Source organism: Petromyzon marinus, chromosome 75 (genome assembly GCF_048934315.1).
Source record: "Petromyzon marinus isolate PM22_M1 ecotype Great Lakes invasive population chromosome 75, UKy_Petmar_22M1.pri1.0, whole genome shotgun sequence".
Classification (NCBI taxonomy): domain Eukaryota; kingdom Metazoa; phylum Chordata; class Hyperoartia; order Petromyzontiformes; family Petromyzontidae; genus Petromyzon; species Petromyzon marinus.
This window is the reverse complement of record NC_133741.1, coordinates 860,585-1,148,942: the sequence shown is the minus strand read 5'-3', so window position 1 is coordinate 1,148,942 and position 288,358 is coordinate 860,585. Positions and strand designations below refer to the sequence as shown.

Genomic DNA, 288,358 nt, shown 5'->3' with positions numbered 1-288,358 from the left:
ACTATACACTACTATACACGACTACACTATATGCTACAGTGTTACAGCCTCACGTCGGTTCACTGCTGTCACCCCCTCAGTATGGACCTCTCTACTTTCTATTCATTTGCACATCCGCAGCATTAAATGCACTCTACTTTAAATAAACATCTAAATACCTCGTATATCTGTCTGGGCCAAGCTTATGAGCATCCCTGAGCTTGGCTCCGCGCCTCTGAGTTGTTGACTTGTACGCAAAACCTGGCGAGTTATGCATTTAATTCTTATTCTTACAAAACCAGATTAATTATTTCTGAAAATGTCGTGTTACTGCAGTGGGCCACCAATAGCAATCGCCATTCTTGCTGTAAATGAGCTAAAGTTACAGCTTGTTGGGATTTTTTTCCGAGCAATGTTTTTTCATGTGTTTCAGAACCATTTGCCACAATAAAAGTGGAAAAGACAGAAAACGCGGATACGGAGTTCGTGTCGATGTATTTTGAAAGTGAGAGGAGGTCTGGTGGAGGAGACATCGCAACGATCAAGGAGGAGGAGAAATATTGGGTGATTACCTTTGCAGACCCAGCAGGTAACCGAAACAAATCCTGCACATTCGATGATACACTAATTTAAATATTATATTGTTTACTTTTATTAGTTCTTGTCAAGGCGAACAGTACAAAGACAATGCAATTATCAGAGCATTTATAGCTCAGGTTGAGCAGCTTTATCATGGGATACATTTTTTAAAATTGTCTTTGTACTGTTCGCCTTTTGGCGTTCTCTAGTCTGACACTGGTAGTGAGACTAGGCCATAAAGAAAGCTGTCTCTGGTGTAGGCCAATCAGTTTCAAAGACAATGCATATATTATCCAAGCATGTTTGCATGTTCACCACAAGTTCGTGTGGTAAATGCAGTAGTTGATTCCTTGCAAAATGTTTATATTTGGTGTTTCAACATCTTAACACCTGTTTTTTTTTTCAGAAAGAGTAAAACACCTATTCTTAATTTTCATACTTTTATCAGTCTAGCTTACTTTATCTTGATTTGTTACACGGATGATCCCTCTTCGCCAGTTTTCTGAACGAGTAGAGGATTCTTAAAGAAGATCGCCGGTACGGTATTTTAGTTTGAACAGTGCTCCAATTTATTGGCTAAACCGGGATAACATTTGGCATTGACAGGACATCTGTGTAAATGCTGCAAATATAAATTCGTGGTAATATAAATGATTCAATACATGTGTAGAAGAGTAGTCGGCGACGACTCGGAGACGGATTGAAGGTTAAGGGCTTTCGCCGTAAGTTTATTTAGGGTTATTAACAATACACAAGGGTGTAACAACTCCCAGGGGTTAGGGATCCCGGGCTAGGTCCCACTAGTTCCCGACACAGCCAGCTGCCCTGTGCTACCTCCTCTGTGTCGGACGTGGGTTCATCCGACACGGCCGACCGAGGAGCGCAGCCACCTCCAGCCCTGGCGCTGTGCTCCTTCCTATCCTTACTCCCTCGCCCCTGGCTCCCCGTTCCACCCTACTCCGAGCCGCGACACCAGCAACGACCCCGTTATGTCACACAGCGCGCATGACGCCACGTTCCGTGACGTCATCACACCGGACGGCACGCGTGATGTCACGTCCCCATTTTACTCCTCTACACATGCTATGCCATGCAATTATTATTGTGAAAGATAGCTATATATATCATAGTAACGTTATAAATCAACAATTTAATCTAACTGAACTGAAAACCAGAGCTAATAGCCAAGTTACAACCACTATTTTTCTAGAACGAAAAAAACCAAAATTGGTTAATAAAGAAATATATACTGCCATTTAAGGGGTCCAGAATAAACCCGTTAAAAATAAATAATTATGCTTGCTACTTGGATGGTAAATATATTAAAATTCCTGCGCCAATGATGTTCCAGGGCACATTGAGTATGGTCTGTCAGTCACTGGGTGACAGTGCAGCGTGTATTCTACATTCAGTCAGCACGGCTGGCTGCATACGGTGCGAAAGAAGTTCCACGTACGTGTATACAAGGGATCAAAGTGATAGGGTCACACTCACTAGGACGCGGGGATATACACATACATACAGTACAAAGATCCCCCGTATAGCCTCAACATATTGTTGGGGCAAGTGCTGTTAGCGAATAACATCCATGAAGGCCGGCACTGTGGCACACGAGGGGGTGGGTGGCCAGCACCACGAACCAGCCGCCTTTGTCTCCCCAGTGGTGATGTTGACTACACATCGCACCAGGTACTCATTCGAGGCTGAGTCGACCTAGAGGAGGAGGCCCATGACCAGTTCAGGTAACCGCCACTGGCATTAGCCACCACACTACCGCTCCCCATAATAATAATATGTGGGGGCGAATGTCCCCCGCCATCACCGAATTGTCGGGGCCGTTGGCTCCCGACTCGCCCGCAACATTTATCCCACTACCCCCCGGCTGCTCTGTGGGGTTCGGGCTAGCGACCTCCACTACCCCGCCCTCCTGCGCTGCTGACCGCGTCTGCATGTTTTAACTGATGGGTAGGGCGCGTTGCTTTACGCTCGTGGTGCGCTGCGGGGCGGCGTACCGCGGTGAGCACGCTCGCCCGTAAAAACTCCCTCCCGCCCATAAACAAACAGGTGCGGCGCGTGTCTCCCTCCCACCCCCGCTCCACCTGCTCCGGTAATAACAAACGCGCCTATACCCCCTGCCCAGCCCCGTACACCAATCGCATGCGAGGAAGTTGGAGTCGAGGGATGGGCGGGCGGGACGTTTGCCGTGCGCGCGCCGCTGATTGGGGAGGGTCGCCCAGCTCTGAGTTAACGGGCCTGTTCAAACAGTCGCGCGAATACGCGCGCGCTCCGCGCTTAGCTCGCTACTTCGCGATTAGACAATCGTGCGGGGGCGTGACTGCAACACAGCCACACAGGTACGCGATCGCTAAGCACTATGGTAAGCGATATCACGGGTACGCGAGCACTGGCCACCACCGAAAATCGCCACGTATGCCCATACGCGCCGCACAGTACTGTACACAATTGCACAGATGCGCGATCGCAACGCAGTCACACCGGTATGCGAGCGCTACGCGCTATTGTAAACAATCGTGCGGGTACATAAACACCACACCCTTCGTCTCGAGGTGAACAGCTGCGCATACACATAGACACCCAGCACACTCTACCCTCCGCTTCACGCTCCCAAAAGACCACACAACACAGTTTTATCCCCCCACTAGCGAATTTTTATTTACCTGAGCAACTCGTTTAAACTACACGTAGGTGTGTGTGTCAGTGGCTGCCAGCCTACTCTCCCGGGGATTCTAGGCTGAACCTACTCTGTCTATCGCTCCGCTCTCTACTCCCGATTAACTCACTCCGGACTCACTTCTCTCACACACGCTTACTTCCCCTCCGCTGGGCTGAACGTTGTAGAAGGAGGAGATGGTAGGTCGGCCTCGTCGAGAGTGGAGCCTGGCTGCGTTGGAGTTCGTCACATGGATGTCCCGAACGGCTGACTCTGTTGCTCCGTAGACCGCGAAGATTTTGAAGAAGACCCCTCACTACGCTAAGCCTCCGTCTTTTATCTACCCGATCGCAAAGCCTTTCGTCTCTCCTCCGTGCTCTTTTGCCCAATCAGAGGCCGAGTTATTTTCGCCCTTTTCACCTTCAGGTCTATTAGCTTACCTATAACAAAAGGCACTCCAATGCTTTCGCACCTATGCTGCCCGGCCCAATTGTAGGCCGAGTTATTTTTTATCTCATTGTCATCGAGTCCCTAATCCCATTCATAATAAAGGCGCACTGTGGTTCTCACACCCCAGGTGGCCCTGTCCATTCAGATGTTGGATATTCTTACCCCTTTGTTATCTAGATCCCTGATCCTAACAAAGGCATTCCGTCCTATGACCTTATCTAGCACAAAAGGTATTCAGATGATTCCGCCCCGCGTCGCCCTGCTCATTCAAAGGCCTGAATGCTCCTATCCTGTTGTCATTTGGATCTGTGAGCTCACCTATAATCAGGGGCATTCAGTTCCTAATTCCATCTATAACAACAGGCATCTCGTGGTTCACACGCCCCGTGCCGTGTGTGTATAATTTCGTCCCTGTGGCTTTACGGCCTCCGCCGCGACTACGTGATTTTAATATCAGGTCACGGCGCCGCGGTTCATGTCAGCTACGGGGGGAGATCGCCCAAATTCCCAGCCGTAGGAAACCATGAAACTTAATCCCATTAGAGGCTTCTGGAAAAAAAAAACCTATCGGCCAGGTGATCTCGCCTTCTGGCTCTACGTGAGGTGTGTGTGCGTTCGTGCGGGGGGAGGGGGGGGTGTGGTGCGGTGTGCCGTCGTCACTCCCCGGTGGCGGTGTCACGGTGGTGAATACGGCCCACGAAGGAGCTGCCCCGCTGCGGTGGTACCACACAGCCCCCCGAGGTGCCAGTCCCCGTCCCGGGTTGACTGGAGCACCTCGCCTGGGTTGCCCCTACGAGGTAGTGCCACGGGGTCCGCGGGACTCGTCCGACTCTCGTGGCTGGCCTCGGCGGTGGCGGTTCCATCTCCCGGGGTTCCGGGGGCGGTCTCCTCCTCCACTCCAGTGGTTCTCTCCTGTCCTGGGTACCTGCGGGCGGGGAGACAAACTCGGGGGCGGTGGGGTTCAGGGACCGTCGTCCCCATCTCTCCTGGTTTGGGTCGGTACCCCCTGGGGCCCGGGGCCCCGTGGGGCCCACATACTGTGCGAGGCCCCCGGGTATGGGGGGGTGGGGACCCGGGGGTTTCGGGGTCCTCGAGCGGCGAGGTTCTCCCTTGCTGGGGCCACCCTCCATGGTTTCAGTCGCCGGACATTGACTACCATCTCCCGGTCCCCTTCTCCCCCCTGAAGCAGTACCGTCCAGGGGGAGATCTGTCGCCCCACCATCCAGGGTCCCCGCCATTAGGTGGTTAACTTCCCCACCTGTCTGGCCCTGACGCGAGGGGTGTGCAGCCACACCTTAGAGCCCGCCAAGTAGAAGGGGGGCTCCATTCGGGGTCGGGCGCCCCGCTCCTGCCACTGGTGTGCGGTCTCGCCTTGTGGGTAGGCCCGGACCCTAGCTTCTCGTAGGGTCTCCATCAAGTGCTCCATGGGGCGGCTCCCTTCCTCCCTTTGCGGCGGAGGGACACCGAACAGCAGATCTGTGGATAAGCGAGACTCGCGACCAAACATCATTAGGAACGGGGTCTGTCCCGTGGATGTGTGTACTGTGGTGGCGTAGGCGAACAGAGCATAGGGGACGTGTTCATCCCAGTCCCGTTGATTCGCAGCTACCATGCGTTTCAGCTTCCCGGCTAGAGTCTGGTTCATCCTCTCTACCATCCCGTTTGCCTGGGGGTGATACGCCGTAGTTCGGTCCTTCTGGATCCCGAACTCGCGGCACAGCGCCTGGAATAGCTCTGCCTCGAACTCACTACCTTGGTCAGTAATGACTCGTTCGGGGATCCCGTGCTTAAGTACGTTCCACGAATGCTCGGGCCACTACGAGGGCTGTCTTATCGGGGATGGCTGCCGCTACGGGATAGCGTGTGAAGTATTCCACCGCTACGAGAATATATCGGTTGCCCCGGTGGGATCGCGGGAATGGTCCCTGCAGGTCGATCCCGACCAGCTGGTTCTTCTGGCTGACACAGAACGGCCTCAGGGGTACCTGGTATCGCGCTGGTCTCGGCCTGCATTGCTGACAATCGCGGCAGCCCTGCACCCTGGCGGCCACGTCTTGTGCCAACTTGGGCCAGAGATACTGGCGGCGTAGGGTTTCCCGAGTGCACCGTTCCCCGTCATGGCCCCCGAGCGGGTGGTCGTGCACTAGTCTCAGCAGCTGGGGTCGCACCTGGGCGGGAACGCAGATGCATCCCGGCTGGCCGGCTTTGTTTAGTTCCCGTACCACCCCGTTCTACACGCACAACCGGGCATACAAACCACTCCAGGGTCCTGGTAGGGCGTCCTCCTTCTCCCGTAGGGCTGCCTCCACCGCTGCCAGATCCGGATCCCGCAGCTGGGTCCGTCTCAGCTGCTCGTCGTCCAGGCCTGGGAAGGCGCAGCCGACGTCCTCCTGGATCCGATTAGGTGGGGTTGAGCGACCCGTCGGGCCCCAGGGTGTGGGCTCCGTGCCCGCCGAGTGGTCCCCCGGGTCCCTGGTTCCTCCTGTCGGGGTCTCTGTTGCACACACTGCACTGTCTCTCATCACAGGGGAGTTAGTCTCGGCGTGCTCCTGGGGGTCCGCCACCTACCGGCAACGGCCCCCCGTGAAGCACGGGGCAAGACTTCCTCCACCCTTGTCTCGGTGCACACCGCGGGTCGCCTTGACAAGGTGTCCGCATTTGCGTGTGTACGTCCAGCTCTGTACTCGATTTGCAGGTTGTACTCCTGCAGCTGCGCCAGCCATCGGGCCATCTGCCCCCGTGGTTCCTTGAACGTAAGGAGGAACTGCAGGGCATAATGGTCGGTGCGCACCCGACATTTCCTGCCGTACAAATACGGTCGGAACTGTTTGCACGCGAAGATCACGGCATATAGTTCTTGATGGGTCATGCAATAATTCAGCTCGGCCCCACTCAGGGTCCGACTGGTGTATGCAATGACCTGTTCCGTTCCACCCTACACCTATGACAGCACCGCGCCCAGCCCACTGCTGCAGGCATCGGTGTCTAAAATAATATCAGTGGTGAAGTCGGGGAAAGCTAGGGTGGGGGCATGGGTGAGGTGGTCTTTGAGTGTGGTGAAGGCCGTCTGGCAGGCCTCCGTCCACTAATAGGGGTTCTTAGGGGAGGTGAGTTGGGTGAGGGGGCGTGCAATCTCGCTGAATCCCATTACAAATAGACGATAATAGGTGGCGAGCCCCAAGAATGACCTGATCTCCGCCAGATTCCTTGGCCGTGGCCATTCCACTACGGCGCGCAAATTTTTCGGATCGGTGCGTACCCCCGCCTCGCTGACTCGGTGTCCGAGGTAACCCACCTCGCGCTGCGCAATGTAACACTTACGCGGCTTGAGCTTGAGATGGGCTGCTCGCAGTCGCTGGAACACCTCTCGCAGCCTGGACCAGTGTTCGGACAGAGATCTGCAGAACACTATCACGTCGTCCAGGTAAATCAGGCACTGTTCCCACTGTAAGCCCCGCATCACCAACTCCATCAACCACTGGAATGTCGCGGGCGCATTAGTGAGTCCGAACGGAAGCACTCGAAACTCGAACAGCCCCATCGGGGTGGTAAATGCGGTTTTCGGCCGATCCTCCTCCGCCATCTCCACCTGCCAGTACCCGGACGCCAGATCAAGGGTGGAAAAATACCATGCTCCTGCGAGGCTGTCAAAGGTGGTGTCGATGCGCGGTATGGGGAAGGCGTCGCCGAGGGTGACTGCGTTCAACTTTCGGTAATCAACGCAGAACCGGGTCGACCCGTCCTTTTTTGTCACTAGCACCACCGGGGCAGACCAGGGGCTCGCCGAGGGCTGAATCACATTATCACGTAGCATATCCGCGACTGCCTCCTTGATCTGGGTCCGTTCAGGCGCGCTCACCCGGTATGCGGGGAGTTTGATCGGTCAGGCTGCACCTGTGTCAATTTGGTGCTTTGCAAGGTATGTCCGGCCTACATCTGAATCGTGCTCACTGAACACGTCGGCGTACTCCTGCAACAACCAGCGCAGCTGATCGGCCTCCCCCTTAGGTAAATCTGCCCAAGGCACATGTAACGCATCATGCAGGGGAACGATCTCGGCCCGGGGGGTCAGGCCGACCCGCCAGGCCAGATCCTGGTTGTCCTCAGGGTGGCCAGGGTCTTCCGCCCAGAGTGCGAACACCGAGTCATTAGAGTGGCGCGCATGCAGGGGGTGTATGTTGGCTACTGTGGTGCGCCGTCGTAGCATCGCCGGGGTACTGTGTGGGTTAAACACCCGCATAAACAGTCGCCCCCCATCTGCGTTTACCAGCGTGGCTGACCCTATGACTCCGTACCGCACTGCCAACTCCAGGTGAGGGGTTAGCATTACCTCGCCCGATGGTCAGTGTGTGGGGTCGGCGGAGGGGGTTGCCACTGGCACCAGCATCTCGGCGAGCGGCCCAATGGTGACGGCCGACACCAGCGTAGCGGCTACGGGTGTGAAGCGAGGGCGATTCGGCTCGGGTCCCAGGAACGGGATCTGCTCCCCGCTGCCCTCCACGGTGGCGCATCGCTGGCGGGGTTGCACGTTGAGCCCCAGCTTTTCCAGGAGGTCTGTACCTGCAATACACTCGTGGCACAACACACTCGAGACGTAGAATTCCTGTGTGCACACCTGGTTTCCAAGACGGACCTCGAGGGAGATCCTTCCCAGCAACCCCATCCCGGCTCCGCTTGCTGTGTGCAGCGCGGGATCCGGGGCCTGCAGGCGGCTTACGTCAACCCCGAGCACGCTGCAGTGCGCGGCGCTCACGAATGAGGCTACGGCCCCTGTGTCCAGTAGGATCCGGGTGCGCTGCCCGTTCACCTGTCCTTCCACCAGCGACGTGGCCCCCGTGATTCCCGCCACCAGCTCCCGCAGCCAGTCGCCCGTGCTCACCGCGTCCCTGAGTGTTGTGGTCGGAATCTACGTGGGGATCACTCGCTCACCATTATTATTATTATCGTTTCGTTTCGGGACCTCGTCGATTGCACCCCTAGGTGGTCCACTCTCTAGGGGGCATTGGCGTTTAACCCCGGCGCCTGCCTCGCGTGAGCGACCTGAGGGCAGTCTCTCACGAGGTGCCCTCGGCGGTCACACAGGTAACATGCCCGGGGAACGGTTCCGTAGGGGGTCCCCTGTCCACCCCCTCTCCCCCTTCCTGTATGCAGCTGCCCAAGGTCGGCCTCTAACTGGGTCACCCGTCCGGCCAGCCCCCCCACTGTGGAGCGTAGCTCACCCATTTCAGATTGAATGGTCTTCACATTTTTGTTTGCTTCATCCCATATATCTTTTATACCAGTCTGTATCCCCGCTACCCAGCTCGGGGTTGTCTCGCGGGGCCCCGAAGACTCTCTTGCTCGACCCCTTACCGTGCGGCTGAGTCCCTCCTCCTCTTCCTCCTCCTCTGGGCCCAGGCTCGCGATAGCCCTCTCTCGTCCCGGCCCGCGGAGCTGCGTGCGTTGGCTGGAAAGTCTTTCACACTTACGCGCGCGCTCCACAAGAGCGTTAAAGGAAAGGCGAGTGCAGCTCAGATTGGGGTGCCACCACGAGGTGTGAGTCAAGTATCATAGGATTTTCTCAGAGGCGAGGTCCTCAACTGCCTCCGCCGTGTACCCCGGGCGTGCGAGCTGCGTTAGCGTGCGTACATCCTCGGCATAGTCACGCAAATCCTCGCCGGGTTGGCGGCGGCGTGCCTCTAAGGCGGTCTTCGCCTCCTCATTACTCATGCCAAACCGTAGGTCAAGTTGGCGCATTAGCTCTGCTAGCTGGGTTTGTGTGCTCGCGGGTACAGCTTCCGTGAAGTCAGCCGCCCGTCCATCTAAGTGTATGGTCAGTTGCTCTAACGCCTGTGCGTCTGTCCAACCATTAATTTTTTTAGCCCCTAAAACGTTGCGGGCAAATGCTTTCCATGACGGGGTCCCCTGGCCGGTGAATATATGTCTTATTTTTGCGTGGGGTAACGCGCTGCGGGTTCATGCCGCCTCTGACACCAAACTGTGGGGGCGAATGTCCCCCGCCATCACCGAATTGTCGGGGCCGTTGGCTCCCGACTCCCCCGCCACATTTATCCCACTACCCCCCGGCTGCTCTGTGGGGTTCGGGCTAGCGACCTCCACTACCCCGCCCTCCTGCGCTGCTGACCGCGTCTGCATGTTTTAACTGATGGGTAGGGCGCGTTGCTTTACGCTCGCGGTGCGCTGCGGGGCGGCGTACCGCGGTGAGCACGCTCGCCCGTAAAAACTCCCTCCCGCCCATAAACAAACAGGCGCGGCGCGTGTCTCCCTCCCACCCCCGCTCCACCTGCTCCGGTAATAACAAACGCGCCTATACCCCCTGCCCAGCCCCGTACACCAATCGCATGCGAGGGAGTTGGAGTGGAGGGATGGGCGGGCGGGACGTTTGCCGTGCACGCGCCGCTGATTGGGGAGGGTCGCCCAACTCTGAGTTAACGGGCCCGTTCAAACAGTCGCACGAATACGCGCGCGCTCCGCGCTTAGCTCGCTACTTCGCGATTAGACAATCGTGCGGGGGCGTGACCGCAACACAGCCACACAGGTACGCGATCGCTAAGCACTATGGTAAGCGATATCATGGGTACGCGAGCACTGGCCACCACCGAAAATCGCCACGTATGCCCGTACGCGCCGCACAGTACTGTACACAATTGCACAGATGCACGATCGCAACGCAGTCACACCGGTATGCGAGCGCTATGCGCTATTGTAAACAATCGTGTGGGTACGTAAACACCACACCCTTTGTCTCGAGGTGAACAGCCGCGCATACACATAGACACCCAGCACACTCTACCCTCCGCTCCCAAAAGACCACACAACACAGTTTTATCCCCCCACTAGCGAATTTTTATTTACCTGAGCAACTCGTTTAAACTACGCGTAGGTGTGTGTGTCAGTGGCTGCCAGCCTACTCTCCCGGGGATTCTAGGCTGAACCTACTCTGTCTATCGCTCCGCTCTCTACTCCCGATTAACTCACTCCGGACTCACTTCTCTCACACACGCTTACTTCCCCTCCGCTGGGCTGAACGTTGTAGAAGGAGGAGATGGTAGGTCGGCCTCGTCGAGAGTGGAGCCTGGCTGTGTTGGAGTTCGTCACATGGACGTCCCGAACGACTGACTCTGTTGCTCCGTAGACCGCGAAGATTTTGAAGAAGAAGACCCCTTCCTACGCTAAGCCTCCATCTTTTATCCACCCGATGGCAAAGACTTTCGTCTCTCCTCCGTGCTCTTTTGCCCAATCAGAGGCCGAGTTATTTTCGTCCTTTTCACCTTCAGGTCTATTAGCTTACCTATAACAAAAGGCACTCCGATGTTTTCGCACTCATGCTGCCTGGCCCAGTCGGAGGCCGAGTTATTTTTATCTCATTGTCATCGAGTCCCTAATCCCATTCATAATAAAGGCGCACTGTGGTTCTCACACCCCAGGTGGCCCTGTCCATTCAGATGTTGGATATTCTTACCCCTGTTATCTAGATCCCTGATCCTAACAAAGGCATTCCGTCCTGTGACCTTATCTAGCACAAAAGGTATTCAGATGCTTCCGCCCCGCGTCGCCCTGCTCTACGTGATTTTAATATCATGTCATGGCGCCGCGGTTCGTGTCATCTAGGGGGGGAGATCGCCCAAATTCCCGGCCGTAGGAAACCATGAAACTTAATCCCATTAGGGGCTTCTGGAAAAAAACTTATCGGCCAGGTGATCTCGTCTTCCGGCTCTACGTGGGGTGTGTGTGCGTTCGTGCGAGGGGGGGGGGGGGTGCGGCGCGGTGCACCGTTGTCACTCCCCGGTGGCGGTGTCACGGTGGTGAATACGGCCCCCGACGGAGCTGTCCCTCGCATATACACACACACACGTAGAACGATAACCAAAGGGCTAAATGCTAAAATGTGCGATATTTAACAGTACATTTAAATATTAAGGGGTTTACCAGGAGTATTGTAGTGGGTTCGAATTAGGTGCACACACACAGCTTGGAGGCAACACTATTTATTAGAACGGTAAGTAATGTAACACTGTACATACTTCCTCAACTCACTAACACTCTGGGACACTATACAGCGTGACCCGGGCAGGCAACGGGCTACCTGGTCACGGAAGACGACCCGGGGACTTGAGGACCAATGATGCCGTCTTCACTTCGGGGTTGAACAGCTCCGTTCTGCGTTCACACCCTGCTTATAACCGCTCCGGCGTGGCCGGCTCCGCCCAGGCCACGCCTCCCTTCCCGAACCTCCGGGAAGGTCCGGATCCTCCACCACTCGACCCCCCAGGCTCCCCCCTGGGGCCCCTAGCCCTCGTACGGGCCGACACGGTAGTGAGGTCCTATGTCACTACAGTATGATTTACAGTCGACTATATACAAACATTCAATTAGTTCTTTCAGTATACTTCAAAAATTCTAGGAAGTGTATTCTTTCTGTGTTTCTTGCTTATCACGTTCTATTTTTGCAATTACCAGCAAAACAAACACCTTCTGTGTAGCCTATATTATAACCTGTCATGTAAGCCTGTTCTTTGTTACGTTTTTGAGCCATCTGTCCAAGACTGGGCTCACCCGAGCCATACTTTCACCCAGACAAATGGACAGCAGCACAGACTAACTCAGTCTTACTAACCTTACCATTACAACTACACGATAACATGCAGTATTTAAGACATCACAATTAATAGACAATCACCATATATTACTATATATATTTTTGTTAACTTTAAATATCAACCCGCACCTCTGATTATCACAGTTGGGTAAATAGAGTGCAAAATAAGTTCAACATACATACTATAGTCTTCAAACTCTACCCAGTACACTGTTCTGGTACAGAACCAGGCTATTATTATGATTATTTAATGCAATTTAATAGCAGTTACTTGAATGTCATCGACCTGTGCAAGTAGTTCGTAAGTGTACATTTCACCTTCAAAACTAATGTTTGCCTATTAAACTGTAACCAGTTAAAACCCGTTTTGGTGCATCTGACCTGCACCCTAAAAAACTAATCAGTTCGATTCCCTGGAATTAACACTATACAGGTATCCCTCGACTTACGAATGTTCGGTTTTACAAAATTTTGCGTCAATGCAATTGACAAATTACGGACACTTTCTGATTAACGAAATCACGAGTTTGCGTGCTAACCAATTTTAACTATGGTGAGATCATGAAACGAGAAAACACCACCCGAGAGTCTGGGTAGTCAGCCATCGGCCACTACGGAGTCACGGTGTTCCTGCTGGGTGGGAGTCTGCATAGTCAGCCATCAGTCACTACGATACTATCGTTTTCCCTGTCTGTTTTTGAAGAACGCATCCCTTTCATAAGTCGAGGGATACCTGGACATAAAATAAAAAGCACTTCATAAAATAGAAGTTATTGTTATATATTAATCTGCCAATTTGGTTTACCGATGTTAACATTGCCATGCCGATGTTCAATGTGATGTCAACATTACAATTTTTTGTTTATTAGTGGCTGAGCGGGTACTCAAGCAGAAGCACATCATCAAGGGCACTGAAGTGGTGTGTTCTGAGTTCATCATCACATCCGCAAAGCCAAGAGAGGAATCTCTGGACCCACGGCGGATTCTGCTCAGTGGCTTCGCAGGACCAGAGGACAAAGACACCTTGAAAATGTTTATTGAAAACTGCGGTAAAACGGAGGAGTTCGACATTGAAGACACTGACAATATAAGTTATAAAGTTGTAACTTTCGTCACTGATATCGGTAAGTTAAATCCGTTACATTCTATAATTGAGATAGCAAAGCAAAAGGCGCATTTTTACAGCCACGAGATATTGGACTTTAAGTCATAATTGTTTCCTCGTACACCAAAGAAGACGACATCTTTCTCAATATACATGTATTCTGAGCCAATCTTGTCCTAGGAAGGATTTAATGAGAAAAAATTATGTAAGCACACACATACCAGGTCAGGGCTGGATGAAGGTTCTTCTAGGCCCGAGGCACTTCTGTTTCGTGTGGCCTTCTGTGACAACTCTCTACAGTTCGTACTGTTGCCCATGTTACTACCCTTGCACTATTTCTTTATTGAGAATAAGATTGTGTGAAAAACACCATTTGTAGATGTTATTTGCTAGTTTTGCAATTATTTTTTTTCAAAAATTTCATCCCCGGTGTTAATTCTTGCTCACCTTAAAAAAAAATGATTGACATGACTCTGCTTCTTTAAATATACACTGTGCCTATCCTTGCTATATAAATATATTTATTTATTCAAGAAGATATATTGGTTACATTTGTTTTATCATGCAAAAAATCGTCATTTTTTTCGTAGGCCTTTAGTTTTTGTAGGCCCTAGGCATTGCCTATTGTGGCCTATTGAATAATACGGCCTTGGTGGGTGAGTGAGTGGGCAGTGAGTGGATACATTAGTGGGTGAATGAGTGAGAAAGTGGGTGGCTGGGTGAGTGGGTGAGTGAGTAGGTGAGGGAGTGAGTGGGCGATTGAGTGGGTCAATGACTGAGAGAGTGGGTGGCTGGGTGAGTGAGTAGGCCCTAGGCACAGTGCCTACTGTGATCCTATTGGATAATAGGGCCCTGTGCCAGGTGTGCGGGAAACAGCAAGTCCAGGGGCCCGCATTGAGAATCCTGGCTTCTTCTATTGTGGCTCTGCCATGGAGGGTGCAGCTAGCTGGGATGTGGTGGTGCACACCTCTAAGCCAGTGATGTGGATCCGAGGGTTGGTGGATTACCGCATGGTTGTTGCAAAACTCCCTTCCCACGGATGTGCATGAGGTGCAGTACCCTCGCTCGCCAAGAGATGGCAGTACAGCAAAAATGTTCAAACTTTTACCAAGTAAGGCCCACTGAGATATTTTCAGAAGCAACCTGGCCACAAATGATAGCTCAATGAAGTGATCTACTACCTGCAGCACAGCAAAACCGTGGTCTTTACCTGTTCCACCTGTATGGGATAGGGTGCTTCCCCCTCGCATGCTTGTGTATCTTCTTTTAGTGCTGTTTTCCAGTGACATGTAAACACTCGTTAATTTTCCAATAACACCTTCATACGTAGAGGACCACAGAGCTCACGTGGCTGCCTTATAACTCGTCTTGTAACACCTCCTCGCGCCTCTGAGGATCTCTGTGCAATTCGTAAAAAAAGTTGAAATTATTATCGTTATGAGGCCTTAAGAGCTCATGTGTAGAAGAGGGAAATTATACACATTTGTCGTGTATGTAGAGCCTTACTCTTTGGTTCTTTCGGTAAAGTCACGTAGGTAGAAAAATTAAATAAAACAAAAAATAATATATCACGACGTTTCAATCGCAACACAAGCGGTCGTCCTCAGGCAGAAAAAAATAATCCAGCAATGGAACTGCTGAACCAGCGAGAGAGCTGTTACAACAAGGTTTTATATGTGACTAGCTGTACTACCCGGATTCGCCTGGGACTTGGATTCACCAGACCCGGCCGCCTTTGTCTCTCCAGTGGCGATGTTCACACCACCACAGTTACTCGTTTGAGGCTGAGTCGACCTAGGGGAGGCCCAGGACCGGTTCAAATAATCGTCACCGGTGGTGGCCATGAGCGGGAATCGAACTCGGGTCGCTGGGTTCGTAGCGCAGCGCGCGAATCGCTACGCAGTCCCCTCCCACACACACACACAGGATAAAGACAAAATCCCCTGTGTAGCCTGTCGGGGGCAAGTGCTGTTAGCGAGCACATATGAAGGCCGGCACGGCACACGAGGGGGTGGGTGGCCAGCAGCCTTTGTCTCCCCAGTGGCGATGTTGACACACCACAGCAGTTACTCGTTTGAGGCTGAGTTAAAATAATCGTCACCGGTGGTGGCCGTGAGCGGGAATCAAACTCGGGTCGCCGGGTTCGTAGCGCGGCGCGCTAACCGCTACACTACAATGCGTTACGCTTCCACATGCGAGGGTCACGTGACAGATTTGACGTCATAGCTCACTTGCCGTGCAAAAAATAATGCATTATTGAGCTCCCCCTCCCTAAAAAAAACAAGTGTATTTTTATAATTTTTGCATGGTGTACAGTCTGGAAAGTACCCACAAGGCAAATTTCAAGTTTGTTGCATGTCGGGAAGTACGCTAAACATTTTGAACAGACACACATTCACAACTTTGCCTTTTATATATATGGAGATTAGAAAAACCAAGTGAGCTGAATTCAGTACTGCTGAGGTGATCTTGCCCGTGAATGGAAGCAGGGTCTTAGCCAGAAATCGGGCCAGTTTGTCGGTAGGCGAGTTGATGGTAAAAAACGATAGGATGGAGTGGAGTACCTTCAGCTCAGACCCCGCTTGCTTGCCCATCACCACATATATAACCTTGTTGTAACAGCTCTCTCGCTGGTTCAGCAGTTCCACTTCTGGATAATTTTTTCCACCTGAGGACGACCGGTTGTGTTGCGATCGAAACGTCGTGATATATTATTTTTAAATTTTATTTTATACCTACATGACTTTACCGAAAGAACCAAAGAGTATGGATTCCTGCAGTCACAAAAGCTTCAAATCAAGATTCATGTAGAGCCGCTTTGGAGCTGTAAATAGCCAAGCATGCTAACCGGAGGTTGTGGGGGGAAAGATAACAAACTAAACATAAAAAGCAGTTATAAATACATGAGTTTGTCAATATAGACGATTTTACAGTGCATAGCTCGAGTGGCTTTGTTACCCAGGTCTGCTAATGAAGTGGGGAGGACCTTCATATCACGGAAAAAGAGAAATAAATCTTGGATTGTAATGACAGGAAGGTCGTTTTACATCGATAAGGGACACTTAATGACGTGTTTGGGGAGGAAGGGGTTGCACGGTGAACTCCTCAGGGCGATTATCTCTCATGCTGGGTGGTTTTATTTGTTTGTCTACAACTTTTGAGAAACAGTTTGATACATTTATATTTTTAAAGATCGGATAAGGCCATGAAAGTGTAGTGACAACCGACACAGCAGTCTTCAACAGTAAGAGTCTTTATTTCTTCCAGGACGAGGCAAACGCAGGTCTTCAAAGATCCCATAAACGCCAAGCGTCCCAAAATCCCTCACTTCCGCTCTTATGTATCCCTCAAGCCCCCCTTTCCCGAAGGTTCCTCGACCTTCCGCTTTCCCTCCAGCCAATCGCCTTCCCACTTTTCTGAACGGATTCCAACCGTGCACACTGTCAATGACATTCTCCATTTTGTATTTCTCGCTCCAATCCCTTTCACTCCCTGCCTCTTAACTAATCCCGTTTCAGTTCAGGCCCATTAAGTAACCAATCAGAGGGCTTTGATTTAACTTCCTGCCTCTCCGTGTCATCATGCACGCCGCGTCCATAACAAAGGGGGAGTATTTTCAGGTATGATTGAATAACTACAATAGTAGCGCGGCTTTATATGTATAAAATAAAAGGTTGTTTATATATTGGATGAATGTTTAAAACCCCCAGCAGTTGTTCCTTTAAGTAGCTCCACGTTTCCCAAGCATAGATAAGGGAAGGGCATAACTGTAGCCAAGAAGACCCGGAGCTTCGTAAAGAGCAACAGGCCAGGTAGCTTCCACACAGCATTAAGCAGCTAATGAAAATATAATGCCACAATCAATAGAGTTGGAATGAGATATGTTCTGCCAGACTGTCTGTGATCACACTTATTATCAACCACCGATGTCATCAGATCCATTGCCCCTGAGGCTATGTACTCTTTGTGTGTATGTTGAACTTCTTTCGCACCATACGTAGCCAACCATGGTAATCGGAGGTGCGGGTGGAAGGACAACACTCATGGCCTCTTGCCATGTCAACAGGCCATGAGTGTCCTGTGACACCCTCGCATCTCCGCTTTATTTGACTACCCCGATTGTATGGGGAGCGGTAGTGTCGCAGTCGGCTCGCTGCACTACTTAACCCGATGACTCAGGGTTTGATTTCGTGCTGACGGCCACCATCAGTGATGATTTATTGCATCGTAGGCGCCGATGATGGCAGCCTCGGCCGGTTGGTGCGCGCTGTTTTGGCCGGTTTTGTCTTGTTTTGCTTGATCACCTGTGCTGGTGAGAGAGGCCTGCTGTTCAGCACACCCGTGCTGGTGAGAGGGGCCTGCTGTTCAGCACACCCGTGCTGGTGAGAGGGGCCTGCTGTTCAGCACACCCGTGCTGGTGAGAGGGGCCTGCTGTTCAGCACACCCGTGCTGGTGAGAGGGGCCTGCTGTTCAGCACACCCGTGCTGGTGAGAGAGGCCTGCTGTTCAGCACACCCGTGCTGGTGAGAGGGGCCTGCTGTTCAGCACACCCGTGCTGGTGAGAGGGGCCTGCTGTTCAGCACACCCGTGCTGGTGAGAGGGGCCTGCTGTTCAGCACACCCGTGCTGGTGAGAGGGGCCTGCTGTTCAGCACACCCGTGCTGGTGAGAGAGGCCTGCTGTTCAGCACACCCGTGCTGGTGAGAGGGGCCTGCTGTTCAGCACACCCGTGCTGGTGAGAGGGGCCTGCTGTTCAGCACACCCGTGCTGGTGAGAGGGGCCTGCTGTTCAGCACACCCGTGCTGGTGAGAGGGGCCTGCTGTTCAGCACACCCGTGCTGGTGAGAGAGGCCTGCTGTTCAGCACACCCGTGCTGGTGAGAGGGGCCTGCTGTTCAGCACACCCGTGCTGGTGAGAGGGGCCTGCTGTTCAGCACACCCGTGCTGGTGAGAGAGGCCTGCTGTTCAGCACACCCGTGCTGTTGAGAGGGGCCTGCTGTTCAGCACACCCGTGCTGGTGAGAGGGTCCTGCTGTTCAGCACACCCGTGCTGGTGAGAGGGGCCTGCTGTTCAGCACACCCGTGCTGGTGAGAGGGGCCTGCTGTTCAGCACACCCGTGCTGGTGAGAGAGGCCTGCTGTTCAGCACACCCGTGCTGGTGAGAGGGGCCTGCTGTTCAGCACACCCGTGCTGGTGAGAGGGTCCTGCTGTTCAGCACACCCGTGCTGGTGAGAGGGGCCTGCTGTTCAGTACACCGGTGCTAGTGAGAGAGGCCTGCTGTTCAGCACACCTGTGCTGGTGAGAGGGGCCTGCTGTTCAGCACACCCGTGCTGGTGAGAGAGGCCTGCTGTTCAGCACACCCGTGCTGGTGAGAGGGGCCTGCTGTTCAGCACACCAGTGCTGGTGAGAGGGGCCTGCTGTTCAGCACACCCGTGCTGGTGAGAGGGGCCTGCTGTTCAGCACATCCGTGCTGGTGAGAGGGGCCTGCTGTTCAGCACACCCGTGCTGGTGAGAGAGGCCTGCTGTTCAGCACACCCGTGCTGGTGAGAGAGGCCTGCTGTTCAGCACACCCGTGCTAGTGAGAGGGGCCTGCTGTTCAGCACACCCGTGCTGGTGAGAGAGGCCTGCTGTTCAGCACACCCGAGCTGGTGAGAGGGGCCTGCTGTTCAGCACACCAGTGCTGGTGAGAGGGGCCTGCTGTTCAGCACACCCGTGCTGGTGAGAGAGGCCTGCTGTTCAGCACACCCGTGCTGGTGAGAGGGGCCTGCTGTTCAGCACACCCGTGCTGGTGAGAGGGGCCTGCTGTTCAGCACACCCGTGCTGGTGAGAGAGGCCTGCTGTTCAGCACACCCGTGCTGGTGAGAGGGGCCTGCTGTTCAGCACACCCGTGCTGGTGAGAGGGTCCTGCTGTTCAGCACACCCGTGCTGGTGAGAGGGGCCTGCTGTTCAGCACACCCGTGCTGGTGAGAGGGGCCTGCTGTTCAGCACACCCGTGCTGGTGAGAGAGGCCTGCTGTTCAGCACACCCGTGCTGGTGAGAGGGGCCTGCTGTTCAGCACACCCGTGCTGGTGAGAGGGTCCTGCTGTTCAGCACACCCGTGCTGGTGAGAGGGGCCTGCTGTTCAGCACACCGGTGCTAGTGAGAGAGGCCTGCTGTTCAGCACACCTGTGCTGGTGAGAGGGGCCTGCTGTTCAGCACACCCGTGCTGGTGAGAGAGGCCTGCTGTTCAGCACACCCGTGCTGGTGAGAGGGGCCTGCTGTTCAGCACACCAGTGCTGGTGAGAGGGGCCTGCTGTTCAGCACACCCGTGCTGGTGAGAGGGGCCTGCTGTTCAGCACATCCGTGCTGGTGAGAGGGGCCTGCTGTTCAGCACACCCGTGCTGGTGAGAGAGGCCTGCTGTTCAGCACACCCGTGCTGGTGAGAGAGGCCTGCTGTTCAGCACACCCGTGCTGGTGAGAGGGGCCTGCTGTTCAGCACACCCGTGCTGGTGAGAGGGGCCTGCTGTTCAGCACACCCGTGCTGGTGAGAGAGGCTTGCTGTTCAGCACACCCGAGCTGGTGAGAGGGGCCTGCTGTTCAGCACACCAGTGCTGGTGAGAGGGGCCTGCTGTTCAGCACACCCGTGCTGGTGAGAGGGGCCTGCTGTTCAGCACACCCGTGCTGGTGAGAGGGGCCTGCTGTTCAGCACACCCGTGCTGGTGAGAGAGGCCTGCTGTTCAGCACACCCGTGCTGGTGAGAGGGGCCTGCTGTTCAGCACACCCGTGCTGGTGAGAGGGTCCTGCTGTTCAGCACACCCGTGCTGGTGAGAGGGGCCTGCTGTTCAGCACACCGGTGCTAGTGAGAGAGGCCTGCTGTTCAGCACACCTGTGCTGGTAAGAGGGGCCTGCTGTTCAGCACACCTGTGCTGGTGAGAGGGGCCTACTGTTCATCACACCAGTGCTGGTGAGAGAGGCCTGCTGTTCAGCACATCTGTGCTGGTGAGAGGGGCCTGCTGTTCAGTACACCCGTGCTGGTGAGAGAGGCCTGCTGTTCAGCACACCCGTGCTGGTGAGAAGATGGCGCCGATGATGGTAGCCTCAGCCGGTCGGTGCACCCTGTTTTGTCTTGTTTTGTCTGTTAATTCAGTGTTTTGCCAAATTTTTCGGAGTTCCCTATCAAGATACGAACTTTTAAACATCAGGGAAACAACTCCTGTGGATTTATTTTCCACTTTTCTACTTCCAGCGGTAGAATTAGTGGGCATTCTAGTCAAAGCCGTGCTAGGCTTTGCTCAAGCTGCGAAACGCCGCCAAAGGGGTAATCGGTCGGGGGCTCTAGTACGGCTATGCAGACGTGGGATCTGAACAGTGCTTCTGAGATTTTTCCTCTCCAACCTACGTTCACTGTGCAACAAAATGGACGAACTTCAGCTACTGATGGTGAAAAACAGAGACTTTCTTTCATCTTCTGTTTTGTGCTTCATGGAGACATGGCTGTGTGATTTGATTCTGGACACTGTGCTACAACTAGCAGGATTCCATCTTGTAAGATCGGATCATGACATAGCACTCTCCGGCAAGACGAAAGGCGGTGGTATTTGTTTTTACATTAACAGTGGCTGGTGTGTAGATGTGACAGTGAATCTGCAACATTGTTCTCCGCTCCTGGAATCATTTTTTATAAACTGTAAACCTTTCTACTTGCCTTGCGAGTTCGCGTCGCTCATTTTGGTCGGAGTTTACTTGCCGCCGGGTCCTCAGGTTAAAGAGGCCTAACGCATGCTCGCCGACCAGATTCTGAGTGTGGAGCGAGTAAATCCAGATTCGCTGCTTATCGTATTTGGCGACTTTAACAAAGGTAATCTCAGCCACGAACTCCCCAAATACATACAATTCATTTAATGCCCTACCAGAGAAGGGAACACTCTGGATCACTGCTACACTATAGTCAGTAGAGCCTACCACGCCGTCCCCCGAGCAGCACTGGGACACTCTGACCATGCCATGGTCCACCTGATTCCCGCATACAGGCAGAAACTAAAACTCTGTAAACCTGTTGTGAGGACATCTAAACAGTGGACCAGTGAGGCTGTGGAGGATTTGCGGGCATGCTAAGACTGTACTGACTGGGATATGTTCACGACTGCTACCAATAGTCTGGATGAACTCACAGAGGCTGTGACGTCGTACATCAGCTTCTGTGAGGACTGCTGTATTCCAACATGTACCAGGGTGAACTTCACCAACAACAATCCCTGGTTCTCAGCAAAGCTCAGAAGGTTGAGGATGGAGAAGGAGGAAGCGTTTAGGAGTGGGGATAGAGACAGATTCAAGGAGTCAAAGAACAGGTTTAGCAAGGCGGTGAGAGAGGCTAAACGACTGTACTCAGAGAGACTAAAACACCAGTTCTCTGCTAACGACTCTGCTTCTGTCTGTAGAGGGCTCAGTCAGATCACCAACTACAAGCCCAGAGCCCCCCACACCACTAACGACTCCCACCTGGCCAACGACCTGAACGAGTTCTACTGCAGATTTGAAAGACAATTGGACTGTCCTGAACTACCCCATCCCACCCGAGAGGCCCCATCCCCCACCCCTACTAAAGAGACGACTCTTTCCTTTCAGGAGGGAGACGTTAATAGACTTTTCAAGAGGCAGAACCCACGCAAAGCAGCTGGGCCGGACTCTGTCTCTCCAGCCACCCTCAGGCACTGCACTGACCAGCTGTCTCCGGTGTTCACCAACATCATTGACACCTCCCCGGAGACATGCCATGTACCAGCCTGTCTCAAGTCCTCCACCATCATCCCTGTGCCCAAAAAGCTAAGGCCAACAGGACTAAATGATTATAGACCGGTCGCCCTTACCTCTTTGGTAATGAAGTCTTTTGAGCGCCTGGTCTTGGCAGACCTCAAAGCCATCACAGACCCTCTACTGCACCCCCTTCAGTTTGCCTACAGAGCCAACAGGTCTGTGGACGACGCAGTTAACATGGCCCTCCACTTCACCCTACAGCATCTGGACTCCCCAGCATCCTATGCCAGGATCCTGTTTGTGGACTTCAGCTCTGCCTTCAACACCATCATCCCTGCCCTGCTTCAGGACAAGCTTTTCCAGCTGGACGTGCCTGACTCCACCTGCAGGTGGATCACAGACTTCCTGTCTGACAGGAAGCAGTGCATTAAGCTGGGAACACAAGTCTCTGACTCCAGGTTCATCAGCACTGGAACTCCTCAGGGCTGTGTCCTTTCCCCACTGCTCTTCTCCCTGTACACCAACAGCTGCAACTCCAATCATTTGTCCGTCAAACTCTTGAAGTCTGCGGATGACACCACCCTCATTGGGCTGATCTCTGGTGGGGATGAATCTGACTATAGGTGGGAAGCCGACAACCTGGTAACTTGGTGTAGCCAGAACAACTTAGAGCTAATGCTATAAAGACAGTTGAGATGGTTGTGGACTTCAGGAAGAATACAGCCCAACTCACCCCCATCACCCTGTGCGACTCCCCAGTCAAAACTGTGGAGTCCTTCCGCTTCCTGGGCACTATTCTCTCCCGGGACCTCAAGTGGGAGCTGAACATCAGCTCCCTCACCAAGAGAGCTCAACAGATGTACTTCCTACGGCAGCTGAAGAAATTCAACCTGCCAAAGACAATGATGGTGCACTTCTATACAGCAATCAGTGAATCCATCCTCACCTCCTCCATAACCATCTGGTACGCTGCTGCCACTGCCAAGGACAAGAGCAGACTGCAGCGTATCATCCACACTGCTGAGAAGGTGATTGCCTGCAATCTACCAACCCTCGAGGACCTGCACACCTCGAGGACCATGAGGCGAGCGAGGAAGATTGTGGCCAATTCCTCCCACCCTGGTCACTCTCTGTTCCAGCTACTCCCCTCCGGCAGAAGGCTGCGGTCCATCAGGACCAAAACCACACGCCACAAAAACAGTATCTTCCCAGCCGCTGCTGGCCTCTTAAACAAGGCCAAGGGCTTACAATGACATTAACATTTTATCTACAAAATGACACCTTGCCATATTTACACTGTTACCCTATTTGTATTTTTTGTATTTTTAGATTGTATCTTATAGATATTTTATATTCAACATTTATTCAAAATTTTACATGCTTTAGCCCCTTAGTGTTAGTTAGACTTTGTACCTTTAGTATAGTTAGACTTGTATACCACTTATTTAAGATTTAAGATTCCTATATGTTGAATGTATGCACCTTCCAAAGTAAATTCCTTGTCTGTGCGAACTTTCATGGCGAATAAAACCCCTTTATGATTATCTAAACCGGTCCTGGGCCTCCCCTATGATGACGCAAAATGAGTTCCTGGTGCGGCCTTCATATGTGCTACATCTCGCTGCAAACAGCACTCGCTTGCCCCAACAGTCTGTTAAGGCTACATGGGGGATCTTTGTCTTTAATGTGGGGTGGCTGCACACTCTCCTCGTCGTTGTGACTGAGATTTTCACGTAATTATGTTCCTCCCATACCGTCTCCACGCGCGCTCGTGCCGCTAACGCGTTGGGCTATGGTCTAAACGGTGTGGCTGTCTCTTCGTCACTGTTGCAGAGACAAACGCTACCCAAAAGTGCGCTTTATTTTGTTATGAAATAAAATGTTGCCATCACATGACCCACAAGTGTGGCCCATTCGTCGCGAAGCTGTCTGATCATCTCAAGCGGTCGCTTAATGTGGAAGGGCACACGAACACAAGAATGCAACGCAGGGTAACATCTATTGTCCCCGAATTTTTTTTAGCCGGCTTCTCGTTACGGTTACGGTATGTTTCATATCCGATGTGTGTCCATTTACATCAGCATCTGTAAAAAAAGAAACCTCCCTTATCGCGTATTTCACATATTATGCTTACATTGTTTTTATTTATTTAATTGGCTAAGCCTCATAGTGATACAGGTTGTGTAAATTACAAACAATACACAGAATAATAATTATTGGAGATCTGAAAACGATATTTATGTTGTACTCCCCCTTTCTCTGTCTCTCTGCAGACGTACAGCTATTCATCAGCCGCTGTGAGACAAAGTCTCATAGAAAAACTAAGATCAATGCAGTGCAACTTCCACTCACAAAGATCGTGCGGATTGAGAATCTGCCAGAGCTGGTTGCTGAGGAAGATCTCGAGATTTATTTTGATCGAAAACATGTCAAAGTGGAAAAGGTGGAAGTTAGCACTGCAGACAGCACTGCAATGATACACTTGAGCAGTTTGGAAGGTAAGAGTGCTTTTATTATACAAAAAAAGCTCTTAATTTTGTCTTTACAATAACTTTTGCATATATATAATAACTTTCGCATATATACACAGACAATGAAACTATTCTGAGCCTTCTAATACAGAGGCGTCACTGTGGCGAGATGTTAAATACCTCGCCTGGTATACAGGAGTTTGTGGGTTCGATTCTAACCCTGATGCCTGCTGTATATTTGGAGTTTGCACGTCTCTCTCTCCCCCCATGGTCGCGTGGATGTTTCTCCAGGTCCTCCGGTTTTTCCCTCAACATTTAGAATAAACGTATTAGATTATTCGGCTGCAATACATTTCCACATAATAAGCCACTTCATTGGGCTATTGCTTGTGGTAGGCAGGTTGCTTCTGAAAAAGAGCTACGTAGCTCAGTGGGCCGTACCTGGTAAAGTAAAAAATAATTTCAAAATATAATTTACAACAGGACTTTGATAATCTTCAACTTATTGCCCTAAAACTGGTGTTCCAAAGCTAACAAGGCCAAAGTTATGTTATTTTCCAGCTATATAGCTCCGTGGGCATTACCTGGTAATTTAAAAAAAGTTTTTTTTAGTTTAATACCAATCAACTGAGGAGATAAAAGCATGAGTGCACGTGCTAGGTCAATGATATGTAACTTAGAGAAGCCTTCATCAAGCTGTGAATTGATCATGCATGATGCTCATATGCTTTTTAATAACGTATCTGCTCAAAGAAATGTCCCTTTTGTTGCACAGCGAGGACTGAGTTTACTCTATGGTCGTGTCACAGATAACTTTTTTTAGAGAGGCTCTTAATTTTATTTTTCGCTTTAACTTGTATATGTTTTCCATATCAACAGCTTTATTCTGTAAATTACACAACACCCCAAAAGGCCCAGAGAGGCATGTAGGCGTTTAAAAAGCAGCATGTATGTGCATGTGCTATGTGGATAACGATATCACTTGAAGAGGCCTTCATCTGATTGTGGATGCATTGTAGATGATGATGCTGCATTTGTTTAACATCCATATGCTCACAAAATGCCCATTTTTCCACACAGCGAGGACAGAGTTTATGGTTTGAAGTGATGCGTATATAAATTCCTCCTCTGCATCAGAGACGGTGTGATTTTGATGACATAACTGTGCACTGTCAACAAAGCGGGACCAATTGTTGGAACAACATTATACAGGCTTGACACCGCGATCATGGAAGGATGCCTCCGTTATTTAATATTCTCTTCAAAAGAAGTCTCAAAAATCTGTCAATAAGAATGACTACTGGAAGGCAACCAAATAAATCTCCCCCCCCCCCCCCTTGCCTTTCTTCCACCTGTCTCTGCCATTGGCCAATAGATCCTCAATTACCCGATACCTTGTTCTATATATCGGCAACCTGCAGCTCCGGAGTCGCATGCAGTGGCTCTTTTAAAGCCTGCTTCGTGACGTTGTTTATTAAGAACCACCGTGTCGTATTAACTACGTACATTACGGCTCGTGGAATATAGTTTTTTTACCGAATTCGAAAAAAAACTGGCTCTTATTTTGGTTGCCAACCCCTGGTCTATAAATTGGAGACAAACTACACACTCCTTGTCTACCCTCATGAAGGAAGCCCACAATAAGACGCAATCGGAAAATGTAACAACCAGTAATTTTCTAAAACAAATTTAGTATATATTTGTATGTATGTGAAGCTTCTTTTGCACCGTACATAACTAACCATGCTAATCGGACGTGTCGTGGAAGGACAACAGACTAAGCACAAAAATCAGTTTTAAAGAAATGAAAAATAGCAAGAGTTATCTCTCTAATCAAAATATATAACAAGAGTTATATATATAACAAGAGTTATATATTTTACAAGAGTTATCTATCTTATTAAAAATGTAATGGGTTTACAATACAATGCACAATACTCTGACTATCTGACCCTACAAGCATCAGCTCAGTCTTGTCAGGATTCAGTCTTAGCCAGTTCTGCTGCATCCATGCAGCTACCTATGCCAACCAGTCTGTTAAGCCGGCAAGAGCTGCATCTGGGTCTCCTGAGAAGGAGACATATATTTGGGTGTCTTTGGCGTACTGGTGGCACTGAAACCCGTGCCTCTGGATGAAAGTACCCAGCGGCCTAACATAGATATTGAATAAAATGTGAGATGAGACTGACCCCTGAGGGGGATACCGTAAGGGGTGGGTCCAGCAGGGGACACATGGGAACCCAAGGCCACCTGCTAGTTCTTGCCCTGCATAAAATATCCAGTCCACTGTAAGCCAGTGCCTCCAATTCCTGTAGGCACCACAATAAAACCCCATGATCAATTGTATCAAAGGCCGCTGACAGGTCCATCGCCATGAGGAGATCCTCTGCTATGCAAACCAAGGAGGACTCAGTTCCATTATGGGCCCTGAAACCTGATTCCAAATGGCCACCTTTTCTATAATATTCCCTAAAAAGGGAAGATTGGAGATCGGGCAATAGCCAGGATATCAACATCCAGTACCGTTTTCTTCTATCTAGAAGTGGTCGAACTAAAGCCTTTTTCACGGGTCCCGGGAACAATCCTTCTGAAAGGGAAGAGTTGTCTAATTCGGTCACCATTGGGATCACTTACTCAAAGGATTCTTTAAGAGGCCAAGTGGGACAGTAGTCTGGATGAGGTTTTCCGGCAGGACTGGTATAAAAGCCTCAAAGAAGAGAGGTGCCCTTGGGTACAAGATAGGATCAGGAATAATTTCTGGGCAGATACCCTCTCTAATGTGATCGATCTTTTTATCAAATAACTGATGGAAATATTTGCAGTGCTCTTCAGAAGGAGCAACCTTTGTGGACGTAGAGTCGGTTGTAATCAAACTGTTCACCATCCTAAACAGCTCAGCAGTGCAGATGAGCCCTCTGTCCAATAAATGGTGTTGCTCATTCTTTGGCAATGATATAATTTCCAATATACAGCATTGACACCGCATGCTTGTATTATACACCTGTAAATATTGTAATTATAATGTATATATAAATGTATGTTGCCAACCATGCTAACGATTCCAAATGCATGTTTCACTGTTAATATAGATGTCGAAAAGATCCTGCTGGAAAAATGGCGTTTAAAAAATAGATCATTACTCATCCATCGCTACTATCAGAAGTATGTGTTGGCAGTGGTCCCATGGGATGGAGAAGGAATGAAGATACCGGATGCTCAGACTCTCAAAGTAGACGCACACGTGATGGGCTTTGTTGTGAAGCATCCAAGCGAATTTAAGGAACATTTGAAGCAGAATAAAGCAACTTTTCATTGGCCCACCCAAGGCTCGAAGGAACTTTTAACAATCGAACCAGACATGTCTGAAAGTGAATTGCATTACGTTGTGCAAAAAAATTGGCCAAAAACTATACAGGAAGAAATGAAAACATTTTTTGATAAATATTCCCACTCATCTGAGAAAGTGGATTCACGAATATTTGATGATCTTGAATCAAGACTTCTCAAATACCAAAAGGACACAATTGAGAATACTTTGGACAGGTTAAACAATCAATTGCATATTGTCGGTCTAAAATCAGAGGTCAACATTGTGATGGAACAACTCTCTGCTTTACAAGAGGATCTTATGTTTGAGTTAGAAAAAAACGAAAACAATAAGCAAATGCAACTAGTTGTGAAACAGAGACAATTTGATTTGATAAAACAGAATGATTTTTACAAACGCGTGGGGCAAAAATTCCCAGACGTGAAGATACAGCTGGACTTGGGAAAGAGAACGGTGGTCCTAGAAGGGCCCAAGGATGACTGTGCAGAAATGTATAACAAACTTGTCGAGCTAACGATGCAGTTTTCTGAGAAGTATTGGGAGGCTTCCCCAAAACGTAAATCCTTCCTCCTCCACATGAACCATGAAGATTTCGTTCAAGATACATTCATTAAACATGGAATAGAGGCCACTATTGGAGAAATGGGAGGTGATATCGTGGTTATTGGTGCAAGTGATGAAGATCTGATTACAGCAGTTAGAGCTCTTGAGAATACAATTACGGAGACTGTAGTCAAATTTGAACAGAATTTTGACATAAAGCAACACTCCACAGATTGGGAATATTTCGTAGGAAATCTAAATAACAGTGGCGATGTTTCTGTTGCTGGAGGAGAGGATGTGTCATTCGAAATACATTGTGATAAGCAGGAGGGGAAGGAAATAGTCATTGTAGGGTTGAGAGGTGTTACTGATGACGTGAGTGGAAAAATAAAACAATTCATTTCTGATTACTCAACAGAAACCGTTTTTATACCGTTACACTCAAAGGGGGTCCTGAATTACATTGATAAATTTTGTGATTTATCGAATAAACTTCCAGCTATCAGCAAGATCAAAAAAGGGGAAAGTGATCAAACGATTGGCTACACGGTTACTCTGAAGGCTAAAGACAAAGATGAAGTTATCAAACATTTTGACGGCCTCTCCACGAGCATTGTGTCTAAAATGAAGTGCATAAAAAAACCTGGAGGTGCAAAATTTTTACATGAAAGGGGCACAATATTTCTGGACAGCTTGGAAGTGACGCACAAGGTCATCATTATTCTAGACCCACCCGAAGAGCAGCAGGAGGAGGAATCCCAAAAGGCCAACCATCCTGAAGTCGTACACAAGACGTCCATGAATGGAATATCGGTGTCCATACAGAAAGGGAAAATGCAGCTTCAATGCATGGACGCGATGGTCATTACCGTGGATGAGCACCTGAAGAGCGTCGGTTACCTGGCCAAGATGCTGGTGGACGTGGGCGGCCTGACCATTCAGAGTGAGAGAGATGGCAAGGTCGCCTCGAACGGAGGCCCCTTCAACGCGGGAGATGCGGTACTCACGGGCGCGGGGACGTTGCCTTGCAAGTTCCTGATCAACATGGTCGGCGTCGAATGGGATGATAAATTGCCGGTGGAAACGATGTACAAGTTTAAACAAGCGATGACTCAAAGTATTGAGCGCAGCGTGGAAAAGCAATGCAAGTCGATTGCTATTCCTACCCTCAACTCTGAGGCACACTTTGAATTCTCACAGTCCATATATTGCCAGATGATCATAAAAGCAGTCAAAGCATTTTGTCAAATGCACGCAGAGGGAACCTCAATGCGCGACATCCGGCTGATCACAGCAGATGACACAACGGCGATGAAGGTTAAAGAATTTTTCCTCGTCTTATTTGGCAAAGAGAACGTGCCTGCGTCTGGGAGCGGTTTATTTCGCACCACCGAGAGTGAAAAACCGGCACGAGAAGAAGCTCGCTATGAACCTAAACCAATTCCACTTCACTACCCTTACCTCATGAAGAAATCGGTGAGAAATTATTTTTACGTGTAATCACTTTTGAATACAACGTGAAACAGCAATAAAACAACAGGGTAACTGCTATGGTGTTCCATGGAACATGTAATCAACCAACATTACCTTATTATTGATTCACGAGTCTTCTATGCATGGGCTGCCCAGGTGTTCAGGAAAATGAATCACTTGCAGTTGATATTTAACATTAACTCCACTGTCCCAATCGTCATCATCATGATCCATGGGCAGATAGCCCGTAGATGTCCACTGCACATTTTGTCAGTTTCCACTTTCCTCTCTGTCTTGTGCTAATATACTCGAGTAGTGCCACATCTTTCTGGCACTAATTTCTTATTTCGTTGTCAAGCCATTATCTGTTAGGTCTTCCTCTTTATTGGGTTCCTTTCATTTTTCCGAAGAACAGACTTTTAATTTTTATGTTGTCCATCACATATATATGTCCAAATATTTCCAGCTTCCTTCTCATCACTGCCTGCATCCGGGCTTCGTCGGGTGCCACGATGGCGAGATGTGAACTTCCTCGCCTGGTATTTAGGAGGTCGTGGGTTCTATCCCGACCCTGATGCCTGCTGTATATTTGGAGTTTGCATGTTTTCCAGGTTCTCCGCTTTTTCCCTTCACATTTAGATTAATTCGTTTAGAGTATTTGGCTTCTGTAAATGTCCACGTGCTAAGCCACTTCGTTGGGCTATCATATATGGCCAGGTCACTTCTAAAAAAAAGCTGTAAAAATAGTTCCCACAACCGTTCTTTTACACATGTGGCATACTGCTCGATTAAATGTTCGAATTATTTACTTATCCATATCGAGAGGTTTTTTTGGGTTACTCTCCAACACACCAGTGTGCTGAAACTAGTAACTAACTGGCACGTTTAGTTTACGTGACAACCCTTACTAATTGGTTGTGTTGGGTGGTGGCAGTGTTGACAACGCATTTATATTTACGTGATCTAACAAAAAACCCTTCATTATGGATAATATTGGTCATGAAAACCTTCGTGTTCAACTGATTTCTTTATCTTATGATATTGTGTCGATAGTGTAATTGACGTACATTGGAGGAAAGATAAAGTAATTTAAAGTGAGTGACAAAATGTTGAGAAAACAAGAGGTGTTTTTTACAGAGAAACCTGGAAAATGTATAATGTGAATGTGTAGTAACAAAAAACAAGGTGCCACATTTGTCTGATAGAATACCTCTCAAGGTCAAAGTAAGTATCATTAAATGCAGAAGGTGAGTGACCATACTATTCAATGGGAACCAGTTATATTAAGCATATCATTTTTGCATTATCACATGGTGATGAAAGGTGAACTTAGTATTTTACATTTGCATGTTAATATTATGATTTTAAAAGGCTACACTGGGGCTTTGGAAATATATTGACTTATTATACATACAAAATTATATGCTTTCAATTCATGCATTGGTTAAGATTGTATTTGTTTATAGCCAATAAAAAGTAAAAACACCGCACAGTTATGTACATAATTTAAAAACACTTACCTTATTATTATTTTAGTAGAATGTTACGTTACATCTTTCTGTTAACAGGCAGAAAGATATTCAGAATTCGACACGAATGTGGCATTGGACCCCAATGTTTATGAAACAAAGTCCGGTCTGAGAGTGAAACTTGTGAAAGGGAATCTGGAAAACGAATTGGTAAGAAACAATTTAATATCGTGTGCTTTATTAACTTGCATATGTTGTGTGCAACTCTGGGATAAGGTGGTAAATATTCGTTAATTTCTCAATCCGCTTGTCCTGGTGAGGGTCACAGTGGCAGCATGTTGAGTAGGGCTGTCCAGACCTCCCTTTCCCTGGTGACAGACTCTAGCTCTTCCTGGGGAATTCCCAGGTGTTCCCAGGCCAGCTGAGTGACATAGTCCTGCCAGCGTGTCCTGGGCCGGCCCGAGGTCTTTGCGTACCCGGTAAAGTTCCAGGGAGATTATACTGTGGGGCATCTTTACCAGGTGCCCGAACCACCTCAACTGGCTCCTCTTGATCCGGAGGTATAGCGGCTCGACTCTGAGGCTCTCCTGGATTACCGAGCTCCCCACCCAATCATGGAGAGTGAGCCCAGCAACCCTGCAGAGAAACCTAATTTTGGCCCCTTATACCCGTGATCTAATCCTTTCAGTCATTACCCAAAGCTTATGACCATAGGTGAGAGTGGGAACGTAGATCGACCTGTAAACCAAGAGCTTTGTTCGAGAACTCAGCTTCCGCTTTACTACCATTGAACGATGCAGCACCCACATCACTGCGGATGCCACACCGATCCGCCGGATGATCTCCTGCTCCCACTTACCATCACTGGCGAAAAGACCCCGAAGTACTTAAACGCCTCCACTAAGGGCAGTTATTCCCCCCTCGCCTGAAGAGCACACTCCACCGTCTTCCGGGAGTGAACCATGAGTTGCCGATCCTCATTCCAGCCGCTTCACACTTGGCATCAAACTGTTCAAGTGCACGCTGGGGATCACAGACTGACAAGGCAAAGAGGGCAACGTCATCTGCAAAAAGCAGCGACGCCACCTCCATGCCCCTGTACTAGATAATGTCCATACCTCGCCTGTGCCTTGATATCCTCTCCATGAAAATCACAAACAGGAGTGGAGACAAACTGCACCCTTGGTGGAGACCAACACCCACATTAAACGACTTTGATTTAACACCAAGAATACGGACACAGCTTTCACTCTGGGAATAGACGGAATGAATAGCACACAAAAGCAGTACCGGTACATCATACTCCCGCAGCACCTCCCACAAGACATTCTGAGGAACACGGTCATATGCTCCATAATAGAGGGTTTTTTTTGGGTTATATCGCGTAAGTATATAAATGTGTCGTTAAAACCCACCACCACCTGACACAGCCAACTAGTAAGGGTTGTCACGTAAACAGAACATGCCAATTCGTCACTAGTACAGCACACCAGTGTGTTTGAGAACCAAGCCACAACATTTACAATCTGAGTACGATGTTTCGCCATTAATTACAACTAGTTCATCAGGCGACAGCCAGATTTGTGGATAATTCCAACTGTCTAGTTCCTTATATAGAGGCGTAGATGTGGTGACCACACTTCTGCGCTCTTGCGCAAGTTGGGGGGGGGGGGGGGATTAACAAGTCAACGTACATTATGCATGATATTCTCGTACTTTTTGATGTGACTTCTCTGTTCAGGAGAGTTCCGGTCAACGAGTCAATTAAATTACTCGACACTGGTAACGAACACAGGTTTAGCCAAAGATATCCAAGACTAGCTGAACACTGTCTAAAGAGCACTTACTTCTTGTGGAAAGATGACTTCTATAAACAAAAGGAAGGGGAAGCAACGGGCTCTCCTTTGTCTCCTGTGATAGCGAATTTGTACATGGAAACCAATAGCTTCAAGCACACTAAAACCCTCCGCTTGGTTTAGATATGTGGATGACACATTGGTGGTCTGGCCACACGGCAAAGATACACTTAACAAATTTATAAATCATCTCAACTCGCAAAACCCATCCACCCAGTTCACCATGGAAGTGGAAGCTGACAGAACTGTACCATTTCTCGATATTCTGCCCGGACAGGGTCGAAATGGTAAAAGAACACAGCGTTTACCGAAAGAAAACATATACTGACGCCTACCTGAATGCAGAGTCACACCATCACCCCGCACACAGAAATCTGCTATTATCAAGACGCTCATTCATCGAGCTAAGAAAGTGTCAGATGGTGACAGTCTGAGAAGTGGAAAAAAAACGGCAAATGAACGGTTACAATGATGCACAAATCAACAGTGCATTGAATGCCAAAACCAAATCAATAACATGAGCATTGAAAATGACCAAGTAATTAAAACGATCAAAATACCATACATTGCAGGAGTAACTGATCAACTAGCAGATGTTTGTAAAACCAAACACATCCAAAATCAGAATAATTATTTCCCGTGGAATTTGAGTAAAAATGAAGATACCGATTGACATGTGCAAACATAAAAATAGTACGGTGGCCAAAACCGATGCGTGGTTACATTTACTCTTGTTTCGCATTTAAAATGTAAAGTTCAACCATGCTTTTGCTTGCTTGCTTACTCAAGCCTCTGCTGGCAGAAGAGTCCTTTAGGACAATTTGGTCAACTCTTCTATGCTGTCTAGACATCTTGGAAGACCTCACAAACACATACGACATATCGTTTAACTAATTGGGATGAAACCATTGATACTGCTAGGCACAAAAAGGCAATTAGCATGGTTGGCTATGTATGGTGCGAAATCAGTTCAACATAGAGTACTTACATACAAGGGGCGGAGACATTATTTCAAAAGCTGCCCCGGGAGATGTAATAAAACCAGTGTGCTCTCTGTATTGCAAGTGCAGTGTGCTAACCACTGCACCATGGAAGGTCCAGTCGTTTCTCAGCCGAAAAGGTCAAACTATTGTTTATTGCTGTAGGTAGGTGCAGAAAGAACGGTAACCGTTTCCTTTACATTTTTTTAGAAGTGGTTACTGTTAATAAAAATGGATTTAACATTCCTAGTACTAATACCATGTGTCCCTCCCGATAAGCTCACACTGTTTGTAACCCATCCAGTCACATAGACCAGGTTCATGCCCAACTTGAAAATATTCCTTGACAGTACACCGCTTTGTCTTTAAAGCCACGGATTTAAAGCCACGGATTTTAAAACATGTGCAGCGTCATAGTCGCGTGTCGCCGGGTGTGCAACTTACCGGGCCAAGGCACGCCACGCGACGTACTGCCAGGGTGGGGTGCGTACTGTAGCCGCACCTGTCAGGGTGGGGTGCGTACAGTACCTGCCCCAGGGCAAAGGGGGACCCGTGCCGGGGGAGGAGCGGGACTCGGGAGCCCGAATAGGGACATGGGACTGAGGGCGGTGCCCGGAGGGGAGAGGAGCAGTGTGGACTGCGGTGGAGACTCAACGCCCGAGCCAGAAGAGACGCTACATGGGGACCCGGACTCAAGTAGGGGTAGTAGGGTACTTACGCGGTAGCGTGTGCTAGGCCAGCTATGTCCGGTGGGTTACTACCTAGCTAACCGGGTGAAGGGGCCGTTACCCCTTTTGTTTGTAAGTAATAAACGTTTCTAGATTTAAAGCTTTCGTGACTGCTAGGATCCATACTCTTTGGTTCTATTGGGTAAAGTCACGTAGGTGAAAATAAAATAACAAAAAATCACGACGTTTCGGCCACAACACAAGCGGCCTTCATCAGGTGAAGGGACGAGACTGTCTGGAGGACAGCGCTGGAGTGAGAAAAAGCCACGCTTAGATCACGACCTTTAAGCTGTGTGAGAAGAAAAACACAAAGCGCCTTGACAAAGGAATTAGCATATAATTTAGCATTGAAATGGCTCATTGAAATAGCTAAGTTAAAGTATACACATCCGCAGAGGTACCCCTTGACAAAGGAATTAGCATAGAATTTAGCATTGAAATAGCTGAGTGATTAGCTTGTAACTGGTCACAGACCCCCTAGATTCTATGGTCTTCCTAAGATTAATAAAGAAGGCACCCCACTTCAACCCATCGTATCCACGATCAACTCCCCTACCTATAGATTAGCCCGTTTTCTGTCAGATACCTTGCTGCCTTTCACTGGCAAGACCACCTCAGCAGTACTTAACTCAGCCCAATTGGTCTCTATGGTCAAAGACGTACTGTCCCCTGACGATATCCTTGTCAGCTTCGATGTGGTCTCTTTGTTCACCAAGGTCCCAGTACCTGATACCATTGAAATAATTGAAAATTTGGTCCAACATGGACTAGACCCCGACACACCTGCACTGGTTAGGCACTGCCTCAACAATACCTACTTTACTTGGAATGGCTCCTTCTACAAACAAAATGAGGGTACCCCCATGGGATCCCCCTTATCACCAGTGATAGCCAATATTTTCATGGAGAAATTTGAATCAGACACCATCCAGACTTCCACCCTCAGACCTTCCCTGTGGAAGAGATATGTGGATGACACTTTCGTCATTTGGCCACATGGCCTCCCAGCTCTGAACCTTTTCCTACACCACATCAATTCCAGACATCCCGCCATCAAATTCACCATGGAAGTGGAGAAAGATGGCAAGCTACCATTCTTAGATGTTCTGTTTGAGAGGAGACCTGATGGCTCATTGGGGCATTCTGTCTACAGGAAACCCACCCACACAGATTCCTACTTGAAACCTCATTCCCACCACCACCCAGCCCAAAATAATTATCTCATCAAAACTTTATACCATAGGGCTCATTGCATTTCGGACCAACACCACCTGACCAGTGAATTAAAACATGTACACCTGGCCCTAAAAAGTAATGGTTACTCTGACCGTACCATCCGCCAAGCTGTCTCTCCCTCCATACAGAAACAACCACTTGATACTCCGGTCAAAACCATCACACTTCCATATATAGCAGGTGTTACTAAAAAGATTTCCAAAATTCTAAACAAACACAAGATCCAGGTCCAGTTCAATACAGTACACAAAATTTGTGATCTGATCCCATCCGTGAAGGATGTCGTTCCTTATTTACAGTACCCCGGGGTTTACATATTAAGTTGTACCTGCGGTGATTGCTATATCGGTGAGACAAAGCGACATGTCTCTGACCGAATTCGCGAGCACAAATCAGATTTGAAACACGGCAAAACGAATTCTTCTGCCGTGGCTGATCACTGTTACAATGCTGTGGGGGATCACGATATAATTTTCTCCGATACCAAGGTTCTTTGCAAACCCACGGGCTTTTATCAGAGATTTGTTCATGAAGCAATTCAGATCTACAAACACAGACACAATTTCAACCGAGAGGATGGTTTCAAATTAAGCAACCATTGGAAAGATGTTCTAAATCGAACTAAACATTAAACTAATTTCAATGGTACAGTATATTTTTCAAGTAGTGGTACCCCAAACTTTCGATGCTCTTATAAATTCCCTTTTCACACCATCAATAGGTAAACTCCCCCTCCCCCCCTTCCCCCCCCCCCCCCCGCGCCAAACGGCACGTACACCACCTCTTTCCTAAAATCCGCCAATCAAATGCTAATTTTTATGCTAATTTCTTTGTCAGAACACCTTGTTTCCTCGCACACAGTTTAAAGGTCCGCTGTCTGAGCGTGGTTGTGTTTCGCTAAATTCTCCTGTTTGATGAGTACTAGGTGCCTCGGTGAATGTATATGCTCTGACTTTAACATAGCTATTTCTGTGACCAGTTACAAGCTAATCACTCAGCTATTTCAATGCTAAATTCTATGCTAATTCCTTTGTCAAGGGGTACCTCTGCGGATGTGTATACTTTAACTTAGCTATTTCAATGAGCCATTTCAATGCTAAATTATATGCTAATTCCTTTGTCAAGGCGCTTTGTGTTTTTCTTCTCACACAGCTTAAAGGTCGTGATCTAAGCGTGGCTTCTCCCACTCCAGCGCTGTCCTCCAGACAGTCTCGTCCCTTCACCTGATGAAGGCCGCTTGTGTTGTGGCCGAAACGTCGTGATTTTTTGTTATTTTATTTTCACCTACGTGACTTTACCCAATAGAACCAAAGAGTATAGTAATAAACGTGTTGCCTCCAATGCTTGACTTAGAGTGTAGTTATACCCACTACACGTGTAAGCATTCATTAGTGGTGTCACAAGTGAATAATGATTAATATATGTATATAATATATTTTTACCATGGCTTTATATATAGAATTTATCATTTTTTTAACTCGTAGTGTTATTCAAATGATCGTATACGTATTCCAGTTAATTTCTATTCGGGCAAATAATGAAATGCCCTGCTAGACACTACATGCGTCCTGAACTATGGCATCGCACTGCGCACCACTAGCCTGGCAACAATGCTGCTCTACACCGAGTATCTTAATTCGAAAATCCCAGAGCCATAGTGATTTATCCTTCCACTTGAATTATAGTTACAGTATCAACTTCAAGTACTATACTAATATCACCAAACTATTTTTTTTCCATTACTACATCACCTTGGGTTCCTCAAATAGCTCCCCACACCAGTAAACTAAACTATTAAAAAATATATTTTACCAGGTAAGGTCCACTGGGTGATATAAGCTCCTTTTTCAGAAGCCACCGAGCTATCACAAATGATAGCTCAACGAAGTGGCTGATCATGTGGAAATTTATATCAGTCAAATACTCTTAAACGCATGTTTCTAAAATATGGAGGGAAAAATCCAGAGGACCCGAAGGAAAATCCACATGACCACGGGGTGGAGAGACACGCACACTCCAAATATACAGCAGGCGTCGTGGTCGGGATCGAACCCACAACCTCCTGTATACCAGTTGAGGTAGTTAACATCTCCTAGCCACCATGGCGCCCCAGACAATGATTGCACCCATCCTCGCCTATCCTTTTTTAGGAAAAAAAAACCTCTCGCTTAAGCAACATTTGGTTTCCAACATGATGACCACGTGCACACACAAATAAGATACATGCACCGAGTCATTGCACCCTTTCACTGGCACGGTGAGATCACACTCCTCAAAATCACGTGGCCCAATCTACAACCGTATTAACTCATATATTGTACCTTTGATTGTGCTGTTTTGGGCATTTGGCCCTCTGCTCAGCACCTGTGGTAAATATATACACAGTATGTTATCCTATAACGTGTAGTTTTCATAATGCTAATTGTATATCACGATGAATGTATTAGGGAACACATTTCTTATTAACATGGATTCGAATTTGATATAACGCGATCGAGTAAACGGAACTACGTCACGCAAAAAGGAATACGCGGTTGTAGTGGCTGCCTCGGTGTAGCATCATTGCACAAGGCATTGGGATGCTGCTGGATGCTTCTAAATGCTACCCACGTATCTTAGTCTTTGGTCAGCCTGCATACATATCTCATGTGTTATCACGTATTGAGATTTAACCTATGTGAAATATTATAATGTGATTTTTGCATAACGCGGTGTTCTTCAGGAACGCAATTACTACCACGTTATAAGAGAAGAGACTGTATACAGTATAGGAGTATAAGAAGCTCTGTGATACATATTCATTTACTCATTAGTGAACTGAGCTTGTTCTGAACAGGCAGACGTGATCGTGAACACCGTCTCCAAAGATCTCGACTTGTCAAAAGGAGCCGTTTCTGGAGCCCTCCTCAAAAAGGCTGGGCCACTCCTGCAAACTCTCACCAATGAGATTTCTAAAAAAAAGTCGGTGACAGATGGAGACATCATCGCGGTCAAAATCATCAAGTGCAACTTGTCTTGCAAGGAGGTCTACCACACCATCTGCTGTCAATGGAACGCACAGGGCAAAAGGGTAAATTCTTGACATCAGTGATAACATGAAAACTGCATACAGTGAAATATTTTCCTTTATTTGTTACCGTCGTGGAACGTGATGTTTCCATCTCAACACGTAGTAGGCTTTCGCGACGAATGTTATCCATAATAGAGGTTTGTTTGGGTTAGTGCACGTAAATATAAGTAAATAAATGTGCGTTAAACCCGCCACTACCACACAGCCAATTACTAATTAGCTGCATCAGGTGGTGCCAGGTTTAACGACATTTATATGTATTAGATCTAACCCAAAACAACCTCTATTATATAGTTATTTCCTTGTTATTTAAAATATTTTGTAACGTGGCAAGATATATCAGGGTAGAGATAGGGGGGAGAGAGAGGGGGGGTTAGAGACAAAGGGGAGAGAGGGGCGTACAAGTAGTGCGTTAGACAATGGGGGGAGGGAGGGGGCAGAGACAGGGGGAGAGAGGAGGGTAGAGATAGAGGTGGATCTGAAAGGCGAGGGCGCAGTCCAATTGTCTTTGACAATTGGGGGAGGAAGAGGGTAGAGATAGGGGGGAGAGAGAGGGGGGAGAGAGAGGGGGGTGTAGGGGGAGAGAGGGGGGTAGAGATGGGGGGGGGGATTGCACCTCACTACACCCATCCACACTGCTGACGGTAGAGGTTGACAAGAAAACACAAATCAAGTCATGACCCAAAGTGGTTGATGACATCTTTTCAATGATTGCTGAGTTTAAAACCGTCGTCTTGGTTGAAATTGTGTCTGTCTGTATATATGGATGGCTTCGTGAACGAATCTTTGTTGATAGCCAGTCGACTTGCAAAGTACCATCGTCTTATAGAAATCAATTTCATGTGAGCCAGCCGCATTAAAGTAATTATCAGCTACGGCAGAAGTATTGGTCCTGCCGTGTTTCAGATAAGCCTTATATTCACGAACACGGTCCGAGACATGTCGTTTAGTTTCCCCAATGTAACTGCTGCCGCAGATACAGCTTAGTTTGTAGACGCCGTGATATTGCATGTCAGGAATCTTGTCCTTCACAGATGGGATCAGATCACGAATTTTATGCACTGTGTTAAATCGGACGTGGATCTTGTGTTTGTTCAGGATTTTGGAAATATTTTTGGTTATCCCTGCTATGTAAGGCAAGGTGATGGTTTTGATTGGATCTTCAGATGGCCCCTTCCTCACGGTTGGGGTGATGGCTTTGCGGATTGTGTAGTCAGAATATCCATTCGCCATGAGAGCCTGGTGGACGTGTTTGAGATCTCTGGTCAGGTGTTCATGGTCGGAGATACGTTACAAAATATTTTAAAGTATGAACTTAAAAAGTTAAGAGTTGTTAATGACATTTCCCTATATGGTAAAACCCCTCTTAACGACCACCCCTGTTAACGACTAATCGCTTAATAACGGGCCTCCATAGAACCCAATGTGTTTGCTTAGCGACCATTGCCCTGTAAACGATGGGCATGCACCGAGCATGCAACCGCCAAATTTGGCCAATCAGCGAGCTCTAAAGTGGTCTGACTGGACCTCGGGCCAATCAGCGACGTCCATTCTTGGGCATTGGAAGCATTGTTCAATTCAGTGTCCGCTGCGCTTTGAAGTGAAAACATCTACTCGCTTAACGTCTAAATCACTTAAAGACCAGTATCATAGAACCAATTACCGTCGTTTAGAGAGGTTCTACAGTATTATATATCTGTTAGGTCTTTGACCTAAAATGATTCCCATTTCTAGATTGCTTCTCAAAATCTAAAAATGCTAAGCAAATCTGACATAATCCTTCCCGTTTCCAATAATTTAATGTGATGCACAACATTGTCACGTGCCTTTTTTTGTTAAGCCAAAGTACAGTTTTAGATTTGAAGCTTTCGTGACTGCAAGAATTCATACTCTTTGGTTTTATTCGGTAAAGTCACGTAGGTAAAAAACAAAATAAAATAAAAGAAACAATTAAAACAAGACGAAGGCTTGTGTTGCCTCCGAAACGTCGTGTTTTAATCGTTTCTTTTATTTTAATTAGTTTTTTTACCTACGTGACTTTACCGAATAAAACCAAAGAGTAAAGAGTACAGTTTGTTTTACTCATGGTTTTGCCTTCTCAGACTCTCGAGCATATCCTGGAAAGTTGCTGCAAGAAGGCCGACGCATCGAACTATGCCACCATGGCCTTCCCGGCCATTGGCACGGGCAACTTGAACTATCCGAAAAACGTCGTGGCCGAAATCTTTTTCAAGGAAATCAAACGCTTCAGTAAACGCAACCCCAAGTCGCCGCTGAAGGACATCAGCATTGTGGTGTACGGACAGGACACTGACACCTTTGAAGTGAGAGTGCAACCCACAGTTACATTCTTGCACTATGTAGACCAATTTAATTATTAACGTGGGCAATCAGATTCGTGGTGTACGGACAAGACTACGACGCCTTAGAAGTGGGCGCGGAACCCACAGATACATTCTGCACCTTAAAGGCTTCCAATGGAGTCACAGAATAGAATTGGCCTTAACTGGCAGGCCGCGTGATGTAACTTGCTGTGATGTCACGGAGCATTGTGAAGTCACAGCAGATGTACATGTGACCTCTGAGCCAGTGGCTCTCAACTGGGGGTGGTACACGGAGCCCTGGGGGTACACGGGAATGTCTCAGGGGGTCACATGGGGTTATTTATAAATGTGAGAAATTATATGGTACGTGAAAGTCTTTACATACATACTCCACTATACACTGCTATACACTACACTATACACAAGACTATGATACACTACACGACTATACATTACACTACACTATAAATAACACTACGGTATACTACACTAATATACATACACTGCACTATACACTACTTAACACCACCAGTGGTTCTCAACTGGTGGTACGCGGTCCTTGGTGTATGTGACAATGTCCCATGGAGGTACGTGGGGTGAATTTATAAATGTGTGAAATTATGTCATCCGTGAGAGTCATTGGTGAATAATAATGTATGAATCTGCCAATATAAATAACTACGTTGACATTTAAATCCATATGGTAACCTAGAACGATATAAATACCTTTCTTAACTCACTGATAGTAAACAATGTGATCAATAAAAGAGGTTTTTGGGTTAGATCGCGTAAATACATAAATATGTTGTTAAAACCCGCCACCACCCGACACAGTCAACTAGTAAAATAAACAATGTGGTTTACAAGAGTAATCAGCGAGCACGAATACATTACATCACGCATGCAGAGCGTCCATTGAATTGTTTTTATTCGCTTGCATTTACTAGCAGCTAGTTAAGATACATCACAAACGGAGAATTAGTTCAAATATTGATGTTCATTATTCATACCTTTATTTCTCAGAAACACCAAATAATTGGATAATCCTTATATTGTTTTTTTTGCAGGATAAAAACATAAATTACTATTTAGGGTATTTTTTAAAAGTAAACTTAAAATAATCCAGTGCTTTTGTTCATAATATTTTCACCTGGATGATAATGATGTATTCTATCTAAGGTACCCTTTATTGCCGGTATCAAGATGATAAAAAAATAGGCTTTACCCTTTCTGGTAATAATGCAGATTTTCAAACACCAAATAGATACACGTATTGCAAGGTATTAACTTTTGCATTAACCACAGATACTTGTGGTAAAACATGCAAACAAACATGCTTTGATGTTTGCATTGTCCTTGAAACTGATTGGCCTACACCAGAGACAGCCTCGTTTATGGCCTTGTCTCAGAAGTGGAAGGCCAGAGAATGCCAAAAGGCGAACCTCACAAATACAATGCAAATATGAAAACATGAACTTATTGCGCACTGTACATAGCCAACAAAGCTAATCGGAGGTGCAGGGGAAGGACAACAAACTAAACACAAAAAGTAGTTATCAAGAAATGAGTTTTCAATCTGGATTTGAAAGTGTATAGCTCCAGTGGCTTCATAATATCTCGGATTGAGCATCAATCGTCTTTGTGCTGTTCGCATTTCTCCACACCAGGCTTTTTATGCAGAACTGCAAAAGAAAAATGCAAAAAAAATGAAGTCAATTTTAGAAGTCGTGAAAGAAACCAGAAGGAAAGGGCATGAAGAAGGCCAACCACAAAAGCACCAAAGATACGATGGTGAGTGCTTTACACGGGACGCGCCGTTAGACTGCGAAAACTTTGTATTGAGCAAACGTTAGCAAATGCAATTGTCTGAGGCTACGGATGGAGTCAGAAGAACTAAGTGGTACATTCGTTAATTGCCAGATTTGTTTTAGAGGACCTTTTAGGAAGAAGATAGCACAGTGATGGGGGACAGTTTGAGTCACTGTGCAGGGTACAATGGTGAGCTCTATAGGGAGCATCAATGGCAAAACGTAGGGGAGAGTGGTATAATGTAATGAGCCGTGTTAAGGTAGATTCAGAATCTAGGCAGTAGATGGTAGCACAAATCAAATGTATGTTGAACTTCTTTTGCACCGTATGGAGGTGTGGGGGAAGGACAACAAACTAAACACAAGCAGTAAGTTTTCAATATAGATTTAAAAGTACATAGCTCCAGTGGCTTCCTCATATCGGAACAAAGAGCGTTCCACAGAAGCTAATCTGAAAGTGCAGGCATCAGAGTTGGCGTTGAGCCCACAACCTCCTGTATACCAGGCGAGGTAGTTAACATCTCCTAGCCACCGTGGCGGGATGTTAACTCGATGCCGTTGTGACTCGTCCATGGAATTTCCAGAAGCCGACAGAGCTGATCCATCAGCAATCAGCAAACAAACTTTTATCTAACTAACTCATGTCATAATGATGACAGTACTATATTATATCATAAACATTATTATTTTTAAACATTATTTTTCATATGTTATGTTTCGGCTTGGGTCGAATTGTCCACGCTCAACTGACGTTGGCTGTAAATCACCACGGTCCCTTACGTTATGGCAAGCTTCGAGGCCACTTCCTAGAATCGTGGAGTTTTGCCATTACGAGTACGGTACATTTCATTAAAGCGTGTTTCTAAAAAAAGTATTTTTTAAATATTGCTTTTTTTAGTTGACGTCCAGACAAAAGAAAATAGGGCCAAGCACAGAGGAACTGAGGTGGTAATGTCAGTGTGAGATTGCCAAGTGCATGTCCAGTCCCAATTATCACCGGCAGCTCTGGGTGCATCAGGTATCGTTTCTTATGATTTGAAAAGTGAATAGTTGCACATGAATCGTGTATGTTTGAATCATACAAGTTTGATTACACCACAGTCGTTTGTAACAGTGAGATAATTTATCACCTTCGATTAGCACGGTTGGCTACGTACGGTGCGAAAGAAGTTCAACATACATTCATACATACAGTTCAAATCGTTATCAGTGAAAGAGTCCCTTTGCGCATTAGCCCTGAGATGCTGGCTTGCACTATCAGGTCTAATGACATTTTAAAGGGTGGCTTCTGGTGTGCTTCGTGATGCATTGAAGAACATTGATTTTAGGCTCTCAAGCCAATCAGAGTGTTTTTTTTAAAGGGGCTGTTACAAGAGAGGGCATAATTGGGACTTAGAGGTACAAAGCTGTGGGTGCCAGATGCACTTTCTGGGGGCGCGAGACATGGTCAGATTTTTTTTAGAAGGTAAATCATCGAAAGACATTAAGCACGGGCACATAAGTACACCTACTTTGTTTTTATCAAACCCATGTATTTGTTAATATACATTTTTGTTTACGATTGACAACCAAAGCGGTGCAAGGCAGCAGTAAAGGTTAAGAATCACTGGTTTAGATGATGATAGATATGTTGTGCGTATATCATGGTTACTGAGAGAGGTATGAGAGTGGTACCCATTGGTCAGTCAGTGATGAAGCGAAGGCCCAAGGTCGAGTGCTGCAAGAACAGACGTAAGGCGTTGACTGTGGAACAGTAATTGGATATTAGTAAATACCAGTGACAAGGCAGTGACGTTAATATAACGCCATAATACAGGTTTAATAGAACTGAAATAAACTGTTCATTTTTAGATGTGATGCGTTAACAATACATCACTCACTCAAGTGGGGTGATTGTGTTCACTGGGCATGGAACAAGAATAAAATCAACATTCATTCTCAACGTGTTGATGTGTTTTTTTTCTGTACAGGTTTTTATTCTAATTTGCAAGAGACTGCACTGGGATCGTTACAGATGAATTTTGGAAAAGTGGAGGTGCTCATAACGCAGGGAAACATCGTCAAGGAGCACACGGATGCTATAATTAATGTTACAACTCGGGAATTTTATTCAAAAACAGGTACATTTGGGAAATCGATTTACCGACTGACCGATATAAATGTATAATTCAATAATTTGCCTGGCATTCTACGGTCTTACCTTACCATGAAAAAATGTTTAAAATATATTCTTCTGTTGTTCTTCCCCCTGCACCTCCGATGAGGACGGTTGGCTACATACGGTGCAAAAGAAGTTCATACATACAAAAACACCTAAGCCCTGATATAGAATTTCTTGATTGTGCAGGCATCAAGTATCAGCTTTTGCGCTCGGCGATATTATGGATCAAATCGCTTATTAATAGTAGCAAAAAACAATTTTCTTTAAATTCGGCATTTTAGTATAGTCAAAATAAATATTATTGGCACCAGCAAAATTAATGGCAATTGGCATCGGAAGATTTCTACGGTAACACACATTATAGCAAATGTCGTACTTTACAAGACCTGTCACACACAGGGTGCCGATCGCTGGACTGGGTTACAGCCTTTCGAGCGGTTTTGGCGGTTTTGCCAGATCGGCCCAGAACCACCGGATAATGTTGGAAGCCGGATAATCGCACGATGCCGGATAATTGATGATAAACTGTATTTGGTGTTTGAACATCTTAACACCTACTCTTTGGTTTTATTCGGGAAAGTCACGTAGGTAAAATGAATTAAAATAAAAAATAAGCAATTAAAACACGACGTTTCTGAGGCAACGCAAGCTTTCGTCTTCAGGTGGGACCAGTCACAGCCAAAATCGCTGCACCAAGTGGCGAGGCTCAGGGAACCTAGCGCTTAAATACAGGTTAAGATGGGGGGGGGGGGTGTGGGAGGGGCCATGTGGGGGGACTTTAGTGGGGTGCGGAGGGGGGATGGGTCGTTGTGTGTGTGCAGGGATGAGTTAATCCGTCTTTTGTTGTGTGTAAGGTGCGGGAGATGGGTCACTGTGTGTGTGCAATATAAACGGAGTTAATCCTTCTTTTGTTGTGTAGAGGGAGCGGGGGATGGGTCGTTGTGTGTGTGCAGGGATGAGTTAATCCGTCTTTTGTTGTGTGGAGGGTGCGGGGGATGGGTCACTGTGTGTGTGCAATATAAACGGACAGAATATCGGCCAGGATGTGCTGTAAGGGAGCAGTAGAATAAAGGAAAATAGAAAAGTTCGGAAATAATGTTTGGTATACCACTGCTTGAAATTGCTGTTAGAAATTAGTTAGTGTTTAGTATGATTCTAAACGTCTTTCCAGTGGTTGCTTAATTTGAAACCATCCTCTCGGTTGAAATTATGCCCGTGTTTGTATATCTGAATGGCTTCGTGGACAAATCTTCGGTGATAACCTGTAGGTTTACAAAGAACCTTGGTATCGGAAAAGACAATCTCATGATCACCCATAGCATTGTAACAGTGATCAGCCACGGCAGAAGATTTCGTTTTGCCGTGTTTCAAATCTGATTTGTGCTCGCGAATTCGGTCAGAGACATGTCGCTTTGTCTCACCGATATAGCAATCACCGCAGGTACAACTCAATTTGTAAACCCCGGGGTACTGTAAATCAGGAATGACATCCTTCACGGATGGGATCAGATCACAAATTTTGTGTACTGTATTGAACTGGACCTGGATCTTGTGTTTGTTTAGAATTTTGGAAATCTTTTTAGTAACACCTGCTATATATGGAAGTGTGATGGTTTTGACCGGAGTATAAGGTGGTTGTTTCTGTATGGTAGGAGAAACAGCTTGGCGGATGGTACGGTCAGAGTATCTGTTCCTCCTAAGGGCCAGCGGTACCAATTTTAATTCACTGGTCAAGTGGTGTTTTTCTGAAATGCAATGAGGCCTATGGTGTAACGTTTTGATGACACTTTCGTCATTTGGCCACATGGCCTCCCAGCTTTGAACCTTTTCCTGGACCACATCAATTCCAGACACCCTTCCATCAGATTCACCATGGAAATAGAGAAAGATGGCAAGCTTCCATTCTTGGATGTTCTGTTTGAGAGGAGGTCTGATGGCTCGTTGGGACATTCTGTTTACAGAAAGCCCACCCACACAGATTCCTACTTGAAACCGAATTCCCACCACCACCCGGCTCAAAAGAACTCTCTCATCAAAACGTTACACCATAGGGCTCATTGCATTTCAGACCAACACCACTTGACCAGTGAATTAAAATTGATACGGCTGGCCCTTAGGAGGAACGGATACTCTGACCGTACCATCCGCCAAGCTGTTTCTCCTACCATACAGAAACAACCACCTGATACTCCGATCAAAACCATCACACTACCTTACATAGCAGGCGTTACTAAAAAGATTTCCAAAATTCTAAACAAACACAAGATCCAAGTCCGGTTCAATACAGTACAGGAAATTCGTGATCTGATCCCAGCCGTAAAGGATGTCGTCCCTGACTTACAAATTGAGCTGTACCTGTGGTGATTGTTATATCGGGGAGACGAAATGACATATCTCTGACCGAATTCGCGAACATAAATCAGATTTGAAACACGGCAGAACGAATTCATCTGCTGTGGCTGATCACTGTTACAATGCTATGGGTGATCATGAGATTGTCTTTTCCAATACCAAGGTTCTTTGGAAACCTACAGGTTATCACCAAAGATTTGTCCACGAAGCCATTCAGATATACAAACACGGGCATAATTTCAACCGAGAGGATGGTTTCAAATTAAGCAACCACTGGAAAGACGTTTTGAATCATACCAAACACTAACTAATTTCTAACAGCAATTTCAAGCAGTGGTATACCAAACATATTCTTTCCTAACTTTTCTATTTTCCTTTATTCTACTGCTCCCTTACAGCACATCCTGGCCGATATTCTGTCCGTATATATTGCACACACACAGTGACCCATCCCCCGCACCCTCCACACAACAAAAGACGGATTAACTTATCCCTGCACACACACAACGACCCATCCCCCGCTCCCTCTACACAACAAAAGAAGGATTAACTCCGTTTATATTGCACACACACAGTGACCCATCTCCCGCAACCTACACACAACAAAAGACGGATTAACTCATCCCTGCACACACACAACGACCCATCCCCCCTCTGCACCCCACTCAAGTCCCCCCACATGCCCCCCCCTACCTTAACCTGTATTTAAGCGCTAGGTTCCCAGAGCCTCGCCATTTGGTGCAGCGGTTTTGGCTGTGACTGGCCCCACCTGAAGACGGAAGCTTGCGTTGCCTCCTAAACGTGTTTTAATTGTTTATTTTATTTAATCCGTTTTACCTACGTGACTTTACCGAATAAAACCAAAGAGTATGAATCCTTGCAATCACGAAAGCTTCAAATCTAGAATCTTAACACCTGTTTTGTTGCCAGAAATGGTAAAACCTATCTTTACTTTTCATACTTTGATACTGGCAAAAAAGGTATCCTATAGGACCACCCTGCCTCACAGCGTCATGCCACAGTTACAGCCGTGCTAATATTAACGTCTCTTCTTGTAGGTGCTTGCAGTGCAATTATAAACGCTGCCGGACCAACAGTGCAGGCCATGTTTTCTAAACAAGGTAAGTTAAAGTTAAGCATCAACTTGATTTTTTACTTTATTTATGTTTTTTTTTCTGAGAAATGCATTAACTTGTTTTCTTTTTTTTTTCTATTCAGTTACCGATTCGGATGGCATCGTTGTCACTGAATCTGGAAATTTGAATTTCAAATATATTGTTCACATCGTTAATCTAAAAGAAGATTTTACAAAACAACTATGCTACACATTGTACCGATGTGAAATGCTTAAAATTGCATCTATTGCTCTGCCTGCCATTGGAACAGGTAAATACTATGTTGTCAAAATGCTTGTTAATATTATATTGTATATTCCTATGACGCTGCTTACATATCAGCTACTAATGAAACATTAAACAGACAAAAACCCACTTTATCATTCTGCTCTTCGATTTGCATTGGGCCTACCATACCAATCTCACATCACTTGATTCAAAACAATCTACATTTGGCCCCGTTGATCCATAAAATCACTCTTGGACGATATGTGCTATGCTTAGCCAATTCAATAACCTCATTGTCAAACCAAAGAAACATAAGAAAGTCATATAATGGCAATTTAACTATCCATAGAACAAGAATTGGAATAGGTGATAAAGCCTTTGCCTTTATAGCACCAACGGTTTGGAACGACCTTGTTTCCTCCCTTAACATTTAACATTTTCCTTCTAAAAATATCCTGAAGCAGAAGATTGGCGACAGATACGGCCACATTTTAAAATGTCATTTGTAACTTTGATCCTGTCCCTGTGTACCAATATAGTTCAATTTAAATTTGCAATATAATTGAGGACATGTGTGTTGTTGTCTTGGTGTGTTTTGGTGCTATTTGTTTTGCTGCCTTGCCCAAGCTTCTGCAATTTGTACTTCTATATTTTAGATAAATATATTTATTTAAATCTTGACTTAAAGATTTCGTGACTGCAGGAATTCATATTCTTTGGGTCTTTTGGTAAAGCCACGTAGATAGAAAAATGATAAAAATATTATAATAAAAATATAACGACGTTTCGATCGCAACACCTGATGATGATTGCTTGTGTTGCGATCGAAACGTCGTGATATTTTTATTATTTTTCTATCTCCGTGGCTTTACCGAAAGACCCAAAGAATATGTTTATTTAGGTGACCTGCTCACCTTTTCTCAATGTTGCTCTAATACCGGTTTTTTATTGTCTGTTGATCTGACTCGATGACCCGTCCCTACTGGACATCTGTAAAATAAAGAGCTTCATCGATCATCAGATTCCTCCAGAATATAAACAGATTCTGACTCTATATACTGTACATAACCAGCAGTAAACAAATGCAATGCATATACAGTGAGGGAAAAAAAGTATTTGATCCCCTGCTGATTTTGTACGTTTGCCCACTGACAAAGCAATGATCAGTCTATAATTTTAATGGTAGGTTTATTTGAACAGTGAGAGACAGAATAACAACAAAATCCAGAAAAACGCATGTCAAAAATGTTATAAATTGATTGGCATTTTAATGAGGGAAATAAGTATTTGACCCCCTCTCAATCAGATTGATTTCTGGCTCCCAGGTGTCTTTTAAACAGGTAACGAGCTGAGATTAGGAGCACACTCTTAAAGGGAGTGCTCCTAATCTCAGCTTGTTACCTGTATAAAAGACACCTGTCCACAGAAGCAATCAATCAATCAGATTCCAAACTTTCCACCATGGCCAAGACCAAAGAACTCTCCAAGGATATCAGGGACAAGATTGTAGACCTACACAAGGCTGGAATGGGCTACAAGACCATTGCCAAGCAGCTTGGTGAGAAGGTGACAACAGTTGGTGCGATTATTCGCAAATGGAAGAAACACAAAAGAACTGTCAATCTCCCTCGGCCTGGGGCTCCATGCAACATCTCATCTCGTGGAGTTGCAATGATCATGAGAACGGTGAGGAATCAGCCCATAACTACACGGGAGGATCTTGTCAATGATCTCAAGGCAGCTGGGACCATAGTCACCAAGAAAACAATTGGTAACACACTACGCCGTGAAGGACTGCAATCCTGCAGCGCCCGCAAGGTCAACCTGCTCAAGAAAGCACGTAAACATGCCCGTCTGAAGTTTGCCAATGAACATCTGAATGATTCAGAGGACAACTGGGTGAAAGTGTTGTGGTCAGATGAGACCAAAATGGAGCTCTTTGGCATTAACTCAATTCGCCGTGTTTGGAGGAGGAGGGAATGCTGCCTATGACCCCAAGAACACCATCCCCACCGTCAAACATGGAGGTGGAAACATTATGCTTTGGGGGTGTTTTTCTGCTAAGGGGACAGGACAACTTCACTGCATCAAAGGGACGATGAACAGGGCCATGTACCATCAAATCTTCGGTGAGAACCTCCTTCTCTCAGCCAGGGTATTGAAAATGGGTCGTGGATGGGTTTTCCAGCATGACAATGATCCAAAACACACGGCCAAGGCAACAAAGGAGTGGCTCAAGAAGAAGCACATTCAGGTCCTAGAGTGGCCTAGCCAGTCTCCAGACCTTAATCCCATAGACAATCTGTGGAGGGAGCTGAAGGTTCGAGTTGCCGAACGTCAGCCTCGAAACCTTAATGACTTGGAGAAAATCTGCAAAGAGGAGTGGGACAAAATCCCTCCTGAGATGTGTCCAAACTTGGTGGCCAACTACAAGAAACGTCTGACCTCTGTGATTGCCAACAAGGGTTTTGCCACCAAGTACTAAATCATGTTTTGCAGAGGGGTCAAATACTTATTTCCCTCATTAAAATGCAAATCAATTTATAAAATTTTTGACATGCGTTTTTCTGGATTTTGTTGTTGTTATTCTGTCTCTCACTGTTCAAATAAACCTACCATTAAAATTACAGACTGATCATTTCTTTGTCAGTGGGCAAACGTACAAAATCAGCAGGGGATCAAATATTTTTTTCCCTCACTGTATTATCAGAGCATGTTTGTTTGCATGTTCACCCAAGCACGTGTGGTTATTGCTAACTTTATTCCTAGAAAAATGTGTCTATTTGGTGTTTGAACATCTTAACACCTGTTTTATTGCCAGAAAGGGTAAAACCTGTTCTTATTTTTCCATATAACCAGCAGCAGTTCCTTTGAACTAATTATGAACATTATAATATCACCAGGCAATCATGGGCTTTCACCTCGAGATGCTGCTGCTATCATCCTGGATGCGGTGGCTGAGTTCTCTGTGCAGAGGAAGCCCAGGAGCCTACTGCAAGTAAAGGTTGTGGTCTTCATGGCCGAGATGCTGAAGGATTTTCATGAAGAGTTGTTGAGCAGAAGCAAGAAATCGGCACCGGTGGAGAGAGGCATTATACCCTCTTTCACAAGTAAAACGCTGTACAATGACCGCACAAAAAAAAAACCGATCAAACTTTATTTAATTTGGCACTTTATTGGGATAACGCCTAGCAGTGAGCATTAAAAACTATCTGGTCGACTGTCATGCGACAAACATCACTTGCCGTCGCAAGAGTGGGCAGGGAAAGTGCTGTGCTGAATATCTAGAACAGAGGCCCTTGATGGTGTCTCAGAAGCAGCTCACTGATATATCTTTATTCGGTCCGTTCTCTCCAGCACGAAAGGTTGCATTGCTCTGCAAGAGATCCCAATTGATGCTTTGCCTCATGACGTGATAATTTTCAGTTTCAGTTTTCAGTTGCATTTATTAGGTATAGCCCTGTAAGCCATGAGGCTCATGACTCGGGTGCAACCGCAACAAACAAAAACATGAACAGAGAACATCTTAAAGTGACGACGCACAACAGAAACGTCCAGGAAAAACCAGTAAAATCTTCCAGAAAAAAGTACCGTATATCAACGCTGTGTGCAAAAATCACAGTGGGATGCAAGTCGAACAATAACCATAAGACAATTTAGATAAAGTTATCAGGCTAACTCTGTACTTCAACAAACAAACATGGCTTAACCATACGTTTTCGAAATCACCAAAATAAATCGATAAAAAACAATGTAACAGTGATCATAGGAACTGTGAAAGCGCAATCTGGGAAAAATTATGGAAAACGGTGTAAACATATAAAATGCTTGTTTCTCAGTAAAGCCTTCTTTACTGCATGTAATTTTGTATGTATGTGTGTATGTTTAATTTATTTCACGTCGTACATAGCCAACTGTGCCAATCGGAAGGTGCGAGGGAAGGGTAAACTAAACACAAAAAGCAGTTATAAAGAAATTAATTTGTCAATCTAGATTATTTAAAAGTGCATAGCTCCAGTGGTTGCCTGATATCAGAAATAACGGTGTTCCAGACAGTCGCAGAAGCGCATCTGAAAGCGCCATACGATGCAGTGACCATCTTTGTTTGATGGTTAGCCAAAAGCCGCTGCTGCGAGGATGACCGGAGTTTCTGTGATTGGTTTGTAATGCACACTTCGTGTTCTGCTGTGTAATGTCCACGCATTTTGACCTACAGGGACGTTCCAGAGTTGGCATAGTCGAATGCATCCTCAAACACAGCCCTCGTTTGAGGTTGTTGAGATTGAGCCAGTCCAGTTGCAAGTGTTTTCAAACAAGGAAGAGAACATTGACAAGGTATTTGAAATGATTGAAACGAAACTGAGCACCGAGGAGGCTGAAAGGGAAATTAAAGATCCCCTTATTCAGGAGTTCTCCCCCAAAGAATTTGATGAAATGAAGGCTTTGCAAAACAAATATCAAGTTATCATCAAAATAGATACAAGCGGTGGGTTAAAAATCCAAGGCAATATCGCAGATGTGAGTCACGTTGTTGTAGAACTTCACAAGATAATGAATGATGTGAGGTTAAGGTTGACGACAGCTGAAGAGGAAGAATTATTGGAAAAGACTGTTCAATGGATGTATCTGGATAGCGATGAAGAGTACGTAATATTCACCAAGTCTGAAAATATTGCTATTGAAAAGGCTTACTTACAGAAACGGAAAACGATTTATATCAAGGACAGGAAGGCATTCGTTGAATTCAATAGAAATGAATTGTCATATGAAGATGGACCAACACGGAAAATTAAACGGAAAAAAACCTTGGGTAAGTCAATTAATGCATTATTTTTCACAAATATTAATGCTGTAGAATAATCGCCACCACCACCATCATTATATCAAGCAACAAAAAATCCAAACACACTACAACACCTGGCAAGACCTAAGGGGCATACCAGGTCTTGTAGGGACACAGCCACATGGTGAGAGCCCCTGGCTTCTCTGGTTTCATCGCAGAAAAAAGAAAATAAACATTGAACCCTCGCTTATGCACGAGTTCTGGATTCGCGATTTTCGCATATTAATGCATTACATCTGGCTACTGTGGGGTGCCTGGTATACAAGAGGCCATGGGTTCGATACCATCCCTAACACCTGCTGTATATTTGGAGTTTGCATGTCTTTCTCCCCATGGTCGTGTGGATTTTTCTACTGGTCCTCCGATTTGTCCCTCTACATTTAGAAGCATGCCTGTAAGAGTATTTGGCTGCTATAAATTTACACATCATAAGTCACTTCGCCATCTTATGTCATTTGTGGCAAGATACTTCTGAAAAAAGAGCTTTTAGCTCAGTGGGCCTTACCCGGTAAAAATATTAATAGTTATTGAGTTACTAAATGTACTCGCTATTCGCTACTACGGTATTCGCGAGTGCACATAGTGCCAGACCACCAATACCAGGGAGGTGAGCGCAGAATGTTGTTACATTTGAAATGGTCTACCAAGATTAGACACGCACCCTCGGCTGTCCGCTTTGTTCTCAGTCTCGCAGTAATCCCGCTCCGAACTCGCTATTGTGCATTTTTACTTTTACACAGTAATTAGTCGACTCGTTTATACGTTTTTGTATAAACGGGTCGACTATTAGGGCCATTAAAACGAACACGAATGCAATCAGGGAAAGTGTTGTGGTGAGTGCTCCCCACAGTGATAAAGTGACAACATCTGTGCAGCGTTATTATGAAACGCCTATATCTCCCTAAGAGTCATGCTGCTGAATTCCTCACCATCACCACCACCTTATCCATGGTCATAAAACCATCATCACCACCATCATCAAAGGTAATAAAACAGTGTAATTTTATACGTTATTATTTATTATCGTCATTGTTATTAAACATTTGCCATTTTTCCCTTATGTTCACTCATACCAGGAACGTACCCCTATTGTTCCGATGGGAACGAGCTTTGTGCATTCACAAGCGTTTTCAAGTACGTAGCCCTCACGAATGGAGAGGCTTTACAGTATTGAATGCAATTGGCCAAATGCCTCATTGCAACAACACCATCTTAAAACATAGTCTTCAGAATTACTGGGGCTTTTCCGTAAACAATTGTTACCACCAACATCTGCACCAACATATTTGATATATTTACAATTGCTGACCACAGGCTCAAAGGCCCAAAAAAATATTTTTAACTTGAGCAAGTTCAAGCCCACTTTGGAGGAACAAAAAGAGAGTCAATGGGAGGTAATAGCATAGTGAGGAGTGCGAGGGAAAAGGCAGAATGAGTCTTTCGATCTGTAGTCAGGTGGCTGAACTCAGGAAAGATGAGACTCCACAGTCCTGAGATGATCCCTGCGATCTTTGGATCTCCTTTAAGTCAGTGGTTCTTAACCTGTGGTGCATGCACCCCTCGGGGGTTTGAGACTTTTTAGAAGGTAAATCATTGTTAACACAAATTAAGCATGGACATGTAAGTCAACTACTTTGTTTCATCAAAGCTATGTATTTATTAGCATGAGACATGTTTGTAATGATTGAGAACCAAAGGGGTGCAAGGCTGTAGTTAAGGTTAAGAACCACTGATCTGAGTACTCCAAGGTCAAGGATCATTCCCTGCAGGGGCGATCATGCTTTTTCAGCTTCCAAGTTTTGGAACGCCTTGCCTTTGCTAATAATACAATCAGAATAGCTAGATGTGTTTAAGTCTGTTTTGAAAACTCAGCTCTTTAAACTGGCCTTCAGACCCTGTCTAGTTCTGTCCAATTACCCTGCAGGTTCTGTTTATTTCCTGCCTTCCATACATGGTGGTGCATTGGGATTTACCATATGAAATGCGCCTTGCAACGTAAATTATTTATTATACAGTACGAGGAGGAATCAGAGTGAAGTTCCTGGGAATATTAACCATAGTGATAGCGATAGAAGAGTGCCAAAGTGTCGGATGACCGCCAATGAACGAGTGACTGTTTGTTGCGGTTGCACCCGACTCAAGAGCCGCATGGCTCACAGGGCTATACCTAATAAATGAAACTTGAAACTGGACTGTAGTCTTCTTTGGTTCTTTCGGTAAAGTCACGTAGAATGAGAATAAAATAATATAATAAAATAACACAATACAATTATCACGACGTTTCGGCCACAACACAAGTGGCCTTCATGTTGTGGCCGAAACGTCGCGAGAATTTTATCGTGTTATTTTATTTTATTATTTTATTCTCATTCTACGTGACTTTACCGAAAGAACCAAAGAAGATGAATCCTTGGAGTCACGAAAGCTTTCAATCGAAATTTGACTGGAGTGATTCAGTGAGGAGCTGAATCGATTACCATGCCTGCCTTACATTGCATTCTATGATGTAAGGCAAGTCCTCGCTTAATGCGTGTTTACATAATGCATTTAAACGATAACGCGTTTCCACTATAACACAGGTCTTCCATTAGGGAATATTTTTCACACCACGCGGAATGTGCTCTTTATAATGCAGAATGGGTTCTGAGCGGTCGATGAAGAAATATTTTCTTGAGCTGCACGGCTGAATGGTAGTGATACAGCTGCGGCATACCCTCAGTTATGTAGCCCGCCATCTTACTGTCTGTATATATCGTATGTCACAAACTGTATTGTTACATTATTTATGGGGAATTTAATTTCACTTAACGCACAACTTTTCAGGAACGCATCTACCACGTTAAACGTGGACTACCTCTAGGGTGATGTAGGATCTGGGTGCTTTACCATAGAAACCACAATAATATTATTATATTATTGGTTCTTTCGGTAAAGTCACGTAGAAGGGAAACAATAAAATAATGTTATTGTTTTATATTTTTATTATTTTATTGTTTCCCTTCTATGTGACTTTACCAAAAGAACCAAGAATATGAATCCCTGCAGTCACGAAAGCTTTAAATCACAATAGTATTGTTTCTCTTGTCTTCAGCCATCCTTGATCCGAGGGTTGGCCACACCATGGGCAATCCTTCGCCACCGATTTCTGTCTTCTGCTATCATAGTCTGTTCCAGCGTGAGCCTCATCCATGCTTTGATGTTGTCTATCTGCACACATGAACCAGGTATTGTCCCTTACATAACTTGCTCTACCAAACAAGTACTTTTTTTTCTCATGTTATGACCATAGTAGGTAAAGCTTTCTTGATTTTATCACTTCTACCAGTTTTCTTTCAACACCAGCTTTCTCCAGAACGCATTCATTTGTTTTATTTGCAGTCTACAATACACGCAGTAATATCTGCCTGAGCTCTTTGATTCCAAACGCGTTAATTCGTGCCTCATCGTTTTTCTTGATTGTCCAACTTCCACAACCATACGTAGCAACTGGCCACACAAGGGCATACAGAAGTCTGATGATCGTTCCAATGGGGATGCTGTAACTCTTACAAATTTGATTTGGGAATGACCCAATCACCTAATCCTTACTGAGTTTAGCAAGACTTTATTTTGGACACTTCTTGTCTTCAGTGATGACTGATCCAAGATATGGAAAGGTGTCCACTTGCTACAGCTGGATGCCTTGTATCCAAATATTCTTTGGGTCTTTTGGTAAAGCCACGTAGATAGAAAAATAATAAAATATCACGACGTTTCGATCGCAGCACAAGCAATCGTCATCAGGTGAAAAAATAGGGGGAGAGCTGCTGAGGCAGGATGTTATAAAGGTTTGAGATGGGTGTAGCCCAAGGGTCATAAGCGAGGTGGGCGGGGCTAGTGATGCAATTTGCATGTAAATATAAGATTGGAGAGAGCTACCTCCACGACGACGAGGCTGTGGAGGTGGCCATTGTATTGTGAGAGATTAGCATGTCAATGTAAGATCGCAACGAGGAGAAACGAGCACCGGTGGCTGTGTTTGTGAAACATTTAACCTGTTAATGTAACACCAGAGAGTCGAAAATAACTACTAACATCGGCAGGTAGGATAGAAACATCATAGCCAGTTATGAATTAAACTGGTTAATAATGTCCTTCCAATGATTGCTCAGTTTGTACTCATCTTCTCGGTTGAAATTGTCTGTGTTTACATATCTGTATGTTTGCTGATAGCCAGTTGGTTTGCAGAGTACCTTCGTCTTGGAAAAATCTATTTCGTGTGTGCCCACAGCGTTAAAACAATGATCAGCCACGGCTGAGGTTTTGGTCCTACCATGTTTCAGATCTGCATTATGTTCGCGAACACGGTCCGAGACGTGTCGCTTAGTTTCCCCAATATAACTACTGCCGCAGCCACAGCTCAGCTTGTAGACACTGGGGTATTGCATGCCAGGGATCACATCCTTCACAGATGGGATCAGATCACGAATTTTACGTACTGTGTTGAATCGAACCTGGATCTTGTGTTTGCTCATGATTATGGAAATATTTTTGGTAACCCCTGATATGTATGGCAAGGTGATGGTTTTGATTGGGTCCTCAGATGGTTCTTTCCCAACGGTTGGGGTGATAGCTTTAAGGATTGTATAGTCTAAATATCCATTCATCTTGAGGGCTTGGTGTACGTGCTCCAGTTCACTGGCTAGGTGGTTTTGGTCGGAAATACGAGCTCTATGGTGTACAGTTTTGATGAGGGAATTCTTCTGGGATGGATGGTGGTGGGAGTCAGATTTTAGGTAGGCATCCATATGGGTGGCTTTCCTGTAGACAGAGTGTCCCATTGAGCCATCAGGTCTCTTTTCGATTAAAACATCCAAGAATGGTAACTTGCCATCCTTTTCCACCGCCATAGTGAAATTTATGGCTGGGTATATGGAATTAATGTGGTTGAAGAATTGGCGCAGAGCTGGTAGGCCATATGGCCAGATGACGAACTTGTCATCTACATATCTCTTCCACAAGTAAGGACGTAGGGTGGATGCCTGGATGGCATCTGTCTCAAAATTTTCCATGAAAACATTGGCTACAACTGGAGATAAGGGAGAACCCATTGGAGTACCTGCAACTTGTTTGTAGAATGTTCCATTCCAGGTGAAGTAAGTGTTGGTGAGGCAGTGTCTAACCAGGGCCGATACATCAGCATTCAGTCCTTGTTGGACCAAATCTTCAATGATTGCACTGGTGTCAGGCACAGGAACTTTGGTAAACAAAGATACTACATCAAAACTGACAAGCAAATCAACTGGAGATAGTGAGATGTCCTTAATTAAAGATACCAAGTGAGCTGAGTTAAGTACAGCTGAGGTGGTCTTACCAGTGAATGGTTATAAGGTCTCAGACAGAAATCGGCCAGTTTGTAGGTAGGTGAATCAATGGTGGAGACGATAGGATGGAGTGGTGTACCTTCTTTGTGGATTTTTGGTAAGCCATAAAATCTGGGTGGTCTAGCAGCAGAGGGCTTTAAGGAAAGCCGCTTGGTTGGTTCGATTAAATATTTTGACTCAGTGATGATATTGTTGGTTTTCGTAACCAGGCGGTTGGTAGAATCTATATTGATTTTGGTATAGCTGCCATCATTAAGTATGTCCTTGATTTTGTTATTGTATGTGGTTTTGTCCATAATGACAGTAGCATTGCCCTTGTCAGCTGAGAGGATGATAATGTCATCTCTCTTTTTTAGTTGAGAAAGCCCAAAGCGCTCATCCTTGCTAATGTTGCTAATATGTGTCTTTGCGTTTTTGAGGATTTCAGCGATTTCCGATCTTGCCACATCTGCAGGAATGTGTCCCGAACCTTTAAGGGCTACGTCGACCTGGGTAATGATATCATCAACTGGGATGTGTTTAGGGGTGACTGAAATTCAACCCTTTAGCTAGAACCGATTTTAGACTGTCAGAAATTGGGCTGTTACTCTGATTGATAAGAATCTTGTCACTAACTTTTTAACATGTCTCCTTTGGGAGTCTGTTTTACTGTCTGGACAGGTTCTGATAAAAGCCATCCACTTCTTTCGTTCTTTCTTCTTGGCAGCCATTGTAGGTCCATAGACTTGAATCGAAGTGATGTTTCGCGGCTTAGTACTCAGCCTCACAGCAATAATTCTGTCACTGATTAGTTCATATCCAATGAGGGCTCTGGAAATGTTCCTGTGAATCCATATCACCACCGCGGACATGCCCAGCACATCACAGTCAGGGTAAACGATGGTATGTCCCTCTAATGTTGTGAAATGTCCTTGACCTTCCCAGCACACTTCAGACACTCCACACAAGTCCACTGCCAATCTATCTTACTCATGTCCAAGCAGCTGTACTTTACCTCGTTGCAGCCTTGTGTGAATGTTCCATGTGCCCAGTCTCAGTTTTTTTGCGCATCTGAAGTGGTTTGGATTGTCCTTGTGGCAACATCAGTGTCCTTGTTTCCTTTCCAGTAACCCATTTTCCAACCCTGTCCTGGTTACTCAGCAAGGAACCTTGTTTCACTGGGAGACATTAGAGCTGGCATTAATTTAGTGTTGTCTCCATTATCCATAGTGCTGTTTGGGGAAATAAGATGGTAGATCCCCTCATCTTTTCATCTCGCAGTGAGGAAGTATTTTACCAGTTGCACTAGATGTGCCTTCCTATCTTCACAAGCTGACCGTTGCCACAACATCTAGTTCTCCAGCCAACTAGTGATAGAACACCTGTTGCTGCCCAAGTTTTCGCCGCCCAAGTTAGCCAACTATTTTCAGAGTTCCTGTTGAGCCTGTCCACCTCGTGTAACTTCCTAGGTGGCACTTCAGTCATAGACTGTCACCCCTGATGACATAGCCTTAACAGGCAATCTCCTACTTAGCTGCTCACCTCTACACCACGTTGAAATGAAAAAATAATAGGCTTTACACTTTTTCTCAATAATACAGGTGGTGTGAAGATGTTCAAAAACCAAATAGACATACCTATTTGCAAGGCATTAAGTCTGAATTAACCACTCATGCTTGTGGTAAAACATACAAACAGACATGCTCGGATAATGTATGCATTATTCTTGACACTGATTGGCCTACACCAGAAACAACCTCCTTTATGGCCTTGTCTCAACAATATTAGACTAGAGAATGTCTAAAGGTGAACACCAGAAAGGCAATGCAAATATAAAAGCATTAATAGCTTGGGTTGAGAAGTGATATTTATAATTCTCAGAAAGGCTTAAGCCGATTCTTTTTTGATCATTTTGATCCCAGCACAAAGGGTCCGACCCATAGAAATGATCAGTTTAAGTTGGGTTTACGTTTCTGGAAAACACGACTAAAACTGATACGACATAATCCATCAGATTTTCCCCATTGGAATTAACTCGGATACAGGAGATACGTTCCAGCACTCCATTACTCCATATGTAAAGTCTTAATAAATCATGAATGATACAATTGAGTGACAATTGCTTGCATGTTCCTAGATTCAGTGGTGAACGGGACACCCACCCTGCAACTTGCAGATGTCTCGGAACGGGAAAGGGTTAGACTGATCATAATGTTTCATTTTTGCCAACAATGTTAAGACGATAGATGTACACCGATACGACTTAATCTGATCATCGCCGGTATTGCCAGAGTTTATTTGGGCTGCATTAATTGTTGTAACAGATTTGATAGTGGAAATATCAAGTCTGTATCAAACAAAATATGTAACTTGTGTCTATAAAATATATAATTGCAAAAATATCAGTATTGCAAAATACTGCTTTGGAAAAAAAGTCGAGTGTAAAAATAAATATAATGTCATGTACTTATTGCATTTTGCAGTTGTGAATAATTACAACCAAACATTGAATATAAATTGTATCACTTGTTTGAAATCCAGTCGTATTGACATACTGACATTAGCGTTTGTTGTGTTCTCCTCTCTGCCAGATGTAATCCCCTCAGACTGGGTAGACGAAGCTGACTTCAGGGGTCGCCGTATGATCACTGTAGAGTTAAAAAGAAGATCGAGAAAATATCAGGAGATTGAACGCGACTTTAAACAATCCCTCGGGAAATATTCTCACAATCCTGGATTTACTATTGAAGAGGTAAAACTAAGAAGCTACATTTTATTCACGTGTGTTTAGGATAAAAAAAATGGGCAAGGATGCACAACGTTGAAAGTTGGGGTGCTAAATAAGATTATTGACGCCAATTTGAGGTTCCTAGTTGGGAAACGTCAAGAGGTGGTCAGAGAACAAGAGGAGGATGGAGAAGAGAAGGAGCAGATTCACAGAGCAGAATTCCATTCATGCTTTACTCAGATTTGTCGTTCTAATAACATTCAATATTTTTACATCTGCCAACTGATGGGGTAATTGGAGGTTCTGGGGATGCAAGCTTAAATCGTAATGGGAAAAGGGTGATATTTAAAAAGTTGATCAATCACAGTACAGTGGTGGGTAAATCAAAGCCAAACATGTTAACAGTTTTCCATTGTCTCTGAGGGTGCGAAGGAAAGGTGTGATAGAGTAAATGTGAAAGTGTACAGGTAAAATACAATTTTACAATTTATTGGAGTTGCAAATTCGCTAAGGTCGTACACAATGTGGTGTTCTTAACATATTCAGCCGAATTCAATCGAGGACCTGTCGATAGATAAACTTGGGAAAGAAAAAATTATGGGGTGTCCAGTAAAAAATGCAGTTTCCATGGTGGTTGACCAAATGTTGTAAGATAGCATGATTGAGGTTCTGGCAGTGAGTGCGAGTTGAAGATTAAACCACTTGATAAATATCCTTGCATTTCAAAATAATATGTAAGTTAGTTAATATGGACTTTCATGGGTTGTTAATAAGGATATTAATATCTCAGCTATATATGTATGTATGTTGACGTTCTTTCGTTCCATACATAGGTAATCAGATGTGTGGGGGAAGGGCAACACTCTAAACATAAATAAACTCCTTAAAAAAGTTTTTTTTAAACAACGGTTTTATTAACAACTCCGTTTAACTCACGGTCAAGAAGTACGTCAATGGCGCCTGAGACACGTGGCACCTGCTTTTTGTGCGAGCCGATTCCACAGTTTAGAGACCGTGGCATTTTTGACGTACACAAAAAGATATTAATAAGCCGACCATACAAAAAATTTAATTGTTTGAAAGGAGGCAATTAATTGATTAATTGATGCCGATTTTCCTTACATGCATGCATTGTCACCGGATCTGAGTACGTGTGCAAAATTTGGAATTGATTGGACAACAGTAAGTAGACTAACTTTTGATTACAAGATTTGACCACGACAAACAAGTGAAGTTAAATAAAACCGTTGAAAAAGTACTTTGAGCTGGTGGTGCTTATATAACTGTTCAATCCGAGATATAATTGCTAAATCCGAGATATTCATGCTTTGATAATTGCATTGTCTTTGTGCTGTTCGTCATTTGGCATTCTCTGGTCTCAAACTCATGAGACTAGGCCAGAAAGAAGGTGGTCTCTGGTGTAGGCCAATCAGTTTAAAAGACAATGCATACATTATCAGAGCATGTCTGTATGCGTATTTTTCCCACAAAATATGTAGAGTTAATTCAGACTTGATACTTTGTGATAGGTGTCTGTTATTTGAACATCTTAACACCTGTGTTATTGCCAGGAAGGGCAAAGTATTATTTTATCTAAATTCCTGTACTTCTGCATACGCACGCATATGGGTATCTTCAATCATTTACCTTATACTTTGGTTTGCCTTTATTTTACAGATCATCCAAATTCAGAATCCTGTGCTCTGGAAATTGTACGCGACTAAAAAAAGTGAAATGGATATTTCAAACAAAGGAAGCCGAATGGAAGCACCTGTGGAAAGAATTCTTTATCATGGCACAGCTCATGGGACCTGTGAGACCATCAACACAAACGGATTCAACAGAAGCTACTGTGGTAAAAACGGTACGAAGTTCCACTCCACCCATTTACACAGAGCAATGGCAACAGAATATGGATTGACAACAATTCAGGGGTATGCGTGATACGTTTATAACTTTGCTTGTTACTAGTTGGCTGTGTCGGGTGGTGGCGTTTTAACAACACATTTATATATTTACGCGATCTAACCTAAAACCCTCTATTATGTTTGCTTGTTTCATTGGTATATTTGCAGCTGTGGTCTACGGAAATGGAGTCTACTTCGCAGTGAATGCCTCCTATTCTGCAAATTACAAATACTCTCCGCCCGATGCGAATGGAAGAAAATGGATCTACCGGGCGCGCGTACTGACGGGGGATTACACGTTGGGGACCAAGGGTATGATTGAGCCTCCGCCCAAGGATCTGAGCGTGAGCTCCGCGCTGCTGTACGACAGCGTGACTGATGACAAAAATCCAGAAGTATTCGTCATCTTCAATGATACTCAAGCCTACCCCGAATACCTCATACAGTTTAAGTTGGCATAGGCAATGCAACATTAATACGTGTGTGTGTGCATATATGTATTTTTGTATGGGAAGCGGGAGTGCAGTAGTTAGCACGCTGCGCTACGAACCCTGACCCAAGTTCAATTCCCGCTCATGGCCAACACCAGTGACGATTATCTGAACCAGTCCTGGGCCTCCCCAAGATCGACTCAGCCTCAAATGAATACCTGGTGCGGTGTGTAAACTTCGCCACTAGGGAAACAAAGGTGGCCGGGCGTGATCCTAGCCACCCACCCCCTTATACGTCGGGCTGGATTACATAGGTGCTCGCTAACAGCACTTGCCCCAACAGTCTGGTACAGGCTATATTTGGGATTTTTTTTGTATATATGTATGGAAGCACTAGAATTTCATCAAACGTGTCTTTTGCTCAATTATATAATTTTATTTTTTATCGTATTCAGATAATTTCACTCGTACTTAACGATGTAGTTTGTTGTCCTTCCCCACACCTCCGATTAGCACGGTTGGCTACGTATGGCGTGAAAGAAGTTCAAAATACACATGCATGCAAAATCTACATGCAGCTATTACTTGAATTACATGTACTTGTATATGAAACGTACATTGTACTTAAATTACTGAAAACATATTCATAATTAGTTATTTTTGAGTAAGATCACATAGTGTGCAATGACAATTTTCATCTGTGCTCTCTGCCACCCGAAAGAGTCAATCAAATCAAGTTGTCACATCATGGGCAAATATACCATTTGATTTGGTTTGTCAGCAAACTGCAATGTTGAAAAGTAAGCGATATTTTGACGTTTGGAGGCACCTTGCCAGTTAGTCATCACCTGGGGAAAAGTCCTGGGCAATGACTGACTGGCAAGGATGGCAGAACAGGAAGAGAGAGTGAAAGCAGGGGGGAGTTATGAGTCCGGATTTGCTGGACCGTGTGTTACCTGCTATATGACCTGTTCTGTTACCTGTGGGTCATCAATAAAGATACCTTTTCTGAACACTGCATAAGCTGAATCCCTTCATCTGGTGGCAGTGGTGGGATCATGTCTCAAGGACATCGCACAAAGTGTTTATTGAGAGGAGGAACTGGAGCAGGTGGGGATTCAGAATCTCGATGAACCCCACCAACTGACCTCCCCATGCCACAGAGGGACACAGGAAGACGGCCCTGCATCAATGACAGGGTCGACCGGTTGGCTGAGACGATGGCGATCATCATGCAACAGCTGGTTGGAAGGAAAGGGCCTGTTTGAGATGTCGCTCCAGGGGTCTCCATAGAGGCCAATGCTTCGGCGGGGAGCTGCACAGTCCCCCTACCGAGTTCAGCACATCTCTGTCCGGTACCATTCAGGTCAGGAATCGCACTGCAGACTCCGGGAGCAGCAGCCTAGTAGGAGGAGATTGTGGAAGACCAGCAGCCACTCCCGCTGCCCCAAAAGCAGCCAAGCACCTGCCACAGCAGCGACCCTCAGTAAGGGGCTCCCAGGCCTGGGCCACCGAATTCAATTCACAGTGGACCGTGCAACCGCAGATGGAGGTCACCTAGGACCCACGAGGGTGGAAACACTTGCCGCTGCTGCTCCCACAGCGGCAGCAGGGATGTGTCCCTTATAGAGGGTCCTCTGGCTGCAGCATCGTTGGCGACGCTGCAGCCAGAGGGCACCTGGGATCAGAGGTCAGGTGGGCGAGGCCGACGTGCGACTTCAAGCCGCCGGGACAGCACGCAGCAGGAGAACGGCCGCCATGGCGAGTCCTCGCCTCAGTCACCACCTCTTCAGCTGCCGTCAGGGATCGGGGTGCAACCGCCGGGGCCACCACCACCGCTGCTGCTGCATCAGCAGGTGAGAGCCTTGCTGCTACTGGTGACGCTGCCAGAGGCTGGGCCGCCACCAACAGGGTGTGATGTCTGAAGTTGGAGGCCAGAGGGAGCTCGCGCAGCCGCAGTCGAACAAAGGGGGCAGGGTTACCCTGCCGGTGAACTCCAGTTCGCTGGAACGGGGGCAAAACGGCACCGACGGCTGGGAAATGTGGAAAAATTTTACTTCAGAGAAAGGGGATTTGTATGAATTTTGTCAGGCAATTCAGAGTCACTGATCAAGCCCAGGACTGGAGGGAAGAGGATTCTTGGAAATCGCTTCCCACTGTCCTGGACGAAGAGGTGCATTGAAAGAGGTTGCCTGTGTCTACGATTATCCAAAACGATCACAAAACAATCAACCTGTTCATGTCACCCCAAAAGTCACCCAAACGTGCAAAAGAGTCTTGACTCTGGTAACTCTTCCAGGTTTCATGCAGGAAAAGGCTTGCAGCCTCAGGCCCCTGGGTTCTCAAGCAAAAGCAGCTGGTTGCCTCAAACCCCTGAGGTAAACTCAGGGACAGCATGCAGCCTCAAACTCCTGGGTTCTGACACAGAAGCAGCTGGTCGCCTCAAAACCCCAGAGGTAAACTCAGGAGGAGTGTGCAGCCTGAAACTCCTGGGCTCTGATAGAGAGTGCAGAGCTGGTAGCCTCAGACCCCTGAGCTAGACTCAGGAGCAGCTTGCTCGTGAATAAAAAAAATTCACGGATAATTATATTGGCCTAAAAAACACCTATCTTTGTTATCTATTACCTTAAATAAATAGTAAATAAGCCGTTAAATACACGTAAATTATCATAACACAATAGCATTTACATTGGTTATGATAAACATAACATAACGAACATATTAAAGTATTAAATAATAGTTTCTAAGTTAACTTACCTTAAATTATGATGATGTAACGTATCATCACTTTATCTCATCACTTTCTCGATGCGAGTCGTGTAGAGTTCTTGATGCGATTCGCGGATAGCTAAAATCACGGATAGCGAGTTGAATAACGAGGGAATTACCGTATAAGGAATTAGTGATTAAAGTATTAACCCTCTTTATTTATCTTGTCCAGCTCCCCTTACACAGCCATCTCTACCCGCCCACGACTCCCGCCCTCTCCGGCCCCCTCCAATCATGTCCCCCGTTGGGCCTATCCTCCAACGCTTCATGGGGTCAGTGGCTCATCCTCTAATGCAGCGGTCCCCAAACATTTTGGCACCAGGGACCAGTTTCGTGGAAGACATTTTTTTAAGGACTGGGGGGGTGGGGGGGGTTCATCATTGGGTCTTTCCCCCTTTTCAAAGAAGCTCTCCAGCGACGTTTGTTTTTTACTCATTTTGGATAGGGTTAGCTGTGACGGAGACAAGTGGTCAGTGCGGGAACGAGGCGTGGACGTAAGTGGTAAATCAAATAATGGGCAGGCTACGCGCTGACTCACCGCTCACCTCCTGCTGTGCGGCCCGGTTCTTAACAGGCCACGGACTGGCTCTGCTGTCAGCTACGTGCAGCCGTGCTCATGACATCCGCCCTGAGTATCCTATAGTGGTATAAATAAGCTAAAAGTCAAAATAAAACATGAAAACAATGAATAGATTACAGATAAACACTACATAAACAGAGAAGCAGAGCAGGAGTAGCAACAAGTCTGCCAGCATCCCCCCACTCTCAAAGTCACGACTCGAGTCATAGTCTAAGTTGCCCATTCCTTTGCTAAACACAAATAAAATAAAAACAATAAACCTACAGATAACATAATTAAAAAAAAATATGTTATTTAAAAAACGTTTTTACCAAGTAAGGTCAACCTAGCTATGTCGCTGTATTATCATAAGCGACCTGGCTATCACAAATGATAGCGCAACGAAGTGGCTTACCACATGGAAGTTTATCGCAGCAGCCAAATAATCTAAACGTATCGCAGCGTACTACCTTCAATACTGAGGGTTGAAGTTTATGGTGATGACGAAGTGACGGAATGGGGGGGGAGGAGAGGAGATTTGCCCACCCGCTAGCTCCACCTGCTGGTGGCAAGAGAGCGGTGGTGGGAGCTGGGAGATGCACGGAGGTGACAGATTTACAGATTGCGCTAGACTGCGGATACACAAAACTCCATACCGACGCGGTTATCAAATAGGTATGTAAATAACCGCGGATGCGAAAAACGTGGTTAGCGAGGGATTGCTGTATTTCTTTACAGTGAAACTAAATATAGCATGTAGGTTTATTTAAACACAGGTTATGTTTTTATGGTTATGCTAAGGTGTGGAGAGAGTGATTTGGGAATGAATGTGGAGGAACAAGGGACGTTCCAAAGGTATTTCAACTGAACTATTTAAACCCGATCAGGCCCACTGAGCTGTGTAGCTCTTAAATTCAGAAGTGACCTGGCCACAAATGATAGCTCGACAAAGTGGCTTATCATCAGCAGCAAGTGGCTTATCAGCAGTAGCCAAATACTCAACGCACAACTTACAAACAGGGTAGAAGGTGTGTGCATAGGCCATTCAGTTATCGAAGGTGGTTTGCAATATAAACGATTAGACAGCAATCCCTTGCCAACCACGGGGGTCAGGTTCCTGGAAAAGGCCGTGGAAGGCAAATCCACGGCTGGTAAAGTACAGAGGCCTATGGGAAATAGGGGGTTAGGAGAACCACGCTCGTGGTCAGACTTGTCATAGCTTAACTAAGTTGCCTGTTTCTTCACTAGACACCAAATCAAATAGGGTGCATTACACACTGCCATAATAAAACATAAATACGAGCAGCCCTTGGGTTAAGAACCTAATTCGTCTCTGAGACCTGTTCGTACATAGAACGGTTTGTAAGTCTGAACACAATAATGCACTATTTACATTTCCATACGGTCAGTGTTTGAAATGCGTTCCGGTTAAACAACAAGGGAAGCATGGTTAAACTCATAAATACGAATAAACATCGTACATTTGCATGTAACACTAGAAAAATACTTTATAGTAAATGAAACAACATAAATTAACATAACGGTAAACATCCTGATGCTAACTTAGTCGAAACGGGGTAATGGTTCACCACAATTAGAGACACACACATCTACCCCAATTACAAGGATCCCCCGTGTAGCCTTAACAAACTGTAGGAGCAAGTAATGTTAGCAAGAAAGCACTCATGAATGCCAGGGGGTGGGTGGCCAACACCAGACCCGGCGGCCATTGTTTCCCCAGTGGTGATGTGTACGCATCACACCAGGTACTGGTGTGAACAAGAATGAAACTCAGATCACCACTTTTGGAGTGCAGCACTGCTAACCGCAAAACTACCACTTCCCACACACTCATTTTCACACACAAACACACACACACACAATCCCGGTGTCAGGCTGACTCATTAAACCTACCGGAGGATCGCTCCTCTAAACAAAAATAGTTCCGTGGGTCATTTTGCAAGTGCGAGTTCACGTTTCAAGTCAATGTACATTTTTTTATATTTCATGGAATCTAGTTCGTAAGTACGGGCGCCGTAAGTACGAGTGTTTGTAAGTCGGGGAGTGCCTGTAAACATTAAATTAACCTTGATTAATATGATGATGACAATGACAAGTCCGCCGTTAGCAAGGGATTGCTGTATAAGGATAATAATAAGCGGTGCTGAAACTGATAGGCCTACACCAGAGCTGGCAATAATACAGGAGGTGCTAAGACGTTAAAACACCAACTAGACACAGCTATTGTAAGGCATCATCAAGTCTGGTAAAACGTGCAAACAGGTATGCTTTGACACGTAGGTTTTCGCGACCAATATCCATAATAAAAGTTTTTGGGTTAGATCTCGGAAATATAAATGTGTGGTTAAACCAGCCAACACCCGAGATGGCCAATAAGTAAGCTTAGCCACGTAAACAAAACGTGGCAATCAGTTAATAATTCAGCACACTGGTATGTTGTAGAGTAAATCCACAATGACATTTTGCTATTGTTTTGCCACAATTGGCAAAATCGCCCGATGATGCTGGATATAATTACCAGCAAAACGTCGTACTCAAATTACAAACGTGGATTTACTCTCCAATACACAGTATTAACACGGACGTGCACCTTAATATTATATCACATCTCGCCGTTACATAACCTTACAATGCCAAGGAATCTGAATTCGGGCAGTCAAGGAAGTGAGGACAAACGCATATCTCTGACCTCGAGAGTGGAAGGCACGTATACCTGTGTGCGGACTGTGTGAGCAAAGGAATAAACCCTTTGGAATATCGGAGGAAACGTCTAAAGGTGAACTGTTGAATCACAAATCTTGGGAACATAAATCAAAGGAAATATTTGTGCAGTGTTGAATCGGGGGTTGTCCAGAGGAGGTGAGGCAGATGGGTCAGGCTTGCGAGGCCAGAGAAAGGAAGAGAGCCTCCTGGCCGCCTTTGTCTGCCCGCAGCGCTGGAGAACAGGAATTTAACACCAGAGCAAGGAAATTGCTTGTTGTTGCAAAGAGGGAGCCATCTGTACCCCACGAATGAAGGGATACCTTGGGGAGGGGACGGTGATCAATGGAGGGACGCAGATGTCTTGATGGGATGACACACACACGGACGCACACACACACAGGCCACGCCCCCACTGCGCAGAGCAGAGATTTTTTTTTCCCGAATGTAACAGCTCAACCAGCATCTCGACAGACCAGTTCAACAAGGCACAACGAGTTCAACAAGTCAGTCAGCTCAGGAGCGACAGAAGAGGGCGGCGGGCGGCTGGCTCCAAGGAGCCCCGCGATCAACTAAGGATGGCGAGACTCGTAGGGTAGCGAGGTGCCACCGAGTGTGAGTTCAGAGCTGAAAGAAGAAGTATCGCTAAAAGACTTTTATTCTTCATCAATTGCCAGCTGCCAGCAAGAGCGCGTGCGACTTGGCTCATCCAGCAGCGGATAGAGCCTGACCAAAAGAGTCAGCGAACCAGCGGCAAGCGTGATCGTTTGCATCTGCACAGAGAGAGCGCGTGCGGCAGCTACTACAGCAGTGGAAAGAACCGGCTGCTGCCAGCGAATCAGCGGCGAGCGTGATCATTCGCATCTCCACAGAGAGAGCGCGTGCGGCAGCTACTACAGCACCGGAAAGAACTTGCTGCTGCCAGCGAATCAGCGTGAAGCGTGATCGTTCGCATCTCCACAGAGAGAGCGCGTGCGGCAGCTACTACAGCAGTGGAGAGAGACTGTATCTGCCAACACGAGCAGCCAAGCCGACGCCCTGAGCAAGAGAACAAAGCAGTTCGTATCACCCTCCCCCACACTCTCACCCTCACGACGTATCACCCTGCGTCTGCTTCACGAAGACACATAACACGCATATCTGGACAATAAAGAAGATTGACATTCCAAGGTGGTGCATTAAATATCAGCGGATCGTGAAGAACATTGTTGCCATTGAGTTACGTGGATACGGTCACTTTAGAAGTATTTGAGTCGTTCGTTTTTTTTAATTGCATAATGTTGCATATGGATCAACAAATGAGTGCAGTAATGTGTGGGCAATTTCAAGTATAAGAATTTGCATATTAGAATGTTAAGGTTTTTGCTTAGAATAGTTTGCATGCATATTTTAACGACTCTCTCTATCACCAATTGGGCTCGAGTTACGTGGTGGAGTTAATCACATGTGCCGTTGCCAAAGTGAAACAACGCAATCGTTGGTGGTTACTGTGTTGGTACTGTATTGACAATCCCAAGTCGAGAGTTGCATCTTCTAGAGTTAAGGTTTAGTTAGGAAATAAAATTGATTAACACAGAAGTAGTTGCGTGTTTCTCTCCGGAATGTAATGCATAATAATCTTATTTATGAGAACTGTATTCTGCGTTGAGATCTGAATTTGGAGACCTGACATAAACACACTAATACACTCAGTAAATGTTAAAGCGAGAATAATTGTATTATCGAGCGTTAATACGGACCTAAACAATAAAGCGGAGCTTACTCTGGCATACTCGCATCACACTGTCATAACTTCATACGATTAATTGTCTTATTCCGATTGATAACCCGACCCTCGTCAGTGAGGCGGGGCCTAATTATCATAACGCTTGCATTAGCATAATCACACCCACTCGCGTAAGTTAATACGATTACCTCTTGAATTAGCATAATTTATGCGCTTAATTACATAAATTAACATAATTTCGGATAATTACACGTTTTTCCAAAATTCATTTAATTTGTATTATTTTCATCAAAATTTTCATAATCGACATATACAACAGGTGTCTGACCTATACTTCCCTTTATTTCAGTGCTCCTTTCAACGACTAAAAAACGTTGAACTCAGACATTTATTTCAATTTCAAATAGTTTACTACGATGCACAGCAAACTCTCGCCCATCACAGGGGTTATGTTCTTGAAATTGCCGCAATCCGCAAATCGGAAAAACTCAATGGAGTTTGGTTCACCGTTCGTAAAGACAGCCTTCGTCAACACAACCATTAAACAGGAATTATTGTGAATGTAAGATATGATTAACATATTCTACTGATAAATATAACTTGCACAATAAATGGCTACGTACGGTGTGAAAAAAGTTCAACATGTACGTACTCGTTCTAACAAAAATCAACATTCATATTGTAATGTTGGCCGTTAAACAGCCGAGATCGAATTTGTTCATGAATCATTTAAAAAGTAAAGCAATTTGTTGGAATTTCATAAAGTTCCACGAAGATTATCACACCTGTCCATCGTGAATACTGTAAGTCTACTGAAAAGCTCACCAAAATTAAATATTACCTGGCCTACATAAGCCACGTGATCGACAAAGCAATGCAAAATAATCTGATCATTGGCAAAGTTCATACTTTTAATGAACGTAGTACAATCATTAAGTATTCCCAATCAGGGCCTTGGCGTTTTCTGTATTCCTTCAGACTGTCAAATGCAAAGATAATGTATTGTGTGGTACATTTAAATAGCTCAGTCCGTCAATCAATTTCCACAAGTGTACCTGTTTCTGCAGCAAATTTGCTGTCTGTAACATTGATGATAGCTTCCGTGTTCTCCTTGACTATGATCCCTTGTGTTATGAGCACCTCCACTTTCCCAAAATCCATCTGCAATGATCCTAGTCCAGTCTCTAGAAAATTTGCATAAAAACCTGGAAGTACAACATCAACCAGCTTAGGATTTAAACACGCAGTAGTATGCTTTTGCGACGAATATTTTTCATAATAAATGTTTGTTTTGAGTTAGATCATGTAAATATAAATGTGTCGTTAACACACCACCACCCATCATAGCCAATTAGTAAGGGTTGCTACGTGAACAAAACGTACCAATTCCTTAATACTTCAGCGCTAACCGGTTGTGTTGAAAAGTAAACACAAAACATTTACAATCTGAATAAACGACGTTTCGCTGGTAATTACAACAACCAGCTTCATACATTTTTAGCGAATCACTTAATGTTGTGGATTTATTCTCCAACACACACCCGGTGTGCTGAACTAGTAACTAATTGTCAATTTTTGTTTACGTGACAAATATCAATAATTGGCTGTGTCGGGTTGTTGGTGGGTTAATGACACATTTATATTTACACGATCTAACCCAAAATCCTTCATTATAAACAGTTTACAATGAATGTAAGAAGGTTTTTGTTATGACATTTTCAGTGACCTCCACCTGGGTAAGAACATGTAATAAAATCTCATATAAATGACCAGTTCAGTTCATCCCACTCAGCCTCATCACTTCCATTTGCTCATATCCAGCATTGCATTTTTGTTTTATCAACCTTACACATTCCAAATATTAATGTTTTTGTCATGTCATATTTAAATGTTTAGATTAACACGTAGGCTTTCACGAACCAAAATCATCCATAATAGAGGTTTTGGGGTTAGATCGCGTGAATATATAAATGTGTCATTAAACCCGCCCACCACCCGACACAGCCAACTAGTAAGGTTTGTCACGTAAACAGAACATGCCAATTCGTCACTAGTACAGGAGACCGGTGTGTTGGAGAGCCAAGCCACAACATTTACAATCTGCGTATGATGTTTCGCCAGTAAGTCCAACTAGCTTCATCAGGCAACAGCCAGATTTGTGTGGAAGTCCACCTGTTTCATTCCATATGTAGAGGCGTAGATTTAGTGACCACACTTCTGCGCTCTTGAGTCACAATGTACATTATGCAAGCCCATTGATCTTATCCTTCCTGTACATTGTGTGTATTAAAATAGCCGTACCAACGATGATCTCTATTGAAGTATGGTGGCCTGTATAGGCATGAATTTAAACAATGTATAATTTCATGATTCGTTTCCATGCACCACCAAGACAGTTTGATATCCGAACAGTTAAAATGATTTTAATTTCTTTCAATTCCGATATATTCTCTAGTTAGTCTTGGCCAGTAGCAGCTAGTTTTGCACAGAACTTCAACATTAAAATAAAGTGAGTGTCCTTGTTGGCATGCATTTTCTACTACTGCTGACAGTTATATTTGGGAGCATTTAATATTTCTTTGATGTTCTTTTAGTCTCGTGTTGATCATTAGTCCTGTTTGCCCAAAATAGCATTTGCCACAAGTGCAGCTATTTATTTTGTTTAAATATCTTCCATATACAAATTCGCTATCACAGGAGAAGTCACCTTGCCACAAGAAGTAGGTGTTCTTTAGACAGTGTTCAGCTAGTCTTGGGATATCTTTGGCTAAACCTTTGTTCATTACCAGTGTCGAGTAATGTGATTGACTTGTTGACCGGAACCCTCGTGAGCAAGTCACATCAAAACTTAGGAGAATATCATGAGGGTTAAGCTTCATATCTTTAATACTATTTAGATGTTCAGAGTTTTTGATGAATGAAGAGGTTCTACCGATGTAGGGCTGTATTAGTTTTGTTACGTATTGTGCTAGTTTGTATGTGGCAGAGCCTATTGTCCTAACTATGGATCTTAATGGGACATGGTTTGTCAATTTTTGGTAGCCCATAAAGTCTTGGTGGTTTTGATGCCCTGGTTTGATCAGGTATTGCTCTTCCTTGGGAATTGATGACTTGGCAATGACAGCCGTTGTTTTACATTCCAAGGTTTTGGTTGGGTCTCGTTTAATTTCAAGATAGGTACCTTCATCGAGTAAATCTTTTATTTTATTATCATAGTCCTTACGGGGCATCACAACAGTTGATCGTTCTTTATCAGCAGCAAGGATTTGGATATCTTTATTTGCTCTCAATTCTCTTAAGGCTTTTGCTTCACTGGAGTTAATATTTGTTTTTGCCAATTTGCTGTTCTCAGTGATTTTGGCAACCTCATGCCTAGTCATCTCAGCTTGATTATGATTTAGTTTTCTTTCAAGTAGAATTGTCTTCTGTTCACTGATGCCTGCTTTAATGAGGGCGATATCGGTCCATAAAATAAAGATTGACTAATTGATATTTGGTCACGCGATTCAAGGCTATAATATAATTTGGTGTCATCTTCTTTGGTTCTTTCGGTAAAGTCACGTAGAATGAGCATAAAATAATAAATTGATAAAATAAAATAACACAATAATATTCTCACGACGTTTCGGCCACAACACAAGCGGCCTTCATCAGGTGAAGGGGACGAGACTGTCTGGAGGACAGCGCTGGAGTGAGAAAGCCACGCTGAGATCATGACCTTTAAGCTGTGTGAGAAGAAACAAAGCGCCTTGACAAAGGAATTAGCATATAATTTAGCATTGAAATGGCTGAGTGATTAGCTTGTGACTGGTCACAGAAAAGGCTATGTTAAAGTTAAAGCATACACATCCGCAAAGGCACCCCTTGACAAAGGAATTAGCATAAAATTTAGCATTGAAATAGCTAAGTTAAAGTATACACATCCGCAGAGGCACTCCTTGACAAAGGAATTAGCATAGAATTTAGCATTGAAATAGCTGAGTGATTAGCTTGTAACTGATCACAGAAATAGCTATGTTAAAGTCAGAGCATATACATTCACCGAGGCACCTAGTACAAATCAAACAGAATAATTTAGCATTGAAATAACTAGGCGAATTTAGCATTGAAATAACTGAGTGATTAGCTTGTGACTGGTCACAGAAATGGCTATGTTGAAGTTAAGGCCTACACATCTGAGCTATTCACAGTAACTGGGTATACAATACAATATATAGTGAATACTATATAGTGAACCAATAAAAAATACTAAAATATAAATTACCTCAATGTTATCAATAAACTCTATATTCTCCAATCAGCTAAGCTACCAACAATAAGTCGTTATATATCACAATGGTATATGGCAAAACATGGGTGGATTCTTACCCTCAACTTTAGCAACACGGATAGCTACGGGTCCCGTTCAGATGGACGAGTTCATCCATGGTCGGAACAAAGGAGGGGGAGAGAGACAGCTGTGAGGCACTGTTATACTCCATGTTGTAAACCATACTATTAACCGTGGTGTGAGAGTTATTAAGAGTCAATGCCAGCGAAAGAGCTGCGGTCTGAAGGTCATCGTAAAATACAATTAATTAAGAACGGAAATGGTTTAAAACATCTTTCCAATGGTTACTAAGTCAGAATCCATCTTCTCGGTTGAAATTGTCTCTGTGCTTGTATATTTGAATGGCCTCATGAACGAATCTCTCATGGTAGCCGGTTGGTTTGCAAAGAACCTCCGTCTTGGAAAAGTCAATGTCATGTGAGCCCACTGAATTATAACAGTGATCTGCCACAGCAGAGGAGTTCGTTCTACCGTGTTTCAAGTCTGCTTTATGTTCGCGGATGCGGTCCGAGATATGTCGTTTGGTTTCTCCAATGTAGCTACTGCCACAGAGGCACTTTAGTTTGTAAACGCCCGGGTACTGTATGTCTGGAACAGCATCTTTTACAGATGGAACTAGACGACGGATTTTATGTACTGTGTTGAATCGGACCTGGATCTTGTGTTTATTCAGGATTTTGGAGATCTTTTTAGTGACCCCTGCAATGTAGGGTAAGGTGATGGGTTTGAGTGGCTCCACAAGAGGATCCTTCTACATGACTGGAGTGATGGCTTTGCGGATTGTGTAGTCGGAGTAACTATTAGCCCTGAGAGCCTGGTGTACGTGCTTGAGTTTACTGGTAATGTGTTCCTGGTCGGAAATGCATTGGGCTCTATGGTATAGAGTCTTGATGAGGGAGTTCTTCTGGGATGGATGGTGGTAGGAATCCGGTTTCAAGTAAGCATCCGTATGGGTAGCTTTCCTGTAGACAGAGTGGCTCATTGAACCATCATGTCTCCTTTTAATTAAGAAATCCAAAAAGGGGTAGTTTGCCATCTTTTTCGACCTCCATGGTAAATCTGATGGCTGGGTGTATGGAATTGATGTGGTCGCGGAATTGGTCTAGAGCAGACTGGCCATGTGGCCAGATGACAAAGGTGTCATCACAGAGACAATTTCAACCGAGAAGATGGATTCTGGCTTACTAATCATTGGAAGGATTTGATAAACCATTTCAGGTCTTAATTGATTGTTCACGCTTACGGTGGCTTTCAGACAGCGTACATTAATTTTTCATCTCCCCCTTCCTCTTTTCAGAACATAGATGGACTCGTACTTCCAAATAAACTGCCAAATCGCTACGTGTGGCGCTGATGTTTTTTTATTATAAATAAATAAATACACCGTTTTGAAATAAATTAATGCAAACCGACACTTCTTTCAAATGTTTCTTGCCGTTGTTTTTTTCACACCTGATGACGACCGTTTGTGTTATGGTCGAAACGTCGCGAGAATTTTTTTGTTTTATATATTTAATTATTTTATTGTTTCCCTTCAACGTACTTTACCGAAAGGGCTAAGAATACTTTTACTTCAGCCCGTTTCTCACTGCCTCACTGCTTAGCAACAGTGCCCGATTAAGCTAGAGTGGGGCGTGTAGCAAATGTTATAAAGGAGCCCTAAATAAATAAAAAACACGGAAATATTAAAACACATAAATGTTTAACTTGCATAGTAAAGTCATTGTATTTTTTCCTTTGCTATACAGCCAGATACTACAACAAATCGCTAACCTTAAAAACCCAGTCGTTCATAAAGTTGAAGGTGGTACTGTAGTAATAGAGCAATTGTAGAATCACTTGAACCAGAATTGATAGCTTGACAGCATTTATCGCGGGGCCCTTGAGAGTGCGGGGCTCTTAGCATTTGTAGCTACTTTTGCTACTAGGATAATCCGGCACTGCTTAGCAACATTGCTGCTGTCAATCTGGTATTGATTTCTCTATCAACCCACTGATTAATATAAATAACAACAATGTATTTACTGACATTCAACAGCATTTAACATTAAACGAACAATAACCTAAAATCAACACCACGTAGCACATTAAATAAACCCTTTTACAATAACTACAGTACTGTATTCATTTACGCAGCAGCTGACAACATTCAGCGAGTAAAGTACCACAAACATTAATCTAGTAAGTCACTTAAGGCTCTTTTGACCTGTACTCTCATGGAGTCGTTAATTATGTAAATGACTAACGGTAAGTACCCGGCGTTGCCCGGGCGAAAAAGGCAGACACACACATGGACTTACACACAGACATCGACCCACATACATAGAAATACATCGACTTACACGCATACACACATATGGACTCACACACACAGACATCGACTTTAGACACATATATGTAGTTATACACACACATAGACTTACACATATCGACTCACACATACAGTGAGGGAAAAAAGTTTTTGATCCCCTACTGATTTTGTATGTTTGCCCACTGACAAAGAAATGATCAGTCTATAATTTTAATGGTAGGTTTATTTGAACAGTGAGAGACAGAATAACAACAAAATCCAGAAAACGCATGTCAAAAATGCTATAAATTGATTTTCATTTTAATGAGGGAAAAACGTATTTGACCCCCTCTCAATCAGAAAGATTTCTGGCTCCCAGGTGTCTTTTATACAGGTAACAAGCTGAGATTAGGAGCACTCCCTTTTATACAGGTAACGAGCTAAGATTAGGAGCACACTGTTAAAGGGAGTACTCCTAATTTCAGCTTGTTACCTGTGTAAAAGACACCTGTCCACAGAAGCAATCAATCAGATTCCAAACTCTCCACCATGGCCAAGACCAAAGAGCTCTCCAAGGATGTCAGGGACAAGATTGTAGACCTACACAAGGCTGGAATGGGCTACAAGACCATTGCCAAGCTGCTTGTTGAGAAGGTGACAACAGTTGGTGCGATTATTCGCAAATGGAAGAAACGCAAAAGAACTGTCAATCTCCCTCGGCCTGGGGCTCCATGCAAGATCTCACCTCGTGGAGTTGCAATGATCATGAGAACGGTGAGGAATCATTCCAGAACAACACGGGAGGATCTTGTCAATGATCTCAAGGCAGCTGGGACCATAGTCACCAAGAAAACAATTTGTAACACACTACGCCATGAAGGACTGAAATCCTGCAGCGCCCGCAAGGTCCCCCTGCTCAAGAAAGCACATATACATGCCCATCTGAAGTTTGCCAATTAACATCTGAATGATTCAGAGGACAACTGGGTGAAAGTGTTGTGGTCAGATGAGACCAAAATGGAGCTCTTTGGCATCAACTCAACTTGCCGTGTTTGGAGGAGGAGGATTGCTGCCTATGACCCCAAGAACACCATCCCCACCGTCAAACATGGAGGTGGAAACATTATGCTTTGGCGGTGTTTTTCTGCTAAGGGGACAGGATAACTTCACCGCATCAAAGGGACGATGGACGGGGCCATGTACCGTCAAATCTTGGGTGAGAACCTTCTTCTCTCAGCCAGGGCATTGAAAATGAGTGGTGGATGGGTATTCCAGCATGACAATGACCCAAACACACGACCAAGTAGAAGCACATTAAGGTCCTGGAGTGGATTAGCCAGTCTCCAGACCTTAATCCCATATACAATCTGTGGAGGGAGCTGAAGGTTCCAGTTGCCAAACGTCAGCCTCGAAACCTTAATGACTTGGAGAAGATCTGCAAAGAGGAGTGGGACAAAATCCCTCCTGAGATGTGTGCAAACCTCGTGGCCAACTACAAGAAACGTCTGACCTCTGTGATTGTCAACAAGGGTTTTGCCACCAAGTACTAACTCATGTTTTGCAGAGGGGTCAATTACTTATTTCCCTCATTAAAATGCGAATCAATTCATAACATTTTTGACATGCGTATTTCTGGATTTTGTTGTTATTCTGTCTCTCACTGTTCAAATAAACCTACCATTAAAATTATAGACTGATCATTTCTTTGTCAGTGGGCAAACGTACAAAATCAGCAGGGGATCAAATACTTTTTTCCCTCACTGTACATAGACAACAACATCCGCCATTCGCCACTAAGTGGAGGTGACATAACTACAACGCTTGTGCCGGGCTATGTGCACCTTGAGGCCACGTGAAGTGTGGAACGCCTGCTGGCAGGAGGTCACGGGGCAGAGCCAGATGCCACAGGTCGACTGAGACGACTGGCTGATGCAGCACCTGTGCCCCCTACTGTGCCAACTTGCTGTGCTGTAGCCACCCGGCACTCCGCTCGTTGTTGTGAGCGTCGCGTGTAGTGTTCGATGGTACATAGACTCACACACACATTTACCTACACAAACACACATATGGACTTACAAAGACACATCGACTAAGACACACAAGGACTGACGCACACACATGGACCCACGCACACACATCGACTTACAGACACACATCGACTCACACACACATACATAGACTGACACACACATGAACTTACACACATACACACATTGCCGAACACACATCGACTGACACACATAGACTCCCACAAAAACATACATGTACTCACATACGCACATACAGGCACACACACATGGACTGACACACACACATGGACTTACGCACACACACACACACGTACGTAAAAACACACACACATGGACTCACACGCACACGTGGACCAAAACACACACACAGAAAGAAATGGACACTGACTCACATGGAACGAGACACACAGCGACTAACACACACGCACATCGACTGACACAAACACACAGACATATCGACTCACACACATAAACGCATCGACTCTGACACACAGACTCACACACACAGATTGACTCACACACAGACACATCGACTTATACACATCGCCGCAGACACGCACATTGACCCACACGCACACATGGACTTAGGCGCAGGCATTATTATTATTGTGAAAAGAAGTAACTAAATTTAAAAAAGCGTAGTTGTCTACACATGCACACCACGCACACACATTGACTAACACATACACATGGAATTACGCACACACACATTGACGGTATGCACTATCACTACAGCAGTGCACACGGACAGTGGTGGTACCTGCTTAAACTACAGCAGTGCAAACCGACTGTGTTGGTTCGTGGTGTCACTACAGCAGTGGCTAGTGACTGTGGAGTAACCTGCTATTAATACAGCAGTGCATACTGTGGTGGTACCTGCTTTCCCTACAGCAGTGCATGCATACTGTGGTGTAAGCTACTATGATTAGAGCAGGGCAAGCGACAGTGGTGGTACCTGCTATGATGACAGCAGTGCATAGTGACTGGTGGTACCTGCTAGTACTACAGTAGTACATGCTGACTGTATTACAGTATATATGGAATGTATAGCACAAAGTAGTAAGCAGACAGAGTGCAGTGGAGAGGCCTAGTCCCGTGCAGAGCCCCCGGGCTCGGCTAGATTTCCCAGCCCGCCGAGGTGTTACCGTGGCAGGCTGAAGGCTGGGCCGGTCCCCCCGGCAACGCGATAATAATGTTATGTAAGCGCTATAATAATGATATGTAGGGGCTCTATAGTAGTTTCAGGACGCATTGGGGTATCATTGGGGTGCGGTCGGGAGAAGAGGACATCGTACAGTGAAGAATGTACATGTTTGGTGTGTTTTACCTGGATGTGTAAGGCGAAAGAAAATTTGTGGCGATCGTGTGTGCGTTGCTAGGGGCAACCCATGTGGGCAGTGCAAAGTGTAATGAGATAAATGCTTATAAGACAAATTAGTGGGACTAACGTCTTATCTAAAAGCATATAATACAAAAGTGTGCAACTTACCTTGGGCGATGGCGCGTGTGGATTGCTGGGGGTAACCTCGTGGGTGCTGTGCCCAAGTGTAGCTGGCTGATTTGTGACCCAGTACGCGGCCAAGAGAAATAAGTAAATACTAGGCAGACTAACTTAAAAGTTTAATAAATATATCCAAAAAAACGCTAAAAAAACTAATTTAAAGGTGAAGGACGTTAAAAGGAAATAGCCTATTCCCACCGCGGGGCTTAGGCCGTGCTGGCTGGCAAATTTTTTGGGACATAAAGGTCACCGTTCGAGAGGCAAATCCCTCGCAAGAGTACGCGCGCGTGCGGAGACTTTTATAGATAAGCAAGAGAAGAGAATGGAGGGGGCAAGTGCTGTTAGCGAGCACCTATGAAGGCCGGCACGGCACACGAGGGAGTGGGTGACAGCCCCACGCCCGGCCGCCTTTGTCTCCCCAGTGGCGTTTGAGGCTGAGTCGACCTAGGGGAGGCCCAGGAGCGGTTCAAATAATTGTCACCGGTGGTGGCCGTGAGCGGGAATCGAACTCGGGTCGCCGAGTTCGTAGTGCGGCATAGCGCTAACCACTACACTACAATGCGCTACGCTTCCACATGTGCGGGTCACGTGACAGATTTGACGTCACAGCTCACTTGCCATGCAAAAAATAAATGCATTATTGCGCTATTCCCCCCCCCCCCCAAAAAAAAAGACCACAAGTGTATTTTAATATTTTTTGCATGGTGTACAGTCTGGAAAGTACCCACATGGCAAATTTAAAGTTTTGTTGCATGTCGGGAAGTACGCAAAACATTTTGAACAGACACACATGGCTCGAAGATGGCGGCGGCGTGTGAGTGAGCTGAGTGTGAGCTGTGCTTGGGTGAGAATGAGCTGCGTGTGAGCTGAGTGTGTGAGTGTGAGTGAGCTGTGTGTGTTTAAATTGAGATTGGCGGGTGCAATCGTTTAGTCGGGTTTTATCGTGTGTTCTTTCTCCATCTGTCCATCATCATCTCTTTCCTTCATCTATATCGGTTTATGAATAAATATGAGGAAGCCACTGGAGCAGATTGAAAACTACTTTCTTTAGAACAGTTTTTTTGCGCATTTGGGTTGTTGTCCTTCCCCTGCACCTTCGATTATCGAGGTCGGCTGTGTACGGTGCGAAAGAAGTTCAACATAGGTCTGTGAGCTGCTCACACGAGATGGCCTGGTGACACCCAAGACGGCAGGCCTCCCGAGACGTTGAAAATTGCGCAGATATTAAACTCAACACTCACACACACCCACACACAACAACAACCGCCATTCGCCACTAAGTGGCGGTGACGTCACCACGATGCTTGTGCCAGGCTATGTGCTCGACCCAGGTGCCAAGGGTTGACTGACACACAAACACACTCAGACGAAGACCCCCCCATTTAGCCTTAATGTACTTTTGGGGAAAGTGCTGTTCCCGAGCAACATAAATGGGTGCCGGCATGGCAGAGATGTGTGGGTAGCACCATGCCCGGCCATCTTTGTCCCTCGAAGTCACAGGAAGCAGCACCCAGGCCCCTGCGGACTGCCGTGGTCGTGGTGGTGAGGAGTGACGCGTCGCTCATGCTCGTGTGAAGTGCACGGACAGTCTGTGGCGGAGTGCTTGAGCAGACCGAGAGAGCCACGGCAGAAGGACTACGACGCCATGGCAGAGGTGACGGTGGTGAAGGAGGGCTGGCTCTGCAAGCGTGCTGCAAGAATATGACTAGGACGATGAGAAATCAGGCGCACAGGCCGACAAGACGGAACTGCAGACCACGCTTCGCTCGCTGTCCTACAAGCTCGAGGATATGAGCACACGCAACGACCTGATCGGTAAGTACTGAGCCGCCCTCCAGCGCTCGCTCAACGACCTAGAAATCCTTTAACTGCTGCCCGAGTGCAGCAAGAAGCTAAAGGCCGTCAATGATCGTGCCACCCTCTTCCGCGTCACCTCTTCCGCGTCACCTCCAATGCTATGATCAATAGTGATCTCTTGCTCTGATGTCACATTGAGGGCGGTGCTCATCTGCATAAACTCAAGCACACGGGTGAGAAGCCGTGCATGTGTGACGAGTGTGGCAAGACGTTCCTCGCGCTCGCCCTACGAGTATTTTTTCGCTTGTGTGTTAAACTGTGTGTACCCTTGGTATTTTAAAGATGGCACTTCTCCTACTGTGTACCCTACTGCTATCCCTCCCGGCCATATCTAGTGTCACACTCAACTCTACCACCGGCTACCCTCGTTACTTCTCGTCCATACTTGTTGCTCAATATGCTACTACACCTGTTAATGAAACAGCTTATTGACACTCATTGGTTTTTTCGGTAAAATCACGTATGTAGAAATACCATGAAATTATATTAAAATAAATCAATCACGACGTTTCGACGCAACACAAGCGATCTTCATCAGGTGTAAAAAACAAATAGCGAGGGAGCATATAGGGCGACACCAACACAACACATGGAGAGCGCCAAACTGCACGGAGGTAAATAGAACAAGAAGATGAGAGACGAGAATTCAACAAACCTAAGAAAAAATTATGTGATGCAAAACCAGTCAGGCCAACAACACAGTTAGACACTTGCCTGGCAGACCACGAATTTCAGAAGAATGCTAAATTTTTTATATAATTTTATGGTATTTCTACATACGTGACTTTACCGAAAAAACCAATGAGTAATTTATGCAGTCACGAAAGCTTTAATAGCGTCGTGAATTTTTTATTTTTTGTTGATTTTTTACGTCACCTGATGAAGGCCACTTGTGTTGTGGCCGAAACGTCGTGAATTTTTTATTTTAATTTTTTTGTTGTGTTTTTTACGTGACTTTACCGAATAGAACCAAAGAGTATGGATCCTTGCAGTCACGAAAGCTTTAAATCTAGAATTTAATAGCTTATTGACACTTAAACCCTATCTCTGTCCCATTACTTCACCAGCACTACTTCCAAACTTCATTCTGCTCTTAAAATATCGCCATCTCCGAGCTGCTGCTATTTGTCCAAGGTTTGCCGCTCTTCATCCTTTCACAGAAATACCTGTGCATACTATTAATTCAACTTTTCTTATTTCTGGGTGGTATTGAGCTTCATCCTGGCCCAAATGTAAAGAACTCGTTTAATTCTGTAGATTTTTCTGGCAGAAAAGGTGTTGGTGTTCTACATGTCAACATCAGAGGGGTCGTGATTAAATTAAGTCAACTAAAACTAGAAGTGTCAAATCTGGACCCGGGCATTTTTTGCCTAACAGAAACATTTCTTACTCCTGCCGTAAATGACTTGCAGATGACGATTGACAACTACAACCTTTTTCGGCTTGAGCGAGGGTCTAATGGAGGTGGAATTGCCATCTCTGTTCGTAATACTATTGCATGTTCACTAGCGCACTCCTTGTTAAAAAATGTTGCTTTGAAGGTCTGGCTCTCAGAATAACTCTCCCAAATAATCAACAGATAGTGGTAGTGTGCTGCTATAGACCGCCTAGTGGTAAGGATGTTGAAGCTGCATCTGCACTGAGAGGCTAGGAGAGTGAGAGCGAGAGCAGGATAGCAGTGGAGAGGCTAGAAGAGTGAGAGAGAGCAGGCTAGCAGTAGAGAGGCTAGGAGAGTGAGAGAGAGAGAGCAGGCTAGCATTGGAGAGGCTAGGAGAGTGAGAGCGAGAGTAGGATAGCAGTAGAGAGGCTACGAGAGTGAGGGAGAGAGCAGGCTAGCAGAAGAGAGGCTAGGAGAGTGAGAGCGAGAGCAGGCGAGCAGTAGAGAGGCTAGGAGAGTGAAAGAGAGAGCAGGCTAGCAGTAGAGAGGCTAGGAGAGTGAGAGGGAGCAGGCTAGCAGTAGAGAGGCTAGGAGAGCGAGAGGGAGCAGGCTAGCAGTAGAGAGGCTAGGAGAGTGAGTGAGAGCAGGCTAGCAGTAGAGAGGCTATGAGAGTGAGAAAGAGAGCATGCTAGCAGTAGAGAGGCTAGGAGAGTGAGTGAGAGAGAGCAGGCTAGCAGTGGAGAGGCTAGGAGAGTGAGAGTGGGAGCAGGCTCGCAGTAGAGAGGCTAGGAGAGTGAGTGAGAGCAGGCTAGCAGTAGAGAGGCTAGGAGAGTGAGAGTGGGAGCAGGATAGCAGTAGAGAGGCTAGGAGAGTGGGAGAGAGCAGGCTAGCAGTAGAGAGGCTAGGAGAGTGAGAGCGAGAGCAGGATAGCAGTAAAGAGGCTAGGAGATTGATAGAGAGAGCAGGCTAGCAGTAGAGAGGCTAGGAGAGTGAGAGAGAGCAGGCTAGCAGTAGAGAGGCTAGGAGAGTGAGAGGGAGCAGGCTAGCAGTAGAGAGGCTAGGAGAGCGAGAGGGAGCAGGCTAGCAGTAGAGAGGCTAGGAGAGTGAGTGAGAGCAGGCTAGCAGTAGAGAGGCTATGAGAGTGAGAAAGAGAGCATGCTAGCAGTAGAGAGGCTAGGAGAGTGAGTGAGAGAGAGCAGGCTAGCAGTGGAGAGGCTAGGAGAGTGAGAGTGGGAGCAGGCTCGCAGTAGAGAGGCTAGGAGAGTGAGTGAGAGCAGGCTAGCAGTAGAGAGGCTAGGAGAGTGAGAGTGGGAGCAGGATAGCAGTAGAGAGGCTAGGAGAGTGGGAGAGAGCAGGCTAGCAGTAGAGAGGCTAGGAGAGTGAGAGCGAGAGCAGGATAGCAGTAAAGAGGCTAGGAGATTGATAGAGAGAGCAGGCTAGCAGTAGAGAGGCGAGGAGAGTGAGTGAGAGAGAGCAGGCTAGCAGTAGAGAGGCTAGGAGAGTGAGAGAGAGAGCAGGCTAGCAGTGGAGAGGCTAGGATAGTGTGAGTGGGAGCAGGCTAGCAGGAGAGACGCTAGGAGAGTAAGAGAGAGAGCAGGCTAGCAGTAGAGAGGCTAGGAGAGTAAGAGAGAGAGCAGGCTAGCAGTAGAGAGGCTAAGCTGTTTCTCCCTCCATACAGAAACAACCACTTGATACTCCGGTCAAAACCATCACACTACCTTATATAGCAGGCGTTACTAAAAAGATCTCCAAAATTCTAAACAAACACAAGATCCTGGTCCGGTTCAATACAGTACACAAAATCCGTGACCTGATCCCATCCGTGAAGGATGTCATCCCTGACTTACAGTACCCCGGAGTTTACAAATTGAGTTGTACCTGCGGTGATTGCTATATCGGGGAGACGAAACAACATATCTCTGACCGAATTCGCGAGCACAAATCAGATCTGAAACACGGCAGAACGAATTCATCTGCTGTGGCTGATCATTGTTACAACGCTATTGGGTGATCATGAGATTGTCTTCTCCGATACCAAGGTTCTCTGTAAACCTACAGGTTTTCACCAGAGATTTGTCCACGAAGCCATTCAGATATACAAACACAGACATAACTTCAACCGAGAGGATGGTTTCAAATTAAGCAACCATTGGAAAGACGTTTTAAATCATACCAAACGTCAACTAATTTCTAACAGCAATTTCAAGTAATGGTATACCAAGCATATTCCTTCCGAACTTTCTATTAAACCCCTTTTTCCTACACTCCCCTGACAGCACATTCTTGCCGATCTTTATTTTTTTCCGTTTCTATTGCACACACACAGTGACCCATCCTCCGCACCCTCTACACAAAAACATGCTAATCCCCCAGCTAATTTTCTGACTTTAACACCCTGCTGCTTCAACACTTTAACACAGCTATTTTTGATATGTAAACTCCGTTGTCAAGGCGCCCTGCTCCTCCCACCGAGCTTAAAAGACGCTGCGAATCTTAGCAGCGGTCATTGAAGTGCTGTCGTCCCGACAGTTCTGTTCCTTCATCTGAAGAAGGCCACTTGTGTTGTGGCCGAAACGTCGTGATTTTTGCCGTTTAATTTTTTACCTACGTGACTTTACTGAATAGAACCAAAGACTATGGGTCTTTGTGTGGTGATTCTGTGGGTCTCTGTGTCCATGTGTGGTGTGTATGTTGGTCTCTGTGTGGTGTGTCTATGGGTCTCTGTATCCCTGTGTGGTGAGTCTGTGGTTTTCTCTGGGTCTCTATTTATGGGTCTCTGATGAGTCTATGGATTTTTGTGTGATAAGTCTATCGGTCTCTTTGTAGTGAGCCTATGGGTCTCTGCATGGTGAGTCTATGAGTCTCTGTCTGGTGAGTCTGGATCTCTGTGTGGTGAGTCTGCGGGTCTCTCTGTGAGTCTATGGGTCTCGGTTCTCTGGGCCGTGTATACGTCTCTGTGTGGTGCGTCTATGGGTCTTTAGGTGTTGAGTCTATGGATCTCTTTGTGGTGAGTCTCTGTGTGGTGAGACTATGGGTCTCCTTGTGGGTCTGGGTCTCTGTTTGGTGAGTCTGTGGGTCCCTATGTGTGAGTATATGGGTCTCCATTCATGGGTATCTGATGAGTGTATGGGTCTCTGCGTGGTGAGTCAGTGGGACTCTATGTCTGAGTCTATGGGTCTCTGTGTGTAGAGTCTAGGCATCTCTGTTTGAGGAGTCTATGGGTTTCTATGTGGTGAGTCTATTAGTCTCTGTGTGGTGAGTCTATGGATCTCTATTTATGGGTACCTGACGGATGTATGGGTCTCTATGTGGTGAGTCTATGGGTCTCTGTGTGGTGACTCTATCAGTCTCTGTGTGGTGAGTCTGTGAGTCTCTATGTGTTAGTTTGTGGGTCTCTATATGTAAGTATATGAGTATCTGTTTGTTGCGTCTAAGGGTATGTGAGTCGACGCATCTCTGTGTGAGGAGGCTATGTGTCTTTACGTGGTGAGTCTATGGGTCTCTGTGTGTGAGTCTATGGGTCTCGGTGTCTCTGTGTGGTGTGTCTGTGGGTCTCTGTGTGGTGAGTCTATGGGACTCTATTTATGGGTCAGTAATGAGTGTATGGGTCTCTGCGTGGTGAGTCAGTGGGTCTCTATGCATGAGTTTATGGGTCTTTGTGTGGAAAGTCTAGGCATCTCTGTTGGTGAGTCTATGTATTTCTATTTACGGGTCTCTGATGAGTGTATGGGACTCTATGTGGTGCGTCTATGGCTCACTGTATGGTGAGTTTATAGGTCCTTTGTCGTGAATATATGGATATTTTTTTAGGAGTCTATGGGTCTCTGTGTAATGAGCCTATGGGCCTCTGTGTGATGAGTCAGTGGGCCTCTATGTATAAGTTTACATGTCTCTGTCCCTGTGTGGTGAGTCTATGGGTCTCTATTTATGGGTATCTGATGAGTCTATGGATCTCTATGTGTTGCGTCTATGGGTCTCTGTGTCATGAGTCTATGAGTCTCGTTCTGGTGAGTCTAAGGGTCTTTGTGTGGTGAGTCTGTGGGTCTCTGTCTGGTAAGTCAATGGTGATGATGGTGATTATGGTGGTGGTGTTAGTCACGATGTTAATGCCACCACTCTGCCCTGTCTGACTCGCGTCACAGCCGCTCATTCACCCACACTCACTCATCCACCAACTCACTTTCCCACCAACCCATTCACTCCCTTGCCCATTCATTCATCATGATACCTGCCCACTCACTTAGCTACTCACTAACTTAATAAAACACCCACCCACACACCAACCCACACACTTTACCATCCATCCTCCCACCAACCCACTCTCCATTATGATCCCACCGACACAGCCATTATGAACCCCACCAACACGGCCATTGTGAGCCACACCCACGCGGCCACTGTGAGCCCCATCCACATGGCCATTGTGAACCCGACCAACACGGCCATTGTAAACCCCACCCACACAGCTATTGTGAGCCGCACCCACGCGGCTACTGTGAGCCCCATCCACACAGCCATTGTGAACCCCATCCACATGGCCACTGTGAGCCCCACCAACATGGAAATAGTGAACCCCACCAACACGGCCATTATAAACCCCACCCACACTACCATTGTGAGCGCCACCCACACGGCCAATGTGAGCCCCCACCCACACAGCCATTGTGATCTCCACCCACACAGCCATTGTGAACCCGACCAACACGGCCATTGGAAACCCCACCCACACAGCCATTGTGAACCCCATCCACACGGCTACTGTGAGCCCCATCCACACGGCCATTGTGAGCCCCATCCACACGGCCATTGTGAACCCAATCCACACGGCCAATGTGAGCCCCACCAACATGGAAATAGTGAACCCCACCAACACGGCCATTATAAACCCCACCGAAATGGCTATTGGGAACCCTATCCACACGACCATCATGAATCCTCACGAGCCAGGCAGCACTCGCGAAACATTGCAACATTATATTGAGTCCTCGAGGGTTTATAAAACGAGATACAAACAACGACATACAACAATGATATATATACATTATAACTTTTTATGGATCCTAACTCTTAACACATCACATGGACAGGCAGGCTCTGGCCATTGTCTGCACCAGGCATCCCCCTTCGTCTCCACTCCCTGGGGGGCGACTCCCCCCACCCCTCCATGTCCTGGAAATTGCTGGCGAGGTCATCCCCTTGAGGACTGCCATCGGATGAAAACTCGCATGGGTGGGAGCCCGGGGTAACGGTGCCTGGATGCACTACTAGGCTAGTCCCGTGTGGTGTGCATGTGGTGAATGTAGTGTATGTGTGGTGTGGGTGTGGTGAATGTGTGTACGTGTGGTGTGAGTGTGGTGAGTGTGGTGTTCGTGCATGTAGTGTGTGTGTGTGCTGCGTGTGGTCAGTGTGGTGAGTGTAGTGTGTGTGTGGGGAGTGTGGTGAGTGTAGTGCGTGTGCGTGTGGTGTGTGTGTGGGGAGTGTGGTGAGTGTAGTGTGTGTGCGTGTGGTGTGTGTGTTTGGTGCGTGTGGTGAGTGCAGTGTCCAGTCCATTTCTGGTGTCTGCTCTTCAGTCTTCTGCCACAGCCTGTTCCATGGTGGTGAGTGTTGTCAGTGTGGTGAGTGAGTGTGGTGTGTATCTGTGTGTGTAGTATGTGTGTGGTATCATGCAGGGGTGGGTGGTGGGTGCATGGTGCTGCTTGTGGTGGTGGTGGTTGGCACCGACTCCACCACCACCGCCACCCCCTACTGTGTGGTGGGCCGGCCACCACACAGCAGCATGCGGCGGAGAAGCGAGCGGAGTGAGCGGAGCGCCCTGCCCACACACACTAGGCCCCCTCGCTTCCTCTTCTCCTGCTCCTGCTGCACCTCCTCCATCTTCTCCTCGTCCTCCTTGTTGTCCTCCTTCTGTGCCTTGTCCTCCCCCTCCTCCTCCTTGTCGTTATTCTTCTTCTTGTGCTCCTCCTTGTCGTCATCCTCCTTGTCGTCATCCTTCTCCTTGTCATCATCCTCCTCCTTGTCATCCTCCTTGTCATCCTCCTTGTCATCCTCCTTGTCATTGTCCTTGTCCTCCTCCTTGTCGTCATCCTTCTTGTCATTGTCCTCCTCGTCCTCCTTGTCATCCTCCTTGTCGTTATGCTTCTCCTTCTCGTCATCATCTTCGTCGTCCTCCTCGTCATCCTTCTCGTCCTCAGACTCGTCCTTATCTGTCTCCATCTTCTCCTCATCCCCTGTCTTCTTCTCCACCTCCGTCGCCACCACCTCCTTCTTCACCACCTCCTCCACATCCTCCGCCCTATCTCCCGAGTTCTGGGCGAGCGGTGAGGATATTGATGATGATGATGGGGGCTGCTCCAGCTCCGCTCTGTGGAGAGAGATGCAGCACCACAGCAGTGCTCCAGCATACCGCGACTACAGCCAGAGGTCCAAATTTTGATTTAAAGCTTTCGTGACTGCAGGGATTCATATTCTTGGTTCTTTCGGTAAAGTCACGTAGAAGGGAAACAATAAATAATAAAAATATAAAACAATACAATTCTCACGACGTTTCGAGTGCAACACAAGCAATCATCATCAGGTGTGAAAACCACAGCAAGAAAATTTGAAAAAAGTTTCGGTTTTTTAACGTTAGCACCACCGAGAGCGATTTGACAGTTTGTTCAGATGGACGAGTCCATCTATGTTCGGAAAAGAGGAGGGGGGAGACGAAAATAATGGATGTGGTCTGAAAGCCACCTTAAGCGTGATCAATCAATTAAGACCCGAAATGGTTTATCAAATCCTTCCAATGATTGCTAAGCCAGAATCCATCTTCTCGGTTGAAATTGTCTCTGTGTTTGTATATGTGGATAGCCTCATGAACGAATCTCTCATGGTAGCCAGATGGCTTGCAAAGAACCTCTGTCTTGGAGAAGTCAATGTCATGTGAGCCTACTGAATTATAACAGGGATCTGCTACGGCCGAGGTGTTCGTCCTACCGTGTTTCAGGTCTGCTTTGTGTTCATGAATGCGGTCCGAGACATGTCGTTTGGTTTCTCCAATGTAACAACTACCACAGAGGCAACTTAGTTTGTAGACGCCAGGGTACTGTATGCCCGGAATGACATCTTTTTACAGACGGAACCAGATCACGGATTTTATGTAATGTGTTGAATCGGACCTGGATCTTGTGTTTATTCAAGATTTTGGAGATCTTTTTTGTGATCCCCGCAATGTAGGGTAAAGTTATGGTTTTGAAAGGCTCCTCAAGAGGGTCCTTCTTTATGGTTGGAGTGATAGCTTTACGGATTGTGTAGTCGGAATAACCATTAGCCTTAAGAGCTTGGTGTACGTGCTTGAGTTCACTGGCTATGTGTTCCTGGTTGGATATGCATTGGGCTCTATGGTGCAGAGTCTTGATGAGGGAATTCTTCTGGAATGGATGGTGGTGGGAATCCGGTTTCAGGTAAGCATCCGTATGGGTATCTTTCGAAGAATTTTTCTAGAGCAGGCCGGCCATGTGGCCAGATGACAAAAGTGTCATCCACATACCTCTTCCATAAGGTTGGGTGCAGAGTGGCAGTCTGGTTGGCGTCAGTCTCAAATTTCTCCATGAAAATGTTGGCTACAACCGGAGATAGGGGGAGCCCATTGGGGTGCCCTCAGTTTGCTTGTAGAAAGTTCCATTCCAAGTGAAGTATGTATTGGTTAAGCAGTGTGTCACCAGGGGGGGAACCTCAGTGTTTAGTCCTTGATGAACCAAGTCTTCAATGATTGCGATGGTGTCAGGTACAGGAACTTTGGTGAATAAGGAAACTACATCCAAACTGACAAGCAGGTCATCTGGGGACAGGGAAATACCCTTGATTGTTGATACCGCAGAGGTGGTTTTTCCAGTGAAAGGCCGCAGGATTTCAGACAGAAAACGAGCCAGTTTGCAGGTGGGGGAGTTGATAGTAGAGACGATGGGACGAAGGGGTGTATCTACTTTATGTATTTTTGGTAAGCCGTATAATCTTGGTGGCCTGGCAGCAGAAGGTTTCAACGAGAACTCTTTGGTTTGATCAATTAATGCGGTTGAATCAGAAATGATTTTGTTGGTTTTTATGATGAGGCTGTTGGTGGGATCTCTTTGTATTTTTTGTATAGCTGCCATCGTTGAGTAATTCTTGAATTTTGTTGTTATATTATATTTTATCCATGATGACAGTGGCATTGCCCTTGTCGGCTGAGAGGATGACAATGTCATCCCTCTTTTTTTATTTATATAATTCAAAACGCTCATCTTTACTGAGGTTGCTAGCTGGCATCTTAGCGTTTTTGAGGGTTGCAGCGATTTCAGATATTGCTATGTCTGCAGCGATGTGACCCAGGCCCTTGAGAGCCACGTCTACTTGGGCAATGATATCATTAACTGGTATGTGTTTAGGTGTGACTGCAAAAGCTATCACTCCAACCATGAAGAAGGACCCTCTTGAGGAGCCTTTCAAAACCATCACTTTACCCTACATTGCGGGGATCACAAAAAAGATCTCCAAAATCTTGAATAAACACAAGATCCAGGTCTGATTCAACACATTACATAAAATCTGTGATCTGGTTCCGTCTGTAAAAAGATGTGATTCCGGACATACAGTACCCTGGCGTCTACAAACTAAGTTGCCTCTGTGGTAGTAGTTACATTGGAGAAACCAAACGACATGTCTCGGACCGCATTCGTGAACACAAAGCAGACCTGAAACACGGTAGGACCAACACCTCGGCCGTGGTAGATCCCTGTTAGAATTCAGTAGGCTCACATGACATTGACTTCTCCAAGACAGAGGTTCTTTGCAAGCCATCTGGCTACCATGAGAGATTCGTTCATGAGGCTATCCACATATACAAACACAGAGACAATTTCAACCGAGAAGATGGATTCTGGCTTAGCAATCATTGGAAGGATTTGATAAACCATTTCGGGTCTTAATTGATTGATCACGCTTAAGGTGGCTTTCAGACCGCATCCATTATTTTCGTCTCCCCCCTCCTCTTCTCTGAACATAGATGGACTCGTCCATCTGAACAAACTGTCAAATCGCTCTCCGTGGTGCTAACGTTAAAAAACCGCCACTGTTTTCAAATTTTCTTGCTGTGGTTTTCACACCTGATGATGATTGCTTGTGTTGCAGTCGAAACGTCGTGAGAATTGTATTGTTTTAGCCAGAGGTCCCATTCGCACCCCCACCACCCGCCATTGCCCGTGGGTGGACTAACTGACTGACTGACTCTAAAACTAAACAATTTTTTGTTTATTTTACCAGGTAAGGCCCCACTGAGCTATGTGGCTATCTTTCAGCGAAGCGACCTGGCCATCACAAGTGAAAGCGGCTCAACGAGTGGCTGATATCATCAGCATTGTCACGTGCGAATTCATCATAGCAGCCAAATCCTCTAAATGCATGTTCCTACAGACTCTGAGACCCATAGAAACCCATACTTAAAGAGATCCATACAGACCCACAGAGACCCGTACTCACAGAAGTCCATATATACCCATGGATACTCATACTCACAGAGACCTATAGAGATCCAGAGACTCATATGGAACAATACAGACCCACAGCAACCCAGAGAGACCCATACTGAAAATAAACTTTTTGTATTTCACCAGGTAAGGCCCCACTTAGCTATGTCGCTCTTTTTCAGATAATTTACCTGCCTATCACAGGTGATATCAGCTCAGTTAAATGGCTGATATCATCATCATCCGGTGGGAATTCATAGCGGCAGCCAAATCCTCGAAAAGCACGTTTCAGTAGACTCGCAGAGACTTGTACAGACCCATACTCAGATACTCATTCAGATCCACAGAGCCCCATACAGACCCCCAGAGACTCATACTCACAGATACGCATACAGACCCACAGAGACCCATACTCGCAGAGACCCCTCCAGACCCACAGAGACCCATACTCGCAGAGACCCCTCCAGACCCACAGAGACCCATACAGACCCACAGAGACCCATACAGACCCACTGAGACCCATACAGAGCCACAGAGATCCATACTTGCAGAGACCCATACAGACCCACAGAGACCCATACTCATAGAGACCGATAACCACTCCCAGAGACCCATACTAATAGAGACCTATAGAGATCCAGATAATCATACAGAACTAAGGGACTCACAGAGACTCACAGCAACCCACAGAGACCCGTACTAAAACTCAGCTTTTTATTTCACCAGGTAATGCCCCACTGAGCTATGTAGATATTCTTCAGAAGCGACCGGCCTATCAAAAGTGATAGCAGCCCAACGAAGTGGCTTATATCATCATCATCATCGTCTGGATATTCATAGTGACAGCCAAATACTCTAAACGCGTGATGTCGATTCTAAATGTGGAGAAATTTCGACACAACCACCATGGAAAGAGAGAGCAAGAGACACGGATTCCAAATATACAGCAGCATGCATTGTCAGAGTTGGGATCGAACCCACGACTCCTGCATGCCAGGCGAGATAGTCAACATCCCCATGCCACACAGCAGAGAGAGAGGCTTACCGTGGGTCGGCAGCTCCAGAGCCAGGAGTGGCGGTGGTGGTGGTGGTGGTGGTAGCGGTGTTGATCATTGTGGCACTGGTGGTTGTGGCGCTGGTGGTGGTGGCGCTGGCGATCCTTTTGGTGGTGGTGGTGGCGGTGGTGGCGCTGTCAGCGATGGCACTGGCGGTGGTGGCGCTGGCAGTGGTGGTGGTGGCGGTGCTGGTGGCGGTGGTGGTGGTGGCGTTGGCGCTGCTGGCGGTGATGGCGGTGGTGGCGGCAGTGTTGGTGGTGGTGCTGGGGATCCTAGTGGTGGTGGTGCTGGTGGTGGTGGTGGTGGTGGCGCTAGTTGTGGTGGTCGTGGCCGCGGTCTGCAGCCAGCTGTGACGCAGCGCCTGTTCGGGCGTCATGCGGATCTTGGGATCCCATCTGTTGAGAGATGCAGGGAGGGGGAGGGATCGCGGGAAGGGGCATGGGGGTGGAGGGGGTAGGGATCAAGGAGGGGGAAGGACAGACGCGTGGTAAAGTTCATTATACGTTTGTTCTATGTGTGTCTCTATGGGTCTTTTTGGATCCGTATGCGTCTCTGTAAGTATTGGTCTCTGTGGGTCTCTATAGGCATGGGTGGGGGGTAATTGTTGGGGGGTGGAGGGGGTGGGAGGGAGTGGTGGTTAGGTGGATGGGAGGGGGTGGGTAGATGTAGGTGGGGATGGTGGGGTGGGAGGGTGTTGGTGGGTGTGGTTCTTATTTGATTTTATTGATTTGGTTGATTTGATTTGGTAATAGCTGCTCATTCAGAGGAGGAGTTGGAGACGCTGCTGCTGAGACTGGAGCATCCCACTAAGAGATGGGGCCTTACCATCAGCCCCACCAAAACTAAGCATCTGCCTGGGTATTTTGTACCATCGGACACTCCACCCCCACAACTCCCAATCGGTGATGGGGCAGTTGTGGAGAGAGTGGAGAGTTTCCCATACCTGGGCAGTGTGCTTATGACTGGCTCCAGTTTAACAGCAGAGGTCTCACTCCGAATCAGTCGAGCAGCAATATATTTTCATCGGTTGCGTAACGCTGTGTGGAAGCTACCTGGTCTGTTGCTCCACACTAAGCTTCAGGTCTTCTCGGCCACGGTCATTCCCTCCCTTCTCTACGCTTGCAAAACGTGGACCCCCCTAATGGAACATCTTCGCCAGTTAGAAACATTTAGGCTAGCCTGCCTACGATCCATCCTGGGTTTAACCAGGCTAGATTGTGTGAGGAGCTCACAAATCCTTGAAAGATCTGGGCAAGGTCCCATCGGTGAGCTCCTCCGGCAGGCAAGGCTGCGTTGGCTGGATAATGTAGCCCGCATGCCCAGCCACCACATGCTGAAACAGTTGTTGTTCGGCTGGATCGAGGGGGCTAAACGGGGGTGGCACGGGCTAGAGAAGAGATGGAGTGATGTGGTACAGGAGGACGTGGAGCTGAGTGGACTTGCCGATGACTGGTACCAGCGGTGTCAAGATCGGCCTCTGTGGAGGAGGCTCGTGAAGGATGCTACTGGGCAGTTGGAGGCAGTCGCCCTCCAACAACAACGGAGGGCGGAGGAGCAACGCTCACAACAACGAGCGGAGCGCCGGGTGGCTAAAGCACAGCAGCTTGGCACAGTAGGAGGCACAGGTGGTGCATCAGCCAGTCATCTCAGTCATCTTAGTCAGTCGACCCGTGGCACTTGAGTCTGCCCTGTGACCTCCTGCCCGCGGGCGTTCGACGCTTCACGTGGCCTCAAGGTGCACATGGCCTGGCACAAGCGTCGTGGTGACGTCACCGCCACTTAGTGGCGAATCGCGGTTGTTGTTGTTGTTGTTGGTTCTTACCGCAGGCAGCAGCTGATGAAGTTTATCAGCTGTTGGCTGTGTCCCCAGAGTATGCGTTCCAGGGGGTACCTTCTCGGTATCCGTCGCTTTTCTGGGCTGTACGGTTTGCCCCGACGGTCTGCAGGTGGCACAGAGAAAGGGATAGACAGAGAGAGACACAGAGTCACCAACCACCATGTCGCCCACTGACCTGTCTACCCACCCACCTACCTATGAACCCACTCGCTCACCTATCCACCAACCCATTCGCTCACCTACCTACCAACCCACTCACGTACCCAGCAAACCACTCACCTCCCCACTAACCCACCCAGCTACCGACCTACCCACCCACCCACCTACCCACCCACTCCCCCACCCACTCCACCACCCACTCACCCACCCATTCACCGACCTAATTACCGATCTACCCACCCATCCACGTACCTACTCACCCACCGAGCTACTCATCCCTTCACACACCAAACCACTCACCCACCTATCCACTCACTCACCTACTCATCCACCCACACCCCACTCAGCCACCCGCTCCCCCACTCACCCACCCATGTTCAGACCCAACCACCTATTCACCCACTTACCCACCGACTCATTCACCCACCCGCCTACCGACTCACCCACTCATCTAGCCACACACCCACTCGCCAACCCACCTACCGACCTACTCACCCACCTACCCATGCACTCACTCACTCACCCGCCTACAGACCCACTCACGCACCCATCCACCTTCTGACACACCCACTCACTCAAACACCTACCGACACACCCATTCACCCACCTAACCACTAACTCAAACACCTAACCACTAACTCAAACACCCATTCACCCATATATCCACGCACTCTAGAACCTACGGACCCACTCAACCACTCACCCATCGACCATACCTACTCACCTACCCACCCACTCACCAAACCTATGGTTCTTGATGACCACAGGGGGTTACTGAGTGGCCCAAACAACAACAGCACCAGTGCCACCCCGTGAAACTGAATCCGGGCGCCACGGTGGCTAACAGATGTTGACTACCTCGCATAGTATGGAGGAAGTTGTTGGTTCAATCCCAACCCTGACGATGCTTGCTGTATATTTTAAGTTTGCATCTCTCTCTCTCCCCTTGGTGATGGCGTGGATTTTTCTCCAGGTCCTCCGGTTTATTCCCCACCACATTTAGAATCAACATCATACGTTTAAGAGTATTTGACTGCTGCTATGAATGCCCACGAAACGATATCAGCCACTTCTGTCGAGCTATTATCATTTGGTGATAGCTATGTCACTTCTGAAAAAAGAGCTGCATAGCTCAGGGGGGCATCAAACCTTTCAAAATTAAAATAGTTTAGTGTTAGTGTAGTGAATCACTTCTGAGACACTAATAAGTAGGAGGCAACATACATTTATTGTACACTTTTAGAAACTGTTCACACACGGGATAACTACAAACAGGTCAGAGCAGCCGGCACGTTGTGTGAACCACGACGCCGGAGACGAAGACTTAGCACGTTGGGTTCCATTCCACCAACAGACAACCCCTATCCAGCCTCGGTACTTCCCTTTTTTGTCCTCCGGCGTGGCCTGGCTCCGCCCCCGGCTACGCCCCCTTCTGGAACCTACCAGAAGGTTCTGGGCCACCTTCCATGTGTCCCCTGCCTGGCTCCGCCCTTGGCTACGCCCCCTTCTGGAACCCACCAGAAGGTTCTGGGCCACCTTCCATGTGTCCCCTGCCTGGCTCCGCCCTTGGCTACGCCCCCTTCTGGAACCCACCAGAAGGTTATGGGCTATACCCCACGTGTCCCCTCGGTCAAATTTGCCTCACATCCCTTACTCAGGAATATCAAGTGCTCCGCCAGCCGGCGGGGGTGCTACGTCCGCATATGCCCCTCTCTGCCAGCAGCCAGCGCCACGCACCCTAGTGACCCACTCCGTGGCATTCCATGCTCGGCTGGCAAGTCGGCTGTTACGCCCATATTTCCTCTCTGTCAGTAACCAGCGCTACGCGCCGTAGTGACCCATTCTATGTAACTACAATAGTATGGGCCTGTGGGTTTCTGTGGGTGTCTATGGTTCTATATGCGTCTCTATCTCTATAGTTTTCTTTGAGTATGGCTCTATATGAGTATGGGTTTCTGGTTCTGTATAAGTCTGTAGAACTGTGCATTTAAGAGTATTTGGCTGCCACTATAAATTACCATGCCATGATGATTATGATATCAGCCACTTCGCTGAGCTGCTATCACTTGTGATGGCCAGGTCGCTTCTGAAAAAAGAGCTATGTATCTCAGTCGGAGCCTTATCCCTGGTAAAATACAAAAAGTTTATAGTTTTAGCTTGCTCCCGCCCACCGCCAACCCTTCAACTCACCAAAGTATTGATTTCTGTAGGGGGCTCCATCCACCAAGCATCTTGGGGGCTTCCCGAGAATCTGCAGACACGGGGTTTACAGACAGAGACAAAAGGGCCACAACAGTCTTAGCCTCGACAGAGCCCTGTTTTTAGTAGCGAGTTAGCAGCAGGACTGCCTAGCAATGCCGGCACTGTGGCACACACATAGACTATCTGAGTGCGTGTGTGTGGAGTGTCGTGGTTAGAGCGTTGCACTATCAACCTGGCGACCCAGATTCCATTCCCGCTCACAGCTAACACCAATGACGATTTTTGAACCGGTCCTGGGCCTCCCCTAGGTAGACTCAGCCTCAAATGAGTACCTGCTGCGATGTGTAAACATTGTCAATGGGGAGACAAAGGCGGCCGGGCGAGGTGTTGAACACCCATCTCCTCGTGTGCTGTGCCTGCTCTTATAGGTTCTCGCTAAAAGCACTCGCCCCAACAGTCTGTTATAGGCTATACGGGGAATCATCGGCTTCAGCTTGTGTACACAGTGTGAAAAGACAACGATCTTTGACCCCGTATGCACAAAGTCAAAGAGCCCCGTATCGCCTTGTATGTGTGTATATTGAACTTCTTTCGGACCATACGTAGCCAACCATGCTAATTGGAGGTGTGGGGGAAGGACAATGAACTAAACACAAAAAGCAGTTTAGTTAACAGATTTTTTTGGTGCGCAAGTGCTTTTAGCAGAGAGAGATCAGACCGGACCAGACTGGACCGGACTGCCCCGGACCGCCCCAGACCGCCTGCTCCGTTACCTCGATGCAGCAGGGGAGGTGGTCCTCGTTGCTCAGCGACGAGAAGAGCTCCCTGCCGGTAACCAACTCGGCCACGGTGCAACCCAGGGCCCACATGTCGATGGCATAGGTGACAAGGTAGCCCAGCAGCAGCTCCGGGGCCACGTAGAACCGTGTCCTACCCACGTGTGGGGCTGCAGCAATAACAACAACTATAAATATATATACGTACATGTGTGTGTGTGTCATCATGTCTGTGGCTGGGTTGCAGTGGTGTAGCGGTTAGCACTACGCTACGCTACGAACTCTGGCGGAGACGAGTTGGATTCTCCTTCATGGCCAGTTACGGTTGTCTGAACCGATCCTGTGCCTCCCCGAGGTTGACTCAGCCTCAGATGAGTACCTGGTGTGGTGTGTAAACATCACCACTGGGGAGATGAAGTTGGCCGGACGTGTTGCTGGCTACTCATCAAATCGTGTGTCGTGTCAGCTTTCATAGGTGCTACTTGCTAACAGCACTTCGTCCTACAGTCTGTTAAAGCTATACACTCATCTGTCAGTCATCTTAGTCAGTTAACCGCATGGCACCTGCTGGGTCTGTCCTGTGGCCTCCTGCCAGCGTTGCGTTCAACACTAAATTTTGCCTGAAGGTGCACATAGCCTGACACAGGCGCCGTGGTGACGTCACCGCCACTTAGTAGCAAATGGTGGTTGGTTTTTTCACCGTGTGTGTGTCTGTGTGTCTCTGTCTTTGTGTGTGTGGGGAGAGGTGGCTGCAGCGGTTTGCACACTGCATTACGAACCCGGCGACTCGAGTTTGATTTCTGCTCATAGCCGACATCAACACTGGTGACGATTATCTTAACCGGTCCTGGGCCTCCGATAGGTCGAATGAGCCTCAAATGAGTACCTGGCTGCGGCGTGTGTAGTAAACATCGACACTAGGAAGACAAAGGGTGCTGGACACCCACCCCTCGTGTGTAGTGCCGGCCTTCATAGCTGCTACTCGCTAAAACCGCATGCCTCTACAGTCTGCTTAGGCTACACAGGGGATCTTTGTCTTTGTGGAACTCAAAGAGCTTTGATCAACATCATCAGCACACAGTCACATGTACACACATATACTCACATATAGATATACCCACACACAGACACTCACACACAGACACCCACATACACATACAGAGTCAGAGACAAAAAACAAAGACACGCCACTCACGTTGACTGTACATGAAGAAGCTGCACCCAAAGTCTGTGACCCTCACGGTGCCAGCCACAGTGTCTTTGACCAGAACGTTGTCCTGTACGAAGAGGAGAAGCAGGAAGGGGATTGACACTCGAGAGGTTATGGGGATAGCATTCAGCCAGCAGTGGATCGATGACGCACCGCCACAATACATGTATACACACGGGCAGTCCTTGAGTTACGAAACGGGCTATGTTCCTGAGATCCATTCGTAAAGTTGGATTTGTTCGTACGTCAGAACTCGCCAATTAATTGTACGTACAGTCAGTCATAAGATGTGTTGCGGTTCCACTAATGAAGTCATAAATTAGATAAAATGTTGTACATGATGCATCAAACGAACGTCAAATCCTTGAACCACCCCTCTGGCCAGTAGCAGTGCAAAAATAAATTGGTGTTATTTTCACTTACATTTAGTCGGAATGGTTTCACTGTTGTGGGTCACGTGGGATACTGAGACTTTTTACGTCTTTGTGGACGATCGCCCCGCCGAACAAAATAGTTCCGTGGTTCAGTTCGCAAGTCATGAGTCAGACGTCTTACGGCGGTCCGTTCATTCATTGCGGATGTTCGTGAGTGTGGACGTTTGTTAGTGCGGACGTGTATGAATGCGAATGTTTGTATCTCGGGGACTGCCTGTACTAAACAGGGGAATCAGATGGAGATAACGCATCCACCCTGCGATCCCTGTGACTGGGATTTCTCTGCGCTACGAGTCCTCAACAGCGAATCGACTCTCCACACTGCGGTTTCGCTCGTACCAGATCATCTTCACCAGAGGTGTATCGTGACCCCTGCCTCCGCTACCACCACCTCCTCATTCCAGATTAGCGACTCGACCTCCGCACCCAAGTCACGCGCGCGAGCCTTAGCGCCGCGTGCGTACCCACTCACCGGCTTGATGTCCGCGTGTACGATGCCCCTCGACTTGACGTGGGACAAGAAGAGGAGAATGCCACAGGTGTACGTCTTCACCATGTCCATGTCGATGTGTTGTTCGCCCGCTTCCTTAATCACCTGATGGAGGTTCGCCCTGTGAGGGGAAAGGCAGCAACGACAGCAACAATGGCGCAGCGTCAGTGCCGTCCCCCTGCGGCGCTGCGTCGATTCTGATAACGACAATCTCATGGTGGTTAGGAGATGTTCACTACCTCGTCTGGTATACAGGAGAATCATGGGTTTGATTCTGATCCTGACCCTGATGCCCGCTGTATATTTTGAGTTTGCCTCTCTCTCCCCATGGTGATCACGTGGATTTTTCTCCGGGTCTTCTGGTTTGTCCATTTACCACATTTCGAACCGACGTCGCGTTTTTCGAGTATTTGGCTGCTGTTATCAATTCCCACGCGATGATAAGCCACTTGGCCGAGCTATCATTTGTGATACCCAGGTCGCTTCTGAAAATTAGCTATACATATATAGAATCGTGTGCCTTGCCAGGTAAATAAAAAAATATATACTTTTAATATATCTTGAGTTTTGGTTAGAATCTACAATACTCCACACAGAAAGGAGCCAGACTTTTCTAATCGAATCCAGGCCCTTCCAATGAGAGGCTCGAGTGTGGCCACCGCGTCTGCAGGTGTGTGTGTGCGTGCGCGTGTGTGCGTAGTGAACGTCGCCACTGGGGGGAGAGACAAAGGCGGCTGAGCCGGCTTGGTGCTGGCTACCCACCCCCCCCCCCCCCATCGTGTGTCACAATGCTGACCTACATAGGCAGTGCTGCCACTTGCTATAAACTGCACTTGCCCCTACAGTCTGTTACAGGTTACACGGGGGTAATGGGTGGGAGGGGGGCTCCACGATATCATGACACGTGGGTGGCGCTGGGCATCTCAAAAGTATCCACGCTATGGGGGGGGGTGGGTGGCATAGGGAGGGGTGGAGAGACACGCATACACGTGGTGGTGGTGGTGGTGTGCGTACTTCAACAGCTCCAGGACAATGCAGCTGTGCCCACGGAAGTGGAAAGTGGACAGGACTCTGATCACGCCATGGTCCACATCGCTGCGCTCACTCTGGAGCTCCCGGGATATCCGCAGCTCCCTGCTTTGCGACTTCTCGTCCATGGGGCTTTGTGAGTGGCGATCGCACGCAGAAAGGGATAGGGTGGAAGTCCACAAAATACAATGACGGCAATGTCAATGTGGGTGCTCCTCGCTGAAGTGATTGCCTCCCTCCCCTTACCCGAGAGAAACAAATCTGTTTAGGAAATGAATCAATAATTCAACATTCCACAGAATACAATTGCTTACACCAGTTCCAAAATCGTGCACGCACGAGCTCGACTCTCATTGGCCGGTCATCATCCTCGCAGTGGCAGCAGTGGCAGCGGCTTTTGGCTGCTCGCCGCGGTGCTTTCAGATGCTACTGTATATCCACTGCACAATACACTGCACTATACACTACTCTACACTGCTATACCCTACACTGTATTTTAAACTAAACTACACTATACACTACTTTACACTACTACACGGTACACTACATTTAACATGACTATACACGATACTATATGATACACTACACAATACGCTACACGATACACTGCTATGCATAATTATACTATACACTACACTATACTATATACTCCTATACACTACACTATACATTACACTTTTGGCTGAATGTCGGACAAATAGGGTCACCGCATCATCATTGCACGGCGCTTTCAAATGTGGTGCTTCAAAGACAATCTGGAACGCTCTTTCCCTTCCGACATTAGGAAGCCACTGGGAGCTGTGCACTCTTAAATCATCATCTAGATTGACAAACTCATGTTTTTAGAACTGCTTCTTAAGTGTATTTTGTTTTTCTTTCTCCTGCACCTCCAATTAGCACGGTTGGCTATGTACGATGCCAAAGAAGTTCAACGTATGTACGTACAAACTACTATACACTGTACATTACACAACCATACACCACCACGATGCAATACACTATACACTACACCACTTTACACGACACTATACACTACACCATAGATTGGCCAGGAGCTACTCCAGGGGGAGCAGCATAGACTGGCGTAGGCTGAGGTAGGCTGACGTTAGGGCTCCCAATCGGATTTGAAGGTGGAGATCCGTTCAAATCTGATTGGTCATGGAGGAAAACTAAATGTAAATGAGGGGGGCCATGGCGGGTGCTGGTTGTGAAACACAGCCACGCTCAGACCGCGGACCTTTAAGCTGTGTGCGAGCAAGCAAGGTGTCCTGACAAAGAAATTAGCATAAAAATAGCATTTGATTGGCCAATTTTAGAAAAGAGGTGGTGTACGTGCCGGTTGACTTGCCGTTTGGCGCGGGGGCGGGGGGGAGTTTACCTATTGATGGTGTGAAAAGGGAATTTATAAGAGCATCGAAAGTTTGGGGTAGCACTACTTGAAAAATATACTGTACCATTGAAATTAGTTTAATGTTCAGTTCGATTTAGAACATCTTTCCAATAGTTGCTTAATTTGAAACCATCTTCTCGGTTGAAATTGTGTCTGCGTTTGTAGATCTGAATTGCCTCGTGAACAAATCTCTGATAAAAACCCGTGGGTTTGCAAAGAACCTTGGTATCGGATAAACTTATATCGTGATCACCCACAGCGTTGTAACAGTGACCAGCCACGGCAGAAGAAGTCCACCGGCACGTACACCACCTCTTTTCTAAAATCGGCCAATCAAATGCTATTTGTTATGCTAATTTCTTTGTCAGGACACCTTGTTTGCTCGCACACAGCTTAAAGGTCCGCGGTCTGAGCGTGGCTGTGTTTCACTCCAGCGCTGTCCTCGAGACAGCCTGATCCCTTCACCTGATGAAGGCCACTTGTGTTGTGCCCGAAACGTCGTGATTTTTGTTGTTTTATTTTTTTTACCTACGTGACTTTACCGAATAGAACCAAAGAGTATGGATCCTTGCAGTCACGAAAGCTTTAAATCTAGAATTAGGTGCTGGTTGGTTGGGCATGACAATTTGGGAGAATCTATGAACTGCTTAAATTACAAACTATTGTATCAGCTATATAAACTATAAACTGCAAAAAGATTTTAAATTATAAACTATTCAACACCTTTTTTATTTTACCAGGTAAGGCCCACTACTCTGTGTAGCCCTTTTTCAGAAGCGATCTGGCCATCATAAATGATAGCGCAACGAAGTGGCTTATCATTACGTGGACATTTATAGTGTCAGCCAAACACTCTAAATGCGTGACGTCGATTCTAAATGTCTCTCTCCCCGTGGTCGTCACGTGGATTTTTCTCCGGGTCCTCCAGTTTTTCCCTCCACATTTAGAATCAACTTCAGAGTAATTTGGTTGCTGCTGCTACTGCTATATATTTCCATGTGATGATGATGATGGTGATATCAGGCACTTTGTTGGGCTATCATTTTTGATGATCACCAGGTCGCTTCTGAAAAAGAACTACAAAGCTCAGTGGGGCCTTACCTGGTAAAATAAAAAATATATATTTAGTTTTAGTGTGGGTTGCTGTGGGTTTCTGTGGGTCCCTATGGTTCTCTACGAGTCTCTCGATCTCAAAAGGTCTCTGGCTCTGTATGGTTCTATATGAATCTCTGGATCTCCGTAGGTCTCTGCGAGTTTGTGGTTCAATATGAGTCTCTGGATCTCTATAGGTCTTTGTGGATGTCTATGGTTCTATAGGAGTCTCACGTACTTGGAAGGCGACGCCAGTATCTTGACGGCCACCAGGTTGTTGGTCTTGTGGTCGAGGCACTTTACCACCAGGCCCTGACCTCCCTCTCCGATCATATTTAGCACCTGATAGCGGAAGTTGAGGTGCTCGTGCTGGACCTGCAGCGGTCACGGAGGGAGGTCACACGCAAAGGTCATGCGGAGGTCACATGGAGATCATGTGGACATCAGCACCAGCTCCATCGTCAACAAACATCCCCCCCACACCGTTGATCCAGGGCTCGCTTGGACAGAGCTGTCACGCATGGGATAAGTCACTTACACGTAATCTATTAACAGAAGCAGTGCTGGGTACAGCAACCCCGCATCTGCAAACGTGATCTGTAATAGGAATAGGTTTTACCCTTTTTACTGGCACAAAAATTGACACCTTTATTCAAGGCATCATGTTTGCAATAACCACAACACAAGCAGTCAAAATGCAAACAAAAAAGACAACTCTGATAATAATATGCACTGTCCTTGAATTTGATTGGTCCACACCCGAGACAGCTTTTCTTAGAGCCTAGTCTCCATTGGTGTTGGACCAGAAGACGCCAAAAGGCGTCTTCTGGTCTTCTTGTCATGATCATCATCATGTCCCCAGCTATAGATGATAGATATATGCAGCAGCAGCATTAGCGGTAGTAATCCCCTTTGTGTACGAGCGAAGGCCTCACCGGCACGTAGTGTTCCTCATCGTTGTCGTAACCGCCATTGGAAAATCCCCCGGGTCTGTCGCCGCTATCCAGGGAGAAGTACCAAACCTCCCGCATGGCGGCAAGCTCCTTACGCTCGCGCCGGCTCAGATGAGGCCCGAATAGGTTCAGGATTGCTGCCAGACGTGAGAATGAATAAACAACAACAAACAGACAACATGATACAGGGACTCCTCTACTTATGAAGGAGTTAGGTTCCAGAGGTCTGGTCGTAAGTCGATTTGTCTGTAAGTCCTACTTTACTCCTGTCGATTCCAAACATGTTGTATGGTGTGTACACTAAACATGGGGAATGGCTTTACAAGTTGTATAATCTCCTGCAAATGTAGAAGCAACTGGTTCTTCATGCTCTGCAGATGTAGATGCAACTGGTTCTTCATGCATAATAAGTTTTTAGGTTAGATCGCTTAAATATATAAATGTGTCGTTAAAACCCTCCACCACCCGACACAGCCAACTACTTAGGGTTGTCACGTAAACAGAACATGCCAATTCGTCACTAGTACAGCACACCGGCGTTTTGGAGAGCCGAGCCACAACAATTACAAACTGAGTACAACGTTTCGCCAGTGATTACAACTAGTTAGTGCTGTACTAGTGACGAATTGCCATGTTCTGTTTACGTGGCAACCCTTACTAGTTGGCTGTTTTTGGGTGGTGGTGGGTTTTAACGACAAATTTATATATTTACGCGATCTAACCCAAAAACCTCTATAATGGATGATATTGGTCTCGAAAGTCTACGTGTTCAAGTGGTTCTTCATGCACTGCAGATGCAGATGCCACTGGTTCTTCATTTACTGCAGATGTAGATGCCACTGGTTCTTTATGTTCTCCAGATGTAGATGCCTCTGGTTCTTCATGTTCTGTAGATGTAGATGTTACTGGTTATTCATATTCTGCAGATGTAGATGGCACTTGTTATTGATGTTCTGCAGATGCAGATGCCACTGGTTCTTCATGTTCTGTAGATGTAGATGCCAGTGGTTCTTCATGTTCTGCAGATGTAGATGCAATCACCACCATCCATTGCGCAGCAGTTGAACTTAAGACTCTCGATTCGAACAGGCAAATTGACTTATGGTTAATGTATTCATTTAGATTACAACGGATATCTATTAACACACCAGTTATTCAGTCTCCAACACACCAGTTAGTGCTGAACAAGTAACTAATTGACCACGTTTGTGTTTACGTAACAAACTTTCACGAGCTGGTTGTGTGATGCGTGGTGGTGGTGGGTTTAACGACCCAAGAGTGATACTTACACGATCTAACACAACAAAAACCTCATGAATAATATTGGTCGCGACAGCCCAACTACCCCGTGTCAAACGGAACAACTAAAACTCTGGTCCGTTCTGCTCGTTCAAGGTTCATGTGCAATTGAATTGGGGGGACTGCTGTGTGGTGTTGTTGTCTTGTTTGTGGCCTCGGACTGTTATCGTTGTATCACGAAGCAGAATATTGATTGCTTGGACACAGCAACCGCATCTGCAAGCCGTGATCTGTAACTTTGGTCCTTACCCATACGTGTATGTATGTGTGTGTTGAACTTCTTTGGCACCATCAGTAGCCAACCGTGCTAAGCTGCTAGTGTCTCTGTGGGTTTCTATGGGTCTCTGGGTGTCTGAGATTCTCTGTGGTTGTGTATAAGTTGAACTTCTTTGGCACTGTACATAGCCAACCGTGCTAATCTATCAGTGTCTCTGTGAATCCCTGTGGGTCTCTATTTGTCTGGGTGTCTGTGAGTGTGTGTTTGTACTATGTTGAACACTTTTGTGCTATACAAAGCCAACTGTGCAAATCAGAGGTGCGGGAGGAAGGGCACAAAATTCAACACGCCAAAAAGCAGTTCCTAAGAAATACGATCTCAATGTAATATAGCGATGTAGTGTATAGTAATTTATAATACTAGGGGTTGTTCAGGGGCACCTGCGGCGCTCCTCACAACGGGAGGATCTTGTCAATGATCTCAAGGCAGCTGGGACCATAGTCACCAAGAAAACAATTGGTAACACACTACGCCGTGAAGGACTGAAATCTTGCAGCGCCCGCAAGGTCCCCCCTGCTCAAGAAAGCACATATACATGCCCGTCTGAAGTTTGCCAATGAACATCTGAATGATTCAGAGGACAACTGGGTGAAAGTGTTGTGGTCAGATGAGACCAAAATGGAGCTCTTTGGCATCAACTCAACTCGCCGTGTTTGGAGGAGGAGGAATGCTGCCTATGACCCCAAGAACATCATCCCCACCGTCAAACATGGAGGGGGAAACATTATGCTTTGGGGGTGTTTTTCTGCTAAGGGGACAGGATAACTTCACCGCATCAAAGGGACGATGGACGGGGCCATGTACCGTCAAATCTTGGGTGAGAACCTCCTTCCCTCAGCCAGGGCATTGAAAATGGGTCGTGGATCGGTATTCCAGCATGACAATGACCCAAAACACACGGCCAAGGCAACAAAGGAGTGGCTCAAGAAGAAGCACATTAAGGTCCTGGAGTGGCCTAGCCAGTCTCCAGACCTTATTCCCATAGCAAATCTGTGGAGGGAGCTGAAGGTTCGAGTTCCCAAACGTCAGCCTCGAAACCTTAATGACTTGGAGAAGATCTGCAAAGAGGAGTGGGACAAAATCCCTCCGGAGATGTGTGCAAACCTGGTGGCCAACTACAAGAAACGTCTGACCTCTGTGATTGCCAACAAGGGTTTTTGCCAACCAAGTACTAAGTCATGTTTTGCAGAGGGGTGAAATACTTATTTCCCTCATTGAAATGCAAATCTATTTATAACATTTTTGACATGCGTTTTTCTGGATTTTGTTCTTGTTATTCTGTCTCTCACTGTTCAAATAAACCTACCATTAAAATTATAGACTGATCATTTCTTTGTCAGTGGGCAAACGTACAAAATCAGCAGGGGATCAAATACTTTTTTCCCTCACTGTACATAGCCAACCACGCTAATCGAAGGTGTGGACGAAGGACAAACAAACTAAACATGAAGCAATTATAATGAGATAAGTTATCAACTTACCATAGTGGTGTAGTGTATATTAGTGTAGTGTGTAGCAGTGTAGTGTATGTATGTTGAACTTATTTTTCAGCGTACATAGTGAACTGCACTAATCAAAAGGTGCGGGGAAGGGGCGGGGGGGCAACAAACTAAACACAACAACAAACACAAGCCAGTTTTATGATTGCCGCTGTTCTCACCTTGGGGCGATTGGCTGCGGATGGAGGCCGTGCCAGCCAAGGACAGCGCGCTCCACGTGGTGCCAGACATGGCATGGCTCACTGCCTCTCCAGCTGGGGTCGTCTACATACACACGCACATAGACACACATATGAAGATATACTTGAATTAGAGGAAGTCCCCACGAGAGGGTGACGTCATGAAGGACAAAGGGGAGAGCAGTTGGGGCAATAGAGGGAGGAGACTCCCCGGAAAGGGGTGACGTCAGCGGAAGAGGCGGGGGATCGGGCCGCTTTCTCAGCGGGAAAGGAGTTAAGAGAATGCGAAATAAGGAACATTGTGCTCACCCGATCCCGGACTGGTCTACTCTTTACACATACATAGACACCTACATACACATATACATAAACACATCACTCGATATCTTCTACAGCCCATGCCGCGCCCATTTAGGCCCCTCTATCTGGCTGAGGAAAAGCTGTTTAGGCATGCGATGACTGGGCATGCAGTCTACATGACCCAGCCTACACAGCCTTGATTGCCGGTGGAGCTCACCGATGGGACTTTGTCCAAACTTTTCAAGTATTTGCGAGCTCATCGCACAATCCAACCTGGTTAAACCCTTTTTTAATCCAGGATGGGTTGTCGGCTGCCCAGCCTAAATGTATCTAACTGTTGATGTTCCATTAAAGGGGTCCACGTTTTGCAAGCATAGATAAGGGAGGGCATGACTGTGGCCGAGAAGACCCAAAGCTTTGTGTGGAGCGACAGACCAGTTAGCTTCCACACAGCCTTATCCAGCTGATGAAAAGATAATGCTGCTCGGCTGATTCGGAGTGAGACCCCTGCTGTCAAACTGGAGCCGGTCATGAGCACACTGCCCAGGTATGGAAAACTCTCCAATCTCTCCACAATTGCCCCATCATCAATTGGGAGTTGTGGGGGTGGAGTGTCTTATGTCAGAAAATACCCAGGCAGGTGCTAAGTTTTAGTGGGGCTGATGGAAAGGCCCCACCATTGAATGGCACGATCCAGGTTCAGCAGCAGTGCCTCTAACTCCTCTGAGTGAGCAACAATTACCAGATCATATGTAACATGGTTGACCAATAGGGAGCCATCCTTTGACCACACATACGAAAAAAATTCCCCCGTATAGCCTTTACAGACTTGGGGCAAGTGCTGTTAGCGTGCACCTATGAAGGTCGGCACGGCACACGAGGGGGTGGTTGGCCAGCACTACGCCCAGCCGCCTTTGTCTCCCCAGTGGTGATGTTTATACACCACACCAGGTACTCATTTGAGGCTGAGTTTATCTAAGGGAGGCCCAGGACCGGTTCAAATAATCGTCAATGGTATTGGCCGTGAGCGCGAATCAAACTCGTTTCTCTGCCGGGATCATAGCACAGCGCACTAACCACTACAATACCGCTCCATACGGAGATACAAACACTCTGGCGTGCGTGCAAATGCACACCAATGTAGACAGTTAGGCACACGCAGAGTGGAGATCGCATACTTCACCACACGAGTGGAGGGCTCCATGCGTACCTTCATGGTGTTGATTGTGAGAGCGCCGTCGTCGTTTTGCTGCGTAGAGCTCATGGCGACTCTCGCGCGCTGCTCCCAAGGGTCTCTGCGTGGATAAGCGATGGGTGGAGTGGACGGGAGTGTAGGAGAGTGGCACGTGGAGCAGTCAGGGAGAGCGCGACGACACCATTACCCATGTCACAAGGACGTGGATTCGCATCACTACACAGACTCACAGAATCAAGAGGGACTCACATCATCAACACTTACTCGCATGATCAACCCGGACTCACATCCCAAGCACGAACCCACATCCTCACCCTGGAGCCACAACATGGACCCAAACACTCACCATGCCCATAACACGGACCCACATCCTCCCCAAAAACCCACAACACGGATCCATTTGATCATCAAGAAGCCATAAAACGGTCCCACACACTCACCACGAACCCACAACATGGACCCACACCTTCACCCCGGACCCACAACATGCACCCATACCATCCCCACAAACCCACAACATGGACCCTCACACTCATCACGAACCCACAACAAGGACCCACACACTCACCAAGAACCCACAAGAAGGACCCACACTCACCAAGAACCCACAACACAGACCCATACCCGCACCATGAACCCACAACACGAACCCACACCCTCCCCACGAACTCACAACACGGACCCACACACTCACCACGAACTCACAACACGGACCCACACACTCACCATGAACCCACAACACAGACCCACACACTCACCATGAACCCACAACACGGACCCACACCCTCCCCACGAACTCACAACACGGACCCACACACTCACCACGAACTTACAACACGGACCCACACACTCACCATGAACCCACAACACGGACACGCACACTCACCATGAACCCACAACACGGACCCACACCCTCCCCACGAACTCACAACACGGACCCACACCCTCCCCACGAACTCACAACACGGACCCACACCCTCCCCACGAACTCACAACACGGACCCACACACCTCTTCAAAAGTTTTGCTCGGATTGCTTCAGCATAAGCTTCTCGACGATGACGAAGAAACAGAAGCAGCTGCCTCCTACGCCTGTCTCGAACTCTGAGTAATCACGTGGTGCTGTGATGTCACCGGTGACGTTGAAGATCGCGCGTCGTAGCCACGCCCCTTCTAGCCACGCCCCAAGTGTCGCTAACGCTCGTGACCACGCCCCTTTTCGCACGCCCTGTGCCCCCCCCTGGCTTCCCCCACCACCACCCCCCGCGGCTACTTCCGCTTCCGCCCTGGGCGAGTGGAGGCGGCGGGAAAATCTGAGCTGGTTCGCTGGCTGGGCCTCCTCTAGATCGACTCGTTTCAAGTTTCATTTATTAGGTATAGCCCTGTGACCCATGCCGCCTGAAGATGCGTCTATGGGTCTCTTGTGGTGAGTCTGTGGCTATCTATGTGTGAATCTACGTGTATCTGTGTGTTGAGTCTATGGGTCTCTGTGTGTTGAGTCCATGGGGCTCTGTGTGTTGAGTCTATGTATCTCTGTGTGAGGTGTCTATGGGTCTCTTTGTGATGAGTCTGGGAATCTGTGTGGATAGTCGATGGGTGTCTATGTGTTGATTCTATGGTTTTCCGTGCCGTGAGTCTATGGGTCTCTGTGTGGTGATTCTACGTGTATCTGTGTGTTGAGTCTATGGGTCTCTGTGTGTTGAGTCTATGGGTCTCTGTGTGGTCATTCTGTGGGTCTCGGTGTTGTGAGTCTCTGGGTCTCTTATGTTGTGAGTCTACGGATCTCTGTATGCTGAGTATGTGGGTCTCTCTGTGGTGAGTCGATGGGTTTTTGTGTGGTAAGTCTACGGGTCTCTGTATGGTGAATCTGGCTCTGTGTGTTTGCATGGGTCTCACTCACCCACACAACCACCCACCCACTCACACACCCACACACATAACCAAGGTTCTCTGTAAACCTACACGTTATCACCAGAGATTTGTCCACAAAGCCATTCAGATATACAAACACAGACATAACTTCAACCGAGAGGATGGTTTCAAATTAAGCAACCATTGGAAAGACGTTTTAAATCATACCAAACGTCAACTAATTTCTAACAGCAATTTCAAGTAATGGTATACCAAGCATATTCCTTCCGAACTTTCTATTAAACCCCTTTTTCCTACTCTCCCCTGACAGCACATTCTTGCCGATCTTTAATTTTTTCCGTTTCTATTGCACACACACAGTGACCCATCCTCCGCACCCTCTACACAAAAACATGCTAATCCCCCAGCTAATTTTATGACTTTAACACCCTGCTGCTTCAACACTTTAACACAGCTATTTTTTATATGTAAACTCCTTTGTCAAGGCGCCGTGCTCCTCCCACCGAGCTTAAAAGACGCTGCGAATCTTAGCAGCGGTCATTGAAGTGCTGTCGTCCCGACAGTTCTGTTCCTTCACGTTGAAGAAGGCCACTTGGGTTGTGGCCGAAACGTCGTGATTTTTGTTGTTTTATTTTTTACCAAAGTGACTTTACTGAATAGAACCAAAGACTATGGGTCTTTGTGTGGTGATTCTGTGGGTCTCTGTTCATGTGTGGTGTGTATGTTGGTCTCTGTGGTGTGTCTATGGGTCTCTGTATCCCTGTGTGGTGAGTCTGTGGTTTTCTCTGGCTCTCTATTTATGGGTCTCTGATGAGTCTCTGGATTTTTGTGTGATAAGTCTGTCGGTCTCTTTGTCGTAAGCCTATGGGTCTCTGCGTGGTGAGTCTATGAGTCTCTGTCTGGTGAGTCTGGATCTCTGTGTGGTGAGTCTGCGGGTCTCTGTGTGAGTCTATGGGTCTCGGTTCTCTGGGCAGTGTATACGTCTCTGTGTGGTGCGTCTATGGGTCTTTAGGTGTTGAGTCTATGGATCTCTTTGTGGTGAGTCTCTGTGTGGTGAGACTATGGGTCTCTTTGTGAGTCTGGGTCTCTGTTTGGTGAGTCTGTGGGTCCCTATGTGTGAGTATATGGGTCTCCATTCATGGGTATCTGATGAGTATACTCTTTGGTTCTATTGGGTAAAGTCACGTAGGTGAAAATAAAATACCAAAAAATCACGACGTTTCAGCCACAACACAAGCGGCCTTCATCAGATGAAGGGACGAGACTGTCTGGAGGGCAGCGCTGGAGTGAGAAAAAGCCACGCTTAGATCACGACCTTTAAGCTGTGTGAGAAGAAAACAAAGCGCCTTGACAAAGGAATTAGCATATAATTTAGCATTTAAATAGCTAAGTTAAAGTATACACTTCCGCAAAGGCACCCCTTGACAAAGGAATTAGCATAGAATTTAGCATTGAAATAGCTGAGTGATTAGCTTGTAACTGGTCACAGAAATAGCTATGTTAAAGTCAGAGCATACACATTCACCGAGGCACCTAGTACAAATCAAACAGGAGAATTTAGCGAAACACAACCACGCTCATACCTAGAGAGATTTGTTCACGAGGCAATTCAGATCTACAAACACAGACACAATTTCAACCGAGAAGATGGTTTCAAATTAAGCAACCATTGAAAAGATGTTCTAAATCGAACTAAACATTAAACTAATTTCAATGGTACAGTATATATTTTTTCAAGTAGTGGTACCCCAAACTTTCGCAGCTCTTATAAATTCCCTTTTCACACCATCAATAGGTAAACTCCCCCCCCCCCCGCGCCAAACTGCAAGTCCACCGGCACGTACACCACCTCTTTTCTAAAATCGGCCAATCAAATGCTAATTTTTATGCCAATTTCTTTGTCAGGACACCGTGTTTGATCGCACACAGTTTAAAGGTCCGCGGTATGAGCGTGGTTGTGTTTCGCTAAATTCTCCTGTTTGATTTGTACTAGGTGCTTCGGTGAATGTATATGCTCTGACTTTAACATAGCTATTTCTGTGACCAGTTACAAGCTAATCACTCAGCTATATCAATGCTAAATTCTATGCTAATTCCTTTGTGAAGGGGTGCCTCTGCGGATGTGTATACTTTAACTTAGCTATTTCAATGAGCCATTTCAATGCTAAATTATATGCTAATTCCTTTGTCAAGGCGCTTTGTTTTCTTCTCACACAGCTTAAAGGTCGTGATCTAAGCGTGGCTTTTCTTACTCCAGCGCTGTCCTCCAGACAGTCTCGTCCCTTCACCTGATGAAGGCCGCTTGTGTTGTGGCCGAAACGTCGTGATTTTTTGGTATTTTATTTTCACCTACGTGACTTTACCCAATAGAACCAAAGAGTATGGATCCTAGCAGTCACGAAAGCTTTAAATCTAGAATATCTGATGAGTGTATGGGTCTCTGTGTGGTGAGTCAGTGGGACTCTATGTCTGAGTCTATGGGTCTCTGTGTGGTGACTCTATCAGTCTCTGTGTGGTGAGTCTGTGAGTCTCTATGTGTTAGTTTGTGGGTCTCTATGTGTGAGTATATGAGTATCTGTTTGTTGCGTCTAAGGGTATGTGTGATGAGTCGACGCATCTCTGTGTGAGGAGGCTATGTGTATTTACGTGGTGAGTCTATGGGTCTCTGTGTGTGAGTCTATGGGTCTCGGTGTCTCTGTGTGGTGTGTCTGCGGGTCTCTGTGTGGTGAGTCTATGGGACTATTTCTGGTAGGAACGAAGTTGTAAACTGAGTGTACCAGCCTGCAATAGATTAATGTGTCCGTCCGTCCGTCCCCTTTCAATACTTTAACGAAGTGAAATCTCGTGCTGTTGGGTGTAAAATCAGCAATAGACAGCGCAGAGACTTGTCCTACCAGCCCACCCTGCAGGGACCTGTTTATGGGTCAGTGATGAGCGTATGGGTCTCTGCGTGGTGAGTCAGTGGGTCTCTATGGATGAGTTTATGGGTCTCTGTGTGGAAAGTCTAGGCATCTCTGTTTGGTGAGTCTATGTATTTCTATTTACGGGTCTCTGAGTGTATGGGACTCTGTGGTGCGTCTATGGCTCACTGTATGGTGAGTTTATGGGTCCTTTGTCGTGAATATATGGATCTCTTTTTGAGGAGTCTATGGGTCTCTGTGTAATGAGCCTATGGGCCTCTATGTATAAGTTTACGTGTCTTTGTCCCTGTGTGGTGAGTCTATGGGTCTCTATGGGTATCTGATGAGTCTATAGATCTATGTCATGAGTCTATGAGTCTCGTTTTGGTGAGTCTATGGGCCTTTGTGGTGAGTCTGTGGGTCTCTATGTGTGAATCTACGTGTATCTGTGTGTCGAGTCTATGTATCTCTGTGAGGTGTCTATGGGTCTCTGTGTGATGAGTCTGTGGGTCTCTGTCTGGTAAGTCAATGGTGATGATGGTGATCATGGTGGTGGTGTTAGTCACGATGTTAATGCCACCACTCTTCCCTGTCTGACTCGCGTCACAGCTGCTCATTCACCCACACTCACTCATCCACCAACTCACTTTCCCACCAACCCATTCACTCCCTTGCCCATTCATTCATCATGATACCTGCCCACTCACTTAGCTACTCACTAACTTAATAACACACCCACCCACACACCAACCCACACACTTTACCATCCATCCTCCCACCAACCCACTCTCCATTATGAACCCCACCGACACAGCCATTATGAACCCCACCAACACGGCCATTGTGAGCCGCACCCACGCGGCCACTGTGAGCCCCATCCACATGGCCATTGTGAACCCGACCAACACGGCCATTGTAAACCCCACCCACACAGCTATTATGAGCCCCATCCACACGGTCATTGTGAACCCCATCCACATGGCCACTGTGAGCCCCATCCACATGGCCACTGTGAGCCCCACCAACATGGAAATAGTGAACCCCACCAACACGGCCATTATAAACCCTACCCACACGGCCATTGTGAGCTCCACCCACACGGCCAATGTGAGCCCCCACCCACACAGCCATTGTGATCTCCACCCACACAGCCATTGTGAACCCAACCAACACCGCCATTGTAACCCCACCCACACGGCCATTGTGAACCCAATCCACACGGCCACTGTGAGCCCCACCAACATGGAAATAGTGAACCCCACCAACACGGCCATTATAAACCCCACCGAAACGGCTATTGGGAACCCCATCCACACGACCATCGTGAATCCCCACGAGCCAGGCTCTACTCGCGAAACATTGCAACATTATATTGAGTCCTCGAGGGTTTATAAAGCGAGATATAAACAACGACATACAACAATGATATATATATACATTATAACTTTTTATGGATCCTAACTCTTAACACATCACATGGTCAGGCAGGCTCTGGCCATTGTCTGCACCAGGCCTCCCCCTTCGTCTCCACTCCCTGGGGGGCGGCTGCCCCCCTCCCCCCACCCCTCCATGTCCTGGAAACCGCTGGCGAGGTCATCCCCTTGAGGACTGCCATCGGATGAAAACTCGCATGGGTGGGAGCCTGGGGTAACGATGCCTGGATGCGCTACTAGGCTAGTCCCGTGTGGTGTGCATGTGGTGAATGTAGTGTGTGTATGTGTGGTGTGAGTGTGGTGAGTGTGTGTACGTGTGGTGAGTGTGGTGTTCGTGCATGTAGTGTGTGTGTGTGTGCTGCGTGTGGTCAGTGTGGTGAGTGTAGTGTGCGAGTGTAGTGTGTGTGCGTGTGGTGTGTGTGTGGGGAGTGTGGTGAGTGTAGTGTGTGTGCGTGTTGTGTGTGTGTGGGGAGTGTGGTGATTGTAGTGTGTGTGCGTGTGGTGTGTGTGTGGGGAGTGTGGTGAGTGTAATGTGTGTGCGTGTGGTGTGTGTGTGTGGTGAGTGCAGTGTCCAGTCCATTTCTGGTGTCTGCTCTTCAGTCTTCTGCCACAGCCTGTTCCATGGTGGTGAGTGTTGTCAGTGTGGTGAGTGAGTGTGGTGTGTATCTGTGTGTGTAGGATGTGTGTGGTATCATGCGGGGGTGGCTGGTGGGTGCATGGTGCTGCTTGTGGTAGTGGTGGTGGTTGGCACCGACTCCACCACCACCGCCACCCCCTACTGTGTGGTGGGCCGGCCACCACACAGCAGCATGCGGCGGAGAAACGAGCGGAATGAGCGGAGCGCCCTGCCCACACACACCAGGCCCCCTCGCTTCCTCTTCTCCTGCTCCTGCTGCACCTCCTCCATCTTCTCGTCCTCCTTGTTGTCCTCCTTCTGTGACTTGTCCTCCCCCTCCTCCTCCTTGTCGTTATCCTTCTTGTGCTCCTCCTTGTCGTCATCCTCCTTGTTGTCATCCTTCTCCTTGTCATCGTCCTCCTCCTTGTCATCCTCCTTGTCATCCTCCTTGTCATTGCCCTTGTCCTCCTCCTTGTCGTCATCCTTCTTGTCATTGTCCTCCTCGTCCTCCTTGTCATCCTCCTTGTCGTTATGCTTCTCCTTCTCGTCATCATCTTCGTTGTCCTCATCATCCTTCTCGTCCTCAGACTCTTCCTTATCTGTCTCCATCTTCTCCTCATCCCCTGTCTTTTTCTCCACCTCCGTCGCCACCACCTCCTTCTTCACCACCTCCTCCACATCCTCCGTCCTATCTCCCGAGTTCTGGGCGAGCGGTGAGGATGTTGATGATGATGATGGGGGCTGCTCCGGCTCCGCTCTGTGAAGAGAGATGCAGCACCACAGCAGTGCTCCAGCATACCGCGACTACAGCCAGAGGTCCAAATTTTGATTTAAAGCTTTCGTGACTGCAGGGATTCATATTCTTGGTTCTTTCGGTAAAGTCACGTAGAAGGGAAACAATAAAAGAATAAAAATATAAAACAATACAATTCTCACGACGTTTCGACTGCAACACAAGCAATCATCATCAGGTGTGAAAACCACAGCAAGAAAATTTGAAAAAAGTGGCGTTTTTTTAACGTTAGTACCACGGAGAGCGATTTCACAGTTTGTTCAGATGGACGAGTCCATCTATGTTCGGAAAAGAGGAGGGGGGAGACGAAAATAATGGATGTGGTCTGAAAGCCACCTTAAGCGTGATCAATCAATTAAGACCCGAAATGGTTTATCAAATCCTTCCAATGATTGCTAAGCCAGAATCCATCTTCTCGGTTGAAATTGTCTCTGTGTTTGTATATGTGGATAGCCTCATGAACGAATCTCTCATGGTAGCCAGATGGCTTGCAAAGAACCTCTGTCTTGGAGAAGTCAATGTCATGTGAGCCTACTGAATTATAACAGGGATCTGCTACGGCCGAGGTGTTGGTCCTACCGTGTTTCAGGTCTGCTTTGTGTTCATGAATGCGGTCCGAGACATGTCGTTTGGTTTCTCCAATGTAACTACTATCACAGAGGCAACTTAGTTTGTAGACGCCAGGGTACTGTATGTCCGGAATCACATCTTTTTACAGACGGAACCAGATCACGGATTTTATGTAATGTGTTGAATCGGACCTGGATCTTGTGTTTATTCAAGATTTTGGAGATATTTTTTGTGATCCCCGCAATGTAGGGTAAAGTGATGGGTTTGAAAGGCTCCTCAAGAGGGTCCTTCTTCATGGTTGGAGTGATAGCTTTACGGATTGTGTAGTCGGAATAACCATTAGCCTTAAGAGCTTGGTGTACGTGCTTGAGTTCACTGGCTATGTGTTCCTGGTCGGATATGCATTGGGCTCTATGGTGCAGAGTCTTGATGAGGGAATTCTTCTAGGATGGATGGTGGTGGGAATCCGGTTTCAGGTAAGCATCCGTATGGGTATCTTTCGAAGAATAGTTCTAGAGCAGGCCGGCCATGTGGCCAGATGACAAAAGTGTCATCCACATACCTCTTCCATAAGGTTGGGCGCAGAGTGGTAGTCTGGTTGGCGTCAGTCTCAAATTTCTCCATGAAAATGTTGGCTACAACCAGAGATAGGGGGGAGCCCATTGGGGTGCCCTCCGTTTGCTTGTAGAAAGTTCCATTCCAAGTGAAGTATGTATTGGTTAAGCAGTGTGTCACCAGGGGGGGTACCTCAGTGTTTAGTCCTTGATGAACCAAGTCTTCAATGATTGCGATGGTGTCAGGTACAGGAACTTTGGTGAATAAGGAAACTACATCCAAACTGACAAGCAGGTCGTCTGGGGACAGGGAAATACCCTTGATTGTTGATACCGCAGAGGTGGTTTTTCCAGTGAAAGGCCGCAGGATTTCAGACAGAAAACGAGCCAGTTTGTAGGTGGGAGAGTTGATAGTAGAGACGATGGGACGAAGGGGTATATCTACTTTACGTATTTTTGGTAAGCCGTATAATCTTGGTGGCCTGGCAGCAGAAGGTTTCAACGAGAACTGTTTGGTTTGATCAATTAATGCGGTTGAATCAGAAATGATTTTGTTGGTTTTATGATGAGGCTGTTGGTGGGATCTCTTTGTATTTTTTGTATAGCTGCCATCGTTGAGTAATTCTTGAATTTTGTTGTTATATTATATTTTATCCATGATGACAGTGGCATTGCCCTTGTCGGCTGAGAGGATGACAATGTCATCCCTCTTTTTTAATTTATATAATTCAAAACGCTCATCTTTACTGAGGTTGCTAGCTGGCATCTTAGCGTTTGTGAGGGTTGCAGCGATTTCAGATATTGCTATGTCTGCAGCGATGTGACCCAGGCCCTTGAGAGCCACGTCTACTTGGGCAATGATATCATTAACTGGTATGTGTTTAGGTGTGACTGCAAAAGCTATCACTCCAACCATGAAGAAGGACCCTCTTGAGGAGCCTTTCAAAACCATCACTTTACCCTACATTGCGGGGATCACAAAAAAGATCTCCAAAATCTTGAATAAACACAAGATCCAGGTCCGATTCAACACATTACATAAAATCCGTGATCTGGTTCCGTCTGTAAAAAGATGTGATTCCGGACATACAGTACCCTGGCGTCTACAAACTAAGTTGCCTCTGTGGTAGTAGTTACATTGGAGAAACCAAACTACATGTCTCGGACCGCATTCGTGAACACAAAGCAGACCTGAAACACGATAGGACCAACACCTCGGCCGTGGCAGATCAATGTTATAATTCAGTAGGCTCACATGACATTGACTTCTCCAAGACAGAGGTTCTTTGCAAGCCATCTGGCTACCATGAGAGATTCGTTCATGAGTCTATCCACATATACAAACACAGAGACCATTTCAACTGAGAAGATGGATTCTGGCTTAGCAATCATTGGAAGGATTTGATAAACCATTTCGGGTCTTAATTGATTGATCACGCTTAAGGTGGCTTTCAGACCGCATCCATTATTTTCGTCTCCCCCCTCCTCTTTTCTGAACATAGATAGACTCGTCCATCTGAACAAACTGTCAAATTGCTCTCCGTGGTGCTAACGTTAAAAAACCGACACTGATATCAAATTTTCTTGCTGTGGTTTTCACACCTGATGATGATTGCTTGTGTTGCAGTCGAAACGTCGTGAGAATTGTATTGTTTTAGCCAGAGGTCCCATTCGCACCCCCACCACCCGCCATTGCCCGTGGGTGGACTAACTGACTGACTGACTCTAAAACTAAATTTTTTTTGTTTATTTTACCAGGTAAGGCCCCACTGACCTATGTGGCTATCTTTCAGCGAAGCGACCTGGCCATCACAAGTGAAAGCGGCTCAACGAGTGACTGATATTATCAGCATTGTCACGTGCGAATTCATCATAGCAGCCAAATCCTCTAAATGCATGTTCCTACAGACTCTGAGACCCATAGAAACCCATACTTAAAGAGATCCATACAGACCCACAGAGACCCGTACTCACAGAAGTCCATATATACCCACGGATACTCATACTCACAGAGACCTATAGAGATCCAGAGACTCATATGGAACAATACAGACCCACAGCAACCCAGAGAGTCCCATACTGAAAATAAACTTTTTGTATTTCACCAGGTAAGGCCCCACTTAGCTATGTCGCTCTTTTTCAGAGAATTTACCTGCCTATCACAGGTGGTATCAGCTCAGTTAAGTGGCTGATATCATCATCGTCCGGTGGGAATTCATTAGCGGCAGCCAAATCCTCGAAAAGCACGTTTCAGTAGACTCGCAGAGACTTGTACAGACCCATACTCAGATACTCATTCAGATCCACAGAGCCCCATACTGACCCCCAGAGACTCATACTCACAGATACGCATACAGACCCACAGAGACCCATACAGACCCACAGAGACCCATACTCATAGAGACCGATAACGACTCCCAGAGCATCATACTAATAGAGACCTATAGAGATCCAGAGAATCATACAGAACTAAGGGACTCACAGAGACTCGCAGCAACCCACAGAGACCCGTACTAAAACTAAGCTTTTTATTTCACCAGGTAATGCCCCACTGAGCTATGTAAATATTCTTCAGAAGCGACCCGCCTATCAAAAGTGATAGCAGCCCAACGAAGTGGCTTATATCATCATCATCATCTCGATATTCATAGTGACAGCCAAATACTCTAAACGCGTGATGTCGATTCTAAATGTGGAGAAAATTCGACGCAACCACCATGGAAAGAGAGAGCAAGAGACACGGATTCCAAATATACAGCAGCATGCATTGTCAGAGTTGGGATCGAACCCACGACCCCTGCATGCCAGGCGAGATAGTCAACATCTCCATGCCACACAGCAGGGAGAGAGGCTTACTGTGGGTCGGCAGCTCCAGAGCCAGGAGTGCCGGTGGTGGTGGTAGCGGTGTTGATCATTGTGGCACTGGTGGTTGTGGCGCTGGTGGTGGTGGTGGCGCTGGCGATCCTCTTGGTGGTGGTGGTGGCGCTGGCAGCGATGGCACTGGCGGTGGTGGCGCTGGCAGTGGTGGTGGTGGCGGTGCTGGTGGCGGTGGTGGTGGTGGTGTTGGCGCTGCTGGCGGTGATGGCGGTGGTGGCGGCAGTGTTGGTGGTGGCGCTGGTGGCGGTGGCGGAGGTGGTGGTGGTGGTGGCGCTAGTTGTGGTGGTCGTGGCCGCGGTCTGCAGCCAGCTGTGACGCAGCGCCTGTTCGGGCGTCATGCGGATCTTGGGATCCCATCTGTTGAGAGATGCAGGGAGGGGGAGGGATCGCGGGAAGGGGAATGGGGGTGCAGGGGGTAGGGATCAAGGAGGGGGAAGGACAGACGCGTGGTAACGTTCATTATACGTTTGTTCTATGTGTGTCTCTATGGGTCTTTTTGGATCCGTATGTGTCTCTGTGAGTATTGGTCTCTATGGGCGTGGGTGGGGGGTAATTGTTGGGGGCTGGAGGGGGTGGGAGGGAGTGGTGGTTAGGTGGATGGGAGGGGGTGGATAGATGTGGGAGGGGATGGATAGATGTGGGTGGGGATGGTGGGGTGGGAGGGTGTTGGTGGGTGTGGTTCTTATTTGATTTGATTGATTTGCTTGATTTGATTTGGTAATAGCTGCTCATTCAGAGGAGGAGTTGGAGACGCTGCTGCTGAGACTGGAGCATGCCACTAAGAGATGGGGCCTTACCATCAGCCCCACCAAACTAAGCACCTGCCTGGGTATTTTGTACCATTGGACACTCCACCCCCACAACTCCCAATCGGTGATGGGGCAGTTGTGGAGAGAGTGGAGAGTTTCCCATACCTGGGCAGTGTGCTTATGACCGGCTCCAGTTTAACAGCAGAGGTCTCACTCCGAATCAGTCGAGCAGCAATATCTTTTCATCGGTTGCGTAACGCTGTGTGGAAGCTACCTGGTCTGTCGCTCCGCACTAAGCTTCAGGTCTTCTCGGCCACGGTCATTCCCTCCCTTCTCTACGCTTGCGAAACGTGGACCCCCCTAATGGAACATCTTCGCCGGTTAGAAACATTTAGGCTAGCCTGCCTACGATCCATCCTGGGTTTAACCAGGCTGTATTGTGTGAGGAGCTCATAAATCGGCATGGGCTAGAGAAGAGATGGAGTGATGTGGTACAGGAGGACGTGGAGCTGAGTGGACTTGCCGATGGCTGGTACCAGCGGTGTCAAGATCGGCCTCTGTGGAGGAGGCTCGTGAAGGATGCTACTGGGCAGTTGGAGGCAGTCGCCCTCCAACAACAACGGAGGGCGGAGGAGCAACGCTCACAACAACGAGCGGAGCGCCGGGTGGCTAAAGCACAGCAGCTTGGCACAGTAGGGGGCACAGGTGGTGCATCATCCAGTCATCTCAGTCATCTTAGTCAGTCGACCCGTGGCACCTGGGTCTGCCCCGTGACCTTCTGCCCGCGGGCGTTCGACGATTCACGTGGCCTCAAGGTGCACATGGCCTGGCACAAGCGTCGTGGTGACGTCACCGCCACTTAGTGGCGAATTGCAGTTGTTGTTGGTTCTTACCGCAGGCAGCAGCTGATGAAGTTTATCAGCTGTTGGCTGTGTCCCCAGAGTATGCGTTCCAGGGGGTACCTTCTCGGTATCCGTCGCTTTTCTGGGCTGTACGGTTTGCCCCGTCGGTCTGCAGGTGGCTCAGAGAAAGAGATAGACAGAGAGAGACACAGAGTCACCAACCACCATGTCGCCCACTGCCCTGTCTACCCACCCACCTACCTATGAACCCACTTGCTCACCTATCCACCAACCCATTCGGTCACCTACCTACCAACCCACTCACCTACCCAGCAAACCACTCAACTCCCCACTAACCCACCCACCTACCCACCCACTCCCCCACCACTCCCCCACCCACCCTGCCACCCCCTCTGCCGCCCACTCCCCTACCCACTCCACCACCGACTCACCCACCCATCCACCGACCTAATTACCGATCTACCCACCCATCCACTTACTTACTCACCCACCGAGCTACTCATCCCTTCACACACCAAACCACTCACCCACCTATCCACTCACTCACCTACTCATCCACCCACTCCCCACTCACCCACCCGTGTTCAGACCCAACCACCTATTCACCCACTTACCCACCGACTCATTCACCCACCCGCCTACCGACTCACCCACTCATCTAGCTACACACCCACTCACTAACCCACCTTCCGACCTACTCGCCCACCCACCTACCCACGCACTCACTCACTCACCCGCCTACAGACCCACTCACGCACCCACCCACCTTCCGACACACCCACTCATTCAAACACCTACCGACACACCCATTCACCCACCTAACCACTAACTCAAACACCCATTCACCCATATATCCACGCACTCTCCAACCTACGGACCCACTCAACCACTCACCCATCGACCATACCTACTGACCTACCCACCCACTCACCAAACCTATGGTTCTTGATGACCACAGGGGGTTACTGGGTGGCCCAAACAACAACAGCACCAGTGCCACCCCGTGAAACTGAATCCAGGCGCCACGGTGGCTAGCAGATGTTGACTACCTCGCAGAGTATGGAGGAGGTTGTTGGTTCAATCCCAACCCTGACGATGCTTGCTGTATATTTTAAGTTTACATCTCTCTCTCACCCCTGGGTGATTGCGTGGATTTTTCTCCAGATCCTCCGGTTTATTCCCCTCCACATTTAGAATAAATATCACACGTTTAAGAGTATTTGACTGCTGCTATGAATGCCCACGTAACGATATCAGCCACTTCTGTCGAGCTATTATCATTTGGTGATAGCTATGTCACTTCTGAAAAAAGAGCTGCATAGCTCAGGGGGGCATCAAACCTTTCAAAATTAAAATAGTTTAGTGTTAGTGTAGTGAGTCACTTCTGAGACACTAATAAGTAGGAGGCAACATACATTTATTCTACACTTTTAGAAACTGTTCACACATGGGATAACTACAAAGAGGTCAGAGCAGCCGGCACGCTGTTTGAACCACGACGCCGGAGACGAAGACTTAGCATGTTGGGTTCCATTCCACCAACAGACAGCCCCTATCCAGCCTCGGTACTTCCCTTTTATGTCCTCCGGCGTGGCCTGGCTCCGCCCCCGGCTCCGCCCCCTTCTGGAACCTACCAGAAGGTTCTGGGCCACCTTCCATGTGTCCCCTGCCTGGCTCCGCCCTTGGCTACGCCCCCTTCTGGAACCCACCAGAAGGTTCTGGGCTATACCCCACGTGTCCCCTCGGTCAACTTTGCCCCACATCCCTTACCCAGGCCTATCAAGTGCTCCGCCAGCCGGCCGGGGTGCTACGTCCGCATATGCCCCTCTCTGCCAGCAGCCAGCGCCACGCACCCTAGTGACCCACTCCGTGGCATTCCATGCTCGTCTGGCAAGTCGGCTGTTACGCCCATATTTCCTCTCTGTCAGTAACCAGCGCTACGCGCCGTAGTGACCCATTCTATGTAACTACAATAGTATGGGCCTGTGGGTTTCTGTGGGTATCTATGGTTCTATATGCATCTCTATCTCTATAGTTTTCTTTGAGTATGGCTCTATATGAGTATGGGTTTCTGGTTCTGTATAAGTCTGTAGAACTGTGCATTTAAGAGTATTTGGCTGCCACTATAAATTACCATGCCATGATGATTATGATATCAGCCACTTCGCTGAGCTGCTATCACTTGTGATGGCCAGGTCGCTTCTGAAAAAAGAGCTATGTATCTCAGTCGGGGCCTTATCCCTGGTAAATACAAAAAGGTTATAGTTTTAGCTCGCTCCCGCCCACCGCCAACCCTTCAACTCACCAAAGTATTGATTTCTGTGGGGGGCTCCATCCACCAAGCATCTTGGGGGCTTCCCGAGAATCTGCAGACACGGGGTTTACAGACAGAGACAAAAGGGTCACAACAGTCTTAGCCTCGACAGAGCCCTGTTTTTAGTAGCGAGTTAGCAGCAGGACTGCCTAGCAATGCCGGCACTGTGGCACACACATAGACTATCTGAGTGCGTGTGTGTGGAGTGTCGTGGTTAGAGCGCTGCACTATCAACCTGGCGACCCAGATTCCATTCCCGCTCACAGCTAACACCAATGACGATTTTTGAACCGGTCCTGGGCCTCCCCTAGGTAGACTCAGCCTCAAATGAGTACCTGGTGTGATGTGTAAACATTGTCAATGGGGAGACAAAGGCGGCCGGGCGAGATGTTGACCACCCATCTCCTCGTGTGCTGTGCCTGCTCTTATAGGTTCTCGCTAAAAGCACTCACCCCAACAGTCTGTTATAGGCTATATGGGGAATCATCCGCTTTAGCTTGTGTACACACAGTGTGAAAAGACAACGATCTTTGACCCCGTATGCACAAAGTCAAAGAGCCCCATATCGCCTTGTATGTGTGTATATTGAACTTCTTTCGGACCATACATAGCCAACCATGCTAATTGGAGGTGTGGGGGAAGGACAATGAACTAAACACAAAAAGCGGTTTAGTTAACAGATTTTTTTGGGGGGGCAAGTGCTTTTAGCAGAGAGAGATCAGACCGGAGCAGACTGGACCGGACTGCCCCGGACCGCCCCGGACCGCCTGCTCCGTTACCTCGATGCAGCAGGGGAGGTGGTCCTCGTTGCTCAGCGACGAGAAGAGCTCCCTGCCGGTAACCACCTCGGCCACGGTGCAACCCAGGGCCCACATGTCGATGGCATAGGTGACAAGGTAGCCCAGCAGCAGCTCCGGGGCCACGTAGAACCGTGTCCTACCCACGTGTGGGGCTGCAGCAATAACAACTATAAATATATATACGTACATGTGTGTCATCATATGTCTGTGGCTGGGTAGCAGTGGTGTAGGGGTTAGCACTACGCTACGCTACGAACTCTGGCGGAGACTCGAGTTGGATTCCCCTTCATGGCCAGTTACGGTTGTCTGAACCGATCCTGTGCCTCCCCGAGGTCGACTCAGCCTCAGATGAATACCTGGTGTGGTGTGTAAACATCGCCACTGGGGAGATGAAGTTGGCCGGACATGTTGCTGGCTACTCATCAAATCGTGTGTCGTGTCAGCTTTCATAGGTGCTACTTGCTAACAGCACTTCGTCCTACAGTCTGTTAAAGCTATACACTCATCTGTTAGTCATCTTAGTCAGTTAACCGCATGGCACCTGCTGGGTCTGTCCTGTGGCCTCCTGCCAGCGTTGCGTTCAACACTAAATTTTGCCTGAAGGTGCACATAGCCTGACACAGGCGCCGTGGTGACGTCACCACCACTTAGTAGCAAATGGTGGTTGGTTTTTTCACCGTGTGTGTGTGTGTCTGTGTGTCTCTGTCTTTGTGTGTGTGGGGAGAGGTGGCTGCAGCGGTTTGCACACTGCATTACGAACCCGGTGACTCGAGTTTGATTTCTGCTCATAGCCGACATCAACACTGGTGACGAATATCTGAACCGGTCCTGGGCCTCCGATAGGTCGAATGAGCCTCAAATGAGTACCTGGCTACGGCGTGTGTAGTAAACATCGACACTAGGAAGACAAAGGGTGCTGGACACCCACCCCTCGTGTGTAGTGCCGGCCTTCATAGCTGCTACTCGCTAAAACCGCATGCCTCTACAGTCTGCTTAGGCTACACAGGGGATCTTTGTCTTTGTGGAATTCAAAGAGCTTTGATCAACATCATCAGCACACAGTCACATGTACACACATACACTCACATATAGATATACCCACACACAGACACTCACACACAGACACCCACATACACATACAGAGTCAGAGACAAAAAACAAAGACACGCCACTCACGTTGATTGTACATGAAGAAGCTGCACCCAAAGTCTGTGACCCTCACGGTGCCAGCCACAGTGTCTTTGACCAGAACGTTGTCCTGTACGAAGCAGGAAGGGGATTGACACTCGAGAGGTTATGGGGATAGCATTCAGCCAGCAGTGGATCGATGACGCACCGCCACAATACATGTATACACACGGGCAGTCCTTGAGTTACGAAACGGGCTATGTTCCTGAGATCCATTCGTAAAGTTGGATTTGTTCGTATGTCAGAACTCGCCAATTAATTGTACGTACAGTCAGTCATAAGATGTGTTGCGGTTCCATTAATGAAGTCATAAATTAGATGAAATGTTGTACATGATGCATCAAACGAACGTCAAATCCTTGAACCACCCCTCTAGCCAGTAGCAGTGCAAAAATAAATTGGTGTTATTTTCACTTACATTTAGTCGGAATGGTTTCACTGTTGTGGGTCACGTGGGATGCTGAAACTTTTTACATCTTTGTGGAGGATCGCTCCACCGAACAAAATAGTTCCGTGGTTCAGTTCGAAAGTCATGAGTCAGACGTCTTACGGTGGTCCGTTCATTCATTGCGGATGTTCGTGAGTGTGGACGTTTGTTTGTGCGGACGTGCATGAATGCGAATGTTCATATCTCGGGGACTGCCTGTACTAAACAGGGGAATCAGATGGAGAGAACGCATCGACCCTGTGATCCCTGTGACTGGGATTTTTCTGCGCTACGAGTCCTCAACAGCGAATCGACTCTCCACACTGCGGTTTCGCTCGTACCAGATCATCTTCACCAGAGTTGTATCGTGACCCCTGCCTCCGCTACCACCACCTCCTCATTCCAGATTAGCGACTCGACCTCCGCACCCAAGTCACGCGCGCGAGCCTTAGCGCCGCGTGCGTACCCACTCACCGGCTTGATGTCCGCGTGGACGATGCCCCTCGACTTGACGTGGGACAGGAAGAGGAGAATGCCACAGGTGTACGTCTTCACCATGTCCATGTCGATGTGCTGTTCGCCCGCTTCCTTAATCACCTGATGGAGGTTCGCCCTGTGAGGGGAAAGGCAGTAACGACAGCAACAATGGCGCAGCGTCAGTGCCGTCCCCCTGCGGCGCTGCGTCGATTCTGATAACGTCAACCTCATGGTGGTTAGGAGATGTTCACTACCTCGTCTGGTATACAGGAGAATCATGGGTTTGATTCTGATCCTGACCCTGATGCCCGCTGTATATTTTGAGTTTGCCTCTCACTCCCCGTGGTGATCTACAATGTGTGGCGTATTGTAGTAGAATCTACAATACGCCACACAGAAAGGAGCCCGACTTTTTGAATCGAACTCGGGCCCTTCCCCTGAGAGGCTCGAGCGTGGCCACCGCGTCTGCAGGTGTGTGTGTGCGCGTGTGTGCGTGTGTGTGTGCGTGTGTGTGTGTTTGTGCGTGTGTGCGTGCGTGTGTGCGTCCACCGTTGAGCGGTGGACGCAGCAGCTAGCACTGTGTTACGAACCTGGCAGAGACCCGAGTTCAATTCCCGCTCACCACCACCACCGCCAGTGATAGCGAATTATCTGAACAACCTGTCTCAGGCCTCCCCCCAGGACAACTCAAATTAGAGGCCGTGGTATGTGTAGTGAACGTCGCCACTGGGGGGAGAGACAAAGGCGGCTGAGCCCGCTTGGTGCTGGCTACCCACCCCCCCCCCCCCCCCCATCGTGTGTCACAATGCTGACCTACATAGGCAGTGCTGCCACTTGCTACAAACAGCACATGCCCCTACAGTCTGTTACAGGTTACACGGGGGTAATGCGGGGGGGGGGGGGGGCTCCACGATATCATGACACGTGGGTGGCACTGGGCATCTCAAAAGTATCCACGCTATGGGGGGGGGGGGTGGGTGGCATAAGGGAGGGGTGGAGAGACACGCATACACGTGGTGGTGGTGGTGTGCGTACTTCAACAGCTCCAGGACAATGCAGCTGTGCCCACGGAAGTGGAAAGTGGACAGGACTCTGATCACGCCATGGTCCACATCGCTGCGCTCGCTCTGGAGCTCCCGGGATATCCGCAGCTCCCTGCTTTGCGACTTCTCGTCCATGAGGCTTTGTGAGTGGCGATCGCACGCAGAAAGGGATAGGGTGGAAGTCCACAAAATACAATGACGGCAATGTCAATGTGGGTGCTCCTCGCTGAAGTGATTGCCTCCATCCCCTTACCCGAGAGAAACAAATCTGTTTAGGAAATGAATCAATAATTCAACATTCCACAGAATACAATTGCTTACACCAGTTCCAAAATCGTGCACGCACGAGCTCGACTCTCATTGGCCGGTCATCATCCTCGCAGTGGCAGCAGTGGCAGCGGCTTTTGGCTGCTCGCCGCGGTGCTTTCAGATGCTACTGTATATCCACTGCACAATACACTGCACTATACACTACTATACACTGCTATACCCTACACTGTATTTTAAACTAAACTACACTATACACTACTTTACACTACTACACGATACACTACATTTAACATGACTATACACGATACTATATGAAAAAATACACAATACGCTACACGATACACTGCTATGCATAATTATACTATACACTACACTATACACTATACTATACATTACACTTTTGGCTGAATGTCGGACAAATAGGGTCACCGCATCATCATTGCACGGCGCTTTCAAATGTGGTGCTTCAAAGACCGTCTGGAATGCTCTTTCCCTTCCGACATTAGGAAGCCACTGGGAGCTGTGCACTCTTAAATCATCATCTAGATTGACAAACTCATGTTTTTAGAACTGCTTCTTAAGTGTATTTTGTTTTTCTTTCTCCTGCACCTCCAATTAGCACGGTTGGCTACGTACGGTGCCAAAGAAGTTCAACGTATGTACGTACAAACTACTATACACTGTACATTACACAACCATACACCACCATGATGCAATACACTATACACTACACCACTTTGCTACACCACTTTACACGACACTATACACTACACCATAGATTGGCCAGGAGCTACTCCAGGGGGAGCAGCATAGACTGGCGTAGGCTGAGGTAGGCTGACGTTAGGGCTCCCAATCGGATTTGAAGGTGGAGATCCGTTCAAATCTGATTGGTCATGGGGGAAAACTAAATGTAAATGAGGGGGGCCATGGCGGGTGCTGGATGTGAAACACAGCCACGCTCAGACCGCGGACCTTTAAGCTGTGTGCGAGCAAGCAAGGTGTCCTGACAAAGAAATTAGCATAAAAATAGCATTTGATTGGCCGATTTTAGAAAAGAGGTGGTGTACGTGCCGGTTGACTTGCCGTTTGGCGCGGGGCGGGGGGGGAGTTTACCTATTGATGGTGTGAAAAGGGAATTTATAAGAGCATCGAAAGTTTGGGGTACCACTACTTGAAAAATATACTGTACCATTGAAATTAGTTTAATGTTTAGTTCGATTTAGAACATCTTTCCAATGGTTGCTTAATTTGAAACCATCTTCTCGGTTGAAATTGTGTATGTGTTTGTAGATCTGAATTGCTTCGTGAACAAATCTCTGATAAAAACCCGTGGGTTTGCAAAGAACCTTGGTATCGGAGAAACTTATATCGTGATCCCCCACAGCGTTGTAACAGTGACCAACCATGGTAGAAGAAGTCCACCGGCACGTACACCACCTCTTTTCTAAAATCGGCCAATCAAATGCTATTTTTTTATGCTAATTTCTTTGTCAGGACACCTTGTTTGCTCGCACACAGCTTAAAGGTCCGCGGTCTGAGCGTGGCTGTGTTTCACTCCAGTGCTGTCCTCGAGACAGCCTGATCCCTTCACCTGATGAAGGCTGCTTGTGTTGTGCCCGAAACGTCGTGATTTTTGTTGTTTTAGTTTTTTTACCTACGTGACTTTACCGAATAGAACCAAAAAGTATGGATCCTTGCAGTCACGAAAGCTTTAAATCTAGTATTGGGTGCTGGTTGGTTGGGCATGACAATTTGGGAGAATCTATGAACTGCTTAAATTATAAACTTTTGGAAGTATCAGCTATATAAACTATAAACTGCAAAAAGATTTTAAATTATAAACTATTCAACACTTTTTTATTTTACCAGGTAAGGCCCACTACTCTGTGTAGCCCTTTTTCAGAAGCGATCTGGCCATCATAAATGATAGCGCAACGAAGTGGCTTATCATCACGTGGACATTTATAGTGTCAGCCAAACACTCTAAATGCGTGACGTCGATTCTAAATGTCTCTCTCCCCGTGGTCGTCACGTGGATTTTTCTCCGGGTCCTCCAGTTTTTCCCTCCACATTTAGAATCAACTTCAGAGTAATTTGGTTGCTGCTGCTACTGCTATATATTTCCATGTGATGATGATGATGATGGTGATATCAGGCACTTTGTTGGGCTATCATTTTTGATGATCACCAGGTCGCTTCTGAAAAAGAACTACAAAGCTCATTGGGGCCTTACCTGGTAAAATAAAAAAATATATATTTAGTTTTAGTGTGGGTTGCTGTGGGTTTCTGTGGGTCCCTGTGGTTCTCTGCGAGTCTCTAGATCTCAAAAGGTCTCTGGCTCTGTATGGTTCTATATGAATCTCTGGATCTCCGTAGGTCTCTGTGAGTTTGTGGTTCAATATGAGTCTCTGGATCTCTATAGGTCTTTGTGGATGTCTATGGTTCTATAGAAGTCTCACGTACTTGGAAGGCGACGCCAGTATCTTGACGGCCACCAGGTTGTTGGTCTTGTGGTCGAGGCACTTTACCACCAGGCCCTGACCTCCCTCTCCGATCAAATTTAGCACCTGATAGCGGAAGTTGAGGTGCTCGTGCTGGACCTGCAGCGGTCACGGAGGGAGGTCACACGCAAAGGTCATGCGGAGGTCACATGGAGATCATGTGGACATCAGCACCAGCTCCATCGTCAACAAACATCCCCCCCACCCCGTTGATCCAGGGCTCGCTTGGACAGAGCTGTCACGCATGGGATCAGTCACTTACACGTAATCTATTAACAGCAGCAGTGCTGGGTACAGCAACCCCGCATCTGCAAACGTGATCTGTAATAGGAATAGGTTTTACCATTTTTACTGGCAAAAAAATTGACACCTTTATTTAAGGCATCATGTTTGCAATAACCACAACACAAGCAGTCAAAATGCAAACAAAAAAGACAACTCTGATAATAATATGCACTGTCCTTGAATTTGATTGGTCCACACCCGAGACAGCTTTTCTTAGAGCCTAGTCTCCATTGGTGTTGGACCAGAAGACGCCAAAAGGCATCTTCTGGTCTTCTGGTCCAACACCAATGGAGATTAGGCTCTAAGAAAAGCTGTCTCGGGTGTGGACCAATCAAATTCAAGGACAGTGCATATTATTATCAGAGTTGTCTTTTTTGTTTGCATTTTGACTGCTTGTGTTGTGGTTATTGCAAACATGATGCCTTGAATAAAGGTGTCAATTTTTGTGCCAGTTAAAAGGGTAAAACCTATTCCTATATCTTGTTTCTGGCAAAGGAGGTCTCATAGTGATCTGTAATGTTGATCCTTACCCGTGATATTATCGATGGTTCAATTGTTGATGTGCAATTTAATTGAGGGACTACTCCTGTGTTGTTGTCTTGGTGTAGCCGGGGACTGTTTTTGTTGCTGCCTTGCTCCAAGCCTGAAATTGGTTGTTGGTACTTGGGGTGCAACAACAGAAAGCTGCAAACTCCACTACTACTACATTGCCGGGGCCCTGTGACCCCACCTTGCCCACCCCCCTCACCCAAGCCCTTGGTGTTTGGAAGCGAGTGTCATCATCGACGTTGTCGTCATCATCATCCTCATCGTCGTCAACATCATCATCACTGTCATTGTCATCATTGTCATGATCATCATCATGTCCCCAGCTATAGATGATAGATATATGCAGCAGCAGCATTAGCGGTAGTAATCCCCTTTGTGTAAGAGCGAAGGCCTCACCGGCACGTAGTGTTCCTCATCGTTGTCGTAACCGCCATTGGAAAATCCCCCGGGTCTTTCGCCGCTATCCAGGGAGAAGTACCAAACCTCCCGCATGGCGGCAAGCTCCTTACGCTCGCGCCGGCTCAGATGAGGCCCGAATAGGTTCAGGATTGCTGCCAGACGTGAGAATGAATAAACAACAACAAACAGACAACATGATACAGGGACTCCTCTACTTATGAAGGAGTTAGGTTCCAGAGGTCTGGTCGTAAGTCGATTTGTCTGTAAGTCCTACTTTACTCCTGTCGATTCCAAACATGTTGTATGGTGTGTACACTAAACATGGGGAATGGCTTTACAAGTTGTATAATCTCCTGCAAATGTAGAAGCAACTGGTTCTTCATGCTCTGCAGATGTAGATGCAACTGGTTCTTCATGCATAATAGGTTTTTGGGTTAGATCGCTTAAATATATAAATGTGTCGTTAAAACCCTCCACCACCCGACACAGCCAACTACTTAGGGTTGTCACGTGAACAGAACATGCCAATTCGTCACTAGTACAGCACACCGGCGTTTTGGAGAGCCGAGCCACAACAATTACCAACTGAGTACAACGTTTCGCCAGTGATTACAACTAGTTAGTGCTGTACTAGTGACGAATTGCCATGTTCTGTTTACGTGGCAACCCTTACTAGTTGGCTGTTTTTGGGTGGTGGCGGGTTTTAACGACAAATTTATATATTTACGCGATCTAACCCAAAGACCTGTATAATGGATGATATTGGTCTCGAAAATCTATTTGTTCAAGTGGTTCTTCATGCACTGCAGATGCAGATGCCACTGGTTCTTCATTTACTGCAGATGTAGATGCCACTGGTTCTTTATGTTCTACAGATGTAGATGCCTCTAGTTCTTCATGTTCTGTAGATGTAGATGTTACTGGTTATTCATATTCTGCAGATGTAGATGGCACTTGTTATTGATGTTCTGCAGATGCAGATGCCACTGGTTCTTCATGTTCTGTAGATGTAGATGCCAGTGGTTCTTCATGTTCTGCAGATGTAGATGCAATCACCGCCATCCATTGCGCAGCAGTTGAACTTAAGACTCTCGATTCGAACAGGCAAATTGACTTATGGTTAATGTATTCATTTAGATTACAACGGATATCTATTAACACACCAGTTATTCAGTCTCCAACACACCAGTTAGTGCTGAACAAGTAACTAATTGACCACGTTTGTGTTTACGTAACAAACTTTCACGAGCTGGTTGTGTGATGCGTGGTGGTGGTGGGTTTAACGACCCAAGAGTGATACTTACACGATCTAACAAAACAAAAACCTCATGAATAATATTGGTCGCGACAGCCCAACTACCCCGTGTCAAACGGAACAACTAAAACTCTGGTCCGTTCTGCTCTTTCAAGGTTCATGTGCAATTTAATTGGGGGGACTGATGTGTGGTGTTGTTGTCTTGTTTGTGGCCTCGGACTGTTATCGTTGTATCCCGAAGCAGAATATTGATTGCTTGGACACAGCAACCGCGTCTGCAAGCCGTGATCTGTAACTTTGGTCCTTACCCATACGTGTATGTATGTGTGTGTTGAACTTCTTTGGCACCATCAGTAGCCAACCGTCCTAAGCTGCTAGTGTCTCTGTGGGTTTCTATGGGTCTCTGGGTGTCTGAGATTCTCTGTGGTTGTGTATAAGTTGAACTTCTTTGGCACTGTACATAGCCAACCGTGCTAATCTATCAGTGTCTCTGTGAATCCCTGTGGGTCTCTATTTGTCTGGGTGTCTGTGAGTGTGTGTTTGTACTATGTTGAACACTTTTGTGCTATACAAAGCCAACTGTGCAAATCAGAGGTGCGGGAGGAAGGGCACAAAATTCAACACGCCAAAAAGCAGTTCCTAAGAAATACGATCTCAATGTAATATAGCGATGTAGTGTATAGTAATTTAGAATACTAGGGGTTGTTCATGGGCACCTGCGGCGCTCCTCACAACGGGAGGATCTTGTCAATGATCTCAAGGCAGCTGGGACCATAGTCACCAAGAAAACAATTGGTAACACACTACGCCGTGAAGGACTGAAATCTTGCAGCGCCCGCAAGGTCCCCCCTGCTCAAGAAAGCACATATACATGCCCGTCTGAAGTCTGCCAATGAACATCTGAATGATTCAGAGGACAACTGGGTGAAAGTGTTGTGGTCAGATGAGACCAAAATGGAGCTCTTTGGCATCAACTCAACTCGCCGTGTTTGGAGGAGGAGGAATGCTGCCTATGACCCCAAGAACATCATCCCCACCGTCAAACATGGAGGGGGAAACATTATGCTTTGGGGGTGTTTTTCTGCTAAGGGGACAGGATAACTTCACCGCATCAAAGGGACGATGGACGGGGCCATGTACCGTCAAATCTTGGGTGAGAACCTCCTTCCCTCAGCCAGGGCATTGAAAATGGGTCGTGGATCGGTATTCCAGCATGACAATGACCCAAAACACACGGCCAAGGCAACAAAGGAGTGGCTCAAGAAGAAGCACATTAAGGTCCTGGAGTGGCCTAGCCAGTCTCCAGACCTTATTCCCATAGCAAATCTGTGGAGGGAGCTGAAGGTTCGAGTTCCCAAATGTCAGCCTCGAAACCTTAATGACTTGGAGAAGATCTGGAAAGAGGAGTGGGACAAAATCCCTCCTGAGATGTGTGAAAACCTGGTGGCCAACTACAAGAAACGTCTGACCTCTGTGGTTGCCAACAAGGGTTTTGCCACCAAGTACTAATTCTTGTTTTGCAAAGGGGTCAAATACTTATTTACCGCATTATAATGCAAATCAATTCATAACATTTTTGACATGCGTTTTTCTGGATTTTGTTGTTGTTATTCTGTCTCTCACTGTTCAAATAAACCTACCATTAAAATTATAGACTGATCATTTCTTTGTCAGTGGGCAAACGTACAAAATCAGCAGGGGATCAAATACTTTTTTCCCTCACTGTACATAGCCAACCACGCTAATCGAAGGTGTGGACGAAGGACAAACAAACTAAACATGAAGCAATTATAATGAGATAAGTTATCAACTTACCATAGTGGTGTAGTGTATATTAGTGTAGTGTGTAGCAGTGTAGTGTATGTATGTTGAACTTATTTTTCAGCGTACATAGTGAACTGCACTAATCAAAAGGTGTGGGGAAGGGGCGGGGGGGCAACAAACCAAACACAACAACAAACACAGAAGCCAGTTTTATGATTGCCACTGTTCTCACCTTGGGGCGATTGGCTGCGGATAGAGGCCGTGCCAGCCGAGGACAGCGCGCTCCATGTGGTGCCAGACATGGCATGGCTCACTGCCTCTCCAGCTGGGGTCGTCTACATACACACGCACATAAACACACATATGAAGATATACTTATATTAGAGGAAGTCCCCACGAGAGGGTGACTTCATGAAGGACAAAGGGGAGAGCAGTTGGGGCAATAGAGGGAGGAGACTCCCCGGAAAGGGGTGACGTCAGCGGAAGAGGCGGGGGATCGGGCCGCTTTCTCAGCGGGAAAGGAGTTAAGAGAATGCGAATTAAGGAACATTGTGCTCACCCGATCCCGGACTGGTCTACTCTTTACACATACATAGACACCTACATACACGTATACATAAACACATCACTCGATATCTTCTACAGCCCATGCCGCGCCCATTTAGGCCCCTCTATCTGGCTGAGGAAAAGCTGTTTAGGCATGTGATGACTGGGCATGCAGTCTACATGACCCAGCCAACACAGCCTTGATTGCCGGAGGAGCTCACCGATGGGACTTTGTCCAGACCTTTCAAGTATTTGTGAGCTCATCGCACAATCCAGCCTGGTTAAACCCTTTTTTAATCCAGGATGGGTTGTCGGCTGCCCAGCCTAAATGTTTCTAACTGGTGATGTTCCATTAAAGGGGTCCACGTTTTGCAAGCATAGATAAGGGAGGGCATGACTGTGGCCGAGAAGACCCAAAGCTTTGTGTGGAGCGACAGACCAGTTAGCTTCCACACAGCCTTATCCAGCTGATGAAAAGATAATGCTGCTCGGCTGATTCGGAGTGAGACCCCTGCTGTCAAACTGGAGCCGGTCATGAGCACACTGCCCAGGTATGGAAAACTTTCCAATCTCTCCACAATTGCCCCATCATCAATTGGGAGTTGTGGGGGTGGAGTGTCTTATGTTAGAAAATACCCAGGCAGGTGCTAAGTTTTGGTGGGGCTGATGGAAAGGCCCCACCTTTGAATGGCACGATCCAGGTTCAGCAGCAGTGCCTCTAACTCCTCTGAGTGAGCAACAATTACCAGATCATATGTAACATGGTTGACCAATAGCGAGCCATCCTTTGACCACACATACGAAAAAAATTCCCCCGTATAGCCTTTACAGACTTGGGGCAAGTGCTGTTAGCGTGCACCTATGAAGATCGGCACGGCACACGACGGGGTGGTTGGCCAGCACTACGCCCAGCCGCCTTTGTCTCCCCAGTGGTGATGTTTATACACCACACCAGGTACTCATTTGAGGCTGAGTTTATCTAGGGGAGGCCCAGGACCGGTTCAAATAATCGTCAATGGTATTGGCCGTGAGCGCGAATCAAACTCGTTTCTCTGCCGGGATCATAGCACAGCGCACTAACCACTACAATTATCGCTCCATACGGAGATACAAACACTCTGGCGTGCGTGCAAATGCACACCAATGTAGACAGGTAGGCACACGCAGAGTGGAGATCGCATACTTCACCACACGAGTGGAGGGCTCCGTGTGTACCTTCATGGTGTTGATTGTGAGAGCGCCGTCGTCGTTTTGCTGCGTAGAGCTCATGGCGACTCTCGCGCGCTGCTCCCAAGGGTCTCTGCGTGGATAAGCGATGGGTGGGGTGGACGGGAGTGTAGGAGAGTGGCACGTGGAGCAGTCAGGGAGAGCGCGACGACACCATTACCCATGTTACAAGGACGCGGATTCACATGACTACACAGACTCACAGAATCAAGAGGGACTCACATCATCAACACTTACTTGCATGATCAACCCGGACTCACATCCCAAGCACGAACCCACATCCTCATCCCGGAGCCACAACATGGACCCAAACACTCACCATGCCCATAACACGGACCCACATCCTCCCCAAAAACCCACAACACGGATCTATTTGATCATCAAGAAGCCATAAAACGGTCCCACACACTCACCACGAACCCACAACATGGACCCACACCTTCACCCCGGACCCACAACATGGACCCATACCATCCCCACAAACCCACAACATGGACCCTCACACTCATCACGAACCCACAACAAGGACCCACACACTCACCAAGAACCCACAAGAAGGACCCACACTCACCAAGAACCCACAACACAGACCCATACCCGCACCATGAACCCACAACACGAACCCACACCCTCCCCACGAACTCACAACACGGACCCACACACTCACCATGAACCCACAACACGGACCCACACACTCACCATGAACCCACAACACGGACCCACACACTCACCATGAACCCACAACACGGACCCACACACTCACCACGAACTCACAACACGGACCCACACACTCACCATGAACCCACAACACGGACCCACACACTCACCATGAACCCACAACACGGACCCACACCCTCCCCACGAATTCACAACACGGACCCACACACCTCTTCAAAAGTTTGGCTCGGATTGCTTCAGCATAAGCTTCTCGACGATGACGAAGAAACAGAAGCAGCTGCCTCCTACGCCTGTCTCGAACTCTGAGTAATCACGTGGTCCTGTGATGTCACCGGTGACGTTGAAGTTCGCGCGTCGTAGCCACGCCCCTTCCAGCCACGCCCCAAGTGTCGTTAACGCGCGTGACCACGCCTCTTTTCGCACGCCCTGTGCCCCCCCCTGGCTCCCCCCACCACCACCCCCCGCGGCTACTTCCGCTTCCGCCCTGGGCGAGTGGAGGCGGCGGGAAAATCTGAGCTGGTTCGCTGGCTGGGCCTCCTCTAGATCGACTCAAGTTTCAAGTTTCATTTATTAGGTATAGCCCTGTGACCCATGCCGCCTGAAGATGCGTACACGGGTCTCTGTGTGTGGGTCTATGGGTCTCTTGTGGTGAGTCTGTGGCTATCTATGTGTGAATCTACGTGTATCTGTGTGTTGAGTCTATGGGTCTCTGTGTGTTGAGTCCATGGGGCTCTGTGTGTTGAGTCTATGTATCTCTGTGTGAGGTGTCTATGGGTCTCTTTGTGATGAGTCTGGGAATCTGTGTGGATAGTCGATGGGTGGCTATGTGTTGATTCTGTGGTTTTCCGTGCCGTGAGTCTATGGGTCTCTGTGTGGTGATTCTGCGTGTATCTGTGTGTTGAGTCTATGGGTCTCTGTGTGGTCATTCTGTGGGTCTCGGTGTTGTGAGTCTCTGGGTCTCTTATGTTGTGAGTCTACGGATCTCTGTATGCTGAGTATGTGGGTCTCTGTGGTGAGTCGATGGGTTTTTTGCGTGGTAAGTCTATGGGTCTCTGTATGGTGAATCTGGCTCTGTGTGTTTGCATGGGTCTCACTCACCCACACAACCACACACATAACTGGGGAGACAAAGGCGGCCGGGCGAGCGGTGGTTTTTGGCTTCCCCCTCGTGTGCCAGAGTTCCGGCCTTCATTGGCGCCGCTGCTGCTACTCGCTACTAACAGCACTTGCCCCATCAACCTGTGTGGGCTACACGGGGGAGCTTTGTCTCTGAAAATAGGGTCCTATGGGAGGGGACGGATTTGTGAATTCATTGTCCCTCCACCATTTGTACGGACCATGAAGAAGGACCATTGCCCGGAACGTCGCCTGTTATTTATTTATTTTCAGTACTGCGGCCACACACGACTCGTGGGGTTTTGTTTGAGCCCAGCTTGATCACAACACTCCCCCCCCCCCGCTGGATTGTCCTGAGTGGTACAGCCCACTGCGTTCATGCCGGGCTCTGGACAAGTCCACCTGGGAGCCTCGTGGGTTGGGGGGGGGTCAAAAGGTCCATCTCTGCAATTGCTTTCTCACTCCACTGCTGGCGGAAGAGGCCTCTGCTCGAGGCCGCTATAGACAGTATTTGGTCTACTCTTCCACGTTGAGCCAGACGGAACAAGGTGAGCGGTCCCACACTTTACCCCACACACCCACTCACCCACCTACTGACCCACACGCGCTTACCCACTCGACACCCAACCAGGGACTCACTCACAGACCCACTCATTCACTCACCCACTCAGTCACTCGCCCACTCAGTCACCCGCCCACTCAACCACTCTTCCTCCGTGTTCCACATTACGCCTCGGTTCTTCTGGCCCACAATCATGCCCTCTGTTCGCAATGCTTGCGAGATGTGGAGTCCTCTAAAGGAATATCTGCGCAGGGTTTAAACATTCAGTGCTGGCCCAGCCTATGATCCATCCTGAGTTCAACCAAACTGGATTGTGTAAGGAGAAGAGAATATTATTGTGCGTTACAGGGGAATGTGATGGTGGTGGTGTTAATCCCGATGTTACTGCTACCACTCCGCACGGTTGGACTCGCCTCACAGCCGCTCACTCACCCACACTCATCCACCCACTCACCCACATTCAATCGCTCACCTTTTTACTCATCCAAGAACTCGCTGTCCCACCAACCAATTCACTCCCTCACCCATTCATTCATCATGACACTCACCTAATAACACACCCACCCACACATCAACTCATTCACTCACTCACCCACCCACCAACCCACTCTCCATTATGAATCCCCATGACTTTGCCATCGTAAACTTCACCCACATGTCCATCATGATCCTCACCGACCCGGCCATCATGAACCCCACCGACATGGCCATTGTAAACCACACCCACAGATCCATCGTGAACTGCACCCGCACGGCCATCGTGAACCCCACCCATGCGGTCATCGTGAACAGCACCCACACGGCCATTGTGAACCCCAGCGACACGGCCATTGTGAATCTCACTGACATGGCCATCATGAACCCCATCCACCCAGCCATCATGAACCCTACCGAAAAGGCCATTGTGAACACCACCGACTCGGCCATCGTGAACCCCCACGAGCTGGGACACCGTGCTCACAGTCAAGTCAAAACCCAGGCAGCTCTCTCATAAAACATTGCAACGTTCTATTGAGTCACTGTGGATTTATTTCAGAGAGTTAACGATATACAAACAATAAAATATATATATACATTATAACTTTTTATAGATCCTTACTCTTAACGCACCATGTGGCTAGGCAGCCTCTGGCCATTGTCTCCGGCTCCGATCTGTGGAGACAGACGCAGCACTACAGCAGCGCAGCGTCCCACTACGAAAGCCAGAAGTTCCAGTTGGTACCCCCTCCCCCATTGTCCGGGGGTGAACTTACTGACTGACTGCGTGGGGGATGAAAAATAAACTCCAAAACTCATCCCTAATAGAGGTGTTTTGGGTTAGATCATGTAAGTATATGAAAGTGTCATTAAAACCCGCCATCATCCGACTCAGCCAACGAGTAAAGGTTGTCCCGTAAACAGAACATGACAATTCGTCACTAGTACAGCACACCGGTGTGTTGGAGAGCCAAGCCACAACATTTACAATCTGAGTACGACGTTTCGCCAGTAATTACAACTAGCTTCATCAGGTGACAGCCAGATTTGTGGAGAAGGCCCCACTGAGCTATGTGACTGTCTTTCAGCGAAGCGACCTGGTTATCACAAGTGATAAAAGCTCAACAAAGTGACTGATATCATCAGCATTGTCATGTGGGAATTCATAGCAGCAGCCACATTCGCTCCTCTATGATCACTGCGAAAACCTTTTAATATACCTACAAATACTGACCCCTCCATGCTCCACCATACTACTTATTCCTGAAATGCATTCTCTGTCATTTTTGTTCTGGAGCTGTCCTAATCATCTCCAAAACCAACCCCACCTTTTTCTCCCTCGATCTCCTTCTGCCTTCCCTTCTTGCATCCATTTTCCCCACGATTATTCCATTTCTCTTGGATCTCTTTAACTCTTCCCTCTCCTCTGGCATCTTCCCCAACTCTTATACAAGCACCATCATCGTACGGCTTCTCAAAAAACCTTCTTTAGATCCTTCCTTATTTCTCCAAACTCCTTGAACGCCTTAGTTCACTCCCGCCTCTTACCTTACATTTCTACCCACTCACTATCCCCTCCATCAGTCTGGTATCCACCCTCTCCATTCCAAAACCACCCTCCTTCACATCCACAACCACCTGGCCAACTCGCGTCACTCCGGCCTATCCTCCATCCTTATCTCTCTCGATCTGTATTCGGCCTTCGACACCCTCGATCACTCCATCCTCCTAGCCACTCTCTCCAAACTCAGCATCTCTGACACCCCGCTTTGTTGGATCCATTCCTACATGACTTCCCGTTTATTGACTGTCTCTTTCAATCACTGCTCTTCCTCCACCACCCCTCTCATGGTTGGTGTTTCCCAGGGCTCGGTACTTGGTCCCCTTCTCTTCTCCGTACACACATCTCCCTTAGAGTCTATTCTTTATTTGTTCGATATCTCCTATCATCTCTTTGCTGATGACACTCAAATTTTCTTCTTCCAATCATTCACCCCTGATATTTCCCTCTGTATCTCATCCTGCCTGACAGGCATACAAGCATGAATGATCGAAAATATCCTTTCCATAAATACTACCAAAACTTCAGTGCTTTTCTTTCCATCGTCTCGCTCACCCCCTCGTGCACCCTCCATTTCTTCCCCCCCGCCCCCCTCCCCCCCCATGATATCCCAAACTCTACCGCCCTAACTCTCAATGTTACCTTCGATTCCACTCTCCTTCACTTCCCACATTGCCAACACCTCTCGCAAATGCCGTTACCATCTGTGCAACATCAGGAAAATCTGCCCACTCATCACTACCACTGCTGACAATCTCCTCATACAATCCCTTGTCTTCAATCATCTGGATTACCGCAACTCATTCCTGGTTGGTCTCCCTGCATACGCAGTTATCCTCCAACACATCCAAAATGCAGTTGCACGGACTGTATTCAACCTTCCATGCACATTTTACTGCTCTTCTCTCCTTCAACACCTTCACTGGCTTCCTCTCTATCACCGCTGTCTTTTTAAATTCCTCACTCTAGTATACAAAGCCTCACCCTACCTCTCTTCTCTCATTTCTTTATATGTCCTTTCATGCTCCCCTCGATCTCAATATTTCCGTTTACTCACTGTTCCATCATCTCCTTGCGCCCAGTCTCACTTTCATTAATTATTTCTCTCTTCTTGCCCCGTTGCACCGGAACAAACTCCCACTCCACATTAGATTATCACCCTCGATTTCCACCTTTCACTTGGCCCTCAGGCCTTTTCTATTCTCGATTGCTTCTTCTCTTTCACTGCCTCCACCCCTACCGGTTCCTTCACCTACTTGAAGCCCTTCAGTCATCTTCCTCCGACGACCCTAATTCCTGACCCGGCTCCGACATCTTGCTTTTTATGTGCACCTGGCCACATCTCTCCCCCAGCCCTACACTGTGCTCCTCCATCGGCTCAACTGTCCGCCCACCAGACCTCTGCCCCTACCACCCTCCACCTATCCGAATCCATGCCCATTTCACAACTTCACGCATGTGCCCCATACCCCACTTCCTCTAATCTACGTTGGACCCATCAGACACCCTCACTCACCATCACATTGCGCCTTATTCTGCCTTACCCCTGCAATATCAGTTCCATTCCCAGCCCCTGTCCCTCCATCCATCCATCACCTTGCTCACTGAATGCCATCGGATTGCATCTTAAAGCACCATCGAAATGGTGCTATATAAATCTGAAATAGAATAGAACATAACTCCTCTAAATGTACGTGTCTACAGACTGAGACCCACAGAGACACATACTCACAGAGACCTATAGAAATCTAGACTTATGGAACCATACAGACCCACAGCAACCCACAGAGACCCATAATCCGTTTAGAGTTCGGTGAAGATACAGCAGCAGATGTGAGTGTGAAAGCGATGGGTATTACCTTGTTACCTTGAGTTTTACCTGCGGTGACTGCTATATCGGGGAGACGAAACAACATATTTCTGACCGAATTCGCGAGCACCAATCAGATATGAAACACGGCAGAACGAATTCTTCGGCCGTAGCTGATCATTGTTTCAACACAGCGGGTTCTCATGATATTGTTTTCTCCGATACCAAAGTACTCTGCAAACCTCCCGGATACTACCAAAGATTTGTCCATGAAGCCATCCAGATATACAAACATAGACACAACTTCAACCGAGAAGATGGTTTTAAATTAAGCAATCATTGGAAAGATGTCATCAACCAAGTCAAACTTTAGCTGCCTTATAATTGTACAGCCATTTCCATTTCTTCCAGTTGGTTTCTATTCCCAGCTTGATTAGCCCCTTTTTTAACCAAGTTAAACCTAAGTTAAACTTTAGCAGCCTTATAGTTTATTGCAGTATACTGCAAAGCAACCAGTTTGTCAGCTTAAATACTGCCTCCTGACTCTTGTTCATGTGTGTAATTTTCTTCAACCACTTGCCACCGCCTGCTCTCGTCAATCTCTCCATCCCCCTAACCCCCTGTAGCATAACAAAAGGTGGCTTAACTTAGCCCCACCCCACAGCCCTTCCTGGCTCCTCCCCCCCCTTAACCTGTATATAATCTCGGGTCTTAGAGCTCTCTTCACTTGATACAGCAATTTTGCTGTGACGGTTTCCACCTGAAGACAAAGGCTTGTGTTGCCTCCAAAACGTCGTGATTTAATTGAGTTGTTTTCATTTATTTTATTTATAGATATTTACCTACGTGACTACCGAAAAAACCAAAGAGTATGAATCCTTGCAGTCATGAAAGCTTCAAATCTTTAATTTGTTGTCCTTCCCCCGCACCTCCGATTAGCACGGTTGGCTACGTATGGCACGAAAGAAGTTCAGCATACACACATGCACCCCGATGCCTGCCAAACTTTACATATTACTCAATGAAACAATGATAGAAAATGTTTTCATCAGAATTTTGCTATGTTTTCAGCATTCATTCACCAGAATTATAATGAAATAAAAATGATTAATCACAGAATCAAAACATTCCAAACATTTTAAAGGTTACGTGCCATTAACTAGACCTTGAACTAAAGCATGGTGCTTAAATGTGTATTTTGTAAAGATGTTACAATCAAGAGCAATGACTTTAACAACACATTTCGATAAATTGTCACTGACAAATCGGTAACCAGGGCAGCAGTGGGCAGTGCAGGAATATTTACCGCTGAACATGGACGATGTACTCACCTCATCATGCATTGTTGTGAACGATTGCGGATAATATATTAATAAACAGAAACAGCTCCGTTTCTCGAACTAAAAATCCGCGGAGTAACTTGCATGGACATCGGTCTATTGGCCCTCTGAACTAATGTTTATGAATGTTGTCTATTCCAGTCTAGGATGTCACGACTGTGGTGTGCAGCTCTCCGATGTGTTTTCGAGTTGAGGGATATGCTGGACATCAGATACACATCATGCCGTGCAACAGATGGTGATCTATCGTGGGATACCTTTTTTGCCAATATCAAATTATGAAAAATAATAGGATTCATTGCCAGGGAGGATAAAACCTATTCCTGTTTTTCACGCTTTGATATTGCCAAAAAAGGTCCCATGATATAGTTGCTCAACCTGAGCTATAAATGCACTGATACTTGCATTGTCTTTGTACTGTTTGCCTTTTGGCATCCTCTGGTCTGACACTGGTTGCGAGACTAGGCCATAAAGAAGGCTGTCTCTGGTGTAGGCAAAGACAATTCATATTATTATCAGAACATGTTTCTTTGTATGTGTTGCGTAGTAAATGACGACGCGGAGGTAGGTCTTCAAGTAAGGGCTTGCGCCGGTTTATTAACAAAGAAAGTAGTTAACCACCAGGGTTAGGTGTCTTACACTCGGTCTTTCCCTTGGACCCTTAGCTCTCTCTACTGCTAGCCTACTGGCTGTCTCTTCGGGCTCTCTTACTCGAGTCGGAACGGGGGTTCAGCCAACACCGCCCGACCGAGGAGAGCAGCACCTTCCGTAACTTCAGCCGGCTTTTACAGACTTCTTGAGCTCTACCGCTGGCCATCTCTTCAGCTCCCTTCAACCGCTCTCCATCCCGGGCTCCCACAACGACCCCGCTTTTGTCACGGGGCCCCCCTTAAATACTCCCAGGCTACATGACGTCATCGCACCTCACAGCGAGTATGATGTCACGTCCCCATATTACTTTTCTGCATATGTTTTGCCAGAAGTATGCGTGGTTAATGCAGACTTGATTTCATGCAAAATGTATCTATGTGGTATTTGAACATCTTAACACCGCTCCTGTTCTACTCTTATTTTTCATATCAGATCTGTTGTTTGGCATGATGTCCAACGTGTCTCTCCAAGAACCAATTCAATCCCTAAAACTAAACTTAAAACTTTTTATTTTACCAGGTAAGGCCCACCGAGCTATCGAGCTCTTTTTCAGACGCGACCTGGCTATTGCAAATGATAGCTCAAAGAAGTGGTTTATTATCACGTGGAAATTTATTGCATCAGCCAATTATTCTAAACAGGAGGTCCTGGAGAAAAATCCAAACGACCACTGGGAGAGAGACACGCAAACTCCAAATATACAGCAGGTGTCAGGGCCAGGATTGATCATATCTAGGGAATCTCAAAATAATGATAGCGATTTAAACCAAACAATTTCAGAAGACACTTATAGGGGAGTTCTTCAACCATCAACCTCCCTGATCATTTTAAATGAAAGCATGACAATCAATTATGCACAGCAGGCTGACAGTCCAACAATTTCACATACATTGTACGTATGTGTGTGCGTGTGTGTCCTGCTCACGGCCAACAACAGTGACGATTATCTGAACCGGTTCCTGGACCTCCCCTAGGTCGATTCAGTCTTAAATGAGTACCTGGTGTGGTGTTGCAAACATTGCCACTGGGGAGACAAAGGCGGTCGTGCGTGGTTCTGGCCACCCACCCCCTCGTGTCTACGGTTCAGTGTTAAGTCTATTGACACTGAGTCTGGTGCAAAGTTGAGTATGTATGTTGAACTTCTTTCGTACCGTACATAGCCAACTGTGCGAATCAGGTGCGGGGGGGGGGGGGGACAACAAGCTAAACAAAACAAGCAGTTCTAAACGAAAGAGTTTTCAAACTCATTCCTTTAGAACTGCTTCATAATGACTATATCATTTATTTATTGGTAGAAGCCTCTCTGTGGCACAAGACTCTGACAAAGCCCTGTTGTAAGATGTCTGGCCATCCACTGTTAAGGATGCTTCCAATATAAACCCACACGTTATTATAACAATAATGATTACAATAATTGTACCATTTTTCAGAGCCCCCAAAAAATAGTTGACAATTTTAACCTTCATTTTTCTGAAGCTGGTAACCTTTTTGATAATGTATTGGGAGTCACCCCTGCTCATGCAAATTCTTACACCTCTGTCCAAACATTAAACGAATTTAGTTTCCAGCCAATCCACGAAAGTAATGTTCTGAAGGGTCCTCCTCTACCGGAGCAGATAGTATTCCCGTCTTTGCTCTGCTAACTGTTGTTCTCTCTTTACAGTATGTCAATGACTTGGGCACTGACCTGGATCATTCCAGGGTAAATCTTTTTGCAGATGACACGATACTGATTACTGCTGGCTGCTCTCTGCATGACGTGATTGTTAAGCTTCAGGGTGATTTCAATTCCCGATGTGTAACACAATTAATCGGTTGTTGAGAGAGAGATTAAAACATGCAGGACTATTCTACCAAAACCTTATCCTTGATCATATGCAAATTCGTATACTTGAATTGTTACACAACAAGGCACTCGGTCATTGATCATAAGCGACCCTTAATGCAAATTATTGCCACGTTGTTAACCAGTAGGACGATTGATTATTATGCAACTCAATGACATATGAAAAGACACTCAAACCATTATTATTCCTAAAGGCACAAATATGCGTTCATAGATTCGTCATGTTCGTTCATGGATACCAGCAAGATTATGCAATAAAAAAACGAACGACTCAAATACTCCCAAGTGACCGTAACCACAACTCAAATGGCCGCGATGTTTTCCTTTGAGATTCTTATCTTGGGCCAATCTTTTAATTAATTGTGGCCAGATCCCTGACAGGGAAACCGGTTGAACACGCTCTTCACCCCCGGGAGCGGCGCTCCGTGGTGAAGATGCCAAGAATTAATCCATATTGATGGGTCAGTTGGTAACTTATTAGATTAGAAGTACAGCCCCAACAAAATATTAACGAGGAAAATTACGAACACTCTTATAAACGTCGGATTGTTCACTCGGTCGTTGCGATGCTCTCACAGTCACGGATGGTTTAATGACTTGAGGTTCTAGGCTTTGTTAATGACCCGTGTGTGTTGAGTGATATGAATGATGAAAGAGTAGGCCAATGTTCGGAATCGATTCTTTGCGTCAAGCAGATGTCTGGTTTGTCGTGTAGTGGGGGGGGGGGGGGCAGTGTATCATACTTATCAGTTGATTCTCCTTCGAAACGTCGGCCAAAACGTCGCGAGAATTTTATTGTTTTATTTTATTATTTTGTTCTCATTCTACGTTACTTTACCAAAAGAACCAAAGAAGATGAATCCTTGCAGTCACGAAAGCTTTAAATCGAAATTTCTCCTTCAGTAGTTGGTTCGAACTCGGCTGACGTCGGTTGATGAGTTGACAGGTTGATACGTTGTTGTAGTTCCGATGACCGTCCGGTAGATGGCGCTAGGAGCTCGCCCGCTCGCAGCGGCGCGGTTGTTGATGAAGTTGCTTGCCGTGGGCGCCCTTTGAAGGTAGATGATACTCGCAGTACGTCTGTGACCAGCTGGCACGCTGGTACGCCGTCGTTCGCGCGGTTGTAGATTGCAGGCTCACGATTCGCTCGTGGTTGCGCTGGCCACCAACAGCGGGCAGCGTGTTGCAAATCGGCGACACTCGCCAATTTGGCGAGTTTGTAGAGGCGTCTTCGGCGTCGGTGGTGGCTGACCTGCTGAGATGAGTTGAGCTGGTCTTCTGGTGAGATGAGTCTTCCTGTTGAGCTGGCCCCGCGGGCTGATGAGTCGAATTCAATGCTGGAACGGCTCATTTTTATGCCCAAATCTCTCCTTTTTGGCTCCTCCTCACGAGGCGGAGCTTCCTTTGATCTGGTTGTGTGTCGGTGGTGGGGGTTCGTGTGTCAGTGTGTATGTTTGTGTGTGTGTCATTTATGACATGGTTCTGTTCGGGTCGTCCTCAAGCCATAAACCATCAAGGGAAACAGACGCTTCGATTCATCTCGAAGGCGTCTGTCTGTCTACGCCGTCCATCCAGAGGGAGGGGCGGGTTCCCCCTCCCTTTTTGTACACGTTTCCGACGCACAAAGAAATGGTTAGTTTCGATTTAAAGCTTTCGTGACTGCAAGGATTCATCTTCTTTGGTTCTTTCGGTAAAGTCACGTAGAATGAGAATAAAATAATAAATTGATGAAATAAAATAACACAATAATGTTCTCACGATGTTTCGGCCACAACACAAGCGCTGTCGTACCACACAGTCTCGTCCCTTCACCTGATGAAGGCCGCTTGTGTTGTGGCCGAAACGTCGTGAGCATATTATTGTGTTATTTTATTTTATCAATTTATTATTTTATTCTCATTCTACGTGACTTTACCGAAAGAACCAAAGAAAATGGTTAGTTTTTAAAGTTTAACATTTCTCATCTGACAGCGTATTGTACCATTCGCATATATGATTCTGTTTGTGATTCGGGGTATTTGATTTTATTTCCAAGTGAAGATGTTCTCTCGAGTGTATGTATATTTTCATCACGTGCTGCGGGGAGAGACAAAGGTGGCCAGGATCTTTCTATCTGTCTATACCTTGAGTTAACATCGCTCAAATATCATTTCGATTTTATATTCAACCAGTTTGATCCACCCCGTTATCTTGGCTCTTATTCAGTTTTATAAATTTTCGTCATTCTGTCTTATCATCATATAGATGTATTGCGATTTTCTTTTAACTTAAAAACTTACTTGCCTGGCTTTGCTGCGTGGTTGTGGGGTGGGGTCATTATTAAGTCCTGCGTCGGGTGTGCAGATGGCCTTTGCGATAATGATCTCCTTGCTCTGGCGTGAAATTCCTTTCTCGCGCTCTGCGGGAGAGACAAAGGCGATCGGGAGTACCTCTCTCTCTGGCTGCTTTCGGTTTAATGTTTCTCAAATATCGTTTGGTCTTATGTTCACCAAGGCTCGTGTTTTGTAACTATGTCCTCCCGACACACCTCACGGGTTACCGAGATTCACATTGTTACGATGGAGTTATTATTTATTTTATTATAAAGATGTTTATCCTGAGTTTGAGGGTCCGTTTCTTGATTGTTGGAATCCATATCCCTTGGTTCTATAAGGTTATGTAACGCCTAGATATACTGTAATTTAAGATAAATCACGTTAGCATTAAGGTTTGTGTGACACCATGTATAGTAAATTTTTCTTTAATTAAACTCTGTTCGCGGATGGCAGCAGTGCAGCTCTTAAGGGATTCTTACCGCCTGCGTAGCGGGGTGAGCTTGTGTGTTTCTCTTTAAGCCCAGCGTATACGCTGCAGATGGCCAACACTGATAATACATTCTCTCGCTATGGTGTTAAATTCTTGCTCTCCCGCGCTGCGGGAGAGACAAAGGCGGTCGGGGTTGCTTGGGATATTGTTTAAACTCTTTCGTAAGTTTGCCCGTTCGCCTCATTCCTTCTCGATAACCTTTGATGTGACTCGGTATTTCTGTCCCGAAGTTTGTGATTTAACAGTAAAAGTATTAAAGGTGAAATTCATTTGATATCGAATTCATAATTGGATAATGATTCACTGATGTATCTGCTGGCCTGGTCTTAATCGGAGTGATCGTGAGGATCGCTAATTTTAGCTTATTCCGGTTATTGCATTTTAAATTTTAACCGTTGTTTTAATGGCAAATAAGGAAAAAAATGGGTTAACTCGTTGGCGTCCTCGTGTCTATCCTCCTGAGAGCTCGCCTCTGGGTGACCTTTTCTAAGGGGCACATCAAACACTTGTTCATCTGAAGATCTTCGCAGATAGCTGTTAACATCCTCCTTCGAGAGTTCATTATGTCATTATTTATTTATGGCTTTGTTTATGATCGACATCTGGCTTTCCGGTGTGTCTGGCTGTTTTATTAATAATTTTTGTCACTAAAAAAATGATATATATAACGGCAAATATTCTTGTTAATATCAATTTTGGAAAAGCCTTATATATCCAACAAAGTGATGAGGGAGAGTGTGATGTGAGAAAGTGATGATATTTAGCGATGATAGATAGTGTGGAGGGATAATGTAATACCCATACTGTATTGACGAGTTGGCAGCTTAAACAAAGGTGCACCATCATGTTTGATTAACTATTGTCCAATGGGGACCCCCGCCAGGCCATCTTCACCGGTCCCAGCCTCCACCTAATAGCTGATACATTTGTAGAGATTGCATCACTGCCAACAACCTGACGTGGTGGACACCACATGATATGGATAATCAGGAAGTAAAAACAAAGCCCTCTGATTGGTACTTAACTTGCCTGAAAGAGGATTGGTTAGAGGCAAGCAAATTGAAGGGGTTTAGATGAGAAATCCAATTTAACCTTATAGCGGGACTCCGGAGTCCTGAATAAATAGAAGTCAATTGAATCTTATGGTGCTTTGTCCCACCGCGCACATAAACGCCGCGACCCACCAGAAATCACCCCCATACCCGGCCAAAATAATTCCAATTGGTTTCAACGTGTTAAACCAAAATTCCAATTGGAGTGTCGCCAGCGTTTTCTGAACACCCAAATGTAAGAGGCGACCGTGGGTTTCCCACACAACCTTACCCCGCAGGGAGGTTGGCACAACCAACTTGTAAGACTGAGAACACCCATCCCAATGCAGGAGAATGCAATCCCGATTGACAAATGACTCCTTAGCCTGGCGGCGCAATTTGAAGAGGGAGACGTCTTCTATCTGGAGACGTCCCCATTCGTCCAATCTGAGGCCCAGCGACCGGCGTGGAAGGAGCCCCGCGCTCATTGACCCTATCCCAGGCCGAGGCAGCGAGGGATGGGGGCGGTACCATGTCAGGCTGCTTACAACGCCCTGCACCAAGGGAACAAGCGCATTGCCCGTTGTTCGGCAGTCGCGACAACCCATCGGCGTTCCCATGGTGAATTCCCTTCCGGTAAACAATGGTGAATGCAAAGACCTGGAGGATCTTGAGCCAAAGCGAGAGCTGTCCAGATGGTTGGTCCACCCTCAAAGCATTCTGCAGCGCCGCATGGTCGGAGCGTACTGTGAAATGTCTGCCATACAGATTATGTGCGAAAAAAAACGATAGAGAGCAGCTCGCGACGGCTCACGCAGTAACGCTGCTCTGCGGGCGACAGCACCCTGCTGCCGTAGGAAACGACACGCTCTACCCCGTTTAAAATTTGCAACAGCACACCCCCAATACGTCAGTATCCAGAATGAACGGAATGGTAAAGTCCGGATAAGACAAGGGAGGAGCATCAAACAGTGCCTGTCGAATGGCATCAAATGCGGCCTGTTCCAAATCCCCCCAATGGAATTTCATGCCCTTCGCTGTTAATGCATGAAGGAGCTTTGCTATGGATGCGAATTCCGCGACGAACTGCCGGTAATAAGAGGCAAAGCCCACAAAATTTTGCACCTCCCCAACAGAAGTGGTAGTCGGCCATGAGCGTATGCACTTGGTCTTTTCTGGGTCCGTGGCAATACCCGAGCCACTTACAATATGCCCCAAGTAGCGAACAGAATCCCGCAGCAAATTAGCAGCACACATTTTGAGGAAGACCGCCTTCAAACGCTCGGTGTTCATTGAAAGTTCTGCTGAACACGATGACATCACCGAGGTAGATTAGGCAAAAGTCTCACTTGGAGCCCAGCGCGGACCAGCTCCATTAGGCACTGGAACGTCACTGGGGCCAAGTGGAGACCCATAGGGAGCCTGTTAAATTCAAAAAGGCCTTGTGGCATGCAGAAGGCCGTCTTAGGTTTGGACATGTCATCAAGGGGCAGCTGCCAAAACCCGAGAGGAGATTCAAGGTCGAGAAGTAGTGTGCACCCGCCAGGGCATCGAGCGACTCGTCCATTCTGGGAAGCGCGTACGCGTTGGCCACAGAAATTTTGTTGAAAGTCCACACAACCGGAGGCTACCATCGTGTTTTTTTCACAAGAATAATCAGCGCCCCCCATTGACTGTTGGACGGTGCAATGATATCGGCCACCAACATATCAGAGGGGAGTTTGATACACCCCTGGTTAATGAGAATTTTGATGGGCACTTTCCCTAAGAAATCCATTCTAAGGAGGCATGGAACGGCGAGGGTCTACAAAACCAAAATGGGCCCATCCAATTGAACGTCGCCAATGCGGATCCGGGCATCGATCCGTCCAATGATGCCCAACGAACCCCCATTCGCAGCAAAGCATTGCACATCATCTAGCCACAGGGGACGGCATCTATCAGGTAGAATGTAAAAAATGAGATCCGATATGATGGTCACCGACGCATCCGTGTCGACCAACATACGAACGTCGACCCCTCAATTAAACCCACCATGGTGGAGGAACCCGCGGCCGTGGCAACGACCCTATGGGCCAACTCGGACCACTGATCCGCTCCGAGCGCCCGGTCGGGTAACGATACCCTCGGATCCCCCCTCGTCCGATGCATGATCACCCTGTGCAGTGCGAAGGTGCATGCGCGGTGTGAGTGGGGGCCGAGAGCGTAAGGTGTCGTGACTTGCCTGGGTACGCCGAGGAGCCGATGGTGAGCGAGGCGCCGGGGGCTGAGGTCTGGATGTGCGGCATCGGGGGGCCCAGCAACCGGACGCCACGTGGCCCCGAAGGCCGCAGTTGTGGCAGATGATGGACACGCCGTCCTGGCGCGGGGCCAGCTGGGCCCGCTGGTGGTAGTCCCGCTGGGGCCGACGATCTCTCGACCCTCGATTTCCCGCCGATGACGCCTTGAAGGCCTAGTTATGGCCCGACTCCACGTCGTGACCATGGGCCTCAGTCGGGGCAGCACAGGCAGCGACAGTCGCCTCCCCCTGAAGCTGCAGGTGCGCTTGAATGCACTTGGCAGCACGTAGAGATGAGAAGTCGTCATCGTCGGCTGCAGGCATGGCAACGCGAAGCTCCCGAGCCAAGATCAGCAGCTTCTGCAGCACTAACAAGTCCATGGCCTCCTGATCCATGCGAGGATAAGTGGCCCTTGCCAGCGCCAGCAGCTCGCTGTGAAATGCCAGCGCCGACTCCAAGTCCGCTCTCCTCCGGACGTCGAAGCGGTGGCGGGCGTTGGATGGCGGCCCGTAAATCAACTGCATAGACCGATCCGCCGGTGGGACCATGATGAAGGCGGTGAGGGCGTCGTCGTTTGGCGTGGCCGGGAGGGCACGGAGCGCCTCAGCCTCCGACCAGCCGGTTATCTCCATGTGGGAGGTGAACGGGTGCTGGAATGCCGCCCAGTCGCCGCCAGCCGCGGAAAACTCTTTCAGCGCCGGCAGTCGCTGCTGTCATTAGCCGGAGTTGCCAGCCCCACAGCTGCATGGTCGCCGAGGTCGCCGTCTGGGCTCGGGTACGTGTTTTACCCCGCGTCTCCATGGCCACTTCTGGCACCAAATGTAGTGGGTTCGCGGAGAGCGGAGACGACTCGTAGAGGCAACGCGTCTATTTCAATAAACGCTAACAGTAACAGTCACAGCCTTCACTAAGGCAACAGCCATTTTTACCTGTGGCCTGGGGAGGTACAGCCTCCGGACTAGCGTGTCCTAACATGGGGCTACTGTTCTCAGTCCTCCGGCTACGAGTGACCTAGGGAAGGCTACGCTGACCCGACCCACCTAAGGTACGGGTCCCGACCACTGGCCCACTCGGACTCTGCTTTTATACACCTCCCAGCCTCTGGCCAATCCTTCCTTCCACAGAGTTCCGGGGGGGGGGGGGGGGGGGATCCCAGAACACCCCAGAACACCCCAGAACACCCCACAGCCCCCTTCTGCTTTGGGGCTGGAGAATGTAGCGACCCCCCCTGCCGGTGCAAGGTACTGTCCCTAATTGGCCCTGTCTGCTACTGCAAGTAAGTGCACGCAGCCCATTTACAGCACTACCCATGTGTAGTGGACTAACGGGTGCGGGGGTTTGCAAGCGGTGTGCACACGTGTGCGAGTTACGACAGTGAGGTCGCATCAAGGCGAACAGGTGCTGCGAGAGAAAGCAACGGAAAAGAGATGGCCAATTAAGATGCATAGCAGTGATTGGCTGCCTGCAAATGCAGGCGCGGAACAGACACCAGGTTGACGGGAGATTGAGGCGCAGAAGCCACGGGCGTGAGGCGACGGGAGATCGCCAGCTTAATTAGAGAGAAATTCATGAGGAGGAGGATACATATGGGAGCATGTGAGGGGAGAGTTGAGTTGGTCGGAGTAAAGACAAGAGGAAAGACAAGGAGCGAGCATGTGGTTAGTTACGACGGGGTTACGGGGTGTTGAAAGCGAGGAGTTCGGTTCAATAAAATGTGACACAAGAGAAAAAAAAAGTTGTCCACGTGAAATAAAAACACTACGTTTGGTGTCGAAGTGATAAAGAACTACGCAGCCATGTCAAAGAAGGCGGCTAAGAGGTGAGAATGATGAGGAGGTTGTTCCCAACACAGCTCCTGAGACTGTTGCTCAGCCGACGGAACCAGAGGATCGGCTGTCCTCGGCGCAAGTGGGTGAGCGCGGGGAAACTCCAGCCAACGCAACGAGATGGAGTTAGTCGGACATTGCTGCACACTTGGAGACCACGCTGGCAGCGGTTACGTACATGTTCAACATGCTGATGGCGGCAGGCCAGACGATGTCTACGGGGGTGGCGACGGATGCCACTGCTCTTCACGTCGCTCGAACAACGCCAATCGCGTCCGAATGAGCAGGCACAGGGCCCGCCATTGCAGCGGTCATGTCAGACTCTGCATCTACTCCGCAGACGATGTGTTCAGCTCCGTTGCACCGGCTGCCACAGGTCCGCACATTCTCCATGACCAAGGGCGACTGAACGGCATTTCATCTCCCCTTCAAAGCAGCATATCGCTCCGTCGACTGGGCGGAGCACGAGACGTTGCGGGGCCCTGTCGACGACCCTCGATGATGACTCGTTGGCCGCCTTCTACTCCATCCCCGATCAATCGTCACTCGCTGGTGCCTGTGTGGCAATGGCGGATATTTATGAACCACCATCGACCATCCGAAAGAAGTTCCAGCTCAGAAAGTGGGGTGACATATAGTCGCTGCCCCTGGCATTCTGCAGTGCTGTGTTAGTACTCGGGTGGGCGGCCTATCCTTCCATAGATCGGGCAGCTCTCGACTCGCTCGCATTGGAACGGCTATTGACGGTGGCGAAAGAGTTGGGGGTCGTCCTTTCCGCCGACGATGATGACCTCTCGTTCCTCCAAGTTGCGAAGAACATTCAAGTGCATCTCAGCCTCAGGGAAGAGCCAGCTGCGATAGTGTGCACAACGGTGGAAGGGGACTCGATGGCCAGCAAACAGCAGCATGGGATACGCAAACCGGGTCTTCAAGTCCACGACATGCAGAGATGCGTGGAGATAGGTCGCCGGTTGGGTGGTCACCATGGAGCGAACCGAGGAGATATGCCTCGCGCGGATGCTACAATTGCGGGCGGACGGGCCACATCACCAGGAACTGCCGGCTATGCATTGGCGGTCTGCCGGGAGCTCCTGCAACCTAAGGCGTCAGTGAGTTGCGACACATCATGCACATGGCCGTTTCATTCCCATCACTCATCGGCGCCATGTTGCCCTGTAACCGCTCATCCCAGTGGGTTGTATGATGATAGTAAATGGTGTGCATTGGCGTATTGGGCGTTCGGTGCCGCGCCGGGTTCATGGGACGTTATGGTTTTTATTCAGGGAGTAGAGGTCCGAATGGTGATCGACACGGGTGCTTCGGCTTCCCTCATTTTGTTTCCGAATTTTCGTTCGTTGCCGGCCTTACCCCGGCCGCTAGAGCAGATGGACAGGCCATGTATTGCGGCAAATGGTGGTAGTCTTGGGATTGTGGGTCGCATGATTGATACGATACAAATAGGGGATGTGCGCATGGATGGCCCTGTGTTGGTTTCCACGACTTTGGCCGTGCCGTGCTTATTGGGCGCGGATTTTTTACGCACGATACCCCTTAACATTCGGCTGGATAAGGGCTGTATTAAGATGCAATAGGGGCAGCATCTAAAATTCTTGACATCTACAAAGTATACCACGATCAATGCTGTTGAGCAGGCTATGGTTCGCCACACGGTACGCGTTCTACCAGCCATACAGATGCTTGTCCCATTATGGCTGCGTAAACACTTGCCCTTGGTAAACCTGGCAGAGGGAGTCTTGTTGACCCCCTCGAATGCGGTGTCATGGACACCCTTTTTGGTGGGGGCATTGACCATGGTGTCAGCGGATAGCAACCCCTTTATTCAAGTTGTTAATGCAGGGCATACACAGATTGTTATTCAGGAAGGCACTGTATTGGCACAAGTGACGGCGGACGTGGGTATGGAACACAGAGCATGCATGTCATGGGAGTTGGCACAGGCTCGGCCGGTATGCGATGCTGAACCCGAGTGGCTGTGGCGGTTGTGTGAGGAAAATCGGGAATTGACAGCCGAGCAGCGGGTGCGACTTCGTCGCCTTTTGCATGAGTTTAAGGATGTTTTCAGTGATGGCAAATACGATATTGGCCGGACAACCCTATCACAGCATCATGTTGATACACGGGACGCACTCCCGATTCGATTGAACTCCCACAGGATGAGCCCGCATGAAAAAGAATGCATTCGGCAGACAGTGGACGAGATGTTGGCGCAAGACATTGTCTTTCCCTTCACCAGCCCTTGGGGTGCACCCATTGTGTTAGTCAAAAAGCGTGATGACTCGTTCCGTTTTTGTGTGGATTTCAGAAAACTTAATAAGGTTTATGTGGCGGATGCGTACCCGTTTCCACGCATGGCCAATTCTTTGGATACCTTGTCCGGTGCGCGTTTCTTCTCGACCCTCGATCTTTTGTCGGGATTTTGGCAATTGCCTTTGGATGAGGAGTCGAAACCAAAAATGGCTTTTCGTACGCCACAGCGGTTGTATCACTTGAATGTCCTGATGGGACTCCACTCCGCGCCGGCCACCTTTCAGCGCCTTATGGAACTGGTTTTGTCGGGATTGCAATGGGAATCGTGCCTTATTTATTTGGATGACATCATTGTTTTTGAGCGAAATTTCAATGAACACTTGCAGCGGCTGCGTTCTGCTTTATCCCGGGTGCGGGACGCTAAATTTAAATTCAAATCACGAAAATGTAATTTGCTACAGACATCTGTTAAGTAGTTGGGTCATGTGGTTAGCGCGTCGGGAGTTGCTATTGATCCGGAGAAGACAAACTGCGTGCGCATGTGGCCAAGCCCCAAATCAGTGTCGGAGGTCTACAGCTTTGTGGGCTTTGCCTCGTACTACCGCAGGTTTGTTAACAATTTCGCAATGATTGCGAAACCACTCCATGAGTTAACAGCTAAAGGACACACGTTCCATTGGAGCAGGGGTCACCAAACTTTTTTCACAGTGGGCCGGATAACTGAAAGAATGACGAGCGTGGGCCGCATAATCATTCTGTTCAATACTTGTAAGCCAGAACGAAAGCTCGGGGAAAAAAGACGAAAAACTAAGTTTAGCATTCCATGTTAATCATGGGTGAGTGGCGTGCAATGCACAAAAACAAAGACAACCAACATATTTATTTACTAAAAAATTATCAAAAAAGTCGACGTTAGCAAAAAGATAGTTACATCAGACCTAGTGTGCACATATCCGAATCTCATAAACTAAGCAGCAAAAAAGGTTAGTGAGATTTGTGAAACTGACGTTTGGCTTTCAAGATATCATCAATGTTTTGTTAGGAATTGCTGCATCCAATCAAGAGAATTGCTTTCAAATGTTCATCAGTCAATCTCGTTCGATGAGTTGACTTCACATACTTCATTTTTGAAAATGTTTGCTCACAGACATAAGTTGTTCCAAACACTGATGCCATACCAGCGGCAAATTTCTTCAGTTTCGGAAACTCAACATCAGGTAAGCAGCGGTAAAATTCAACAAGTTTTCCTTCTCTGTGCTTCTCTTTCAACAAGTTATTTGCTTGCAAATCAATGCGCTCCAACTGTAGTTCAACTGGCACATCATAAAGGTTACAATCAAATGGATTCTGGAACAGAAGAATGTCACTCTCAATTCTGTCAAGATATGAAAATCTCTTCAAAAAATGCTTCTTCAAGTCACGAATAATCTTTTTCGGAAAATCGAGGTTGACATCTTCAGCGATTGTAGCGCAAAACTCTTTGCAACAGTGAAAATGAGAGAAGTTTTCTCCTTCCAGTTGTGCTTCAAACAATGACAGCTTTCTCCGAAATCCTTTGATGATTCTGTAGAGATCACAGACGAGGTTATCCTTTCCCTAAAGTTTCAACTTCAGTTCATTCATGTGGGATGTGATGTCGACCAAAAATGACAAGTTTGACAGCCAGGTAGGATCTGACAGCTGTGGATCAGCTCTATCTTTTTCAGCTGAGCAACCTCACTGCTGTGCGATAAGGCAAGTCACAGAAATCAGAATCCATGTCTTCAAGAAAAGCGTGGAACTGACGGTGATTGAGTGCATGTCCCAATATGAAGTTCACAGCAGAAACGACTGGTTTCAGTACACAAGAAATATCTAAGTCTTTCCCACAGAGTGCTTGCTGATGTATGCTGCAATGTATGAACAGAGCGCCCGGAATTTGCAAATCTTCCAACTGAGTCCTGATCTGCCCCACCAGACCCTTCCTCACCCCAGCCATGTTTTTTCCTCCATCAACTGTAACACCTCGAAGCTGATTCCACTGAAGGTTATAGTCTTGCAAGGTTTTTTGCACTTCCATGAAAATGTATTTTCCAGTTGTTGTTCCATGCATTATCTGAAAGTCCAAATTGACACCACGAATGAACACGAGAAGTTGTGACGTACTCGAGAGATCAGTAGATTAATCCAGCGCCAGAGAATACCACAACAAGTTCCTAGCTTTCTCGCGTATCTGTAGCACTATGTTCTCTCCAGGTTCTTCTGTTCTCCGCACAACTCAACTTGCCGAAAGGCTGATACTTCCAAACAAATCGGCTTTCTCAGGACACAAGTCATTTGCTGCTTCCATCATACACTCTTTGATGAAGTTGCCATCAGTAAACGGTTTTCCTCGTTCTGCCATCTTATGCACTATTTTGTAACTTGTACGAGTGACAGATTCATTTTCAGCAAACTTTCTCGTGAAAATATTTATTTGAGTTTCTAAACCACGTTTCATGGACTCATATTTCTCAGAGTGTAACTTTCCAGAAAACTTTGAATATGTTGATAGATGTTTTGTTTCATAGTGATGTTGAAGATTGTACTCTTTCAAAACGGCAACACTTTCGCTGCATATTACGCAACTAGCTTTCTGGTCTTTTGTTTCCACAAAAAAGTACTTTACTCCCCATTCTTCATTGAAAACGCGACACTCGGCGTCCACTTTTCTTTTCTTAGTAGCCATAATGAAGGGTGAAGAAAACAGGATCTGAAAATGAAAAAGACATTGAAGTGCTTCCTATTGAAACACAAGAAAAGCAGAGGATTCAGGGGTCACTGGTGAAGCTACGGCTCACCAAAGGTACATATAAAGTTTATAGGTACCTTTGGTAATAGAATATATCACATAATAAGGTTTACAAAATATATAAATAGGGCGGGCCTAAATAAACAGCCTAGAGACCAGCTCGATTAACACCTTGACTGGGGATTTTTTCTGAGCTGGGGATAATATTTTCGCAATAACATGAGGCTTCTATGGCATTGTTATTCTATGTGTGTTACTTTATGACCTCTAATCACACTTGTAGTTCACTTACCTATCACTGTCAAACAAAGAAATCCTTGTTACATGCCTATAAAATGGATAACAGGCAAAAAGAAGTAAATATTTCTGGAGCGTCGGACCTGTGTTGACAGCCGGAAAATCTTGGGGCGGGAAAGATGCGTGTTTGTGTGTGTTGCCATGGAAACCATGGTAACGTCAGAGCGTAGACGGAGCTACCACGAGCCGGGGAAGGACTTGGGATGGCGCGAAATAAGCAAACATTACGATAAATAAGAAAATCTAGATACAATAATTTAAAATTGAAAATAGTAAGTTTAAGGCACATAGCAGTCAGGAGGTCTCCGCACGCGTGAAGATCTCCTAGTATTCTAAACATATTTGAATTGTATCACAACGTCTAGTGTTCCATACGTTTTATCAACCAAATTCAAATACCGTCGGCGGGCCTGATGGACTGACGTCGCGGGCCGCATCCAGTCCGTGGGCCGTAGTTTGGTGACCCCTGCATTGGAGCAAAGCGCAGCAGGATTCCTTTGAAGCTCTTCGTGACGCGCTGACTGATGCACCGCCGCTTGTTTACCCAGATTTCTCTAAGACGTTCATCCTCGACATGGACGCTAGTGATACGGGCATAGGCGCCATCTTGTCCCAGGTGGTCGATGGAGTAGAGAGAGTGGTAGCGTATGGCAGGCATGTCTTGTCCCCTGCTGAGCAGAGGTATTGTGTTACACGCAGGGAGCTTCTGGCCATGGTCCACTTTATGGAGTTGTATCGTCCGTATTTGTATGGCAGGAACTTCCTTGTCTGATCTGACCATGCTGTGCTCCAGTACTCTCTGCATGTAGACCAACCCTCTGGCCAAATGGCCCGTTGGATGGAAATTTTGTGCAGTATAGGAAAGGGACCCGCCACGTTAATGCGGATGCGCTGTCACGACTACCGCCGCTGCCCAACTCATGCAAGTGCGTGGTGGGCTCGTCGCGATGCGGGCCACCATTACAGACGGCCCCGGATACGGTCACCACAGCCGTTACAGGCCCAACAGGCGAGGTGCGCTCGCTGGATGATCGCATTTTGGGGCTTGACCTCAGTGAGTGGGGACACCTACAGGTAGCGGATTCCTCCCTGTTCAGGTTGCAGCGCTGGGCTTCCTGGACGCCGAGGTCAGTTGAGCGCCCCTTTTTACGGCTCATGGACAGACTCCTCTTGTGATGGGACGTCGAGCTTCAAAGATTTTGCATTGTTGTGCCCACAAGCCTGCGAGGCAAACTTGTGCACACGGTGCACAATATATTGATGCATTTGGGAGTAAAGAAAACGTCGTTGACTTTAAAGAAATATTTATATTGGCCGGGTATGGACAATTATGTGCACTTGTTCAGTCTGTAACAGTTGATCGGGTCAACAAATTAGTGGCATTGTTCATTTTGGGTCCATTTCCCGTTACCCAGAGGGGGCACAAATATTTGCTAGTAGGGGTTGAGTATCTCACCCAGTGGCCAATGGCATGGCTGTTGGTCAATCAATCGGCAGCGTCCATAACTGAAGCTTTTCTGCATGGGTACATGCTGGACAAGGGTGCGACAGAGCAGTTGCTCACTGACCAGGGTAAAAAAAATTCATCGAAGTTGTTAAAGGAAGCGTGTGATTCCCTCGGCACTAAAAAAGATTCGGACTTCCCTGTACTGCCCATACACAGACGGGATGGTTGAGCGCTTACATGGAACCTTAACATCCATGTTGTGTCAACAAGTTCATGTGGCATAAACCGACAGGGTATTCACCCTTCTATTTTATGTATGGGCGGGAGCCTGAGGCTCCGGCCTTAGGTGTGTGTCCACCGGGTAAGGCGTCGGCCGTACCAGTTCCCATGCAGGTGACCCTTGAGCGATTGAGGGAGGCTTGTGAGGCCTCCTTAGGTAATTCAGCACGGTGTCAGGGGGCCAACGAGTGCTTGCGGGGTATGCAGCCTCCACGCGAACCATGGCGTGAAGGTGACAAGGCATGGCTCCGTTTGGGCACGTCACCCAAACTACGTCGCCCGTGGCAAGGGGCAGTAGAATTCGTTGATGTTCATCGACCCCAGTGCGTGCGTATTAAATTCGGGTGATGCCGGTAGTAGGTGCACCCATCACGGCTAAAAAGGTTTGAGCCACCAATTTACATGCATCATCTCCCGTCCCGAAGCGGCCTGTGTCAGATACGTCCGGCGAGCCTGTCGCGCCGCCTCAAGCAGACGCGCCTCAGAGGTCTTGTCTCCTTGCACCCACAGGTTCGCGACGACTAAGGCAAGGCGAACCGATCGACCGGCCATCGGAGTCCGAGTCGGAGGAACAGCCGCAACCGGGTTGCTAATTTTGGTGGGACCGCGTCCCACGGGGGGCTCACGGTTCATTGGGGAAGAGACATGGCTCCTTGTCGAGCATTGAGCCGTCTCTTCCTCCAATTGGGTGGGACCCAGTTCGTGGAGACAGACCTGGCAACGGGAAACCACTTCCCCGGAGAACTGTTTTTCATTGAGACTGCATTGCACACACTTGTACATACACGCATATTTATTGTTATTGTGTTATTGTTGTTATAACCTGTGTCACAGATTCGCGCGATTCTTAGTTGTATATACGGTTCGCCGGGACAGCTAGATTTTTGTTCTCGGGGGGGGGGGGGGGGGGGTGCGTGATGTAGTGGAGTAACGCGCGCCGGGGTTTGCAAGTGGTGTGCACGCATGTGCGAGTTACGGACAGTGAGGTCGCATCAAGGCGAACAGGTGCTGCGAATGAAAGCAACGGAAGGGAGAAGGCCAATTAAGATGCATAGCAGTGATTGGCTGCCTGCAAATGCAGGCGCGGAACAGACACCAGGTTGACGGGAGATTGAGGCGCAGAAGCCACGGGCGTGAGGCGACGGGAGATCGCCAGCTTAATTAGAGAGAAATTCATGAGGAGGAGGATACATATGGGAGCATGTGAGGGGAGAGTTGAGTTGGTCGGAGTAAAGACAAGAGGAAAGACAAGAGAAGTCCCAGGCCCCGCTCGCCACACCTCGCCCTCTCCAGCGGTGATGGCTGAACCCCCACTGGAGGCAAGGGCGAGGTTGGAGAGGCGAGGGTAGAAAAGCTAGCAGTAAAGAAGCTAGCGGAATCCTAAGTGTGAGTGTGCGAAGCCTAGCAGTAGAGACGCCAGCGGAATCCTAAGTGTGAGTGTGCGAAGACTACTAGTAGAGAAGCCTGCCGAATCCTAAGCGTGAGTGTGCGAAGACTAGCAGCATATATAGCGAGAGGCTAGCAGAAGAAAAGCTAGCAAAGATATAGCGAGAGGCTAGCAGACGGGAAGCTAGCAGCGTATATAGCGAGAGGCGAGCAGTAGAGAAGCTAGCAAAGGATATAGCGAGAGGCTGGCAGTGGAGAGGCTAGCAGAGCATACGGTGGGAAGCTATCAGAGTGTGTAGTGGTAGGCCAGTAGCGGAGAGAGCGAAGCGAGTGGAGCGTGGCAGGCAGGCTAGCAGTAGTGAGACGGAGAGTGAGAGATAAGCAGGCTAGCAGTAGAGAGCCTAGGAGAATGAGAAAGAGAGAGCAGGCTAGCAGTGGAGAGGCTGAGAGGGAGAGAGAGCGGAGCGAGCGGAGTGAAGCAGGCGAGCATGTGGTTAGTTACGACGGGGTTAGGGGGTGTTGAACACGAGGAGTTAGGTTCAATAAAAAGTGACGCAGGAGAAAAGGAAGTTGTCCGCGTGAAAGAAAACACTACACATGTTCATTATGCGAGCCCTTTGAACTAGTCCTTCCTGTCTATTGTGTTTATAAAAATAGCCCTGCCAACGGTACTCCCTATTGAAGTACGCTGCCGTTTGCATTATGTACTAGCGATGTAGATTATTGGTTCTTTCGGTAAAGTCACGTAGATAGAATTTTTTTTTTATGACGACCGCTTGTGTTGCGATCGAAACATCGTGGTCTTTTTGTCTTCATATTTATTTTATTACCGAATGAACCAGAATACGTCTACAAAATAGACTGTCAAAACCCTCACTAGCTTAAAAAACAGACTACAGTCTACATTATAGACTGTCAGTACACTCACCCAGCTTAACAACCATTCTCTCTGGTTCTATTCGGTAAAGTCACGTAAAAAAACAACAAAAAATTAAAAATTCACGACGTTTTGGCCACAACACAAGTGGCCTTCATCAGGTGAAGGGACCAGACTGTCTAGAGGACAGCGCTGGAGTGAACACAGCCAAGCTCAGACCGCGACCTTTAAGCTGTGTGAGAGGAAGCAGAGTGCCTTGACAAAGGAATTAGCATAAAAATTTGCATTTAATTGGCGGACTCAGCATGATGAACGATGTAGAGGGAGGGAGCATGTGCAGACCGGCGAGGGGGGGAGGGGGGGGAGTTTACATATTGATGGTGTGAAAAGGGAATTTAAGCAGCTGCGAAAGTTTGGGATACCACTACCTGAAAAAAATATACTGTACCATTGAAAATTAGTTTAATGTTTGGTTTGATTCAGAACATCTTTCCAATGGTGGCTTAATTTGAAACCATCCTCTCGGTTGAAATTGTGTCTGTGTTTGTAAATCTGAATTGCCTCGTGAACAAATCCGTGGGTTTGCAAAGAACCTTGGTATCGAGGAAAATTATATCGTGATCATCCACAGTGTTGTAACAGTGATCAGCTACGGCAGAAGAATTCATTCTGCCGTGTTTCAAATCTGACTTGTGTTCGCAAATTCGGTCAGAGACATGTCGTTTCGTCTCCCCGATATAGCAGTCACCACAGGTGCAGATCAATTTGTAAACTCCGGGGAACTGTAAGTCAGGAATGAGATCCTTCACAGAAGGGATCAGGTCACGGATTCAAATTAAGCAACCATTGGAAAGATGTTCTGAATCAAACCAAACATTAAACTAATTTTCAAAGGTACAGTATTTTTTTTCAGGTCGTGGTATCCCAAACTTTTGCAGCTGCTTAAATTCCCTTTTTACACCATCAATATGTAAACTCCCCCCCCTCCCCCCCTCGCCGGTCTGCACATGCTCCCCCCCTCTACATTGTTCATCATGCTGAGTCCGCCAATTAAATGCAAATTTTTATGCTAATTCATTTTTCAAGGCACTCTGCTTCCTCTCACACAGCTTAAAGGTCGCGGTCTGAGCTTGGCTGTGTTCACTCCAGCGCTGTCCTCTAGACAGTCTGGTCCCTTCACCTGATGAAGGCCACTTGTGTTGTGGCCGAAACGTCGTGAATTTTTTTTGTTGTTTTTGACGTGACTTTACCGAATACAACCAAAGAGTATGGATCCTTGCAGTCACGAAAGCTTCAAATATAGAATTAACAACCATTGCTACAGTATACATTATAGACTGTCAATACGCTCACTATCTTAAAAAACAGGCTACAGTCTACATTATAGACTGTCAATACGCTCACGAGCTCAATAAACAGGCTACAGTCTACATTATAGACTGCCACTACACTCACCCAGCTTAACCATTGCTACAGTCTACATTGTAGACTGCCAGTACACTCACCGAGGTTAAGAACCAAGCTACAGTCTACATGAGTGTTTTTTATTATTTGTATTTTTTTCTTTTATTTGTATTATTTGTATTCACTTTATTTTGTATTATTATTTTTATATCTACGTGACTTTACCGATAGAACCAAGAACATGAATTCCTGCAGTCACGAAAGTTTTGAGTGAAAATTTAGCGACGTAAAGTTTATTGAAACACACAGACAGGTTCAAAATACAAAACGTTGATAATAACCACTGCACTTTGCATTGTTGTCTCGACTACAGGTGTCAGTTCCCATGCACGCTCTATATGTGTACCTGAATCGTTAGTTAAAAAAATCCATTATTTTGGGAAAATAATATTTTGTATAGTATTATTATCGTTGATCGTGCCATACATATAGACGGGCCAGTGAGTCGATTTGTCGAGTCAACGGTGCGATGGGCATTGTGGAGACTTCAGCTCGCTGCGTTGACCCATTCTGTCCACCACTCGATTTGGCAATGATTTGGCTACGTGTGGTTGCGAAAAAAGTTCAACGTCTGTACTAAAGTCGGTAATGTAATGGAGCTTACGAGGTTGTAGCTGGAGTCGGTGTAATTGTACACTGAATCATGTTAAGGGGCCGTCCATAAATGACGTCACGCGATTTTGGACGATTTTTGACCCTCTCCCCCTCGTCACACGGCGTCACAAAAAAGTCAGACCCCCCCCTCAAATATGACGTCACAAAGCTCTGCCCCCCCCCCCAAATAAATCATGCTTCAAATCGCTTTAAACTATTGTCATTGTAGTGCATATTTAATGTGGCGCTGCACTCTGATGTTGTAGGAGAAAGCATTTATTAAAAAGTATATTTAATGAAGTAGAACGTGTTGTCTATATTGATTTAAAGTTGCGCATTTTGATGTGACGTCACATTTCTCAACACCGCCCCCCCTCGTCACACATCGTCACAAATGTCTGACCCCCCCCCCCCCAGGTGCGTGATGTCATTTATGGACGGCCCCGAACGACCAGCACGTGGTCGTTACATAGAATAATACTGTAGATGCGCGAAGTAGTTGACGAGTGGCTGGTGATGGTGTGCCGTTCATGGCGTGAGCAGGCGGGCGAAATTGCAAAGGATTTACGGACATCTGGAAGGGCCGTGATGACTGGTTTAGAGCTCTTTCTTTGGTGAAATCCGCCTGTAAATGGCGTATTTTATGTTTGTATGCGCAGGTTCCGCAGGTGCAATGTGCGTATATTGATCACACCGGTTAGTGCTGTACTAGTGACGAATTGGCACGTTCTGTTTACGTGACAACCCTTACTAGTTGGCTGTGTCGGGTGGTGGCGGGTTTTAACGACAGATTTATATGCAGGGTGTTTAAAAAGGATGGACCCAATTTGAAATCGCTATATCTCTGCAACCATGAACCGTCCATGAATGACGCTCTTACCACTTGTAAGGGCGTGGCATAGAGTTTAAGATGATTTCCGCTGAATGCCTCTCCCAATACACAAAAACACAAGGCGTTTTGCGTTCTGCAGTTCAGCAAGACTGAATCCGCGGTGCGGCGTGCGTTTCAAAGGCGTTTTGGCATTGATCCGCCGATGTCAAAGAGCATTCGTCGTTAGTACCGACAATTTGAGGAAACAGTCTGCTGTTGATGTAAGGGGAAGAGCACAGGGCAACCACGCACCTCAGAGGAAAAGGTGAGAAGAGAGGCTTTTGGGACGAATTCAACTATCGTCTCGATGTTGTCCGTACAGCTGGTGGAGGGCACATAGAGCAATTATAAAATGGTTTGTAAAACTTAACTCATTAAACCGTATGTAACTTTTTGTATAATTTTAACATGTTGCTTTCGTGAAAAATACTGCTTTGAAATTGGGTCCATCTTTTAAAGCACCCTGTATTTACGCGGATCTAACCCCCAAAAAACCCTCTTATGGATGATATTGGTCGCGAAAGCCTACGTGTTAAACTAAACACAAAAAGCAGTTTTAAAGAAATTAGTTTTAAATTTTGCATAGTAGTGTAGCGTATAATAGTTTGGTATGCAGTAGTGTAGTGTATAGCGTAGTGTGTGTAGTGTCTAGTGTGTATTGTGGTGTATAGTTGTATGTATGTTGACATTTTGCACCGTAAGTAGCCAATCGTGCTAATCGGAGGTGCGGGGGGAAGGGCAACAAACTAAGCACAACAGTAAGCAGTTCTAAAGAAATTAGTTTGTCAATCTAGTGGATTTAAAAGTGCATAGCTCCAGTAGCTTCCCAATATCGGAAGGGAAGAGCGTTCCAGACGGCTGCAGAAGCGCATCTGAAAGCAGAAGCCCCAAGCTGGCATTCGGTTTTTCAAACATTGGCAGGAATTGATGCCCAGTATTTATACAAATTGTACTCATATCTTGATTTGAAGCTTTCGTGACTGCAGGAATCCATACTCTTTGGTTCTTTCGGTAAAATCACGTAGGCACAAATACAATAAAAAATCACGACATTTCGAATGCAACACAAGCAATCATCATCATCAGGTGGGAAAACCACAGCAATATTTTTTGCTGAAGTGGGAGAGAGATGGTTGACAGGAGGCTATATAGGTGAGAGAAAGGGGGAGGAGTAAGGGAGGGGGGTAGGGGGAGGGGAGCGTTGCGTGTACGCTAGGAGAGTGTGGGCGGGGTTGCAGCAACAATGCCAATGAAAAAGTACCTGCCAAAGCATTTGCCAAAGCAGCAGCAATGACAAACGCTGGGGATGCAATTGACTCGGCAAAAATAGACTAGTGACCGGCAAATATGATGGAACAACCACGAACAGTTAAGGTTTTACCTTGCTGTGGTTTTCCCACCTGATGATGATTGCTTGTGTTTCAATCGAAACGTCGTGATTTATTTTATTTTATATCTACCTACGTTACGTTCATATACTTTATTTTTATTTAGCGACTTGCTTGACATTCCTACACTTTGCACTCATATAATGTTCGTGTACCGTTTGTTGTTACAACGTCCTTACCCGGCCCTACTGGGCATCTGTGAAAAAGAGCTTTACGGCTCATCGAATTTCTCCAGGATAAATAAACACTCTGATTCTGTTTCAAATGAGTGCAGCACTTAGCGAGTTTAAATTAACGTGTGTTTTTTTGTGAATATCTGACCTTATCTGCCCTTCAATCAACAGGTGAGAGCTTCACTCACACCGGAGACAGACGCCTCCGCCTACGACTAATCCCAACCCCACTACAAAGATCCCCCGTGTAGCTTCTACATACTGTCGGGCCAAGTGCTGTTTACGAGCAGCAGCGTCTATGTAGCCTCGACACTGCTGGGTGGCCAGCACCATGTCCGGCCGCCTTTGTCTCTCCCCGGTGGCGATGTTTACTACACATGGCATCAGGTACTCACTTGAGGCTGAGTCAACCTAGGGGAGGCCCAGGACCGATTTAGATAATCGTCACCGGTGGAAGTTGGCCGTGAGCGGCATCCGGGTCGTCGGGTTCCTTGGGCAGCGTGCCAACTACTGCGCCCCCAATTACACCCCACCCCGCATTCCCCCTCCCACCACTATCCCCTTCGCCCACCACCACGACCCACCACCCCCCCACCACTACCCCCACCACTATCCCCCACTCCCACCACCACTGCCCCCCACTACCAACCACTACCCACCACTATCCCCCACTACCCCCCACTCCCCACCAATACCCACCACTATCCCCCGACTCCCACCACCACTACCAACCACTACCCTCCACCTCCCACTCCCCTCCAACCCCAGCACCCCCACCACTATCCCCCACGCCCACCACTACCCCCCACCACTATCCCCCACCGCTACCCCCCACCCCACCACTCCCCTCCACCCCCCACTATCCCCACCACTGCCCCCACCACTACCCCCACGACCCACCTCACCCACCCACCCAACTTCATGCGTAACCAGGCGAATGCAAATTTCCGTGAGTGACTACACGATCTGAGAACAGCCGCAGGACCGATATCGTCGCTTCGCATGTGTAAGGTAGGGTACACGGGTTCTTTTAATATTCACATTTGCCTAGCTCGACTCGGTCTTAAACAAGTTGTAACTTGTGTGGCGTGCAGACATCGGCACTGTGGGGAGACAAAGGCGGCCGGGCGTGGTGTTTAGAGTGTTTGAGTAAAGGGCGCCGCGGTGGTGAGATGTTAACTGCCTCGCTTGGTATACATGAGGGCGTGGGTTCGATCCCAACCCTGCCGCCTGCTGCTGTATATTTGGAGTTTGCGTGCCTCTTCCCACTGTGCGCGCGTGGATTTTTTTTATCCGGGATCTCCGGTTTTCCCCTCCACGTTTAGAATCGACGTCGCTCATTGAGATGATTTGGCTGCTGCTATAAGCCACTACGATGAGCTCTCATTTGTGGCCAGGTCGCTTCTGAAGAAGAGCTACAAAGCTCAGTGGGGCATTAATTGGTAAAATAAATGGTTTTAGTTTAGTGTGGTGGGGAGCGGTCGTGCGCTGTGCTACGAACCAAGTTCGATCCTCGCTCACGGGTCAACACCAGTGGTGAACATTTGAACCATTCTTGGGACTCCCCTACATCGACTCCGCCCGAAATGAGTACCAGGCGTGGGTGTCGTGGCCACCCACGCTGTCTTGTTTCGTGTCGGCCATCATAGCTCTTCTTTCGTACGGCTGCTGATGTGGATGCAGAACAACAGCTGCAATTTCACATTCAGGTGATATATAACAAGTGCGTCAGGAACAGTAGCGGATATGTGTATCATCAGCTGTGTATCATCATCATCGCTGTGATGTCTCCTTCGTATTTATAGTGGTGAATGGGTGATCTGCACCTGTGTGTGGTTTGCATGGTTCATTGTCTGCACGTGGGGTAGCATAACACGAGCTGTGCGTGTGATTGAAATCGTAGGAATCAGAATCTTATTTTTTACTGGAGAAATCCGATGAGCTATGAAGCTCTTTTTTTACAGATGTCCAGTAGTGGCACGGGGTCAGAACGTTACAACAACATACACAATACACACAAACACAATAGGAGTGCAAAGTATAGGTATACCTTTAAGTATAAAGTATACCTTTAAAGGTTAATAAGTCACTTAAAATATTCAAATGAACCGACATGTTTTTTTTATATGACCAGGTAAAGGTATGAACTTATTATTTTCAGAAGCAACCTGGCCACAAAGGATAGCTCGACAAAGTGGCCTATCACATGAAAATGTATAGCAGCAAAATAATAATCACTTCCATCGGTCAATCTACTGCTGGATGAGGGCCTCATCTACCCCCCCCCCCCTCCGCGTGATGGGAGCCGTGAGGTCTGTTGAACCGAACCGATCCCCACCGACTGCCACGAATGACTGCGAATCAGCTGAACCGGTGGAGCGGGTAGGGGGGCGGTGAGCGCTACGCTGCGCTACGAACCTGGCGACACGAGGTCGATTCCTGCTCACGGCTACAAACACCAGTAACGATTATCTGAACCGGTACTGGGCCTTCCCTATTTCGACTCAGCCTCAAATGAGCACCTGGTGCGGTGCGTTAACATCGCCACTGGGGAGACAAAGTTGGCTGTCGCCTGATGAGGCTGCTTGTTGTGATAATTACCGGCGAAACGTCACTGGACTCGAATGGTAAATGTTGTAGTGGGTTTACTCTCCAACACACAAGCGTTTAGTGTACTGAGCTAGTCACTCGTCTTAAAGCTTTCGTGACTGCAGGCATTCATATTCTTTGGGTCTTTAGATAAAGTCACGTAGGATGACTATTGACTGTGTTGCGATTGAAACGTCGTAGTTTATTAGGTTATTTTCTTTGTTCTACGTGACTTTACCAAAAGACCCAAAGAATAGTCACTCATCGGCAAATTGTTTTGTTTACGTGACACAACCTTACTGATTGGCTGTGTCGGGTGGTGGTGGCGGGTTTAAGGACGCATTTATATTTACGCGATCTAAAACCTCTGTTATTACGGTGCAATATGGGTCGCGAAAGCCTTCTTCTACTACTGCGTGTTAAAGACAAAGACCCCACTCAATATTACACAGAATGTGTATAAGGGAACCTTACGAGATTTTGCACCAACAAAGGAGATATTTGACGCTCGAAAAGGAAATGGAAACGATGGCGTGCGTGTACGCGATACAATCACAGTGCGGAATGTAATATATTTGGTGGTATTATATTAATAACAAGGTTGTCTATAAACACATCTTTCGTGCGTTGCTGTAAATGTGTCTCTGTGGGGGCGGCGGGGAAGATGTGGCAACATGGTTAGTGCACTGCGCTACGAAGCACGGCGACCCGAATATCAATTCCCGCCCACGAACAAATAAGTCGTCAAATATTCGATCCGACCTTTGGCCTCCCCAGGGTTGACTTGGCCTTTACCGAGAACCGAGTTTTGCGGCGTGTAAAAAAATAAAGAATCACCACTGGGAAGATAAAGGCAGCCGGGCGATTGGCTGACAGTGGCTGTATTTTGCGTGCGTGTGTTCAATCTTTGCGTCATCGTCTTCATGTAGTGTCCATATTCATGCGGACAACACGTTAGATTCGAGAACGATGGGTCGATTCCTCGACCAAATCCTTTCATTTGAAAACTGTAGATCTCCATGGGGTGATGTATCTACGTGCAGAATTTTAATTGTTTCAATTGTGCGTAGTGTAAAATGTAGTGCATATAACATTTAACACTGAAATCAAAGGTATCTATGTGCTCCACTGGGTTACGACCTTTGGAGCAGTGTTTTGCCGATTTCCCCGGATTGGCCCGAGACCAGCCGGATCATGCTGCTAGCAGCCAGATAATTGCTGATCAACTGGAAGGTGGCCGTCTATAAATGACGTCACGCGATTTGTGACGATTTTTGACCCCCACCCCCCTTCGTCAGACAGCGTCACAAAAAATCAGACCCCCCCCCTCAAATATGACGTCACAAAGCTCTGCCCCCCACAAAAAAAAACAAGCTTCAAATCGCTTTAAACTATTGTCATTGTAGTGCGTATTTAATGTGGCGCTGCACTCTGATGTAGGATAAAACATTTATTAAAACGTATATTTAATTAAGTAGAACGTGTTGTCCACATTAATTTAAAGTTGCGCATAATGATGTGACGTTACATTTCTTACCCACCCCCCCCTCGTCACACATCGTCACAAATGTCTGACCCCCCCCCCCAGGTGCGTGACGTCATTTATGGACGGCCCCTAACGACCAGCACGTGGTAGTTACGTAGAATAATAGATGCGCTAAGTAGTTGATGAGTGGGTGTTGATGGTGTGCCATTCATGGCGTGAGCAGGCGGGCGTTATTGCAAAGGATTTTCGGACACCTGGAAGGGCCGTGATGACTGCTTTAGAGGTCTTTCTTTGGTGAAATCCGCTTGTAACTGGCGTATTTCATCTTTTTATGCGCAGGTTCCGCCGGTTAGTGCTGTACTAGTGACGAATTGGCACGTTCTGTTTACCTGACAACCCTTACTAGTTTGAAGCTTTCGTGACTGCAGGAATCCATACTCTTTGGTTCTTTCGGTAAAATCACGTAGGTAGAAATAAAATAAAATAAATCACGACGTTTCGATTGCAACACAAGCAATCATCAGGTGGGAAAACCACAGCAATATTTTTTTGCTGAAGTGGGAGAGAGATGCTTGACAGGAGGCTATATAGGTGAGAGAAGGGGGGATGAGCAAGGGAGGGGGGTAGGGGGAGGGGAGCTTTGCGTGTACGCCAGGAGAGTGTGGGGGGGGGGCTGCAGCAACAATGCCAATGAAAAAGTACCTGCCAAAGCATTTGCCAAAGCAGCAGTAACAAACGCTGGGGATGCAATTGACTCGGCAAAATAGACTAGTGCCCGGCAAATATGATGGAACAACCATGAACATCTTGTTTACCGTTTGGATTAATTAGTGTTTGTTTCCACCAGCCCCCCCCTCCATCCTCCGCCCCGGGTAGGGGCTGGTAACATGGTAATCCAACTCCACCCACAGCCTTAATAAGACTCAGTCCTGGCGTGACGGAGTCCACTCGGGCACTGTCTCCTGGATAGACCTGTTTCTTCACCTGAGGAAGGCCGCTTGTGTTGTGGCCGAAACGTCGTGAGAATTTTATTGTCTTAATTAGTTTGATTGTTTTATTCTCATTCTACGTGACTTTACCGAAATAACCAAGAAGATGATCGAAACGTCGTGATTAATTTTATTTAATTTCTACCTACGTGACTTTACCGAAAGAAGCAAAGAGTATGTACTCATATACTTTCTTTTTATTTAGCGACTTGCTTGACTTTCCTATACTTGGCACTCCTATAATGTCCGTGTACCGCTTGTTGTTACAACGTCCTTACCCCTGCCCTACTGGGTATCTGGGAAAAAAGAGTTTTATGGCTCATCGAATTTCTCCAGGATAAATAAACACTCTGATTCTGTTTCAAGTGAGTGCAGCACTTAGCGAGTTTAAATGAACGTGTTTTTTTGTTATCATCTGACCTTATCTGCCCTTCAATCAACAGGTGAGAGCTTCACTCACAATGGAGACAGACTCCTTCCTCCACGACTAATCCCAACCCCACTACAAAGACCCCCCCCGTAGCTTCTACATACTGTCGGGGCAAGTGCTGTTTACGAGCAGCAGCGTCTATGTAGCCTCGACACTGCTGGGTGGCCAGCACCATGTCCGGCCGCCTTTGTCTCTCCCCGGTGGCGATGTTTACTACACATGGGATCATGAACTCATTTGAGGCTGAGTCGACATAGGGGAGGCCCAGGACCGATTTAGATCATCATCACCGGTGGAAGTTGGCCGTGAGAGGCATTTGGGTAGTCGGGTTCCTTGGGAAGTGTACCAAATACTGCGCCCCCAACTACCCCCACCCCGCATTCCCAGCCCCACCACTATCCCCTACGCCCACCACCACGACCCACCACCCCCCCCCACCACTACCCTCCACCCCCCACTACCCCCACCACTGTCCCCCACCACTATCGCCCACCACCACTGCCCCCCACTACCAACCACTACCCACCACTATCCCCCACTACCCCCCACTCCCCACCAATACCCACCAATATCCCCCACTCCCACTACCAACCACTACCCTCTACCCCCTCACTCCCCTCGAACCACACTACCCCCACCACTATCCCCCACGCCCACCATTACCCCCCACCACTATCTCCACTACTGCCCCCACTACCCCCACCACCCACCCCACCCACCTTACCCCCACCACACACCCCACCCCCACCACACACCCCATCACCTTTACGCGTAACCGGGCGAATGCAAATTCCCGTGAGTGACTACACGATCTAAGAACATCCGCAGGACCGATATCGTTATTTGGCATGTGTAAGGTAGGGTACACGGGTTCTTTTAATATTCACATTCGCCTGGCTCGACTCGGTCTTAAACAAGTCGTAACTTGTGTGGCGTGCAGACATCGGCACTGTGGGGAGACAAAGGCGGCAGGGCGTGGTGTTTAGAGTGTTTGAGTAAAGGGCGCCGCGGTGGTGAGATGTTAACTGCCTCGCTTGGTATACAGGAGGGCGTGGGTTCGATCCCAACACTGCCGCCTGCTGCTGTATATTTGGAGTTTGTGTGCCTCTCCCCACTGTGCACGCGTGGATTTTTTTATACGGGTTCTCCGGTTTTCCCCTCCACGTTTAGAATCGACGTCGCTCATGGAGATGATATGGCTGCTGCTATAAATACCCACAGGCTAAGCCACTTCGATGAGCTCTCATTTGTGGCCAGGTCGCTTCTGAAGAAGAGCTACAAAGCTTAGTGGGGCATTAACTGGTACAATAAATGGTTTTAGTTTAGTGTGGTGGGGAGCGGTCGCGCGCTGTGCTATGAACCAAGTTCGATCCTCGCTCACGGGCCAACACCAGTGGTGAACATTTGAACCATTCTTGGGACTCCCCTACATCGACTCCGCACGAAATGAGCACCAGGCGTGGTGTCGTGGCCACCCACGCTGTCTTGTTTCGTGTCGGCCATCATAGCTCTTTTTTCGTACGGCTGCTGATGTGGATGCAGAACAACAGCTGCAATTTCACATTCAGGTGATATATAACAAGTGCGTCAGGAACAGTAGCGGATATGTGTATCATCAGCTGTGTATCATCATCATCGCTGTGATGTCTCCTTCGTATTTATAGTGGTGAATGGGTGATCTGCACCTGTGTGTGGTTTGCATGGTTCATTGTCTGCACGTGGGGTAGCATAACACGAGCTGTGCGTGTGATTGAAATCGTAGGAATCAGAATCTTATTTTTTACTGGAGAAATCCGATGAGCTATGAAGCTCTTTTTTTACAGATGTCCAGTAGTGGCACGGGGTCAGAACGTTACAACAACATACACAATACACACAAACACAATAGGAGTGCAAAGTATAGGTATACCTTTAAGTATAAAGTATACCTTTAAAGGTTAATAAGTCACTTAAAATATTCAAATGAACCGACATGTTTTTTTTATATGACCAGGTAAAGGTATGAACTTATTATTTTCAGAAGCAACCTGGCCACAAAGGATAGCTCGACAAAGTGGCCTATCACATGAAAATGTATAGCAGCAAAATAATAATCACTTCCATCGGTCAATCTACTGCTGGATGAGGGCCTCATCTACCCCCCCCCCCCTCCGCGTGATGGGAGCCGTGAGGTCTGTTGAACCGAACCGATCCCCACCGACTGCCACGAATGACTGCGAATCAGCTGAACCGGTGGAGCGGGTAGGGGGGCGGTGAGCGCTACGCTGCGCTACGAACCTGGCGACACGAGGTCGATTCCTGCTCACGGCTACAAACACCAGTAACGATTATCTGAACCGGTACTGGGCCTTCCCTATTTCGACTCAGCCTCAAATGAGCACCTGGTGCGGTGCGTTAACATCGCCACTGGGGAGACAAAGTTGGCTGTCGCCTGATGAGGCTGCTTGTTGTGATAATTACCGGCGAAACGTCACTGGACTCGAATGGTAAATGTTGTAGTGGGTTTACTCTCCAACACACAAGCGTTTAGTGTACTGAGCTAGTCACTCGTCTTAAAGCTTTCGTGACTGCAGGCATTCATATTCTTTGGGTCTTTAGATAAAGTCACGTAGGATGACTATTGACTGTGTTGCGATTGAAACGTCGTAGTTTATTAGGTTATTTTCTTTGTTCTACGTGACTTTACCAAAAGACCCAAAGAATAGTCACTCATCGGCAAATTGTTTTGTTTACGTGACACAACCTTACTGATTGGCTGTGTCGGGTGGTGGTGGCGGGTTTAAGGACGCATTTATATTTACGCGATCTAAAACCTCTGTTATTACGGTGCAATATGGGTCGCGAAAGCCTTCTTCTACTACTGCGTGTTAAAGACAAAGACCCCACTCAATATTACACAGAATGTGTATAAGGGAACCTTACGAGATTTTGCACCAACAAAGGAGATATTTGACGCTCGAAAAGGAAATGGAAACGATGGCGTGCGTGTACGCGATACAATCACAGTGCGGAATGTAATATATTTGGTGGTATTATATTAATAACAAGGTTGTCTATAAACACATCTTTCGTGCGTTGCTGTAAATGTGTCTCTGTGGGGGCGGCGGGGAAGATGTGGCAACATGGTTAGTGCACTGCGCTACGAAGCACGGCGACCCGAATATCAATTCCCGCCCACGAACAAATAAGTCGTCAAATATTCGATCCGACCTTTGGCCTCCCCAGGGTTGACTTGGCCTTTACCGAGAACCGAGTTTTGCGGCGTGTAAAAAAATAAAGAATCACCACTGGGAAGATAAAGGCAGCCGGGCGATTGGCTGACAGTGGCTGTATTTTGCGTGCGTGTGTTCAATCTTTGCGTCATCGTCTTCATGTAGTGTCCATATTCATGCGGACAACACGTTAGATTCGAGAACGATGGGTCGATTCCTCGACCAAATCCTTTCATTTGAAAACTGTAGATCTCCATGGGGTGATGTATCTACGTGCAGAATTTTAATTGTTTCAATTGTGCGTAGTGTAAAATGTAGTGCATATAACATTTAACACTGAAATCAAAGGTATCTATGTGCTCCACTGGGTTACGACCTTTGGAGCAGTGTTTTGCCGATTTCCCCGGATTGGCCCGAGACCAGCCGGATCATGCTGCTAGCAGCCAGATAATTGCTGATCAACTGGAAGGTGGCCGTCTATAAATGACGTCACGCGATTTGTGACGATTTTTGACCCCCACCCCCCTTCGTCAGACAGCGTCACAAAAAATCAGACCCCCCCCTCAAATATGACGTCACAAAGCTCTGCCCCCCACAAAAAAAACAAGCTTCAAATCGCTTTAAACTATTGTCATTGTAGTGCGTATTTAATGTGGCGCTGCACTCTGATGTAGGATAAAACATTTATTAAAACGTATATTTAATTAAGTAGAACGTGTTGTCCACATTAATTTAAAGTTGCGCATAATGATGTGACGTTACATTTCTTACCCACCCCCCCCTCGTCACACATCGTCACAAATGTCTGACCCCCCCCCCCAGGTGCGTGACGTCATTTATGGACGGCCCCTAACGACCAGCACGTGGTAGTTACGTAGAATAATAGATGCGCTAAGTAGTTGATGAGTGGGTGTTGATGGTGTGCCATTCATGGCGTGAGCAGGCGGGCGTTATTGCAAAGGATTTTCGGACACCTGGAAGGGCCGTGATGACTGCTTTAGAGGTCTTTCTTTGGTGAAATCCGCTTGTAACTGGCGTATTTCATCTTTTTATGCGCAGGTTCCGCCGGTTAGTGCTGTACTAGTGACGAATTGGCACGTTCTGTTTACCTGACAACCCTTACTAGTTTGAAGCTTTCGTGACTGCAGGAATCCATACTCTTTGGTTCTTTCGGTAAAATCACGTAGGTAGAAATAAAATAAAATAAATCACGACGTTTCGATTGCAACACAAGCAATCATCAGGTGGGAAAACCACAGCAATATTTTTTTGCTGAAGTGGGAGAGAGATGCTTGACAGGAGGCTATATAGGTGAGAGAAGGGGGGATGAGCAAGGGAGGGGGGTAGGGGGAGGGGAGCTTTGCGTGTACGCCAGGAGAGTGTGGGGGGGGGGCTGCAGCAACAATGCCAATGAAAAAGTACCTGCCAAAGCATTTGCCAAAGCAGCAGTAACAAACGCTGGGGATGCAATTGACTCGGCAAAATAGACTAGTGCCCGGCAAATATGATGGAACAACCATGAACATCTTGTTTACCGTTTGGATTAATTAGTGTTTGTTTCCACCAGCCCCCCCCTCCATCCTCCGCCCCGGGTAGGGGCTGGTAACATGGTAATCCAACTCCACCCACAGCCTTAATAAGACTCAGTCCTGGCGTGACGGAGTCCACTCGGGCACTGTCTCCTGGATAGACCTGTTTCTTCACCTGAGGAAGGCCGCTTGTGTTGTGGCCGAAACGTCGTGAGAATTTTATTGTCTTAATTAGTTTGATTGTTTTATTCTCATTCTACGTGACTTTACCGAAATAACCAAGAAGATGATCGAAACGTCGTGATTAATTTTATTTAATTTCTACCTACGTGACTTTACCGAAAGAAGCAAAGAGTATGTACTCATATACTTTCTTTTTATTTAGCGACTTGCTTGACTTTCCTATACTTGGCACTCCTATAATGTCCGTGTACCGCTTGTTGTTACAACGTCCTTACCCCTGCCCTACTGGGTATCTGGGAAAAAGAGTTTTATGGCTCATCGAATTTCTCCAGGATAAATAAACACTCTGATTCTGTTTCAAGTGAGTGCAGCACTTAGCGAGTTTAAATGAACGTGTTTTTTTGTTATCATCTGACCTTATCTGCCCTTCAATCAACAGGTGAGAGCTTCACTCACAATGGAGACAGACTCCTTCCTCCACGACTAATCCCAACCCCACTACAAAGACCCCCCCCGTAGCTTCTACATACTGTCGGGGCAAGTGCTGTTTACGAGCAGCAGCGTCTATGTAGCCTCGACACTGCTGGGTGGCCAGCACCATGTCCGGCCGCCTTTGTCTCTCCCCGGTGGCGATGTTTACTACACATGGGATCATGAACTCATTTGAGGCTGAGTCGACATAGGGGAGGCCCAGGACCGATTTAGATCATCATCACCGGTGGAAGTTGGCCGTGAGAGGCATTTGGGTAGTCGGGTTCCTTGGGAAGTGTACCAAATACTGCGCCCCCAACTACCCCCACCCCGCATTCCCAGCCCCACCACTATCCCCTACGCCCACCACCACGACCCACCACCCCCCCCACCACTACCCTCCACCCCCCACTACCCCCACCACTGTCCCCCACCACTATCGCCCACCACCACTGCCCCCCACTACCAACCACTACCCACCACTATCCCCCACTACCCCCCACTCCCCACCAATACCCACCAATATCCCCCACTCCCACTACCAACCACTACCCTCTACCCCCTCACTCCCCTCGAACCACACTACCCCCACCACTATCCCCCACGCCCACCATTACCCCCCACCACTATCTCCACTACTGCCCCCACTACCCCCACCACCCACCCCACCCACCTTACCCCCACCACACACCCCACCCCCACCACACACCCCATCACCTTTACGCGTAACCGGGCGAATGCAAATTCCCGTGAGTGACTACACGATCTAAGAACATCCGCAGGACCGATATCGTTATTTGGCATGTGTAAGGTAGGGTACACGGGTTCTTTTAATATTCACATTCGCCTGGCTCGACTCGGTCTTAAACAAGTCGTAACTTGTGTGGCGTGCAGACATCGGCACTGTGGGGAGACAAAGGCGGCAGGGCGTGGTGTTTAGAGTGTTTGAGTAAAGGGCGCCGCGGTGGTGAGATGTTAACTGCCTCGCTTGGTATACAGGAGGGCGTGGGTTCGATCCCAACACTGCCGCCTGCTGCTGTATATTTGGAGTTTGTGTGCCTCTCCCCACTGTGCACGCGTGGATTTTTTTATACGGGTTCTCCGGTTTTCCCCTCCACGTTTAGAATCGACGTCGCTCATGGAGATGATATGGCTGCTGCTATAAATACCCACAGGCTAAGCCACTTCGATGAGCTCTCATTTGTGGCCAGGTCGCTTCTGAAGAAGAGCTACAAAGCTTAGTGGGGCATTAACTGGTACAATAAATGGTTTTAGTTTAGTGTGGTGGGGAGCGGTCGCGCGCTGTGCTATGAACCAAGTTCGATCCTCGCTCACGGGCCAACACCAGTGGTGAACATTTGAACCATTCTTGGGACTCCCCTACATCGACTCCGCACGAAATGAGCACCAGGCGTGGTGTCGTGGCCACCCACGCTGTCTTGTTTCGTGTCGGCCATCATAGCTCTTTTTTCGTACGGCTGCTGATGTGGATGCAGAACAACAGCTACAATTTCACATTCAGGTGATATATAACAAGTGCGTCAGGAACAGTAGCGGAGATGTGTATCATCAGCTGTGTATCATCATCATCGCTGTGATGTCTCCTTCGTATTTATGGATCGGGCGTTGCGTCGTTATACGTGCTACTCCGGTCTGTTCTGGTTGACCACATTCGCACACTACTGCTGAAGAGTTTAATTTTTTCCATTTGTGCATCAGGTAGACAGAACTAAATCCGCATCTGCTGTCATGGTTTGTGCAGTGGACGGGGTTTAGGGTGGACCGTGAGCCTTTGGAAGATTAACCCCAGGGATCTCAAAGACAATGCACTATCAAAGTAATGAGGGCTCGGGGTGAGCATCTACATCATTAGACCTCCTTTGCTAGTACCAAAATATAATAATAGCGTTTTTCCCCTTTTTTCTGGCAACAAAGCTGAAACCTTTTTACAAGGATTCATGTCTGCATTAACCATAATACCTGCAGTCAAAATGCAAACAAAAAACATACTATGATGATATGTACATTGTCCTTGAAACTGATTGGTCCACACCAAGGGACGGCTTTCTTTTGAGCCTCGACCCAATTGCTGCTCGACCAGATGACGCCAAAAGGCGTCACACAGCTCAAAGACAGTACCGGCAAAGGAGGTCTAATGATGTACAGTAGATGCTCACCCCGAGCCCTCATTACTTTGATAGTAAAACATATGAATTGGCATGTTACCCAGCACCACCACCGGATCGGAGGAGGGTGGTAACCGGGCACACAGAAAAAGAAAGAAAGGGAACAGCCAAGGTGTGCTGCTCTGTCCTGTGTTGCGTTATAACTAACAAAATAATGTTGGCACACATTCTGACTCGGCCACACATGCAGCAGACCAACCCCCTCGCCCCTCCCGCATCCAATGTCCACCCCCCTGGCCCCTTTCCCCCATCCACACCCGACTCGCCCCTCCCCCATCCCACGTCCACCCCCGTCGGCCCTCCCCACCACCCCACGTCCGCCACCCTCCACCTCCCAACGCCGCCCCCCCATCCCACATCCGCCCCCCCTTCCCCGATCCTTCGTCCACCCCCGTCGCCCTTCCCCCCCATCCCACGTCCGCACCAAGCTCATGCCCACCTGTGCGTGCATTTTAACGGCCATTTAAGTGTAAACAATGTGAAGGTACTGCAGGGTGTGCCTCTTACTCAATAGTTACCATTGGCTATATTTAAAAACCTGTCATAAAAAAAGGGTTTATGACGTCGTAGGCTCTCGCGATCAATGTTATTCGTAATAAAGGTTTTTTGGGGGTTAGATTGCGTAAATATCAACCTTTCACTAATCACCAACGAAACGTCTTATTCAATTTGTAAAAACTGGTGGTCAACACTCAGCGACACGACCATGCCAGCGACCAGCAGACAAGTGCCATCTACCGATCATACAACCGTGCCCGCTAAGAGCGGAATGTGGGCCAGCCGCCAAGCCGATGGCACCACCGCGCACACTACGAGCGAGCTGTGTGCGCCATCTACAGACGGGCCATCGCAACTACAACAACGTGTCAACTGGTCAACCTACGTCAACCAGTGCGGGCCGATCCTAACCAACCACTGTGAGAAGAGAATAAACTAATACGTATGATGCACACTGCCCCACTACACGACAAATCAGGCATCCACTTGACATAAAGAATAAATTTGGAACACTGACGACTTAACACAATTCATATCACTCAAACATACACAGGTCCTTAACCAAAAAGCCAATACTCAAGTCCGTAAACCATCAGTGGCCGTGAAGGCATCGCGGCAGACCGAGTGAACACGCCATCGTTTATAAGTATTTTAATAATTTTCCTCCTTAATATTTTGTTTTGGGCTGTACTTCTAATTGCATAAATTACCAACCGATCCATCAATATGAATGAATCCTTGACACCTTCACCACGGAACTACTCTCACGTGGGGGAGTAGCGTATCCAACCGGCTTCCTTATCAGGCGATCTGGTCCACAATTAATTAAACGTTGGCCCAAGATAAGGATATCAGGGGAGAGAGCGCACCCCACCGCACACCCTCACTCTAAGCCATTTCGGTAATCATATAATCTGACCGATATATCTGTTGATATATTTGTGCCTTTGGGAATAACTGTTTTGATCGCCTTTTCGTATAAATATCGTCATATAATCTTTAAGTACCTTTCGTTACTGATCGCCGCATGCACTCGCGTACTCTACAGAATACTCAACTGTTCCATGACCCAATGTGCTAACAACGTGATAAGGGTTGCTTATGGATCTTTGAATGAACGCGGTACTGTGTGTGCAAATTCCAATATAATCTTTCATAATAGAGTATCAAGGTTTTTTTGTTTTGTTTAGATGTTTTAACGACTCTCTCTCACCAACGGAGCTCGCGTTACGTGGCGTAATTAACCACAGGTGTTGTTCTCAGAGTGAAACAACCCAGTCGTTGAGGATACTGTGTTGATACTGTGCTGAAATTCCAAGATTGAGAGTTGCATCTTCTAAAGTTAAAGTTTAGTAAGAAAATAAAATTGATCAATGCAGAAGTGATTGTGTGATTCTTTCCTGAAATCTATGCATAAGAACTGGTTCTGCGTTGAGATATGAACTTGGTGACCTTACATAAACACTCTAATCCATACTCAGTAAATGTTAAAGCAAGAATAATTGTATTATACTGATCGATAATACGAAGTTAAACAACGAAGCCGAGTTGACTCTGGCATACTCGCATCACACTAGCATAACTGCGTCAATTAATTGTATTATCCCGATTGATAACCGACCCTCGTCAAAGAGGTGGGGCCTGATTATCATAAAGGCTGTCATTAACATAACCACACCCACTCGCATAAATTAATACGATTATCTCAAATTAGCATAATTTATAAGCATAATTACACAAATTAACATATTTTCATTAAATTTTTATTATTTTAATCAAATTTTCATAACCTACATATACAACAATTTAACACGTAGGCTTTCGCGACCAATATTCATAATAAAGGTTTTTGGGTTAGATCGCGTTTATTTATAAATGTGTCGCAACCCTCCACCACCCGACACGGCCAATCAGTAAAAATCAGAAATCAGAATCAGAATCAGAAAGGGTTTTATTCGCCATGTAAGTTCACACCGACACGGAATTTACTTTGGCAGGATGGTGCATACATTCAACATATAGGAATCTAAAATCTTAAATAAGTTTTAAACAAGTCTTACTATAATAAGGGTTAAAAGTCTAACACTAAGGGGCTGAAGTATATAAAATTAAATAAATATCGAATATAAAATAGCTTTAAGATATAATTTAAAAATACAAATAGGGAAACATAGTTAATATCAGCAACGTGTCGTTATGTAGATCAAATGTTAAAAACAGTGTTAGCCCTTGGCCTTGTTTAACAGGCCAGCAGCAGATGGGAAGAAACTGTTTTTATGGCGTGAGGTTTTGGTCCTGATGGACCGAAGCCTTCTGCCGGAGGGGAGTAGCTGAAACAGAGAGTGTCCAGGGTGGGAGAAATCGGCCATAATCTTCCTCGCTCGCCTCATAGACCTTGTCGTGTGCAGGTCCTCGAGGGTCGGTAGATTGCAGGCAATTACCTTCTCAGCAGTGTGGATGATACGCTGCAGTCTGCTCTTGTCCTTGGCAGTGGCAGCAGTGTACCAGACGGTTATGGAGGAGGTGAGGATGGATTCAATGATCGCTGTATAGAATTGCACCATCATTGTCTTTGGCAGGTTGAATTTCTTCAGCTGCCGTAGAAAGTACATCCTCTGTTGAGCTTTCTTGGTGAGGGAGCTGATGTTCAATTCCCACTTGAGGTCCCGGGAGAGAATAGTGCCCAGGAAGCGGAAGGACTCTACAATTTTTACTGGGGAGTCTAACAGGGTGATGGGGGTGAGTGGTGCTGTATTCTTCCTGAAGTCCACAACCATCTCAACTGTCTTTAGAGCATTTAGCTCTAAGTTGTTCTGGCTACACCAGGTCACCAGATTGTCAGCTTCCCACCTATAGTCAGACTCATCCCCACCAGAGATCAGCCCAATGAGGGTGGTGTCATCCGCAAACTTCAATAGTTTGACGGACAGATGATTGGAGGTGCAGCTGTTGGTATACAGGGAGAAGAGCAGAGGGGAAAGGACGCAGCCCTGAGGAGTTCCGGTGCTGATGGACCTGGAGCCAGAGACTTGTGTTCCCAGCTTAACGCACTGCTTCCTGTCAGACAGGAAGTCTGTGATCCATTTACAGGTGGTGTATGGCACGTTCAGCTGGAAGAGCTTGTCCTGAAGCAGGGCAGGGATGATGGTGTTGAAGGCAGAGCTGAAGTCCACAAACAGGATCCTGGCGTAGGATGCTGGGGCGTCCAGATGCTGTAGGGTGAAGTGGAGGGCCATGTTAACTGCATCGTCCACAGACCTGTTGGCTCTGTAGGCAAACTGAAGGGGGTCCAGGAGAGGGTCTGTGATGGCTTTGACGTGTGCCAGGACCAGGCGCTCAAAAGACTTCATTACCACAGATGTAAGGGCGACTGGTCTGTAATCATTTAGTCCTGTTGGCCTTAGCTTTTTGGGCACAGGGATGATGGTGGAGGACTTGAGACAGGCTGGTACATGGCATGTCTCCAGGGAGGTGTTAAAGATGTTGGTGAACACCGGAGACAGCTGGTCAGCGCAGTGCCTGAGGGTGGCTGGAGAGACAGAGTCCGGCCCGGCTGCTTTGCGTGGATTCTGCCTCTTGAAAAGTCTATTAACTTCTCCCTCCTGAAAGGAGATAGTCGTCTCTGTAGTATTGGTGGGGGATGGGGCCTCTTGGGTTGGAAGGGGTGGTTCAGGACAGTCCAATTGTCTTTCAAATCTACAGTAGAACTCGTTCAGGTCGTTGGCTAGGCGGGAGTCGTTAGTGGTGTGGGGGGCTCTGGGTTTGTAGTTGGTGATCTGCCTGAGCCCTCTCCAGACAGAAGCAGCGTCGTTTGTAGAGAACTGGTGTTTTAGTCTCTCTGAGTACAGTCGTTTAGCCTCTCTCACCGCTTTGCTAAACCTGTTCTTCGACTCCTTGAATCTGTCTCTATCTCCACTCCTAAACGCTTCCTCCTTCTCCAACCTCAACCTTCTGAGCTTTGCTGAGAACCAGGGCTTATTGTTGTTAAAGTTCACCCTGGTACGTGTTGGGATACAGCAGTCCTCACAGAAGCTGATGTAGGACGTCACAGCCTCTGTGAGTTCATCCAGACTATTGGTAGCAGTCGTGAACATATCCCAGTCAGTACAGTCTAAGCACGCCCGCAAATCTTCCACAGCCTCACTGGTCCACTGTTTAGATGTCCTCACAGCAGGTTTACAGAGTTTTAGTTTCTGCCTGTATGTAGGAATCAGGTGGACCATGGCATGGTCAGAGTGTCCTAGTGCTGCTCGGGGGACGGCGTGGTAGGCTCTACTGACTGTAGTGTAGCAGTGATCCAGAGTGTTCCCTTCTCTGGTTGGGCATTTAATGAATTGTATGTATTTGGGGAGTTCGTGACTGAGATTACCTTTGTTAAAGTCGCCAAGTACGATAACCAACGAATCTGGATTTGCTCGCTCCACACTCAGAATCTGATCGGCGAGCATGCGTTGGGCCTCTTTAACCTGAGGACAAGGCGGCAAATAAACTCCGACCAAAATGAGCGACGCGAAATCGCGAGGCGAGTAAAACGGTTTACAGGTTATAAAAATTGATTCAAGGAGTGGAGAACAATGTTGCAGAATCACTGTGACATCTACACACCAGCCACTGTTAATGTAAAAACAAATACCACCGCCTTTCGTCTTGCCGGAGAGTGCTATGTCACGATCCGATCTTACAAGATGGAATCCTGCTAGTTGTAGCGAAGTGTCCGGAATCAAATCACACAGCCATGTTTCCGTGAAGCACAATGCAGAAGCTGAAAGAAAGTCTTTGTTTTTTACCATCAGTAGCTGAAGTTCATCCATTTTGTTGTACAGTGAACGTACGTTGGAGAGGAAAAAGCTCGGAAGCACTGTTCGGATCCCGCGTCTGCGTAGCCGTACTAGAGCCCCCGACCGTTTACCCCTTGGGCGGCGTTTCGTTGCTTGAGCAAAGCCTAGCGCGGCATTGACTAGAATGCCTACTAATTCTGCCGCTGGAAGCAGAAAAGTAGGAATTAAATCCACAGGAGTTGTTTCCCTGATATTTAAAAGTTCGTCTCTTGTTAGAGAACTCCGAAAATCTTGGCAAAACACTGAATTGACAGACAAAACAAGACAAAACAGGGCGCACCGACCGGCTGAGGCTACCATCATCAGCGCCATCTTCGCACCAGCACGGGTGTGCTGAACAGCAGGACTCTCTCACCAGCACTAGTGTGTTGAACAGTAGGCCCCTCTCACCAGCATGGGAGTGGTGAACAGCAGGCCCCTCTCACCAACACGGGTGTGATGAACAGTAGGCCTCTCTCACCAGCATGGCAGTGAACAGCAGGCCCCTCTCACCAACACGGGGGTGATGAACAGCACGCCCCTCACACCAGCACGGGTGTGATGAATAGTAGGCCTCTCTCACCAGCACGGGTCTGTTGAACAGCAGGCCCCTCTCACCAGCACGGGTGTGCTGAACAGTAGGCCCCTCAACACGGGTGTGCTGAACAGCAGGCCTCTCTCACCAACACGGGTGTGCTGAACAGCAGGCCCCTCTCACCAGCACGGGTGTGCTGAACAGTAGGCCCCTCAACACGGGTGTGCTGAACAGCAGGCCTCTCTCACCAACACGGGTGTGCTGAACAGTAGGCCCCTCAACAGCAGGCCCCTCTCACCAGCACGGGTGTGCTGAACAGCAGGCCCCTCAACACGGGTGTGCTGAACAGCAGGCCTCTCTCACCAGCACCGGTGTGCTGAACAGCAGGCCCCTCTCACCAACACGGATGTGATCAACAGCAGGCCCCTCTCACCAGCATGGGTGTGCTGAACAGCAGGCCTCTCTCACCAGCACGGGTGTGATGAACAGCAGGCCTCTCTCACCAGCACGGGTGTGCTGAACAGCAGGCCCCTCTCACCAGCACGGGTGTGTTGAACAGCAGGCCCCTCTCACCAGCACGGGTGTGTTGAACAGCAGGCCCCTCTCACCAGCAAGGGTGTGCTGAACAGCAGGCCCCTCAACACGGGTGTACTGAACAGCAGGCCTCTCTCACCAGCACGGGTGTGATGAACAGCAGGCCCCAAAACAGCAGGCCTCTCTCACCAGCACGGGTGTGATGAACATCAGGCCTCTCTCACCAGCACGAGTGTGTTGAACAGCAAGCCCCTCTCAAGACAAAACAAGACAAAACTGGACAAAACAGGGCGCACCAACCGGCCGAGGCTGCCATCATCGGCGCCATCTTGACAAATAATTCACTACTTTAGCCCACCGGTGTGTTGAAGAGTGAATCCACATTTACAGTTTGAGTACGACGTTTCGCTGGTAAATACATCCAGCATCATCGGGCAATTCGCCAGAATGGTAAAGCCCTCGCTTGCTCCCGGTTTTATATAGAGCAGCAGGGTGACGTCATCACTTAACTCAAATCAGGTGCAGTGCTGGTAAATAAGACAGGTTTACGAAAATATTTTAAAAAATTAGCTGAGCATTGTCGAAATAATACTTATTTCTTAAACAAAATGAAGGAGCAGCAATGGGCTTTCATTTTTCTCCTACCATTGCGAACCTGTACATTGAAAATTTTGAAGCAAGAGCACTTGCTACAAGTACAGTAAACACATTTTTGGTTTAGATATGTAGATTGCACTTTGGTTGTCTGGCCACATGGTAAATATACACTTAATGAATTTCCAAATCATCTCATTTTTAAAAACACGGCCATCCAGTTCACCAATGAAGTGGAGGTAGATAACACACTCCCATTCCTGGATATTTTGCTTAGACGTGGCCTAATAGGTAAAATAACACACAGCGTTTACTGAAAGGAAATGCACACTGATGCCTATCTGAATGCAGATTAACATAATCACCCCACACAGAAATTCCCTCTTATCAAGACCCTCATACATTGGGCTAAAGCAGTGTGAGATGGTGAAAGTCTGAGCAGCGAGATTAAACATGATTTTAAGCTTTCGTGACTGCAGGAATCCATACTCTTTGGTTATTTCGGTAAAGTCACGTAGGTATACAACAAAATAAATCACGACGTTTCGGGCACAACACAAGCGTCCGTCATCAGGTGGGAAAGCCTTTCCCATAAAAAACTCACGACTTTTCGATCGCAACACAAGCGGACGACCGCTTGTGTTGCGATCGAAACATCGTGTTGTTTTCTATCTACGTGACTTCACCAAAAGAACCAAACAATATGAATTCCTGCTGTCACTAAAGTTTTAAATCAGAGCATTGAATGCCAAACCAAGATCGAACTGCAATAATGCTGAAAGTGACGCTGTTATTAAAGCAATTCAAATACCATACATTGTGGGAGTAACTGACAAACTACAACATGTAACTTTCTTTCCAGTATCAAAGTACTGGAAATAAAACAGGTGTTAAGATATTCAAACACCAAACAGAAACTTTCTGCAATGAATCATGTCTGTAGTAAACACATATACTTGTGGTGAACATGCAAATAAAACTATGCTCTGGTAGTATATGCATTGTCTTTGACACCGATTGGTCTACATCAGAGACAGCCTTCTTTAGGACCTAGTGTCAACCAGTGTTAGAACAGAGAATGCCAAACGGTGAACAGTACAAAGACAATGCACTTATCAGAGCATCTACAGCTCGGGGAGAGCAGCGATATCTATGTACTGTTCACCGTAAGCGAAGCCAGTTGTCCATTTTTTTTTCATCTAAAGCAGTTGTACAGTGTGCTAGATTAATGATAGTATCTTTAGGAATGTGTTCTCCCTTGTGTCCTGAATGAGTGCAAACTTTGATGAGTTACAAAACTAAATTCCGGTGATACTGGCAACAAGTCCCATAGATGTAACTGCTCAACCAGAGCTATTCATGCTTTGATAATTGCATTGTCTATGTGCTGTCTCCCTGGTCTAACACTGGTTGAGACTCGGTCCTAAAGAAGGCTGTCTCTGGTGTAGACCAATCAGTTTTACAGACAATGTATATATTGCCAGAGCATGTTTTTGTTTGCATGTTCACCACAAGTATGCGTGGTTACTGCAGGCATGATTCTTTGCAAAAGGTTTCTGTTTGGTATTTGAACATCTTAACATCTGTTTTTTGGCCAGAACTGACAAACTAGCTAGAGTTTTGGAAAAACAAAAAATCTGAGTAAGATTTGGCACGGTAAACAACATTCCAAAATGAGCATCTTGTACTAAAAATGAATGGCTAAAGTTTTCAGCAGAAGGTGTGTGTCAGATTAATTTCTCGTGTGGTAAATGCGTAAGACTAAAGAACACAGAAAAATACGAAATACTCAAAAAACATCTGTCAGCAGTTGCAAAATATGCTTGCAAAACAAAAACATTCAATTTATTTTGATAACGTTGAAGTTTTGTGTAAAACTAATTATTACTGGCCGAGACTAAGTCTAGAATCTATTGAAATTTCGAGAAATAGAAATAATTTTAACCGCTCTGACGGCTACATGCTTTGTGCGACCTGGTAGCGTATTATTAAGTAATACACCTTACAACTGCATTCCTTGAAAAGCAACACATGTTATTCAACTGTTATTAACAATCGATTCTTATATATTTACAATACGCCCCCCTGACTCCTCTGATGTCCGTATCTGATTTGCTCACAGTGATGGCGTCATCGTGCTCCATTTAAGATAGGTGAATAAGTTTCACTATTCTGGCAAATTGCACAATGGTGCTTGATATAATTAGCAGTGAAACGTCGTATTTAAATTGTAATTGTTGTGGATTTACTCTCCAACACACCGGTTGGCTGAAGTAGTAACTAATTGGCATGTTTTGTTTGCATGACAAACCTTACTGGCTGTGTCGGGTGGTGGAGGGTTATGACACATTTATACTTACGCGCTCTAACCCAAAAAAAAGTTTATTATGCAGTAGTAATCTGTTTAGTGTTAACTTATTTTGATTGTTGTTAAACTCCTTATTCAGTTATTTTCTTGGTTCTTTCGGTAAAGTCACGTAGAAGGGAAACAATAAAATAATAAAAAATATACAACAATAAAATTCTCACGACGTTCTGACTGCAACACAAGCAGTCATCATCAGGTGTGAAAACCACTGTTTGTGTTGCAGTCGAAACGTCGTGAGAATTTTATTGTTTTATATATTTTTTATTATTTTATTGTTTCCCTTCTACGTGACTTTACCGAAAGAACCAAGAATATAAATCCCTGCAGTCACGAAAGCTCTAAATCTTTATTCAGTTCTTTTTTATAATGTTAATTGCATTACTATTATTAAATATTAGATTCATACGTGTTTTGTAAATCCAGGGATAAAACAATGAAAATACATGATGCTTCATTTTTGTTCAGTAACACAACCACGCGTATCAAATGCACAATGTCTCAAGGAAAATGAGCTTCTTGCAGCGCCATTTCACCTTGCGCACTGGTTTTCAGGCATGCATGTCGTGCGTTATGCAATGGACGCCGTACGTATTAAGTTGTACTGAAAACGATCGGAGACATCTGGAGGTTTAACACGTAGGCTTCCGCGACTGGTGTTGTTCATAATAACGTGTTTGTTTTTTGTCTTAGATTGTGTAAATGTAAATGTGTCGTAAATTTCAGCTCCACCCGACACAAAACATTATTAATAAGGCGTGTCACTTAAACAAAACATGCCAATTGGTGACAACTTCAGCACACCGGTTGTAATCACCGGTGAAATTTTGTACTCAAATTGTAAATGTTGCGGGTTTGCTCTCCAATATACAACCGGTGTAACAACTAACTAACTGGCCTCAGGCCCAAACATTAAAATTATTCTCCTTCGAGAAAAGACCTCGTGTCTCAAGATGGCTGCTTGAGTCTTCAAGCGCCTTGTGACTCGTTATGAAATATGGCTTATACCATTTTAGCGGCCATTCATAAGGAGTGGTTTTATGGGTTAACCCTTTCCCTTGTTCTACACTCATAAGCACAATATTTACAATAACTCTTATAGTAAATCCCCTTTCTCCACAGTGTCATATCATAGCAATCATAACATTATATTAATGTTGTTGTTTTCTCAGAACCCTGTCAAATCCTAAGGACAAACAATAATCGCTCTTGCCACTCCGCCATGGAGGGTAAAAGGAAGTGGAAACTGTTGGTGCCATTTATTATCATCATCTTCTTCATCTTGGGTTTCACATCCCGATTCCAGGTCAGTGTCCACAACACAGATATATACATGAACATAAATGCAACACAAAACGAAACACAAAGTATGGCGGTTTTACAGATACTAGAGGGTATGCGACCAATGATCTGTCCATTGCATTCCTGGCCGTGATACACAGTTCATCAATGTGGCACTGAACTTGAGTCACCACTTGGCCCGCATTAAAAATGTACAATTGTGACTTGGCAATGTCACCCTGGGATTAAACGTGTCATTAGACGACCTGTGTTTAAAACGGTTGGAGCAGTTGGGATCATTTATGAAACCATTTCCACATTTCAATCTACAATTTTGTGTCTAAATTACTGGAGCATCTGGCTATGTGCATTACGGATCTTAAAGCACAATGGTTGATATTTTTTCTAGACACTTTGTCAATCTGTGTTCGGTGTAGGCACTGTAGTTTAACAGTAGTCGTTATGTCTTCTTTGGTTCTTTCGGTAAAGTCACGTAGAATGAGAATAAAATAATAAATTGATAAAATAAAATAACACAATAATATTCTCACGACGTTTCGGCCACAACACAAGCGGCCTTCATCAGCTGAAGGGGGCGAGACTGTCTGGTGAAGGCCGCTTGTGTTGTGGCCGAAACGTCGTGAGAATATTATTGTGTTATTTTATTTTATCAATTTATTATTTTATTCTCATTCTACGTGACTTTACCGAAAGAACCAAAGAAGATGAATCATTGCAGTCACGAAAGCTTTAAATCGAAAAGTAGTCGTTATGGTTGGTATTAAACCTCCTGGTCAGTGGTCACTGTGCCTCAGCCTCGGCTCTTGTCCATTTAGCTCTAATAGGTGACTTTTGACACGGTTGATTATGGCATGATGCGCAGTCGTTTGAAGACTTGTATAAGCTGTGACGACGTGGCATTGTATCGATTCGAGTCATACTTGACAGGCAGAGCACACATTGTGTGTAATCGAGGTCAATATTTAGAGGCTGATCTTGTATCAAATAAAGTTCGACCGGATTATGCTAAACTAAGCTTTTTATTTTTCAGATAAGCCTCTCTAAACTATAGCTCTTTTTCAGAAACGACCAGGTGACAAATGATAGCTGAAAGAAATGGCTTATCACATGGCAAATACTTTAAACGCTGTTGATTCTAAATTTGTATCAGAAAAACCGGAGGACCGTGACAAAAGATAATCCACACGACCACGGGGTGAGAGAGACAAGCATACTCTAAATCTATTGCAGGATCAGGGTCAGAATCATTTATAGTAGCAGCCATTTTCGGAGTGTAGTGCTAATACTTACGCAATCCAGGGGTAGAAATACCTACGGGATCTCAGGTAACACTTGAGATAACGTCATGAAGGAAAGAGAATGCGGTGCATGAAAGAGAGGGAACGCCCAGGGAAAAAGTGGTGATGTCACCGCATGAGGCGGGGTAATTGGAGCGCTTCCTGGTGGGATTTGGAGTGGAGTGGTTGCACGCGGCGCGAGCTTGTGTGAAAAATAAAGAAGAGTGTGTCGTCTCAATCCTCACCTGGTAGACCCATTACAGTAGCAGCCAAATACTCGAAATGCACGTTTGTAAATGTGGAGGGAAAAACCGGAGGACCTGGAGAAAAATCCATGTGACCACGGGGAGAACATACAAACTACAAATATACAGGCGTTACGATTGGGATCGAACCCACGACCTCCACCACTGTGGTACTAATGAGACCACAAATCCTAATCAATTACATGAAATGAAAAGTCAGATTTATTTTACATTGGAATCAAAACGCCTTACTATTCCTACAGCAACATTACGCAGCTGTATTGGTAGGGAGGGCGCTCCTATTCGTGGCTCCTTAGCAGCATGTCTTACGAACATGCACGATTAGATGACCTCCAACTTCCTTCAGCATAGCGCAATCAAGCCAGAGTTGTCTCTTGTTGGCACAAAACAAAGCAACGAGCCAACTTGGACACTTGTACGCTTAATTTGTTTCCTGAAAGGTAATACCTTCGTCTTGAGTAATGATTACGAGAGTTGCCCGAGATTGGAGAAACATTCTCTGTTGTGACCAGAATGCTTCACCAGCTTAGATATATTGCCCACATATGCCAATTTTTTTTTATCAAAGGAATGCAGACATCTCATGTCATGCTCTCATGTCTAATGTTAAGAAGTTCACATCTTCTGGTGAATAAATCGCGTGTTAACCAGGGATACCGCTTGGTTCAAACCACAATATCTGAAACAATAGGCAATTCTTCCACCACTCAGCCGTACCACCACCAGTTGCTACAAAATGTTTATAAACTTCTGTGTAATGACGATGATAAACTTACGGAGTCTTTTTCACCACATGCCAGGTTGGACATCTTGGCTTCCTGCACTTGCCCCAGGTGACCCAGCTCAGCCCAGAGCTTCACCCAAAAAGTCCCACGTGTGCTCCTGACACGTACCGAGAATCCATGCCAGACGTGCGATTCCACAGGGTTGGCTCCACAAAGATTCTCGCATTCTCGGCATACCTGGATGTTCGCGAAGACAGCCACGACCTGATCCGCGTCTTCGCCCTGGCCCCGACCAGAACGCTGGATGAGCACGTGGCAATTGCCTGCAGGATGGTCTACTGGCAAGAGGAGCCTTCGCCGCGGTGCGCCAATGTGAGTGCGGAGGCCACCATGCTGAGCAACCACTACTCCTTCGAGTACGCCGTCTTCAACTTCCTGTGCCGCATTCCCAAAGGAGTAACTCCTCCGAGTCATGTTGTTCTAGTGGTCATGGGGCAAGACGATGACACCTCTACCTCCACCTCCTCGGTGCTGATGCCTGTGCAGAACCGCGAGCCCTCTCTGCCTGAGCAGCACTTTGGCGTATGCCTTCCCACCTTCTTCAACAGCTTTAACAACGTGCTGCTGTTTGTGCAGAGCATGGAGTGTTACCGGCTGCTGGGAGCTAGCTTTGTCACCGTCTACAACTCAAGTGTGAGCCCACAGATGGATGCAGTGCTGCGCCATTACATGCGCTCAGGCTTCGTGAACGTGCTGCAGTGGCCCATCACTGACTTCCTAAAACCGTCCACTGGTTGGAACATCAATGTCGACCCGGGCGATTTGCACTACTACGGGCAGATTGCTACCATGAACGACTGCATGTACAGGAACATGTACCGGGCGCGGTACTTGACTATGCATGACGTGGATGAGATTGTAGTTCCCAGGAAGTGGTACAACTGGACCCAGATGATGGAGGAATTGGACGAGCCCACAATATCCGCATACTACTTCCGCATGCACAACTTCCCTGTGGTGGAGACGGCTTTGTGGACCTCGCGCTCCGGCTACCGAGCCCAAGGCACCAACATCCTGGATCACGTGGTGAAGGTTACCTACCCCCCCAATGAGTTGGCCAGCAAGACGATCGTGCAGCCAAGGGGTGTCCAGTTTCACGATGTCCACCAGGTCCTAGCTCTCAGGCCAGGCTATGGAATCAAGAGAGTGCAGGATTCCGAGGCTGTGGTGCAGCACTACAAGTCGTGGAAGAAGATATGGAACTACCCCAGTAGCTCCGAGCTGATACAAGACACGAACCTGCTCAAGTACTCCGAGGTGATTGAGAAGAGGGCAAAGCAGGTGCTGGACACCCTGGGGAAACTTTGAACAAAGTGCATGATGGAAAGAGTGAGGTCACTGGGGAATTCAGGGAAAATAACAACGCCGGGTTTGAAGGAATATATGCATATGCAAGTGAAACAACAAATAAAGGCAAAATATAAATTTATTTTATCAGGTAAAGTCCACTGAGCTGTATAGATCTTTGTCAGAAGGAACCTGGCTATCACAAATAAAAGCTCAACGAAGTGGCTTATTACGTTGAAATTTATAGCAACCAAATATTCAAAATGCATGTTTCTAAAACTTGGTGGACTTGGTGAAAAATCCAGATGATCACGGGCAGCACATGCAAACTCCAAATATACAGCAGGCATCAGGGTCGGGATCGAACCCACAAAACCCTGCATATCAGGTGAGGTCGTCAACATCTTGCCACCTAGGCACTGTAATACGAAAGTACAGGTACTCCTTTACATACAAACGAGTTAGGTTCCAGAGGTTTGTTCGTAAGTTGATTTTTTTGTAAGTCCAATTTTACTCCTGTTAATTTCAAACATGTTATACGGCATGTAAACTAAACACGGGGAATGGCTTTTAAATTTGTATACTCTCTTGTAGATGTAGATGCCACTGTTTTTTATGTTCTGCAGATGTAGATGCCACCACCATCTATTGCACGGCGGTTGAACTTATGACTCTGAAATTTTGTTAGTAGAATGTTTGCGTGGTGATGCCTGAAGGGGCGTTTTTTGCCCCAATATCGTCTTGTGGATTGTAAATCGAGGATAATTTTATGGATTCTCCTTAGTCGATCCAGCAGTCATCTTAAAGTCGATCGGGCAGCCTTCATGAAAAAAAATAGTTTTAATGTTAGACTAGTTCATTATTATACTTTGGGTCTTTCGCCAGGGCAAAGGTTTTCAATAAATCTTATAAATCACCTGAAGTGATTTTTTTACAATGTGGATCTACATACATGGCTATTAATTAATTTATTTATTTACAGGTGACCCCTGAATTATGACCATTCTACTTGCGACCCCCCGCTTTTACGGCATTTCTTATCTTAATTAAGACTCCCACGGTAACGACCAAAACTCGTATCTACAACCGCCTAACGACTGCTACCGACGCTGCTTTGTTATCTTGCCGTATGCGTATGTACAGTATAGCCCGACAGTCTGCAGCTGCTCCATGAGTGAACACAACATCTCTTTCCCAACGCCCTTCACTTTGTAAACTCTCTTCAAATTTAGAAGTTTCGCCTTTTGCTACATCTGGGAATAGGAGATGTGATGCACATGCAGAAAAAGTACTTACGGATTTTCAAATAAGTTTGTTTTTACTTAGTAAATGTTCGTTAGGGTTATTTCTTTTATTTTCGTGGTTAATTTTGGTATTTGTATGGTATATAATGGGTTTCCAGGAACGGAACCCCAATTTATAACATTGCGCCTATGGGAAATAAGGGTTCGACTTATAGCGGCTCGACTTGCGACCGTTGTCCAGGAACCAATTAGATCATAGGTGCGGGGTCGCTTGTATATAGAATACATTCTGCGGTTCACGGAGCATACAAAATGACGGTATTTTGACGTTTTAAAAAAATATATATATAATGTCTAATCGATCAGACTGCTATATAAAGTCGCAGTGTAAAAATGTCCGTTTTATGCTCATGAAGAAATCGTATGCTCATGTTTGCTTTTATAATCGCTACGATTCAGTGTATTACAATATGCTACTTTATATTTTGATTTAAAGCTTTCGTGACTGCAGTGATTCATATTCTTGGTTCTTTCGGTAAAGTCACATATAAGGGAAACAATGAAATGATACAAATATTTATATTTAACTTGATTCAGTGAGTGTCAGATCTTCTATTAAAGTTAATTTGATTACATACCAGACCATTGCATTCCGATTTCCAACTTCATATTTAACTTTATTATGTTATATTTTGTATTACACTTCATTCAGTGAGTGCATATAAAACCAATGTATTGCGATGCCCTACTTCATCTTAAACTTGACTCTGTGAGTGTCCGATCTTATATAAAATTTCATTCAGCGAGTCCAAACAATCAAAAACACAAAAATGGAGATGTGAGCAGCACCTCAAATCGTGCCACACACCCTAGATAAATACAACCACAAGGCCACACATATAGGACGTAAAGTCAGCACTTCACTTGCGCCTATGGTGCTATGCAATCCTGACACACGCAGTCCTCAGAGCCCACGACTGGACAGCACATCTGCTCCACTGAACTTCAGCTGGGAAGCCAGCACTCAAGCTTCAGCTGGCAGCATTCTTGGTGAGAGTATAGAGACCTGGGCTGGATCCTCGCTCTTGCCTACTCTCTCCGTTCTGCGCCCTCAACAAGACACCACTATGAGTTGCCTCTGGCTACTCTCTGTTTTGAACTATATTGAGTTACAGGTGAGTAATGGAGAATATTTGGTGCTAATGGGACCAATATGGGTATCAACACCCAATCTAATCAACAATATACATATTTTTCGTTTTATAATGTAGTAATAGAGTGCAGTCCAAAATGGCATTTTCTGATAAGTAGAGAAATGCCTAAGAGTAAGTGTCCAGGTACAAGTGACAGGTGGCCTTATGAAACGCACGATGATATGAAATTGGAGAATATTGTAGACTCGAGGAAGAGTCAACAATATGGATGGTGCCATGGTTTGATAAAGTACAGGGGTGTGTTGTGTGTGATGGATGAGATTACAGTATCAGTCAGTTTGATTGGTTGAGTGATAATGGGATAAAAACACAGATCGCAGGTTATGATACAAGCAGCAGTCCGCTCTACTGGTTCCAGACAATTCAGAAAGAAGAAAAAAACAACAGCAGGAGGAGAAACTCTCTCAAGCAAGAGCCAATCCTGAAGGCGACAGGCACAGCACGGGGCCCTCACAGAGCAAACTTTCAGAGCAGTGGTTGAGACAGTCGAGCAGCTGAAGCTGTCGACTCACCCGCAGATGGTGGTCGTGGTGGTAAAGACGGCGCGCGGTGCTGGAGACGCATGGCACGGGTTCCGTGTGCTCCATGGGGTGACCCCCAGGTGGAAATCGGCTCCCTGACCGAGTGGCACGGAGCGCCACTCTGCGTCAATAAATAGGACGCTGGTGGTGCCATCGGGCAGCGCTCACACCACTGCCCACCTGCAGCGCCGCGTGCCGGCCTTCGTGTCCGCGGGGCGCACGCACCAGGGTTTTCCTTGCCCTGGTGCAGAGTCTGTGAGGGATCCCTAGCGCTGAAGGGGCGAGGGCGATTCGGGGGCAGAGCTCCTTGGTGCCAGCTCAGCGTGGTTCTGTGAACTTGCGGATCTCGTGATGAAGAACAGCAGCCCCGGCGTACTTTGCCAAAGGCCACTGGTGACAGTGGCGGCCAGTGCATTGGTCAGCGTAGTGAAGTATGGCTAATCAGACAGCGTTGGATAGATCATGGCTGCAGTTGGTGTATTAGTGAAGGCTTGGGGAGGCCTTAATTCAGCAGTGGAGATACCCTGGCTGATGGTGCTGATAGTGAATTAGCGGAGGGGAGAAGGCTAGCGGAGTGAGGCATTCATCCATCCGTGGATAAACCCTGGTTGATGATGCTCATGGTGAATTAGAAAGAGAGCGGAGGCTAGGGGAGTGAGGCATTCATCCAGCAGTGGAGAGACCCTGGCTAATTATGCTGATGGTGAATTAGAGGTGAGGAAGGTTAGGCGAGACCTTCATCCAGCTGTAGATTAACAAAGGCCTCTGTTTAAAAAAAAGATATGCACCGCGCTGCCGAGGAGCACAGTTGGCTACTTATGGTGCAAAAGAAGTGCATGTTTAACATGCAATTTGATGTTTGCACCGATTGAATAAAGTTTAGATCAAATCGGTCACTTATAAAACACGTTTAAGATAAAAAAACAGACATCAGAAAACAAGTCTTCAATTTAATAGAAACGGGGTGTAAACAAACATAAAATACAGGGTTACTCACTGTGCCTATTCATTCCCAGTCGACCCATAGATCGAGTGCAGTAGAAACCCTCTTAACGACCACCCCTGTTAACGACTAAAGCGTTGGGGGCATTGTTTTCGTTTAACGACAGGCCTCCATAGAGCCCAGCGTGTTCGCCAACCGACCATTCCCCTTTCAACAACGGGCTTACAACGAGCCTGCAACGGCTAATTTCGACAAAATCGGCGAGCTCCAAAGTGGTCTGACCGGGCCTCGGCCAATCAGCGACGTCCTTTGATGAGCGTTGGGGGCATTGTTTCCATAAAGGTTTTTGGGTTAGATTGTGTAAATGTGCCGTTAAAACCCACCACCACCCGACACAGCCAACGAGTAAGGGCTGTCACCTAAACAGAACACGTCAATTCGTCACGAGTACAGCATACTAGTCTTGGAGAGCAAAAAAACACATTTACAATCTGAGTACGACGTTTCGCCAGTAATAACAACTAGCTTCATCAGGCGACAGCCAGATTTATGGAGAAGTCTTACCGTTTCGTTCGTTCCTTATATAGAGGCGTAGATGTGGCGACCACGCTTCTGCACTCTTGCACAATGTGAGGGGGGGGGGGAATTATTCCGGAAATGTGCATAATACAAGCCTTTTGAACTTGCCCTTCCTGTCTATTGTGTTTATTAAAATAGCCCTACCAACGGTAATCCCTATTGAAGTACGCTGCCCTTTGTAGGCATGTATTTAAAGAATGTATTATTTGATGATTCTCTTCCACGCAGCACTAAGGCGGTAGCTATCTGAACGGTTAAAGTTATTTTTTATTTCGATAGATTCTTCAATTAGTCTTGGCCAGTAGCAGCTAGTTTTGCACACAACTTCAACATTATCAAAATCAATTGTGTCCTTGTTGTATTTAGGATAATTTTATATATCTCTGATGTTCTTTTAGTTTCGTGCTGATCATTCGTCCTGTTTACCACGCATGCAGTTAATCATGTACACACCTTCTGTAATACATATTTTGTACCAGATTAATTTGTATTTGATGTACCGTGCCAAATCTGACTCGGATGTTTTGTTTTTCAAAGCATCTAGCTAGTTTATCAGTTACTCCCGCAATGTACAGTATTTTGATCGTTTTAATTGCTTTGGCAGTTTCAATGCTCTTGTTATTTTATTTTGGTATTCAATGCCCTGTTGATTTGTGCATCATTGTAACCGTTCATTTGCAGCACTTCTTCAAAATGTTGAATTTCACTTATCAGACCGTCACTATCTGACACTTTCTTAGCTCGATGAATGAGCGTCTTGATAAGAGCAGATTTATGTGCGTGGTGATGGTACGACTGCATTCAGATAGGCGTCAGTATGTGTTTTCTTTTGGTAAACACTTAGTTTACCATTACGACCCCATCCGAGCAGAATATCCAGAAATGGTAGAGTTCTGTCAGCTTCCACTTCCACGGTTAACTGAAATGGATAGGTTTTGCGGGTTGAGATGATTAAGAAATGCGTTCAGTGTATTTTTGCCGTGTGGCCAGACCACCAATATGTCATCTACATATCTAAACCAAGCATATGGTTTTAGTATGCTTGAAGCGATTGCTTTTTGTAACAGCGAGTCCTTTTGGGACATGCTTTAGGGCATTTCAGTTTGCATCCATAACCCTAGCTAGCATCACTGTTATTTAAATTATGCTTGGGCTCCTATTTTAAGCGACGTCCGAAATGACCGTGTGCAGAATATCACCAAGACCACTGCCGGTATATTCCAAATGTATAGAGTTTACTTAGAATTCAATCTCTACACAAATCTTACATTGTCAAAGGGCAACAGGCTTACTACTTCCCCTGAGGAGTGCACACATCGCAAGCCACTATACCAACCCAAATAACCCTCGTAACACCACAACCAACACCGTCATACAACCACCCGACGACCACGGCTTCACCGACTTCTTCCACCACGAACGTTGGGGGTGGGGGCGGGGGGAAAAGACTGCTGAGCAAAACCCCGAAGGCACGCCCGAAGCATCGCCCGGCTCTGAAACAGAACACTCAGTAGATCAGTCCCCTTTCCCCGAGCATGGTCAGTCCCAGCGACCTCGAGCAGGATCAGCAGACCACTTTGAGCAGGATCAGTAGTGGAATACATCTCGCCCGCCTCAGTCCCCATCTCTAGCACAGGCGCTGCCTAGAACAAGCCAAGGAGCAGAATGAAATGCCCCGCGGCGGGGCCTTTTATTCAATCACACCCTTGGGCCCCTCCCCAATTTAATTAGCATGGGATACCCACGAGTTTCCCCCCCCCATGCCCTCGAGCTAATCCAATCCCACACACGTGCAACCACTATCACACAAACACCCCCCCCCCACCCCGCAAGTCCCCAATCAAAGAAACACCCCACCCCTAAAACCATCACTCCGACTCCCACACTTTTGTTTCAAAATCTTCCATGTACAAATTCCCTATTACAGGAGACAATGGAGAGCCCATTGCTGCTCCTTTATTTGTTTATAGAAGTCACCTTGCCACAAGAAGTAAGTGTTATTTAGACAGTGTTCAGCTCGACTTGGCATATCTTTGGCTAAACTTTTGTTCGTTACCAGTGTCGAGTAATTCAATTGACTCGTTGACCGGAACGCTCATGAACAGAGAGGTTACATCAAAACTTACGAGAATACCATTAGGGTTAAGCTTAATATCTTTAATTATATTTACGCGATGTTCAGAGTTTTTATGAATGAAGAGGTCCTACCAATGGAGGGCTGTATTTGTTTCGTGCTGATCTGTACGTGGCAGATCCTACTGTACTAACTATGGGTCTTAATGGGACATCAGGTTTGTGCATTTTTGGTAGCCCATAAAGTCTTGGTGGTTTTGATGCCCTTGGTTTGATCAGGTATTACTCTTCTTTGGGAATGCATGACTTGGCAATGATTGCCGTTGTTTTAGGTTCCAAGTTGCTGGTTGGGTCTCGTTTAATTTTAAGGGAGGTACCTTCATCGAGTAAATCTTTGATTTTATTATCGTAGTCCTCGCGGGGCATCAGAACAGTCGACCGGCCCTTATAAGCAGCAAGAATTTGGAAGAGAATCATCAAATAATACATTATCTTTGGTTCTATTCGGTAAAGTCACGAATAGAACCAAAGAGTATGGATCCTTGCAGTCACGAAAGCTTCAAATCTAGAATAAATAATACATTATTTAAGTACATGCCTACAAAGGGCAGCGAACTTCAATAGGGATTACTGTTGGTAGGGCTATTTTAATACACACAATAAACAGGAATGATAAGTTCAAAGGGCTGGCGTAATGCACACGCATAATGTGCATTGCCTCAGTAATCCCCCTTCCCCACATTGTGCAAGAGCGCAGAAGCGTGGTCCTCACATCTACGCTTCAATATAAGTAAGATTTCGCCACAAATCTGGCTGTCGCCTGATGAAGCCAGTTGTCATTACTGGCGAAAAGTTGTATTGTAAATGTGGTTTGGCTCTCCAACACACCCGTGTGCTGTACTAGTGATGAATTGGCATGTTGTGTTTACGTGACAACCCTTACTAGTTGGCTGTGTCGGGTGGTGGCAGGTTTTAACGACACATATGCTAATTTCTCTGCTCCAGCAGACCCACCTCTCTCTCTGCCCCTCCCTCACCCCCTCTCTCTCTCGATTTAAGGCCACGACACAGAGGAATTGGGTCTCTGTGTGTCCATGTTGTGTGTCTCTCTGTGTGTCTCTGTGTTGTCTCTCTCTGCTTGTGTTTCTGTCTCTGTCTCCGTGTCTGTGTTTTGTCTCTCTCAAATTTAGTTCTACCTGATGACGACTGCTTGTGTTGCAATAGAAACGTCGTATTCTATTTAATTTATTTTGTTTCTACGTGACTTTACCGAAAGAACCAAGAGTAATTCCTACAGTCACGGAGGCTTCAAGTCAAGTTTGGAAACGTCTACTCGCTTAACGACTGGTTTGGTGGAACCAATTACCATCGTTAAAAGGGCTTCTACTGTAATCCCATTGGTTTGTACGGCGTCGTGTGACACGCCCCCTTTTTTTGATTTGCCAATAAATGCACGATCAGTGATCCCATCAGGTGTCCGCTTGTATGTTAACACAGCACCCCTGGCGGCGGGTCCGAGTAATTACGTAGCAATACGGGGGGGGGGGGGGGGGGAGCCTAAAATATAAAAATGGTTATTGCACAGTTTAAAGGTTATAATTTGCATATTTTAATTTAAAGACTGGAAGAATTAAATTTTTGCAAAAGTGTCTGCTCGTAATTTAAAGTAGCCTGGGGCAGTGGTTGTTCTCAACCTTGTTTGGCTAATTTTTTACCCCCTGTCCCCCTTGATGAATTTAGTTTCAAGCGAGTACTGCCCTCGCCTGACCCAACATGGTTCTGAGAAATAAATGTATGGATAATGAACATCATAATGTTAACAAATTGTCGATTTTGTGAGATATCCTTACTCGCTAGTAATTGCAAGCGAATTAAACAAATATATAATAATTATACGTGAAGCAATGTTTTTCGCTGGCTGGTTACTCTTGTAAACTACATTGTTTACGATCAATGAGTTACCATATGGATTTAAATGTTATCGTAGTTATTTAATATTGACAGATTCATACGTGATTGATTCACCATTGACTCTCACGTATGATATACAGTAATTTCACACATTTATAAAACACCTCACATACCCCCTGGGACATTGCCACATGTACCCCCAGTGGTCTGCCTACCCCCGATTGAGAACCACTGAGTAGGTGAGCGATTGACAATTCCCTGCGGCTTGGGCTGGCCACTAACCCACCACCTGCCGTAAAGGGATTACACGCTGGGTATTAATACAGACGATAGGGGGCACTCGTGCATGCGTTAATCGTGGCGTTTTTTTCCAACTTCATGGGAATGAAGTTGGGAAAACACCCTTGTTGTAGCCATGTCTGCAATGCCTTGGTGCGCATGCACCCGTAATTTTGTACATATTTTTTAAATAAATATTTTTTTTATTAAACCCGAAATCACGATCATGACAGAGGGCATATGAACGTACATGCAGGGTTTTGCATATTTAAACTAAATTATAAACGAAACTCAGCAATAATTGGAAGGACGTCATCAACCAGTTTAATTCATAACTGGCTGTGATGTTTCCTTACCTTTAAAAACAGTTTGCCTTTAGTGCATCCCCCCCCCCCCTTTCCACATGATGACAGTCGGTTGTGTTGCGATCTAAACGTCGTGGTTTTTGTTATTTATACAATTAATTTTTGAATCTATAGGGCCGTCCATGAATGACGCCACGCGATTTTGGACGTTTCCCCTCCCCCCTCGTCACACGGCATCACAAAAAGTCAGACCCCCCTCAAACATGACGTCACAAAGCTCTACCCCCCCCCCAAAAAAAAATAAAACATGCTTCAAATCGCTCTACATTATTGTCATTGTAGTGCGTATTTAATGTTGTGCTGCACTCTGATGTTGTAGGAGAAAACATTCATAAAAAGTCTATTTAATTAATGAGAAGTATTGTCTATATTTATTTAAAGTTGCGCATTTTGACAAATGTCTGACCCCCCTCCCCCTAGGTGCGTGACGTCATTTATGGATGGCCCCTATCTACGGTAGATCTTTTTCAGAAGCGAGCTGGCTATTACAAATGACAGCTTAACGAAGTGGCGATTTATAGCAGCCAAATACTATAAACGTGTGATGTTGATTCTAATTGTGGAGGGAAAACTGTAGGACTCGGCGAAAAATACGTTGTTCTCCGTTTTCCCTCGATTATGCTTCTCCAATGACCTTGGGACATTCAACGGCTCTGTGATTGGCCGTCTGCCCGGTGTCCTTGATTCTCATTCACCTGGAACAAAGAAAGATGCTGGTTTCCTTCTGTCGCTCAAGTTACACGATGGGTTTATAAGACCCTCAAAATACCTCACGATCTAAGTGAGTAAATGCTATTACGTAGCACAAACACGGTGCCTGCATATGCCTTTTATACATATGTATAGTTACAATGAAGTGATGTGACGTGAATCAAACCGTGCAACTACATATACATTCTGATTCATCAGTGACCTTCGCCTTGTGGGCAGCAGAGGGCGTTGCAGGAAAATTGATTTCACTACCGAACTTCAATGCGCCGACTTCGTCTCTGCATCCTCATGCAACAGTGCATTGACAAGGTTATCGGGCATTTACTAAACTCATGGTGTAATGCACTGTCGTGAGAGGGTAACAACATGATCAATCTCTGAATCAACAAAAAAAACCTCTCCCCCGTTAATTTGTAACCGGCAATATCTTTGTCCACAAGCCTATGAGCCACGCGAAATAATGTTTCAGGAATATTTTTGGTTGCATGTTCACCCCAAGTACTGTGTGTGGTTAACTCATACTTAATTTCTTGCAAAATGTATCTAATTGTTGTTATAACATCTTATCAGCTCCTGTTTTAAAACCTACTCTTATTTTTCATTTTTCAGTTTCAGTTTATTTATTTTGGTATAGTCCTGTGAGACATTCGGCTCTTGAATCGGGTGCAACCACAACAAACAAAAAAACTAAAACACGAACAAGAAAAACATCTTAAAGTGACTATGTGACTGTGCAAACAGAAAATCCATGAAAAAAACAGCAAAATATTCCTGAAAAAAGCAACGTACACCAACGCTGTGTGCAAAAAATCTCAGTGGGATGCAAGTCAAACAACAACAACCACAAGAAAACTTAGATTAAGGCCATCAGTCTAACTCTGTACTACAACAAAACAAACATGTCCAAACCAAAACACTTTTCGAAATCACAAAAAACTAAAGCCATAATTGCAACGTAACAGTGATCACTGGGACTGTGACCGAATTTTTCCAATAAACTACGTAATAACATGTGGCACCAAATCCTAGAGCCATAGCTGGCTGCATGAGTTACTCCACAACAACAGCAACATCAGTCGGAGTATAACAATTTTCAATGCACCTTTAAGATCAGCATGCTAAATCAAAATACAGATAATACTTTGCAGCGTCATCTGGAGCGAAACATTTTATTTTATTTTACACCAATGAATAGCAGTGGCAGCTAGGGGTGTACAACTCCTCTAGAGCAGTTTTGAGAGAAGATATCATTGGTAGCGATTCAAGTTGCAGTTTATTGGCAATAGCATTCCAGACCCTGTGGGCATCATTAGCAAAGGCCCTTCCTCCAGTTTTTGTACGGCAATAGGGAATGTGGAGCTGGTAAATGAGCAAAGACCTGAGGTCAAATTTGTTCTTTGAAACTGAAGAGATATAGCAGGTAGACTGCGGTTTTTTTTTAAGTACATCGTGAATAAATAAGATCTGGTGCACAAGCCGTCGAACATTAAGAGATGTTAAGTTTGACCCAATGTAGAGATCACATTGGTGAGTCCTATATGGGCAGTTCAATGTAAATCTTAAGGCCGAGTGATAGATGGAATCAATACACGATGTCACAGTAGTCAAGTAGATGCAGTATGGTAGCTTTTATCAATTCCAAACGGAACATTGGGGGGAAGCAGTGCTTGTGTCGATACAGAAAACCATAGTGAAAAAAATTGTATCCCATGATATAGCGGCTCACCCCAAGCTATAACAGTTTTGATACGTGCATTGTCTTCGAACTGTTCGCCTTTTGTAGATCTCTGTTCTGACACTGGTCGTTAAGACGAGGCCATGAAGAAGGCTGCCTCTGGTATAGGCCAATCAGTTTCAAAGACAACGCATATATTATCAGAGCATGTTTTGTTTGCATGTTCACCGCATTTACGTGTGGTTAATACAGGCTTGATTCCTTGCAAACGGTATCCATTTGGTGTTTGAACATCTTAATACCTCCTGTTTTATTGCCAAAAAGTGTAAAACCTATTCTCATTTTTTTATACTAGAAATCTTTCTGTTTCTGTGTGTAGTTTTCGTGGTTGTGTTGCATACAGCCCTCCCGATACATTCGTGGGTTGTGCTGCGTGTAGTTCAAAATGCTGCAGAGAAATCGTCAAGCGACCAATATCTTTCACATACTGTATTCAGTTCCCGGAGAAGTTCCCGGTGCGTGGAGGCAAAACGTCGTGTGCTATGCCCAGAAACGCGGCACAACTTGAAAGCAAAGAAGAGATCCATTACATTACACCCAACATCTTTCACGATGGAGCTTGAGGTTCGTACTTGTTGTGTTGTATTCTACACTGAACCGTTTTCCTAGAGTGCACTGAACTGTAATGCCATGCGCATGCATCTGTTTAACAACATTACTCGGCTTGAGGAATAATTCAATGGAAATAGGAGTAAACATTTGCCTGCTCAAACAAATTCTGAAGAAGAACATTTGTCCACAAGGCCTGTAGAGTGTAGAAGGGAAACAATAAAATAATACAAATATAAAACAATAAAACACAAGCAATCATCATCAGGTGTGGTTTTCACACCTGATGATGATTGCTTGTGTTGCAGTCGAAACGTCGTGAGAATTGTATTGTTTTATATTTGTATTATTTTATTGTTTCCCTTCTACGTGACTTTACCGAAAGCACCAAGAATATGAATCCCTGCAGTCACGAAAGCTTTAAATCAAAATTTTAAGCCTGTAGAGTGGTGTACTAACTGATGTGTTTCCGTGGTGAGTCATACCCTAGTTTATTTCTAGGGTATGACTAACGCGCCACTTTATAAACGTAAAAAACCCATTCTAGAATGGAAAAAATATGGCTATGATAATGGCGTATTATACTGCAAAATCAATTGACCATTTGTTATTTAATTCACTCTTGCTCTATGTGTATCACTACTGGTGAGTCTCCCCGCCCTCTCTCTCTCTCTCGATGGCTGCCTGTATGGTGGTAGTGGTTTGTGTGTGTAATGGGTGTGTGGTGTTAGTGGTAAGCGTGGCGATTGTGGGTCACGGTGGTGAGATGTTAACTACCTCGCCTGGTATACAGGAGGTCGTGGGTTCGATCCCGATTCTTATGGCTGCTGTATATTTGGAATTTGCATGTGGATTCTTCCCCGGTTCCTCTGGGTTTCCCCTTCACATTTAGAATCAACGTGCGTTTAGAGTACAGTATCTGGCTGATATAAACTTCCATGTGCTAAGCCACTTCGATGATCTATAATTTGTGGCCAGGTCACTTCTGAAAAATTGCTCAGTGGGGCCTTATCTAGTAAAAAAAAATAGTTTAGTTGTATTTAAGTTTAGAAAGTGAGAGGTGTGTAATGCCCTGGCAGGGCAGCCACCTGGGAAAGAAAGCCCATCCACCAAGCACGCCCCAACAACCCCCAGCAGACCACACACATACACGCTGCTCAATTGCCCCGACATCAGACCTCTCCGCCGTTGGTTTTCTTCCCAGGCACCAGAGCGGGCAACCTCAGCCAAAACGACGACAAAGGGAGAGAAACATTGGCCCGACACCTGATGTGCAGAGGGTACGCTCAGCCCATGTAATTTCCCGCTGACTTTTTGAAGAACACACGACGTAAAATGTACCAAAATAATACGCGTCGTCGCTTCGTTTTCGACTCAGTTCGGTTGAGCCGAGTCGAAAACATCGTCCTTTGTGGGGTGCGGATTGGATTCGCGCTATGAGCCTGACGACCCGGACTTCGATTCGCGCTCACGGCCAACACCAGTGACGATTATTGTTTTCGACTCGGCTCTTGGGGAGTTGGGGGGGTTTAGAAGTACTGAACAACTCAGATTTCGCGCATGCGCCGCCATTTTCTCAGTCCCATCATGTTCTCTCGCGTGCGTACCTAAAGGTGCTCGTAATTGGCGTGGAACATCATTGCAAAATTTCGTCGCAACTCATCCACTCATCGGTAAGATCATACAAATTAAAGGTGAAGATAAAATCTTTTTAAGGTGCTGTTAAAGATTCTTTGCTTTTTTTCACTTAAAAAATGGTTATCAGTTTGATGCACTGCTTAAAAATGTCACGACGACTTTTCTATTTTAAACAAAGGAACACTTTCAAAGTGTACAGCAGGGCTGCACAAGGGTTTTCAATTAAGCGTTTGATAAGTGTGATTACTGTTTCAAGGTTTTTTTTTTTAACCGAGAATTGGTTATCGATATGTGTACATCATGTGTTGTACAGTATAGTACAGGTGGTGTACACGCACCGCACGTATTTTGTTTGCTAGTTACTGTATTCTCATGGGGGGAAAATTCCCCTTTATGATAGACGTCATTTGGCTATGAGTCGTAACTTTCCGGTCCCTAACCCCGATGTGTACTGGGGACCGCCTGCACCCCTAGCACGGCGCCACCTCCGTGCGTGTTGGTATGGACCAAGGGACTATTATCTACTCCGCGTCATCATGCCATAGTAGCATATCACCGTAGCATGCCACGGTAGCATTGTCGTCATGCCACGGTAGCATTGTCGTCATGCCACGGTAGCATTGTCGTCATGCCACGGTAGCATGCCGTTATGCCACGGTAGCATGCCGTCATGCCAAGGTAGCATGTCGTCATGCCACGGTAGCATTGTCGTCATGCCACGGTAGCATTGTCGTCATGCCACAGTAGCATGCCGTCATGCCACGGTAGCATGCCATCATGCCAAGGTAGCATGCCGTCATGCCAAGGTAGCATGCCGTCATGCCACGGTAGCATTGTCGTCATGCCACAGTAGCATGCCGTCATGCCACGGTAGCATTGCCGTCATGCCAAGGTAGCATGCCGTCATGCCACAGTAGCATGCCGTCATGCCACGGTAGCATTGCCGTCATGCCAAGGTAGCATGCCGTCATGCCACGGTAGCATTGTCGTCATGCCACGGTAGCATGTCGTCATGCCACGGTAGCATGTCATGCCACGGTAGCATTGCCGTCATGCCACGGTAGCATTGTCATGCCACGGTAGCATTGTCGTCATGCCACGGTAGCATGTCATCATGCCACGGTAGCATTGCCGTCATGCCACGGTAGCATTGCCGTCATGCCACGGTAGCATTGTCGTCATGCCACGGTAGCATTGTCGTCATGCCACGGTAGCATTGTTGTCATGCCATGGTAGCATTGTCGTCATGCCACGGTAGCATTGTCGTCATGCCACGGTAGCATGCCGTCATGCCACGGTAGCATGCCGTCATGCCAAGGTAGCATGTCGTCATGCCACGGTAGCATTGTCGTCATGCCACGGTAGCATTGTCGTCATGCCACAGTAGCATGCCGTCATGCCACGGTAGCATGCCGTCATGCCAAGGTAGCATGCCGTCATGCCAAGGTAGCATGCCGTCATGCCACAGTAGCATTGTCGTCATGCCACGGTAGCATGTCGTCATGCCACGGTAGCATGTCGTCATGCCACGGTAGCATTGTCATGCCACGGTAGCATTGTCGTCATGCCACGGTAGCATGTCGTCATGCCACGGTAGCATGTCGTCATGCCACGGTAGCATTGTCGTCATGTCACGGTAGCATGTCGTCATGCCACGGTAGCATGCCGTCATGCCACGGTAGCATTGTCGTCATGCCACGGTAGGATTGTCGTCATGCCACGGTAGCATTGTCGTCATGCCACGGTAGCATGCCGTCATGCCACGGTAGCATGTCGTCATGCCACGGCAGCATTGTCGTCATGCCACGGTAGCATTGTCGTCATGCCACAGTAGCTTTGTCGTCATGCCAAGGTAGCATGTCGTCATGCCACGGTAGCATTGTCGTCATGCCACGGTAGCATTGTCGTCATGCCACAGTAGCATGCCGTCATGCCACGGTAGCATTGTCGTCATGCCACGGTAGCATTGTCATCATGCCACGGTAGCATGTCGTCATGCTACGGTAGCATTGTCGTCATGCCACGATAGCATTGTCGTCATGCCACAGTAGCATGCCGTCATGCCACGGTAGCATTGTCGTCATGCCACGGTAGCATTGTCGTCATGCCACGGTAGCATTGTCATCATGCCACGGTAGCATGTCGTCATGCCACGGTAGCATTGTCGTCATGCCACGGTAGCATTGTCGTCATCCCACGGTAGCATTGTCGTCATGCCACGGTAGCATGCCGTCATGCCACGGTAGCATGCCGTCATGCCAAGGTAGCAAGTCGTCATGCCACGGTAGCATTGTCGTCATGCCACGGTAGCATTGTCGTCATGCCACAGTAGCATGCCGTCATGCCACGGTAGCATGCCGTCATGCCAAGGTAGCATGCCGTCATGCCAAGGTAGCATGCCGTCATGCCACAGTAGCATTGTCGTCATGCCACGGTAGCATGTCGTCATGCCACGGTAGCATGTCGTCATGCCACGGTAGCATTGTCATGCCACGGTAGCATTGTCGTCATGCCACGGTAGCATGTCGTCATGCCACGGTAGCATGTCGTCATGCCACGGTAGCATTGTCGTCATGCCACGGTAGCATTGCCGTCATGCCACGGTAGCATGTCGTCATGCCACGGTAGCATTGCCGTCATGCCACGGTAGCATTGTCGTCATGCCACGGTAGCATTGTCATCATGCCACGGTAGCATTGTGGTCATGCCACGGTAGCATGCCGTCATGCCACGGTAGCATGTCGTCATGCCACGGTAGCTTTGTCGTCATTCCACGGTAGCATTGTCGTCATGCCACAGTAGCATGCCGTCATGCCACGGTAGCATGCCGTCATGCCAAGGTAGCATGCCGTCATGCCAAGGTAGCATGCCGTCATGCCACAGTAGCATTGTCGTCATGCCACGGTAGCATTGTCATGCCACGGTAGCATTGTCATGCCACGGTAGCATTGTCATGCCACGGTAGCATTGTCATGCCACGGTAGCATTGTTGTCATGCCACGGTAGCATGTCGTCATGCCACGGTAGCATGTCGTCATGCCACGGTAGCATTGGCGTCATGCCACGGTAGCATTGTCGTCATGCCACGGTAGCATTGTCGTCATGCCACGGTAGCATTGCCGTCATGCCACGGTAGCATGTCGTCATGCCACGGTAGCATTGCCGTCATGCCACGGTAGCATTGTCGTCATGCCACGGTAGCATTGTCGTCATGCCACGGTAGCATTGTCGTCATGCCACGGTAGCATGCCATCATGCCACGGTAGCATGTCGTCATGCCACGGTAGCTTTGTCGTCATGCCACGGTAGCATGTCGTCATGCCACGGTAGCATGTCGTCATGCCACGGCAGCATTGTCGTCATGCCACGGTAGCATTGTCGTCATACCACAGTAGCTTTGTTGTCATGCCACGGTAGCATTGTCGTCATGCCACGGTAGCATTGTCGTCATGCCACGGTAGCATTGCCGTCATGCCACGGTAGCATGTCGTCATGCCACGGTAGCATTGCCGTCATGCCACGGTAGCATTGTCGTCATGCCACGGTAGCATTGTCGTCATGCCACGGTAGCATTGTCGTCATGCCACGGTAGCATGCCATCATGCCACGGTAGCATGTCGTCATGCCACGGTAGCTTTGTCGTCATGCCACGGTAGCATGTCGTCATGCCACGGTAGCATGTCGTCATGCCACGGCAGCATTGTCGTCATGCCACGGTAGCATTGTCGTCATACCACAGTAGCTTTGTTGTCATGCCAAGGTAGCATGTCGTCATGCCACGGTAGCTTTGTCGTCATGCCACGGTAGCATGTTGTCATGCCACAGTAGCATGTCGTCATGCCACGGTAGCATTGTCGTCATGCCACGGTAGCATTGTCATCATGCCACGGTAGCATTGTCATCATGCCACGGTAGCATTGTCGTCATGCCACGGTAGCATTGTCGTCATGCCACGGTAGCATTGTCATCATGCCACGGTAGCATTGTCATCATGCCGCGGTAGCATTGTCCTCATGCCACGGTAGCATGTCGTCATGCTACGGTAGCATTGTCGTCATGCCACAGTAGCATGCCGTCATGCCACGGTAGCATTGTCGTCATGCCACGGTAGCATTGTCGTCATGCCACGGTAGCATTGTCGTCATGCCACGGTAGCGTTGTCGTCATGCCACGGTAGCATTGTCGTCATGCCACGGTAGCATTGTCGTCAAACATGATGCCTTGAATAAAGGTGTCAGTTTTTGTGCCAGTTAAAAGGGTAAAACCTATTCCTATATCTTGTTTCTGGCAAAGGAGGTCTCATAATGTAAATGCTCACCCCGAGCCCTCAATACTCTGATAGTGCGCTGCTTTTGAGTTGTACGCCTTTTGGCGTCTTCTGGTTCAACACCAATGGAGACTAGGCTCTAAGAAAAGCTGTCTCGGGTGTGGACCAATCAAATTCAAGGACAGTGCATATTATTATCAAAGTTGTCTTTTTTGTTTGCATTTTGACTGCTTGTCTTGTGGTTATTGCAAACATGATGCCTTGAATAAAGGTGTCAGTTTTTGTGCCAGTTAAAAGGGTAAAACCTATTCCTATATCTTGTTTCTGGCAAAGGAGGTCTCATAATGTAAATGCTCACCCCGAGCCCTCAATACTCTGATAGTGTGCTGTTTTTGATTTGTACGCCTTTTAGGCGTCTTTTGGTTTAACACCAATGGAGACTAGGCTCTAAGAAAAGCTGTCTCGGGTGTAGACCAATCAAATTCAAGGACAGTGCATATTATTATCAGAGTTGTCTTTTTTGTTTGCATTTTGACTGCTTGTGTTGTGGTTATTGCAAACATGATGCCTTGAATAAAGGTGTCAGTTTTTGTGCCAGTTAAAAGGGTAAAACCTATTCCTAGATACAATCAGTGTTGTGAAAAAAACCCTCCACCAACTTAAATTGTCACGTGGTGCACAAGCATTGAACGGCGCCAATGGTTATGCTATCTGCTCACCGGCGAAGTTCACGAAAAATCCTCACAATCTAAGTTAGGTCTGACATTTTATTTGCGACTATTTTAAGCATACATGTTAAACATCTGATTATTTGCCTTTGCGTTGGTAATAATAGCAAAAACTTCAAATCATACCGCGTCGCAGAGTATCCATTCACTCTCGGAGAGAGAAAACGATTCAAGAATGAGGAACTACAGAGAAGCAGGGAGGCTGCTACGTGGCGAGCAGTTGCCAACAATTATCCAACCTCTGTCGTCCTCTCTCATAAGATGTTCAAACACCACGGTACGCTTCTGGGAGCACATAATTACAGAGATTTGCTTGAAATGAACCCAATGCTGCTGACAATATTCACTCTCAGACGTCCATGTAGTTGATGTGTTGTGGAAAAAAATACTTTCACATTGGGGACAAATAATTGGAAGAAGGCGTATTGGCTGCCCATGTTTTTGTTGTTCACTAGAGTAGTGAATGATGTGCTGATTCCTTCTGGTATGGGCTTAGCTTTTTGTTACGTCAGTAGCCTTCAAAACTATTGGCCATTCATTGTCAAGAGCCAAGTGTCGTTTTCAATGTTGTTGACCATTCTAACGTATTGGTTTTGGCGACCAATAAGAATTAGATCGCGTGAGTAAGCTGTGTGTCGTATACCTCCCTCCACCCGACATGACCAATGAAGAATGTTGTCACGTGAATAAACATGCTAATTTATGACTGCTTCAGCAGCACCACTCGTGTGTTGTTGGAGAGTGATCCACACACATTTAACAATTATGTTGTCCGACATTTAGCGAACATAATTTATGATAATCTAACAACATGCATATTTATGGCAATCTGTTAAACTCCAGGTATCACCCCCTACCACTTCCTGCTGCCTTGTGGCTGCACATTGATGACATCTTCACACCACATATTTAAGGCTCAAGACTGGAGGACAGAAATCATATCTCTAAAAGTGTAAAAAAATGCAATATGTTATAATAGCGTAAGGACAGAAAGATTGTTGCCATACAATGCTGCATAGAGTTCCGTTAAGTCACATTTGTAGATGCTGCTACTCCTGGGCGATGCTGTTCACATCCAGTAAGGAGCATTTGCATTGCTATTCTGACCATACTCAGCTGTACTTATCGTTTAAACCAGGCAACACCTCAGCCATAAAGTACACTGATGGTTTATCTTCCTGACGTGAAAATGTATAAGATGACATTTCTCAACGTTAAGTTGGGATCAAACTGACGTGATGTTGTTGGGAGCCTGGAACCAAACAGATTGCTCTAAGTTGACTATGAACCCAACATGATTTCTTCTGGTATAGCTTTCCTTATGATTTCAGGACTGAAGTGGGAAATGAGAAGGTCATGTTTTTACCCAGATCTGTCATTCGAGCCACACATTCGGAACGTGATTAAAGCACAGTATATCTATTTCCCCGGAAAAAAGTATGACCAAACGACAAACTTTGTTGTGATTTCTCTATGAATAAAGATGTGGCTACTTAGATACGATTAACCAACTGATTCAGGGCCTATTTGGGGTTACATGCCCAAGCCTCGGCCTATCCTATTCACACATTTCATTATAAATGCAAAGAGTCTATAAGAAAACAGACAAAAGTTAGACCTCTAACATTCTCTTTGGTTCTATTGGGTAAAGTCACGTAGGTGAAAATAAAATAACAAAAAATCACGACGTTTCGGCCACAACACAAGCGGCCTTCATCAGGTGAAGGGACGAGACTGTCTGGAGGACAGCGCTGGAGTGGAAGAAGCCACGCTTAGATCACGACCTTTAAGCTGTGTGAGAAGAAAAAGACCAAGCGCGTTGACAAAGGAATTAGCATATAATTTAGCATTGAAATGGCTCATTGAAATAGCTAAGTTAAAGTACACCTGGCCCTCAAAAGGAATGGTTACTCTGACCGTACCATCCGCCAAGCTGTCTCTCCCTCCATACAGAAACAACCACTTTATACTCCGGTCAAAACCATCACACTTCCATATATAGCAGGCGTTACTAAAAAGATTTCCAAAATTCTAAACAAACACAAGATCCAGGTCCGGTTCAATCCAGTACACAAAATTCGTGATCTGATCCCATCCGTGAAGGATGTCATTCCTGATTTACAGTACCCCGGGGTTTACAAATTAAGTTGTACCTGCGGTGATTGCTACATCGGTGAGACAAAGCGACATGTCTCTGACCGAATTCGCGAGCACAAATCAGATTTGAAACACGGCAAAACGAATTCTTCTGCCGTGGCTGATCACTGTTACAACGCTGTGGGGGATCACGATATAATTTTCTCTGATACCAAGGTTCTTTGCAAACCCACGGGCTTTTATCAGAGATTTGTTCATGAAGCAATTCAGATCTACAAACACAATTTCAACCGAGAGGATGGTTTCAAATTAAGCAACCATTGGAAAGATGTTCTAAATCGAACTAAACATTAAACTAATTTCAATGGTACAGTATATTTTTCAAGTAGTGGTACCCTAAACTTTCGCAGCTCTTATAAATTCCCCCTTTTCACACCATCAATAGGTAAACTCCCCCTCCCCCCTTCCCCCCCCCCCCCCCCGCGCCAAACTGCAAGTCCACCGGCACGTACACCACCTCTTTCCTAAAATCCGCCAATCAAATGCTAATTTTTATGCTAATTTCTTTGTCAGAACACCTTGTTTGCTCGCACACAGGTCCGATGTCTGAGCGTGGTTGTGTTTCGCTAAATTCTCCTGTTTGATGAGTACTAGGTGCCTCGGTGAATGTATATGCTCTAACTTTAACACAGCCATTTCTGTGACCAGTTACAAGCTAATCACTCAGCTATTTCAATGCTAAATTCGATGCTAATTCCTTTGTCAAGGGGTACCTCTGCGGATGTGTATCCTTTAACTTAGCTATTTCAATGAGCCATTTTAATGCTAAATTATATGCTAATTCCTTTGTCAAGGCGCTTGGTCTTTTTCTTCTCACACAGCTTAAAGGTCGTGATCTAAGCGTGGCTTCTTCCACTCCAGCGCTGTCCTCCAGACAGTCTCGTCCCTTCACCTGATGAAGGCCGCTTGTGTTGTGGCCGAAACGTCGTGATTTTTTGTTATTTTATTTTCACCTACGTGACTTTACCCAATAGAACCAAAGAGTATGGATCCTAGCAGTCACGAAAACTTTAAATCTAGAACCTCTAACATTCTTACTTATAAGTCCACAGCAGACCCTGCATTCTATTGTAACTATGACTGGTAGTTAACCGCCAGTCGCTAAGTAAGCCAAAGCCTAGAAAAACGAGAGGGCTTCTCTGCTGGTGAATTATCGAGTGAATGTGTCGCGAGTAATGCGGCACTTTTCTTTCTCTTTCTGCCCTTGTTGCGCTTTGCCTTGAGAATAACTGTGCCACCAGCGGCGACGTTGTCACCATTCACGAGCGGTTGCACCTTTAATCTACCCAGAGGCTGGAGAGCAGACGACGTTGGTGCAATCGTTGCTCTCAAACCAGTGCCTGCAAAGGCAGTGGCCTTCAACGCGTTCTTGCCGGCATGGTAAAACGATTGCCCATCTGCCACCGCCACTGCTGCTGCTGTTGTGAAGAATGGGGTCTGTTGCCCTGGCACCATCGTCGTCGTCATCGCTGCTGTTGTGATCGACACCACCGTTTGCAAACCAAATCCCAGCGATGCCGCCGCCATTTTATTGTGTGGGCGTGCTGGTGGCCTCCTTGGTTTTCCGCGGGATAGCAGTCGCGCCATAAACGAGAGCCCATACTGGCACTTGGCGACCTGTTGACGGCCAGCTGGCAAGTGCAATTGGGAGATCAAGACAGACGTTTGGTTGTTGGGGTTGGAGGTGGTCGCTGGGAGGCTGTTTAAGGTTGAAGGGGGCAGGGGATAGCTGGGGCTCATTTTACCATTTCCCCGAATTGCTCTCTTCGGGGGGGTCACAGCTGGCAATGTTCCTGCGGCCCGGGGATGTGTGCCCAGATGTCTGAGCAAATCAGCAAAATGTTGACGCCTTCTAGCCAGATATGTCTGAGGGTTTCCAATGGGGCGAGAGCCCGGGGCTGAGCCAGTGACCGCTCTCGGTGCATTTGTAGACGTGTCCGTAGGTCTGCTTTCTGTATGAACGAGAAGGGAGAGAAGAGGTGGTTTAACACGTAGGAGGCTTTCGCGGCCAATATTATCCATAATAGAGGTTTTTGGGTTAGATTGCGTAAACATAAATGTGTCGTTAAACCCGCCAACACCTGACAAAGCCAATTTGTAGGGTTTCTCACGTAAACAAAACATGGCAATTCGTTACTAACCTAAAAAAACACTCTTATGGAGGGAAGATACATTCACACAGTAGAAGCAGCCCTCCACTTTCTCCCCTAAAAGGCAGGCATGTATTCTCATATTCACACACACTCGTAAGTGCACGAAGTTGTTTAACTAATTTAACAATAAATTCGCATGGTACAAATTTGTGAATGAAGCAAAGTAAAGCAAAATAAATTGCCCTTTTGATTATAAATATGTAACAACGACCGACACGCATTCTTGCTTTATGAAGAGCCTTCATTGTAGACATGAACACTTTTCTTTAGGCCTGAACTTCGTCTTCTCTCCAACCATCCCTTCCCCTTGAGTTATCTCCTTTTTATATTTCCTCCAGCCCCCTTTCTCGAAGGTTGTCTCGCCCAATTTCCCTCAACCAATCCTCGTCCTTCTTCTCTAACGGTTGACAACCATTACTCCGGCAGTCAATCATCGGTTCCCCGCCTTTAACGTTGGAATTTCTCCTCCAATCAATTTAATGATCTGACCATAACCAATCCTTTTTTAGGCCTCCCTACACCAATCAGAAGCCTTTAACACAAACGGGCAGTCAGGACTTTAAAAACAAACAGCCGGTTGAGGCATTCACAAACCAAGTTAAACTCTAAACTCAACTATATATTTTTATTTTACCAGATACGGCCCACGTAGGTCTTTTTCAGATGTGACCTGGCCACAAATTATAGCTTAACGAAGTGGCTTATGTGGAAATTTACATCAGCCAAATACGCTAAACGCATTGTTTCTAAATGTGGAGGGAAAACCCGCAAGACCAGGAAAAAAAATCTACACAACCACAGGGAGAGATACATGCAAACTCCAAAAATACAGGGGTCAGGGTCGGGATCTAACCAACGACCTCCTGTATACCAGAAAAGGTAGTAAACATCTCCTAACCGCTGTGGTGCCCTTTACGTCTACATTTACATCAAGCCTGGACGTACCTTTTTTTTCAAACCTTTCCACAAACGTGAAGCGTGTGTTTAGACGGACAGGATCACACTAGCGCATGAGCAGGAATTGCATTCCTTTTTAAATCTTATTATTGATCGTGCATCACTGGCTCAACGCAGCAGCACAATGTAGTAGTTGCATCGCTCCACTTTTTTAATAACCAGCCCTAAATCTCCACGTCAGGTGAGACAGAAACGCGATTGTGTCCTCACTTCAGCCGCTCCCTCTCTGGGTATACAGACCTCGGAGGTCCAAGATCGAAGGTTGCTGCATCGTTGGCAAAGCTGCCTTCCCACTCGGCGCCGAGTTGGGGTTTCCCTTCCTCTTGCGTCCTCGTCTCTTCTTGCCCCGATTCTTTCCATGGCCTCTGCCCCCCTTGCCTGCAGCCGTCCTCGGCTGTCCTTGCTTCTTGTCTGCCGCAGTTAGGAGGAGATCAACATTCAAGCGGTCACATTTCCGCGTGGTTGAGCTTTGGCAGGCAGTGCCTCCGTATCTCAACAGCCCAGCCCACGTTAGAAAGCGGTCAGAGTGATTGATGAACCCAGATCGCGCTAACCCCGGTCACTCGCTCGCTTGCTCACTAGCAGACAGTAGCCTCCCTGTTACTCTTAATCTTGATAATAACGCGGTTACTGATCCCTTGAATGTCACTCATTGATTCCTCCTCCCGTGATGGGGACTCTTTGTCCAAAATACTAACTCGTTTATCTGCTCAATATTTTGTTCACTCGCCACCAACACTGCAGGTTACAACAAAGCACTTACACAAAACACTCAAACAATCACTCATTGCTCACTCAGATACTCACTCACCTGCAAAGACAACTGTCTACCATATAACCTTAACAGACTTTGGGCACAAGTGCTGTTAGCGAGCACTCATTCACTCCCTCACCCATCCAGTAACACACCCACCTACTCAGACACACAAAAGACAACGGTCTCCAGTAAAGCCCTAACAGACTACTGGGGCAAGTGCTGTTAGCGAGCAACTATGAAGACCGTCACGGCACACGAGAGGATGGGTGGCCAGCACCACGCTCGACCGCTTTTGTCTCCCTAGTGGCAATGTTTATACATGCATTAGGTACTCATTTTGAGGCCGAGTCGACCTAGGGGAGGCCCAGAACCATTTCATGTAATCGTCACTGGTTTTGGCCGTGAGCGGGAATCAAACTCGGGCAGCCAGATTCATAGCGCAGCGCGCTAACCCCTACACCTGCTCAGACACACACCCACCCACTTACCAACTCACACACTTACCTACCCACTCACACACAACAACTCACTCACCCACGGACTCACCAACTCACTCACCCACCCACCTACTCACCCAACAACTCACTCACCCACCCACGCACCTACTCACCGACTCACCCACCCACTCACCTCCTCACACACTCATCCACCCACTCACCAACTCACCACGCTGCAGATCACAACACTCCTCTAGCTGCTTCTTCGCTTGAACTTCTTTATTTGGGAATTCCCTCCCAAATCTGTCGTGACCGACCTCAATTTCAACTCACGTGTTACGCAACTCCGATTTCTAGAAAATGCGATGGTGCTGTTTGTTGCTTACCGTTTGGCATCCGTGCCTGCGCGGAGTAACAATGTGGAGAAAAAAAAACGTACTCAGCAGGAAGTCGCCAAATTAATCAGAGACGTAATCTTTATTTAGATTATTCAGATTAACCTCAGAGTAACTACTCACTGTTCGGTAACCTGCATTGCCACTAGGTATCAAAGGGGCAGTGCAGTGTTACCTCTGTGTACATAACGGTTGGGGTCAGACGAGGTGAAGTGGATCGTAGCCACAGTTTGGTAAGAACCAATCAGACAGTTCCACGTGGGAATGTGGGATTGGTTACACCTGGCCACAAACGGGTATAAGAAGGGTGACCGCGCAGAGCGCGGGGAGTTCTCTCCCTACACGAGGACCGAAGCCCGGGCTGAAGATAGCCAGGACCCTGGACCCAGGCTTCCAGCCCCTCTGAGGGCTAAGGCTCGACGTATCCAGTGGTCAAGACCCGCCGGGCCAGCGGTGGGTCAGATAGCCTTCCCTAGGTCCCAGCCGGAGGACTCTAGGATAGCGGTACACGTGTGAGTAAGTCCCGACAAGATAAGAGGCTGTACCTCCTTAGGTTAGGAAGAGACCTGTGTGTAGGTCACGCTAAGTCTGGAGGCTGTACCTTCTTAGGGTATCGGGTGAGGGGACCGTATAACCCTCTGTGTGTTAAGGACTGTGTAAGAGAAGAATTACAATAAACAGAGTGCCTCATAATAAGTTTATTCGTCATTATAAACACTACATAGGTATAAAATAAAATAAATCACGTTTCAGGTGCAACACAAGCGTCCGTCATCAGGTGGGACGCTTGTGTTGCGCCCAAAACGTCATGATTTATTTTATTTTATACCTACGTGACTTTAGCTGAAAGAACCAAAGAGTATGCATTCCTGCAGTCACGAAAGCTTCAAATCAAGATAGTAGCTCAATTGTCGCTGGCTTTGACGTTCGAAATATTAAGAAATGGGCAGATACATCATTAGACCTCCTTTGCCAGTACCAAAATGTAATAATAGGGTTTTTCCCCTTTTTTCTGGCAACAAAACTGAAACCTTTTTACGAGGATTCATGTCTGCATTAACCACAATACCTGCAGTCAAAATGCAAACAAAACATACTATGATAATATATGCATTGTCCTTGAAACTGATTGGTCCACACCAAGGGACGGCTTTCTTTTGAGCCTCGACCCAATTGGTGCTCGACCAGATGACGCCAAAATGCGTCCCTTGGTGTGAACCAATCAGTTTCAAGGACAATGCATATATTATCATAGTATGTTTTTTGTTTGCATTTTGACTGCAGGTATTGTGGTTAATGCAGACATGAATCCTTGTAAAAAGGTGTCAGTTTTGTTGCCAGAAAAAAGGGGAAAACCCTAGTTATTAAATGGGCAGATGTTGCTGTTTGCTGTAGTTTATCCTCATGTAGTGTGGTAAAATACGCGGTGCGCACTGCTGGCCAAGGGCAACCGAGGGCAGGCAGGTGCGCGTGTACAACGTAAGGTTGCACGAGCAAACCTCCACCTCATTAACGGGATAATCTGTTGCAGACGGGATCGGCTCGGGGTTGTACGCTGCCACCAGAGGTTTCACCAGGGAGGCGTGCGATAAGGGGTGATTGATGGCGTGACAGGCGCCAGCCTGTTTGGCCCTAAATAGACAGAAGGGAGGAGCTGGATAATTGGGAGGAGGATATAAGGGGGTGCGCGAGAGCGGAGCGGGAGTCGCGGGTTGCTGGGACCAAAGTGAAGACATCTCGCCGCTGCTACTCAAGCCAAAGACGGAACTCAATACTCACGAGTCACCGGGCGGGTGATGGTTGATCCCCCCACCCGGATCGGACGAGTGAGTGGGTCTGAGGGAACGTAGGCGAGGGCAGCAGCAAAGGGGGAGAGCAGCTGTGTGTGTGTGAGCGAAGCTCTGTGTGAGCGACGCCTCTGTGTGAGCGCTGCTGTATGCAAGTTCTGTGTGAGCGCAGCTGTGTGCAAGCCCTGTGTGAGCACAGCTGCGTGCAAGCTCTGTGTGAGCTACAGTCTGTGTGCGGAGTTGTGAGTGCGGAGTTGCTGAGAGAAAGAGCTGCCGCAGACAGGTCAGTGAGGTGTAAAGTAGATAGGGGAAGTTGGTTAACAAAGTGACCGTATAGACAGAGATAGGAGTGCCTACAACTGGTGCAAGAGTAGAGTAATAAAGTGTAAGCAGGTGTTTTGGAACAACGTGTCCGGCTGATTCTACACGACACTACACTCACGAAGAGTGGCGTTCAAGTGGCAATTATGATGACTTTTTTAACTATAACATTCTCAAATATTTGGTTTATTTTTACAGGTAAGGCCCACTCAGCGATGTAGCTTTTTCAGAAGAGACCTGGCTATCACAAATTACAGCTCAACGAAGACGCTTATCGTGTGGACATTTATAGCAGCCAAATAATCTAAACGCATGTTAATTCTAAATGTGGAAGGATAAATCGGAGGACCCGGAGAACAATCCACACGACCACGGGGCGAGAGATACACAAACTCCAAATATACAGCAGGCACTGTCAGGGTAGGGATCGAACCCACAACCCTCTGTATACCAGGCGAGGTAGATAACATCTCCTAGCGTGGTTAAAGAGAGAGGTCGATTGCAGGCAGTAAGATAGTATTGAGATATCATGTTAAGATATTCAAACACCAAATAGATACATTTTGCAAGGAATCAAGTCTGAATTAGCCGCACGTATTTGTGGAAAACATGCAAACATGCTGGGATAATTATGCCTTGCAAAGGTATCTATTTGGTGTTTGCACATCTTAACTCCCAGAAAGGGTAAAACCTATTATTGTTGCTACATAGATGTCTACTGTGGTCAGGTGTGAGGCTGCTAAGGGAAGGAACTTTGCTTTATTTTTATTACTTGGACTCAACACGAGCCTAGTACACAGCACCGGTCACAGTATGGGGGGGGGGGATGTTGGTAATCTACTTCACTTATATACCAGGCGAGGTAGTTAACATATCCGAGCCACCGTGGCGCTGAGAGAGAAAAAACAACAAGGAAGGTCTCCTAGTGAGGAGGACATACCTCCTTAGTATATCGGGTGAAAGGGGCCGTAACCCCTTTGTATTAAGCTGTATCATTGAATAATAAACATGCTGCCTCCAGGGAAGCCTCCTTCCATTTTTACCCATCAGAATTGGTGACAGAAGTGGCCATATATTAGCATGGAAACAAGGAGGAAGATATGCACCAGGGCTCCGGATAAAGAAGAAGACAATGTAGCTGCCCCGGGGTTGACAACTCCGGCAGAAGGGGATGAAGCGTTGCTGGCCGAGCTGCAGTCTGCCCGGCCACCCGGCGGGTTACCATCATAGGGTAAAGCGCTTCGGGTGGTGCACTCCCGTCTGCACGCCGTGGCCTCCATCTTCGATGAGATTCATTGCGGGGAGCCGACAGCGGACGAGGTTGGAGTGGGCCTGCAGGCGACGGCCGTTGCTGCCGCCGGTTCTGGAATTTCCACGCAAGATTTCGAATCTCCTGCCGAAGTTGGGGGAGTTTCCACTGGAAGCCGAGAGCATCATGGGACATGCATCACTTCCAGTCATGGTCCGCGCCAATCAGCGATCACCGCATCATCAGTGGCGCAACCGGCGCAAGGGGCCACCATCTTGTTGACTGATGGCGGCACAGTTCCCGCCAAAAGTGATGAAGAGCATCTGCCTGTGGGACACGTGCCGGCCATCCACCAACGCCTGCCCATCCTCAAAGAGTTATCTGCTGTGGGAGGTGACTGGGCGGCCTTTCAGCGCCGCTTCCTGTCACATCGTGAGATGGTGGGGTGGATGGAGGAAGAGGCGCTATGGGTGCTCCCGGCCGCCCTGGACGAAGATGCCCTTGCCATTCTCATCACTATTCTACAGGAGGATCGATCTACACTACAGCGGGTGCTGCAACAAATCATCGACATCTTATGGCCCACCATCGGGCACGCGATACCAGTTCGCTGCTCGGAGGAAGGGTGAGTCGGAAACTCCCCTCGCCTTCCGCAGCGCGTTGCTTGACCTGGCGGAGGCCACCTTTCCTCGTATGGACTACGAAGGCATCGACTCGCTTGTTTTGGAAAAGATGCTGGCACTTGCATGGGACTTGCGTGTGGTTATACGTACCATTGACGACGGAGACCTGTGCTCCCTGCATGCTGCAAAATGCATCCAGGCGCACTTGCTCCTCCAACGGGAGATGGGTCTTGTGGCCTGTACTGCATCGGCCGATTCCTGCAGTTCATTGGAGGAGCCTCAACCCAACCGAGCCTTTGCGTTGACTCAAGCCGGGGGTTGGAGAGCTGACAATCGCCCACGTCAACGGGACTTCCGATAGCAGGGATGAGCATCTCCACAGCCAGATGCAGCCCTCATCACCTGCTAAAACTGTGGCCTATGGGGACATGTATCGTCAGCACCTCGACGTTGCATCTCCGGACCACGGTTTTCGGCTCCTCGATCACCCTCGGCTCTGTGGCGACCTCAGGTGAGTCGTGGCACCAAACATGCTCGGCCCCTGCTCTTACCCCGTACTCCTCATCGCGTCATATCGCCTGTTCATAGTGCGTCGGGTGTAGGAGGGTCGGAATGTCCTAAAGCCGACTGGGTGCTTCGACTGGGTCAGTGGTTGGAGTTGGCCCATAGAGTTGTTGCCACGGCCACAGGGTCCTCTGTCATTATTGGATCCATCGAGGGGGTCGCTTTTCGAATGCTGGTCGACACAGGGGCTTCTGCAACCATCATTTCGGACCTTATTTACAATATTTTACCTAAGATGTCGTTCTCTCTATACAATTGATGTCCCATGTTTCGCCACTAACGGAGGGTCGCTGGGCATAATTGGACAGATTAATGCCCAGATTTGTATCGGCGATGTGAAATTGATGGGCCGCATTCTAGTTTCCTCGTCCCTCGCTGTTCCGTGCTTACTGGGAACCGATTTCCTGGGCAAAATTCCTATAAAAATTCTTATCGACCAGGGCTGTATTGAACTGCTCTCCGGTCAACGTATGGCATTCCTGCCTTCCCACACTCTGTTACGTATGGCCTGCGCTACCGTTCAGGCATTGGCGTCCCAAACGGTGTGCATTTCGCGGGGTGCGCAGATGTTGGTTTCATTTCGGCTATGGAAACCTCTTGATTCAGGGACGATGGCAGGGGGGTGTTCTGCTGGGTCCTTCAAACACTGCGGTTCGGGGGTTAGAGCTTATCGGTGCACAGACTCTGGTATCTGGGGACCGGGATCCCTTAATCCAGGTCTTGAATGGCGGGTTGCGAACGACTGTTATACCGAAAGGTACCTTGCTCGCTCACGCGACGCTGGCGCTCCAGGCAGATTCGGTTGTAGGCCATGTTGGAGCCGTACCTCGATCGCAACCACATTCTGACCTCGATGAAGGATGGTTGGACTCACTTTGCTCGGCAGCTGGCAACCTGTCTGATTCCCAGAGAGGTAAATTGTTCGCGCTATTACGGGAATTTTCCGATGTTTTTAATAAAACTAAATTTGACATTGGGTGTAGTAAATTGCTGAACCATCATATCGACACGGGTGACACTGCTCCAATCCAGCAGATCCCGTTCCGCTTGAGCCTGGCTGAAAATAACATGTCAGGTTGGCCGTCAATATGTTATCTGTGGACATAATTTCCCCATCCACCAGCCCACGGGGGGCTCCAATTGTCCTCGTGAAGAAGCATGATGGCAGCTTAAGGTTTTGTGTCGATTTCCGTAGGCTCAATAAAATTTTGGTGGCTGACGCATATCCACTTCATCGTATGGACGAGTCGCTGGATGCCTTAGCGGGGGCACGTTACTTTTCAACACCACACCTTTTTGTCCAGTTTTTGCAATTGCCCTTCGACGGGGAATCAAAACCTAAGACCGCTTTCCGTACGCCGCAGGGCCTTTTTGAATTTAACTGGCTGCCCATGGGTCTCCACTCGGCCCCAGCAACATTCCAGCAGTTGATAGAACTGGTTCTTGCTGGGCTCCAATGGGACTTATGCCTGATATTTAGATTACGTTATTCTCTACAGCCGCACTTTCGAAGAATACCATGGGATGCGACCATCTCGGCCTCTTAATGACGTGGGACGGCAGTTTGCGCCGATACAAAATTATTGTGCCCACTGCCCTGTGGGGCAAGGCTGTTTGGGCTGCCCACGAGCGCTTCTTACACTTATGGGTGCACAAAACCCTTGCTATGCTCCAGCTCGACTTCTTCTGGCCAGGCATGGCAAGGGATGTGGCTGACTTGCTGCAGGGCTGCACCAAATGTACATGGCAGAAGCTGCCAGATCGGCCGTCTTGCCCGCCCTTGCAGTCCATTCAAGTGTCCCGCATTAATGAACTTGTCACCTTGGACATCCTAGGGCCCTTTCCTGCCACTCCACGAAGTAACAAGTACCTGCTGGTTGGAGTGGAGTATTTCACACGCTGGCCTATGGCCTGGCCGCTCCCAAACCAGTCGGCGGCAACTATCATCGAGGACTTTGTCCAGGGCTATGTTTTGGACAAAGGTGCTTCCGAACAGCTGCTGATCAACCAGGGAAAACATTTTTCATCCACCTTGCTGCGGGATGTGTGCAACATGCTGGGCATGCAGAAAATTAATACCTCGCCATATCACCCACAGACGGATGGTATGGTTGAGCGCCTGCAAAGAATGCTCACCTCAATGCTGTACCATCAGGTGAGCGAATCACATCTTGATTGGGATCTACAGATCCCCGGGGTTCTAGCTGCATACAGGATGACACCTCATGCAGCAACTGGATACTCACCGTTTTACTTGATGTATGGCAGAGACATTAACCCCCCCGTGTAGGTGCAACTGCGCTTAAACCGGCCGCCTCGAAGTCTAAAATAACTGACCACATGTGGTTTAATCTTCAGAAGTTGACCGAAACCGCGTGGGTAAATTCTGGCTCACGGTAACTGTCCAATGAGCGGTTGCGGATTCTTCGTGCGTCCAGACATTTGTGGGCAAAAGTGGACAGGGCCTGGCTCCATTGCCCCCAGGTGCCGTTGGCGACGTCACCGAAGTAGTTGCTCAGTCCCTGGAGGGGCCCTGTCGATGTCAACCAGGTCGTTCGCCCCCAGTGTGTTAAAGTACAGTGGGGCAGGCAGTGTTGGTACGTCCACGCATCGTGCCTCAAACCCTTTGCCATGCCGCACTCTTCCACTTCACCTATACATTGCGGGGGCCGAGTGCATGATGTGTCCAACGAGCCAGGTTGCGTGTCCACGGTGCCTAAGCCTCAGCACAGTCGTGTTGATGTACCCCCAGATCCCGCAGGAATGAGTCCTCCAGGCGTCCACGCTGGCGAGCACTCACCCGCCGGGCCGGATGCCCCTCAGGCTGGGCCGGTCTCTGCCGATCCACCACCGAACCCCCCTGACTCGTATGATGGTCCTGCAACGTGGACCTGATCTAAGACTCTATAGTTTTCGTAACCCCCCCCCCCCCCCACATGCACCACACTGTGCGCTTACCTTCGCATCCGCCGGATTGTCTCGGTTGGTGGCCTTCCTTGCCTCTGTCTTGCGGACGGTCGGACGAGTCATCATTGCCTTGGCTTGCACGTGTGCTGGGAGGGGTGACGTGTGCGGTCGTGCAGGCCCCATTTTTGTATGTTTGTTTCTAGTGTAATTTTGTACAGGTGGGCTAGGGTATTTATGTCGGGTTATTCTTGTTTATGTTGAGGCACACGTACTTTCATGATGTTATTGCAATGTTCTTGTGGGGAGAGTTGGCAGCCGGGACGGCTGGGTGCTACGAGGCGGGGGGGGGGTAATGTAATGGCATTGTTGGCCACGGTTGCCACTACTCATAGCTGGTAGTACTGGCCCCGTGTCAACAGGGGGCAGAAGGGAGGCAGAGCCGGCTCGGTAGATGAAGTCGGGCCATTGGGCCAAGGTAATCTCCGGGGAGCATCGTGACCATGGGTGCGGGCCCCAGACTCCAAGAAGGGAGCTGGGGGATGGTGTCACACTCCAGGTCGCTCGGGAAGATTGCAGAAGGAAGGTGTGGCTAGGGGCGGAGTGAGCTGGGACTGTGTATAAAAGCTGGGTCCCTGAAGAGGCCCGGAAGTTGTCATCCACTCGAAGACTCAAGAAGCCACCTGGAAGACCTGGAGCCGGGGGCCGGACCCGAGGACCTTGGCTGGGTCGGGTCCGAGCAGCCGCGTGGATAGGACCCGAGGACCTTGGCTGGGTCGGGTCAGGTTAGCCTCCCTAGGTCGCACTAGCCGTAGGACCCTTAGCGGACAGCTCTCCCAGTGTGTAGGGCACGCTAGGAGGACATACCTCCTTAGGATATTGGATGAAAGGGGCTGTAACCCCTTTGTGTTAAGCTGTATCGTTATTGAATAATAAACGTGTTGCCTCCAGAGAAGCCTCCTTCCATTTGTACCCACTACATGTGTATGTTGAACTTATTTCGCACTGTGCATAGCCAACCATGCTAATCGGAGGTTGCGGGGTAAGAATAACAAACTAAACACAAAAAGCAGTTATAAGAAAACGAGTTTTCAATTTAGTATAGTGGTGTAGTGTATAGTAGTATAGTATACAGTCGCATAGTGTATCCTGTAGTGTATAGTAGTGTAGTGTATCAAGTAATGTCTATAGTGTCTGTAGTGTATAGTGTAGTATATAGTGTTTGCACCGTACATAGCCAAACGCGTTAATCAGAGGTGGTCAGGTAGTCTGCCCGCTGCTGACAAATCTGGCTGTCGCCTGATGAAGCTAGTTGTAATCCTGGCGAAACATGATACTCAGATTGTAAATGTTGTGGCTTGGCTCTCCAACACACTGGTGTGCTGTACTAGTAACGAATTGGCAAATTGTGTTTACGTGACAAATTTATATATTTATGTGATCAAACCAAAAAAAAACCTGTATTATGCTGAAATAGCCTTCCACACTACTCAGTTAGCCCCACCCACTACTCATATAGCCCCGCCTACTACTCAGCACCGCCGACTACTCTGATAGTCCTGCCTACCACTCGGTTAAACCTGCCCACTATTCAGGTAGCCCTGCCCACTACTCAGGTGGGACCGCCAATTACTCAGGTAGCCCCGTCTACTACTGTACTCAGCTAGCCCTGCTCACTGCTCTTGTAACCACGCCCACTAATCGGGAAGCCCCACCCACTACCCGGGTAGCCCCGCCCACTATTCAGGTAGCCACCGCCCATAACTCAGGTAGCCCCCACCCATGACTCAGGTAGCCCCGCCCACGACTCAGTTAGCCCCCACCCACTACTCAGGCATCGTGAATCCAGGATTTGGCCCGAAAATATTAAACCGGGGGTTTAAAATCCGGATTTTCACAAACGTTCAGGATATCGGGAAAAACATTTTGAAACTAAAACTGGCACAGTTAGTAGCTTTATAATTAAAATGTCCACCACCGCAGGTCTGGCTGCATGAGGAAGTACAGCAAGCGGTAAATATTTACGTCTCTTGTGGCTATAGGGCAGCGCCTAAACTACGGTGGCGAGATGTTTACTACCTAGCCTGGTATACAGGAGGTCATGGGTTCGATCCCGACCCTGATGCCTGCTGTATATTTGGAGTTTGCACGTCTATTTCCCTGTGGTCGCGTGAAATTTCTCCGGGTCCTCCGGTTTCTCCATTCACATTTATAATATCACGCGTTTAGAATATTTTGCTGCTGCTATATATTTCCACGTGATAATCCACTTCATTGGGCTGTTATTTGAGCCACACACACACAAATTAAAATGCTTGAACAAATCAGCAATGAACACTCCTTAGTGAAACTCGTGGACTGACAGAATTGAGGCAATCAGAGCTCACCTCGACTCTGCTGCTCCGTCGTGGCCATGACCGTCGGTTTCTCAGCCACGGCGACCCCAGCCATCCCCTCGGCCCCAGGGGAGGAGATCCCCAGGGTCTGTGCCCCGCCCACCGCTCCCTCCTCTGCCGTCTCCCTTCTCTCCTGCGCGCCCGGCGCCTCCGTGCCCTTATTCCCCCATGCCGCCAGTGTCGGTGAGGTCACGGGCAGGTCGATGAGATCCACGGCGCCGTAATGGTAGGGCTCCTGATCCCGAACGACAGCTCTGTAGACCGTCTCGTGCCTTTGGCACCTGCAGTCGAATGCATGCCATCAGTCCCTTTGCCTGTATGGTTTGATGCCAGCGGTCGATTTGCGAGTCTCATATCGCTTATCGACCGCCCAATGTCACCACGCTGCCAACACCTGGCGTCTGTGAGTTGATGAGTGGATGGGTGAGTGTGTGGGGGGCTGAGTGAGTGAAGTAGTGAGTGAGTCAGAGATTGGCTTCCTGGGTGGATAAATGCGTTGGTGAGTGAGTGAGTGGGTGAGTTTCCGGATGAGTGAGGGAGTGGTTGGATGAGTGAGTGGGGTAGTGAGTAAGTGATTTAGCGTTTGGGTTAGTGGGTGGATGAATGACTGAGTGAGAAAGTTAGTGGGTGATTGAGTGAATGAGTGGGTCAGAGAGTGGATGAGTGGGTGAGTGAGTGGATGACTGAGTGAGTGGGATAGTTAGTGGATGAGTGAGTGAATTAGTCAGTGAGTGATTCAGAGATTGGCTTCCTGGCTGGATAAATGAGTGAGTGAGTGAGTGGATGAGTGTGTGTGAGTAGGTCAGTGGGTGGGTAAGTCAGTGAGTGGGTGAGTGAGTGGATGAGTGAGACCAGTCTGTCTATCATTGTCTCTAGATCAGCTCAGAGGCTGGTCTCTAAGTCTGTTGTCTAGCGACCCCATCAGAGTCCGGGCTGTCGTCAGTCTCGAGATGTAGTTGCATTTCGAGACTGTCGAGTTACCATCCAGAGGGTGAGTGCTGGTTCACACTCGACAACGAGATTTCGATTCCAAATCATGGCAAGCATAAATCTTCTAACTTCGTGTGGATGCAGATCAACAGCTACAATTTCACATTCAGGTGGTCAAGCCAGATAACAACCGCGTCAGAGAGATTAACATTAACATGGCCACTTCCGTGCCTTCGCCATGGATGTCGCCCTCCGATCTTACATTAACATGCTAGTTTCTCACTTCTTTATAACCCTTGGGCTACACCCATTTTACCCCTTTAAAACAGTCTGCCTCAGCAGCTTTCCTTTTTTTCCTCCTAGTGACGATCGCTTGTGTTGTGATCGAAACGTCATAGTTTTTTTGTTATTTTATTTGAACCTATCTACGTGACTTTACCGAAAAATCCAAAGAAAACATGTTGTATGGTCTGTTCTGGATGACCACAGTCGCACACTGGAGAGTTTTTAATATTCCATATTTTGTGCATCAAGTATCCGCATCTGTTGTCATGGTCTGTGCAGTGTCCAGTTTAGGGTGGACCATGAGCACCTTCGTGGAAGATAAAAACCCAGGGATCTTCTGCGTTGGGTCTGTCAAAATAATGAGCCACAAGTGAGATCAGAATCTGTCCCTTGATCCCCCCCTCCCAATCTCCCCATTCGCCAACTCACATGGCATGGAGAGGGGAGGCTTTCATCCTACTGTGGATGTGAAAAGGGCCGTACATGATTATTATAATTTTAATAATTATCCCTGTAGACACCATATTTCAGTTAGAAACGGGAATGACAAGAATGATCAATAGTTGTGTTTCATCTCGTAAAATGCGGTGATGTGCCCTTCTGGATGTATTTCGTAAGGTAGGTGGTGACCGACAGAGAGAGAATTACGTTGTATAGGTAATTATTTTGCAGTTGGTATTATTCATGCAACGTGACACAATTATTTACGTTGATACAACAAAATAAACAAAAATCTCTCCATGGCCTTGCCCACCTCATCTCGTATATCATCTCCTTCCATGTGCCATCCTCTCGTCCTCTTTGGTCTCAATCCTCCCTCTCTGTCCCTCCTTCTCCCTGTGCCCAATCCCGTTATTAGTTCTTTTCCCTCCTTGCATCCCTCCACTGGAATAAACTTCCCTTGTACACTCAGCAGCAAGGCCCATAGAATCAACACTACACCATAGACTCAACACTGTGCATATACACAGCACTGCCCTTATACTCAACACTACACCATCGTATCAACACTGCCCATAGACTCATACTGCCTATAGACCAACCAATGCTCATCGACTCAACACTGCCCATAGACTCAATACTGCTCATAGACTCAACACTGCCGATAGACCCAACACTGCCCATATACCCGTCGCTATTAAACATTTGTGGACAAGAGCTTCGTAGCTCATCGGATTCATCCATTATACGCACTGTGTGAAAGCAGTGCGTCTAATGGATTGATTCTGACATGGGTGGAGACAATGCGAGTTGGAGGAGCGGCAGTGGCAGTGTAGCATCGCACAGCGTTTACCATCCCAGCCAGGACCTCTCGGCACACTCCTCGTGCTCCTCGAGAGTGAAGCAGGGCACGCTGATGACGTTGAAGTACGCCTGGCCCATGACGAGCGACGCGGTGTCGTTGGACCTCCGCAGGCACTGCTTGAAGCTACAGAATGAGAGGAAAGGGGGTGGTGGGCGGCAGTGGCGAAATGTTAACTACCTCGCCTGGTGTGCAGGAGGTCGTGAGTTCGATCCCGACCATGAAGCCTGCTGTATATTTGGAGTTTTCACGTCTCTTTCCTCGTGGTCGTGTGGATTTTTATTCCGGGTCATCTGGTTTTTCCTTCCACATTTCGAATCTACGCGCGTTTAGAAAATGTAGTTTCTGCTATACATTTCCACGTGATAATAAGCCACTTTGTTTGATTTATCATTTATGACCAGATCGCTTCTGAAAAAGAGTTACATAGCTCAGGGGGCTTTACCTGGTAACCTTACTTTTTATTGTTTTTAGTTTAACATGTTTCCAGGTCCTCCGTGTTTTCCCTCCACATTTAGAATTAACATCATGAGTTTTAGAGTATTTGGCTGAATCTTGATTTGAAACTTTCGTGCTTGATGACGACTGCTTGTGTTGTGATCGAAACGTCGTGAATTTTTTGTTTTATTTTATTTCTAACTACGTGACTTTACCGAAAGCACCAAAAAGTAAGTATTTTGCTGCTATACATTTCCACGTGGTAAACAACCTCGTGGAGCTATCATTTGTGTTCTAGGTCGCTTTTAAAAAAAAACCTCCTATCTTATTGAGCTCTACCTGGTAAAATAAATGTATTTCTATCTTGTTATTTTATTACTTTTCCCATACTTTGCACCCCTCTCGGGTTTTCGTATTGTTTGTTGTAACTTTATGACCTGCCCCGACTGGACATCTGTGAAAAGGAGCATCACAGCTAATCGAATTTCTCCAGTAAAAATAAATATTCCGAATATGACTTTTCTCTTCGTGTCTCTGGAAGTTACCACATTTCTAGGATGCTCAACTCGGACACGTGGCCAGATGGAGGCCCCTCCCTCTTTCAGCCCCGCACACTTTTACACAGCCACACCCATCAAATCACAAAGCCCGCTCACACGGAGTAAAGGCTACCACTCTGTACCTGATTGCAATAAGTTAAAAAAGTGAGTCAGGCTGATGGATGATCAAGTACTCGATCATTCATTTCAATCACACATTGATTCCTCGTCCTCCCAGACTTAACCGTTTAATCTCTCCAAAACCCTGTTCAACCACCACACTCAATCATTCACGATACCACTCACTCAACCAATCAGATAATTATTCATTAACCCACTCACTCACCACACAATGACTCATGATACCACTCACTCAATCACTCATTCACACACTCACACACTGATCCACCCACTCACTCACCACACTCACAATACCACTCAACCACTCACACAATTACTCACTCACAAACTCATTCCTCACCCACCCACTCATACACTTACTCACCCACTCACTCACCTCACTCATGAAACCATTCACAAACCCAAATACTCACTCAGAAACGCATGCACGCACCCACCCACTCGCACCTGCAAAGACAAAGATCCCTCGTATAGCCTTAGCAGACTGTTGGGGAAAGTGCTGTTAGCGAGCACCTATGAAGGACGGGACGGTACACGAGGGGGTGGGGTGATCAACACCACGCCGGACCGCCTTTGTCTACCCAGTGGCGATGTTTACACACCGCACCAGGTACTCATTTGAGGCTGAGTCCAACTAGGAAAGGCCCAGGACCGGTTCAGATAATCGTCACTGGTGTCGACCCTGACTGGAAATCGAACTCGGGTCGCCGGGTTTGTAGTGTAGCGCACTAATAGCTACACCACTGCTCTGCTATGAACAAACTCACTATGTATAAACTTACTCACCCACTCACTCACCACTCACTCACCCAATCACTGACTCACCCACTCACCCACTCACTCACTCACCCTCTCACTCACCCACTCACAAACAACGATAACCCAACCATTTAGTCAACAACGCCGTGTTTGTGTGTGACCTTAAAAGAGAAACATAGAATCGGTGACGTTTTAGGCAATCAGCCCTGCTTCATGGTACATAACACTATGTAACAAAAAAACTGTTACTGGGTAGTAAGTGTTATTTCGTTATTGCCATTGCCTAAAAAGTATAGAAAATAGCTATTATTCCCCACAAACTTTGTTTTTGTGATCAGGACAGTAATATTTTGTAATTTACCTATGTTCAATGAGAAAACGGGCGAATTTGTGTCTTTTCATTCACATAAAGTCAGATAAAAAAACAAATGAATCAAAATTAACATGTATTTATACAAAATATTTAGAAGTGAGTAGTTAAATTTCGATTTAAAGCTTTCGTGACTGCAAGGATTCATCTTCTTTGGTTCTTTCGGTAAAGTCACGTAGAATGAGAATAAAATAATCAAATAACACAATAAAATTCTCACGACGTTCGGCCACAACGCAAGCGGCCGTCGTGAGAATTTTATTGTGTTATTTTATTATTTTATTCTCATTCTCCGTGACTTTACCGAAAGAACCAAAGAAGAAGTGAGTAGTTTTTTTGAGATTTACGATTATACTGTAAATTGCTTTCACGAATCAGCCCCCAAATGTAGTCTTCCATCATGTTCTCGTTATACTGTCCTTGGTAGCGGCGTTCAAAGTCCAGTATATCCTGGTGGAAGTGCTCGCCTTGCTCCTCCGAGTACACTCCCATGTTCTCCTTGAATTTATGAGCAGGCGGCCCAGAGGAGACACCTCGACCGCCGCCGCCTGCCCTGCCCGTAGTGCTCATCAACAGCCCGCGAGATACGACGGCGGCACGGCGGCGGCGCCGCGGCTGGCGCGCTACTGCGGCGCGGCGCCGCCCGGCAGCGTGCACTCGACGGGGCCCGCGCTGCTGCTGCTGCGAATGCGCACGGACGGCGAGAACGCCGTCACGGGATTCCTCGCCAGCATCACGGCCGAGAGGCCCGCGCAGCCCGCAAGATGGCCGCCTGAGGCGCGCGCGGCCAGCAGCGGCTGGCGGGGCCGTTTGTGAGGGGGCCGAGGGAGCCGACGGAGGGGGCTGACGGAGCCGGGGGGGCCGACGGAGCGGGGGGGCCGGGGGGGGCCGACGGAGCCAGGGGGGGCCGACGGAGTCGGGAGGGGGGGGCGACGGAGCTGGGGGGGGGGGCGACGGAGCCAGGGGGGCCAAGGGAGTCGGGAGGGGGGGGCGACGGAGCCGGGGGGGCCTATGGAGCTGGGGGGGGGCGACGGAGCTGGGGGGGGGCGACGGAGCCGGGGGGGGGCGACGGAGCTGGGGGGGGCGACAGAGCCAGGGGGGGCGACGGAGGTGGGGGCGGGGCCGACGGAGCCAGGGGGGGGCCGACGGAGCTGGGGGGGGGCCGACGGTGTCGAGGGGGGGCGACGAAGCCAGGGAGGGGCGACGGAGCCAGGGGGGGGGCGACGGAGCTGGGGGGGGCGACGGAGCTGGGGGGGGGCGACAGAGCTGGGGGGGGGCGACGGAGCCATCGGGGGGGCGATGGAGCCGGGGGTAGGGGGCCACGGAGCTGGGGGGGCCAACGGAGTCAAGGGGGGGGGGCGGCGGGGCGACGGCGCAAGCAGAGAGAGCCGACACTGACTCACTCACACATCATACACTGACTCACTCACACATCATACACTGACTCACTCACACATCATACACTGACTCACTCACACATCATACACTGACTCACTCACACATCATACACTGACTCACTCACACATCATACACTGACTCACTCACACATCATACACTGACTCACTCACACATCATACAATGACTCACTCACACATCATACAATGACTCACTCACACATCATACAATGACTCACTCACACATCATACACTGACTCACTCACACATCATACACTGACTCACTCACACATCATACACTGACTCACTCACACATCATACACTGACTCACTCACACATCATACACTGACTCACTCACACATCATACACTGACTCACTCACACATCATACACTGACTCACTCACACATCATACACTGACTCACTCACACATCATACACTGACTCACTCACACATCATACACTGACTCACTCACACATCATACACTGACTCACTCACACATCATACACTGACTCACTCACACATCATACACTGACTCACTTACACATCATACACTGACTCACTCACACATCATACACTGACTCACTCACACATCATACAATGACTCACTCACACATCATACACTGACTCACTCACACATCATACACTGACTCACTCACACATCATACACTGACTCACTCACACATCATACACTGACTCACTCACACATCATACACTGACTTACTCACACATCATACACTGACTCACTCACACATCATACACTGACTCACTCACACATCATACACTGACTCACTCACACATCATGCACTGACTCACTCACACATCATACACTGACTCACTCACACATCATGCACTGACTCACTAACACATCATACACTGACTCACTCACACCATGCACTGACTCACTCACACATCATACACTGACTTTCTCACACATCATACACTGACTCACTCACACCATGCACTGACTCACTCACACATTATGCACTGACTCACTCACACATCATACACTGACTCACTCACACCATGCACTGACTCACTCACACATCACACACTGACTCACTCACACCATGCACTGACTCACTCACAACATGCACTGACTCACTCACACATCATGCACTGACTCGCTCATCATGCGCTTACTCACTCACACATCATACACTCGCACAACCACTGACCCATTCACTCATCATACACAGGTTCACTCATTGTTTGCTGGCTCACTCGCACATCATACACTGACTCACTCATCATGCGCTGACTAACACATCGTGCGCTGACTCACACATCATACACTCACTCACACTGCCACTGACTCGCTCACACATCATACACTTGCTCACACATCATTCACTAACTCACTTTTCATACGCTGACTCGCACATCATACACTCACTCACGCTGCTGCTGACTCACTCATCATATGCTGACTCGCACATCATGCACTCACTCACTCTGCTGCTGACTCACTCACACATCATACACTGGGAGTGTCGTGCTGCCAGCTATGGCTGCAGTTTTTTTGTCCTACGTGTTATGTATATCGTTTATTGTTAAATTTAAATTCGCAGTTCCTATGATTATTGTTGTTACATTGTTTTTACAGCTTTATTTTGGTGATTCGAAAACATATGGTTAATATAAATTGTCTCGTGATTGTTGTTGTTGGCTTGCACCACATTGATTTTTGCACACAGCGTTTTAATACGTTTTTTGCGTGGAATATTTGCTGGTTTATTCCAGAATGTTTCTGTTACGCGTTGTCGCTTTAAGATGTTCTGTGTTCAAATTTTGTTTGATGCAGTTGCACCCGACTTAAGAGCCGCATGGCTCACAGGGCTATACCTAATAAATGAAACTTGAAACTTGAAAACTTGAAGGATATGGACTTTGAGGCACATCCTAGAGCCCATTGTGCCATAGTTCTTCACTGGAGTCTCATCCAGCTCCATGTAGTTTTCGACCTTGTGATTGCCCAGCAAGCCACGAACCACTGCGATAAAGCTGTTCCAAGCCGCTTTCTCCTTACTAGTGAGCTTCTTGGGGAATTCATTGCACTCCAGGATCTTCTTCATCTGTGGTCCGACGAAGACACTGGCTTTGACCTTTTTCTCAGACAGCTTAGGGAAGAAGTCTTGAAGGTACGTGAAGGCTGCCGAATCCTTATCTACAGCTCTGACAAATTTTTCATGAGGCCCAATTTGATGTGCAGTGGTGACATCAGCACCTTCCGGGGGTCCACCAGTGGCTCCCACTTGACGTTGTTCCTCCCCACAGAGAACTCGGTCCGCTATGACCAGTCCCGCCTGTGGTGCGCCTTGGTGTCCCTGCTGTCCCAAAGGCAAAGATAGCAAGGAAACTTGGTAAACCGCCTTGGAGACCCATCAGGAATGCCATAATTTAAAAGTTTCCGATGACCTGCCAGCCATACTCATCATACTTCAAGGCGTCCAGCAAGGTCTTGATGCTGTTGTAGTCCTCTTTGAGGTGCACCTAGTGAGCCAGGGGAAGAGACGGGTACTTGTTACCATTATGGACCAGCACGGCTTTGAGGCTCCTGGAAGGGCTGTCAATGAAGAGGCGACACTCATTCTGGTTACAGGCGATGCCAATTGCCTCGAACAGACTGGTCACATTGTCGCAGAAGCAGAGCCCATCTTGACGGGTGAAGAAACTGCAAAAAGTTTGGTGACACTTTCTCTGATCTGCGACTTGCACACTTTCATCCAAAGAGTTCCACTGCTTGAGCTTAGACGTCAAAAGCTCGGCATTGGACTTGTTGAGACCAATATCTCTGATCAGGTCGTTGAGGTATTTTTGGTTGGGGTAGTATGGGTTTCTCTTCTCAGCTCCACCTCTGAAATTGTCATCTGGATCTACAACGTCTTCCTCGCTCTCTGACTTGCTGCTCTCTTCTAGAGACGGCTGCTCTCTCTCTCCAGAGGAGTGGGTACGGGGAGCTCATGGCAGTGTGGCATCGGGGTGATGGATGAAAGAAGTGATAGTAGGTGCATTCTTGCCAGTCCGACGTTTGAAAGGGTCCACCATGCAGAAGTAGCAGTTGCTTGAGTGGTCAGTGGGTTCCCACCAAATTCTTGGGATAGCGAACTTCATGACTCTGTTTTCCACCCTGTACCATCCTACAAAATACATTTATTTCACCCATAACTAATGTGTAAGAGATTCTCTCACAATTTTTACATATGATATATATTTTTTCAAAAACATTGAAGATTGTAAAACATTTTAACATTAAAAACTTTTACCATAATTTTTTTTAAACACATTTTATAACGTAAAATTCCGAGCAACAATTGTCCATCTTACCGTCCAGAGTTTTTTTTGCATTGCTCGCAGGTGAAATGAGGTGCCCAGGGTTTGTCTTAATCCCTGACAGGCATGCCAAAATATGTCTTGTAGGCCTCACACATTTTAGCAGATGCTTCCACAGAGTACTTTTTCGCTCTTGTCTTGATAAATTGGCCACAGACATAGCAAAATGCGTCTGCCGGATGCTTGCAGCCTCTTGATGCCATCTCAGAAAAATGCAGATATGTATCCACTTAAGCAACTGGAACGAAGATGAACTGTGGGCTTAAGGTCCCTGTATTTATACTACTATTTATATTAATGGAAAGTTCTAGAATGTTCTAGAAGTTTTCCAAGTTTACCCAGCACTGAATCTATCTGGAATGTTCTGGAAAATAGGTACATTTAAAAATAGTACTGTCCTGGTCACAAAAGCAAAGTTTGTGAGGAATAATAGCCATTTTCTGTATTTTTCAAGCATAAGCAATTAGGAAATAACACTTACTACCCAGGAACAAAAACAAAATAGTTAAACAGTGTAATCAAAGGCTAGATGACAGAGACTGCATGGATAATACCGCACTTGTATAACACAAACCAAGGGACTTGCTGAGATTTAAAATGATAAAAATATAATATTTTTATGCCTATTTTGTTGTTGTAATATGCCACATGATTAAGTTACACTAATAATGAGAATAATTCAAAATTATGAGGTGCATTCCATCCTATGATCCCAATGCGCAATGCATGAATAGCAGGAAACAAAAAACAAAACCAGGGAAAACGACCAATCAAAAGAGGGAAGGCCACCTTAAAGAGATAGGTGTTCAAAGCGGACTTAAATATATCAACCATCTCTGATTGCTGATTTTAAGTGGCAAGGCGTTCCATAGCTTGGGTGCCACGCCAACGAAAGCCCCACCACCAAAAGAGCGCAACTCTAGAGACCTGAGAGTGCTGAGCAGTTGGAGATCAGGAGATCTTAAGGACCTTGATGGAATATATGAATGTATTAGTCCCTGCAATTAATGTGGGGTGAGCCCTTTTAAAGCCTTATAGGTTAATAGCATTATCTTAAAATCCACTCGGAATTTGGCTGGTAACCAGTATTGTTGTGTAACGGGCAACCTTCTTTAATAATCAAAAGTATGACTACGAAGCACACGACTTTGTATTCAAAGTGTTGCTGGCGCAGTGCATTTTGCGAAGGTTTGTTGTTGAAAACAAAAAAAGAGCTCACCCCATGGCGGTGCCGATGTTTTGTCTACAAGGCCATGCGGTGTTGCTCGTGCCGACTGTGTTGAAATGTTATTGTTGTCTGTGAGTGTGTGTGCGTGTAGGTGAGTGGGTGGGTGTGTGAGTGGGTGGGCGAGTGTGTGAGTGTGAATAAGTGTGTGGGTGGAAGAGAGTGAATGAGTGTTTGGGTGAGTGTGTGTATGGATGAGTGTGTGAGTGTATGAGTGGGTATGTGTGAGCGTGAGTGAGTGGATGAGTGTGTAGGTAGGTGGGTGAATGTGTATGCGTGAGTATGTTTCGCGACCAATATTATTCATGATAAGGGTTTTTGGTTAGATCGCATAAGTATACATATGTCATAACCCTCCACCACTCGACACAGCTAGTAAGGTTTATAACGTAAACAACACACCAGTTAGTTACTACTTCAGTCCAACGGTGTGTTGGAGAGTAAATCCACAACATTTATAATTTGAATAGGACCTTTCGCTGTTAATTACATCTTGCATCATCGGGCGATTTGCCAGAATAGTGAAGCCATCCACCTGCTTCCAGTCTTAAATAGAGCAACACAACGTAATCACTGAAACCATCAGGTGCAGAAATCAGAGGCGGGGGACGGGGGGGGGGTATTGCAATTATATAATAGATTAATAATCATGTAATTAGTGTGCGTTTCCTCTATAAGTAATTGTAATGTAGTCTTCTTCAAACAGCTTGTCCCAGTCATGTGGGGTCCGCCATCTTTGCCAACCTTCTCCACACCGCCACGTCCCGTGCCATCTCTCCCGCCGCTCCTCGGGCCACCATCTCCAACCGCACCACATTGCCCCACCTCTTATTCTGCCTTCCTCTTGATCTCTTCATCTAACAATTACTTAATAACACCCTTCCAGGTCGCACTAAGCCAGGAGTTGTCACAGCGGTTATATTAAATGCATTTCTCTCAATTTCAAAGGATTCTCGAATTAGTTTTACACAACACTTCAACTTTATAAAAAATCAATTGAGTGTCATTTTTGGCAAACATGTTCTGCAACTGCCGACAGTTGTGTTTGAAAGTTTAAAATATTTATTTGGTGTTCTTTTAGTTTTACTCTAATGTTACATCCCGTCTGTCCAATAGAGCATCTTCCACATCGGCAATTAATTGCCTAAGTTGATAACTTAGGCAATTAATCTTTAGTACAAGATACTAGTTTTTGAATTTTGTGTACCGTGCCAAATCTTATTTAGGTTTTTTTGCTTTTCCAAAACTCGAGCTAACTTGTCTGTTACTCGATATATGGTATTTTAATTGTTTTAATAACCTGTTCGCTTTCAGAAGTATTGCTGTTCGATCTTAGTTTGGCATGCAATGCTCTGTTCATTTGAACATTATTGTAGCCATTCAATCATAGTGCTTCTTTAAGATCTTTAATCTCTCTCCACCATCTGACACTGTTTTAATCCGATGTATAAGCGTCTTGATGAGAGAGCATTTCTGTGCGGGGTGATGATGATAATCTGTATTCAGATAGGCATCAGTGTGCATTCCCTTTCAGTAGACGCTGTGTTATTTTACCATTTAGGCCGCGTCCGAGCAAAATATCCAGAAAAGGGAGTGTGTTATTCACCTCCATTTCCATGGTGAACTGGATGGCTGGGTTTTGTGAATCTTTCCCATGTGGCCAGACAAACAAATTGTCATCTACATATCTAAACCAAAAAGATGGTTTTAATGTACTTTAAGCAAGTACTCTTGCTTCATAGTTTTCTCTGTACAGAAATCACCTCTCCATACAAAAATAAGTGTTATTTAGACAATGGCCAGCTAGTTTTGGAATATTTTTTTGTAAACCTGTCTTATGTACTAGCGTATTGAGTAATTTAAGTGACTCGTTAACTGGAACCTTAGTAAATAGATAAATTACATCAAAGCTCACCAGAATGTCATAAGGGTTAAGTTTAATATATTTAATCACATTCACAAGATGTTCTGAATTTCTTATGAATGAAGATGTCCCCCTACCCCGCCTCTGATTTTTGCACCTGATGGTTTCAGTAATGACGAAATCCTGCTCTATTTAAGACTGGAAGCAGGTGGATGGCTTCACTATTCTGGCTAATCGTCCGATGATGCTGGATGTAATTACAGCGAAACGTCGTATTCAAATTGTAAATGTTGTGGATTTACTCTTCAACACACCGGTGGGGTGATGCAGTAACTAATTGGCGCGTTGTTTACGTGATAAAACCTTACAGGCTGTGTCGGGTGGTAGAGGGTTACAACGCATTTATACTTACGCGATCTAACCCAAAACCTTTATTATGAATGTGTGAGTGAGTGTGTGTAAGTAGGTTAGATTGAGTGTGTGAGAGGGTGGGTGGATGAGTGGGTGGGTGAGTGTGAATGAGTGTGTGGATGGGGGAGTGTGTGAGTGTATGAGTGGGTATGTGTGAGTGGATGAGTGCGTGAGTATGTAGGTGGGTGAGTGTGTATGAGTGGGTATGTGTGAGTGAGTGTGCGTGAGTGGGTTAGAGTGAGTGTGTGTGAGTGGGTGGATGAGTGTTTGGGTGGATGAGTAATTTGGTGAGTAGATGAGTGAGTGGGTGAGTGTGCGTCAGTGGATTCGTGTAAGCGAGCGAGTGTGTGAGTGATTGGTTGAGTGGGTGAGTGTGTGTGAGAGGTGGGAGTATAGCGGTTAGCGCGTTGTGCTACTAACCCGTGTAACCGAGTTCGATTCCCGCCACGGCCAAAACCAGTGACGAATTATCTGAACTAGTCCTGGGCCTCCCCTAGGTCAACTCAGCCTCAAATGGGTACCTGGTGCGGTATATAAATATCGCTACTGGGGAGACAAAGGCGGCCGGTTGTGGTGCTGGATACCCACAAGCCGTGCAGCCTTCATTGGTGCTCGCTAACAGCGCTTCCCCCAAAAGTCTGGGAGGGATTTTTGTCTTGTATGAGTATGTGGATGAGAGTGTGGGTGAGTGTGTGGATGAGAGTGTGGGTAAGTGTGGGTGAGTGTATGAGTGGGTTCGTGTGAGTGAGTGTGTGAGTGAGCTGGTGTGCGTGAGTGAGTGAGTAAATGTGTGGGTGTGTGTAAGTGAGCTGGTGAGTCTAAGTGAGTGTGGATGTGTGAGTCGGTGAGTATGAGTGAATGGGTGTGTGTGAGTTTCAGGAAAGGGTGGTCCTGCACAGATGCCATATTTTCTGTCCGTCTGCTACAGCAGAGGTGTAGGGAATTCCAGCAAGACCTACATCTCTGCTTTATTGACCTGGTCAAGGCCTATGATATCATCAGTAGGCCTGGGCTATGGGTTGTTCTTCGTGCTTTTGGAGTGCCTGACCCTCTGCTCAAGATCATTAAGGACCTTCATAATGGTGAGCGGGCCCGGGTAAAACTACGTGGCCGGGAGTCAGAGCCATTCCCTGTACACCTTGGGGTGCGACAGGGATGTCCTCTGGCTCCCACATTATTTAACATCTATTTTGACCACGTAGTTCGTGAAGCCTTCAATAGCTGTACCGGGGGAATCTCCATTTGGTACAGATATAATGGGAGGCTGATCGATGCCCTGGTGCGTTCAAGGGATGGCTCCCTATTGCTCAACCACGTTATGTATGCCGATGATTTGGTAATAGCTGCTCATTCAGAGGAGGAGTTGGAGACGCTGCTGCTGAGACTGGAGCGTGCCACTAAGAGATGTGGCCTTACCATCAGCCCCACCAAAGCTAAGCACCTGCCTGGGTATTTTTTACCATTGGACACTCCACCCCCACAACTCCCAATCGTTGATGGGGCAGTTGTGGAGAGAGTGGAGAGTTTCCCATACGTGGGCAGTGTGCTTATGACCGGCTCCAGTTTAACAGCAGAGGTTTCACTCCGAATCAGTCGAGCGGCAATATCTTTTCATCGGTTGCGTAACGCTGTGTGGAAGCTACCTGGCCTGTCACTCCGCACTAGCTTCAGGTCTTCTCGGCCACGGTCATTCGCTCCCTTCTCTACGCTTGCAAAACGTGGATCCCCCTAATGGAACATCTTTGCCGGTTAGAAACATTTAGGATAGCCTGCAGTTGTGGAGAGAGTGGAGAGTTTCCCATACCTGGGCAGTGTGCTTATGACCGGCTCCAGTTTAACAGCAGAGGTTTCACTCCGAATCAGTCGAGCGGCAATATCTTTTCATCGGTTGCGTAACGCTGTGTGGAAGCTACCTGGACTGTCACTCCGCACTAGCTTCAGGTCTTCTCGGCCACGGTCATTCGCTCCCTTCTCTACGCTTGCAAAACGTGGATCCCCCTAATGGAACATCTTCGCCGGTTAGAAACATTTAGGATAGCCTGCCTACGATCCAACCTGGGTTTAACCAGGCTCGATTGTGTGAGGAGCTCACAAATCCTTGAAAGATCTGGGCAAGGTCCCATCGGTGAGCTCCTCCGGCAGGCAAGGCTGCGTTGGCTGGGTCATGTACCCCGCATGGCCAGTCACCGCATGCCGAAGCAGCTTTTGTTCGGCCGGATCGAGGGGGCTAAACGGGCGCGCACGGGCTAGAGAAAAGATAAAGTGATGTGGTACAGGAGGACGTGGAGATGAGTGGACTTGCGATTACTGATACCAGCGGTGTCAAGATCGGCTTCTGTGGAGGAGGCTCGTGAAGGATGCTACTGGGCAGTTGGAGGCAGTCGCCCTCCAACAACAACGGAGAACAGAGAAGCGACGCTCACAACAACGAGCGGAGCGCCGGGTGGCTAAAGCACAGCAGGTTGGCACAGTAGGGGGCACAGGTGGTGCATCAGCCAGTCATCTCAGTCATCTTAGTCAGTTGACCCGTGGCACTTGGGTCTGCCCCCGTGACCTCCTGCCAGCGGGCGTTCGACACTTCACGTGGCCTCAAGGTGCACATGGCCTGGCACAAGCGTCGTGGTGACGTCACCGCCACTTAGTGGCGAATGCCAGTTGTTGTGTGTGAGTGAGCTAGTGTGTGTAAGTGAGTGTGTGAGTCAGTGTGTGTATGTGAGCTGGTGAGAGTGTGAGTGAGTGTGTGGAGCTGGTAAGTGTGGGTGAGTGTGTGAGTGAACTGGTGAGTGAGTGTGTGAGTGAGTGTGTGAGTGAACTGGTGAGTGAGTGTGTGAGTGAGTGTGTGTAGAGCTGGTGGGGAGCGGTAACGTAATGGTTAGTGCACTGATCTACGAACCTGGCGACCCGAGTCTGTGCCGAGTTGCTGTTCCGATAGCAATGCAATCAGCGGGGCGGAGGGGGAGAGAGCCTCGTACGGGACGCGGAGTTCGGAACACACACGGAGAAATTCTCCTGAACCCCCCTCCCAACTTGGACTCCTCGCCCCTTGTAGCCCCACCCCCCCATGTACTCCCTCTCCCCTAACCCCCCCCCCCCCCCCCCCCCACTTGTACTCCCTCTCCCATACATTCCTCACAGCAGCGGCTTTTGGATAACCATCGAACAAAGGCGGTCTACACATTGCATGCTTTAAGATGCACTTCTGCGACCGTCTGGAACGCTCCTCCTTCCGATATTAGGAAGCCGCTGGAGCTCTGCACCTTTACATAATCTAGATTGACAAACACATTCCTATAGAACCGCATTATGTGTTTAGTTTGTTGTCCTTCCCCCGCTCCTCCGCCGATTAGCACGGTTGACTTAGTACGGTGCCAAAGAAGTTCAACATACGTACATCAGGTTGATGCACTGGTGAGTATAGTAAATAATACTAATATTGTAATGAAAAATATATTTTATTGCTAATACCTAAGCATTAACACTTTACGGAACGCCTCCCCATGTAGTGTTGGCTATGTACGGTGAGAAAGAAGTTTAACATACAGACATACTAGTATACACTCCACTACTATACGACACGACGTGGCACGGCGTGCCACCGATGTATCTCACACGGCCGAACACCTCTGGACTCTCAACTAAATAATTTTAATTTATCCGGTAAGTCCCCACTGAGCAATGCATCTCTTTTCCAGAAGCGACCTGGCCATCACAAATGGCAGCCCAACAAAGTGACATACCATCATGTGAAAATTTATAGCAGCCAAATGCTATCAACGCGTTATTTCGATATATGCAGGGAAAACCGGAGGGCCCGGAGAAGAATCCACACGACCACGTGGAGAGAGAAAGACACGCAAACTCCAAATATACAGCAGGCGTCAGGGTCAGGATCGAACCCACAACCTCATGTATATCAGGCAAGGTAGTTCACATCTCCGAGCCACTGCGACTCACCCGTGGTCGCACGCGCAGTGCGAGATGGTGTGCCAGCGGAGGTTGCGGTGTCCGTATTTGTATCGGAACGCGTCGATCACGTGCTCGCAGTGGTCATGGTCGCGGCAGCAGCGATCCGTCTCCTCGAACTCGCCTGTGGGTGCACCGGAGAAGACAAAAGGTCCCCCATGTAGCCTTCAAAGGGACTCCCGGGTCAAGTACTGTTAGTTCGCAAGCAGCACCAGCAGTAACGCCTGTGAAGGGCTCGGCATAGTGGCACACCCCTGGGTGGTGGAGCAAAATCACCACAACCACCACGCCAGCTCGGCCGCCTTTGTCTCCTCCCCAGTACCGATGTCTACTATGCACCGCACCAGGTATACTCATTTAAGGCTGAGTCGACCTAAGTCTAGGCCCCTAGGATCGGTTCCAATGTTCCTCGCTGGTTAACGGGCGCCGCGGTGGTGAGACGTTATCTATCTCGTCTGGCATGCAGGAGGTCATGGGTTCGGCCCCGACCCTGCCATATATTTGGGGTCTGCGTGTTCTCTCCCTCCCCGTGGTCGCTTTGATTATTTCTCCACATTTCGAATCAACATGCACTTCAGAGTATTTGGCTAATGCTAGACATTTCCACATGATATGCCACTTCGTTGAGCGATCGTTTGTGGCCAGGTCGCTCCTGAAAAAGTGTTATAGCTCAGTGGGGCCTTACTTGGAAAAATAAATTAATGTAATCGTTTATTAGTTTAGTTTATTGTTCGTGAGTGGGAGTCCCATTTAGAGGTCTCTTGACCCCCCTCCGCCCCCTCTCCAACCCCCCCCCCCCCATTACCTCCGTTACCCCTTCCATCATCTCGCACGTGCCAATTCGAACCTCTCAGCCAATTTTGTGGCCTCGAAGTCCCCAGACGACCAGAGAGAGCCAGTGGGAGGCTTCCTGCGGTGGCTCCTTAAGGACTGCTTCGTGCCGTTAAGTCTTAAGGATCATCACCATCTCGTATTCACATTGCATTATGCGGCTCTTGAAATATTGAGTTTGTTACTGAATGCCCGACCCTGATTCTGACTTAATCTCCACACGTGGCCAACTAAGTATTTTCTCAACTGTGTCACGAGATCTTTAAAGTCCACATGATTACAGCCGCAGTCTGTTCCATCAGCCATCGTCGGTTAAAAGACAAAGATCCCCCTAAAGCCTTCAATAGACTGTTGGCGCAAGCGCTGTTCATACGCAGCACCTATGAAGGCCGACACGTGGGGGCGAGTGGCCAGCACCACGCCTGGCCTTTTTTGGCTCCCTAATGGCGATGTTTCCACAATCGCACCAAGTACTCCTTTGAGGCTGAGTCGACCTAGGGGAGGCTCAGATCTGGGTTAGAGTCGACCTAGGGGAGGCTCAGATCTGGGTTAGAAAATCGTCACTGTTGTTGGCTGTATGCGGGAATTGAACTCTGGTCGCCAGGTCCGTAACGCAAACCGCTACACTGCCGCTCCCCACAATAAAAAGGCACATATCACAAATACTGAGCGTTTATGATTGGACTGTGGCGGGGATGTTGCAAAATTGTAGTAGAAAATCTAAAGGAATGGCACTTATATATTATGAACCTAGGCAACTGCCTTGTATGTTGCTTATCTAGGGTAGGATATATAACATGAAGTGGGAGTATTGTTAATCCGTATTAGGAAGTCTAAGTGCATTCTCGCAATTCCATTCTCACCATTACTTGTTAATCACTGAGGCTCACAGAGCAAGGCTAGGGCTCTTATAGTGTTCAGTGCTAATCACTGAGGCTGAAAAAGCCAGACTAAGGCTACCATAGAGTTCAGTGTGAATTATTTAGTGTCACAGAGTCAGATGAATACTCTCTTATTGTTCAGTGTAAATTCATCCCCAAGAGTAAATTATGCCGTGAAAAAGCATCCTATTTATTTTACAAATTGAAAACAGGTAACTCTATATATTTTATCTCAGTTGGAACGTGGCCTTAATAATGGCCCCTAAGTTCATAAATGCTTTTGAAAAGTAGCGGTGAAAACTACGTGCTTCTAAAGAGTGGCAACGATTCCTATTGTAAAGGACGCCGAGAGTGTAAACTCTCTTATTAATTAAGTAAATGCATGCTCACTTGGTTTCAAGGTTGTGTGAGTTCAAATAGCGTTCTCAACTTTAATTTGGCGAGGAGCTACACGGGGAGGAGTAGACATAGGGTGCTCAATCTGATTGGAAGGTGGAGAACCTTTAAAATCTGATACAATTTTCTGAGTGTGGTCGATCTGAAGACCAGTCTCCCATAATACTTACAAATAATTTTGCATATTTGCTTTGTTTGCATCATTTTGACGGCATCATTGCTATTATCAAGGCGCTATGCTTCACAGGTGGCTATTGTATTTAGTATTCCAGTGTGGGGGAGGGGGCGATATCACTATATTTTTATACCCATTGAATTAATTTCGCGAGTAATTTTCCAATTGTGCTAAATGTTGGCCCCGTGGTTTTTGGCGCACGTGGCCTCCTGTGTTTTTTTTGGCGAATCGCTCCACGGGATCTCTCATGTCCATTGTGAAGTAAGCACCTCCAACTCACCCAGGTGATCGAAGTTGTCTGCGCTGTTCCCGGCCCCGCACCACAGTGTGCCGGGGTATGTGAAGCCTCTCCTCACTCGACGCTTTGCCCCAGCGACGATCGCCGTCGATGCCCCAACTTTCTCCTCCGTTTCCACCTCTCCATCCTCACCTTCCCCGATGGCCACGTATCCTCCAGTCGATGCTGCCTCTTGTGACGATGCATGCTCCGATCCTTCCTTGCTCAGCCTGTGGTCTTTCCCCGAGGTTGCTTCTATGGAGCTCTCTGCGATGACCGATTTGCTCAGCGGCAGCGGAATCCATTTGCTCAGCAGCAATCTGTCGACACGAGTCTGGTCTGACTCATTCGTTCTCTCCCAAGGTACGTCGGTGACTTGCCGCTCGACCAAAGTCCACAACCGATTGATGATGGAGCTGTCGGGTGATTTTCGTTTCGACGACCTTCCGGTGAGGACTGCCGGTGGCATCTTCTCACTGGTGCTCTCGCCCGAGCCACTGTGGGACATCTGCTGTGCGTATCTGGAGCCCCTGGCGTTGTGGTTCAACAGCGCCGCCCTGCACGCCGTTCTCAGGCTGCCAAAGGCTTCGCTCTCGGACATGACGCTCAACGCTGCGTGGACGAGTGCCCCAGCCCCTAGACGCAGGGCCCAGGCTCCAAAGTCCAATGCATCTGCACCCAGCTCAAAGACTTCGGCTCCGAGGTCCAACGACTCTGTTCCGAAATCAAATGATCTGGCTCTATAATCTGACGGCTCTGTTCCAGACTCGAATGCCTGCTTCTGGAAATTGGACTCTGGTCCGAAATTTGATTCGGTGCCAAAGTGGAATTCTTTTGAGTCAAAGTCAGACTTCTCTATCCCTAAATTAGATAGTTTTGATGCAAACTTGAAAGCTTCCATTCGATGATTCAGCTGCTCTGTTGAAAAGCCTGAATTCACGACCAATTTGACTGCCTTTCTGTCACCGCCGGAACTGTCCATTCCAAGATCCAATGACCCTAATCCAAGCACTAACAAGTTTTTAAAAAAAGCTGAGTTTTCCTTTCCAATGCCCGATTCCATGCCAAAACGAAATACTTTTGCACAAAACCTGTACGTTTCGCTTTCGATGCCCGAAAATTCTGTGCCCAGCGCAAACGCTCCCAACGTTAAGTCTGAGACCACCTTTCCAAGCCGCGATATTTTCCGCTCGACTTCTGACACTCTCTTAGCCAGCTCCGACGCCCCTGCGCCAACCTCGACCGCCCTTGGCCAGTAGCGAGACGACTTCCCAACTGCCACGAGTTTATCCCCCCGCCTCCTCTCTCTCATGTGCTCGCCGCAATTTAAACTTTTCCCACCAGATTCTACTTCCTCCCTCTGGCCACGTGGCGCCTGGTCACATGACACTTGGTCGGATGTGTTCCCGCCCACATTGCCGCCACCTCCCAGGACTACGCCAGGGTCATGGTTGGACACAGGGTTGTGTGAGGGTTCGCTCCCGATACAGAGGCACAAGCAGAGCGTGGTGAATGCGAGTGTTAGCCGCATGGCCACTCTCCTGTGCAGTAGTTTTGTGCGTCACTCTCTGTGCCCGTCTATACTCTCACTATGTATGGCCAGTATAATCTTTATTTGTGTGCCTATTCTCTGTGTATATATGCAGTTTTCAATGTATATGTATATCGATAATAGTTCCCTTGGTTATCAATATATTTTGTGTGAGAGGGTGTCAGTGTGTGTGCGAGAATGCGTAAGAGTGAGTGTGTGAGAGAGTGAGTGTGTGGGAGCGTGTGTTTTTGAGTGTGTGTGAGAGAGCGTGTGATGCTTTGAGAGTGTGAGTGGTGAGAGAGTGTGTGAACGAGTGTGTGTGGGTGAGTGTTTGACAGAGTGCATGTGAGAGAGACTGTGTGATTGCGTGTGAGTGGGTAATAGAGTGCGTGTGAACGAGAGAGTGTGTATTGATAGGTGTGAACGAGTGTGAGAGATAATGTGTGTGTGAGGATATTAGACTGAGCCTGGGAGAGAGTGTTAGACTGGGAGAGAGCGTTAGACTGGGAGAGAGTGTTAGAATGAGAGAGATTATGAGCCTGGGAGAGAGCGTTAGACTGGGAGAGAGTGTTTCACTGACTGAGTGATCCTACCTGTGCGTGTAGAGCCCTAACCCTAACCCTCCACCCGTGTGCCTGGGCAGTCGATGCCTCTACGCGAGTCCGTGTCACCCACGTGTTGTGAGTCCCTGTAGCCCCACGCGTTGTGAGGAGTCCGTCTCACTAGCTGGTCAATATGATGTATCCACTCCCTCTGTGTGTGTGAGATGAGGCTGGAGCCAAGGGGACCGGCCACGTCGCTGGTGATGGAGACTACGAATGCGCCAAAGCGATCCGCGCTCCTATTTATGGGCGAGCGAGGCTGGGTGTTTATGTGTGTGTGCGTCTGTGTGCGTCATTTTGGTGTCTGTCTGTGTGTACGCGTGCCCGTCTTTGTGTGTGTGTGTGCGTGCGCGGTAGGGTAGTGGTTAGTGCACTGTGCTACGAACCCGGCGACCCGAGTTCGATTCCCGCTCACGACCACCACCAGTGACGATTATCTGAACCGGTCCTGGGCCTCCCCTAGGTCGACTCAGCCTCAAATGAGTACTTGGTGCAGTGTGTAAACATCACTATTGCGAGACAAAGGCGGATGGGCGTGGTGCTGATCACCCACTTTTTCGTATGCCACAGTGCCGGTCTTGTGTGAGCTCGCTAACAAAACTTGCCCCAGCAGCCTGTTGAAGGCTCTATGGGGGATCTTTGTCTCTTGTGTTTTTGAATAGCAACGCAGCCCCTTTAAAGTGATAACAAATTCATAATGAAGTCCTCCCATTTGTTACGAAACATTCACCAAGCCCCCCACCAGCCCCCCTCCTCTCAAATCCCCCCCTCACCCCGCTTCCTCCATCCCCCTGACAATGAATGAGCGAGACGCAATCAGAGGGGAGGTGCACGGGTGACCCAGAGGGCTTCATAATGGCCGTGTCAGAGACACTCACCCGTCACGGTGGATACCCTGGGTTCGAGCCCTGGGTCTGGGTCTCTCGCTTTATCTTCGTCGAGGTGGTTGCTATACTGTATTCCACCTCTGAGGAGCAATCATGAGGGTGGCTGAGCAAGTGGGGTTGATGCCGGGTCCGTGAGAGTGTTCATGAGTGTGTCAGTGAGTGTGTGAGAGTGTGCCAGTGTGAGTGAGAGTGTGAGTGAGTGTGAGTTTCTCAGTGTGTGTTTCAGTGTGTGTGAGGGAGCGTGAGAGTGTGAGTGAATGTGAGAGTGTGAGCGAGTCAGAGTGTGTGTGTCAGTGTGAGTGAGTGAGAGTGTGAGTGAATGTGAGAGTGAGAGTGTGTGTGTGTGTGGAGTCTGTATATTGTCTCCCTGCGTGAGTGCCTGGGTGAGTGTGTGAGTGAGACAGTGTGTGTCAGTGTGAGTGAGTGTGTGAGTGAGTGTGAGTGAATGTAGAGTGTGAGTGAGAGTGTGTGTGTGTGGAGTCTGTATGTTGTCTCCCTGCGTGAGTGTGTGAGTGAGTGAGAGTGTGTGTGTCAGTGTGAGTGAGCGTGTGAGTGAGAGTGTGTGTGTGGAGTCTGTATGTTGTCTCCCTGCGTGTGTGAGTGAGAGTGAGTGAGAGTGTGTGTGTGTCAGTGTGAGTGAGCGTGTGAGTGAGAGTGTGAGTGAATGTAGAGTGTGAGTGAGTGTGAGTGAGTGAGAGTGTGTGTGTGTGTGGAGTCTGTATGTTGTCTCCCTGCGTGAGTGTGTGAGTGAGAGTGAGTGAGAGTGTGTGTGTCAGTGTGAGTGAGAGTGTGAGTGAGTGAGAGTGTGTGTGTGTGGAGTCTGTATGTTGTCTCCCTGCGTGAGTGTGTGAGTGAGAGTGAGTGACAGTGTGTGTGTCAGTGTGAGTGAGAGTGTGTGTGTGTGGAGTCTGTATGTTCTTTCCCCGTTCTGTAGAGTGTTGGAATACCCACACTTTACCCCACTACACCAGACCTGCCAAGCGGGGCAGGAGGACGTGGGGAGGAGGGAAGGGAGGAGGAGGGAAGGGTGACGAGGAAGGGTGGAGGAGGGGGCGCTGTGGGGGGAGGTGGCCAGAGCTGAATGCAAGAAACGCGCACAGCTAATGTAAGTGCCGCGCCTGGAGGTCGAGGTGCCCCTGCTGTGACCGTGACGCCGCGACCGGGAGCATCACCGCCATGTCCTGCCGCTGCTGTTTGTGGATCCCTCCCTCTCAAGGCCGGGGCGCGACCTTGCGCTCCCATCAGCGATATGAAGGGATGCGGAGGATGATGATGTTGGCAGCGTGGTTACATTCCTGTCACGGTGGTCGCTTCGTCGAGCCAATTTGTCGTGATAACTTGTTCTTGGTGTTGCTGTTTGTGCTGCTTTTTTGTTATGGGTGCCATTTCTTAATTTGTTTATTATTATTTTAGTGGTTTTTGCTTGGTAGTAGTTGTCGGTATGTCTATCTGTGAAAAAGAGTTTCATAGCTCATCTGATTGCTCTAGTATCAATACAGATTATACGTGTTTTCGTAGCCTATTGCGTATATGGCAATTGGCCCTTGTATTTATTTATTTAATGTCGAGCGTTGCAGGATGCTGTTGACATGAATGATACTGCTATATGAAGTTAAACTATTATTATTGCTATCATTTGTGATTTCCAGGTCGCTTCTGAAAAACGAGCGAATAGCTCAGTGGGATTCGCCTGGTAAGATATTAAAAAAAATAGTTTGTAGTTTAATTTGTTTATTTTGCTGAAGTGATTTTCTTACTTTCCGATTTAAAGCTTTCGTGACTGCAAGGATTAATCTTCTTTGGTTCTTTCGGTAAGGTCACGTAGAATGATAATAAAATAATAAAATAACAATAAAATTCTCACGACGTTTCGGCCACAACGCAAGCGGCCGTCTTCAGGTGAAAGGTACAGACCTGTCGGGACGACAGAGCTTCAATGAACGAAGATTCGTAGCGACTTTTAAGCTGGTTGGGAGAAGTGAGGCACCTTGACAAAGGGGTTTACATATCAAATAGCTGAGGGATTAGTTTGTGACTGGTCACAGGAATAGCTATGTTAAAGTCAAAACCTACACATCCACAGAGGCAACTAGTAATTTAGCATTGAAATAGCTAAGGGATTAGCTTGTGCAAATAGCTGAGGGCTTAGCTTGATTTTCTTACCTTTCTTACCTTTCCTATGCTTTGCACTCTAACGTATTTGCGTGTATTGTGTTGTTGTAACGTACTAACCTCGTGCCCCTTACTGGACGTTTGTGAAAAAGTGCTTCATTACTCATCGGATTCCTCCAGGATGAATACAGATTCTGACTCTGAACTAAGTAACCATCCAGCCAGGCAGCACGGTCACTGAGTGAGAGAGAGAGAGAGGGAAGGGGTAAGGAGAGCAGAGCGTGACATCTATTGTGAAATATTTCATTTAAAAAGGGGGGGGGGGGGGGGGGGTGGCGGTTTACATAAAGCAAAGCATTAAAAAAAACCGAAATGATGAACGAAGCAAAGTGCCTACTACACCGAGCATCTTCTTCTTTCCTCTGATCGTAATCAAAGAGAGAGAGAATGTATGAGTTGGCGGATAAGTGGGTGGGCTTTGCAAAGTGTAACGCTCACTGCGAGGTGATCCCAGTGCTGTGTGGTGGCCGGGCTCATCAGTGCACATGCTGTGTAGCCCTCAGATGAAACATGTGACAGGTGACCTTTTGGGCAATAGCCCTTTCGAATCGAACGTGAATAGAGAAGAAGGGGTGATTGCGCCATAAACGTGACCTGTGGGTGGGTGAGTGTGGGTGGTTGGGTGAGTGTGAGTGGGTGGGTGAGTGTGAGTAGTTGGGTGGGTGAGTGGGTGGGTGAGTGTGAGTGGGCAGGTGGGTTGGTGGATGACAGTGGGCGAGTGGGTGTGGGTGAGTGGGTAGGTGAGTGTGAGTGGGTAGGTGAGTGGGTGAGTGGGTGGGTGTGAGTGGGTGGGTGGTTGAGTGTGAGTGGGTGGGTGTGAGTGGGTGGGTGGATGAGTGTGAGTGGGCGGATGAGTGTGAGTGGGTGGGTGTGAGTGGGTGGGTAATTGAGTGTGAGTGGGTGGGTGAGTGTGAGTGGGTGGGTGAGTGTGAGTGGGTAGGTGGGTGGGTGAGTGGATGGGTGAGTGAGAGTGGGTGGGTGGGTGAGTGTGAGTGGGTGGGTGAGTGAGAGTGGGTGGGTGATTTTGAGTGGGTGGGTGTTAGTGGGTGGGTGGATGAGTGTGAGTGGGTGGGTGAGTGTGAGTGGGTGGGTGAGTGAGAGTGGGTGGGTGAGTGTGAGTGGGTAGGTGTTAGAGGGTGGGTGGGTGATTTTGAGTGGGTGGGTGTTAGTGGGTGGGTGGATGAGTGTGAGTGGGTGGGTGAGTGTGAGTGGATGGGTGAGTGAGAGTGGGTGGGTGAGTGTGAGTGGGTAGGTGTTAGAGGGTGGGTGGATGAGTGTGAGTGGGTGGGTGAGTGAGAGTGGGTGGGCGTGCGGATGAGTGTGAGTGGGTGGGTGGGTGTGAGTGGGTGGGTGGGTTGGTGAGAGTGGGCGAGTGGGTTTGGGTGAGTGGGTGGGTGAGTGTGAGTGGGTGGGTGAGTGTGAGTCGGTGGGTGAGTGTGAGTGGGTGGGTGAGTGTGAGTGGGTGGGTGAGTGTGAGTGGGTGGGTGTGAGTGGGTGGATGAGTGTGAGTGAGAGTGGGTGAGTGTCGGTGAGTGGGTTGGGTGAGAGTGGGTGATTGTGGGTGAATGATTGTGAGTGTGTGGGTGAGTGTGAGTGAGCAGGTGGGTGAGTAAGAGTGGTTGAGTGTGAGTGGGTGGATGAGTGAGAGTGAGCGAGTGGGTGTGGGTGAGTGAGAGTTGGCGAGTGGGTGAGTGTGGGTGAGTGGGTGGGTCAGTGGGTGAGTGTGTGTGGGCGCGTGTGAGAGGGTGGGTGAGTGAGAGTGGGCGAGTGGGTGGGTGAGTAAGAGTGGGCGAGTGGGTGGGTGAGTGAGTATGAGTGGGTAGGTGAGTGTGAGTGCGTACTTGGGTGAGTGAGGGTGGGTCAGTGAGTGAGTGTGAGTGGGCGGGTGTGAGTGGGCGGGTGGGTGGGTGAGTGAGAGTGGGCGAGTAGGTGAGTGGGTGGGTGAGTGAGTGTGAGTGGGTGGGTGAGTGTGAGTGAGTAGGTGGGTGAGTGAGTGAGAGTGGGCGAGTGGGTGAGTGAGTTGATGAGTGAGTATGCGTGGGTAGGTGAGTGTGGGTGAGTATGTGGGTGAGTGAGAGTGGGTCAGTGAGTGAGTATGAGTGGGCGGGTGTGAGTGGATGGGTGAGTGTAAGTGGGTGGGTGAGAGTGGGCGGATAGGTGGGTGAGTGAGAGTGGGCGAGTAAGTCAGTGGGTGGGTGGTTGAGTGAGTGTGAGTGAGTAGGTGGGTAGGTAAGAGTGAGTGAGTGAGTGTGAGTGGGCGGTTGGGTGGGTGAGTGAGAGTGGGTGAGTGTGGGTGAGTGGGTGGGTGAGATTGGGTGAGTGGGTGAATGATTGTGAGTGGGTGGGTGAGTGTAAGTGAGCAGGTGGGTGAGTAAGAGTGGTTGAGTGTGAGTGGGTGGGTAGATGAGTGAGAGTGGGCTATTGGGTGTGGGTGAGTGGGTGGGTGAGTGAGAGTTGGCGAGTGGGTGAGTGTGGGTGAGTGGGTGAGTGGGGGTGGGTCAGTGGGTGAGTGTGTGTGGGCTCGTGTGAGTGGATGGGTGAGTGAGAGTGGGCGAGTGTGTGAGTGGGTGGGTGAGTGAGTGTGAGTGGGTGGGTGAGTGTGAGTGAGTAGGTGGGTGAGTGAGAGTGGGTGAGTGAGAGTGGGCGGGTGTGAGTGGGTGGGTGAGTGAGTATGAGTGGGTAGGTGAGTGTGAGTGAGTATGTGGGTGAGTGAGGGTGGGTCAATCAGTGAGTGTGAGTGGGCAGATGTGAGTGGGTGGGTGAGAGTGGGCGGGTGGGTTGGTGAGAGTGGGCGAGTAGGTGAGTGGGTGGGTGAGTGTGAGTGGGTCAGTGTGAGTGAGTAGGTGGGTAGGTGAGAGTGGGTAAGTGGGTGGGTGAGAGTGGGTGAGTGTGGGTTAGTGATTGTGAGTGGGTGGGTGAGTGTGAGTGAGCAGGTGGGTGAGTAAGAGTGGTTGAGTGTGAGTGGGTGGGTGGGTGTGAGTGGCTGGGTAGGTGAGTGGGGGTGGGTGGATGTGAGTGGGTGGATAAGCGAGTGTGAGTGGGCGGATGGGTGGTTGAGTGAGAGTGCTCGAGTGTGGGTGAGTGGGTGGGTGAGTGAGTGTGAGTCGGTGGGTGAGTGAGTAGGTCGATGAGTGATAGTGGTTGAGTGGTTGAGTGTGAGTGGGTGGGTGGGTGTGATTGTGCAAAAACTACCCCCTACCTCCTCGTGGTGCCGGGCAGAAACGCTGTGGTGGACAGCGCAGTGGGGGGAGGGCCAATTTAGAATGGCCTTTCCCCTCATGACGTTTGTACCCACCACAGCAGCTAAATGGGGGCTCTGGATGTGTGCGAGGGGCTGGTAACCCCTCCACCTTCAATTAATTACCACAAAACCAAGACAAAAATAATAATTAATAAGCTTGTGCCGGAGGCCCCGGGGGGACAGGCGTCTATGATGTCTCCTGGCTAAACCCCATTTGGTGTAGCCAGGAGACTAAATCCTTACCCTCGGGGCTCATCCAGAAACAACAAAAAAAGCACTACGTGTGGTCACGTGAAATGTTCGAACGCTCACTGTGGAGCAGAGGCAGCCACTCCTCTGTTAGGAGCTGGACTGGTACTGCCTGGATCTCTGTGGTATTCAGGAGGTCCGGTGGACCGGCTCTGGCTCCTGCCACCATGAGGGGTGGACAGTGCTCTTCTCGGGGCAGGAGCCTGCCAAACAACAGCGAGTGGCTCTTCTTCTGAACAAAAGAATGAAGGGGGCGTGGGAGCGTGGCAGTGAGATGTGGAAAACTGTAAACCCTATGCTATTTTGGCCTCACCTTCCCATCAACCACAGGCGAGGAGTGGTGGTCGTGGCTACTTATGCCCCCACCAAAGACGAACAATCGAGGAGGGATGCAGGCAATGCCGATGAATCAGATGCCTTCTCTGACCTCCTCTTACAGGTGCTAGCTAAAGTGGCCCATCGGGATAGAGTTATCTTGTTGGGAGACTTTAATGCCTGAGTTGGTGATGATGCTGGCACCTGGTCTGGAGTGATTGTAAGGCATGGGCCAGATCAGCTCAATAACAACGGCAGGAGGCTGCTATATTTTTGTGCAGCCCATGGGCTTGTAATTGCCAACACGCTGTTCTGGCATCAGCGCATCCACGTAATATCATGGATGCATGCCGGGTCCAAGCAAGAACATCTGCTGGACTACATAGTGACGGAACAGTGGATGTGGGCCCATGTCCTTGACACCAGGACCTTCCGTGGAGCTGATCTGCCCACTGACCATCGACTTGTCATCTGTAAGATGCACCTGATATTCTTCCACTCCAGTGGTGGGGGTAGACCTAGGACCCCATTCAAACCCTTAGTGGCATGGTCTCAGCTAGCTGATGAAAGTTGAAAGCGAAAATTTCATCATCGCTTGCGGCTGGCATTGGCATCGTCCCCCACTCCCCCTAATGTTGAGCGGAAATGGGCTGTAGCCGATGAGAGTGGGCATGTCGAGCGGAAATGGGCGAGGTTTGGGTACACATGGTCCAGACCTCCCCAGAGAACCTGGCTGACAGAGGTATTCAAGCTGGCTAAGAAAAAGCGACATGCCCACTATCATCGGCTACAGCATCCCACATCAGAGAAAGAGGAGGCTTACCGCAGCTTTCGCTTGGAGGTTCGGAGAGCCGTGACGCACTGCAAGGATGGGTGGTGTTCGCGGGTTGCTTGCTGAGATGGAGGCTGCCTTAATGGCCCGCGATCACAAATTGCTCTTTAATTTAATCAAATAAGTAACCTGCAGCGCCCCACCTATTACCATCATTAGGGGAAAGAACTTTGATCCAATCTCCGACCCCCAGGAACAGGTTTGCAGATTTGCTGAGCATTTCTGTGAGGTCCTGGAGAGGGGAAATCACTCAGTTTGGAAAACAACGTGGGGCAAAGTGGGGATGACCCTGCCGAGGCTGCTGTGCCTCACATATTGGAAGAAGAAGAAGTCACCCCCTGTGAGTGGCTGGCTGAGGTGCCATCTGTTGAGGACGTACTGAAGGCGATCCAGAGCCCGAGACCAGGAAAAGCACCAGGCAGAGATGATCTCTCAAGCGAAATGCTGAGGGAGGGTGGCGTTTGTGCATAGACTGCCCTGGTGGTCCCCCTTCTTAAAGAGACTGTAACAACTATAGGGGCATCTTACTCCTCAGTGTGCCGGGAAAGGTCCTGGCAAGGATTATTCAACATTGCCTTGCTAGGCACGCTGAGGAGAGGCTTGCAGAGCCCCAATGCGGTTTCAGGAAATGGCAGTCCAGCACAGATGCCATATTTTATGCCCCTCTGCTGCAGCAGAGGTGTAGGGAATTCCAACAAGACCTACATCTCTGTTTTATTGACCATGTCAAGGCCTATGATACCATCAGTAGGCCTGGGCTCTGGGTTGTTCTTTGTGCTTTCGGAGTCCCTGACCCTCTGCCCACGATCATTAAGGACCTTCATGAAGGTGAGCCGGCCCAGGTAAAACTACATGGCCGGGAGTCGGAGCCATTCCCTGTACACCTTGGTGTGCGACAGGGATGTCCTCTGGCTCCCACATTATTTAACATCTATTTCGACCACGTAGTTCATGAAGCCTTCAATAGCTATACCAGAAGATTTTCAATCTGGTACAGATACAATGGGAGGCTGATCGATGCCCGGGTGCGGTCAAGGGATGGCTCCCTATTGCTCAACCACGTTATGTATGCCGATGATCTGGTAATTGCAACTCACTCAGAGGAGGAGTTGGAGGCGCTGCTGAACCTGGAGCTTGCCACTAAGAGGTAGGGACTTACCATCAGTCCCACCAAAACTAAGCACCTGTTGGGTATTTAGGACCATCGGACACTCCACCCCCACAACTCCCAATTGGTGATAGGGCAGTTGTGTAGAGAGTGGAGGGTTTCCCATACCTGGGTAGTGTGCTCATGACCGGCTCTAGTATAAGAGCAGAGGTCTCACTCCGAATCAGTCGAGCGGAATTATCTTTTCATCAGTTGCGTAACGCTATGTGGAAGCTACCTGGTCTGTCACTCCGCACGAAGCTTCAGGTCTTCTCGGCCACAGTAATTCCTTCCCTTCTCTATCGTTGCGAAACGTGGACCCCCCCGAATGGAACATCGTCGCCGGTTAGATTTAGGCTGGCCTGCCTACGATCTATCCTGGGTTTAACCAGGCTGGGTTATGTGAGGAGCTCACAAATCCTTGAAAGATCTGGACAAAGTTCCATCGGTGAGTTTCTCCGGCAAGCAAGGCTGCGTTTGCTGGGTCATGTAGCCCGCATGCCCAGCCACCGCATGCCTAAACAGCTTTTGTTCGGCCGGATGGAGGGGGCTCAACGGGTGTGGCACGGGCTAGAGAAGAGATGGAGTGATGTGGTACAGGAGGATGTGGAGCTGAGTGGGTTTGCCGATGACTGGTACCAGCAGTTGCCAAGATCGGCCTCTGAGGAGGAGGCTCTTGAAGGACGCTCCTGGGCAGTTGGAGGCAGTCACCCTCCAACAACAACGGAGGGCGGAGGAGCGATGCTCACAACAACGAGCGGAGCGCCGGGTGGCTAAAGCACAGCAAGTTGGCACGGTAGAGGGCACAGGTGGTGCATCAGCCAGTCATCTCAGTCAGTCGACCCGTGGCACCTGAGTCTGCCCCGTGACCTCCTGCCAGCGGGCGTTCGACACTTCACGTGGCCTCAAGGTGCACATGGCCTGGCACAAGCGTCGTGGTGACGTCACCGCCACTTAGTGGCGAATGGCGGTTGTTGTGTGTGAGTGAGTAGGTGGGTGAGTGAGTGAGTGTGAGTGAGTGCGAGTGGATGACCCCCCCAACCCTCCTTGATCCCCTTAACCCTCCTTGACCCCCCGAACCCTCCTTGACTTACCCCAACCGTCCTTGATCCCCCAACCCTCCTTGACCCCCCCAACCCTCCTTGACTCACCCCAACCCTCCTTGACCCCCCAACCCTCCTTGACTCCCCCAACCCTCTTTGACTCACCCCAACCCTCCTTGACTCACCCCAACCCTCCTTGACCCCCCAACCCTCCTTGACCCCCCCAACCCTCCTTGACTCACCCCAACCCTCCTTGACCCCACCAACCCTCCTTGACCCTCCCCCCCACTCCCACTTCACCTCCTCGTGCGCCGTGGCGGCCTTCATGGGCGGCTCGCCTCACTGCCAGCACTTGTCCCGACGAGCTGTACAGGCTACACGGGACGGGGGGGGACCTTTGTCCTGTGTTGATGGCAGGCGAGGCGAGTGGGGAGGGGGGCCTTGGGGGGTTCTGGAGGGGTCTGGGGAGGGGTGTCTGGGGGGGGGGGGGTCCCATGAATGTTAAAGGCGGGAGGCTGCCCGCGAGTAACCCTGCTAGGGTCGCCCCGCGTGGAGTCCCCGTGTGAGGTTGTGAGTCTCAGCTGCTCTCTGTGCTCATGGGGGACCCCCTTACACCACCCCCTCTAGCGTTAGTACGCTGTGAACGGGTAGGTGGGTGAATAAGTGTGTGAGTGAGTGGGTGAGTGGGTGGGTGGGTGGTTGAAAAAGTGAGCGGGTGAGTAAGTGAGTAGTTGAGTTAGTGGGTGAGAGTGTTGGTGAGTAGGTGAGCGAATGAGTGAGCGGTTGAGTGAGCGGGTGAATGAGTGGGTGAGTGAGCGAGTGAGTGGGTGAGTAAGCCGGTGAGTGAGTGGGTAAGTCAGTGTGCAGCGCGCTTGGCTATAAACATGCCCAACACCAGTGATGAACCGGTCCTGGGCCTCCCCTAGGTCGATTCAGACTCAAATGAGTACCTGGCGCAATGTGTAAATATCGCCACTCAGGAAACAAAGCAGCCGGGCGTGGTACTGGTAACACACCCCCTCGTGTGCCGTTCCAGCCATCATAGGTGCTGCTCGCTAACAGCACTTGTCCCTACAGTATGTTAAAGACAATACGGGGGATCTTTGCATTTGTATGAAGAACCTTTCCCAGAACGGCGTGTATTGTACATATTCCTTTGGAGGCCACAAAGACAAAGATCTCCCTTGTAGGCACTGGGGCAAGTGCTGTTAGTGATGGCTATGAAGGCTGGTACAGCACACCAAGAGGTGGTGTTGACATTACCATGCCCGGCCGCCTTTGTCTCTCCAGTACTGACAATTGTACCCTCCATCACTACGTGTAACCTGGTTTCCTCCCTTAACATCATAAATCTTCCTTCAAAAAATATCCTGAAGCAGTAGATTATCGCTAGATACAACAACACTTTCCCATGTTCTTTTGTAACGATTAAACTATTAAAACTACTTTTTATTTTACCATCTACGGCCCACTGAGCTACGTAGCTCTTTTTCAGAAGCGAATTGGTCACAAATGATAGCCCAACGCAATGGCTTATCCATGTGGATATTTACAATAACGTGATGTGTGATTCTAAATGTGGAGGGAAAAACCGGAGGACCTGTAGAAAAATCCACCTGACCATGGGGAGAAACACACTGCAGGCTCCGAATTTACAGCAGGGGTCACGGTCGGGGTCGAACCTACGACCTCCTGTATACTAGGCGACGGAGTTAACATCCACTTCTGTGAGCCTTTCTGAGAGGGCCAGAGTATCACCAGACGAAGGGATTTTAAACATAGCTCTGTTATATCCACTTCCGTGGGAAATAACTGGCATTGACATACCAAACGTATATGCATGTTTGATTAAGGTTAATGTTAGTGTCAGGGTATGTATGTTGAACTTATTTCGCACCGTACGTAGCCAACCATGCTCATCGGAGGTGCGGGAGAAGGAAAATGAGACGACACACAACAATTAATTCTATAGAAATTAGTCAATCTAGACGATGATTTAAAAGTGCACGCCTCCTCGGAAGGAAGAGCGTTCCAGACGGCCGCAGAAGCAGCGCATCTGAAAGCGCCGCGCGATGATGATGATGATTCGGTGACGGTCTGTGTTGGATGGCCAGTCAGAAGCCGCCGCCTCTGCTCCTTTACATAGTCAGCGAGATCTTGACTTAAAGCTTTCGTGACTGCAGAAATTCATATTCTTCCGGTCTTTCGGTAAAGTCACGTGGATCGGTTCAAATAAAATAACAAAAAATAACAAAAAACTACGACGTTTCGATCACAACACAACCTTGTGTCGTGATCGAAACGTCGCAGTCGTAGTTTTTTGTTGTTTTTTTGTTATTTTCTTTGAACCTATCCTCGTGACTTTACCGAAAGACCCAAAGAATGAGATCAGCGAGGTAACATGTCACGGGGCTCCCCACTTTATTTTCATAAGGGGCTTGCAATGATTTGGTTTTCGTTGTAAGGCGTTCCTTCGTAGTTTGTAGTATCTTGCTCTTTTACAGATTAGGTAAATATTATAAAAAAAAATGTTTGACTACTTAGGAAGCTTAAGGATTGCACAACAGAATAAAACAGTTGACCAGCGTGGTGAGGTATGATCAAACCACCACCGCCACGATTGGCACGGCGTGCGGAACCTGGCCATTCGTCAAGCAGTGGGTAACGATGAATCTGTTAAGGTGACTATGAAAAATATAAGAAGAGGCCTTTCTGGCAATAAAACAGGAGTTGTGTTCAGATGTTCGAACACCAAATACATAACGCACCCATTGCGAGGCATCAAGTCCTCATTAAGCACACGCACTCGTGACAGAAGGCAGCTTTGTCTCTGGTGTAGGCCAATCGGTGCCAAAGTCAATGCAAATAACATTATCAGAGCATGCTAGTTTCCATGTTTTGCCACAAGCACAAATTTTGCCACAGGGCGCCGCGGTGGCTGAGATGTTAACTCCCTCGCCAGGTACACAGGAGGTCGTGTGTTCGATCCCGATCCTGACGCCTGCTGCTGTATATTTCGAGTTTGCGTGTCTCTCTCCCCGTGGTCGAGTGGATTTTTCTCCAGGTCCTCCGGTTTTCCCCCTCCACATTTAGAATCAACATCATAGCGTTTAGAGTACAGTATTTGGTTGCTATACACTTCCACGTGATGATGATGATGAGCCGCTTCGCTGAGCTGTCATTTGCGATAGGCAGGTCGCCTCTGAAAAAGAGCCACATTGCTCAAGTGGGCCTTACCTGGTAGAAAATAAAAATAAAATATTGTGTTATTTTATTTTATCAATGTATTATTTTATTCTCATTCTACGTGACTTTACCGAAAGAACCAAAGAAGATGAATCCTTGCAGTCACGAAAGCTTTAAATCGAAATAAAATTATGCTTATTTTTCAATAGTTTACTTTGAATACATTAACAACTGTTTCATTGTCAGAAAGGTTAAAGCCTTTTTTTTAAATATTTTCATTCATTTTTATGCATGCAAAGCGGTCCCATGGATATTATCATTATTATCTATTAAATAATTAAACAAATAATTATTAACCCATTTAATTAAGCGTAAATGTATCCTTAAATTGATTTAGAGAATTGGAAGTATGTTTACACTTCGCAATCAATTGTTTAATTAAGGAAGCATAAGGGTTAGCGAACCATTAATTGATGAATAAATTATTGTATTATAATTGCGCGGTACAAACGTAATAATGCCGCTGTTGTGGGCAACAAGAAAGACAAAAATTGCCATTTAAAGGTTTAAGTTGTGTATATATTTATATATTTGTACTTAAGAACAATCTTAAGAGAATTAACAAGAATCGCATTATAAGTTCAGCAGCGACACAATGAGAGCCGTCTACAAACGCCGACCCCAACGCTCGCCTCCCATTGGTCAAGACGCCTCACGCCACTTGGCCATTGCCATGGCGACAGGATGGGGAGAGAGGGGGGGAGTGTGAGGGGTGGGGGTGTGAGAGGAGGGGCAATGGGGAGGGGGCGGGGAGATGCGGGGGAGGGGGGAGTGGGGGGGTGTGATGGGAGGGGCGGGTGTGAGGGGAGGGGCAATATGATGGGGGGAGGGGGTAGTCCCCCCCCCCACTGTTTCCCCTCCCCTATACATCCCATATCCCACGGAACCCCAGCATCTTATGTAACACGTGGATCATAGCGTCTCATGTGTAACACGTGGTCCATTGCCCACACAGGGGACACACCCCCACGGCACCCATTGCCGATCCACTGCTGGATGGAGACCGACTGCCCTCCAGCCGCCCAGTAGCCTACTCCTCCTTCGCCTCCTCCTACACAGATATAAGAGCACCTTATATAAGCACATCTTATACTGGTAGGAACGAAGTTGTAAACTGAGTGTACCAGCCTGCAATAGATGAATGTGTCCGTCCGTCCGTGCGTCCCCTTTCAATACTTTACGAAGTGAAATCTCGTGCTGTTGGGTGTATGATTTGTCCGAAGAACCCTCAACGATTTTGAGGGCAAAAAGGTGGGAAGACGCTCTCAATTTGCACAATTTTACGTAACAATGTCATAATAAAATTGCGCAAAATTCCAATGTTCCTACCAGCCCACCCTGCAGGGACCTGTTATCAGCAAACCATCACACCGGCCTGGGCTTCAGATGTGAAGCACACCTGGCCTTACTCTGACAGGGTGTGCTCGTATTCAGTTTCCATGAGAGGCCTGGAATGCTCTTCCTTCCGAAAATAGGACGCGACTGGAGCAATTCACTTTAAAATCGTCTAAATTGACAACTCACTTCTTTAGAATTAGCATGGTTGGCGACGTACGGTGCGATCGACGTTCAACATACACGCAGCCACAGAGACCCACGGAGACTCCCATAGAAACACTCACGGAGACCTACAGAGACCCACAGATTAGCACAGTTGGCTAGGTACGGTACAAAATAAGTTCCACATACATACACAGAGACTCACAGACACCCAGACCCATAGAGATCCACATCTTAGCACGGTTGGCTACATACGGTATGAAAGAAGATCAACGTACATCCAGAGGCCGATCTTGACACCGCTGCTGGTACCGGTCATCGGCTAGTCCAGTCAGCTCCACATCCTCATTGCGTATCGCATGATGAGATTATGTGGCTGCTAAAAATGTCCACATGGTCAGACACTTCGTTGGGATATCATTTGTGGCCAGGTCGCTTCTGAAAAAGAAGCTGATAGCTCAGTTGGCATTACCCGTTAAAATAAAAAAAACATAGATTAGTTCTTATTCTTGGTTCTTTCGATAAAGTCACGTAGAAGGGAAACAATAAAATAATACAAATATTATTTTTATAATACCGAAAGAACCAAGAATATGAATCCCTGCAGTCATGAAAGCTTTAAATCAAAATTTATAGATTAGTTCTATTCGATTTTTGTTTAGTGATTTGTTTGCCTTTCTTACACTTTGCACTGCTTTCGTGTTTGTGCGTATTGTGTTTGTTGTTGTAACGTTCTGATCCTGTGCCCTTACTGGACATCTGCGTTAAAGATCTTCATATCTCATCGGATTCATCCTGCAGTATAAATAAATATTCACATTCTGACGAACACTTACACTGTGCAGCCACTCTGCTGAACCACTGCTGGGTGGAGGTGGTTGGACCATACGTGACCACGCTGGTCACTGGCCGGACAGTTGTGTGAAGGGGGGAGACAAAGGCCGATCCACGGTTCCACTCGCCACTGATGTTAGACGTGCGTGGATGGGATTGGAACTCAGGTCGCCAGGTTGCAAACTGCCTTGCAGTGCGTTGCTAACTGCGGCACCACCGCACCCTTTATTTTACACTTACCTGCTACAAAATATGCAAATACGTGAAACGAGTTTTAATGGTTTATAATTATTTAGCGCTTAACTGAGTCTCAGCGTGATGTTTTTGCTCAGTTGGTTCCTGGGTTCAGGTTCACAGTGCAGAGACGAACCAACGTTCTCTATCTATATAATGAGGATAATCTAATTTTAATGACCGCACCTCCGATTTGCACACTTGCTATGCATGGTGTGAGAGAAATTGTACATACAAACTCAACACGGTTTGCTATAGCGAAATAATCTGAATCTGTATTTAGACTGGAGGAGGAATCCCTTGATCGATGAAGCTCATTTTCACATATGTCCAGTAGTATCGAATACACGGGTTAGGATCAAAGTTACAAATCACGCAAGGACTAAATGCGCTTTATCATCATCATTACCACGATCCATGTTGCAGATAGTGTCCACTGCACATTTCGTCATTTGTTTCAATTTCCTCTATCAGATAGTGCCAACATTCTCAAGTAGTGCCACATCTTTGTGGCACCAATCTCTGATGTCGTCGTCAAGCCATTCTCTTTTTGATTTAAAGCTTTCGTGACTGCAGGGATTCATATTATTGGTTCTTTCGGTAAAGTCACACTAAAATAATAAAAATATAAAACAATAAAATTATCACGACGTTTCGACTGCAACACAAGCAATCATCATCAGGTGTGAAAACCACAACAAGAAAATTGGAAAAAAGTGGCGGTTTTTTTAACGTTAGCACCACGGAGAGTGATTTGACAGTTTGTTCAGATGGACGAGTCCATCTATGTTCGGGGGGTACCTCAGTGTTTAGTCCTTGATGAACCAAGTCTTCAATGATTGCGATGGTGTCAGGTACAGGAACTTTGGTGAATAAGGAAACTACATCAAAACTGACAAGCAGGTCGTCTGGGGACAGGGAAATACCCTTGATTGTCAATACCAGGTGAGTAGAATTTTGTACTGCAGAGGTGGTTTTTCCAGTGAAAGGCCGCAGGATTCCAGACAGAAAACGAGCCAGTTCGTAGGTGGGGGAGTTGATAGTAGAAACGATGGGTCGAAGGGGTGTATCTACTTTATGCATTTTTGGTAAGCCGTATAATGTTGGTGGCCTGGCAGCAGAAGGTTTAAACGAGAACTGTTTGGTTTGATCAATTAATGCGGTTGAAGACTTGGTTCATCAAGGACTAAACACTGAGGTACCCCCCTGGTAAGACACTGCTTAACCAATACATACTTCACTTGGAATGGAACTTTCTACAAACTGAGGGCACTCCAATGGGTTCCCCCCTATCTCAGGTTGTAGCCAACTTTTCATGGAAAAATTTGAGACTGACGCCATCCAGACTGCCACTCTGCGCCCAACCTTATGGAAGAGGTACGTGGATGACACTTTTGTCATCTGGCCACATGGCTGGTCTGCTCTAGACCAATTCTTCGACCACATCAATTCCATACACCCAGTCATCAGATTTACCATGGAAGTCGAAAAAGATGGCAAGCTACCTTTTTTGGATGTCCTAATAAAAAAAGAGACCTGATGGTTCAATGAGCCACTCTGTCTACAGGAAAGCTACCTATACGGATGCTTACCTTAAACCGGATTCCCACCACCATCCATCCCAGAAGAATTCTCTCATCAAGACTCTGCACCATAGAGCCCAATGCACATCCGACCAGGAACACATAGCCAGTGAACTCAAGCACGTACACCAAGCTCTTAAGGCTAATGGTTATTCCGACTACACAATCCGCAAAGCTATCACTCCAACCATTAAGAATAACCCTCTTGAGGATCCTTTCAAAACCAACACTTTACCCTACATTGCGGGGATCACAAAAAAGATCTCCAAAATCTTGAATAAACACAAGATCCAGGTCCGATTCAACACATTACATAACATCCGTGATCTGGTTCTGTCTGTAAAAGATGTGATTCCGGACATACAGTACCCTGGCGTCTATAAACTAAGTTGCCTCTGTGGTAGTAGTTACAATGGAGAAACCAAACGACATATCTCGGACTGCATTTGTGAACACAAAGCAGACCTGAAAAACGGTAGGACCAACACCTCGGCCATGGCAGATCACTGTTATAATTCAGTAGGTTCACATGACATTGACTTCTCCAAGACAGAGGTTCTTTGCAAGCCATCTGGCTACCATGAGAGATTCGTTCATGAGGCTATCCACATATACAAACACAGAGACAATTTCAACCGAGAAGATGGATTCTGGCTTATTAATCATTGGAAGGATTTGATAAACCATTTCGGGTCTTAATTGATTGATCACGCTTATGGTGGCTTTCAGACCGCATCCATTATTTTTCGTCTCCCCCCTCCTCTTTCCGAACATAGATAGACTCGTCCATCTGAACAAACTGTCAAATCACTATCCGTGGTGCTAACGTTAAAAAAATGCCACCTTTTTCAAATTTTCTTGTTGTGATTTTCACACCTGATGATGATTGCTTGTGTTGCAGTCGAAACGTCGTGATAATTGTATTGTTTTATATTTTTATTCTTTTATTGTTTCCCTTTGACGTCAATTTACCGAAAGAACCAATAATATGAAGCCATTCTCTGTTGGAGGCTTCCTCTCTTTCCGGTTCCTTCCATTTTTCCTAACAACATCAACACTTTTGAATGTCCCTGCAGTTGTCCATCCTACACACGTGTCCAAATAGGCGCTTTATAACAGAGCTTTAAAGCGGTCACACAATAAGAGTGATTTAGATAGCAAGGTGCAGTGTAATGTATGTATGTTGAACTTCTCTCACACCGTACGCAGCCAACCCGTTCCAATCGGAGGTGGGGGGAAGGACAACAAACTAAACACATGAAAGCAGTTCAAACAAATTGCATTGTCGATCTAGATGATGTTTTGAAAGTGCATCATAGCTCCCAGTGGTTTCCTAATATCGGAAGAAGAGCGTTCAAGACGGCCGCAGAAAAGCATCCGAAAGTGCACGTGTGCGGTGACCATCTTTGTTCGATGGTTAGCCAAAAGCCGCTGCGAGGATAATGGGAGTTCGCGTAATGATGGTGTATTCTCCTTTGAGAGATCAGTGAGGTATTGTGGTTCATTTGCGACAAGCACTTTGTGCGTAATGAGCGCGACCATAAAATGTTTTCGTTCAGCAACCGGAAGCCAATTCAGCTCGGCGAGCACCGGGCGGACACGGTTGGATCTTGCAGTACCTGTCGCCATACGCGCCAAGGAATGCGGTGAATGGTTGAGGAATGAGTAACCCTAACAGTTTTTTGGAGATGGGATCGAGCCGGCGAGCTCCGGTTACGTGGGGGGAGAGGCACAGCCCTGCAATTGCCCTGCTCGGGGCACTGCTGGCTGATAGAGGCCGCCGTGGTGGCGAGGTGTTAACTCCGTCGCCTGCTATACAAGAGGTTGTCGGTTGGATCCTGACCCTGACACCTGCTGTATATTTGGAATTTGTGTCTCTGTCTCCCCGTGGCCGTGTAGATTTTTCTCCGGGACCTCCAGTTTTCCCCTCCACATTTGTAAACATTATAGTATTTGGTTGCTATAAATATCTAGAGTATAAGCCACTTCGTTGATCTCTCATTTGTGGCCAGGTCGCTTCTGAAAAAGAGTTACATAGCTCAGTTGGCCTAACCTGGTTACATAAAATAAATAGTTGAGTTTAGTCCCTCCCCGCCCTTTCTGGATGCGTGGGGTACTTAGGCCACGTGTCCACACGTTACCCGCACTTTACCCCACCATAGCGAATTTCCCGACCTGAATATATAAATTAGGCAATACGGCTTTTGGGGTCACAGGCCAAATAAATACATAAAAACAAATGTAAATAACGATAATAATACTACTGCTGTGTCTATACAGCTGATGATACCTGTTGCAGATATGCATGATCATCCCCCCACCCACTCCCGCATTGCCACTCCCCCCCCAACCAACCCTTCTCCCCACCCCCACGATCCTCTTGCCCGGTCGGGGTAATTCTCGGTCACTGCCCTGTGCAGAACAAAGGGGACCCCCCTCTCCCCCCTCCCTCTCTCTCTGCTCTGTAGCGGCCACAGAGCGGCCCATTGAGAGGCAAACGAACCAGAGGGGAGGGGGTGCCCAGCACCACCTCGCTCCTACCTACACAAGCCACTGAGCCGCGCGGCGTTGGGTTCGAGTGCGGTTGCTAGTGCCGCTGCTGGTTTCGGTACTAGTGCCGGTGTTGGGTTCGAGTTCCAGTGTCGGGACTGGTACCAGTGCTGTTGGCGGCGTTGGGTTCGACTCCCAGTGCCAGTGCTGGTTCTGGTGCCGGTGCTGTTGCAGTGCTGGTGTCGGTCCTGGGACTCGGGCCAGTGCTGGCATCAGTTCATGGTGCCGGTTGTCACTCACAAGGAGGCTGTGAACATCGGCGTTTTAGCATAATCGTTAACAGCATGGAGTGGAACTGTAAAATAACCGGTCACCGGTTTTGGCGCACAGGGCGGCAGGGTGTCTGCACGGTGGTGTTTACACGGGTGCCTCGCTCACGATGAGAAGATGCTGAGTTCGATTCCCGCCTTGGGCTCCTGTATGTGTAGAGTTTATGTGAACTCCACGTGATCTGTAGTGTGTCAGAGTGAGCGTGGGTGAGTGTGATTGTGGGTGAGTGTATGAGTCAGCGTGAGTGTGAGTGAGTGTGGGTGAGTGGGTGAGTGAGTGTGGGTGAGCGTAAAAGTGATTGTGGATGAATGTGGGTGTGGGTGACTCAGCCTCAAATGAGTACCTGGTGCGGTGTGTAAAACATTGCCACTGGGGAGACAACATCGGCCGGGCGTGGTGCTGGCCACCCACCCCCTCGTGTGCCGTGCTGGCCTTCATTAGTGCTCGCTAACAGCACTTGCCCCAACAGTTTGTTCAGGCTATACGGGAGATCTTTGTCTTTGTGTGAGTGAGTGTGGGTGAGTGTATGAGTGAGTGTGAATGACTCTGGGTGAGCGTGTGAGTGTGAGAGTCCGGCAAAACAACCCCCTACCTCCTCGTTGGTGCCGGACGGTAACACTGTGGTGAGCAGTGCCATGGGAGGAGGGCAATTTTCGATTGGCCATTCCCTTCATGGCGTTTGTAGCTCTGGACTGGTGCGAGGGGCTGGTAACCTTCAATCCAAGTACCACTAAACCAAGGAATTAAGCTTGTGCCGGAGGCCCCGGGGGACATGCGTCCATGACGTCTTCTGGCCAAATCCTATTCCGCGGAGCCAGGAGATTGAATCCTTAGCCTCGGTGTTCCTCCAGAAACAGCAAAAAGCCACTGCGGGTGGCCACATGGAATGTTTGAAAGCTCACTGTGGAGAAGAGGCTGCCACTTCTCTGCCGGGAGCTGGACCGGTACCGCCTGGATCTCTGTAGTATTCCGGAGGTCCTGCAACCATGGGTTGTGGACAGTTCTCTACTCGGGGCAGGAGACTGCCAACCAACAGGGAGTGGCTCTTCTTCTGAACAAAAGCATAAAGGGGGCGTGGGGGCGTGGCGGTGAGGTGTGGGAAGCTGTAAGCCACAGGCTACTTTGGGCTTACCTTCCCATCAACCAGAGGAGAGGAGTGGTGGTCATGGTTACTTATGCCCCCACCAAAGACGAACATCCGTGGAGCGATGTAGGCAAGGCCGATGAATCAGATGCCTTCTATGACCTCCTGTTACAGGTGCTAGCTAAAGTGGCCCATTGGGATAGAGTCATCCTGTTGGGTGACTTTAATGCCCGAGTTGGTCATGATGCTGGTACCTAGTCTGGAGTGATTGGAAGGCATCGGCTAGATCAGCTCAAAAACAATGGTAGGAGGCTGCTAGATTTTTGTGAAGCCCATGGGCTTGTAATTACCAACACGCTGTTCTCGCATCGGCACGTCCACACAACATCATGGATGCATGCTGGGTTCAAGCAAGACCATCTGCTGAACTACATAGTGATGGAACAGTGGATGCGGGCCCATGTCTTTGACACCAGGACCTACCATGGAGCTGATTTGCTCACTGACCATCGACTTGTCATGTGTAAGATGCGCCTGCCATTCTTCCATTCAAACCCATAGTGGCCTGGTCTCAGGTAGCTGATTACATTTGCAAGCGAGAATTTCATCATCGCTTGCAGCTGGGGTTGGCATCGTCTCCCGCTCCTACTGATGTCGAGGGGAAATGGGCGAGGTTTTTTGACTGTGGCTCATGCAGCTGCAATGGATGCATTGGGTACACGGTCCAGACCTCCCCAGAGACCCTGGCTGACAGAGGAGGTGTTCAGGCTGGCTGAGAAAAAGCAACAGGCCCACTCTCATCGTCTACAGCATCCCACATCAGAGAATGAGGAGGCTTACCGCAGCCTTCGCTCGGAGGTTCGGAGAGCCGTGAGGTGCTGCAAGGTTGGGTGGTGGTCGCGGGTTGCTGAGGAGAGGGAATCTGCCTCAGTGGCCTGCGATCACAAATTGCTCTTTAATTATATCAAAAAAGTAACTTGCTGCGCCACACCTATTACCTATTACCATCAATAGGGGAAAGAATAGTGATCCAATCTCTGACCCCCAGGAACAGGTTTGCAGATTGCTGAGCATTTTTGTGCGGTCTTGGTAGAGGGGAAATCCCTCAGACTGAAAAACATCATGGGGCAAAGTGGGGATGACCCTGCTGAGGCTGTGGTGCCTCAAATATTGGAAGAGGAAGTCACCCCCTGTGAGTGGCTGGGTGAGGTGCCATCTGTTGAGGAAGTAGTAAAGGCGATCCAGAGTGTGAGACAAGGAAAGGCACTGGGCAGAGATGATCTTACAAGCGAAACACTGAGGGAGGGTGACGTTTGTACATAGACTGCCCTGGTGGTCCCCCTCTTTAAGAAGGGGGACCGCACAGACTGTAACAACTACAGGGGCATCTCACTCCTCAGTGTGCCGGGAAAGGTCCTGGCAAGGATTATTCAACATCGCCTTCCCAGGCACGCTGAGGAGAGGCTTGCGGAGCCCCAATGTGGTTTCAGGATAGGGCGGTCCTGCACAGATGCCATATCTTCTGTGTAGGGAATTCCAACAAGACCGACATCTCTGCTTTATTGACCTGGTCAACGCCTATGATACCATCAGTAGGCATGGGCTCTGAGTTGTTCTTCATGCTTTCGGAGTCCCTGAATCTCTGCTCGCGATCATTAAGGACCTTCATGATGGCGAGCTGGCCCGGGTAAAACTAAGTGGGCCAGTAGTCGGAACCATTCCATGTTCACCTTTGGGTGCGACAGGGATGTCCTCTGGCACCCACGTTATTTAACATCTATTTCGACCACGTAGTTCATGAAGCCTTCATTAGCTGTACCAGAGGATTTTCAATCTGGTACATATACAATGGGAGGCTGATCGATGCTCGGGTGTGGTCAATGGATGTCTCCCTATTGGTAATTCATGTTTTGCATGCCAATGATCTGGTAATTGCTGCTCACTCAGAGGAAGAGTTGTCGGCACTGTTGTTGAACCTGAGGTGGGGCCTTACCATCAGCCCCACCAAAACTAAGCACCTGCCTGGGTATTTTGTACCATCGGACACTCCACCCCCACAACTCCCAATTTGGTGATGGGGGAGTTGTGGAGAGAGTGAAGTGTTTCCCATACCTGGGAAGTGTGCTCATGACATGGCTCTGTTTTGAAAGCAGAGGTCTCACTCCGAATCAGTCGAGCAGCAATATCTTTTTGTCGGTTGCGTAAAGTTGTGTGGAAGCTACCTGGTCTGTCGCTCCACACGAAGCTTCAGGCCTTCTCGGCCACAGTCATGTCTTCCCTTCTCTACACTTGTGAAACGTGGCCCCCCCTAATGGAATAACTTCACCGGTTATACACATTTAGGCTTGCCTGCCTACGATCCATCCTGAGTTTAACCAGGCTGGATTGTGTGAGGAGCTCACAAATTCTTGAAAGATCTGGACTTGCCGATAACTGGTACCAGCGGTGTCAAGATTGGCCTCTGTGGAGGAGGCTCGTGAAGGATGCTGCTGGGCAGTTGGAGGCAGTCGCCCTCCAACAACAACGGAGGGTGGATGAGCAACATTCACAACAACGAGTGAAGCGCTGGGTGACTAAAGCACAGCAAGTTGGCACAGTAGGGGGCACATGGCATCTGGGTCTGCCCCGTGACCTCCTGCCAGCAGGCGTTCGACACTTCACGTGGCCTCAATGTACACATAGCCTGGCACAAGCGCCGTGGTGACGTCTCCGCCACTTACTGGAGAATGGCGGTTGTTGTGAGAGTGAGTATGAGATTGAGTGTGGGTAAGTGCGAGAGTGAGTGTGGGTGAATGTGGATAAGTGTGTGAGTTTGAGAGTAAGTGTGTCAGTGAGTGGGGAGCGGTAGTTTAGCGGTTAACGCACTGCGCTACGAACCTGGCGAACCGAGTTCGATTCCCGCTCACGGTCACCACCACTGACGATGATCTGCATAAGTTCTGAGCTTCCCCTAGGTCGACTCAGCCTCCAATGAGTACCTGGTGCGGAGTGCAAAATCATCGCCACTGAGGAGACACAGGCGGTCGGGTGTGGCCACCCACCCCCTTCATGTACAGTGTAGGCCTTGATAGGTGCTCGCTAACACCCCTTGCCCTAATAGTCTTTGTGTAAAGTTTGTATTCTCGCTCCCTGCTGTGCACGATATTCCTCCAGTTTCTCCGCTTTCCTACTCCCTTAACTGAGCAAACCGAGACGCACAGCGGGACCGCTGTCATTCACATGTGCATCCCCACTGCTCAGCACACATAATTCTGAAGATCGCCTCAACTGGGATCTCACAGCAGCATCAGCAGCACCATCATCGCCACTCCGACTCCTCCGACCAACTGTTGAGACTTTCCTGGGGTAACCAAGCGAGATCACGAATACATAGTTACATTATTGCAATGAACGTGGGCGAACATTGCAGCTATCTTCACTTCCCCCCTTCATGTCTCTTTTGCAAACAAACTATATCCTTTTTATTTTCATTTTACCAAGTGAAGACCCCACTGAGCTATGTAGCTCTTTTTCAGAAGTGGCCTGGTCACAAATTATAGCTCAACGAAGTGGCTTATGGAGTGGAAATGCACAGCTGTCAGATACTATAAAAACGCGTGATGTTGATTCTAAATGTGGAGGGAAAAACCGGAGGACCCGGAGAAAAATCCACGCGACCACAAGGAGAGACGTGCAACCTCCAAATATACATCAGGCGTCAGGGTCGGGATCGAACCCATAACCCCCTGTATACCAGGTGAGGGAGATAACATCTCGCCTCCACCTGCAACTGCCTGAGAACGAGTCTTGGGACTCAGCGAGGCTCTCCTGGGATCGACGAGCGAGATGATGAATACTTAAATACAGCTCCTCCACGGAAAGGAAGTGTGGAACAGATGGAATGTGCATTTGACAGGCGGTTGGTTGTCCGCCTCATGATGTTGGTTGTAATTACTGGCGAAACGTCAAAGTAGTCAAATTTAAAATGTTATGGGGTTACTCTCCAACACACCAGGGTGCTGAACTAGTAACGAATTGCCATTATTTGTTTACGTGACAAACCTTACTAATTGGCTGTGTCGGGTGGTGGCAGGTTTAACGACACATTTATATTTACACGCTCTAACCCAAAAACGTCTATTGTGGACAATGTTAATAAAACATATATATTCAGCAAATTAATTAATAAAAATCACTTGCAGTCTACCAAGCCCGATTAAGGCATCGAGCTATCATATCTATAGAGCAGCATGACATAGCGTGATGCAAATCCTAGACCGATGAGAGCAGCGTGATAACCGGATGCACGATGACCTAATTGTGAGTAATTGTAACCTTTTAATCGTTTTATTATCGACACTGTTACCATGAAACTGTCTTCATCTACACCCAATACACGGCGCAACTGAAATAATTATATAATATGTAATTATAGCTTAATTATCCATTGTAGCTATTTTAGTAAAAGTGAGTCGGGAAAAAGGAGGGGGGCCCAGAGTCGCATCTTGCATCAACCACCCCTCCTCTCCCACGTTGAAATAGGGAGCTGAGTCCCTGTCCGGCACGGCACATCAGGGAGCTGTTGGCCAACACCACGCATACGGCCGCCTGTATCAGAGCAGAGAACGCCAAAAGGCGAACAGTACAAAGGGAATGTAATCATCTTAGCATTTCCAGCTCGGGTTGAGCAGTTATATCCCCGTGACATTTTTTACAGTGTCAAAATGGTGAAAAATATAAAAATAAGCTTTACCCCGTCTGGCAATGAAACACATACTAACACGTAGGATTTCGCGACCATAATACACGTTTTTTGGGTTAGATCGCGTTAAAACGACACATTTATATTTAAGCGATCTAACCCCAAAAAAACTTGTATTATAGAAAAATCATACAGATGCTGGCAAAAAAGGTTCCGTAGATACCCAAGTGACCTGACCGCCAGAGGGCGCTCAGATCACTCAGAGTCTTATCGGGGTGCTGTGGGGAGGGGAGGAGTGGGGGCTGAGGTATGGGGGGGGGGGTCTAGTGGGGGTTGGGGTGGGGTATTGGGGGGGGGCTCGGCTGGGTTATGGGGGAGGGGCTATGGTATGGGGGGGAATATTGGGGGGATATGGGGAGGGGGGCTGGTGTGGGCTGGGAGGGATATAGGGAGGGGGGCTGGTGGGGACTTGGGTGGGGTATGGCGGGGGGGGGGGGGTCTGGGGGTGGCTGGGATATGGGGGGGGGTTGGTGGGTGGTGGGGTATGGGGGGGTCTGGTGGGGGCTCTGGTGGGGTACGGGGGGGGGGAGAGCTGGTATATGTGGGGGGGGGGGGGGGCTGGTGGGGGCTTGGATGAAGTATGGCGGGGGCTGGGATATGAGGGGGAGGGGTTGGTGGGGGTAGGGTGGGGCATAGGGGGTTCCTGGTGGGGGCTGTGGTGGGGTAGAGGGGGCTGGGGGTGCTGGGATATTGGGGGGGGGGTGGCCTGGTGGGGGCTTGGGTGAAGTATGGGAGGAGAGCGCTGGTGGGGGCTGGGGTGGCGTGTTGGGGGCTGGTGGGGCTGGGGTATAGGGGGGTTGGTGGGGGCTGAGGTGGGGTATGAGGGGGGGGGGCTGGTGGAGGCTGGAGTGGGGAATAGGGGGTGGAGTATGGGGGGGGGGTAACAGGTGGTGCATCTACCATTCAACTGCCAGTCATCTCAGTCAGTCATCTGTCTGGAACGCTCTTCCTCTGGAGTTTTGCACTTTTAAATCTAAATTTAAAACACATTTCTTTCCAGCCGCTTTTTGTGTTGTTTGCTTCCTTATCCCGCTGTCTCATATTAACACAGTCGGCTGTGTACGGTGCCAAAGAAGTTCAACATGCATACATACACCTGGATCTGTCCCGTGATCTCCTCCTGCACCTAGCCTGGTACAGCAATCAACCCATAGCCCCAGGGTCTGTCCCGTGACCTCCTCCTCCACCTAGCCTGGCACAGCAGTCAACATATAACACCTGGTTCTGTCTCATGCCCTCCTCCTGCACCTAGCCTGGCACAGCAGTCAACCCATATCACTCAGGCCCGTCCCGTGACCTCCTGCACCTAGCCTGGTACAGCAGTTAACCCATGGCACCTGGGTCTGTCTCGTGACCGCCTGCCAGCTGAGAGTCGTCGACACTTCACGTGACTGCCTCAAAGTGCACCTAGCCTGGCACAAGCGACGTGGTGACGTCACCGCCACTGAGTGGTGAACGGCGGTTGTTGTTGTTCTTTTGGTATCGGGTGCATTTGGCACGGGTGGAGTTGGCACGGCTCTTATCGCGCCTGGGGGCTCTGCGGTGGCGAGGGAGATGGCATCGCCCTCGCCTGCCACGCGGGAGGAAGTCGCGGGTTCCATCCCGGACCGTGACCGATGGTTGTATTCCCGTGAATTGTGTGGAGTCCATGGGGAGCGGTGGCACAGTGGTTAGCGCACTGCGCTACGAATCCGGCGACCCAAGTTAGATGCCATGGTGCAGTTCTGAGTCTATAGTGCAATGTTGAGTCTATGGGCAGTTGTGAGTCTATGGGCAGTTTTGGTACTACGGGCAGTGTTGAGTCTATGAGCAGTGTTGAGTTTACAGGCAGTGTTGAGTCTATGCGCGGTAATGAGTCTGCGGGCAATGTTGAGTCTACGGGCAGTGAGAGTCTATGGGCAGTGTTGAGCCTATGGGCAGTGTTGAGTCTATGGTCCTTACCTATGAACGTCTGGAACCCGATCAGTTTAGCATGTAGTAGGCTTTCCAATATTATCCATGATGAAGCGGTTTTTTTTCCAGGTTATATTGCGTAAATGTGTTCTTAACCCACTACCACGGTGACAGTGTCAATAAAAAAGAGATTAAAGGTTAAAATTACTCACAATTAAGTTACCGTGCGTCCGGCTTTCATGCTGCCGTCATCGCTCTCGAATTTGCTCAAAGGGGTTGGTGGATCACGCTATGTTTGCTGCTATATAGCTACAGTAGCGAGATGTCTTCATCGGACTTGGTCCCATTGGTAGACTGCAGAATATTTTTTTATTAATGCGTTTTTGAATATTAATTAATTAATTAAAATGCCGTTGTCCATAATAGAGGTTTTTGGGTGAGAGCGTGTAAATATCAATGTGTCGTTAAACTCGCCACCACCCGACACAGCCTATTAGTAAGGCTTGTCACGTAAACAAAACGTGCCGATTAGTAACTACTCCAGCGGAACGGCTGTGTGTTGGAGAGTAAACACTCCACCATTTCCACTTCGAATACCGTGACGTTTCGCCGATAATTAACACAAGCAGCTTCTACCGCTGCCTGTTCAAATTCCTCACACAGGTCTACAAATCCCTTCATGGTCTTGCCCCACCGTATCTTGCCACTCTTGTATCTGTCTGTGTGTCGCCTTCTTGCCCTTCACGTTCTCAATATTTGCTGTCTCTTTCTCTCTATTCCTCCTTCTCATTGTGCTCAATCCATGCTGTTGATCTGTCTCTCATCTCGCCCACCCCCTTCACTGGAACAAACTAGTTTCAACTCTTTACTCAAAACTCACTTATTCTTCCCTAGCTTACCCCACGACCCCCCCTCAATCTTCCCCTCATAACCACCACGACCGTTACTGTTCCCTCTTCATATTCCCATTACACAGCTATTACTCATTAACATAATTCATTCAATCCATTCATCATCATCTGCTGTAATTAATTTCGCGTTCACCGAATCCACACATCATCACAGATTAGCCCCCATTGCTTCCTCTCATTTATTAAATTCGCCTCATCTCCACCATTACATTCACAAACACGTTGTTGTACCGTTGTTAATTCTTTGTAAAGGGCCTTGGATACGGCGCTATACAAAATCCGTTAAGATAAGATAACATCAAGCTATTTGCCACATCGTGCCAACCGTGCGAATCACGGGAGAGAGTGGGAAGGGCTAGAGGGGGGTGGGGACAGCGCTCGGGAGGGTGGAGGGTCGGCAGGGGGAGGGGCCCGTGGGGTTACACGCGGCGGTCACGTGCTTGTGCCAACTGTGAGGCGCACGACTTGGAGGCGGAGGCAGCGAGACTCTGCAAGGCGTGTAAGTGCGCGTGCGTGTCTCTCTCTCTCTCTGTGTGTAGGTCAATTCAGCCTACTCAAATGAGTGTCTGGTGCGGTAAAACATCGCCACTGGGGAGACAAAGGCGGCCGCGCGTGGTGTTAGCCACCCACCCCCTCTGGTGCCGTGCCAGTGCAATTTCGTTAACAGCACTTGCCCCAAACGTATGTTGAGACTATACGGGGGAGCTTTATATGTTTATGTATATACGTGTCTCTGTGTGTGTCGTAGGTCGACTCAGCCTCAAATAAGTACCTGGTGCGGTGTGTAAAACATCACCACTGTTGAGACAAAGGCGGCCGGGCGTGGTGTTGGCCACCCACAACCCTCGTGTGCCATGCCGGCATTCATATGTGGTGCTTGCTAACAGCACTTGCCCCAACAGTCTGTTCAGGCTATATGGGGATCTTTGTCTGTATATGTATATACGTCTGTGCGTCTCTTAGGTAGATTCGACCTCAAATTAGTACCTGGTGGATTTGTAAAACATCGCCGAGTCAAAGGCGACCGGGCATCGTGCTGGCCTCCCACCCGCTCGTGTACCGTGCCAGCCTTTATAGATGCTGCTACTCGCTAACGGCACTTGCCCCAACAGTCTGTTAAGGCTAGACGGGGAACCTTTGGACTTTATATACAGTATACCATATATCTGTCTCCCCTAGGTCGACTCAGCCTTAAATTAGTACCTGGCGCTTTACATGTAAACGTATTGTGTGGGACACGGTGGTGCAGTGGTTAGCGCACTGTGCTACCAACTCAAGAGGACTCAAGATGATTTGATTCCCGGTCACGACCAACATCAGTGCCAAGTGATATCTCAGAATTTGAATATTTATTTGACTGATGGAGGAATCCGATGAGCTATAAAGCTCTTTTTTCATAGATGTCCAGTAGGGACACCGGGTCAGAACGTTGCAACAATAAACACAAATACACGATATGAATGCAAGTATAGGAAAGGTAACTACATCACTTTTAAAAATATACAAATAAAACTTAACGATTTGTTTCGTACGAGGTAAGGCCCACTGAGCTATTAGCTTCTTTTTCAGAACCAACCTTACCACAAATGATAGCTCAATGAAGTGGCTTATCACGTGGCCATTTATAGCAGCTGGGCATCCCCCGCATTAATCTCAGCACTGGGGAGACAAAGGCGGCCGGGGCGTGGTGTTGACCACACCAAACAGCCTCTCGTGCCGGCCTTAATAGGTGCTCACTAACAGCACTTGTCCCCAAAGTCTGTTAAGGCTATATGGGAGATATTTGTCTCGATAGGTGTATGCTGTATATAGTGTGTGTATGTCTCTTAGGTAGACTCGGCCTCAAATGAGTAACCTGGTGCGATGTGCAAAATATCGCCATTAGGGAGACAAAGGCGGCCAGCCGTGGTGTTGGCCACCCACCCCCTCATGTGTCGTACCGGCCTTCATATGTGCTGCTTACTCACTTACAGCGCTTACCCCAACAGTCTTTTAAGGCTACACAATGAATCTTTCTATTTGTCTTGGTGCTTGCAAACAGCACTTGCCCCAACATTCTGTTAAGGCCATAATAGAGGGTCTTGGGACATATCGCGTAAATATAAATGCGTCGTTAAACCCGCCACAACTTGACAGCCAATTAGTAAGGTTTGCCACGAAAAAAGCTCTTATCTATGGGTCTCTATGAGTATATGGGTCTCTGCGCCTGGGTTTACATGAGTCTCCGCGTCTGAGTCTCCACGGAACTTTGTGAGTCTCTGTGCCTACGAGTCTCTGTGAGTCTATGGGTCTCTGCGTCTCTGTGCGTCTCTGTGAGTCTCTGTGCGTCACTATGGGTCTGTATCTCTACGGGTCTCTATGAGTCTCTTCCCTGCTGCTGCTGATGTAGATGCAGAGCAAAAACAACAATTTCATATTTAGGTGGCCAAGTGAGACAGCCGCATCTGGAACAGTAGCAGCGTAGTGTATCACCATTATGACTGTGATGTCTCCTTAGTATTTGTGTATCAGGAGATTGCGTCGCCTTATACATTGTTACGGTCTGTTCTGGATAACCACAGTCGCACACTACTGGAGTTTTAAATTTTCCATTTGTGCA

The 288,358-nt window shown here is 47.5% G+C and overlaps 8 protein-coding genes and 2 long non-coding RNA genes across 11 annotated transcripts in view; 4 read left to right on the top strand and 6 right to left on the bottom strand.

Moving 5' to 3' along the window:
* The first annotated feature begins 41,120 nt into the window (after positions 1-41,120).
* Positions 41,121-65,575, top strand: LOC142907186 (protein mono-ADP-ribosyltransferase PARP14-like). Its single transcript, XM_076056439.1, has 4 exons — positions 41,121-41,588; positions 52,227-52,341; positions 53,469-54,109; positions 64,186-65,575. Exons 1-4 carry the CDS (start codon positions 41,349-41,351, stop codon positions 64,531-64,533), a joined length of 1,344 nt encoding a protein of 447 aa, XP_075912554.1. The 5' UTR covers positions 41,121-41,348; the 3' UTR covers positions 64,534-65,575.
* A 25,048-nt stretch (positions 65,576-90,623) lies between these two features.
* Positions 90,624-96,591, bottom strand: LOC142907122 (uncharacterized). The gene is made up of 2 exons (XM_076056250.1): positions 96,192-96,591; positions 90,624-92,025 (listed from the first exon to the last, which is right to left on the bottom strand). Exons 1-2 carry the CDS (start codon positions 96,575-96,577, stop codon positions 91,407-91,409), a joined length of 1,005 nt encoding a protein of 334 aa, XP_075912365.1. The 5' UTR covers positions 96,578-96,591; the 3' UTR covers positions 90,624-91,406.
* A 1,428-nt stretch (positions 96,592-98,019) lies between these two features.
* Positions 98,020-104,564, bottom strand: LOC142907185 (dual specificity tyrosine-phosphorylation-regulated kinase 4-like). Its single transcript, XM_076056438.1, has 6 exons — positions 104,324-104,564; positions 103,292-103,430; positions 102,371-102,452; positions 101,173-101,345; positions 100,388-100,448; positions 98,020-98,141 (listed from the first exon to the last, which is right to left on the bottom strand). Exons 1-6 carry the CDS (start codon positions 104,464-104,466, stop codon positions 98,020-98,022), a joined length of 720 nt encoding a protein of 239 aa, XP_075912553.1. The 5' UTR covers positions 104,467-104,564.
* A 2,475-nt stretch (positions 104,565-107,039) lies between these two features.
* Positions 107,040-112,591, bottom strand: LOC142907184 (dual specificity tyrosine-phosphorylation-regulated kinase 2-like). Its single transcript, XM_076056437.1, has 4 exons — positions 112,538-112,591; positions 111,010-111,112; positions 107,756-107,910; positions 107,040-107,195 (listed from the first exon to the last, which is right to left on the bottom strand). The coding sequence occupies exons 1-4, from the start codon at positions 112,589-112,591 to the stop codon at positions 107,040-107,042; spliced, it is 468 nt and encodes a 155-aa protein (XP_075912552.1).
* Positions 112,592-118,652: 6,061 nt separating this feature from the next.
* Positions 118,653-124,488, bottom strand: LOC142907121 (uncharacterized). Its single transcript, XM_076056248.1, has 2 exons — positions 124,116-124,488; positions 118,653-120,099 (listed from the first exon to the last, which is right to left on the bottom strand). The coding sequence occupies exons 1-2, from the start codon at positions 124,472-124,474 to the stop codon at positions 119,502-119,504; spliced, it is 957 nt and encodes a 318-aa protein (XP_075912363.1). The 5' UTR covers positions 124,475-124,488; the 3' UTR covers positions 118,653-119,501.
* A 2,594-nt stretch (positions 124,489-127,082) lies between these two features.
* Positions 127,083-141,798, bottom strand: LOC142907183 (dual specificity tyrosine-phosphorylation-regulated kinase 2-like). Its single transcript, XM_076056436.1, has 9 exons — positions 141,681-141,798; positions 140,782-140,866; positions 139,253-139,355; positions 135,999-136,153; positions 134,731-134,867; positions 131,990-132,136; positions 130,952-131,090; positions 130,039-130,120; positions 127,083-129,014 (listed from the first exon to the last, which is right to left on the bottom strand). The coding sequence occupies exons 2-9, from the start codon at positions 140,833-140,835 to the stop codon at positions 128,767-128,769; spliced, it is 1,065 nt and encodes a 354-aa protein (XP_075912551.1). The 5' UTR covers positions 140,836-140,866; positions 141,681-141,798; the 3' UTR covers positions 127,083-128,766.
* Positions 141,799-141,909: 111 nt separating this feature from the next.
* LOC142907120 (uncharacterized) lies at positions 141,910-166,741 on the top strand. Of its 2 annotated transcripts, none has more exons than XR_012930809.1 (3): positions 141,910-142,045; positions 142,954-143,135; positions 166,347-166,741. It is a non-coding gene; the product is annotated as an uncharacterized LOC142907120 (long non-coding RNA). The 2 variants fall into 2 exon arrangements; XR_012930810.1 differs by having other exon boundaries at positions 141,910-142,119.
* A 6,595-nt stretch (positions 166,742-173,336) lies between these two features.
* On the top strand, positions 173,337-201,810 carry LOC116957487 (beta-1,4-galactosyltransferase galt-1-like). Its single transcript, XM_032979663.2, has 3 exons — positions 173,337-173,600; positions 196,180-196,313; positions 198,653-201,810. Exons 2-3 carry the CDS (start codon positions 196,230-196,232, stop codon positions 199,943-199,945), a joined length of 1,377 nt encoding a protein of 458 aa, XP_032835554.2. The 5' UTR covers positions 173,337-173,600; positions 196,180-196,229; the 3' UTR covers positions 199,946-201,810.
* A 19,440-nt stretch (positions 201,811-221,250) lies between these two features.
* Positions 221,251-257,447, bottom strand: LOC116957476 (uncharacterized). Its single transcript, XM_032979652.2, has 6 exons — positions 254,898-257,447; positions 252,326-252,458; positions 237,891-238,025; positions 235,373-235,662; positions 224,189-224,359; positions 221,251-222,790 (listed from the first exon to the last, which is right to left on the bottom strand). The coding sequence occupies exons 1-6, from the start codon at positions 256,423-256,425 to the stop codon at positions 221,940-221,942; spliced, it is 3,108 nt and encodes a 1,035-aa protein (XP_032835543.2). The 5' UTR covers positions 256,426-257,447; the 3' UTR covers positions 221,251-221,939.
* A 28,719-nt stretch (positions 257,448-286,166) lies between these two features.
* LOC142907119 (uncharacterized) overlaps positions 286,167-288,358 on the top strand; it is an 8,496-nt gene continuing 6,304 nt past the window's right edge. Inside the window, exon 1 of the long non-coding RNA XR_012930808.1 lies at positions 286,167-286,258. This is a non-coding gene — a long non-coding RNA (uncharacterized LOC142907119). The remainder of the gene's footprint in view (positions 286,259-288,358) is intronic.

What these genes read in the sequence shown, in the direction of transcription:
- LOC142907186 (XM_076056439.1), top strand. Translation starts at nt 41,349, where the DNA reads ATGGTTTTGCCTTCTCAGACTCTCGAGCATATCCTGGAAAGTTGCTGC. An exon ending in AGGACACTGACACCTTTGAA is followed by an intron (nt 41,589 to 52,226) that starts GTGAGAGTGCAA and finishes TTCTCTGTGCAG; the next exon opens with AGGAAGCCCAGGAGCCTACT. An exon ending in ATCGGCACCGGTGGAGAGAG is followed by an intron (nt 52,342 to 53,468) that starts GCATTATACCCT and finishes TTTGACCTACAG; the next exon opens with GGACGTTCCAGAGTTGGCAT.
- LOC142907122 (XM_076056250.1), bottom strand. Translation starts at nt 96,577, where the DNA reads ATGACGCCCGAACAGGCGCTGCGTCACAGCTGGCTGCAGACCGCGGCC. An exon ending in TCTGGAGCTGCCGACCCACG is followed by an intron (nt 92,026 to 96,191) that starts GTAAGCCTCTCT and finishes CTCTCTCCACAG; the next exon opens with AGCGGAGCTGGAGCAGCCCC.
- LOC142907185 (XM_076056438.1), bottom strand. Translation starts at nt 104,466, where the DNA reads ATGGACGAGAAGTCGCAAAGCAGGGAGCTGCGGATATCCCGGGAGCTC. An exon ending in TACACGCGGACATCAAGCCG is followed by an intron (nt 102,453 to 103,291) that starts GTGAGTGGGTAC and finishes CTCTTCGTACAG; the next exon opens with GACAACGTTCTGGTCAAAGA. An exon ending in CTTCTTCATGTACAGTCAAC is followed by an intron (nt 101,346 to 102,370) that starts GTGAGTGGCGTG and finishes TTATTGCTGCAG; the next exon opens with CCCCACACGTGGGTAGGACA.
- LOC142907184 (XM_076056437.1), bottom strand. Translation starts at nt 112,591, where the DNA reads ATGAGCTCTACGCAGCAAAACGACGACGGCGCTCTCACAATCAACACC. An exon ending in TCACAATCAACACCATGAAG is followed by an intron (nt 111,113 to 112,537) that starts GTACGCATGGAG and finishes GTGTGTATGTAG; the next exon opens with ACGACCCCAGCTGGAGAGGC. An exon ending in ATGAGGAACACTACGTGCCG is followed by an intron (nt 107,196 to 107,755) that starts GTGAGGCCTTCG and finishes TGACCGCTGCAG; the next exon opens with GTCCAGCACGAGCACCTCAA.
- LOC142907121 (XM_076056248.1), bottom strand. Translation starts at nt 124,474, where the DNA reads ATGACGCCCGAACAGGCGCTGCGTCACAGCTGGCTGCAGACCGCGGCC. An exon ending in TCTGGAGCTGCCGACCCACA is followed by an intron (nt 120,100 to 124,115) that starts GTAAGCCTCTCT and finishes CTCTCTTCACAG; the next exon opens with AGCGGAGCCGGAGCAGCCCC.
- LOC142907183 (XM_076056436.1), bottom strand. Translation starts at nt 140,835, where the DNA reads ATGAGCTCTACGCAGCAAAACGACGACGGCGCTCTCACAATCAACACC. An exon ending in ATTGTCCTGGAGCTGTTGAA is followed by an intron (nt 131,091 to 131,989) that starts GTACGCACACCA and finishes TTCCCCTCACAG; the next exon opens with GGCGAACCTCCATCAGGTGA. An exon ending in CTTCTTCATGTACAATCAAC is followed by an intron (nt 129,015 to 130,038) that starts GTGAGTGGCGTG and finishes TTATTGCTGCAG; the next exon opens with CCCCACACGTGGGTAGGACA.
- LOC116957487 (XM_032979663.2), top strand. Translation starts at nt 196,230, where the DNA reads ATGGAGGGTAAAAGGAAGTGGAAACTGTTGGTGCCATTTATTATCATC. An exon ending in GTTTCACATCCCGATTCCAG is followed by an intron (nt 196,314 to 198,652) that starts GTCAGTGTCCAC and finishes ACCACATGCCAG; the next exon opens with GTTGGACATCTTGGCTTCCT.
- LOC116957476 (XM_032979652.2), bottom strand. Translation starts at nt 256,425, where the DNA reads ATGCGGCTAACACTCGCATTCACCACGCTCTGCTTGTGCCTCTGTATC. An exon ending in AGACAACTTCGATCACCTGG is followed by an intron (nt 252,459 to 254,897) that starts GTGAGTTGGAGG and finishes GTGCACCCACAG; the next exon opens with GCGAGTTCGAGGAGACGGAT. An exon ending in GACGGAGCAGCAGAGTCGAG is followed by an intron (nt 224,360 to 235,372) that starts GTGAGCTCTGAT and finishes TAACTGCGGCAG; the next exon opens with ACAAGAAGCAAGGACAGCCG.